Source organism: Schistocerca cancellata, chromosome 12 (genome assembly GCF_023864275.1).
Source record: "Schistocerca cancellata isolate TAMUIC-IGC-003103 chromosome 12, iqSchCanc2.1, whole genome shotgun sequence".
NCBI lineage: Eukaryota > Metazoa > Arthropoda > Insecta > Orthoptera > Acrididae > Schistocerca > Schistocerca cancellata.
This window is the reverse complement of record NC_064637.1, coordinates 76,003,269-76,291,626: the sequence shown is the minus strand read 5'-3', so window position 1 is coordinate 76,291,626 and position 288,358 is coordinate 76,003,269. Positions and strand designations below refer to the sequence as shown.

General features: G+C 45.4%; 1 protein-coding gene, 1 long non-coding RNA gene, 1 other non-coding gene and 3 pseudogenes across 3 annotated transcripts; 4 read left to right on the top strand and 2 right to left on the bottom strand.

The window, feature by feature from the left end:
* Window positions 1-53,335: 53,335 nt before the first annotated feature.
* On the bottom strand, window positions 53,336-178,215 carry LOC126109470 (tenascin-X-like). Its single transcript, XM_049914498.1, has 8 exons — window positions 178,073-178,215; window positions 151,886-152,012; window positions 144,449-144,576; window positions 130,549-130,679; window positions 90,452-90,590; window positions 80,352-81,766; window positions 64,171-64,278; window positions 53,336-53,818 (listed from the first exon to the last, which is right to left on the bottom strand). Exons 1-8 carry the CDS (start codon window positions 178,168-178,170, stop codon window positions 53,664-53,666), a joined length of 2,301 nt encoding a protein of 766 aa, XP_049770455.1. The 5' UTR covers window positions 178,171-178,215; the 3' UTR covers window positions 53,336-53,663.
* On the top strand, window positions 84,785-84,859 carry Trnat-ugu (transfer RNA threonine (anticodon UGU)). Its single transcript has one exon. It is a non-coding gene; the product is annotated as a tRNA-Thr (tRNA).
* LOC126110005 (5S ribosomal RNA) lies at window positions 85,475-85,592 on the top strand (annotated as a pseudogene).
* Window positions 178,216-183,543: 5,328 nt separating the features above from the next.
* Window positions 183,544-183,661, top strand: LOC126109918 (5S ribosomal RNA; annotated as a pseudogene).
* Window positions 183,662-207,490: 23,829 nt separating this feature from the next.
* LOC126109697 (uncharacterized) lies at window positions 207,491-285,621 on the top strand. The gene is made up of 3 exons (XR_007523713.1): window positions 207,491-207,765; window positions 271,713-271,867; window positions 282,650-285,621. It is a non-coding gene; the product is annotated as an uncharacterized LOC126109697 (long non-coding RNA).
* Window positions 285,622-286,961: 1,340 nt separating this feature from the next.
* On the bottom strand, window positions 286,962-287,079 carry LOC126109941 (5S ribosomal RNA; annotated as a pseudogene).
* Between the last annotated feature and the right edge of the window lie 1,279 nt (window positions 287,080-288,358).

The window sequence follows — 288,358 nt, the reverse complement described above, 5'->3', positions numbered from 1 at the left end:
CCAGTCTCGTATTGTTCGTGGAAAGAAAGATTGTCGGTATGCCTCTGTGTGGGGTCTAATCTCTCTGATTTTATCCTCATGGACAAAAGCCCGTACCGAGCTATTGAGCGTCTCTCCTGCAGAGTCTTCCACTGGAGTTTACCTATCATCTCTGTAACGCTTTCGCGATTACTAAATGATCCTGTAACGAAGTGCGCTGCTCTCCGTTGGATCTTCTCTATCTCTTCTATCAACCCTATCTGGTACGGACCCCACACTGGTGAGCAATATTCAAGCAGTGGGCGAACAAGTGTACTGTAACCTACTTCCTTTGTTTTCGGATTGCATTTCCTTACGATTCTTCCAATGAATCTCAGTCTGGAATCTGCTTTACCGACGATCAACTTTACATGATCATTCCAAAAAATGGTTCAAATGACTCTGAGCACTATGGTACTTAATTTCTGAGGTCATCAGTCCCCTAGAACTTAGAACTACTTAAACCTAACTAACCTAAGGACATCACACACATCCATGCCCGAGGCAGGATTCGAACCTGCGACCGTAGCGGTCGCGCAGTTCCAGACTGTAGCGCCTAGAACCGCTCGGCCACCCCGTCCGGCATGATCATTCCATTTTAAGTCACTCCTAATGCCTACTCCCAGATTATTTATGGAATTAACTGCTTCCAGTTGCTGACCTGCTATATTGTAGCTAAATTATAAAGGATATTTCTTTCAATGTATTCGCAGCACATTACACTTGTCTACATTGAGATTCAATTGCCATTCTCTGCACCATGCGTCAATTCGTTGCAGATCCTCCTGCATTTCAGTACAGTTTTCCATTGTTACAACCTCTCGATATACTACAGCATCATCCGCAAAAAGCCTCAGTGAGCTTCCGATGTTATCCACAAGGTAATTTGTGTATAATGTGAATAGCAACGGTCCTACGACACTCCCCTGCGGCACACCTGAAATCACTCTTACTTCGGAAGACTTCTCTCCATTGAGAATGATATGCTGCGTTCTATTATCTAGGAACTCTTCAATTCAATCACACAATTGGTCTGATAGTCCATATGCTCTTACTCTGTTCGTTAAAGGACTGTGGGGAACTGTATCGAACGCCTTGCGGAAGTCAAGAAACACGGCATCTACCTGGGAGCCCTTGTCTATGGCCCTCTGAGTCTCGTGGACGAATAGCGCGAGCTGGGTTTCACACGATCGTCTTTTTCGAAACCCATGCTGACTCCTACAGAGTAGATTTCCAGTCTCCAAAAAAGTCATTATACTCGAACAAAATACGTGTTCCAAAAATCTACAACTCATTGACGTTAGAGATATAGGTCTATAGTTCTGCACATCTGTTCGACGTCCCTTCTTCAAAACGGGAATGACCTGTGCCCTTTACGAATCCTTTGGAACGCTACGCTCTTCTAGAGACCTTCGGTACACCGCTGCAAGAAGGGGGCAAGTTCCTTCGCGTAGCACATTTCCACCTTCATGGTTAACCGTTTGAATCAAGAAATCAGGATTGCAGTCTTCTTTTGGCTTTCTCCAGATGTAAACCCGACCCTATGTTGGAAATAACAAGAACGTGTTTCCACAGATCAGCCACCCAGGATTTATGCTCCTGACACCATGTTTTACGCTTCTTCGCGCTGGTTGTCGTCACAAATGGTTTCGATGTAGCATCTGATACATTAATATTCGCTTTATGAAGTTCTAGGAGGACAGTGTCGATAGAAACGGGGTCTCGAAGATGGCTATTGTGCTCTGCAGTCACTTTAGCCGCCGTAGTTTTGTGTTGTTTTGACACAATTCGTGTTAGCGTACGACGATCCCCATCATTTACTTTTGATTTGCGCCGACTGTTACGTTTACAAGATGATGTCTTTCCATGCTTTTTGGAGGCTGTCATGACTGTTGAAACAGCTACTCTTCAAACATTCAGTAAGTTGGTTATATTGGTTACTACTGCCCCAGCTAATCGGGCCCCCACAATCTGCCCCCTTTGGAACTGTGTTAGGTCTTTCATTATGCGTCGACCTTGAACCTCTGAATGCAAAAACGAAGTTTGCACTATCATAAACAATCATGCAGGTTGATGCCCAGCCTGTACTGAACACGCACAGTTCAGCAAGACACGTGCTTTACAAGCGTTGTTGGTCAAACACAAACATCATATTACTATCACCGTTCACATTATTTTGCCTATCCCCCCATGTTCCTCTTTTCTTCTTCCTCTTTTCCTCTTCCTCTTTTCCTCATCCTCTTTCTTTCTCTTTTTCTCTTTCTCTCTCTCTTTCTCTCTGTCTTTCTCTCTCTCTCTCTCTCTCTCTCTCTCTCTCTAACACACACACACACACTTATCACTGAATGCTCCACTGATGACGACAATGCTACTGATAACCAGATATCACTTTGTCTGTACTAAGTGCCTCAGTGGCGTACAGAATCCAATATTGAACACTCCTTTTCGAAAAATATCCGGTGTATAAATGTGAAGTATGTGACATCGATTAAAAAGGGGGCACGTCACTTTCATTTAATACAAAAACAAACTAGAAAACTTTACAAAATATATTGCAAATTGTTGGGAATTTTAAACGAATTATCATTTTTAATGTTCAGCAGAAACTAATATAACCATACAGTACTTCGTTGGGGGAAAGGGGAATGGGCTTGGGTGGAGTCGTCTGCAATATGGGTGTCCCGCCAGCTACAAACAGGGACATACGTTCAGAGCCTCTGATAACTGCGAGCCCCGCAATAAACCCGTCAACTGGCGCTCGTCGGTGCCCATAAACTTCAAGTGTCCTGCCTGTTGCGTCTGGGGCCATACCGGCTTGATATATCGCACCCACAAGAGGCTAATAACTCTGCCGGTGGCTTTCTAGAACGCTTCATTCGTGGCTGCACGAACTGTGAACGAAACTCTCATTACATCCGGAAGCTCTTTTTCTTTATTAAGAGGTGCATTCAAGTTCTAAGGCCACCGATTTTTTTTCTCCGGACTGGAAAGAGACAGAAACATGCGCATTGTTTTAAAATGAGGCCGCGTTCATTGTCAATACGTCCCAGAGATGGCAGCACCGTACGGCAGATGGAAGTTTTCCGCCAGCGGCGAGAATGAGAACTGTTTTAAATACTTAAAATGGCGACGTTTTCCTTACTTGAACAGGGGATCGCCGAATGACTGTTGAACACATCGCCTCCAGAGTTGGCATTTCTGTGGGTTCTGTGCACACAATCCTGCATGACGACCTGAAAATGCGAAAAGTGTCGTCCAGGTGGGTGCCACAAATGCTGACAGACGACCACACGGCAGCCCGTGTGGCATTTTGCCGTGCAATGTTGACGCGCAACGACAGCATGAATGGGACTTTCTTTTGGTCGGTTGTGACAATGGATGAGACATGGATGCCATTTTTCAATCCAGAAACAAAGCGCCAGTAAGCTCAATGGAAGCACACGGATTCACCGCCACCAAAAAAAATTCGGGTAACCGCCAGTGCTGAAAAAAGGATGGTGTCCATGTTCTGGGACAGCGAGGGCGTAATCCTTACCCATTGCGTTCGAAAGGGCACTACGGTAACAGGTGCATCCTACGAAAATATTTTGAAGAACAAATTCCTTCCTGCACTGCAACAAAAACGTCCGGGAAGGTCTGCGCGTGTGCTGTTTCACCGAGACAACGCACCCGCACATCGAACTAACGTTACGCAACAGTTTCTTCGTGATAACAACTTTGAAGTGATTCCTCATGCTCCCTATTCACCTGACCTGGCTCCTAGTGACTTTTGGCTTTTTCCAACAATGAAAGACCCTCTCTGTGGCCGCACATTCACCAGTCGTGCTGCTATTGCCTCAGCGATTTTCCAGTGGTGAAAACAGACTCCTAAAGAAGCCTTCGCCGCTGCCATGGAATCATGGCGTCAGCGTTGTGAAAAATGTGTACGTCTGCAGGGCGATTACGTCGAGAAATAACGCTAGTTTCATCGATTTCGGGTGAGTAGTTAACTAGAAAAAAAGTCGGAGGCCTTAGAACTTGAATGCACCTCGTACTTAACCACTCCAAACACCCATTTCCAGTTCCATATTGCCTGTCAAAAAGTGTCGAGAGACTACAAAAATTTGATAGTGTCTTTCATACAGGGTGGCGCACGAAATGAGTCGCCATTTGTTTCATACATAATTTACAGTGAGATGGCAAAAGTCGTGGGATAACTCCTAGTACTGTGTCTCACCCCCTTTTGTCGGTGTAGTACAGCAACTCGACATGGCATGGACTCAACAACTCGTTAGAAAAATCAACATCCTACTGCCAGAACGTGAACACAGACAGTAACAGAACCCCAACACAACACATGGGACGACACAAGCTCCGACACTGACACAGACAGTAGAACAAATACTGATTAATGTTGACAGAATGTGTAGAAGGGCAGCGAAATAGATACTGACTAATACTGATACGGATGTAGAAGGGCCAAACTTACAAACAACTGTGTCATAAGACTGATTGATGCATTTCATTAGACATACAATGCAGGCTCCCACTTTTTTGGCTCACACATTATTTGAGATTTCATTGGACATATTTGTAGGTTCGCCTTCCTGACTCACAATCTTGTCACATGACTTGCCAGATGTACTAGGTTTAGTTGTAATCAAAATAAGCAATTTTACACTTGAATTATTGTATTCTACACTTCTATGAGACTTAAAAGTTGATTTGTTAACTAAAGTCATTTCTAGCTTTCAAAACATATATACACTACTGGCCATTAAAATTGCTACACCAAGAAGAAATGCAGATGATAAACGGGTATTCATTGGACAAATATATTATACTATAACTGACATGTGAATACATTTTCACGCAATTTGGGTGCATACATCCTGAGAAATCAGTACCCAGAACAACCACCTATGGCAGAAATAACGGCCTTGATACGCCTGGGCTTTGATTCAAACAGAGCTTGGATGGCGTGTACAGGTACAGCTGCCCATGCAGCTTCAACACGATACCACAGTTCATCAAGAGTAGTGACTGGCGTATTGTGACGAGCCAGTTGCTCGGCCACCATTGACCAGACATTTTCAATTGGTGAGAGATCTGGAGAATGTGCTGGCCAGGGCAGCAGTCGAACATTTTCTGTATCCAGAAAGTGGCGTACAGGACCTGCAACGTGCGGTGGTGCATTATCCTGCTGAAATTTAGGGTTTCGCAGGGATCGAATGAAGGGTAGAGCCACGGGGCGTAACACATCTGAAATGTAACGTCCACCGTTCAAAGTGCCGTCAGTGAGAACAAGAGGTGATCGAGACATGTAACCAATGGCACCCCATACCATCACAACGGGTGATACGCCAGTATGGCCATGACGAATACAAGCTTCCAATGTGCGTTCACCGCGATGTCGCCAAACACGTATGCCACCATCATGATCCTGTAAACAGAACCCGGATTCGTCCGAAAAAATGACGTTTTGCCATTCGTGTACCCAGGTTGCTCGCTGAGTACACCATCGCAGGCGCTTCTGTCTGTGACGCAGCGTCAAGGGTAATCGCAGCCGTGGTCTCCGAGCTGATAGTACGTGCTGCTCCAAACGTGTTCGAACTGTTCGTGCAGATGGTTGTTGTCTTGCAAACGTCCCCATCTGTTGGCTCAGGGATCGAGACGTGGCTGCACGATGCGTTACAGCCATGCGGGTAAGATGCCTGACATCTCGACTGCTAGTGATACGAGGCCGTTGGGATCCTACACGGCGTTCCGTATTACCCTCCTGAACCCACCGATTCCATATTCTGCTAACAGTCACTGGATCTCAACCAACACGAGCAGCAATGTCGCGATACGATAAACCGCAATTGCGATAGGCTAGAATCCGACCTTTATCAAAGTCGGAAACGTGATAGTACATATTTCTCCTCCAGGCATCACAACATCGCTTCACCAGGCAACGCCGGTCAACTGCTGTTTGTGTATGAGAAATCGGTTGGAAACTTTCCTCATGTCGTTGTAGGCGTTGCCACCGTCGCCAACCTAATCATTTCCATGTCACAGTACCTTCTTCCTGTCGGTTAAAATTAGCGTCTGTAGCACGTCATCTTCGTGGTGTAGCAATGTTAATGGACAATACTGTATATGATTTGTTCTCCAATGTGTCTTTGAACCATCTACTTCTAGATTTAGTTAGTGAGTTTTAACATTGTTTCCATTTTAGTAATCCACTGTCCCAAATAAAATTTCGTATAGAGCAATTGATTATGTACAACGTTCAGCAACCTGAATTTTTTCGTATTTATATTTTTGTATTAGAGAATTTTGGTATCAGTTATAATTAATAGCCTGCAAAGGGGAATAAGTGTATTGTTATATGTTAATATTCATAATGTTTTATTATTCACGTGAAATTTGAAACCTTATTTATAATCTCATATAGAGAAATCTAGTTATGTTCAACCTAAAGGCACATACACAGCCTCTACACTCTGGACTTGCATGAGTGAGAATCTGGTTTTAGGAGACACCATTCATTCTAAAAATTCACTGTTTATACATATTTTCTTTTATACTAAGTATAATTATATTCTTATTATTAATTATACTAACTTTGTTAACCACTTGTCTCTAACAATTAATGATTTGTAATGTTACCTCATCTTTAAATTTAATTTTTAAATTTAGAATAGAGGAATCTTGTTATGTTCAACTATAGATACCTGAATACTTCCTGTATCTAAGATTGTTTATGCAACAATTACGGATTCAGTTTTTTATTAATGGAATTGAATCTTTAACTTAAACCTACATCACTATATCTTAATATTCATTATGCTCATATGTATCATGCGAAGTTCTAACTTCATTTATAGTCTCATATTGAGAAATCTAGTTCAGTTCAACTTTGGGGCACATGTACAGCCTTGTACTCTGGAATTGCATCAGTGAGAACTTGGTTTTTGGTTGATACCGTATAGTTTACAAAATTTTTTGTATATTTTTATTTCTGTTTCGTTTTATTTTATATTTAGATAATTATATAAGATGATCATCAACAAAAGGTAAACGAGGATAAGGGAATGTAGTCGAATTAAGTCGGGTGATGCTGAGGGAATTAGATTAGGAAATGAGACACTTAAAGTAGTAAAGGAGTTTTGCTATTTGGGGAGCAAAATAACTGATGATGGTCGAAATAGAGAGGATATAAAATGTAGACTGGCAATGGAAGGAAAGCGTTTCTGAAGAAGAGGAATTTGTTATCATCGAGTATAGATTTAAGTGTCAGGAAGTCGTTTCTGAAAGTATTTGTATGGAGCGTAGCCATGTATGGAAGTGAAACATGGACGATAAATAGTGTGGACAGGAAGAGAACAGAAGCTTTCGAAATGTGGTGCTACAGAATAATGCTGAAGATTAGATGGGTAGATCGCATAACTAATGAGGAGTTACTGAACAGGATTGGGGAGAAGAGGAGTTTGTGGCACAACTTGACTTGAAGAAGGGATCGGTTGGTAGGACATGTTCTGAGGCATCAAGGGATCACCAATTTAGTATTGGAGGGCAGCGTGGAGGGTAAAAATCGTAGAGGGAGACCAAGAGATGAATACACTAAGCAGATTCAGAAGGATGTAGGTTGCAGTAGGTACTGGGAGATGAAGAAGCTTGCACAGGCTAGTGTAGCATGAGGAGCTGCATCAAACCAGTCTCGGGACCGAAGACCACAACAACAACATATTAGTTTTATTAATTATTTTGCATTAATACATCACTTACTGTATTATATAATGTACCAACACACAGAGCAACAGCCAGGGCAGAAATATTAGTAAAAGGTCCGCCTCCTCGTGGCAGGAACGGGAAACTGAATGGGTGCTTGTCAACCTACCTAACTTGTGAGCAGCCATTACTGCTAAGAGACCTACATGCCGCCTGGCTTGTTACATGTCTTAAGTATCACACGGCCCACCTTAGTAACCCAGGTGGTGGGCTACTCCGCACTGTTTAAAAAAAAAACTCGTTCGAAGTCCATAGCAGAAATATTGAGGCATGCAGGATTCTTTGTACGAACTGACCTCTCGATAATGTTCAATAAATATCTGATGGGATACAGCTCGGCCTATTTGAGTGACCAAATCATTCGCTCAAATTGTCCAGAATGTTCTTCAAACGAATCGTGAACAAGTCTGGCCTTTTGACGCGGCGCATTGCCATGGGAAGATGAAGCCCAGGAATGGCTATAGATGGTCTATAAATAACCTAACTTAACAATTTCCAGTCAGTGATCGTTTTAGTTGGAGCCACCTCGAGCTAGTACAGCGCGCTGTTGACAACTTGGGACCATGGCTTCGTGGGGTCTGCGCCGTACTTGAACCCTACCATCGACTCTTACCAAATGAAATCGGGACTCATCCGACCAGGATTTACAACCGATACTCAGACATCCAGAAGAATATAATAGTTCCAATCCCAAAGAAATTTGGTGTTGACAGATGTAAAAATTACCGAACTATCAGTTTAATAAGTCACGGCTGCAAAATAATAACGCGAATTCTTTACAGAGAAATGGGAAAACAGGTAGAAGCCGACCTCGAGGAAGATCAGTTTAGATATCGTAGAAATACTGGAACACGTGGGGCAATACTGACCCTATGACTTATCTTAGAAGATAGATTAAGGAAAGGCAAACCTACGTTTTTAGCTTTTGTAGACTTAGAGAAAGTTTTTGACAATACTCTCTCTCTCAAATTCTAAAGGTGGTAGGGGTAAAATACTGGGAGCGAAAGGCTATTTACAATTTGTACAGAAACCAGATGTCAGTTATAAGAGTCGAGGGATACGAAAGGGAAGCAGTGGTTGGGAAGGGAGTGAGACAGGGTTGTAGCCTCTCCCCGATGTTATTCAATCTGTGTATTGAGTAAGCAGTAAAGGAAACAAAAGAAAAATTCGGAGTAGGTATTAAAATCCATGGAGAAGAAATAAAAACTTGGAGGTTCGCCGATGACATTGTAATTCTGTCAGAGACAGCAAAGGACTTGGAAGAGCAGTTGAATGGAATGGACAGTGTCTTGAAAGGAGGATATAAGATGAACATCAACAAAAGCAAAACAAGGATAATGGAATGTTGTCGAATTAAGTCGGGTGATGCTGAGGGCATTAGATTAGGAAATGAGACACTTAAAGTAGTAAAGGAGTTTTGCTATTTGGGGAGCAAAGTAACTGATGATGGTCGAAGTAGAGAGGATATAAAATGCAAACTGGCAGTGGCAAGGAAAGAGTTTCTGAAGAAGAGAAATTTGTTAAAATCGAGTATAGATTTAAGTGTCAGAAAGTCGTTTCTGAAAGTGTTTGAATGGAGTGTAGCCATGTATGGAAGTGAAACATGGACGATAAATAGTTTGGACAAGAAGAGAATAGAAGTTTTCGAAATGTGGTGATCCAGAAGAATGCTGAAGATTAGATGGGTAGATCACATAACTAATGAGGAGGTATTGAATAGAATTGGGGAGAAGAGGAATTTGTGAGACGATCTGACTAGAAGAAGGGACTGGTTGTTAGAACATGTTCAGAGCCATCAAGAGATTATCAATTTAGTATTGGAGTGCAGCGTGGAGGGTAAAAATCGTAGAGGGAGACCAAGAGATGAATACACTAAGCAGATTCAGAAGTATGTAAGTTGCAGAAGGTACTGGGAGATGAAGAAGGTTGCACAGGACAGAGCAGCATAGAGAGCTCGATCAAACCACGCTCAGGACTGTAGACCACAACAACAACAACAACAACAACTGGTCACGAACCCAGAAGAGGCGCTGCCGTGCTGCTAGCTAAGGTACTCGCGTCGGTCGTCTGATGCCATAGCCCATTAACGACATCCGTCGTCGTATTGCCCTGGTGGATACGTCTGTTGTACTTCCACGCATTGATTTTTGCGGTTATTTCACTCGGTGGTGCTTGGCTGTTAGCACTAACAACTCCACGCAAACGCCGCTGTTCTCGATCGTGAAGTGAAGGCCGTCAGCCGCTATGTTGTCCGTGGTCTAAAGGTAATACCTGAAATTTGGTGTTCTCCGCACACTATTGACATTGTGAATCTCGAAATAGTGAATTCTCTAAGGATTTCCGAAAGGGAATACCCCATGCGTCTAGCTCCAACTACCATTCCACGTTCAGAGTCTGTTAATTCCCGTCGTGGGTGCTTAATCACGTCGGATACCTTTTCACGGGATTTACCTGAATCTGCTCCGCCAGTGTACTGCTCTTTTATACCTTGCGTATGCGATACCACCGCCATCTGTACACATGCATATCGCTATCCCACTTCTTTCGCCTCCCTGTGTAAGTCGCGCTAGATAGTTCAAATGGCTCAAAGCACTATGGGAAAACATCTGAGGTCATCAGTCCCCTAGAACTTACCACTACTTAAACCTACTAACCTAAGGACAACACACACATCCATGCCGGAGGCAGGATTCGAACAGCAGCGGGGTTCCGGACTGAAGCGCCTAGAACCGCTCGGCCACAGAGGACGGTTCGCGCTAGTTATCCCCTTAAGCAGTAGCGGTAAAGCTTGGAGAAACAAATGAGTTACGAAATGACGCGTAATTTACAACACCGTCCGTAGGAGTCTAGTTTTTACAACATGTCTGACAATGGACGAGTAACAGCGTAGTAGCGATCGGTGGTTGTGTAACTTTTACACAAACCGGAAGTCCTGCTGCGACTCTCAGGCGTTTCCGACAACAGTTTCAACGGTGGGCCCCTTGCAACAGAACCATTAACAGGCTGTATGATAAGCTTGTAAGGTCAGATTCATTATTGGAAGCCAAGTGACCACGGCCGAGCCATGTTTGTTGGCTGCAGAACACTGAAGCGGTACTAGTAGCTCTACAGAGTAGCACCGGCAAATCGTACAGAAAGGCATCAGAGAAACTGGGCATACACAGACGCTCGTTTTAACGGATTCTTAAATGTGATGATGCTGATGATGATGATGTTTGGTTTGTGGGGCGCTCAACTGCGCGGTTATCAGCGACCGTACAAATTCCCAACCTTTGCTCAGTCCAAACTCGCCACTTTCATGGATGGTGCTGAACTGATGAGGACAACAAAAACACCCAGTCATCTCGAGGCAGGTGAAAAATCACTGACCCGTCGGGAATCGAACCCGGGACCCCGTGTTCGGGAAGCGAGAAAGCGATCGCGAGACAACGGGATTCTTAAAAGCGACCTCCGCATTTACCAGAGCTCACTGCAGAACGCGAGCGGCAGAGACTACGCTCAACAGGGTTGGGTCTTCAAAAAAATGGCTCTGAGCACTATGGGACTTAACATATGAGGTCATCAGTCCCCTAGAACTTAGAACTACTTAAACCTAACCAACCTAAGGACATCACACACATCCATGCCCGAGGCTGAATTTGAACCTGCGACCGCAGCGGTCGCGCGGTTCCAGACTGAAGCGCCTAGAACCGTTCGGCCACACCGGCCGGCAATCAGTGTTCGTCTCAAGGGAGTTAGGAATCAAAATGGTGGTCATATTGAGCATATGGTAAGTTAGAATGACTTTCCCCAGAGTGATTTCCATGATAGTATATGTTCCTTTCAGATTGTCTTGAGAGTATACTGTTTATTCAAAAAGTAAATGAAGATACATTTCGTGCTGCGCTCTGTATAATTACTGATCACATTTAAAAATTTTATTTAGTGTCATAATCTGATCAATGACAGAGACAAACCTTTAAAGAAAGATTAACACAATGTGTTCAAATGTGTATGAAATCTTATGGGACTTAACTGCTAAGGTCATCAGTCCCTAAGCTTACACACTACTTAACCCAAATTATCCTAAGGGCAAACACACACACCCACGTCCGAGGGAGGACTCGAACCTCCGCCGGGACCAGCCGCACAGTCTTAACACAATGTGTCAACTATTAAAGTTAGAAAATGAGTAACTGTCTTGAGAGAGCGCAACTCACCTCGCGCAAATTACACAGAATTCATTCATGCAGTATTTGACAATGAGGTCACTTAGTGAGGGCACTTGTACAGTAGACATAATTTTAATCTCGTGAATTTTTTCTCCCTTTCAGCCCTTCAAAATAATGAAAAGCTGTAGAATCTGGCACTTCGATTGTTTAAAGAATTGAGAGTTACCGGTTGCCGTAGAAATAATAACGCTAATTGGCCTATTATTTTGCAGCGTATTATATTTTATTTTGCACAGTGTACAGAATATAGCAAGGGCAGATAAGTGCGAGAACTATCGCAAAATCAGCGTAACATCTCGAGCATCCAAGCTGCTGACAAAGATAATACGAGGAGCATTCAAGTTCTAAGGCCTCCGATTTTTTTTCCAATTAACTACTCACCCGAAATCGATGAAACTGGCATTACTTCTCGACGTAATCGCCCTGCAGACGTACACATTTTTCACAACGCTGACGCCATGATACCATGGCAGCGGCGAAGGCTTCTTTAGGAGTCTGTTTTGACCACTGGAAAATCGCTGAGGCAATAGGAGCACGGCTGGTGAATGTGCGGCCACGGAGAGTGTCTTTCATTGTTGGAAAAAGCCAAAGGTCACTAGGGGCCAGGTCAGGTGAGTAGGGAGCATGAGGAATCACTTCAAAGTTGTTATCACGAAGAAACTGTTGCGTAACTTTAGCTCGATGTGCGTGTGCGTTGTCTTGGTGAAGCAGCACACGCGCAGCCCTTCCCGGACGTTTTTGTTGCAATGCAGGAAGGAATTTGTTCTTCAGAACATTTTCGTAGGATGCACCTGTTACCGTAGTGCCCTTTGGAACGCAATGGGTAAGGATTACGCCCTCGCTGTCCCAGAACATGGACACTATCATTTTTTCAGCACTGTCGGTTACCCGAAATTTTTTTGGTGGCGGTGAATATGTGTGCTTCCATTGAGCTGACTGGCGCTTTGTTTCTGAATTGAAAAATGGCATCCACGTCTCATCCATTGTCACAACCGACGAAAAGAAAGTCCAATTCATGCTGTCGTTGCGTGTCAACATTGCTTGGCAACATGCCACACGGGCAGCCATGTGGTCGTCCGTCAGCATTCGTGGCACCCACCTAGATGACACTTTTCACATTATCAGGTCGTCATGCAGGATTGTGCGCACAGAACCCACAGAAATGACAACTCTGGAGGCGATCTGTTCAACAGTCATTCGGCGATCCCCCAAAACAATTCTCTCCACTTTCTCGATCATGTCGTCAGACCGGCTTGTGCAAGCTCGAGGTTGTTTCGGTTTGTTGTCACACGATGTTCTGCCTTCATTAAACTGTCGCACCCACGAACGCACTTTCGACACATCCATAACTCCATCACCACATGTCTCCTTCAACTGTCGATGAATTTCAATTGGTTTCACACCACGCAAATTCAGAAAACGAATGATTGCACGCTGTTCAAGTAAGGAAAACGTCGCCATTTTAAATATTTAAAACAGTTCTCATTCTCGCCGCTGGCGGTAGAATTCCATCTGCCGTACGGTGCTGCCATCTCTGGGACGTATTGACAATGAACGCGGCCTCATTTTAAAACAATGCGCATGTTTCTATCTCTTTCCAGTCCGGAGAAAAAAAATCAGAGGCCTGAGAACTTGAATGCACCTCGTATACCGAAGACTGGAAAAGAAAACAGAGGATGTGTTAAAGACGATTAGTTTGGAATTTTGGAAAGATAAAGGCACCTGAGAGGCAGGTCTAACGTTACAATAGTTAATGGAAGAAAGACTAGAGAAAAGCGCCTGACTAAGTAAAAAGCCGCAAGATGTTCGAAATTGTGAGCAAAATGTGAGTAAAGTATGGAAAAGGAGGGGCACATGTACAGGAACCAAGAGCGAACGTTAAGACTGGAAGAACAAGAACGAGGTGCTCGGATTAAAAAGCTGTAAGACAGGTGTGCCGTCTTTCACTCCTACTGTCAAATCCATACGTCGGAGATGCAATGGCGAAAATGAATGAAAGTTTCAAGAGTGGGGTTAAAATTAAGCTGGAAAAAATATCGATGACGCTATTCGCTGATGAAATTGCTGTCTTCAGTCGAAGCGAAGCAGAAGTACTGCATGTTATGAATGGAATGAAGAGCCTTAATATGAGGAAGAAATTTCTGATCATATACGTTTGCAACACAAAATTCTACGATAATAAATCAGGGACAGTGGGATACCCGAACACACGGTGAATGGAAGCACCTGAGATGCGGCAAGTACACTACTGGCCATTAAAATTGCTACACCACGAAGATGGCGTGCTACAGACGCGAAATTTAACCGACAGGAAGAAGATGCTGTGATATGCAAATGATTAGCTTTTCGGAGCATCCACACAAGGTTGGCGCCGGTGCCGACACCTACAACGTACTGGCATCAGGAATGTTTCCAACCGATTTCTCATACACAAACAGCAGTTGACCGGCGTTGCATGGTGAAGCGATGTTGTGATGCCTCGAGAGAAATATCTACCATCACGTTTCCGACTTTGATAAAGGTCGGATTATAGCCTATCGCAATTGCGGTTTATCGTATCGCGACATTCCTGCTCGCGTTGGTCGAGATCCAATGACTGTTAGCAGAATGTGGAACTGGTGCGTTCAGGAGGGTAATACGAAACGCCGTGCTGGATCTCATCAGCGTCGTATCACTAGCAGTCGAGATGACAGGCATCTTATCCGCATGGCTTTAACGGGTCGTGCAGTCACGTCTCGATCCGTGAGTCAACAGATGGGGATGTTTGCAAGACAACAACCATCTGCACGAACAGTTCGACGACGTTTGCAGCAGCATGGACTATCAGCTCGGAGACCATGGCTGCGGTTACCCCTGACGCTGCATCACAGACAGGAGCACCTGCGATGATGTACTCGACGACGAACCTGGGTGCACGAATGGCAAAACGGCATTTTTTCGGACGAATCCGGGTTCTGTTTACAGCATCATGATGGTCGCACCCGTGTTTGGCGACATCGCGGTGAACGCACATTGGAAGCGTGTATTCGTCATCGCTATACTGGCGTATCATCCGTCGTGATGGCATGGGGTGCCACTGGTTACACGTCTCGGTCAACTGTTGTTCGCATTGACGGCACTTTGAATAGTGGACGTTACATTTCAGATGTGTTACGCCCCGTGGCTCTACCCGTCATTCGATCCCTGCGAAACCCTACATTTCAGCAGGATAATGCACGATCGCATGTTGCCGATCCTGTACGGGCCTTTCTGGATACAGAAAATGTACTACTGCTGTCTTGGCCAGCACATACTCCAGATCTCTCACCAATTGAAAACGTCTGGTCAATGGTGGCCGAGCGAATGACTCGTCACAATACGCCAGTCACTACTCTTGATAAACTGTGGTATCGTGTTGAAGCTGCATGGGCAGCTGTACCTGTGCACGCCATCCACGCTGTGTTTGACTCAACGCCCAGGCGTGTCAGGGCCGTTATTACTGCCAGAGGTGGTTGTTCTGGTATATTTGTCCAATGAATACCCGTTTATCATCTGCATTTCTTCATGGTGTAGCAATTTTAATGGCCAGTAGTGTGCTTAAAAGCATAACGTACCTTCTGAAAATGGCCGCCTCCATATATACACTCCTGGAAATTGAAATAAGAACACCGTGAATTCATTGTCCCAGGAAGGGGAAACTTTATTGACACATTCCTGGGGTCAGATACATCACATGATCACACTGAAAGAACCACAGGCACATAGACACAGGCAACAGAGCATGCACAATGTCGGCACTAGTACAGTGTATATCCACCTTTCGCAGCAATGCAGGCTGCTATTCTCCCATGGAGACAATCGTAGAGATGCTGGATGTAGTCCTGTGTAACGGCTTGCCATGCCATTTCCACCTGGCGCCTCAGTTGGACCAGCGTTCGTGCTGGACGTACAGACCGCGTGAGACGACGCTTCATCCAGTCCCAAACATGCTCAATGGAGGACACATCCGGAGATCTTGCTGGCCAGGGTAGTTGACTTACACCTTCTAGAGCACGTTGGGTGGCACGGGATACATGCGGACGTGCATTGTCCTGTTGGAACAGCAAGTTCCCTTGCCGGTCTAGGAATGGTAGAACGATGGGTTCGATGACGGTTTGGATGTACCGTGCACTATTCAGTGTCCCCTCGACGATCACCAGTGGTGTTCGGCCAGTGTAGGAGATCGCTCCCGACACCATGATGCCGGGTGTTGGCCCTGTGTGCCTCGGTCGTATGCAGTCCTGATTGTGGCGCTCACCTGCACGGCGCCAAACACGCATACGACCATCATTGGCACCAAGGCAGAAGCGACTCTCATCGCTGAAGACGACACGTCTCCATTCGTCCCTCCATTCACGCCTGTCGCGACACCACTGGAGGCGGGCTGCACGATGTTGGGGCGTGAGCGGAAGACGGCCTAACGGTGTGCGGGACCGTAGCCCAGCTTCATGGAGACGGTTGCGAATGGTCCTCGCCGATACCCCAGGAGCAACAGTGTCCCTAATTTGCTGGGAAGTGGCGGTGTGGTCCCCTACGGCACTGCGTAGGATCCTACGGTCTTGGCGTGCATCCGTGCGTCGCTGCGGTCCGGTCCCAGGTCGACGGGCACGTGCACCTTCCGCCGACCACTGGCGACAACATCGATGTACTGTGGAGACCTCACGCCCCACGTGTTGAGCAATTCGGCGGTACGTCCACCCGGGCTCCCGCATGCCCACTATACGCCCTCGCTCAAATTCCGTCAACTGCACATACGGTTCACGTCCACGCTGTCGCGGCATGCTACCAGTGTTAAAGACTGCGATGGAGCTCCGTATGCCACGGCAAACTGGCTGACACTGACGGCGGCGGTGCACAAATGCTGCGCAGCTAGCGCCATTCGACGGCCAACACCGCGGTTCCTGGTGTGTCCGCTGTGCCGTGCGTGTGATCATTGCTTGTACAGCCCTCTCGCAGTGTCCGGAGCAAGTATGGTGGGTCTGACACACCGAGTTCCTGAAGCATTTCTGTAACTCTAGCGTGATGATTAAACCTACCAGTAACAAATATAGCAGCCCGCCTCTGCATTGCTTCTATGTCCTCCCTCAATCCGACCTGATATGGATCCCAAATGCTCGAACAGTATTCAAGAATCGGTCGTATTAGTGTTTTATAAGCGGTCACCTTTACAGATGAACCGCATCTTCCCAAAATTCTACCAATGAATCGAAGACGACTATCCGCCTTCCCCACAACTGCCATTACATGCTTGTCCCACTTCATATCGCTCTGCAATGTTTCGCCCAAATATTTAATCGACGTGACTATCAAGCGCTACACTACTAATGGAGTATTCAAACATTACGGGATTCTTTTTCCTATTCATCTGCATTAATTTCCATTTATCTATATTTAGAGTTGGCTGCCATTCTCTACACCAATCACGAATCCTGTCCAAGTCATTTTGTATCCTCCTACAGTCACTTAACGACGACACCTTCCCGTACACCACAGCATCATCAGCAAACAGCTACACATTGCTATCCACCTATCCAAAAGATCATTTATGTAGAGAGAAATCAACAGGACCTACCACACTTTCCTGGGGCACTCACCATTAGTATTAGTGGGCGGAGGGGGTAGCGCGGGTAAGAAATCCGTGCCTGTGGAAATGCGGCTTTCACTTTTGACAGAGAAGCAGCCCTTTCTCTTGGAGGTGATGATGATGATGTTGGTCTGTGTAGCGCTCAATGTCATGGCCATCATCGCCTGTACGAGTTTCAATATTCCCGTTTCCAGTATCGCCACTACCGAGATGATGCTGAGGACAACACGAACACCCAGTACCCGGGTGGAGGAAATCCCGACCCGACTGGGAATCAAACCCGGAACCCGGTGATTCAGAGGCAGTAGACTACGAGCTACGGATATTTGTTGGAGGTGGTCTGAGGACCGCCTGTTGTGAGGGGAGAGCTGATGGCAGGAGCCAGCGCAGTACTCACCGCCAGCAGGTGCCAGCAGAAGCAGTGCAGAGATGCACAGTGAGGCCGCCCTGGGAGAGTGGTGGAGGAGGCAGCTGTGCGACCCCATGGCGGACACTGGACAACGCTGGCGGTGGAACAGACGCACCTCAGCACTCGCTGTCACTCGCTGTGGAGATAAGATAGCGCGCTCGCTGACCGCTGCAGTCCAGTGCGCTCCGCAGGGATCAATTTGCGGGCCAGTATTCTGCAATTTTTACATCTGTATTACACAGTTCAGTCACTCTGCCAAAAGCTGAAGCTACGCTTCCACAGGCACGAGTTTGTTCCTCGCGCAGCCCCCTGGACCCACTACTACTCTCTTAAGTCAGCTTACATGTGGAAACACCTTTACACAATGTCATGGCAACTTACGTGTAAATTATGAAAGTTGAAAGGCATTCTACTTTCTTGCACGACTTCGCGTCCCCCACCATTTGCTAAAACCTAAAGCAACAGTTGACAGGTGAATCTGATTTGCTCTGTTAGACTGCAAAGATGTAGAACCGCCTGTTTATATATGTGGAAAGTTATCATCGTGCCAAAACAATGGGCTTAGAGACTTCAACTATGTTGTAACTTATACGCCATTTCAACTGGATTTTGAATGTTTAGAATACGTCCAGCTTATGTAAGCAGATATGCTACTGTGTACTGTCTCTTTGTGATGTGACAAGCCTCTGTAAAATATAGAGGATGTAAATTTTAAGTTGACAAACGAGAATAACTCGAAAAATAAGCTTCACACGAAAAAATTTGTAGTATCTAAAGCTGATTATTTTCGAGGGGGACATCTGCTGGTACTAAAATTAGCACGCCACCCCATCCCCCTGGGAGTGGGGTGGGAGGTGGCGCAGTGGTTAGCACACTGGACTCGCATTCGGGAGGACGGTTCAGTCCCGCGTCCGGCCCTCCTGATTTAGGTTTTCCGTGATTTCCCTAAATCGCTCCAGGTAAATGCCGGGATGGTTCCTTTGAAAGGGCACGGCCGTCTTCCTTCCCCGTCCTTCCCTAATCCGATGAGACCGATGACCTCGCTGTCTGGTCTCCTCCCCCAAAGAACCCAGCCCCCAACCAGTGTGGGATCCGTATTAGATAGGGTTGATAGGAGAGATAGAGAAGATCCAACGGAGAGCAGCGCTTCGTTACAGAATCACTTAGTAATCGCGAAAGCGTTACGGAGATGATAGATAAACTCCACTGGAACACTCTGCACACTCTGCAGGAGAGACGCTCAGTAGCTCGGTACGGGCTTTTGTTGACGTTTCAAGAACATACCTTCACCGAGGAGTCAAGCAGTACGTTGCTCCCTCCTACGTATATCTCGTGAAGAGACCATGAGTATAAAATCAGAGAGATTAGGGCCCACACAGAGGCATACCGACAATCTTTCTTTCAACGAACAATACGAGACTGGAATAGACGGCAGAACCGAAAGTACTCAAACTACATCCTTCTGAATCTGCTTAGTGTATTCATCTCTTGGTCTCCCCCTACGATTTTTACCCTCCACGCTGCCCTCCAATACTAAACTGGTGATCCCTTGATGCCTCAGAACATGTCCTACCAACCGATCCCCTCTTCTAGTCAAGTTGTGCCACAAACTTCTCTTCTCCCCAATCCTATTCAATACTTCGTCATTAGATATGTGATCTACCCATCCAATCTTCAGCATTCTTCTGTAGCACCACATTTCGAAAGCTTCTGTTCTCTTCTTGTCCAAACTATTTATCGTCCATGTTTCACTTCCACACATGGCTACACTCCGTACAAATACTTTCAGAAACGACTTCCTGAGACTTAAATCTATACTCGATGTTAACAAATTCCTCTTCTTCAGAAACGCTTTCCTTGCCATTGCCAGTCTACATTTTGTCTTATATCTTATATCCTCCTTTCAAGACACTGTCCATTCCGTTCAACTGCTCTTCCAAGTCCTTTGCTGTCTCTGACAGAATTACAATGTCATCGGCGAACCTCAAAGTTTTTATTTCTTCTCCATGGATTTTAATACCTACTCCGAATTTTTCTTTTGTTTCCATCACTGCTTGCTCAATATACAGATTGAACAACATCGGGGAGAGGCTACAACGCTGTCTCACTCCCTTCCCAACCACTGCTTCCCTTTCATGTCCGACTCTTATAACTGCCATCTGGTTTCTGTACAAATTGTAAATAGCTTTTCGCTCTCTGTATTTTACCCCTGCCACCTTCAGAATTTGAAAGAGAGTATTGCAGTCAACATTGTCAAAAGCTTTCTCCAAGTCTACAAATGCTAGAAAAGTAGGCTTGCCTTTCCTTAATCTTTCTTCTAAGATAAGTCCTAGGGTCAGTATTGCCTCACGTGTTCCGATATTTCTACGGAATCCAAACTGATCTTCCCCGAGGTCGGCTTCTACTAGTTTTTCCATTCGTCTGTAAAGAATTCGCGTTAGTATTTTGCAGCCGTGACTTATTAAACTGATAGTTCGCTAGTTTTCACATTTGTCAACACCTGCTTTCTTTGGGATTGGAATTATTATATTCTTCTTGAAGTCTGAGGGTATTTCGCCTGTTCCATACATCTTGCTCACCAGATGGTAGAGTTTTGTCAGGACTGGCTTTCCCAAGGCTGTCAGTAGTTCTAATGGAATGTTGTCTACTCCCGGAGCTTTGTTTCGACTCAGGTGTTTCAGTGCTCTGTCATACTCGTCACGCAGTATCATATCTCCCATTTCATCTTCATCTACATTTCCATAATATTGTCCTCAAGTACTTTTCTCCAAAGGTCTCTTTAATTTTCCTGTAGGCAGTATCTACCTTACTCCTAGTGAGATAAGCCTCTACATCCTTACATTTGTCCTCTAGCCATCCCTGCTTAGCCGTTTTGCACTTCCTGTCGATCTCATTTTTGAGACGTTTGTATTCCTTTTTGCCTGCTTCATTTACTGCATTTTTATATTTTCTCCTTTCATCAATTAAATTCAATATTTCTTCTGTTACCCAAGGATTTCTACTAGCCCTCGTCTTTTTACCTACTTGATCCTCTGCTGCCTTCACTACTTCATCCCTCAAAGCTACCCATTCTTCTTCTACTGTATTTCTTTCCCCCATTCTTGTCAATTGTTCCCTTATGCTCTCCCTGAAACTCTGTACAACCTCTGGTTTAGTCAGTTTATCCAGGTCCCATCTCCTTAAATTCCTATCTTTTTGCAGTTTCTTCAGTTTTAATCTACAGTTCATAACCAACAGATCGTGGTCAGAGTCCACATCTGCCCCTGGAAATGCCTTAAAATTTAAAACCTGGTTCCTAAATCTCTGTATTACCATTATATAATCTATCTGAAACCTATCAGTATCTCCAGGCTTCTTCGATGTATACAATCTTCTTTTATGATTCTTGAACCAAGTGTTAGCTATGATTAAGTTGTGCTCTGTGCAAAATTCTACCAGGCGGCTTCCTCTTTCATTTCTTACCCCCAATCCATATTCACCTACTACGTTTTCTTTACTTCCTTTTCCCACTATCGAATTCCAGTCACCCATGACTATTAAATTTTCGTCTCCGTTCACTATCTGAATAATTTCTTTTATCTCATCATACATTTCTTCAATTTCTGCGTCATCTGCAGAGCTAGTAGGCATATAAACTTGTACTACTGTGGTAGGCGTGGGCTTCGTATCTATGTTGGCCACAATAATGCGTTCACTATGCTGTTTGTAGTAGCTTACCCGCATTCCTATTTTCCTATTCATTATTAAACGTACTCCTGCATTACCCCTATTTGATTTTGTGTTTATAACCCTGTATTCACCTGACCGGAAGTCTTGTTCCTCCTGCCACCGAACTTCACTAATTCCCACTATATCTAACTTTAACCTACCCATTTCCCTTTTTAAATTTTCTAACCTACCTGCCCGATTAAGGGATCTGACATTCCACGCTCCGATCCGTAGAACGCCAGTTTTCTTTTTCCTGATAACGACATCCTCTTGAGTAGTCCCCGTCCGGAGATCCGAATGGGGGACTATTTTACCTCCGGAATGTTTTACCCAAGAGGACGCCATCATCATTTAACCATACAGTAAAGCTGCATGCCCTCGGGAAAAATACGGCCGTAGTTTCCCCTTGCTTTCAGCCGTTCGCAGTACCAGCACAGAAAGGCCGTTTTGGTTAATATCGAACATATCACCACACCTTATCATTTCAGAAACATTTTTTATTTATTATTTTTTGTCTTTATCTCATTTCCCAAATTTTATATTGACTTCGTATTTAGCCTTTATACACACTACAGAATGAATAACATGGGGCAACAGGCTGCAAACCTATCTCATTCACTTCTCAGGTACTTCCTTTCTTTTAAGTTCTTCAACTCTTACAATTCCTGTCTGACTACTAGACAACCTTTAGCTCCCTGTGTTTTATCGTTGCTAACATCTAAATTCAGACTGTGTAAACTGGTGAAAGTTATCAAAGCCTTTTCTGAACCTAAAACTGCTATAAATGTCGATTTGCCTTTTTTCTGTAAAGCCTAGTGTATTCCCTCCGAATTGACCTTCCGCCAAGTCGTTTCCTACCAGCCATTCTTTTCCTCTGTAAATAATTTGTCAGTAGTTTCAAGCACGACTTAACAAACTCATGGTTCGGTAATGATAGCACCTGTCTTCTTTGATATTCGTGTTACTACTTTTTTCGTTTAGTCTGAGGGTTTAGTAGCCATGCCAACTGGCTCCGACGTTGAGAAGTGAGACAGAAAACTGCACCCTGGGGAGTCCTCAACAGAAGAGCTAGAGACCTCTGGCAGGGAAACCCTGCACTACAGGCGGATGAGTGGATGAAATACTCGTAGAGACATTTACCAGCAGGGTCATAAACAGCAAAATAGCTACGAAAACTAAGCGACTCAATTTTGTAGTTGATGTTTATCTCTTCCTTTACGCTACGATTGCAAAACTCATTTCGTCATCACAGTTATGATTGTTCACTATCATTATTTGTGTACATCACATGTTACACAATAATTCTGTCAATATTTTGACCTGAGTAACCTTTCTGTATATAGGACATTAAACACTCCTCTCTTCTGTTCTCTCTCTCTCTCTCTCTCTCTCTCTCTCTCTCTCTCTCTCTCTCTCTCAGCTTCGTCGGTACAGTATGAGGGAAGCAGTTATTATTACATTCAACAGTAATCAAAATAATTGCACCCTACTGTGCGTTCCAGAATTTTAAAGAGAAAACAATAACATTCTCGCACTGCAGTGGCAGTACTTCAACAATAACAGACCTATCTCAGACACAATTCTTATTCCTCAATTTCACTTATTGCTGATTAGTAAATGTCGTGCAGAGCTATTTGAAGATTTTTCATCTTTCGCTAAGACTTTCATTCAGCCCAACGTAGCGTGTAGAGAGAAGGTAATGCAATATTCTTTTCGGATTCGCGAAATTCGTTAAAAAAAAAAAAGGCCGAAGATGTTGCCATGTCATTATTCCCAAACTCCCTGAGAAATTGGATTTGCTTTTTTTAAATACTAAGTGTTAAACGTAAAGAAAAGATGGGTGATAAAAATACTGTATCATATTCGTATTCAGCTCAGTAAAGACAAATACGCTGAGTACAATGTATGAAATATCGTTAAAACACTTTTTTGTAAGAAAATGATGTGTACTCGATTGTTTTTTTTAACTTAGTAGCGTTTAGCATATTAAGAACAATTGTAACTCATTTTAATTTTTAATAACTTATTCTTTCATTGTTGTAATCCTACAGGCACAGCATAGCATAGTCAATAGATGATTGATACTGGAAACCTATCACAAACATTCAATGTAGGACAGTGGGTGCAAGTGTTACTGTGAGAAGAGATGTTTGTGGCTGGCTGTATCAAACCAGCACAGCATAGCATAGCATTTTTGCCCCCAACAGAGGAAAAGTATCAAGGAAATATACAATGATCTAGTGCAGGAAAAAAAAAACAAATGTGATTAAATAACGAGTACTTGCAACAGCATAATCAGGGTTGGTTTGTGAATGGGCTTCACGTGGGATTCGAAGCACGGGCCCCACGTGGGTTCCCGGCATGCGCCACATGCCAGGGCAGAGGTGGAGGCCAGGGTTCGGAAGTCTGAAAATTCCAGCGCCGGCCGGGTATAGAATCCCGGCCCAGCTGGGACTATTCGCCGTAGACGAAGGGCTGCAACGGACTAGACCCCTTACCACTTTCTTTTTCAATTTTTTTCGGTGTTCAAACAAATTACGGGTTTGCTGCCGAGTGACGTCGTCGACCACCGCCGATATTTCGACAGGAGCACACCCTGCCATTCTCAAGGCACAACTGCAAGGAGGAAGCAATGTGCGAGGGAATTTAATACCTCGGTTCACAGAGGAGAAACAACAGAACAACATAAACACACACCAAGTAACCGCAGAGTCAACACACAACCAAAGATCACCAACATCGGAAATATCGATAGTGACTATTAATCAGCAGGTGAGGTAGCACTAATCCAGTCCCTCTGTTTTTTGATGAGAGACAGAGCCAGATTCCAAGCAGCATTTAAACAAAATCCACCGTTTATAAGGTTGCTTGATAGCTTGATTTCAAACAGCTTCCTTAATAACACTATCCCAATAGCTGGACGTGGAAGCCAGAATCTCCGTGTTGTTGTATTCCGTAGGATGACCGGTGTCAAGACAATGTTGTGCAATAGCGGATTTGTTCGGCTGTTGTAAGCGTGTGTGACGCTTATGTTCAATATACCGGTCTTCCACAGTCGCCGACCGGAGTGGCCGAGCGGTTCTAGGCTCTACAGTCTGGAACCGCGTGACCGCTGCGGTCGCAGGTTCGAATCCTGCCTCGGGCATGGATGTGTGTGATGTCCTTGGGTTAGTTAGGTTTAAGTAGTTCTAAGTTCTAGGGGACTGATGACTTCAGATGTTAAGTCCCGTAGAACCATTTGAACCATCTTCCACAGTCCTGATTGTCTGACCAACATATGACATGCCACAACTGCAAGGAATACGTTAGACACCAGCCTTACGCAAACCAAGATCATCTTTTACGGACGCCAACAGGGCCTTAATCTTAGAAGGTGATCGAAAAACACATTTCACATCATATTTCCGCAAAATATGGCCAAGTCTGCTGGAAATGCTTCCTGCGTAAGGCAAAAAGGCCGTAGACAGGTGCCACTTCGTTGCTATCGTCACTGACCCGTTGCAAAGAAGGCTGATGGCGCAACGCACGTTTGATCTGCCTCTCACTATAAGCATTCTGACGAAAGGTGACTTCGAGATGTGACAGCTCAGCTGCCAAACTTTCAGGGTCTGAGATAACGCGGACCCTGCGAAACAAGGTACCAAGTACTCTTTCACCCTGAGCTGGATGGTGACAGCTATCAGCTCGCAGATACAAGTCAGTGGCAGTGGGCTTCCTACAAACAGAATGTCCCAATATACCATCAGTCTTCCTTCTGACCACCATATCAAAGAAGGGAAGGCATCCATTCTTTTCCACCTCCATAGTGAACTGAATATTCGGATGGATTGAATTCAGGTGTTTCAAAAACCGGTTTAAATTCTCACTACCATGAGACCAACCAATAAAAGTATCGCCTACGTATCTGAAAAAACACGCAGGTTTCAAGGTCGCCGACTCCAATGCACGTTCCTCAAAGTCCTCCATAAACAAATTGGCCACAATAGGTGACAACTGGCTTCCGACTGCAACTCCAACAGTCTGTTCGTAGTACTGACCACTGACTAAAAAGTAAGTTGAAGTTAACAAATATCGAAACAAATTTGTTAACTCGACACCAAAGTTAACCTCAGCACATCTTAAAATATTATTGTCTATATATACAGGGTTATTACAAATGATTGAAGCGAAATCACAGCTCTACAATAACTTTATTAGTTGAGATATTTTCACAATGCTTTGCACACACATACAAAAACTCAAAAAGTTTTTTTAGGCATTCACAAATGTTCGATATGTGCCCCTTTAGTGATTCGGCAGACATCAAGCCGATAATCAAGTTCCTCCCACACTCGGCGCAGCGTGTCCCCATCAATGAGTTCGAAAGCATCGTTGATGCGAGCTCGCAGTTCTGGCACGTTTCTTGGTAGAGGAAGTTTAACCACTGAATCTTTCACATAACCCCACAGAAAGAAATCGCATGCGGTTAAGTCGGGAGAGCGTGGAGGCCATGACATGAATTGCTGCTCATGATCTCCACCACGTTTGACTTTGTCATCAGGTGTCAGGGCTTGTAGCAATTGTAAACGGTAAGGCTTCTGCTTTAGCCTTTTCCGTAAGATTTTCCAAACCGTCGGCTGTGGTACGTTTAGCTCCCTGCTTGATTTATTCGTGGACTTCCGCGGGCTACGCGTTCAACCGTTTCTTCGCTCACTGCAGGCCGACCCATTGATTTCCCCTTACAGAGGCATCCAGAAGCTTTAAACTGCGCATACCATCGCCGAATGGAGTTAGCAGTTGGTGGATCTTTGTTGAACTTCGTCCTGAAGTGTCGTTGCACTGTTATGACTGACTGATGTGAGTGCATTTCAAGCACGACATACGCTTTCTCGGCTCCTGTCGCCATTTTGTCTCACTGCGCTCTCGAGTGCTCTGGCGGCAGAAACCTGAAGTGCGCCTTCAGCCGAACAAAACTTTATGAGTTTTTCTACGTAACTGTAGTGTGTCGTGACCATATGTCAATTAATGGAGCTACAGTGAATTTATGAAATTGCTTCAATCATTTGTAATAGCCCTGTATATATATATATAAACTACACTCTTTAGAAGCTCTCGGTGTTAACTGAGATTACTTTGATTCCGCTGTTAGTTACTAGATGCATATTATTATAAAACACGGCTGCACTCTGTACATTTTTGGCAAGTGCTCTTCCGAGTCCTTTGTTATTCCTGACGGAATTACGACGACGTCAATAATCCCGACTGCTTATTTTTTCTTCTCCGTGAAATTTAATTACCTCCTTTGTTTACTTCACAGATTGAATAATTTCAGGTATGGCCTACAACCTTCTCTCACTCTCTCGTCAACCGTTGCTTTCATACTTAGATTCTTATTAACTGTAGCCTGTAGAAGTTGTAAATAACTTTGCGCTCTCTGTATTTTATCACTGCCACCTTCTGAGGCGGCCGCTGTGACCGAGCGGCTCTAGGCGCTTCAGTCCGGAATCGCGCTGCTGCTACGGTCGCAGGTTCGAATCATGCCTCGGGCATGGTGTGTGTGATGTCCTTCGGTTTAAGGAGTTCTAATTCTAGGGGACTGATGGCCTCAGATGTTAAGTCCCATAGTGCTTAGAGCCATATTTGAATCACCTTCTGAATTTCAAAGAATGTGTTTCAGTCACTAGTTTCAAAAATATTCTCTAAATATTTAAATGCTATAAAGCTGTGGTGTCGAACATTTAGCTTACCTGGACCACACTGGTGGACGACGAGTATTTTTGGACTGCACATAGTATGCTTAACAATAACAATACACACCAGAAAAAAGTGAGAAACAGCAAGAAGGAATTCCATTAAAAAATTTATACTTAAGTCATTACAATTCATACAATTAATGACATTTGTATTTGGGATGTCTAAAGCATCAGCATGTCAGTATCAGATATGATCGAAGTGGTTGCAATTCTCAAGTTGTTCTCGGGGTGATTATCTGATATTTTGGTCCTATTTTACTCTACGTATGCCTTTAGCCTTGAAAATAATTGTTCACAAACGTGTGCGCCTTCAAACAAATGAGACATACATAACTCATGACTGCGCAGCAAGGGATTTAGCCTCTGTGCAAAGATACATCATCGAATTTTTCTTCAGTTGGATGTCAGGCTGCAACTCTCTTCTGTCAACGTACCTACATTGTTTGTAAAAGCGAGTACATTCAAAACTTCGGATTATTTTTTCGAAAATTCTGAAATCAATTACCAAATTGAAAGGTATGGTTGCGTACTTCAACCCATCTTTAGGATTATGTCTCTAGTTTCGCAGTTGCAACAGAAGCAGCCTTAAGGTAACAGACAAGGTCGTCTGACGGATTGGCCGATTATAAGAACGAGACACTGAGATCTCAAGTGTAGCGTGGGCGACTACATTTGGAGTGGAACGGATCATTAAGTGAACAGTATCGCATGGCAGGAGTTTCAGATTGAAAAAACTCAATTTATGATAACGTAAACGGAATTTTATGGATTTTTTTTTTCGACCGTACGATGGTTGCTCAGTTCTTGGGCCGCACTGATAGTTGATTTGGGCCTCATTCGACCCGTGTGCCGCGGATTGGACATCCTTGCTATATAAGTAGGTTTGCCTTTTTTCATCGTTTCTTCTAGAAAAGTCGTGTGGTCAGTATTGCCACGCGTATTCCTACATTTCCTCAGAACCCATGCTGATCTTCGCTGAGGTCGGCTTATACAAGTTTTTCTACTTTTCTGTAAATAATTAGTGCCAGTAGCACTTAACTATAGAAGCTAGTTTTGTTAAATGCGTTGTAATACAACTTTATTACCATCTATCTTTCTGCCTCACAAATGCTATTTAGACCATCATTGTTTCGTAATTCAGCTATCCAGTCAAAATCTTCGCATTCGTCTGTAACTCCGTAACATAAAGCCTCTCTTCGTCGCAGCTCGCTTTGCCCAGGGTAATGTTTCTGGCGCACTCTTAAGAATCACAGCTGATGCTTCTTGATCACGCCTCCTTTGCTTGCGAAGTCACATTTCGCAGAGAAAAACAACGCGGGTTCACACATTACTACACAGAAAATCTTTATCAACAACACAAAACACTTCATTACTATGCGATGTAAACGAGCGCACACTTCCGGTAATTCTGCTCAAAAATCTGTTGTATTTTTTCTGGGTTTTCTAGGTCTGTTTCTCGCATCGATTTTTTCTGGCATGATGAACCTTCCAAATGAAACAGCGTTACACGACATACTTCTCTTGGAGGAATTAATTCTTTCGTCGTGTTCTCAGGGATGTGCAGTCAAAGTATGTATGTGTGTAAAAAAACAAGAAAATCGTAGAAACTTGGTTTACTAACGATCAGCTACTACTATACTACTCAGTTCTATTCATATTTATGATAGGTAAATAAGATATTGGAAAGAAAGCTATTATCTCCTCACTTATACTATAGAACTACTGTTTATTTCTATTATTAGCTTAGTATTTACTGGTAACAAAATATTTTCTTTGGAAAAGAACGTTGTAATCAACTGTGAATACTGAGACCTGTTGAAACTACAGAGGAGGAACATACCATCAACACAAATTCATAAAAGATGCCAATGGAAGAATGTTAACAGAAGATCAAAAAATTGGGAGAAGACGAGTGGAGTACTTCAGAGAGTTACTGAACTCTGATGAACCAACCGAACTACTCGAGTTTGATGACCCAGTAACAGTAAACCCAGAATATCATCCACCAACCATTCAAGAGATAAGGAACCAGATAAAAAACCTTAAGAATAGTAAATGTCCAGGAGAGGACGAAATTCCCGCTGAACTTCTCAAGTCTGGAGACGAAATCCTCTGCTTCAAAATCCACAAGCTAATCGAGCAAATTTGGACAAAACATGAAATACCAGAGGAATAGAAGGTAGCTGTGATGTGTCCCATATATAAAAAGAAAGACAAACCAGTATGTGACACTACAGAGGCATAGCGCTACCCAACATCTGTTATAAGATCTTCTCCAACTGCCTATTGGAACAAATAAAACCTCTAGCAGCAGACATAATTGGAGAATACTAAGGAGGTTTTGAAGCAGGAAGATCAACCACGGACCAGATTCTCGTCCTAAAACATGTATGTGAAGAAATGTACGAATACGGCAGAGAGATACATCTCTTGTTTGTAGACTTTAAGAAGGCTTACGACAGTATACATAGACCCAGCCTGATTAAAACTATGACAAAGTTTGGTATGCCAAAGAAGTTGGTCAAACTGCTAGAGATATGCCTAAATGACACAAACCTTAAGGTTAAGGTTAAGGTTGGCAATAAAATGACAGAAAGCTGCCAAGTTATAACAGGATTAAGCCAAGGAGATGGGATATCACTCTCTAGACCCTGTATTAAAATGTAGAAGTGTCTCTCAACAACTAAAGCTATGGTTTGTAAGACATTAATAATGCCAGTAGTACTTTATGGTTCTCAATCCTGGAGCACTCAAAAACAATACTGTTGTGACTTGGCAAGACAGCCAAGCCACTATGAGGAAGCCGAAAGGCACGCGTTTAAGCTCACGCAGGCTGGCGTGAGATCTGGAACAGATAAAGTAATTATACTAGCAAAAAAGTTACGTAGCTTCTGGAATACTTAACTTTAATCCATAATTGGTGAACATCGGTCTGACGGTACATGCATCACAAGATAAATAGCAAATGATAATGGCGCCTTGCTAGGTCGTAGCAAATGACGTCGCTGAAGGCTATGCTAACTATCGTCTCGGCAAATGAGAGCGTAATTTGTCAGTGAACCATCGCTAGCAAAGTCGGCTGTACAACTGAGGCGAGTGGTGTTAGGACGTCTCTCTAGACCTGCCGTGTGGCGGCGCTCGGTCTGCAATCACTGACAGTGGCGACACACGGGTCCGACGTATACTAACGGACCGCGGCCGATTTAAAGGCTACCACCTAGCAAGCGTGGTGTCTGGCGGTGACGCCACAAATACCTTAACCGACTGCTGACATTTGAAAGGAAGGTCCTCAGCAAAATATTTGGGCCAGTCCGAGATCACACTGGTGGAGAAAAGATAAGACGCCATAACACAGAATTAGAAGAGCTGTACAAGGAGCCTAACATCCTGGGAGTGATGAGAAGCAAAAGACTGCAAAAAGACTGCAATGCGCTGGACATGTAGTTAGAATGGAGGCAACAAGTTGGCCCAAAATTGCAATGGACTCCGGGTTTCGATGGTATCCACCCTGAGTTCCTCATACATGTTGGAGCCCACACAAAACAATGGCTGGCTAAGTTCTTTACGGACATTCTCCATCTGGGTAACATTCCTCCCTCACTTAAACGAGCAAAGATCATCGCAGTCCTGAAACCTGTTAAACCAGGCGATAGACCAGAGAGTTACCGCCCCATTGCCTTTCTCAGTATGGTCTATAAATTACTAGAAAGACTGCTCCTCAACAGAATAGGCCAAACTATACTCAAAAAAATCCCTATCGAACAATCAGGATTCCGTCCCTATCGCTGCTATACAGATCAAGTCCTATCTCTGACAACATATATAGAGGCGGGGTTGCAGAAGAAACAAAGTAGGTGCAGCATTCATAGACCTAACAGCAGCCTATGATACAGTTTTGGAAACAGAGACTCATGTACAAATTAATCTGTGCCGTCCCCTCATTGACGATATGTTGTCAAATAGAACTTCCAAGTAATAATGGGGAATGAGAGAAGTAAACAGATGAAACTCAATAATGGACTCCCACAAGGCTCTGTTCTGGCGCCCCTTCTTTTCAGCCTTTCCATCGCTGATATGCCCGCAACCAGATCGCGTAAATTTGGTTATGCTGACGACTGGGCTCTGGCAACAGCCCACAGAAATATAGAAACAGCCGAAGATATCCTTACGAGTGACCTAGGAATTCTCAGCGAGTACTTTAGAATATGGAGGCCACAACCTAGTGCTACAAAGACGGAAGTATCTGCCTTCCATTTGAACAACAAAATGGCCAACAGAGAACTACATGTATATCTTGACGGGAAAATAGTAAATCACAACAAACACCCAAAGTAACTTCGGGTTACCCTAGATAGGAGACTAACATTCAAAGAACACCTGACGAAAACTGCAGCGAAACTTAAAACACGCAACATATTGCAGAAGCTCTGTGGCACCACAGCATCTACCTGAAGAATATCCGCCCTTGGCTTGGTGTATCCAGTGGCAGGATACTGTGCCCCAGTGTGGCTCAACAGCAAACACACACACTTGGTAGACAGCCAACTTAATGCTACAATACGTGTTATGTCAGGCACAATCAGGCCAACTCCTACAGTGTGGCTGCCCGTTCTCAGTAACATAGCCCCTCCTAACCTGCGCCGAGAACACGCTCTGGTTAGAGAATTTCGATTCCCGGCGGGGTCAGGGATTTTCTCTGCCTCGTGATGACTGGGTGTTGTGTGCTGTCCTTAGGTTAGTTAGGTTTAAGTAGTTCTAAGTTCTAGGGGACTGATGACCATAGATGTTAAGTCCCATAGTGCTCAGAGCCATTTGAACCATTTTTTTTTTGTTAGAGAATTTCAAAAAATCATGACCAACCCTCAATTACAAGTCCATAATGATACTCACGTCATCCAAGGAAACCGACTCCAGTCTAGGAATCCTCCACTAAAGATCGCACAGGTGCTGCACCAAACCAACTTTAAAATAAATGACCGATGGAAAGAGGAATGGGAGAGCAGAACAGCAGTAAACTGCCACAGTATGCCATGCATCTTTAGTAAACCAAAAGGATTTGATTGCCCTCGCAAAGTTTGGTCAACTCTTAATCGCATCAGAACCAACAGTGGGAGATGCGCCGACTGCTTACACAGATGGGGTAAACTTCCTTCGGCCGCTTGCGACTGTGGCGCTGAGAGACAGACGGTCAAACGCATCGTGCAGGATGAGATTTTCACTCTGCAGCGGAGTGTGCGCTGATATGAAACTTCCTGGCAGATTAAAACTGTGTGCCCGACCGAGACTCGAACTCGGGACCTTTGCCTTTCGCGGGCAAGTGCTCTACTATCTGAGCTACCAAAGCACGACTCACGTCCGGTCCTCACAGCTTTACTTCTGCCAGCATTTCGCCTCCTAGCTTCCAAACTTTACAGAAGCTCTCCTTTCTTTCAGGAGTGCTAGTTCTGCAAGGTCCGCAGGAGAGCTTCTGTAAAGTTTGGAGGGTAGGAGACGAGATACTGGCAGAAGTAAAGCTGTGAGGACCGGGCGTGAGCCGTGCTTCGGTAGCCCAGAGGGTCAGGCGTGGTAGCTCAGCGTGTTCGGTCAGAGGGTTTAGCTACCCTCTGTAATAAAAAACTGAGTGAATGGATCAAAGAACAACAAAATGAGATTTAAAAAAAAAAAAAAGAAAAAAAAAGATGGTAGAGCACTTGCCCGCGAAAGGCAAAGGTCCCGAGTTCGAGTCTCGGTCGGGCACACAGTTTTAATCTGCCAGGAAGTTTCACATCGTGAAGGAATGCCCCCTAAGGGCATATAAGGGAGACCCACAGGATTTCCTAATGGCGACCCAAGAGGCAATCGACTATACAGAGTATACCGCTGGATATATTTCGTAAACCGCATCAAATACTGACGAATCGATTCCACAGACCGAACGTGAGGAGAGGGGCTAGTGTAACTGGTTAATACAAACCATAAATAAATGCACGAAAGTATGTTTTTTAACACAAACCTACGTTTTTTTAAATGGAACCCCGTTAGTTTTGTTAGCACATCTGAACATATAAACAAATACGTAATCAGTGCCGTCTGTTGCATTGTAAAATGTTAATTACATCCGGAGATATTGTAACCTAAAGTTGACGCTTGAGTGCCACTCCTCCGCTGTTCGATCGTGTGTATCGGAGAGCACCGAATTACGTAGGGATCCAAAGGGAACGGTGGTGGACCTTAGGTACAGAAGAGACTGGAACAGCACATTACGTCCACATGCTAACACCTTTTTATTGGTTTTTTTCACTGACGCACGTGTACATTACCATGAGGGGTGAGGTACACGTACACACGTGGTTTCCGTTTTCAATTACGGAGTGGAATAGAGTGTGTCCCGACATGTCAGGCCAATAGATGTTCAATGTGGTGGCCATCATTTGCTGCACACAATTGCAATCTCGGGCGTAATGAATGTCGTACACGCCGCAGCACATCTGGTGTAATGTCGCCGCAGGCTGCCACAATACGTTGTTTCATATCCTCTGGGGTTGTAGGCACATCACGGTACACATTCTCCTTTAACGTACCCCACAGAAAGAAATCCAGAGGTGTAAGATCAGAAGAACGGGCTGGCCAATTTATGCGTCCTCCACGTCCTATGAAACGCCCGTCGAACTTCCTGTCAAGGGTCAGCCTAGTGTTAATTGCAGAATGTGCAGGTGCACCATCATGCTGATACCACATACTTCTGTACCTAAGGTCCATCACCGTTCCCTTTGGATCCCTACGTAATTCGGTGCTCTCCGATACACACGATCGAACAGCAGAGGAGTGGTACTCAAGCGTCAACTTTAGGTTAAAATATCCCCGCATGTAATTAAATTTTACTATGCAACAAACGGAACTGATTACGTATTTGTTTATATGTTCAGATGTGCTAACAAAACTAACGTGGTTCCATTTAAAAAAATGTAGGTTTGTGTTAAAATAATATTTCCGTGCATTTTTGTATGGTTTGTATTAAACAATTACACTAGCCCCTCTCCTCATGTTCGGTCTGTGGAATCGGTTCGTCAGTATTTGATGTGGTTTACGAAATACACTCCTGGAAATGGAAAAAAGAACACATTGACACCGGTGTGTCAGACCCACCATACTTGCTCCGGACACTGCGAGAGGGCTGTACAAGCAATGATCACACGCACGGCACAGCGGACACACCAGGAACCGAGGTGTTGGCCGTCGAATGGCGCTAGCTGCGCAGCATTTGTGCACCGCCGCCGTCAGTGTCAGCCAGTTTGCCGTGGCATACGGAGCTCCATCGCAGTCTTTAACACTGGTAGCATGACGCGACAGCGTGGACGTGAACCGTATGTGCAGTTGACGGACTTTGAGCGAGGGCGTATAGTGGGCATGCGGGAGGCCGGGTGGACGTACCGCCGAATTGCTCAACACGTGGGGCGTGAGGTCTCCACAGTACATCGATGTTGTCGCCAGTGGTCGGCGGAAGGTGCACGTGCCCGTCGACCTGGGACCGGACCGCAGCGACGCACGGATGCACGCCAAGACCGTAGGATCCTACGCAGTGCCGTAGGGGACCGCACCGCCACTTCCCAGCAAATTAGGGACACTGTTGCTCCTGGGGTATCGGCGAGGACCATTCGCAACCGTCTCCATGAAGCTGGGCTACGGTCCCGCACACCGTTAGGCCGTCTTCCGCTCACGCCCCAACATCGTGCAGCCCGCCTCCAGTGGTGTCGCGACAGGCGTGAATGGAGGGACGAATGGAGACGTGTCGTCTTCAGCGATGAGAGTCGCTTCTGCCTTGGTGCCAATGATGGTTGTATGCGTGTTTGGCGCCGTGCAGGTGAGCGCCACAATCAGGACTGCATACGACCGAGGCACACAGGGCCAACACCCGGCATCATGGTGTGGGGAGCGATCTCCTACACTGGCCGTACACCACTGGTGATCGTCGAGGGGACACTGAATAGTGCACGGTACATCCAAACCGTCATCGAACCCATCGTTCTACCATTCCTAGACCGGCAAGGGAACTTGCTGTTCCAACAGGACAATGCACGTCCGCATGTATCCCGTGCCACCCAACGTGCTCTAGAAGGTGTAAGTCAACTACCCTGGCCAGCAAGATCTCCGGATCTGTCCCCCATTGAGCATGTTTGGGACTGGATGAAGCGTCGTCTCACGCGGTCTGCACGTCCAGCACGAACGCTGGTCCAACTGAGGCGCCAGGTGGAAATGGCATGGCAAGCCGTTCCACAGGACTACATCCAGCATCTGTACGATCGTCTCCATGGGAGAATAGCAGCCTGCATTGCTGCGAAAGGTGGATATACACTGTACTAGTGCCGACATTGTGCATGCTCTGTTGCCTGTGTCTATGTGCCTGTGGTTCTGTCAGTGTGATCATGTGATGTATCTGACCCCAGGAATGTGTCAATAAAGTTTCCCCTTCCTGGGACAATGAATTCACGGTGTTCTTATTTCAATTTCCAGGAGTGTATATCCAGCGGTAACGTTAGGTGACTCACCCCGTATATTATCTAAGCTGGACGTTTGTTTGTGATTGCTCTTCTAAAAATGGTTCAAATGGCTCTGAGCACTATGGGACTTAACATCTGTGGTCATTAGTCCCCTAGAACTTAGAACTACTTAAACCTACCTAACCTAAGGACACCACACACATCCAGGCCCGAGGCAGGATTCGAACCTGCGACCGTAGCAGTCGCGCGGTTCCGGACTGAGCGCCTAGAACCGCTAGACCACCGCGGCCGGCTGAATGCTCTTCTGTCAGTGCAAATTTACAAAAGGTGGTGTCCTTATATACAAACTGTCATTGATTGTTCTGTTTATACATATGTGATTTTATTTAACTCGTGTTGTTTCTGTAATTTTTACTTTGATGTTATGAGCCATACGCTAAATAAAATAAATAAATAAATAAATGCAGTGGACTGGATCTCGTCAGGCAGCAGACCAGTGGAGGACCCAGAAAGAGGTGGATCGATGGACCGAGAGAAGACTTGTTGCAGCTCGGAGTCACGGAAAGCTGGAGGCAGATAGCTGAAGACACAGAGACACAGATGGAGAGTTCTTACTGTGGTTGCACACGATCCACTGGGCCTGATCGCGTGAATGAATGATGTTGAAACCACGTGACCATTTGTCACACACCTTCAAACAAGCACTGACACTTGCCGTGTAGTTAACAGAACTTTTGCATCCCTGATTCTAGACATTCAGAAAATATAAAATACGAAATTAAATAGAGAGTCGTTATGGAATCAATCTACAGGTATAATATATCAGAAACTATTGGCAGAGAAACCCCTTAATGCAGAGGATAACGTAGATCAGGCTTAGGAGAAAATCAAACTATTGAACAAACAGAATGCCATGATTTCGCAAAAAGATTAAAGAAATCTTTAAAAACAAAGTGTGCTTATGTGAAATGTAAAACAATTAAAGCGAAAATACCTAATGAAGATTAGGAAAGAACTTGTAATGAGACAAAAAATCTCTAATGTATCTTTTTAAACACAAGAACTGGGAAACCTTTCCTAAAAATTTTGTGCATGACTTCTATCGGTTGCATAAATAAATTTGGAGAGTGATATGACCCCAGAGCAAAGAATTAAACGAAATTTTGAAGGTTACTTACATAAATAGGGACTCGCAGGTTAAATATTTAACAGAGTTCTATAAAGATAAAAAAATAATCACCAGGAAACGAATGGAAATCAGAATGCATATAACCGATGATGTAACTGTTCCATATGCGGAGGTAAAAGAAGACATAGGTCCAAGTCGGTTAAAATTGATTGAACAGTCATGTGGTTTAGCAATGCTCTAACTAATAAAATTCCAAATGAATGGAGAACTAGTACTGCGATTCTCATGTACAAGAAAGGAGATAATAATATCCAGTTACAGAGGGACAAATCTAGTGAGTTCAGTTCTTAATCAAATCAGAAACATTACAAGCTTTGCAGAGGAACAGTATGATTTTGGATCCGTAGGTCGTGCAAGATGCAGTTTTAATTCTCAGACAGATGGTAGAGAAATCTACGGAACCCAAGAGACTAGTTTATCTTTGATGATTTTATTTACAGATGGCTTTTGATAGGATTCAGTTGAGATGTTGTAAACCTGCTGTATAATCCGAGGATTTCTTCCAATTTAATGAAAACAACTGAAGACACTTATTCTAACAACTAAATCCAGGCGAATATTGGTCGTAGATTAACCGTCTGCAAAGCAGTTAATAGTGGTATTGGACAAGGTGAATGTTTGAGCCCGCTACTTTGTTGGGTCATGAAAGAGAAGATAAAGAAGGTATTGGCTGGCAGAGGTTAGCGAATGGGGAACGAAGAAATAAAAACCATTTGTTGTGATGACGATATAGTTCTACTAGCTAATAGCGAGGATATCCTGCAAAAACTTGTATATTTATTTAGCGTAGCAGACAAATATGGTCACTACAACTGAAGAACCAAATGTATGATGACATTTGTGGAATCAATTGGGTGCAAACTGAAAGTGTATTGAAAATTCATTCAGCAGGTAATGACATTTAAATACTTGGTTTACAACTGTCCAGCAGTAAAAATGTCAAAAACGAAGGAGGATCGAGAAACTAGGGCTCATACGAAAGCATGCAGATAGTCGTTTTTCCCTCGCTCTATTTGCGAGTGTAACGGGAAAGGGAATGACAATTAGTGGTACAGGGTACCCTCCGCCACGCGCCTTGCGGAGTATCCACTTAGATGTAGATGACAGGTGACGTCATAAGGTTTTTTGGGAAGTCGGCGTTGCAAAAACAGCACGGCACTTTCCTATGCGTTGACGCTTTACCAAACACTGATGGCGCAGAGCCATTGAGATGCTGCCGGCTCTTTCTGCTCGAGCTATGGGCACCATCTCGTAGCGAAGCTACGAATCAAGCAGTGCCTGCTGCAGCGTGGCTTCGCGCTGTGTTCAGCAGCTGCTGCCATCTGGTGTACCCTTGTTGCAACCATGTGCTTCTGCCATCTTGTAATCAGCTTCAATGCTATTATTATGGTCAAACTACTGCTGAGATAACACGGACTGCTGCACGCTCGCTTAAAAAAATAACACAGGAATTACGTGTTATGTAGGTTATACTGTATTTTACGACTGACACAAAAGATGGGCAAGTTATACTGCTACTGCTGCGGAAAAAAATAAGAGATCGCAAAACAAAGATGACAACAACAGAGAATTGTCCTCAAAGATAAGTTGGTAGACATTCGTCCGTCTACCAAGCGATCGATGCACGAAGATTATGTACAACTTTGACCATCGTTCACAAGGGAAAGATCTTGCCGTGAATGCTAGATAATTCCGAACCTATGCGAAATCAAAAATCAGGTCCCAGGCTGCTTGTAAGTCACTTGCCGACGAGGCTGGTGTGCCAATAGAGAACAGCAAAAGGAAAAACTGAAGTTTTAAATTTCGAGTTTCAAAAATCATTCACACAGGAGGATAGTATAAACATAGAATCGTTCGACCTCCACAGGAAATGCCGTATGGAGGGCACAGAAACAGTTATCGCTGGCACAGAGAAGCACTCAAGCGTTGAGAACAAATAAGTTGCCAGGTCCAGTGGAATCCCAATTCAGTTTTACAAAAAGTAACTTAGTTTTCCAGAATGGCTGCTTGCTTTGGTAGTAAACGTCTTGTCCAACGCAAATCTATAAACGATAGAAAAAAAAAAAAAAAAAGTGCAGATGACTCTTGTATAGAAAAAGAACAAACCCGCAAAATTTGGTGCTGAGCTCTTGAGCATGTAAGTTCGAATGTACTGTACACTGATGAGCCAAAAGTAATGGAACAGCGATATACAGATTATAATATTTTACCGCTCAAAAGAAGAAATTAATGTTTTACGCTGATAATATTAAACTCGTTGTTATTGGAGTAGTGTGTGTAGTGTGTATGTCTGTGAAGGACAGTATCAATTTCCAGAGCGTCTTCGACTACAACAACAGCGTACGTAATTTCGTACCCGTATACAAGTTACTCACGTGGTGTAGAAGCATATACCGAATCAGACGGTCGCCTGTAAAATTCTTGAAATGTAAGAGACAGAAAACTTCTATAGGATCTTCTCGAATTGGAATACTGCCATTCGCATTTGGGCATTCAATGGTAGTCTGCTAGTGAAATGAGTTCGTTTTGGCAGAGAAAACTTTCTCTATGCTCTTGACCGTGTTATTGAAGCAAGTTCTACAGCAAACATCGACCACCAAATGTTCGAAGTCCTATACAAACTTGTAGTACATAACTGTTCATCACAGAGTCCTGTGATCAAAATTAAACACGCGCATGTACCTTTGAAATGCAACAGACTGCATTCTGGCTGTTACTAAACTCCACATTAACATTACATATCGCTTGCGAATCTCAAAAAAACACAAATCATTCAATATGGCGGCTAACAATGACTGTTTCATTGCACACACTTCCTACACGTCCTCTCGTTATCCTGTCTCGAAGTCCAGACCCATTCCGATTTTCTTACTTTTCTTCACTCTCCATGGAGCAACGCGAAGTCAAGGAATAAAATATTTCGCTCGCGCAGGAGATCAAAAGGGGCCTTCCCACTCGGAGCAAAATTTTGTTTAGATCCTTTCGCGAACGCATTCTGCATTAGCTGTATATGGAATTATCGCTATTCCTGGTTGAACCATTCTTACCAAACACCGTTGACAATAGGCGATTGGTAGAGCGATGGCCTTTTTACACTATTGGCCATTAAAATTGCTACACCACGAAGGTGACGTGCTACAGACGCGAAATTCAACCGACAGGAAGAAGATGCTGTGATATGCAAATGATTAGCTTTTCAGATCATTCACACACACATCGTTGGCGCCGGTGGCTTGCTGATATGAGGAAAGTTTCCAACCGCTTTCTCATACACCAACAGATGTTGACCGGCGTTGCCTGGCGAAGTGTTGTTGTGATGCCTCGTGTAATGAGGAGAAATGCATACCATCACGTTTCTGACTTTGATAAAGGTCGGATTGTAGCCTATCGAGATTACGGTTTATCGTATCGCGACATTGCTGCTCACGATGGTCGAGATCCAATGACTGTTAGCAGAATATGGAATCGGGGGGTTCAGCAGGGTAAAACGGAACGCCACGCCGGATTCCAACGGCCTCGTATCACTGGCAGTCGAGATGACAGGCATCTTATCCACGTGGTTGTAACGGATCGTGCAGCGACGTCTCGATCCATGAGTCAACAGATGGGGACGTCTGCAAGACAACAACCATCTGCACGAACAGTTCGACGACGTTTGCAGCAGCATGGACTATCAGCTCGGAGACCATGGCTGCGGTTACCCTTGACGCTGTATCATAGACAGGAGCGCCTGCGATTGTGTACTCAACGACGAATATGGGTGCACGAATCGCAAACCTCATTTGTTCGGATGATTCCACTTTCTGGTTACAGCATCATGATGGTCGCATCCGTGTTTGGCGACATCGCGGTGAACGCGCATTGGAAGTGTGTATTCGTCGTCGTCATAGTGGCGTATCATGCGGCGTGATGGTATGGGGTGCCATTGGTTACACGTCTCGGTCACCTCTTGTTCGCACTGACTGCACTTTGAACAGTGGACGTTACATTTCAGATGTGTTAGTCTGAGCCTTCTGACCCCTTACTCTGGTTATCGTTTTGGCCCTGAAATTGTTAGTAGATTGACATGCTAACATGTTTCTGCACTACCATGATACACTACTGGCCATTAAAATTCCTACACCAAGAAAAAATGCAGAAGATAAACGGGTATTCATTGGACAAATATAATATACCAGAACCGACATGTGATTACATTTTCACGCAATTTGGGTGTATAGATTCTGAGAACTAAGTACCCAGAACAACCACCTCTGGCATTGATACGCCTGGGCATTGAGTCAAACAGAGCTTGGATGGCGGGTACAGGTACAGCTGCCCATGCAGCTTCAACATGATACCACAGTTCATCAACAGTAGTGACTGGCGTATTGTGACGATCCAGTTGCTCGGCCACCATTGACCAGACGTTTTCAATGGTGAGAAATCAGGAGAATGTGCTGGTCAGGGCAGCAGCCGAACATTTTCTGTATTGAGAAAGGCCCGTACAGGACCTGCATCATGCGGTCGTGCATTATCCTGTTGAAATGTAGGGTTTCACAGGGATCGAATTAAGGGTAGAGCCACGGGTCGTAAGACATCTGAAATGTAACGTCCACTGTTCAAAGTGCCATCAATGCGAACAAGAGGTGACCGAGATGTGTAGACAATGGCACCCCATACCACTACGCCGGCTGATGCGCCAGTATGGCGATGACGAATACACACTTCCAATGTGCCTTCACCGCGGTGTCGCTAAACACTGATGCGTCCATCATGATGCTGTAAACAGAACCTAGATTCATCCGAAAAAATGACGTTTTGCGATTCGTGCACCCAGGTTCGTCGTTGAGTACACCATCGCAGGCGCTCCTGTCTGTGATGCAGCGACAAGGATAACTGCAGCCATGGTCTCCGAGCTGATAGTCCATGCTGCTGCAAACGTCGTCGAACTGTTCGTGCAGATGGTTGTTGTCTTGCAAACATCCCCACCTGTAGACCCAGGGATCGAGACTTGGCTACACGATCCGTTACAGCGATGTGGATAAGATGCCTGTCATCTCGACTGCTAGTGACACGAGGCCGTTGGGATCCCGGTCGGCGTTCCATATTACCCTTCTGAACCCACCGATTCCATATTCTGCGTACTGTCATTGGATCTCGACAAACGCGAGCAGCAATGTCGCGATATGATAAACCGCAATCGCGATAGGCTACAATCAGACCTTTATCAAAGTCGGAAACGTGATGGTACGCATTTCTCCTCCTTACACGAGCCATCACAACAACGTTTCACCAGGCAACGCCGGTCAACTGCTGTTCGTGTATGAGAAATCGGTTGGAAACTTTCCTCATATCAGCAAGTTGTAGGTGTCGCCACCGGCGCCAACCTTGTGTGAATGCTCTGTAAATCTAATCATTTGCATATTAGAGCATCTTCTTCCTGTCGCTTAAATTTCGCGTCTGTAGCACGTCCTTTTCGTTGTGTAGCAATTTTAATGCCCAATAGTGTAGATTCGGATCGAGTTTTTCTTTGCTCATTTTTCAGCATTCTTACACATTTATAAGACTTCTGTTAAAAGTCACTGGTTTTATATTCCATTTTTATCGAATTACACTGTGGATCAGTCTCCACACGATATGAATTCTCATAATATTCCTAATTATGGTGCATTGGTTATATCCTATCAATAGTCACAGGTTGTACGTGGGTATGATCAATTTCACTGCACTTATCGAACTATAGCTTCATACGCAATTTAATGTCATTATACTCCCTTATATAGAATGTCATATTCTCCTCCTGCGTAGCGTAGCTGTAGCGTTACCGCCTACCACGCAAGGGGCCTGGGTTCGATTCGTGGCAGGGGACTGGGTGTTGTGTGTTCTTCATGATCATTGACTCGCCAGTCGCCGATGTGGCGTCACCTAAAAAGGAGTTGCAATACGCGAGGACATACTCCCCCGAATGGGTTCTCCCAGGCAACAATGCCATACAGTCATTTCAGTGTCATATTACTTTGCCCGCTTCACTGGAAGTCCATTTTGCTGAAGTAATGAAAAACATTTAACCACTAATACGAGGGCAGTTCAATAAGTAATGCAACACATTATTTTTCTCGGCCAATTTTGGTTTAAAAAACCGGAAATTTCTTGTGGAATATTTTCAAACATTCCCGCTTCGTCTCGTATAGTTTCATTGACTTCCGACAGGTGGCAGCGCTGTACGGAGCTGTTAAAATGGCGTCTGTAACGGATGTGCGTTGCAAACAACGGGCAGTGATCGAGTTTCTTTTGGCGGAAAACCAGGGCATCTCAGATATTCATAGCCGCTTGCAGAATGTCTACGGTGATCTGGCAGTGGACAAAAGCACGATGAGTCGTTGAGCAAAGGGTGTGTCATCATCGCCGCAAGGTCAAGCAAGACTGTCTGATCTCCCGCGTGCGGGCCGGCCGTGCACAGCTGTGACTCCTGCAATGGCGGAGCGTGCGAACACACTCGTTCTAGATGATCGACGGATCACCATCAAACAACTCAGAGCTCAACTTGACATCTCTGTTGGTAGTGCTGTCACAATTGTTCACCAGTTGGGATATTCAAAGGTTTGTTCCCGCTGGGTCCCTCGTTGTCTAACCGAACACCATAAAGAGCAAAGGAGAACCATCTGTGCGGAATTGCTTGCTCGTCATGTGGCTGAGGGTGACAATTTCTTGGCAAAGATTGTTACAGGCGATGAAACATGGGTTCATCACTTCGAACCTGAAACAAAACGGCAATCAATGCAGTGGCGCCACACCCACTCCCCTACCGAGAAAAAATTTAAAGCCATACCCTCAGCTGGTAAAGTCATGGTTACAGTCTTCTGGGACGCTGAAGGGGTTATTCTGTTCGCTGTCCTTCCCCATGGTCAAACGATCAACTCTGAAGTGTATTGTGCTACTCTTCAGAAATTGAAGAAACGACTTCAGCGTGTTCGTAGGCACAAAAATCTGAACGAACTTTTCCTTCTTCATGACAACGCAAGGCCTCACACAAGTCTTCGCACCCGAGAGGAGCTCACAAAACTTCAGTGGACTGTTCTTCCTCATGCACCCTACAGCCCCGATCTCGCACCGTCGGATTTCCATATGTTTGACCCAATGAAGGACGCAATCCGTGGGAGGCACTACACGGATGATGAAGAAGTTATTGATGCAGTACGACGTTGGCTCCGACATCGACCAGTGGAATGATACCGTGCAGGCATACAGGCCCTCATTTCAAGGTGGCGTAAGGCCGTAGCATTGAATGGAGATTACGTTGAAAAATAGTGTTGTGTAGCTAAAAGATTGGGGAATAACCTGGTGTATTTCAATGCTGAATAAAACAACCCCTGTTTCAGAAAAAAAGTGTTGCATTACTTATTGAACTGCCCTCGACAATGGTAATTTCTAGCTAGCATCCGAATCTAACATAACTCACCTCTGCCACAGTTAATTTATCTTTTACTTGACACTGAAAATTTGGTTGTATAGCAGAGGTCTACCTAATTGTAGTAGACCCACCACAAGATGACACGCATACCCCCGCTTTTTGTTGTCTAGAGTCCCCAGCAAAATTATTGTGCTTTATCATACTTCTCAGTTAAGTGCGCGAAGTTCAGAGCTACTTGGATTCATTTCTTGTTAAAATATTTGCTTCCAGTAAGTACTGACACTATCACTCATGAGCTACATTACTGACTATACTTAATAGGTAATATCAACACATACAAAGTTAAAATTCATTCCGGAAATGAACACAAACGTTATTCATATGCATACAAAAGTATACAAGCAGTATCAGCTCTCCTTCCGTGGTTCTGCTGAAAACAAACATCAATAAACTTACTTATCTAACTAAACCTACCTACCTTCACTTAAAAACTCAATGAAATAAAATCTCCTCAATATATACAACCTTTACTAGAGACTGGACTAAACCTAATTTTCACTTCGCACAGTACTTTTTAATATTGTGGTGAGGATAGAGTCCCATAACTGGGTAGGCCAATAGATATGCCCCAGGATGTGGAATCATTATTTCAAGCGGTCCAACAAATAACAATAGCCACTTCTTGTTCCTCTTCAATAAAGATGCCTTTGGATGAGTGCGCAACAACACTCTATCCCCTACAGCAAAAGTTTGTACTCTCTTTAACTTATTGTCATATTTTACCTTTTTTTCTGGGCTTTTCGGCCATGTTCACTAAAGCCAACTTAATCTTTTCTTCCCAAGTGGCCTTATCATGTGGCACCTTTGGTAGACTGCTCACGCACTCATCCCTTTGAAACATCAATTCATCTGGTGTGAAATTCGTTGAGGTATGCAGTGAATTATTTACAATGTCTTCGAAATCTTGCACATATGCCATCCACTGTGTTTGACTATTCGGACAATATAGCCTCATAAATCGAATTAGCTCGCGAAAAACCCTCTCAATCGGGCTCGCTTGTGGATTATATCTTGATGTTAGTAATGGTTTAATTCCATTTCGCTCCAATGCGTTCCTCCATGGGGTAAAATTACTGCCATTACCTGATATAATAGCTTGTGGTTTCCTTACTTGCGGTATATATTCCAGCAATAATTTCCATAAGATGGTTTTACTCGTTGCGGTTTTCATTGCATATAACTTCATATGTTTTGTAAATACACTCCTGGAAATTGAAATAAGAACACCGTGAATTCATTGTCCCAGGAAGGGGAAACTTTATTGACACATTCCTGGGGTCAGATACATCACATGATCACACTGACAGAACCACAGGCACATAGACACAGGCAACAGAGCATGCACAATGTCGGCACTAGTACAGTGTATATCCACCTTTCGCAGCAATGCAGGCTGCTATTCTCCCATGGAGACGATCGTAGAGATGCTGGATGTAGTCCTGTGGAACGGCTTGCCATGCCATTTCCACCTGGCGCCTCAGTTGGACCAGCGTTCGTGCTGGACGTGCAGACCGCGTGAGACGACGCTTCATCCAGTCCCAAACATGCTCAAGGGGGGACAGATCCGGAGATCTTGCTGGCCAGGGTAGTTGACTTACACCTTCTAGAGCACGTTGGGTGGCACGGGATACATGCGGACGTGCATTGTCCTGTTGGAACAGCAAGTTCCCTTGCCGGTCTAGGAATGGTAGAACGATGGGTTCGATGACGGTTTGATGTACCGTGCACTATTCAGTGTCCCCTCGACGATCACCAGTGGTGTACGGCCAGTGTAGGAGATCGCTCCCCACACCATGATGCCGGGTGTTGGCCCTGTGTGCCTCGGTCGTATGCAGTCCTGATTGTGGCGCTCACCTGCACGGCGCCAAACACGCATACGACCATCATTGGCACCAAGGCAGAAGCGACTCTCATCGCTGAAGACGACACGTCTCCATTCGTCCCTCCATTCATGCCTGTCGCGACACCACTGGAGGCGGGCTGCACGATGTTGGGGCGTGAGCGGAAGACGGCCTAACGGTGTGCGGGACCGTAGCCCAGCTTCATGGAGACGGTTGCGAATGGTCCTCGCCGATACCCCAGGAGCAACAGTGTCCCTAATTTGCTGGGAAGTGGCGGTGCGGTCCCCTACGGCACTGCGTAGGATCCTACGGTCTTGGCGTGCATCCGTGCGTCGCTGCGGTCCGGTCCCAGGTCGACGGGAACGTGCACCTTCCGCCGACCACTGGCGACAATATCGATGTACTGTGGAGACCTCACGCCCCACGTGTTGAGCAATTCGGCGGTACGTCCACCCGGCCTCCCGCATGCCCACTATACGCCCTCGCTCAAAGTCCGTCAACTGCACATACGGTTCACGTCCACGCTGTCGCGGCATGCTACCAGTGTTAAAGACTGCGATGGAGCTCCATATGCCACGGCAAACTGGCTGACACTGACGGCGGCGGTGCACAAATGCTGCGCAGCTAGCGCCATTCAACGGCCAACACCGCGGTTCCTGGTGTGTCCGCTGTGCCGTGCGTGTGATCATTGCTTGTACAGCCCTCTCGCAGTGTCCGGAGCAAGTATGGTGGGTCTGACACACCGGTGTCAATGTGTTCTTTTTTCCATTTCCAGGAGTGTATATTCAAGAAGCCTACACTGTACCTACATCCTCCTCGCGCTTGAGGTAATGTCCGGCATATATCTGTGGATACCAAAGCTAGTCGTTTCTCCGGCAATTTAGAATGCTGGAAACCCCTGCTACCTTTATTATTCTCTCTCTCTCGCTCTCTCTCTCTCTCTCTCTCTCTCTCTCTCTCTCTCTCTCTCTCTCTCCCCATCCGAACAGGCCTTAGAAGGCCCAACGGTACCGCCCGGTCGCCGTGTCATCCTCTCAGGCCAGGAGCGTCACTGGATGTGGGTACGGAAGAGCATCTGGTCAGCACACCGCTCTCCCGGCCGTCGTCACTTTTCGTGACCGGAGCCTCTACTTCTTAGTCAAGTAGCTCTTCAGTTGGTCTCACAACAGCACTCGACAGACCGGACGGTCACCCATCCAAGGTGGGATGTAACGGAAAATGTTAACATTTATTTTAAAAAATAATTTGTCCCACATTTATTAATGTACAAATCTAAAATTCTTCATATGTACAGCAAAAGAGCTGTGGTTTAACGGAAAAATGTAATAAATTATGCAGGATTAATATTTTACCAGAAATTTGAATTTTTAATTGTTTCACTGTCTAATTTATAAATAGCCATAACTCACATTTTAATCATGCAGTTAATCTAAAAATTTTATTGTATGTCCTGAGAAGGTTATAAGACCACTGAACTACAGTTATTAATTTATGGTACAAATTGTATCATTAATAGAGTTTATAATTTTACTCATCCAAAAAATTTTTTTTCTACGTATAATCACTTAAAAATCAGAATGTAATTGCAGGATCGCGTATTTTTTTAGTTCCATGGAGACAGCGCCACGTTGCGAACAGTTCCTGATAATTTCATAGCATTAGGGCATATACCTTTTGAGAAAAGGCTTCTAACAACGTAAAAAATGTAAAAGAAAGAAAATGAGGTTTAAAGATTTTCTTCTCGTACTTCTACATGTAATACGCTTACCTCAGTTTTAAAATCCTCCATACTGATATTCCACATCCTCCAGATTTCTCTTCGAATCTGCGTGGCCTGTATTTGCAGGTAAGACACTGATCTGTTAGCTTTCTTGACCGTCGATGGTGGAAAATGCTTTTGTCGTAAATACATCAGGATCTAACAAACTCTCTTCTGTACTTCGATTCTGCCATTATTTCCGTTATCGTAACACAAAACTGCATCATAGACACCTACTTTGAGTACTTCAAGTCCACAAAAAAAATGGCTCTGAGCACTATGGGACTTAACATCTGAGGTCAGCAGTCCCTTAGAACTTAGAACTACTTAAACCTAACGAACCTAAGGACATCACACACATCCATGCCCGAGGCAGGATTCGAACCTGCGACCGTAGCGGTCGCGCGGTTCCATACTGTAGCGCCTAGAACCGCTCGACCACACTGGCTGGCTTTCAAGTCCACAGAATGTCCTTGTTGAGCATCTAATTCAAATTAAATTATCTTGTGTCTTTCCGTGAAGACACTTCTTCAATAAATCACAGTTTGCAAGAAACCTGAATGTGGGCTTAATTGCATTCATATCAGGTTCTGGTAATGAGTGCTTATTTGAATACGTCTCATTTCTGTTGTTGAACTTACACCAATTGTCTTCCGGACACAGATTGTGCATTGGTGTTTGGTCAGTGGAAAAAAGATTTCCTCCACAGCACGCCCCATTCTTTCTGAATTATGTGTGTTTTTTCCTGATAGCTCTCCCATAAAATAACTGAAAAGATAGCTCTCCCATAAAATAACCGAAGAGAATCAATTTCTTTCAGAGTAATTCTGCCTTTGCCTCCTAGTGGTTTTCCATCCTCAAGTACTTCACCTCTCCTCTCTTACAGGAATCGACGATGCCTGTCACCAAGCGTCGTTTGGATGTGACCAACACAGTCCAACTTTTCTGTTGTTGTATTGTACGGATTTTTATCTGTGACCGCTTTGAACGAAGAGGAGTCCTCAGATACTGGTCCTCACAACTGCAGCAGCCTCCATGCCCCCAATTAAGCCCCTATAAATTATTAGAGCATGCTACTGCATGCTTTTCTTGCCACAGTTTCCCACTTTCTTCATTGTTGGACATTTTCCTTGTTGCACACTGGTGGCAGTATTTAGACGTAATTTATACATCTAAAACTTTACGTGGGTCAATACCAATAACAGATGCAGCTCCATACAGAGATGTCTGACCCCTTTTAATCCAGGTCCCATCTACAGACACGCACAGGTCAGCAACATTTGTAGGAGATGTACTGTCATGAATGTCTACCTCAGGATCTATTTCTTTTTGGTTTATTTCCACCAGTTCCTCCATTGCTTTCTTCATAGAAACTTTGGCCGTATCGCATACAGCATCAAACGTTTCTTTATTTATTTGTTCAAACCTGGCGCAAGGTGGAGGCATGTTCAGAAAACCAAAAACTAAATTACCTACTTCCCTGCCCTGTCCAAGACATCTCAGAGCATATTATAACTTAAAATTGCCTTCATAGGTAGCAGTTTTCTTTAGGAGGAGAATGAAAATTCATAGCCACATGAATTACAAATTAAGTTAAAACCACAAGCTATTTCAACTGTCCTTTCTTCAACAACAATAATACATTCCGTATTTTTTACAGCTAACACGAACACGAAAAATTTATAGCCTGGCAGAGAAGCCCTAAATCAATAAGTCTGAATCCAGTAGAATCCATATCAACTTCTTTCACACACCTGTACAATTCTCCTGTCCCAAGTTTCCCTGCTGATGCTGAGAGCTTATGTTCTTCATTTCGTGCTATTTCCTCTTTTTTGTTGGCAAACCGATTTCCATGAAACCTCCATTTCCTAAACCGGTTTCCACCAACCATTATGCATAAATCGTAGCTATACGTAAAGTTTTGTGAATTCAACCTTCCTCCTACTAATGTGTTAGTATTGTCGAAACGTAAATAAACGACATTCAAGAAAGTTTTCAGGTATATAAATGTCAGCCAAAGATATCGAACTCAACTTATGAAGCTGTTTCTATTGAACAAATCATTCAAGTTTCTCTAGAATTATAATCATTTCTTTATCTCAGAGTGTATTACGTTGCTGCAACTCGTCATAAGATCTGCGTGCGAGATCTAAGAATAAAGTTCAGCAGTCCATATATACACGGTGGTCCATTGATAGTGACCGGTCTAAATATCTCACGAAGTAAGCATGAAACGAAAAAGCTACAAAGAACGAAACTCGTCTAGCTTGAAGGGGGAAACCAGATGGCGCTATGGTTGTCCCGCTAGATGGCGCTGCCATAGCTCAACCGTAAATCAACTGCGTTTTTTTTTTAATAGGAACCCCCAGTTTTATTACATATTCGTGTAGTATGTAAAGAAATATTAATGTTTTAGTTGGACATCTTTTTGCGCTTTGTGATAGATGGCTCTGTAATAGTCACAAACGTATAAGTACGTGGTATCACGTAACATTGCGCCAGTGCGGACGGTATTTGCTTCGTGATACATTACCCGTGTTAAAATGGACCGTTTACCAACTTCGGAAAAGGCCGATATCGTGTTGATGTATGGCTATTGCGATCAAAATGCCCAACGGGCGTGTGCTATGTATGCTGCTCGGTATCCTGAACATCATCCAAGTGTCCGGACCGTTCGCCGGATAGTTACGTTATTTAAGGAAACAGGAAGTGTTCAGCCACATGTGAAACGTCAACCACGACCTGCAACGAATGATGATGCTCAAATGTATTTTTGTTATACCATCAACAGCTTTTGAGATACCCGTATTTTAAGAAATGTCCATTTTTGCCATTTGCAAAAATCCGACCGCCTATTTGTACAGAAATAGTTCTAAACGAACGGTTTTTTGGGAAATAATTATAAACAATTATATTTTTACATAAATGAACAAAATGTATTAAAAAACTGTTGAGAGTACTAAATGTACTGAAAGTTAAATGAATGTAAATTTTAATTGAAAAAAGATGATTTCATTGCACGGCGGTGCAACAGCAATGTCGACCGCGGAATGTTAAAATTACGAGCGAGAGCTCGTAAAGACATTCCCATTTGCGTTGCACCAACTGCTCGACGGGTATCGTTTTGGCTGCGTTTTGTCATTTTTCGCTTGTAATTTCGTACTATTTTCCTAAAAATAAGCAAAAATTCACTTTGTTTCCATAAATAAATAATTCAGTACACATAAACGATAAAAAAATATGCGGTCGGATTTACACAACCATTTAGCGGTCGGATTTACCCCACCATGCCACTTTTCATTTAACACACATAAAAACAATTTACACGAAATTTCCAACAAAAACGATACAACACTGAATAGGTCACTAAATGCACTACAAAATGACTTGATGTTTGTTTTGCGAGCGTTTCATTTAATAAGGTAAATCTAGTGATGGAATTTGCACAATCGTAAACACACTTGTTGTCTTTTGAGCGTCTAAATGTGAAAATGCGACAGAGCTGCCAAGGTGACATTTTCGTTATTTCGAATGCTCTATATGGTAACACTAATGCGAAATCGCTCCGCTTTGCTGTTTCTCACAAACAGAGGGCGGTTGGGTTTACCCACCCGGTCGGATTTACCCCAGCTTACTATATATATATATATATATATATATATATATATATATATATATATATATATGATTATGTTGTGTTCCGATGACGAATAAATCATTCTGGCCCAAACCATTACTACCACTGTTATTGGATGAAAGTTCCGCTACTACGCAAAATTCTGTTTTCCTGTGTGACCTAACATGTTTCAGTAAGCACCTCTATGCCACCATCACTGGATTTCCTTTATTCAAATGTCAGCCTGCTTAGCTGGGTGCCCGCATCTCGTGGTCGTGCGGTAGCGTTCTCGCTTCCCACGCCCGGGTTCCCGGGTTCGATTCCCGGCGGAGTCAGGGATTTTCTCTGCCTCGTGATGGCTGGGTGTTGTGTGCTGTCCTTAGGTTAGTTAGGTTTAAGTAGTTCTAAGTTCTAGGGGACTGATGACCATAGATGTTAAGTCCCATAGTGCTCAGAGCCATTTTTTTGCTTAGCTGGGTGGTAACGTGCTTGCCTTCAATGCAAGCGGGACCGGGTTCGATTCCCGACTAGGGACTGGGTGTTGTGTTGTCCTCATCACCATTTCATCGTCATCGCTGGCGCGCAAGGCGCCCGGTGTGGCGTCAACTGAAATAAATACTTGCACTTGGCGGCCGAACTGCCCCGAATGGGGCCTCCCGGCCAACGTTGCCATACGCTCATTTCATTTAAATCTGTGAAATGTAAACACCAATAGTTAAATTGAACACATCAGGCATATAGTATATGAACACAAATGCAGCACTTGTCAGTCAGTATACGCAGGACACACTTGCTAGAACTTCAAAGTATACAGTTTTGAACAGCTCCAGCTGATCACCTAATAGTATCATCCGTGTATAAGAGAAACCGATTTTACAATACTAAAATCTAGGCACAACCACTACACCATAAACTTTAAATGAAAGCCACAAAAGAAGCACAATTGGTTCAAAATGGTTCTAAGGCGCTGCAGTCATGGACTGTGAGGCTGGTCCCGGCGGAGGTTCGAGTCCTCCCTTCGGACATGGGTGTGTGTGTTTGTCCTTAGGATAATTTAGGTTAAGTAGTGTGTAAGCATAGGGACTGATGACCTTAGCAGTTAAGTCCCATAAGATTTCACACACATTTGAACATTTGAACAAAATGGCTCTGAGCACTATGGGACTTAACTTCTGAGGTCATCAGTCCCCTAGAACGTGGAACTACTTAAACCTAACTAACCTAAGCACATCACAAAGATCCACGCCCGAGGCAGGATTCGAACCTGCTACTGTAGCGGTCGCGCGGTTCAAGACTGAAGCGCCTAGAACCGCTCGGCCACCACGGCCGGTAGAAACGCAATTATAATTTTTTTTATGCAGCAGTTACCACATTTTTATTGAGACTATTTAATTATATTTGCAACTCACTTAGGTTGCATTCTTAACATAATGTCGCCTTTTTCGACTTATTTTACCACTGTATGCTTCCGTATGCTCATGCTGTTCTAGAAAAAAATTTACCTTTTACATGATAAAATTTTATACTGCTTAACAGTTACCAACATTTTTATTACAATTGCGTAAATACACTTGCAGTTGACAATAATATGAATACACTACCGACCTCTAGCCGACTGCCAGTACAGTGGCGCTCTTGTATCAGTGATGTGCTCCGTGACTCGTAATATGGGACGGATGCGCCTGGCGAAACACATTGTAAATACTAGTATCATCACCCTTTATCGAGGTATGTGCATGATATTTATGGCATTTGACGCTATTCTTATAATGCAATTTCCTTTACACTTTATGTACACTATTAACATATCATATGATGGTAGCTCTGTTTACCGAAACCAGTTATTGTTAGTAAACAAGATCCACCGGCATTTAATTACAAAACCTCGGAATTCTACAAAAACTCAAGTCGCCCGCCGGGTGATTGGCTCAGCATCCGGTGTCTGGTCTGTTCCTCGATTTCTTCCTTCCTCATCTCGTCCAGTAGATCGTCGATCTCCGATGCCGGGTCGAAAATACCGAAGGACGGGTTCACAAAAACACCTTCCCCTGGAACACAGACACGACCACGTCATCAGTGTTGTTGGCAGACCAAATGCCATAGTGAAACACACACTACTGGCCATTAAAATTGCTACACCACGAAGATGACGTGCTACAGACTCGAAATTTAACCGACAGGAAGAGGATGCCGTGATATGCAAATGATTAGCTTTTCAGAGCATTCACACAAGATTGGCGCCGGTGGCGACGCCTACAACGTGCTGACATGAGGAAAAGTTTCTTACCGATTTCTCATAACACAAACAGCAGTTGACCGGCGTTGCCAGGTGAAACGTTGTTGTGATGCCTCGAGTAAATCCGTACCATCACGTTTCCGACTTTGATAAAGGTCGGATTTTGGACTATCGCGATTGCGGTTTATCGTTTCGCGACATTGCTGCTCGCGTTGGTCGAGATCCAATGACTGTTAACACAATATGCAATCGGTGGGTTCATGAGGGTAATACGGAACGCCGTGCTGGATTCCCCCCGCCCCCCCCCCCAACGGCCTCGTATCACTAACAGTCCAGATGACAGGCATCTTATCCGCATGGCTGTAACGGGTCGTGCAGCCACGTCTCGATCCCTGAGTCAATAGATGGGGACGTTTGCAAGACGACAACCATCTGCACGAACAGTTCAATGACGTTTGCAGCAGCATAGACTATCAGCTCGGAGACCACGGTTGCGGTTACCCTTGACGCTGCATCACAGACAGGAGCGCCTGCGATGGTGTACTCAACGACGAACCTGGGTGCACGAATGGCAAAACGTCATTTTTTCGGATGAATCCAGTTTCTGTTTACAGCGTCATGATAGTCACATCCGTGTTTGGTCACATCGCGATGACCGCACATTGGATGCGTGTATTCGTCATCGCCATTCTGGCGTATTACCAGCCTTATGGTATGGGCTGCCATTGGTTACACGTCTCAGTCACCTCTTGTTCGCATTGACAGCACTTTGAACAGTGGACGTTACATTTCAGATGTGTTACGACCCGTGGTTCTACCCTTCATTCGATCCCTGCGAAAGTCTACATTTCAGCAGGATAATCCACGACCGCATGTTGCAGGTCCTGTACGGGCCTTTCTGGATACAGAAAAAGTTCGACTGCTGCCCTGGCCAGCACATTCTCCAGATCTCTCACCAACTGAAAACGTGTGGTCAATGGTGTCCGATCAACTGGCTCGTCACAATACGCCAGTCACTACTCTTGATGAACTGTGGTATCGTGTTGAAGCTGCACGGGCAGCTGTACCTGTACACGCCATCCAAGCTCTGTTTGACTCAATGCCCAGGCGTATCAAGGCCGTTATTACGGCCAGAGGTGGTTGTTGTGGGTACTGATTTCTAACGATCTATGCACCCAAATTTCGTGAAAATGTAATCACATGTCAGTTCTAGTATAATATATTTGTCCAATGAATACCCGTTTATCACTTGCATTTCTTCTCGGTGTATCAATTTTAATGGCCAGTAGTGTATTTTTTGACGATCAGCAGCTGTTCCACACTATTCGCCGATTGAGAATTTCATAACATCAGCTGCAGTGGGTACGGTCGTATTGCTCAATTGTGACGTGCCGGATCGGAACTTGAACCAGATTTTCGACACAGCGAGCGGTCGCCTTCACTAGTGCGGCTACCCTTGCACGCTTCCTTGCCTTCGTATGTGACAGTCCACGTCTTTATACAGGACGATTCGGAGCCCGTACCGACGTCGTTTTAAGCAACCCTAAATATTACGTCGGTTGGAACTTAAATAGTGGCAACACTGCTGTGGAGACCCTATGCAGTCGCTGATAGCAGACATCGTTGACATACCTACCTTACCTCCGAGCAAATGGACTCGCCCGTCCCACGTCACCAGCGTGCGCACAGTCGAGGGAAACACAGTCACTTGTGAGCGAGCCTCTAGCGCAGCGGAGTCAATATGTTTTCGAAACACGAACAACGGAGTTGGACATGATGGAGATGCAGAAATGGATGCGTTACGACGCTGCTCAGACACACTTGGAGCGCTACGAGCGCGAAGGAGAGGCTTTCGTACGCCGTATCGTAACACTGGATGAGACATGCGTCACATCGTACGAGCCAAAAACGAAACGCCAATCCATCGAATGGCATCATTATGGGTCGCCGCGAAAGTCGAAAGTGCGTCAGAGCCCCAGTATGCTGATTCTCGTGAGCGACTGTGATAATGTTATCCTAACGCATTACGTTCTTCCACGGCAGACCCTCAGTGCACAGTATTACTGATCGTCTTGGGATCATCACCTGCGACCAGCTTTGCGAAAGAAGCGGCGACACTTCCTGCGCAACTCACCCATCATTTTGCACGACAATGCGCGGGCGCATACAGCGCAAGCTGTGGCTGCTCTGTTCGGTCGATGGGACTGGAAAGTACTGTACCATCTTAAATATTTTCAGCATTTCCCGACCCTGTCAGCAACTGTATAAATATTAATTTTAATTTTAAAAGCCAACAGCATCAGTTGCAAAGTTTACCTAGATTTATATATGACGGTAGTATTTGTTCCCGAAAGAACAGTTACCGTGGATGACAATGCAGCTTTGCTAGAAATGAAATGATAATTAAATGGACACCCTAGCTGCAAACAGGCGTTGATGTACTTCATTGAGGACATGAAAATGTGTGCCCCGACCGGGACTCGAACCCGGGATGTCCTGCTTACATGGCAGACGCTCTATCCAGTCCCTGCAGACGCACTATCCTCTGTGCCAGCGGTGGCTCAGATGGATAGAGCGTCTGCCATGTAAGTAGGAGATCCCGGGTTCGAGTCCCGGTCGGGGCACACATTTTCAACATGTCCCCAATGAAGTACATCAACGCCTGTTTGCAGCTAGGGTGTCCATTTAATCATCATTTCTTACCTAGATTTATCTAGGTTTCAGTCGGGATAGTCCAACCTTCTTCAGAATAAAAGTAACTACCGTTTGTCCACATTGCACATCGTCAAGCTAGAACTACAAATCCATAAATTATCATCAGACTGTAAAAACGTATCTGAAACTGCCTCGGCCCCACTTCGTGACCGCGATGCAGCAGCCACGAGTGCTGTACTTTTATTCTGAAGAAGGTTGGGTTTCCCCGATTGAAACCTAGTTAAATATAGGTAAACTTTGCAACTGAGGCTTTTGGTTTTTAAAATTAAAATTAATACTGTACCACCCACCATACCCCCAGGACTTCAGTCGTTATGACTTTGATTTTATTCCGAAGATGAAGGAACCACTTCGTGGCTTTCGCTTCAGAACTGTTCCAGAGATTCGACAGGCTGTAGACCACTCCATTCACATCATCAAAAGAACAGGCTCTGCTAACGGTATACTACGCCTTCCACGTCGCTGGCAACGGGTTCTACACAACGCTGGTGACTACTTTGAAGGACAGTAACAGGTGGAAAGCCGGCCGCGGTGGTCTAGCGGTTCTAGGTGCTCAGTCCGGAACCGCGCGACTGCTACGGTCGCAGGTTCGAATCCTGCCTCGGGCATGAATGTGTGTGATGTCCTTAGGTTAGTTAGGTTTAAGTAGTTCTAAGTTCTAGGGGATTGATGACCACAGATGTTAAGTCCCATAGTGCTCAGAGCCATTTGAACCATTTTTGAACAGGTGCAAACATGTAACGCTTTTGCATCGCTTGTGAATTAATAGTTGCCACTATTTAAGCTCCAACCCTCGTATATCTGTCCTTCAAATAGCACTTGGTAGTGTTCCATATTCTCCCGCTCGTTGTGCAAACTGTTCGTTCTACAGAAAAAAAATACACAGGACCTCTTGGAAGGAAATTTGATTTAGTTAGATCTTGCACTGAGATACTTTTACGCTAGAGGCCGTAGTTTCCGAGTTATTCAAGAAAAACGTACAAAAGTGACCTTCAGACACTCAGTCCCCACTGGTCAGGATTTCTGGTATACTGTTCGCGGCACCGTGTCCTATCATTGCACAAAAGTTTACGATGGTGCGAATTACTTACCTCATTCGAACTGTTTTGGTCTTCATTGACTGGCCTTATTACGTGACAGCTTAGTCGAGAGTTTACAAACTGTAAAATTTACGTTTGTGTAAATTTTACCTATTATTTTCGATTTTAACAGCAGTAAAAAAGAAACATTACATTATTGTGGCTTCTGACTGTGCCACTTCTGTGCTTGTAAGGGCTCAGTTTGATCGAATTGTCAAGGTGGTTAGTTTTAGCGTAACGTTTAGAAAGTTGCTTTCCTTTCATTATCCGCGCGCTTGCTACCGTCGCAGGTTCGAATCCTGCCTCGGGCATGGATGTGTGTGATGTCCTTAGGTTAGTTAGGTTTAAGTAGTTCTAAGTCTACGGGACTGATGACCTGAGATGTTGAGTCCCATAGTGCTTAGACCCATCTGAACCTCTCATTATCCTTGCAGACAAGTTTAATTTAATAACGAAATAGCCGACTATGCTTGTGTCGTAATATCCCATCAAATAGAAAAAACAGGTCGAATATTGGGAACAGTCCGTGTAGTCGTAAGGTTTTGTACGAAGGTAAGAGGAAGTGCTACGGAAAACATACTACAAATCCTGACTGGTGAGGTATGAGTGTGGGGTGCAGGTGCGTTTGAAAGTCACTTTTGTGCGTTTTGCCCGAATAACTCGAAAACCTTGGCCTCCAGCGAAAGCATACCCCAGTACAAAATTTATCTACATTACATTTCTTAGAAAACGTTCCCTTTCTTTGTACTAATAATTTGTGTGTAGCGAGCGCGAGCGTATGAAAATCGACCGTGTGGCTTTTGAAGGCCAGGTATAGCACTGCGGGTTTGATAAAACGACATAGGTAGGGGCAGCTCACTGACTGACTCACTATATAATATTGTTATGGATGAAATGTTGGAATACGTGAGGCAATACTGACCTTACGACTTATCTTAGAAGGAAGATTAAGGAAAGGCAAACCTACGTTTCTAGCATTTGTAGACCTAGAAAAAGCTTTAGACAATGTTGAATGGAATACTCTCTTTCAAATTCTGAAGGTGGCAGGGGTAAAATACAGGGAGCGAAAGGCTATTTACAATTTTTACAGAAAGCAGATGGCAGTTATGAGTCGAGTGGTATGAAAGGGAAGCAGTGGTTGGGAAGGGAGTGAGACAGGGTTGTAGAGTATCCCCGATGTTATTCAATCTGTTAATTGAGCAAGCAGTAAAGGAAACAAAAGAAAAATTTGGAGTAGGTATTAAAATCCAGGGAGAAGAAATAAAAACTTTGAGGTTTGCCGACGACATTGTAATTCTGTCAGAGACAGCAAAGGACTTGGAAGAGCAGTTGAACGGAATGGACAGTGTCTTGAAAGGAGGACATAAGATGAAAATCAACAAAAGCAAAACGAGGATAATGGAATGTAGTCGAATTAAGTCGGGTGATGCTGAGGGAATTAGATTAGGAAATGAGACACTTAAAGTAGTAAAGGAATTTTGCTATTCGGGCAGCAAAATAACTGATAATGGTCGAAGTAGAGAGGATATAAAATGTAGACTGGCAATGGCAAGGAAAGCGTTTCTGAAGAAGAGAAATTTAACGTCGAGTATAGATTTAAGTGTCAGGAAGTCGTTTCTGAAAGTATTTGTATGGAGTGTAGAAATGTACGAAAGTGAAACATGGACGATAAACAGTTTGGACAAGAAGAGAATAGAAGCTTTCGAAATGTGGTGCTACAGAAGAATGCTGAAGATTAGATGGGTAGATCACGTAACTAATGAGGAGGTAAAGAATAGAACTGGGGAGAAGAGAAGTTTGTGGCACAACTTGACTAGAAGAAGGGACCGGTTGGTAGAACATGTCCTGAGGCATCAAGGGATCACAAACTTAGCATTGGAGGTCAGTGTGGAGGGTAAAAATCGTAGAGGGAGACCAAGAGATGAATACACTAAGCAGATTGAGAAGGATGTAGGTTGCAGTAGGTACTGGGAGATGAAGGAGCTTACACAGGATGGATTAGCATGGAGAGCTGCATCAAACCGGTCTCAGGACTGAAGACCACAACAACAACAACAACAACAACAATGAATGTACCTCATGAATTTCGCATTCAGCGAAAAATTTCATAAAGCTGCTGATGCAAGTATCATAAGCCGAGACGGCCAATACGACGGCAAATATTATCTTTGTTCCTTGTGGTGGTGTGTTTCTCCCTAAGCGGGAATGAAGTAATGTTACGAGCTTAAAGGGAGACGAACATAACAAGGGCGCCCATAGACAATGACGGGGGGGGGGGGGGGGGGGGAGAGGAATTGCCAACGGCATGCGCCACGCCCCCCACCACCTCCTCCTCCAGATCCCAGAGAAAGGAATAAATATAGTGTAGAGAGCTGTTTTTCTCTTAAGAAAGTTATTTAAAAGACGATATTACACAGTTTTTTTTAACAGAGTAGTAACTCTTCCCGTACATGAAAAGTACTCCATAACCTCAAGTCTAGTTCCCCCCCACAAACTATCGTATGGGCCCCTCGGTACCGAATAGTACTATATAAGGACATGGACTGTGACACATTGAAGGTTTGGGTCAGGTGGGAAAGCGCGAACGTACAGCAAAATTGGTACAGATGACCGCTCACGATAAACGGCAAATGCGGGTTCAAATCCATGTCCGGCACAAGTTTCGTATGTCACGAGTAGTTAGTACATCTATGTCGGATGTTCGTTTAACGATATGGGCGAGTGTAGTGTGAGCTCCACAACACAGGAGACTTTTCATTAGCGCATCATATTAAAAATCGGCCATCCCCAGTAGAGATCGCGCTGATACCGTATTAACATCAACTGCAGCCGTATCCAGCTGAAGCGTCTCATTTACGATTACATCTCCTACAACTATCAAACTGATGTGGCGTCGATTGCCCCGTTACACCTTCTGTTCGAAATAGTTGCAAACCTTTTCCGTGGATTTAAGATAGGATGATCAACCCCATTTCCAAATATGCTGAAAGACGTGTCTTTTTTCATTTCTGCCCGAGGAACCAAATACCAAATACCAATTTTGATAGGTCTCGCTTCAAAAATTGCCTAAACAGTGACATATCTACAAAAAAAAAATTTCATTCCGTTATGGGTGTATTTTCAAACACATACGTTCTCTAACGACAGAACAAATCAAGATTCTCTGCAGTTTTCACGTTTCTGTCCTTGGTGGTCTGGGGGCAGGGAGAGGATGGTAAGTGAATCAGTCGGAACATTCTCGTTTGTAGATAGAGGAGAAGATAACGTCAGAACCTCGACGAGGCTGTCATACATAAAGAAGTCACAATGCAAGAAAACCAACAGAGGCTCCATAACAGTGTAGAGACTGCCAGATGTCGATAAACATAAACTGATGTACTGCGAATAAACAGAAAGAAACACGTGTTATTATACCATGAGTCGATCGAACGACAAGCACGGGAAGCATTCACATACGTTGTTGTTGTTGTGGTCTTCAGTCCTGAGACTGGTTTGGTGCAGCTCTCCATGCTACTCTATACCGTGCAAGCGTCTTCATCTCTCCGTACCTACTGAAACCTACATAATCTGTTTAGTGTATTCATCTCTTGGTCTACCTCTACAATTTTTATCCTCCGCGCTGCCGTCCAGTACTAAGTTGGTGGCCTTGATGCCACAGAATATGTCCTACCAAGCGATCTCTTCTTTTAGTCAAGTTGTGCCACAAAATTCTCTTCTCCCAAATTCTATTCGGTACCTCCTGATTAGTTATGTGGTCTACCCATCTAATCACATACGTTACATGTCTCGAAGTATGCGTACGGAGCGATTTAAAATGGAACGACCACATAACTATTCGTAGGAAAGGCATTTACTTAATCGACAGACACTAGAGGAATCCTCAGTAACTACACCCCATCCACGAAGTGGGTTGCTCACACAACCTAGGTCGATCGATACTTCAGTATTTGTGTTGTCTTCGTTGTTTCTCGTAGTTGTAGACATAGAGGGTCCCTGTACTGGAGATGAACGAATCTAAAGTTATTAGCGAAAACCTTTCCCATACCTCTGACACTGAATTAAATGTACAACTACTATTGTTACTAAGACCGTAGAGTGGGAAACTTTCAAAGATGGTAGTATGGACAAAAAAATAAATAAAACGGTAAAAATGGGCTTTAAAATGCATACGTAAGTAGCTATGAGCACTTGTTCAATAGAGGAACCGGTGCTCGTGAATCCTCAGGTATCCATTTTAGATCCCACGTTGACTAGACATTTTTCTTGGCTTGCTCCATGCTACCACCTCTTCAAGTTACCTACCGTACACTCTTAGCAACAGCAGTACCAGTATATGTATTCCACGTAAGAGATATCAAAACGGTTTTCGCTTATAACTTTCGACAGACATGGGGTTCCTATGTGAAAGTTGATCTACTACGTCCACTCTACACCCGCCAGTAGCGTGTAACGCCCTGTGCAAGTTGTGTAGCTTGATTATCGTTTTGCAACTGTAATGAAACTCTTATTAAGACCAAACGCGTTTAGCTTTATTATAAATCATCTTCAGTGGTCACTGTAAAAATATAGTGTTTTTCTTTTTTTTTTCGTAAATGGTTCAAATGGCTCTGAGCACTATGGGACTTAACATCTGAGGTCATCAGTCCCCTAGGACTTAGAACTACTTAAACCTAACTAACCTAAGGACACACAACACCCATCTTATGAAAAGAATGATTGAGATCTTGCCGATTAGTCGTGAAAGAAAGAGGATGTATATGTATGTATTGTTGAGCTAGTCAGCGAACGCACGGACAAGATAAAAATGGCTCTCAGCACTATGGGACTTAACATCTGAGGTCATCAGTCCCCTAGAACTTAGAACTACTTAAACCTAACTAACCTAAGGACGTCACACACATCCACGCCCCAGGCAGGATTCGAACCTGCGACCGTAGCAGTCGCGCTGTTCCGGACTAAAACGCCTAGAACCGCTCGGCCGCCGCGGCCGGCAATTTTCTTACAAATTTTTTTTTTTTCTGAGATCATGAGCAGATCGCATGCTTCACTTATTGCTATAAACACTGTTAATTCTAATCGTTACTTACGGTTTTTTCTTATTTACGTTATCCCTCCTGTTCTTCCACATGTAAGGCACACGGTACTTCGATTGCACTAAACATATTCACGATTCCGTGTGTTGTAAAGAACCATTCACACATCGCACTTTCGTGTGATTTGTTTTGCTATTGTCGGATGCGTTCATCTATTGTTTGTTTTGGTTGTGGACGAACGCAAACATACGGAATGGCGCCCGCATCTCGTGGTCGTGCGGTAGCGTTCTCGCTTCCCACGCCCGGGTTCCCGGGTTCGATTCCCGGCGGGGTCAGGGATTTTCTCTGCCTCGTGATGGCTGGGTGTTGTGTGATGTCCTTAGGTTAGTTAGGTTTAAGTAGTTCTAAGTTCTAGGGGACTGATGACCATAGCTGTTAAGTCCCATAGTGCTCAGAGCCATTTTTTGAACGGAATGGCGAGATGAGAAGAAAACCATATTGTTACAGTGTGCACTCAAGATGATTTAAAATAAAGCTAACGTGTTTGCTCTGGAGACATTCATCGTAGTTGCAAAAAGACGGCAATAAACGTACGCAACTTCAGTACTGTTTGTCAGTCTGGGAAACCTACCAGACAGTGTTGTTAGAGGAGGCAGAGAAGATCCAAAGAAAGGCAGCACGTTTCGTTACAGTTCCATTTAACAAGTGCTACAGCATCACGCAGATGCTCAGCCAGCTGCAGTAGCAGCCGTTGGAAGAGAGACTTGCTGCACCACTGTGTGGTTTACAGCACTAAAAATTCCGAGAGCATACATTCCTAGAAGATTTGGCCAATATATCGCCTCCTTTCTACTTAGGTATCGTGAAAAGGCCATAGATACAATGGTGGAAATATTCCAGTCCACACCAAGGCGTAAAGGCAATCATGCTTTCCGAGAAACATTCGCGATTGGAACAGCGCGCAAAGTACGCTCCGCCACACACCACAAGATGGCTTTGAAGAGTATAGACGTAGATATAGAAACGCCCTCCACCACTCATCTTGCAGTGGCTAGCGGAGTACAGTCGCAGATTTAGAATGAGCAGGAGATGAAGAACGAACATTGTTCTCACGGGTCGATAAGGAACAAGAAAGTAATTTTTTATCATTGTCGATGACAGCCCTCGCATCACACGCGCTTCCTTCCTCGTGCGCAAAAGCTGTTTCCTCGATAACCGTTGCTTCCTGGAGCGTCAGTGCTATTTAGGGAAAACCGAGAATAATTTCACAGTAACATCTGTGTGCAGTCTAGGTTTACGCCGCTGGCAGAATGACTGAACCAGTGACCGTGGCTCACCTTTGACGACGTAGCTGCGTCTTCTCCGCAGGAAACAGCAGACTGCGATGGACGTAGTCGACATCAGGACCAGCAGCGCCGCCGCACCCGCCCCTCCTCCTATCAGCCCTGAATGGAAAGTTTACTGAACATAGACGACACAAGCACTATCTCTATAAATACGAGGGTGAGTCAAATGAAAACCTTAAATTTGTAATAACAAATCGAAATTTCACGCCGTTATCCTTTTAAGTTGGTAAGCGTGCTACAAACAGCGTGCAGAATGGCCTGTAGGTGTCAGCGTAGTGTAGATGCACACATACCGTCGCAGTATCAGTATAAACATGGCCGCCCCACTTGCGACTTGCACCAGGGAAGAACAGCGTTCTGTTATTCGGTTTTTGCGTAGTGAAGGTACGAAACCTACTGAAATTCATCGACGAATGAAGGTTCAGTACGATGATGCATGTTTGTCACAGCAGCAAGCCTACGAATGGAGTAGGAAGTTCGCAAATGGTGTGACTTCAGTGGAAGATGATCCTCGTCCAGGTCAGGCACAACGAGTTGTGACTCCACAGAACATTGCAGCAGTTGAAGCCACAGTGAAGGAAAACCGCCGACTGACACTGAATGACATTGCAGTATGTTTACAGGTTAGTCATGGGTCAGCACACCACACTATGCACTATGTGTTCCAGTTTCACAAAGTGTCTGCATGATGGGAGCCACGGCAGCTGACTCCTGAAATGAGAGAACGACGTGTTGATGCTTGTGAAGAACTTCTTCGGCGCTTCGAACGAGAAGGTTATGGCTTCCTTGGAAGAATCGTTACAGGGGACGAAACCTGGGTTGAATTCCACCAACCGGAAACGAAGAGAGCGAGCAAGGAATGGCGCCATTCCTCATCACCAAAACCAAAGTATTTTCGAACAGAACCATCAACTGGGAAGGTTATGGTGACTCTCTTTTGGGACGAAAAAGTTGTCATTTTCGAGTATTACATGACTAGAGGGACCACTGTCACCAGTGCATCGTGCACAGCTCTCCTAAAAAATCATCTGCGGCCTGCAATCAAATCAAAGCGACGTGGATTGCTGTCAGCAGGTGTCCTTTTGCAACATGAAAATGCAAGGCCCCACACTGCCCGTACAACAGTTGCAACAATCACAGACCTGCATTTTGAGTGTCTTCCTCATCCACCATACTCACCAGACCTTGCCCTTAACTGATTTCCATGTGTTTGGACCACTCAAAGACGCAATGGGTGGAAAGAAGTTCCGTTCTGATGAAGAGGTACGCTACGCGGTGCATGAGTGGTTGCACGGACTACCAAAAGAAATATTTTCTAAAGCAATTTATGCACTTTGTAAGCGTTGGAGGACTTGCACTGAGCGTGGGAGAGATTATGTTGAAAAGCGATACAGCTTTGTACCACTAGTGCACAATAAAGAATATTTTAAAAAATATTTAAGAGTTTCATTTGACTCACTCTCGTATATAGACGTGGACTAATGAATTTGATAAACAAGAGTACTGTCAGGTATCACTTTTCTTGCAAAAATCAACAAGCAATTTCAAGTTGTAACGTAATGTATTCAGATAAGTCATTTAACTATTTATGGAAACTGGTGCATCTAGAAGGAGACGTGTGATTACAAAGAAATTTATTCCATTAATTAGGAACATGACAGTACTGTACATGCGTACCGGGCGTGAGTATTCAGTGCAGTGTGAAGCCGCCAAGCTCTGCGAACGTCGTAGCAAGGAAATGAAAGAAGGTGTGGTTATACTGTTGGGGAATACATGGTTTTCAGGTGGTTCCACAAGGCATCGGCAGTGGTCGCAAGAGGATCAGAACGAACAAGTTGCCGACACACGATATCGCAGATACGCATGCGGAACTTGTACAACATTATAGGTCGGGATTGATCTAGGAGATCTTGAATATCTTATTTGTATCTGTCAATTGCTATGGAGAAATTGAGATTTGGGAGATTTCTTTATATAGTTTTGCGTGATTAAGTCCCGACGCTATGCAAAGCGATCGGTTATGTGTTACTTTCTGATAATAAATCAAATTTTTTTCTGATCAGCGTTAAAATATAATGACGATAAATGTTTGAGATCATTTGGAATAATATTTTAATAACAATGTAGATGACGTGACGTTATTCGTTTACTTTTAGGAAAAAAAGTGTGTTAATTGTGCGTTTATGGACGGCCAGTATCGAGATTAGTGATTATTCCAGAAATAATTGACGAAGTTCAATTACACACAATCGTGTAGGGCGAATTACGAAATTGAAATTGGTTGTAGATGTATGCAGGTCAATTTCGTGACAGAGTGGTAAGCGTTGCGAGTGTGTCGCGGTATGAAGACTGCTTTCGCGCCGCCGATGGTTTGCTTTGAACTCGCAAAAATGCCATTTATGCTAATTCTTAATCATTGCGAAAGGGTACAATATTTGATAAGCCATTGTGGAGGACGTAAGCTTGGAGAGAAAGATCGTTTTCAAAATCCAATATAAATCCTGGTGATCGAAGTAGCCTAGCAACCCAAAAGCTCATACATGGTTATCAGCAGAAACAGTGTACTATATTTCATGCACACGTTTACACTCCATATCGAGGTGTGGATGAATTGTGTGCGTGAAATAAACATTTGAAAGCATTTGGTTCAAATGGTTCAAATGGTTCTGAGCACTATGGGACTTAACATCTGTGGTCATCAGTCCCCTAGAACTTAGAACTACTTAAACCTAACTAACCTAAGGACACCACTCACATCCATGCCCGAGGCAGGATTCGAACCTGCGACCGTAGCAGTCGCGCGGTTCCGGACTGCGCGCCTAGAACCGCTAGACCACCGCGGCCGGCTTTAAAGCATTTGATTAAATAAAAAGGAAAAGTATAAAGAAGTTTATTCGTATATTTTGTTATTTCATGAACAATGATACTTTCTTATAGTGGTGTAGAGCCTTACGTATTATTAATATTGTGACAGACTGGTCTTAAGTGCTCTCGTTGTAAGTAGAGTTTTGGGCCTGATTAAGAGTAGCAGGTTCTTAAAGTCTCAAAGATTAAGTGAAGAATAATACACTACTGGCCATAAAAACTGCTACAGACGCGAAATTTAACCGACAGGAAGATGCTGTGGTATGCAAATGATTAGCTTTTCAGAGCATTCACACAAGGTTGGCGCCGGTGGCGACACCTACAACGTGCTGACGTGAGGAAAGTTTCCAACCGATTTCTCATACACAAACAGCAGTTGACCGGCGTTGCCTGGTGAAACGTTGTTGTGATGCCTCGCGTAAGTAATGCGTACCATCACGTTTCCGACTTTGATAAAGGTCGGATTGTAGTTTATCGAGATTGCGGTTTATCGTATCGCGACATTGCTGCTCGCGATGGTCGAGATCCAATGACTGTTATCAGAATATGGAATCGGTGGGTTCAGGAGGGTAATACGGAACGCCTTTCTGGATCACAACGGCATCTTATCCGCAGGACTGTAACAGATCGTGCAGCCACGTCTCGATCCCTGAGTCAACAGATGGGGGCGTTTGCAAGACAACAACCATCTGCACGAACAGTTCGACGACGTTTGCATCAGCATGGACTATCAGCTCGGAGACCGTGGCTGCGGTTACCCTTGACGCTGCATCACAGATAGGAGCGCCTGCGATTGTGTACTCAACGACGAACCTGGGTGCACGTATGGTAAAACGCCATTTTTTCGGATGAATCCTGGTTCTGTTTACAGCATCATGATGGTTGCATCCGTGTTTGACGACATCGCGGTGAACGCACATTGGAAGCGTTTATTCGTCATCGCCATACTGGCGTATCACCCAGCGTGATGGTATGGGGTGCCACTGGTTACACGTCTCGGTCACTTCTTGTTCGCATTGACGGCACTTTGAACAGTGGACGTTACATTTCAGACGTGTTACGACCCGTGGCTCTACCCTTCATTCGATCCCTGCGAAACCCTACATTTCAGCAGGATAATGCACGACCGAATGATGCAGGTCCTGTACGGACGTTTCCGGATACAGAAAATGTTCGACTGCTGCCCTGGCCAGCACATTCGACAGATCTCTCACCAACTGAAACCGTCTGGTCAATGGTGGCCGAGCAACGTTTCGCCACAATACGCCACTCACTGCTCTTGATGAACTGTGGTATCGTGCTGAAGCTGCACGGGCAGCTGTACCTGTACACGCCTTTCAAGCTCTGTTTGACTCAATGCCCAGGCGTATCAAGGCCGTTATTACGGCCAGAGGTGGTTGTTGTGGGTACTGATTTATCAGGATCTATGCACCCAAATTGCGTGAAAATGTGATCACATGTCAGTTCTAGTATAATATATTTGTCCAATGAATACCCGTTTATCGTCTGTATTTCTTCTTGGTGTAGCTATTTTAGTGGCCAGTAACGTATTACACTTAAATAACGCTGCATCGAAACCCACTATCTTTATACTATATTAAGCTAGCTATTCAGGTGATAACGTGGCCGTGTAGTTGTGTGTTGTCGACACCAAATAGGTGAACACAAACATAAACATTTCTCTTGCTCTGATATCGACGAGGGAAAGTAGAGACGATAACGACGACATACACGTATACATATACAAACGATAGAATATTGTGCTGCCTTACAATACGACAACACAATGCACGTCACGGTAAACTTGCACACCAGAAAAGCGGTGGTACTCTTCGCTAAAATATTTGTGGACATTAATCACTGGTTCCTAGCCAATTCTTTGTCACTAAACTTTGAAAAAACACACTACATGCAGTTCAGAACTTGTAAGGGGTGTCCCAAGAGTATATGTCTAACACACGATGACAAGAATATAGAAGAAGTGGACAGTGTTAAATTCTTGGGATTACAGCTTGATAATAAATTCAACTGGGAGGAGCACACCACAGAACTGCTGAAGCGTCTTAACAAATCTCTGTTTGCAATGCGAATTTTGTCAGACATAGGGGATATAAAAATGAAAAAGCTGGCATACTATGCTTACTTTCATTCCATAATGTCACATGGGATTATTTTTTGGGGTAATTCATCAAGCCAAGCTAAAGTTTTCCGGGCACAAAAACGTGCAGTAAGAATTATATGTGGTGTGAACTCAAGAACATCCTGTAGAAGCCTGTTTAGGGAACTAGCGATACTAACTACTGCTTCCCAATATACACTCCTGGAAATTGAAAGAAGAACACGGTGAATTCATTGTCCCAGGAAGGGGAAACTTTATTGACACATTCCTGGGGTCAGATACATCACATGATCACACTGACAGAACCACAGGCACATAGACACAGGCAACAGAGCATGCACAATGTCGGCACTAGAACAGTGTATATCCACCTTTCACAGCAATGCAGGCTGCTATTCTCCCATGGAGACGATCGTAGAGATGCTGGATGTAGTCCTGTGGAACGGCTTGCCATGCCATTTCCACCTGGCGCCTCAGTTGGACCAGCGTTCGTGCTGGACGTGCAGACCGCGTGAGACGACGCTTCATCCAGTCCCAAACATGCTCAATGGGGGACAGATCCGGAGATCTTGCTGGCCAGGGTAGTTGACTTACACCTTCTAGAGCACGTTGGGTGGCACGGGATACATGCGGACGTGCATTGTCCTGTTGGAACAGCAAGTTCCCTTGCCGGTCTAGGAATGGTAGAACGATGGGTTCGATGACGGTTTGGACGTACCGTGCACTATTCAGTGTCCCCTCGACGATCACCAGTGGTGTACGGCCAGTGTAGGAGATCGCTCCCCACACCATGATGCCGGGTGTTGGCCCTGTGTGCCTCGGTCGTATGCAGTCCTGATTGTGGCGCTCACCTGCACGGCGCCAAACACGCATACGACCATCATTGGCACCAAGGCAGAAGCGACTCTCATCGCTGAAGACGACACGTCTCCATTCGTCCCTCCATTCACGCCTGTCGCGACACCACTGGAGGTGGGCTGCACGATGTTGGGGCGTGAGCGGAAGACGGCCTAACGGTGTGCGGGACCGTAGCCCAGCTTCATGGAGACGGTTGCGAATGGTCCTCGCCGATACCCCAGGAGCAACAGTGTCCCTAATTTGCTGGGAAGTGGCGGTGCGGTCCCCTACTGCACTGCGTAGGATCCTACGGTCTTGGCGTGCATCCGTGCGTCGCTGCGATCCGGTCCCAGGTCGACGGGCACGTGCACCTTCCGCCGACCACTGGCGACAACATCGATGTACTGTGGAGACCTCACGCCCCACGTGTTGAGCAATTCGGCGGTACGTCCACCCGGCCTCCCGCATGCCCACTATACGCCCTCGCTCAAAGTCCGTCAACTGCACATACGGTTCACGTCCACGCTGTCGCGGCATGCTACCAGTGTTAAAGACTGCGATGGAGCTCCGTATGCCACGGCAAACTGGCTGACACTGACGGCGGCGGTGCACAAATGCTGGGCAGCTAGCGCCATTCGACGGCCAACACCGCGGTTCCTGGTGTGTCCACTGTGCCGTGCGTGTGATCATTGCTTGTACAGCCCTCTCGCAGTGTCCGGAGCAAGTATGGTGGGTCTGACACACCGGTGTCAATGTGTTCTTTTTTCCATTTCCAGGAGTGTATTTATTCCTTAATGAAATTTGTCATTAAAAATATATCACTTTTTCAAACCAACAGTTCAATTCATGGAATCAATACTAGAAATAAGAAGAATCTTCACAAGGATTTAAAGTCACTTTGTCTTGTACAAAAAGGTGTGCATTATTCAGGAACACACATTTTCAATAACTTGCCAGCAGCCATAAAAAGCTTAACAACCAATGAAATTCAGTTTAAGAGAAGCCTAAAGGATTTATTGGTGGCCAACTCCTTCTACTCCATTGATGAATTTCTTAGTAAAACCAACTGATTTGTATATAAGTACAACATAACTTCTGCACAATTTCAGTGCAGTAATGTGTTCACTGAAAATTTGTGTGTGTGTGTGTGTGTGTGTGTGTGTGTGTGTGTGTGCGCAAGTATAATCTAACTTCTGCACCATTTCAGTGCAGTAATGTGTTCATTGTAAATAAGTATTATAGTAGTTGTATTACATGTTTATTACCTTATAAATAAATAAAATACTTTTTTATTTTAAATTCAGTGCATTAGTATTTGTAAAATGACTCTTAGTGTTCATTAAAAAATGACGATCATTCCTCTTGGGGCCTGTGGAATGGTACATTAGCTTATTTGTTTTAGTTGTAAATATTTGTCACGTATTGTTGTTTTTCTGACATGTTCCACATCCTGGAGGACCTCCTCACTACGGATCAATTGGAATGAAAGTAAATCTAATCTAATCTAATCTAATCTAAGCTACATGGGGTCTGGCATTGTGCTATTGAAATTGGGTACGAGGAGCTGGTTGCGTAAAGGTCACTTTTTCGGGTTCTAAACCTTCCTGATGTAGCAGATGCTGCTGAAATTGCTTTCAGAACGTAGGAGGCGTTACAGCCAATAAGGGCCCAGACTGTTACACTTTGTCCCCCATGCCGCTTAACAATGCAAACTGCCCGACTGCATTCTTTATGGTAGCGTCTAACGCTTACATCATTGGAGGGTGAGTTGACACGGACTCATCCAAAAACGCTATGTACAGTACACCTGTGGCAAATTGCAGGCTGAGGCGTTCGTGCTTTCTGGTGAGTAGCACTGGACGAGTATTCGGAAGGAGAGCGGTTTAAATACGTGTCTCGACATTCACACTTTGATTTCATCCAGTTTCCTTAAATCGCACCAGGAAAATCGCGGGAAGATTGTTTTGTACAGCCTGCCGGGGTGGCCGAGCGGTACTAGGCGCTACAGTCTGGAAACGCGCGACCGCTACGGTCACAGGTTCGAATCCTGCCTGGGGCAAGGATGTGTGTGATGTCCTTACGTTAGTTAGGTTTAAGTAGTTCTAAGTTCTAGGGGACTGATGACCTCAGAAGTAAAGTTCCATAGTGCTTAGAGCCATTTTAACCTTTTTTTTTGTTTTGTGCAAGACACATCCCACAAGGCTTGGACAGAAATATGGAAATGGCACATGCAATGTGTGCCTGAAAATATATAAAAAATAAAAGAAAAATAAAAGAAAAATAAAAGAAAACACTAACCACACAGATGAAACGGAAATCGCTAGATGCGCTGTAGATGCACAGACTAACAAATGTATGAAGATAGTAACTGTTTTCAAAAGAACAGGTACCATTGATGAGCGTGCAGCTTCTCTAGAATAAATGATAATTAATTGAAACCCTTAGCTGCCGCCAGGTGTTGTTGATAAACCCCGATGGGGACAAATGGCTCAAATGGCTCTGAGCACTATGGGACCTAACTTCTGAGGTCATCAGTCCCCTAGAACTTAGAACTACTTCAACCTAACTAACCTAAGGACATCACACACATCCATGACCGAGGCAGGATTCGAACCTGCGACCGTAGCGGTCGCGCGGTTCCAGACTGTAGGGCCTAAGACCGCTTGGCCACTCCGGCCGGCTCGATGGGGGCAGCTGAAATTCATCTGATCAGTGACGTGGTTTAGTTGATGCAAGTTATGTTGACAATGATCTTTTACCCAGTGCTGTGGTGACTGACTGTGTTAACATGCGGAGCGGCATGGTAGGCAATGTCTGCCGAACGGTGTCCTTTGAAACACTTGTGCCCACACCAGCACTGATCTCTGGTGTGAGATTTGTGTCCTCCGTGGCTCAGATGGATAGAGCGTCTGCCATGTAAGCAGGAGATCCCGGGTTCGAGTCCCGGTCGGGGCACACATTTTCAACTTTCTCCGTAGATGTATATCAACAACACCTGGCGGCAGCTCAGGGGTTCAATTAATTATCATTTAGACTAACAAATGATTACAAGTTCAGAAAAACTGCAAGATTCATTCAGGGGAAAGAGCTTCACGAATTAAGCAAGTTAATAACGCGTTGGTCCACTTATGTCCCTGATGCAAGCAGTTATTCTGCTTGATGTTGACTGATAAGAGTTCTTGGAGGGCCCTGTCTATAATGGTCCAAACGTTCTCAATTGAGGAGAGATGCGGCAACCTTACTGGCCAAGGTAGGGTTTGGTAAGCACGAAGACGAACAGTAGAAACCCCCACCGTGTGTGGGTGGGCATTATCTTGCTGAAATGTAAGCCCAAACTGGCTTGCACAAAGGACAACAAAAGGGGGCGTAGAATATCGTCAACGAACCGCTGTGCTATAAGGGTACCGCGAACGGGAACCAAAGGGGTCCTAGTATGAAACGAAATGGCACTTCTGATTGTCAGGTCGTATGGGAGGAGAGGAGTGGTAGGGGGGGGGGGGCACAGTCTGGTTGATATCACATCGCTGTCCGCGACGTCTCCACGCACGTCTTTCCTGGTCATTGGGGCTCAGTTAGAAACGAAACTCGTCGCTGAAGACAATTCTAGTACAAGCCGAAGACCTCGGATATGAAATTCCGAGAACAGGGAGGGTGTTGTTTGATTTCCAAGAGGAAAATAGAAAAGACTAAGGAAATCATAGGGGTACAAGTAGGGGATAAATATGCAATTAGGAGAAGGGGCGAAGAGTTATAGCAACAGCAATGGGAAAATGAGAAAACGGGAAGAAGGTTGTACCAACTACTGTCAAACATCAGGGAAAGGCTACAGATGAGCTACTTTGAGCTGCACTTTCGTACAGGACATGGGCCATATCCAACATATCTATGTCGATTTGGAAAACGGGCAACACCAGCGTGCGAGTGTGGTGCTCCGGACGGAACACCCGAACATGTCGTCTATGACTGCACGTTATACGACGATGTGGCGCTCGAACTCAGGAACCATTACCGAACAGAGATACACATGCACTAATGCGACGTGCCGAAACCTTTAATGTCCTAAACAGTTTGGCTTGTGAAATATCCCAAAAGATTACGGGGGATTTTATTAGAGACCAACATGGTTAGAGACCAAAGATAACCCGATGAAGACAAAGGTACGCCTGCAAATGCCGCCGAGCGCGGAACTGGGCGGCCGCTTCACGACCGGAACCCGCCGCGCTGCAGGGCCAGGAGGGCAGGTGTATCATTCAAGAACTTGACATCCCGCACTAGATTCATAGAAAGTAGTTACACGAGAATAATGTAAAATTAGAACACTAACATTACTAACATACACTCCTGGAAATGGAAAAAAAGAACACATTGACACCGGTGTGTCAGACCCACCATACTTGCTCCGGACACTGCGAGAGGGCTGTACAAGCAATGATCACACGCACGGCACAGCGGACACACCAGGAACCGCGGTGTTGGCCGTCGAATGGCGCTAGCTGCGCAGCATTTGTGCACCGCCGCCGTCAGTGTCAGCCAGTTTGCCGTCGCATACGGAGCTCCATCGCAGTCTTTAACACTGGTAGCATGCCGCGACAGCGTGGACGTGAACCGTATGTGCAGTTGACGGACTTTGAGCGAGGGCGTATAGTGGGCATGCGGGAGGCCGGGTGGACGTACCGCCGAATTTCTCAACACGTGGGGCGTGAGGTCTCCACAGTACATCGATGTTGTCGCCAGTGGTCGGCGGAAGGTGCACGTGCCCGTCGACCTGGGACCGGACCGCAGTGACGCACGGATGCACGCCAAGACCGTAGGATCCTACGCAGTGCCGTAGGGGACCGCACCGCCACTTCCCAGCAAATTAAGGACACTGTTGCTCCTGGGGTATCGGCGAGGACCATTCGCAACCGTCTCCATGAAGCTGGGCTACGGTCCCGCACACCGTTAGGCCGTCTTCCACTCATGTCCCAACATCGTGCAGCCCGCCTCCAGTGGTGTCGCGACAGGTGTGAATGGAGGGACGAATGGAGACGTGTCGTCTTCAGCGATGAGAGTCGCTTCTGCCTTGGTGCCAATGATGGTCGTATGCGTGTTTGGCGCCGTGCAGGTGAGCGCCACAATCAGGACTGCATACGACCGAGGCACACAGGGCCAACAACCGGCATCATGGTGTGGGGAGCGATCTCCTACACTGGCCGTACACCACTGGTGATCGTCGAGGGGACACTGAATAGTGCACGGTACATCCAAACCGTCATCGAACCCATCGTTCTACCATTCCTAGACCGGCAAGGGAACTTGCTGTTCCAACAGGACAATGCACGTCCGCATGTATCCCGTGCCACCCAACGCGCTCTAGAAGGTGTAAGTCAACTACCCTGGCCAGCAAGATCTCCGGATCTGTCCCCCATTGAGCATGTTTGGGACTGGATGAAGCGTCGTCTCACGCGGTCTGCACGTCCAGCACGAACGCTGGTCCAACTGAGGCGCCAGGTGGAAATGGCATGGCAAGCCGTTCCACAGGACTACATCCAGCATCTCTACGATCGTCTCCATGGGAGAATAGCAGCCTGCATTGCTGCGAATGGTGGATATACACTGTACTAGTGCCGACATTGTGCATGCTCTGTTGCCTGTGTCTATGTGCCTGTGGTTCTGTCAGTGTGATCATGTGATGTATCTGACCCCAGGAATGTGTCAATAAAGTTTCCCCTTCCTGGGACAATGAATTCACGGTGTTCTTATTTCAATTTCCAGGAGTGTAGTTAGGGACTGCAGCGATTTTCAAGTAGATGGCCAGCCCAGTGCCAGGGGTGCGCTCACTGGGATTAGCTCAGTGAGCAGGCCTTAATAGTAGGTTTGCATATCATCTGGCACACCTGTAACGCTGCAGGGTAGATAGTCTTAGAATAACCCAGTGTAGTCAAATAGTTAGATTAACCCTGTCCATAGCCAGTGCCATTAACCAATTAAGTATAAGCTGCTTTGATATGTATGATAAAAGGACCCACTAATTAAATAAGGTGATGGGTTATTGTGTGTAACCAATGTTGTTGTTTATGAATCATTTGTATCATAATATTTGTTTTCAATTGTACTAATATCTTGTATCAATGAAGTATTAAAGAAAAGGCCGATTACGTGGCAGCCAAGCCGACTAATTGCTTGCGTAAGGGCCGGTCGCAGGCCAACACGTTATTGATTTGCTCAATTTGAGAAGCTTTTTCCCTTGAATAAATTCTCCAGTGTTTTTGAAATTTTAATCATTTGTTTGCCTGTACATGTACAGCACATCTACCGATTTCCATCCCATTCGGATACTTTCTTCGCGGTGCATCGACTTTTCTTCATAGAGTGTAAATGCTGAAGCTAGCCAAACATGTAGGTTGCACTGATGTATTTGAACACGGAAGGCACCTGCGCAGTGCCCTCATTGAGCTGCCGAAGAAGAATAATGGAGTTTTCATAGGCTATGTTCATTATTTCCTGTTGTCTTCCGTTCTCTCCTATGCAAACGCTTGTTCACATATACAAGCGAATAGTAGTGAACTCTGGCGAATTGTCTGCGAATGCGCATTGGCTCCGGGTTAAAGGTTGCTCAAGATAGAAAGTAACTTTTATAGAGAAAATGGATGTCAGCTCCCCGCCATCTATGAAATAAAAACCCACCTACGGAATGCAAGCAATAATAAACAACTATTACGCGACCACAATATTATTTAAATTTCAATTAAATCAATACCATTAGCTGCTGACGGGCGTTGATATACGTCAATGGGGACAGTTGAAAATGTCTGCCCCGATCGGGACTCGAACCCTAGATCTCCTGCTTACACGGCAGACACTATCCATCTGAGCCACCGAGGGCACAGAGGATAGGGCGCCTGCAGGGATTTGTCACCGGCACGCTCCCCGTGAGACCCACATTTTCACCTTACTGTCCACACACTGCCGGCCGGAGTGGCCGAGCGGCTCTAAGAGCTACAGTCTGGAACCGCGCGACCGCTACGGTCGCAGGTTCGAATCCTGCCTCGGGCATGGATGTGTGTGATGTCCTTAGGTTGGTTAGGTTTAAGTAGTTCTAAGTTCTAGGAGACTGATCACCTCAGAAGTTAAGCCCCATAGTGCTCAGAGCCATTTGTCCACACACTACATTCGTAGTGCCCCAGCCATTATACCCATTACTCGCGGCAGAAAATCCACCGAGTCCCGTAAGAGTTCAGGCAAATCGTGTGCATCCGCACTGAAGGAGGTCATAGCCAGTTAGCCTTAAACGATATGAAGATGGCATCTGTTCTTTCGGACGTGCCATCTTCATACAATATTATTGCACCTGGGAGTGACGGAGATTCGGCTGGCTTATCTCTAGTTTTCATCGTGATATTTCACGACGACACACTGTACCACTTAATAGTTGTGCATTTGTTGTCTTTAAATCATTTACAACTCTGTGCGTTTTCCTTAGTAACCAATGCACTTGTTTACTGCAACGCCACCTCATGTTTACGATAACGATCACGGGAGGACAAATGCAATGACAACATGGTCGAATAATACCAGTAAGCGACCAGTTGATACGACGTAATATGTTGGTAAACATACTCTCTCTGACGAAATAAATCTCGGGTGCACAGCGTTGTATGACTGTGCACAGGACAATATTTCGGCAATCGACCACGTTGCCATCATCAGATGCGCTGAAGTATTGACCGGCGGTGGCCGGCGCCATGTATATAGAGGGTGAGTCACCTAACATTACCGCTGGATATATTTCGTAAACCACATCAGATACTGACGAATCGATTCCACAGACCGAACGTGACGAGAGAGGCTAGTGTAATTGGTTAATACAAACCATAAAAAAATGCACGGAAGCATGTTTTTTAACACAAACCTACGTTTTTTTTAAATGGAACCCCGTTAGTTTTGTTAGCACATCTGAACATATAAACAAATACGTTATCAGTGCCGTCTGTTGCATTGTAAAATGTTAATTACATCCGGAGATATTGTAATCTAAAGTTGACGCTTGATTACCACTCCTCCGCTGTTCGATCGTGTGTGTCGGAGAGCACCGAATTACGTAGGGATCCAATGGGAACGGTGATGGACCTTAGGTACAGAAGAGACTGGAACATTACGTCCACATGCTAATATTTTTTTATTGGTCTTTTTCACTGACGCACATGTACATTACCATGAGGGGTGAGGTACACGTACACACGTGGTTTCCGTTTTCAATTACGGAGTGGAATAGAGTGTGTCCCGACATGTCAGGCCAATAGATGTTCAATGTGGTGGCCATCATTTGCTGCACACAATTGCAATCTCTGGCGTAATGAATGTCGTACACGCCGCAGTACATCTGGTGTAATGTTGCCGCAGGCTGCCACAATACGTCGTTTCATATCCTCTGGGGTTGTAGGCACATCACGGTACACATTCTCCTTTAACGTACCCCACAGAAAGAAGTCCAGAGGGGTAACATCAGGAGGGCTCGCCGACGGAGGGCCGTGTTTGTTACAACACGCAACTGAACGTCGGAGGTTTCAAGCGTCTACTTTAGGTTACAATATCTCCGGATGTAATTAACATTTTGCAATGCAACAAACGGCACTGATTACGTATTTGTTTATATGTTCAGATGTGCTAACAAAACTAACGTGGTTCCATTTAAAAAAACGTAGGTTTGTGTTAAGAAACATACTTCCGTGCATTTTTTTTACGGTTTGTATTAAATAATTACACTAGCCCCTCTCCTCACGTTCGGTCTGTGGAATCGGGTCGTCAGTATTTGATGTGGTTTACGAAATATATCCAGCGGTAACGTTAGGTGACTCACGCTGTATAGGACAATCCCCCTCCCGTTTCTCCCTCAGGCGCTTCCTATGAGTCGGTGCTGTCCAGGTACAGCGTCCGTTCTCCCGCTGCCTGGGCGCAGCGTCCTAGGTCTTCTCGTTCAGGAGGATCTGCCGGCACCGCTCTCGTTATTCTTCCCTCCTCCCCGAAAATCGGTACACTCTCGGAAAAAATGGACGCATTTTACGTAAACACCAAGTGAAAACCATATTCCGTCCTCCAAGAAAAACCAAGAGCCTTCTTGGTAGTGTCAAGGACAACCTTGGTAACCCTAGATGAGCGGTTCATCAGATACCTTGCCTTCCGGTAGTGTATACATCAGTCAGACCATTCGTACGATTGAGGACAGATGCCGAGAACATCAACGGCACACTAGGCTGCAACAGCCCAGTAAGTCGGCAATCGCTGAGCATTGCCTGTCGGAAACTCCACAGCACGGATTATGACCAAACCAAAGTCCTGACACAGACTTCCAAATACTGGGACTGTGTCATCAAAGAGCCATAGAGATCAAAGTAAGTGAGCCACAACTAAATCGTGACAGCGGTTACATCCTTAGCAAGGCGTGGGAACCCGCGATCACCCGGATTAAGAAGAAAAAGGGCATTACCCAGAGTGTACCGACTTCTGGGGAGGAGGGAAGAATAACGAGAGCGGTGCCGGCAGACCCTGCTGAACGAGAAGACCTAGGACGCAGCGCCCAGACGGACGCTGTACCTGGACCGCACCGACTCATAGGAACCGCCTGAGGGAGGAACGGGAGGGCGTTTGTCCTATATATACATGGCGCCGGCCCACCGCTGGTCAGTACATCAGCGCACCTGATGATGACAACTTGGTCGATTGCCGAAATATTGTGACCTATGCACACTCATACTAGGCTGTGCACCCGAGATTTATTTCGTCATAAAATACGGCTGGAGAAGGTGAAGAATCACATTCTCGCTCTGTTGCTCTACCTGTTGTCACCGGAAGGACTTCACCCGATAATCCCACTTCTTCAGAACAAGTGCATCAAGAAATTGGAAATTTGTCGTAAGGTCTTATGGGACCAAACTGCTAAGGTCATCGGTCACTAAGCTTACGCACTACTTAATCTAACTAAAACTAACTTACGCTAAGGACGACAGACACACACACACACACACACACACACACACACACACACACACACACACACACACGCACGCGCGCGCGCGCGCGCGCGCGCGCTCGCGCCCGTCTGAGGGAGGACTCGAACCCCCGACGGAGGGAACCGCGCGGACCATGACAAGACGCCCTAGACCGCGTGGCCAAGTGCAGCAAGACTATGGCTCAAATGGCTCTGAGCACTATGGGACTTAACTTCTGAGGTCATTAGTCCCCTAGAGTCGTGCTTGGGTAGCTCAGATGGTAGAGCATTTGCCCGCGGGAAGTCAAAGGTGCAAGTTCGAGTCTCGGTCCGGCACACAGTTTTAATCCGCCAGGAAGTTTCAAGAAGCAGCGTGTTACTCACATGACATGTGCGCGATGTTGTAGCAAACTGACTTGGTCTCATCGCCTGGAAGCATTCTGAAGCCATCGAAGCACGTGCAAACCCCCGGCTGGGTGCAGTTGCCATTGACGCAGCCATTGGAGCAGACAGGAAGACACGTGGAATTTCCTTCGTCGCCAGGGTCCATCTCGTACCCGTCCAGACACTTGCACGTCCACGGCGCAGTGCAGTTGGCGTTGGTGCAGCCGTCGGGACACACGGGCACGCATGTAGAGTTGAAAGGGTCATCCGGATCGGTTTCATAGCCATCCCAGCAGGTGCAAGTTCCCGGTTCCGTGCAGTTCGCGTTCACGCAAGGGAACGAGCATACGGGCAAGCACGTGGACGCGGTCGTATCTTCCGGATCCAGCTCGTAGCCCTCGAAGCAGGTACAGATCTCGGGCTCTGTACAGTTGGCGTTGGTGCACGGATTGGAGCAGATAGGGAGGCAGGTGGAACCGGACAAGTCCTCGAGGTCCACCTCGAAGCCGTCGAAGCAAGTACAGATATCAGGGTCTGTACAGTTTGCGTTGGTGCACGGAGTGGAGCAAATGGGAGTGCAGGTGGAGTTGGTCGCATCCTCAGGATCCTTCTGGTAGCCGTCCAAGCAAGTGCAGGTAGCTGGGGCAGTGCACTCGGCATTCACACAGGGGTCCGGGCAGACGGCGACACAGGTAGCCCCAGACAGGTCTTCGGCGTCCCTCTGGTAGCCAGTGAGACAGGTGCAGATGTCTGGGGCTGTACAGTTGGCGTTGGTACACGGAGTGGAGCAAATGGGAGTGCAGGTGGAGTTGGTCGCATCCTCAGGATCCTTCTGGTAGCCGTCAAAGCAAGTGCAGGTAGCTGGGGCAGTGCACTCGGCATTCACACAGGGGTCCGGGCAGACGGGGACACAGGTAGCCCCAGACAGGTCTTCGGGATCCCTCTCGTAGCCAGTGAGACAGGTGCAGATGTCTGGGGCTGTACAGTTGGCATTGGTGCACGGAGTGGAGCAAATGGGAGTGCAGGTGGAGATGGTCGCATCCTCGGGATCCTTCTGGTAGCCATCCAAACAGGTGCACGTCGCCGGGGCAGTGCACTCGGCATTCACGCAGGGGTGCGGGCAGATGGGAATGCAGGTAGCCCCAGACAGATCTTTGGCGTCCCTCTCGTAGCCAGCGAGGCAGCTGCAGGTGTCTGGGGCTGTGCAGTTGGCGTTGGTGCACGGCGTTGAGCAGACCGGGAGGCATCTGGAATGGGTACCGTCTCCCGGGTCCATTTCGTAGCCGTCCAGACAGGTGCAGGTCTCCGGCAGGACACAGTAGCCATTCTGGCAACCGTGGTGACACGTTGGCCAGCAAGTGTTCTTGTATGGCGCCTTTGGTGAGAGCTGGTAACTGGCCTCTAGTGGTGACCCCCTGGTAAGAAACGAAGACATGTCTTTTAATCTGCTCCTTATGTCATAATGAAAGTTTCTTAAATAATTTAATGTTAAACTTTGTGCACAATAAGCATTATGATAAAGCGTGGCACAGTAATTCAGAAGGAAACAGGGATAAAATGTGAGCACCCAAAGAATCACAAAGTACTATAGATTTCTGGTTATTTGGGACATTGTCATTAACGAGGTTGACGAAAAAGAATTTTACATGGCCTTTTGACGTTTTCCCACGTGTGTCAGCCTATGAATGTTTGTTTGATGGAAGATCTTTCTTTTTGTTAGTTTTCCATACATTAGGATTCCAACATCTAGTGTTTAGCTAGCAGTTGGATTGAATGCAGACTGGGTCAAGGCAACTGTTGATTGTTTTCCTGTTTTCTCGATAGTATCGTACCAGAACCTAGTACATAATTAAATCCACTTTGATCAGTGTTCCAAACGCAGTGTTGCTGTGCATAGACACTTGCAGTTTACTTCTTCGCTGCAATGGACCCAAACCTAAAAAAAAACTGGAAGTTCATACTCTCCAGGACAGTTACCTTATTTCTTATTTCTGAGGGATACCTACTCTTCCTGCCACTAGATATTCAAGCTTCTGAATAATCAGATCAACTACAAACATTGCGAAAGTGTCATCATTCTGTCCTATGCCTTCTTAATTTGGGTGGCACAATATTTAAATTATATAAATAATATAAATTAATGATTTTGTTCATTTTTTCTGTATGTGTATGACAATATTAAACAAGTCAACTGTTTGCTGAGGTAACACAGGTGTGTAAACCCGCCTCTCCCCCACTGTTGTGTTCAAACCAAAAGCTACACAATCACACCCCACTGCACATTAGAAATGTGAGATGGGTCCACGTTTAAATACAACCAACCTGTGGTCTCATTGTAAGGTGGCAGAGTAAATGAAGGCCAATTTCGCACCTTTCATAAGAGTTTTATATATCATAATGAAAAGGTGAATATGACGCCTAACTTACTTCCGTGGTAATGAGTAGATTTGCGTGTAAGTATGTAATTCAAAATGGATGACACTCAGTTGATGGTATTAACACTCTGCTCCTATATAATGTATGTCAATGAGCAGAAGGTGAAACAAGCAGCGATAGGAAACGTTTTTTGTGGAAACAGAGGTCGCACCACGAAAACCTCTTAGGGGGCGTCCCGCAGTGGGAATCAGCGACCGGGCAGGTGACGCATACTGGAGAGCAAGTAATGGGCTACCAGAAGTCGGACAGAAGGAAGCTTTAGAAAACTGCGTTTCGGAATTCCAAATGGATGGGAACAAAACCAGTGATGCAGTTGATCACGTGAACAGCAAGTGGTACACATGTGATGTACACATGTAACTTTCAAGTGCCTGCAGTGGGCACAAAACGTCTGGTTGGTGGAAACGAAATAGCAAGGAGTGAAGTGCCGAGATTTCGACGCAGTTTAATGGTAGGGCCCTTCTGATTGGGAGAGAGAGTTTGCACAAAAATAAGAGGAACGCTCCTATTGGTCGAAAAAAGCTGTGACGTGGAGAACGAAAGAACCCAGGTGGGGTGACAGTTCGGCTACGAGAAAGACAAGAGAGAAATTTTCGGGGACTCTTCTCTGAACTGGCATCAAGTTCAGAACGGGGCGCATAACGGTCTGTACTAATAGAAGATATTTGTGCGGCTCACATTCAGCTAGATATCAGCTGTAGCATCGTTGAGCCCCAACTGTGCAGAAACGAACCAGCCAGTTAGTTAAATGTCCTTGCGAGGATTGAGAGGGCATTTTAATATGCACGCTGCTCCAGCCATGCACGTGCATATCGCCATATTCCAAGAATAGGGATGAGTACAAGTTTTCTCGCATAACCAGAAACAGGGAGAGTTTCTGCTGGAAAAATCAGCCAAGGCTTAATTAGTTTTTATCGGAATTTAGAATTTCAGAGGATTACAGCAGCCATGCAGACGACAGCTCATCGCAGCTAAGGTAAACACTGCGAACAGAGGTGTAAACTAGTTGGGTCACCAGCTTGCGTCCACTGTAAACTCGAGCGAGCTTGGGTAATCTTTTGCTCAACTTTTCACAAAACTAACCATCTTCCATAGACTTGATTGTCGTCCTAAATAAAACCAAACTTTGAACCGGAATCAGGTGATTTATCGTGACATACTAAGAATAATTTTGTAAAGAAACTTCTAGTTAAAATTTACCATTGTTCCATTAAGTTTCGGGTGTGCAGCCGCAAGAATTCTCCTTCTGCTTCTAATATTTGGGCCGTATAACGTTCAGCCTTCTTCAGAGTGAGCCGCAAGACTGCCGCTCCAGTGCTCGCTTCGTCCCTTTATACTCGTGTACCGCGCGACTGCGCATGCGGCCACAGACGCAAATGCGCCAGAGACGTTGGTCGGCGGCAGAGACGTGTACAGTGTGCGAGTTACTTCTATGACTCCGCAGTCGATCTGTGTTGGCATGTCGATATATCCTTCTGAACTATATATGACGGTAGTATCTGTTCCCGAAAGAACAGTTACCGTCAATGACCATGCAGCTTTGCTAGAAATGAAATGATTATTAAATGGACACCATAGCTGCAAGCTGCACTGTAAGCAGGAGATCCCGGGTTCGAGTCCCGGTCGGGGCACACATTTTCAACATGTCCCCAATGAAGTATATCAACGCCTGCTTGCAGCTAGGGTGTCCATTTAATAATCATTTCATTTCTAGCAAAGCTGCATGGTCATTGACGGTAACTGTTCTTTCGGGAACAGATACTACCGTCATATATAGTTAAAAATATGGGTTCCCGGCCTTTGACCTTCTTGTGCGAACGCACACGCTATGCCCGAACTCGTACGGGACTTGGTAGATTAATCTGCCACGAGTAATGAGTATGATGGGCAAACATCTATTAGGCGCACTTCGAATGTAGTGTTGTGGACATGTTGGGAATGTGGATCTCACGGGGAGCGTGCAAGGAATAAGTCGCTGCAGACGCACTATCCTCTGTGCCCGTGGTGGCTCAGATGGATAGAGCGTCTGCCATGTAAGCAGGAGATCCCGGGTTCGAGTCCCGGTCGGGGCACACATTTCCAACATGTCCCCAATGAAGTATATCAACGCCTGCTTGCAGCTAGGGTGTCCATTTAATAATCATATCCTTCTGAGCTGCACTGTGACGACGCCTTTGTGAGTTTATTACACCAAGTGCCGGATTCCATGATTTATCAAGGTTGAGACCACTATCTCTATTAATTAACTTCGTCGTCAAGCGAATCTCAATTGCCTCTTTCACTATCGATTCCCAAAAAGACGATGTAGTTGCCGAAATTTCGACGTTGTCATACAACATAGATGGCTGAACGTCATACAGCCGAAATATTAGAAGAAGGAGAACGAGAATTCTTGCGGCTGCACACCCGAAACGCAAAGGAACAGTCTTTGCGCCGACAAAACCTGAAGATTCACAAAATTTACCATTGTTGTGTTTAGGATTATTTCACTTTCTGGGGACGAGATGCGTTCGTTTGACAACTGTCACAACATTGTCACACTGCAAACTGTGTAAATGTGTGTATTTCTGTGATAAGATTGCAACAACATTAAACCAAAAATATTTACAGCTTACACAGTTGTTCTGTCCTCAAAACTTTACATCATCATGAACCTAATTTGGTTTTATGATAATTTAATCTTGTTGTGCAACGGCCTTGCCGCAGTGGATATACCGGTTCCCGTCAGATCACCGAAGTTAAGCGCTGTCGGGTGTGGCCGGCACTTGGATGGGTGACCATCCGGGCTGCCATGCACTGTTGCCGTTTTTCGGAGTGCACTCAGCGTTGTGATGCCAATTGAGGAGCTACTCGACTGAATAGTAGCGGCTCCGGTCACAGAAAACCATCGTAATGACTGGAGAGTGGTGTGCTAATCACACGCCCCTCCTATCTGTCTTCAGTGCACTTGCAACGCAGCCAGTGTTTCAGAGCCAGTAGCCCCTACTCGAACGGCAGACAAAGGTACAGTGGCGAACTTGGGCCAGGCCCTGGCGCCTCCAACAGCTGAGGCTGTTCCCAAGCCCAATGCGCCAATTTACACACCCACATCAGCTCCCCCAAAATCCACCAAACCACAGAAAGCTATTGTACAGCAGCAACAGCGCGTCAAATCCCGTGGTAAACCATCTGACCATGCGGATGTTGTTTTAGGTGAGGCTTCATCTGACTCTTCCCCAGAGTTGATGGAGTACGATGTGTGTGTGGGGCAATCATCTCGTCCCAAGCCTGCCCCTCCACCTGCTGCGGTCTCCCCGCCCCGTCGGAGAGACAGGATGAAGGTGCTACCCCCAACATAGGTGGCTTCCATACTCCAGTGGAACTTGCAAGGGTTCAGGACACATGTGGAGGAACTTCGTCTACTCTCCCAGGGTAGACCACTGTGTCTCTGTCTCCAGGAGACGTATTTCCATCCATCATACTCCCCTGAGATACGAGGCTACACACTCCACAAAAAGGACGACCTGCGTGGAGAGAGAGCTAGAGGAGGCGTAGGTATTTTCGTCAGGACGGACTACCACTCCTCGCCTCTCTCACTTATGACGACTTTACAGGCCGTCGCTGTGTCCGTGCACGTGCGTCATCCATTGACTGTATGTTCACTTTACTTGCCCCCAAATTATGCTCTTGATGAAGCGGCCCTCACTGACCTTCTTACCCAGCTCCCCGAGCCATTCATTATTTGTGGTGATTTTAATGCCCACAATGTGCTTTGGGGCTCTGCAGTTACCTGCCCCAGGGGTAGAGCAATTGAGAGGCTTCTCCTGTCATCCTGTGCCTACTTGCTTAATGGAGGACAGAGTACTCATTTCTCCACAGCGACTGGGTCGTTCTCTGCCATTGATATCTCGCTTTGCTCTCCAGCTCTCGCCGCCAGTGCTCACTGGGAAGTGGTCGCTGACTTGCACGGCAGTGATCATTTCCCAATCTGGATTCACCTGCCAGATGGCGTGGGCCCCGAAAGGAGACCACCACGATGGGTGCTCAGTGGAGCTGACTGGACACTTTATAGCCAATTGGCCCAATTCGAACACTGTGCGAATGTTGAGGTGTGGGTGGATCACATCACCAAAATGGTCCACCACGCCGCTGCAGCATCCATTCCACAGTCCACAGGCCACCGGAAGAGGCCACCTGTGCCTTGGTGGAGTGCCGAATGCCGCTCTGCAATCAGGACGAGGCGTGCAGCTCTGCGTCGGTTCAAGTGTCGGCCGACTGCTGAGAATCTTGCAGCCTTTCGGGCGGCGAGGGCAAGATGTCGCCGCATTATTCGTGAGAGCAAGAAGAGGTCATGGCAACAGTTCCTGAACACCATTAATCGTTCCACCAAAAGTTCCATTGTGTGGGACACCATCAGGAGAATTTCTGGCAGAGGAGGGAGGTGTCCCATAGCTGCTGTAATGAATAATGGCACTCTCCATACGGATCCGCGAGACATTGCCCAGACTATGGCAGCGTATATCGCCACAGTTACTGCAACAACCAGTCAGGATCCAGGTTTCCAGCGCCATAGAGCCGTTGCTGAGAGATGTAGTCTGGACTTCCATTCCACCTCTCATGAAGTTTACAACTGCAAATTTTCTATGTGGGAGCTGGATTCTGCGTTGTCTGGAGCTCGTGACACATCCCCTGGCCACGACAGGATCCATTACAGTATGCTATGGCACCTCACATTGCGCAACAAAGAAATCCTCCTCGCACTTTTTAATGCCATTTGGGCGTCGGGTCACTTTCCTGACGCGTGGCGTGAGGCAGTTTTAATCCCTTTTTTAAAACCTGGAAAAGACCGCACAAGCCCAAGTAGCTACCGTAGTATTGCCCTCACTAGTTGCATAGGGAAGACCTTGGAGCGGATGGTCAACCGCCGCCTTGTCTGGATGTTCGAATCCCGGCAACTCCTTAGTCGCTTTCAGTGTGGCTTCAGGAGGTTTCGTTCCACCTTCGATAACCTTGCCCTCCTGGAGGCGGCTATACAACAGGCTTTCCTACGCCGTCACCACCTTCTAGGTGTATTTTTCGACATCGAGAAGGCCTACGATACTACTTGGAGGCGTCTCATCCTGGAGCAGCTTCACGAATGGGGTTTTCGTGGTTGTCTTCCTCTTTTTATTCAGTCTTTCCTCTCGCCACGATATTTTAGATACCGGATTGGTGACGTCCTGTCTGATCGCTTTGAGCAGGAGAACGGTGTCCCTCAGGGTAGCGTTTTAAGTGTGACTCTCTTTGCCATCGCTATTAATAGCATTACGTCCATAGTGAAAAGTCCTGTCCAGTGTTCTTTGTTTGTGGACGATTTCTCTTTGTTTTGCTCTTCTTCAAGCCTTGCAACGACAACTCGTCAGTTGCAACTTACGATTAGGCGTTTGGATGACTGGGCGCAGAAGAGTGGTTTTAAGTTTTCCACCGAGAAGTCTGTATGTGTTCTTTTTAACCGTTCTCGTTCGATTTTAACCTTTCCTGAGTTGAGGATGAGGGACGCTATTCTTACTTTTAAAGACACGGTGAGGTTTCTGGGGCTCATTTTTGACTCGAAACTCATGTGGTTACCTCATCTTAAAGACCTGAAACGGCGGGCACTTAAGGCTGTAAGTATTTTAAAATGTCTTAGCCACAGCACGTGGGGAGCTGACAGGACTTGTCTGCTCCAGTTTTACAGGGCGTTTGTGCGATCTCGGCTCGATTATGGGTGCACGGTGTATGGGTCTGCGAGGCCTTCTTACTTAAAGTTGTTGGATGTTGTGCACCATGAAGGGCTTCGGTTGGCCACTGGGGCATTCCGAACTAGCCCCATACCAAGCGTCTGTGCAGAGGCTGGTGAACCGCCACTTCATATGCGGCGACGGCTACTTACAGTGCGCCAGGCGTATAAAACTTTGTCCACACCATACACCCCTGCATACCATACCGTTGCTCAGCCTCCTCTGGCACGATTGTTTCATAACCGGCAACGTGCGACGCAGCCCTATGGGATTCGTGCACAGGATTGCCTCGGTGCGATGTCTATGGCTGGTCTTCGTGTTTTAGGTCGCGGTTGGAGCAGATCTCCACCTTGGCTCCTCCGGAGACCCAAACTTATTTTAGATTTGACTAATTTTAAGAAAGCTGGCACACCAAATTTTACGTTCCAATCTCTGTTTTTTAACATTTTAGATGTGCATCATGGTTTCACTGTCGTTTATACTGATGGCTCCAAACAGGAGACTTTCCTTGGCTGTTCTGTGGTGTTCCCTGATCGTGTTACCCGGATTCGCCTCCCTGCTGAATATACCGTTTTCGCAGCGGAGCTCCACGCGATCCTGACGGCACTGGAGCAGATGCATCGTGTTCGGGGCGATCGATTTCTTCTCTGCTCCGATTCTCTTAGTGCCTTACAGTCACTGCAGAACCTGTACCCGACTGAAGAGATGGTCCAGCTGATACATGACCAACTGTACTTGCTCCAACGGCGGGGTAAAGAGGTATCCTTCTGCTGGGTGCCTGGTCATGTCGGCATATGGGGCAATGAACAGGCTGATCGGGCTGCCAAGGAGGCCTGCAGAGAGCAGGATGTGGTCCAGTGTCCTATCCCCTTGCAGTCAGTCATCGCTGCACTCCACAGGAAGTGCATGGAGTTGTGGGAGGACGAATGGCTGGCGGTGACGGCCAATAAGCTGCGGTCGGTAAAGTCAACCACTCGGCCGTGGCGTTCCTCCTGCCGGCTGCTCAGGCGGGAAGAGGTGGCGCTCACACGTCTTCGGATCGGGCACTGTCCTCTCACACATAGCTATTTATTACGGCGGGAGGATCCTCCGTTTTGTGATGCTTGTGGTGTGCACATCTCTGTCCGGCACATTTTAACAGACTGCATTTTATACCGTGATGCAAGGGCAGAAGCACAAGTTGATGGGGATCTGCCCTATGTTTTAGCTAACGATGAGACGTGTGTGTCTAGGGTTTTTAAGTTTTGTGATGTGTCTGGACTCTGGCCTAAACTTTTAGGCTGGAGGTGTTAGTGTATTGCAGAGTGGCTGACTCCTCCCTTTTTTCCTTGCGGTCAGCCAGCCACTTCCATCTGCTACATTGTTTTAGCGCCCTCTACCTTTTTCTTCCTGTGTTGTCCATGTTTTACTGCTGACGCCCTGCTTCAATGATTGTTCCCCGTGTTTTATGTTCCGTTATATGTAAATGTTCTGAGATTTTTTTCTTGACACCCGTCTCACTATGATACTGAACGGGCGCTGAAGACCTTGCTGTCGTGCGCCCACACAACCCTTCTACTACTACTACTCCTCACCTGAGGATGACACGGCGGCCGGATGGTCCCGATGGGCCACTTGTGGCCTGAAGACAGAGTGAATCTTGTTGTGGTTCTGACTATTAGTTTGATGTAACTCCCAATGCTACTCTATATTGCGCAATGCTTCATAACTACCGCAACTTATGTCTTTTTGGACCTACTTACGCTACTCAAAACTTGGTACCCTCCACAATGTTTATCCCACTCCTCCGGCACACACTTACTTCCATTACCAAATTGAAGGCTTCCTTGAAGCTTTATGTGTTCTGATTACCGACTTCTTCTTTTACTCAAGCTATACTACAAATAATATAATACACGCAATGTACATACCAGAGTCCTGGCCTACCTGTGAGATGGTAGTGGACCATAGTCACTATACCCGGGCAGGCAGCTACACGTGTCCGGCGCAACGCACTCTGCGTTCACACATCCCGAGCTGCAGACCGGCCGACACACAACAGGTTTGTTCTCAGCTTCTGCCTCACCTGGAAATACAGATGCATGGCTCTCATCACGTCTCAACATTCTACTTTCTACACACTACTGTGTGTTTTAGATGTAAATTCTAAGCAGATTATCAAGACTGCTAAATCTGAGTACAGGAGAGTATTCAATCAACCAAAAATTGAGTGTTTTAGAAAACTGCTCAAAGATATGAACTGGAAAGATGTTTATAGTGCTCATGACGTGAATGAAAAATATAACACATTCATGAACAATGTCAGTACCATGTTTGAAAACTGTTTCCCTCTAAAAGTTACTCACATTAAACAGAAGTCTATAATAAAACCATGGATCACACAACGAATAAAGATTTCCTGTAAGACAAAAAGGAAAATGTATCTGTCGACCAAGAATAGCTCCAATACTGATGATTTAGCTAAATACAAGGAATACTGTAAAATATTAAAAAAAGTAATTCAGACATCTAAACAAATGCACTACGAGAAGAAGATAGCAATGTCAGGGAACAAAATAAAAACAATATGGGATATAGTGAAAGACGAGACTGGTTGAACCAGAAAGGAACAGGAGCAAACAGCACTAAGGGCAGATGACACATGGGCATAGTGTGGCAAATCTATTTAACAAGTACTTTATATCCGTTACTGATAGAATGGGATTGTCAGGATCAGTAAATAATGCCCTTGAATATCTGAAACTAGCCTTTACAAATAGCTTCAGGTACATAAATATGTCACTCACTTCACCAAAGGAAATAACTTCCATAATAAAAACTTTAACAACAAAGCATTCTAGTGGTTATGATGAAATATCAACAAAGTTAATTAAGGCATGTTCTTGTGAGTTTAGTACAATTCTAAGTTACTTGTGTAACCAGACAATTATAACTGGGACATTTCCTGACTGGCTGAAATATGCAGATGTTAAGCCTCTATTCAAGAAAGGGGATAAAGAGATGCCATCAAACTACAGACCGATTTCACTTTTCCCAGCATTCTCAAAAATTTTAGAAAAAGTAATGTACAGGCAGCTTCTCAACCATCTGACCACAAATAACATTATCGAGAACACAGTTTGGATTTCTGAAGGGTTCTGATATTGAAAAGGCTATTTACACCTACAGTGAAAATGTACTTAATTCACTAAATAACAAGTTAAAAGCAGCAGGTATTTACTGTGATTTATCAAAGGCATTCAATTGTGTAAACCACAACATCCTTTTAAATAAATTAGAATTCTATGGTGTCACGGGCAGTACTGCAAAATGGTTCAAGTCATACCATAGCTAACAGGAAACAAAGGAAGTCAGTGCAAGGGACTAGTGAATTAAATCATCTGTCATCATCAGAATGGGAAGAAATTACATGTGGTGTCCCACAAGGATCCATTTTAGGGCCATAGCTTTTTCTTGTGTACATTACTGATCTCTCTCATCAGCTACACTGCCAGAAGCAGAGTTCAAAAAATGGTTCAAATGGCTCTGAGCACTATGCGACTTAACTTCTGAGGTCATCAGTCGCCTAGAACTTAGAACTAATTAAACCTAACTAACCTAAGGACATCACACACATCCATGCCCGAGTCAGGATTCGAACCTGCGACCGTAGCGGTCACGCGGTTCCAGACTGAAGCGCCTTTAACCACACGGCCACACCGGCCGGCGAAGCAGAGTTCGTTTTGTTTGCAGATGACACAAGTATTGCAATAAGTAGTATGTCGAGTGTAGTTCTAGAAAGATCTGCTAATGATATTTTGATGGATATTAATAAATGGTTTAAAGCCAACTCACTGACATTAAACTTCGAAAAGACTCACTATATGCAATTCAGAACCTGTAAGAGGTTTCCACCCAGCATATGCATAAAGTACGAAGAAGAGCAGATAGAGGAGGTTGACAGTCTTAAATTCCTGGGATTACAACTTGATAATAAATTCAGTTGGGAGGAGCACGTCACAGAACTGCAGAAACGCCCTAACAAATCTGTATTTGCAATTCGAGTGTTAGCAGACATAGCCGACATAAAAGTGAAAAAGCTTGCATACTTTGCCTACTTTCATTCCATAATGTCGTATGGTATAATATTTTGGGGTAACTCTTCAGGTCAAAGAAATGTTTTCAGAGTCCAAAAGCGTGCAATTTGTGGAGTAAACTCACGGACGTCTTGTAGAAACTTCTTCAAAGAACTGGGTATACTAACTACTGCCTCTCAGTATATTTACTCCTTAATGAAATTTGTCCTAAATAATATATCTCTTTTTCCAACAAACAGCTCAGTTCATACATACAATACCAAGAAAAAAAATGATCTGCGCAAGGACTTAAAAGCACTTACTTTAGTTCCAAAAGGGGTCCACTACTCAGGAACACTCATCTTCAATAATTTGCCAGCAAACATAAAAAATTTAGTTACAAATAAAGATCAGTTTAAAAGGAGCCTTAAAGACTTACTAGTGGCCAACTCCTTCTACTCCATTGACGAATTTTTTAATAGAAACAAATGACCCAGTAAATTACATACAAACATAGCCCCCACCAGTTTCCATAGAGCCTTATTGACAATTTGCGTCCATGGCTTCATGAGCCACACTCGAACCTACCATCAGCTCTTACCAACTCATATCTAGTGTGAATCTGATACGGTCATGAGGCCAGAACAGGCGCTGCAGGCGATATTATGCTGTTAGCAAAGGCATTAGTGGCCCTCTGTGATAGTCCATTACTGCCACATTTCATGGACCTGTCCCGTCCTAAGGGACACGTTCGTTGTATGACCCACGTTGATTTCCAACAGTGTTGCTTGTTTGTCAGCACTAACAACTCTATGCAAACACCACCACCCTAGCTCGTTACGCGATAGCCGTCGACCACTGTGTTGTACGTGCTGGAAAGTGGCGGGGGGGATAATGCCTTAAATTTGGTATTTTTGCCATACTCTTACATCTGTGGATCTCGGAATACTGAATTCCCTCGAGATTTCTGAAACAGAATGCGTCTAGCTTCAACTACCATTCCGCGTTCAAAGTCCGTTAATGCCCATCGTGTGGTCATAATCACACTGGAAAGATTTTCAAATGAATCACCTGAGTACAAATGACACCTTCGCCAACGCACTGTCTTTTCCTACCCTGTCTACGCGATACAGCCGCCATCTGTATACACTCCTGGAAATGGAAAAAAGAACACATTGACACCGGTGTGTCAGACCCACCATACTTGCTCCGGACACTGCGAGAGGGCTGTACAAGCAATGATCACATGCACGGCACAGCGGACACACCAGGAACCGCGGTGTTGGCCGTCGAATGGCGCTAGCTGCGCAGCATTTGTGCACCGCCGCCGTCAGTGTCAGCCAGTTTGCCGTGGCATACGGAGCTCCATCGCAGTCTTTAACACTGGTAGCATGCCGCGACAGCGTGGACGTGAACCGTATGTGCAGTTGACGGACTTTGAGCGAGGGCGTATAGTGGGCATGCGGGAGGCCGGGTGGACGTACCGCCGAATTGCTCAACACGTGGGGCGTGAGGTCTCCACAGTACATCTTTGTTGTCGCCAGTGGTCGGCGGAAGGTGCACGTGCCCGTCGACCTGGGACCGGACCGCAGCGACGCACGGATGCACGCCAAGACCGTAGGATCCTACGCAGTGCCGTAGGGGACCGCACCGCCACTTCCCAGCAAATTAGGGACACTGTTGCTCCTGGGGTATCGGCGAGGACCATTCGCAACCGTCTCCATGAAGCTGGGCTACGGTCCCGCACACCGTTAGGCCGTCTTCCGCTCACGCCCCAACATCGTGCAGCCCGCCTCCAGTGGCGTCGCGACAGGCGTGAATGGAGGGACGAATGGAGACGTGTCGTCTTCAGCGATGAGAGTCGCTTCTGCCTTGGTGCCAATGATGGTCGTATGCGTGTTTGGTGCCGTGCAGGTGAGCGCCACAATCAGGACTGCATACGACCGAGGCACACAGGGCCAACACCCGGCATCATAGTGTGGGGAGCGATCTCCTACACTGGCCGTACACTACTGGTGATCGTGGAGGGGACACTGAATAGTGCACGGTACATCCAAACCGTCATCGAACCCATCGTTCTACCATTCCTAGACCGGCAAGGGAATTTGCTTTTCCAACAGGACAATGCACGTCCGCATGTATCCCGTGCCACCCAACGTGCTCTAGAAGGTGTAAGTCAACTACCCTGGCCAGCAAGATCTCCGGATCTGTCCCCCATTGAGCATGTTTGGGACTGGATGAAGCGTCGTCTCACGTGGTCTGCACGTCCAGCACGAACGCTGGTCCAACTGAGGCGCCAGGTGGAAATGGCATGGCAAGCCATTCCACAGGACTACATCCAGCATCTCTACGATCGTCTCCATGGGAGAATAGCAGTCTGCATTGCTGCGAAAGGTGGATATACACTGTACTAGTGCCGACATTGTGCATGCTCTGTTGCCTGTGTCTATGTGGCTGTGGTTCTGTCAGTGTGATCATGTGATGTATCTGATCCCAGGAATGTATCAATAAAGTTTCCCCTTCCTGGGACAATGAATTCACGGTGCTCTTATTTCAATTTCCAGGAGTGTGTATGCACCCCGCTATCCTATGACTTTTGTCATGCTGCACAGGTACTATAGCAGCTGATTTTATATCTGTCCTCTTCATTTTAACTTGTGCTAAGCTGTACTTTAATTCATGTGTGATAACAGTTGAGGATACGACCCAACTATGATGTGTTATTAAGTGTCTTATTATAACGTGTTAACATCGCAATACTTCAGCCTCCGATTCTGACTGACTGATAGATTGGGACGGGTTATTGAACTAAACAGCGAGGTCATCAGTCCCGCAATCCAAAATGTACGTGTGTAAGAGGCGTCCGCGAAAAGTGGACGGGTTCAAACTATAAAGTGAGGAATAATAGTGTATGTCAAATCTAAAAACTGGAAAAACAGAGGGATAAAAGAGCGGTCCTTGGATGTGGGAGTGGTGGTGGGTTCCAAACCCAGAAAACACGAAGAGAGGCCCCGACTATAAACACGCTGACCAAAAGGAAAGCAAAACCTCATAACTGAAAATAAAAACCGTTTTCCGTGAATCGTCCGCTAATATTGTTGTTGTTGTTGTCTTCAGTCCTGAGACTGGTTTGATGCAGCTCTCCATGCTACTCTATCCTGTGCAAGCCTCTTCATCTCCCAGTACCTACTGCGGCCTACATCCTTCTGCATCTGCTTAGTGTATTCATCTCTTGGTCTCCCTCCACGCTGCCCTCCAATACTAAATTGGTAATCCCTTGATGCCTCAGAACATGTCCTACCAACAGATCCCTTCTTCTAGTCAAGTTGTGCCAAACAATTTCTCTTCTCTCCTATTCAATACCTCCTCATTAGTTATGTGATCTACCCATCTAGGCTTCAGTATTCTTCTGTAGCACCACATTTCTAAAGCTTCTATTCTCGTCTCCAAACTATTTATCGTCCACGTTTCGCTTCCATACATGGCTACACTCCATACAAATACTTTCAGAAACGACTTCCTGACACTTAAATCTATACTCGATGTTAACAAATTTCTCTTCTTCAGAAAAGCTTTCCTTGCCATTGCCAGTCTACATTTTATATCCTCTCCGACCATCATCAGTTATTTTGCTCCCCAAATAGCAAAACTACTTTACTACTTTAACTGTCTCGTTTCCTAATCTAATTCCCTCAGCATCACCCGACTTAATTCGACTACATTCCATTATCCTCGTTTTGCTTTTTTTGATGTTCCGCTAATATTAAAGACAAGTAATTCCGGTGGCGACACTTACTACGAAGGGACATTCCACCAGTATATGGGATACCATCCAAAGCTGAGTGATCAGTACGGCTGACTGGCATGCAGAGGATCCGGATTGGATTCCAGGTACTGCGAGGGATTTTTCTTCGGTGGAAGGACTGGTATGAGGTGCATTCATCCTCGTGATGCCAGCTGAGGAACTGCTTGACCAAGCAGTAGCGGCTCAGGTCAGGAAACACGGAAGCGCTGTTCTCACATGTGATGATATGGCCGTTGGGCGGGAAAGAATGGTCCATCTCGGGCTACAACGCAGTAATGGGGGAAAGGTCGAAAAAAAAATTATCGCGGAATTCAAATGCATATACACTGAAGAATTGTTTCACAAAATGATATGCGCGAAATCCAAAAAGTAACGATTCTGTGAGCGTTTGAAGCACTCCCTTCGTTGCGTCCGTGAGATGTTTATGGCTGATTCTAATGGTGAAAATGATTACTAATGCATCGAACACATAGCAGAATTTCACTTTTTTAATGTCGGCCCCCTGGTAGACGCGCAGCTGTTTCACGGCTAAGCTAGCGTCAGCCGACGTCGTCCACAGACGAGTGCTTTTATTGTTCGGCCAAAATCAGTTTCGTTTGACATTTTTTGCGTTTGATGCCCTTAAAATAAAAATCTGGATGAAATGCGCCGATTCTGTGAAGACAGAGACGATGCGTTCTGCGACGAAAGGGGCTTTGAGGGCGAAAATGAGGGCTTATCAGGTCAAAGTAGCAGAAATCGGCCATTCACTAGCCAGGCCGATAGTTATTATGGACCAATGATATCCCATGAGTTTCAAGCTTTGTCCTTTTTGTCCCTTTTCTGTACATGTTAAATACACTTTAAATGCGTTTTTCTCTACACCATGTTTTTTGGCTAGGTTGTCGTCGCCACGCTACTATTTTCATCCGATATTAGTGACTTTTGGTCTCCCTGGTAGAAAATTGAATTCTCTTGAGTTCATCGTAGCCGATAATTTTATGTTGATATTTAGTAAGACGGCTGAAGTGACCGAGCGGTTCTAGGCGTTCAGTCTGGAAGCGTGCGACCGCTACGGTCGCAGGTTCGAATCCTGCTTCGGGCATGGATGTGTGTGATGTCCTTAGGTTAGTTAGGTTTAAGTAGTTCTAACTTCTAGGTGACTGATGACCTCAGATGTTAAGTCCCATAGTGCTCAGAGCCATTTGATATTTAGTATTTTTTTTCTGCGAAAACAGATGGAGCCAAAAAATTGCCATTTTTTAAATATCTGTAATTCGCTTTTTTTGTTGCAAATTCCAATGGTGAAAAATTACATTTGTAAGCATCAAAAATGGTTCAAATGACTCTGAGCACTATGGGACTTAACATATGAGGTCATCAGTCCCCTAGAACTTAGAACTACTCAAACCTAACTAACCTAAGGACATCACACACATCCATGTCCGAGGCAGGATTCGGACCTGCGACCGTAGCGGTCGTGCGGTTGCAGACTGTAGCGCCTAGAACCGCTCGGCCACTTCGGCTGGCCTTGTAAGCATCGGAGTGATGTGTTAACTTCATGTTTCGGATAACCACAGCGGGAAACGTCGATGTAACTCTCTTCAGAGCTACCTCAGGAAAATAATTACACGCTGAAGCTATTAATATCTCAATAAAAACTTCAATGTATGCTTTATTCTTTGCAGTAAACCCCATTTGTTTACTACGTTCTAGTACAGAGAAAAAAAGTCATAGATTTGAGCTCTGTTTTCGTTCGTCACCAGGTCGTTGCCCCTTAATGCAGAACAATTTAAGAACAGGAAGATTATTGTGTTCTGACATTTACGCATATTTATGGTTTTTACAATTACTGTGTGATATCATTACGTCCCTGTAATACGTTTATCTCAATGTAACTTCCACATATGACGGTTCTTAAAAGATGTGGAGATGATCTCACATCTATCGTCGATTTTCTGTTCAGACCCAGGTACTGTGGACCTACTCCTCTATTCTGGCGGGGAATGGTGACTTGAAACTGTGAAACGATCAGATGGGGTGAGTAAATCTGACGCAAAACAATGTGTAATTCTACACCGCCTCTAATCGTGGCAATTCACTCCATTACAAAATTGTCGCGAGGTTCGTTCAAGAAATTAAGAAGACAGAGTGTAACAGTACACTGAGGAAAAAATATGGAGAAAAGTAAGTTAGTTGGAAGGTTCCTGTACATTCCGATCTGAAATAAGGAACAGTAGCAGTTCGCGTGGAATTATATCTCCGACTAAAATGTTACGGCCCTATAACATGCAGTATTCTCAGCCAAATGTGTAATACATAATACGAATATTTTATGAAAATACGCCATTATTAGACCTCTCCGTAAGAAAAGTGACTTCACCGACGTGAAGTTCCACTGCTTAAGTCTCTCAAAACTTTTTTCCCAAAGCTAAATGACAGCCATCCATTTGTGTAATACTGGGATGCTCGATCAATCACAGTTTTTATTTGGAAAGGGCTGTTCTTCGCAGACAGCTCAAAATGGTTCAAATGGTTCAGAGCACCATGCGACTCAACTGCTGTGGTCGTAAGTCCCCTAGAACTTAGAACTACTTAAACCTAACTAACCTAAGGACATCACACACATCCATGCCCGAAGCAGGATTCGAACCTGCGACCGTAGCGGTCGTGCGGTTCCAGACTGTAGCGCCTTTAACCGCTCGGCCACTCCGGCCGGCCGCAGACAGCTATTTACACATTCACTGAGCTATAATCAAAATTTAAAGGTGACAAAACGTCATGAATTGGAACATGTCATGAGGTAAGAAACGCGTTTGAAAAAGTCAATAATTACTCGTATATCGTATCACAGAAATTTTTTGTAGGATGTACACTCCTGGAAATGGAAAAAAAACACATTGACACCGGTGTGTCAGACCCACCATACTTGCTCCGGACACTGCGAGAGGGCTGTACAAGCAATGATCATACGCACGGCACAGCGGACACACCAGGAACCGCGGTGTTGGCCGTCGAATGGCGCTAGCTGCGCAGCATTTGTGCTCACGCCCCAACATCGTGCAGCCCGCCTCCAGTGGTGTCGCGGCAGGCGTGAATGGAGGGACGAATGGAGACGTGTCGTCTTCAGCGATGAGAGTCGCTTCTGCCTTGGTGCCAATGATGGTCGTATGCGTGTTTGGCGCCGTGCAGGTGAGCGCCACAATCAGGACTGCATACGACCGAGGCACACAGGGCCAACACCCGGCATCATGGTGTCGGGAGCGATCTCCTACACTGGCCGTACACCACTGGTGATCGTCGAGGTGACACAAAATAGTGCACGGTACATCCAAACCGTCATCGAACCCATCGTTCTACCATTCCTAGACCGGCAAGGGAACTTGATGTTCCAACAGGACAATGCACGTCCGCATGTATCCCGTGCCACCCAACGTGCTCTAGAAGGTGTAAGTCAACTACCCTGGCCAGCAAGATCTCCGGATCTGTCCCCCATTGAGGATGTTTGGGACTGGATGAAGCGTCGTCTCACGCGGTCTGCACGTCCAGCACGAACGCTGGTCCAACTGAGGCGCCAGGTGGAAATGGCATGGCAAGCCGTTCCACAGGACTACATCCAGCATCTCTACGATCGTCTCCATGGGAGAATAGCAGCCTGCATTGCTGCGAAAGGTGGATATACACTGTACTAGTGCCGACATTGTGCATGCTCTGTTGCCTGTGTCTATGTGCCTGTGGTTCTGTCAGTGTGATCATGTGATGTATCTGACCCCAGGAATGTGTCAATAAAGTTTCCCCTTCCTGGGACAATGAATTCACGGTGTTCTTATTTCAATTTCCAGGAGTGTATATCGCTGGTGTGATTGTCGATTGTTTCATGTTTATTTACTCTGTCGTTATCTCGAAAATATTCGTAATTAATTCTGTTTCTTGAGTCTCTGTTTTGAAGTATAATAATGAGTAAAAGTAAAGTTGCTGTTGCGACTTTCAATGATGGCAACATTGTAAGGTGCAAGGTATTTAGAAATATGGGAATGCAGATAGGTTCTAACATGGTACGAGCGATGCTTGCTTTAGACAAGAAACGCCTTTGGGCTGCAGACAGGGCTGTAAAGATTCTAGAAATACAAGCAAGAGTAAACAGGAGGAGGAACAAGAGGAAGCTGGAGGAGGAGTTTGCAGAGGATGAAGATAATCCATCCTGTGGACCTGGAATGCACTAAAAAGTTAATCCAATCTTTGTCGCTCGATTCCCAAAACTTTTATTTTCTCATACTAATTACATGTTTTCTAAGGATCTTCCAAACATATTTGTTTCTAACTTTCAGTAAATGTTACACAGTACCTTCTGCATAATTTAACACAGCCTTTTTCCAAAAAACTGTATATTTTTGAATATATAAATAAAAAATTGCAAAAAAATGTTGTGAATTTTCATTACAATTGAAAAAAAATCATCTTTAATAACTGAACTAAAATTTTGTAAAATCCCTGTGTTAAGTTGTAGCCCATATTCCAATAAATAATCTGTAAAAAGTTCAACTTCCTACCTCAAATACTTTGTGAGGAAAGATGTAATTTATAAGCGTTATTTTAACATTGCAAGTATAGGGCGTTCCGGAGCCCCTTAAGAAAGATGAAGCACAAGGAGTTACAGTACCGCGAGTAGGGGCGCCACATCATCTGCAAAGCGAGATATCAGAATGCGCGTCCGGCAGGGTTCCATCAAAGGTCCAATACTGTTCCGTCTCTTAACGATCTATCACTTTGTTTGATTCAAGAGAGCAAAGTATTATTGCTCGCATCTTGTTTTTGTGGTTCTGGCGCCCCGTTTTTCGTTTTTAACTCGAATTACTGGCGTCACTTGGTTGCTGTTTTGCTTGCCCGTGACTGGAATCAGCAGCGTTTACCGATAAGTGCACTGTCGTACCATCTCTGGAGCGACCGTCAGCATTTCCGGGTCGTCGTCAGTGAGAGTTCAGTCCGGACGCAGCGGCAGTGAAGTCGGGGGCGGAGCGCCGGTGAGGTGCTGACAGCCAGTGCTCGCCGACATCTGGCGACACACACGAACAGTCGGAGCGGGACGACCCTTGGTCGGTCGCTTCATCGGACGACGTGTGTTTGGTCTTCTGACCGTTTCTGCGCCTCGCCAGTTGGTCATCTTGCCGGACACGGGTCGGTTCCTGCCTTGTGCAGAGATGTCGGGTGGCCAATGGGCAAGAGTTACCTCTGCATGATTGGGTCCGAGCCAGGGTGCCCGGGTCGCCGTGTCTCCGAACTCCGAACGGACGTAGAGTTGAGTCGGGTTGGATCTACAGTCTGCGCCTCGTCAGTTGGTCATCTTGCCGGACACAGGTCGGTTCCTGCCTTGTGCGGAGATGTCGGGTGGCCAATGGGCAAGAGTTACCTCTGCATGGTTGGGTCCGAGCCAGGGTGCCCGGGTCGCCGTGTCTCCGAATTCCGAACGGACATAGAGTTGAGTCGGGTTGGATCTGCAGTCTGCGACTCGTCAGTTGGTCATCTTGCCGGACACGGGTCGGTTCCTGCCTTGTGCAGAGATGTCGGGTCGCCAATGGGCAAGAGTTACCTCTGCATGGTTGGGTCCGAGCCAGGGTGCTCGGGTCGCCGTGTCTCCAAATTCCGAACGGACATAGAGTTGACTCGGGTTGGATCTGCAGTCTGCGCCTCGTCAGTTGGTCATCTTGCCGGACATGGGTCGGTTCCTGCCTTGTGCAGAGATGTCGGGTGGCCAGTGGGCAAGAGTTACCTCTGCATGGTTGGGTCCGAGCCAGGGTGCTCGGGTTGCCGTGTCTCCGAATTCCGAACGGACATAGAGTTGAGTCGGGTTGGATCTGCAGTCTGCGCCTCGTCAGTTGGTCATCTTGCCGGACATGGGTCGGTTCCTGCCTTGTGCAGAGATGTCAGGTGGCCAAATGGGCAAGAGTTACCTCTGCATGGTTGGGTCCGAGCCAGGGTGCCCGGGTCGCCGTGTCTCCGAATTCCGAACGGACATAGAGTTGAGTCGGGTTGGATCTGCAGTCTGCGACTCGTCAGTTGGTCATCTTGCCGGACACGGGTCGGTTCCTGCCTTGTGCAGAGATGTCGGGTCGCCAATGGGCAAGAGTTACCTCTGCATGGTTGGGTCCGAGCCAGGGTGCTCGGGTCGCCGTGTCTCCAAATTCCGAACGGACATAGAGTTGACTCGGGTTGGATCTGCAGTCTGCGCCTCGTCAGTTGGTCATCTTGCCGGACATGGGTCGGTTCCTGCCTTGTGCAGAGATGTCGGGTGGCCAGTGGGCAAGAGTTACCTCTGCATGGTTGGGTCCGAGCCAGGGTGCTCGGGTTGCCGTGTCTCCGAATTCCGAACGGACATAGAGTTGAGTCGGGTTGGATCTGCAGTCTGCGCCTCGTCAGTTGGTCATCTTGCCGGACATGGGTCGGTTCCTGCCTTGTGCAGAGATGTCAGGTGGCCAAATGGGCAAGAGTTACCTCTGCATGGTTGGGTCCGAGCCAGGGTGCCCGGGTCGCCGTGTCTCCGAATTCCGAACGGACATAGAGTTGAGTCGGGTTGGATCTGCAGTCTGCGACTCGTCAGTTGGTCATCTTGCCGGACACGGGTCGGTTCCTGCCTTGTGCAGAGATGTCGGGTCGCCAATGGGCAAGAGTTACCTCTGCATGGTTGGGTCCGAGCCAGGGTGCTCGGGTCGCCGTGTCTCCAAATTCCGAACGGACATAGAGTTGACTCGGGTTGGATCTGCAGTCTGCGCCTCGTCAGTTGGTCATCTTGCCGGACATGGGTCGGTTCCTGCCTTGTGCAGAGATGTCGGGTGGCCAATGGGCAAGAGTTACCTCTGCATGGTTGGGTCCGAGCCAGGGTGCTCGGGTTGCCGTGTCTCCGAATTCCGAACGGACATAGAGTTGAGTCGGGTTGGATCTGCAGTCTGCGCCTCGTCAGTTGGTCATCTTGCCGGACATGGGTCGGTTCCTGCCTTGTGCAGAGATGTCAGGTGGCCAAATGGGCAAGAGTTACCTCTGCATGGTTGGGTCCGAGTCAGTGTGTCCGGGTCGCCGTGTCTCCGAATTCCGAACGGACATCGAGTTGAGTCGGGTTGGATCTGCAGTCAGCTCTGGATAGCCATGACTCGCCCGACCGTTGCCGACACACACAACTTGAGTGGGAACGACCTGGGGTTGATCGTTCGGTCGGCTGTCTCATCAGTCGACGTGTCCTTGTTGTTCCACAGTGATTGCTTTTACGATTGTTCGAGTTCTTGTGCAAGTGTGTTTACGTCGAACTGTGTGTAGCCTCTGTGATTTCCACTGGGCACATGAATGCTGTCTGCGCACTGGAGTAGGCAGTTGCGACAGAGGGAATTGATTAGGTTGTTGGTTGGTTCTTGAGCCGTCCATAGGTCGTGTTGCAACACGATTGTTTAGTGTTACGCCTGGCTGCCTGTCTCACCTAAACTGTGGTTAGAGTTTCCTCCCAAAGCCGACCCTTGGAACACTTCTGAGCACCACTGTTTGTTGTTTGTGATTGTCATTTTATGTGGTCGCAGGTACTGTGTCAGGCCTTCAGCAGTGTGCTAATATTGTCTGTTTTATGTTTAGTATATGGCCTTCAGCCGAACTTCATGACAACTATTTTAAGATTAGGCCTTCAACTGTCTTTTATTTAAAATTCTTGTTGCTCTGTTTTTAGGCCTTCAGCCACGTTTGTTACAGAATTGTGACTTTAGTATGTAAATCCTTGTCTGTAAGGTTTCTCTTTATCTTGATTTCTTGAAATGGCCTTCAGCTGTGTTCTGTAAATGTGTATCTTAATGTGGTCTTTAATTATACTTGCGTAATTGTTTGGACCTTCAGCTTATAAGATACTTCAAGTTTTCTTAAGAATGTGAGTCTCACGGGAAGCGTGCATAGGATAAGTCCCTGCGGTCGCGCTATCCGTCTGTGTCCTCGGTTGCTCAGATGGATAGAGCGTCTGCCATGTAAGCAGGAGATCCCGGGTTCGAGTCCCGGTCGGGGCACACATTTTCAGCTGTCCACATCGAGATATATCAACAACACCTGTCAGCAGCTGAGGTTTTCAGTTAGTCATCATTTATTCCAGGGAAAAGCTGCACGGTCATCAACAGTAATTGTTCTTTCGAGAACAAGTTACTGTCTTCGTATATATTTCCTTAAGACAGTTTTCTGTTGTACTGCGTAAAAGCTTATCTTAAAGCCTCTCTTTTATTATGCAAAATTTTTTATTGGGCTTTCAGCCGAAGAATTAATTCCAATTTTCTTTAACATGGCCTTAGCGGAAATTGGTAAACGCTTCGCTCCTAAAGAATTTCCTTAGCTGATCTGAAACATTATTTCAGCCTTTAGTCGAGAAAATATTGCAATTTTACGTAAGAAAGGCATTCAGCCGTTACTCTAAATCCTGCTGGTTTAAAAAGAATCATTTAAAATTATTCTGCAGAAGTTGCTTGGGACCTCAGCCGTGAATTGATCTTTAAAACAACAAAGAGAAAACTGTCCATTGCTTTGAGGAATAAAGTTGTGTGTGTTCTTGTGTAACTAACAGTAACCGACCTTGGCCCCTTTTCCACAACCTGGTGCGCTCTGTCCTGCGAAACGAGATTTCAGTGTGTAAATCTAGGGACCGATGACCTCAGCAGTTTGGTCGTTTAGGAATTCACACACATTTGATAGAGAACAACTCAGGCTATCTTTTTCCAATAATGAAGTATGGTAGAGGTTCTGTAATAGTGACAGGTGTAAATGGGGCCTATGGTTCGACATAAAAGAAATGTACGAGAGAAAATGAAATGACATTAATTTACCAAATTCGTGGAGACATGAGAATGGAAGTGTAAGTCTCCAAAGTGATATGGCGGAACAAAAAATGAAATAGTGCACCATTGGAGATTAAATTTTCTCAGGCGTTTTGTCAAGTTCTGTTGTTGATCCTACACAGGTCCTATGTTTGCAAGGAAAAGACAAGAACCAGATGTATTTGAGGTAGGAAGTTGAACTTTTTACAGATTATTTATTGGAATATGGGCTACAGCTTAACACAGGGATTTTACAAAATTTTAGTTCAGTTATTAAAGATGATTTTTTTCAATTGTAATGAAAATTCACAACATTTTTTTGCAATTTTTTATTTATATATTCAAAAATATACAGTTTGTGGGAAAAAGGCTGTGTTAAATTATGCAGAAGGTACTGTGTAACATTTACTGAAAGTTTGAAACAAATATGTTTGGAAGATCCTTAGAAAATATGTAATTAGTATGAGAAAATAAAAGTTTTGGGAATCGAGCGACAAAGATTGGATTAACTTTTTAGTGAATTCCAGGTCCATAGGATGGATTATCTTCATCCTCTGCAAACTCCTCCTCCAGCTTCCTCTTGTTCCTCCTCCTGTTTACTCTTGCTTGTATTTCTAGACTCTTTACAGCCCTGTCTGCAGCCCGAAGGCGTTCCTTGTCTAAAGCAAGCATCGCTCGTACCATGTTAGAACCTATCTTCATTCCCATACTTCTAAATACCTTGCACCTTACAATGTTGCCATCATTGAAAGTCGCAACAGAAACTTTACTTTTACTCATTATTATACTTCAACAAAACAGAGACTCAAGAAACAGAATTAATTACGAATATTTTCGAGATAACGACAGAGTAAATAAAAATGAAAAATTGAACCATCACAGGTTAGCCACAACACATACTTTATCTCACATCACTAAAATGTACCTGATGAACACGGACGTTAATAACAACACCATTTGACAGCAGTTTAACAGCGCCACAGTGGGTCACGCCCATATAGACAACATTTCAAAAAAAATTTAAAAATAGTTGCAGTCTTCGGAATTGAATAAATTATATATCTATTAAAAGGTAATAGTCTGCAGATTCAGAAAACGCAAAAAAGTAAAAATTGAACTTTTCATGATTTTGAGCCTTTCCGGAGCCCCTTAAGTAGTTTATACTGTGTAGTTATGTGTATGTGACTATGAGGTGTTTTCTCTTATCTAATGAAGGTCATTGAATTAAAGTTTGTAATGTATGTATTATGAAAACTAAAATAATATTTAAAAACTTTGTAAAATATGTGTGTTCAGTAAGAGAAGTTGTACTTTGAATGCTGGGTTATGCTTAGGGAACTTTTGTTGTGTAGTATAAAAGGTTTAGGGAACCCCCTCCCCTACGGAAGTGGCTTGGCGCGCATTAAGAGGTGGATTTGGCGGTCGATCTGGGCAGCTACGGTGGGAGCACGCTAAGCAGTCAGCGGCTGGTCCTTGTACGGTTAACAGCGAGAGAGCCAAGAGAGGCATTTGGAAGCTAATCTACATTACTGTCCAATAGAATTGCTACACCACGAAGATGACGTGCTACAGACGCGAAATTTAACCGACAGGAAGAAGGTGCTGTGGTATGCAAATGATTAGCTTTTCAGAGCATTCACATAAGGTTGGCGCCGGTGGCGACACCTACAACGTGCTGACATGAGGAAAGTTTCCAACAGATTTCTCATACACAAACAGCAGTTGACCGGCGTTGCCTGGTGAAACGTCGTTGTAATGCTTCTTGTAAGGAGGATAAATGCGTACCATCACGTTTCCGAATTTGATAAAGGACGGATTGTAGCCTATCGCCATTGCGGTTTATCGTATCGCGACATTCCTGCTCGTGTTGGTCGAGATCCAATGACTGTTAGGAGAATATGGAATCAGTGGGTTCAGGAGGGTAATACGGAACGCAGTGCTGGATCCCAACGGCCTCGTATCACTAGCAGTGGAGATGAAAGGCATCTTATCCGCACGGCTGTAACGGATCGTGCAACCACGTCTTGGTCACCGAGTCAACAGATGGGGACGTTTGCAACACAACAACCATCTGCACGAACAGTTCGACGACGTTTGCAGCAGCATGGACTATCAGCTCGGAGACCACGGCTGCGGTTACCCTTGACGCTGCATCATAGACAGGAGCGCATGCGATGGTGTACTCAACGACGAACCTGGGCGCACGAATGGCAAAACATCATTTTTTCGGATGAAACCAGGTTCTGCTTACAGCAACATGATGGGCGCATCCGTGTTTGGCGATATCGCGGTAAATGCACATTGGAAGCGTGTATTCGTCATCGCCATACTGGCGTATCAAAACGGCGTGATGGTATGGGGTGCCACTGGTTACACGTCACGGTCACCTTTTGTTCGCATTGACGACACTTTGAACAGTGGACGTTACATTTCAGATGTGTTCCGTCCAGTGGCTCTACCCTTCATTCGATCCCTACGAAACCCTACATTTCAGCAGGATAATGCACGACCGCATGTTTCAGGTCTTGTACGGGTCTTTCTGGGTACACAAAATGTTCCACTGCTGCCCTGGCCAGCACATTCTCCAGATTTCTCACCAGTTGAAAACGTCTTGTCAATGGTGGCCGATCTACTGGCTCATCATAATACGCCAGTCACTACTCTTGATGAACTGTGGTATGGTGTTGAAGCTGCATGGGCAGCTGTACACGCTATCCAAGCTCTGTTTGACTCAATGCCCAGGCGTATCAAGGCCGTTATTACGGCCAGAGGTGCTTGTTCTGGGTACTCATTTCTGAGGATCGATGCACCGAAATTGCGTGAAAATGTAATCACATGTCAGTCCTAGTATAATATATTTGTCCAATGAATAGCCGTTTATCTACTGCATTTTTTCTTGGTGCGGTTCTAGGCGCTGCAGTCTGGAGCCGAGCGATCGCTACGGTCAGAGGTTCGAATCCTACCTCCGGCATGGATGTGTGTGATTTCCTTAGGTTAGTTAGGTTTAATTAGTTCAAGTTCTAGGCGACTGATGACCTCAGAAGTTAAGTCGCATAGTGCTCAGAGCCATTGAATCAACCATCTTCTTGGTGCTGCATTTCTTCTTGGTGTAGCATTTTTAATGGCCAGTAGTGTATATTGAAAACTTGCCTCGGGTGTGGAATTGGCTGTCGAATGGTGCTCTTGGTAGTATGTAATTGCTCTAAAACAAGAATAATACGTCGGCCTGAAGAATTTGTAAAGAGCATGGGAACAGTAAGCCACCACATTGCTTGCCACCCCTATTGCTCCACTGCACCGCCAACTTCAGGTACACAGATATGTATTATAGCATGGACCAGTATATTTGTGTGTGCGTTTGCAATAGTAATCGAAGTGCTATAAGCTCGTGTTTTGAACCCTAATTTTATCCAGATCATGAACCGATGCAGGATGCTTTCCTAAGCGTGCAGAAAACCGAGTAGCCTGTGTCTAACAAAACGATGATTTGTTTCTGTGTGTTCAACGTGCAATAATTCAGTGTCAAAGTGTATAAAAGTTACTGTGTAAAATACCTGCTTCACAGGTGATGAAAAGGCACACCAAATTAAACTTATTTGAAAAGATATGAGATTTTTACTCTGCAGCGGAGTGTGCGCTGATATGAAACTTCCTTGCAGATTAAAACTGTGTGCCGGACCGAGACTCGAACTCTGGACCTGTGCCTTTCGCCGGCAAGTACTCTACCACTTGAGCGCTTACCTGCGAAAGGCAAAGGTCCTGAGTTCGAGTGTCGGTCCGGCACGCAGATTTAATCTGCCAGGAAGTTTCTTATTTGAAAAGTAATTTAGCCTTGATTGCTACCATGAATGTTTTTGTTGAGATTAATCAAGTACAGCGGTGAGTAATTTGATTTGAAGGATGAAAATTTAAACAATTCCAAGTAGGACTAATAATTAATTATGATAGAATTGAACCTAACTACCGTCGACTTAGCCTAGTGAGACAGTATTAATTTATAGGTCCACAATCACATTCTTCTCATACCAAAAAGAGATTTGGAATATTAGCTTTACAAATGAAATCAGATAATGGCATATTAATTAGAATATAAAAAAGTGTACATGTGCTATTATTTAATTTTATTTGTAATATTTCTAGGCCAGTGAAGTCAGAACTTTTTCCATGCCAAAATTTAGTTCTGTGTCCCATGCAGTTTCATCTTAATACTGTGTTACGTAATGACTGTGATTACAACTATTACTATGAGGGCTGAGGGAATATCTTGCTTTCTATGATTACTAGCTGGTGCATTAATAGTAACTATTCCTACCCACAACTTAGATCGTCCTGAATTGTTGTGTATCCAATGCACTATTCAAAGGGAGTGTTAATGAAAGTTACTTTAGCTAGTCATGTTCAATTTCCTTGAACATGTTGTCGTTTTTGTCTTCAGTCCCGAGACTGGTTTGATGCAGCTCTCCGTGCTACTCTATCCTGTGCAAGCTTCTTCATCTCCCAGTACTTACTGCAACCTACATCCTTCTGAATTTGTTTAGTGTATTCATCTCTTGGTCTCCCTATACCATTTTTACCCTCCACGCTGCCCTCCAATACTAAATTGGTGATCCCTTGATGCCTCAGAACATGTCCTACCAACCGGTCTCCTCTTCTAGTCAAGTTGTGCCAAACAATTTCTCTTCTCTCCTATTCAATACCTCCTCATTAGTTATGTGATCTACCCATTTAGGCTTCAGTAATGTTCTGTAGCACCACATTTCGAAAGCTTCTATTCTCATCTCCAAACTATTTATCGGCCACGTTTCACTTCCATACATGGCTACACTCCATACAAATACTTTCAGAAACGACTTCCTGGCACTTAAATCTATACTCGATGTTAACAAATTTATCTTCTTCAGAAATGCTTTCCTTGCCATTGCCCGTCTGCATTTTCTACCCTCTCTACTTTTACCATCACCACATATTTTGCTCCCCAAATAGCAAAACTCATTTATTACTTTAAGCGTCTCATTCCCTAATCTAATTCCCTCAGCATCACCCGACTTAATTCGGCTACATTCCATTATCCTCGTTTTGCTTTAGTTGATGTTCATCTTATATCCTCCTTTCCTTTCAAGACACTAGCCACTCCGTTCAACTACTCTTCCAAGTCCTTTGCTGTCTCTGACAGAATTACAATGTCATCGGCAAACCTCAAAGTTTTTATTTCTGCTGCGTGGATTTCAATACCTACTACGGAGTTTTCTTTTGTTTCCTTTACTGCTTGCTCAGTATACAGATTGAATAACATCGGGCACAGGCTACAACGCTGTCTCACTCCCTTCCCAACCACTGCTTCCCTTTCATGCCCCTCGGCTCTTCTAACTGCCATCTGCTTTCTGTACAAATTGTAAATAGCCTTTCGCTCCCTGTGTTTTACCCCTGCCACCTTCAGAATTTGAAAGAGTAGTTCAGTCAACGTTGTCGAAAGCTTTTCTAAGTCTACAAATGCTTTGCCTTTGGTTAATCTCTTTTCTAAGGTAAGTCGTAGGGTCAGTATTGAACATAATGTTTCAAATTATTATGCCTAAGTATGCTGGCGACCGTTTGTTATTTCATTCGCATGCACTTCTCTACTTTCATTAACCCCAAAGTAAAGCCTGTCAAGTTTTCTATTATTGACAATGATACAAAATTGCTGTTCCATACCCCCTGTCCATTAGGTAAAATCACGGTCAAACATCAAATTCTTCCCAGAGGGTAACGCTAGTTTGTGAACATAGTGTTATACTTGGCGCAGTCTTGCAATATAGTGTTATACACTCTGCGGGAAGCAGTTCGTAGATAATGCGAGGTTATTGATGCAGTCCACCAGTAGATTGGCGTCGTGCGGGCATACAGGCCCAATGAAGTGGCGCAAGACCGTCGCATTGAACGGAGATTAGGTTGAAAAGTAGCTTTTTGTAGCCAAAAGAGTGGGGAATGAGGTGGTGTAGTGGAATGCTCAATAAAACCAATCTAATTTTGGGGAAAAAAACGTGTTACATTACTTACTCAACGCCGATGTTATGATGCCAGTGGATATACACTCCTGGAAATGGAAAAAAGAACACATTGACACCGGTGTGTCAGACCCACCATACTTGCTCCGGACACTGCGAGAGGGCTGTACAAGCAATGATCACACGCACGGTACAGCGGACACACCAGGAACCGCGGTGTTGGCCGTCGAATGGCGCTAGCTGCGCAGCATTTGTGCACCGCCGCCGTCAGTGTCAGCCAGTTTGCCGTGGCATACGGAGCTCCATCGCAGTCTTTAACACTGGTAGCATGCCGCGACAGCGTGGACGTGAACCGTATGTGCAGTTGACGGACTTTGGCGTATAGTGGGCATGCGCGAGGCCGGGTGGACGTACCGCCGAATTGCTCAACACGTGGGGCGTGAGGTCTCCACAGTACATCGATGTTGTCGCCAGTGGTCGGCGGAAGGTGCGCGTGCCCGTCGACCTGGGACCGGACCGCAGCGACGCACGGATGCACGCCAAGACCGTAGGATCCTACGCAGTGCCGTAGGGGACCGCACCACCACTTCCCAGCAAATTAGGGACACTGTTGCTCCTGGGGTATCGGCGAGGACCATTCGCAACCGTCTCCATGAAGCTGGGCTACGGTCCCGCACACCGTTAGGCCGTCTTCCGCTCACGCCCCAACATCGTGCAGCCCGCCTCCAGTGGTGTCGCGACAGGCGTGAATGGAGGGACGAATGGAGACGTGTCGTCTTCAGCGATGAGAGTCGCTTCTGCCTTGGTGCCAATGATGGTCGTATGCGTGTTTGGCGCCGTGCAGGTGAGCGCCACAATCAGGACTGCATACGACCGAGGCACACAGGGCCAACACCCGGCATCATGGTGTGGGGAGCGATCTCCTACACTGGCCGTACACCACTGGTGATCGTCGAGGGGACACTGAATAGTGCACGGTACATCCAAACCGTCATCGAACCCATCGTTCTACCATTCCTAGACCGGCAAGGGAACTTGCTGTTCCAACGGACAATGCACGTCCGCATGTATCCCGTGCCACCCAACGTGCTCTAGAAGGTGTAAGTCAACTACCCTGGCCAGCAAGATCTCCGGATCTGTCCCCCATTGAGCATGTTTGGGACTGGATGAAGCGTCGTCTCACGCGGTCTGCACGTCCAGCACGAACGCTGGTCCAACTGAGGCGCCAGGTGGAAATGGCATGGCAAGCCGTTCCACAGGACTACATCCAGCATCTCTACGATCGTCTCCATGGGAGAATAGCAGCCTGCATTGCTGCGAAAGGTGGATATACACTGTACTAGTGCCGACATTGTGCATGCTCTGTTGCCTGTGTCTATGTGCCTGTGGTTCTGTCAGTGTGATCATGTGATGTATCTGACCCCAGGAATGTGTCAATAAAGTTTCCCCTTCCTGGGACAATGAATTCACGGTGTTCTTATTTCAATTTCCAGGAGTGTAGTACAGTAAGTTTAAACTACAGATTGTCTACAGTAAAAGGCAGTCGTTCATTAAAAACTGTTGAATCGTCATTGCTTTTCCTTTATTGCGGTCGAAGTTAGGTGAAACGCTGCCCTTGTAGAGGATCTCTGCATAGAGCTATGCCATGATAGGAACTCTTTTCGTGCTTCAGGGAACTGGAAGCTTCAAACAAAGGTCGCTGAATCCTCGTAGACTGAGCCATGCTGCGGCTCGTGTTGGTGCTGTTTGTACATTTCCGTCCTACATCTACATCTACAGCTACATTTATACTCCGCAAGCCACCCAACGGTGGGTGGCGGAGGGCACTTTACGTGCCACTGTCATTAGCTCCCTTTCCTGTTCCAGTCGCGTATGGTTCGCGGGAAAAACGACTGCCTGAAAGCCTCCGTGCGCGCTCTAATCTCTCTAATTTTACATTCGTGATCTCCTCGGGAGGTATAAGTAGGGGGAAGCAATATATTCGATACCTCATCCAGAAACGCACCCTCTCGAAACCTGGCGGGCAAGCTACACCACGATGCAGAGCGCCTCTCTTGCAGAGTCTGCGACTTGAGTTTGTTAAACATATCCGTAACGCTATCACGGTTACCAAATAACCCTGTGACGAAACGAGCCGCTCTTCTTTGGATCTTCTCTATCTCCTCCGTCAACCCGATCTGGTACGGATCCCACACTGATGAGCAATACTCAAGTATAGGTCGAACGAGTGTTTTGTAAGCCACCTCCTTTGTTGATGGACTACATTTTCTAAGGACTCTCCCAATGAATCTCAACCTGGTACCCGCCTTACCAACAATTAATTTTATATGATCATTCCACTTCAAATCGTTCCGCACGCATACTCCCAGATATTTTACAGAAGTAACTGCTACCAGTGTTTGTTCCGCTATCATATAATCATACAATAAAGGATCCTTCTTTCTATGTATTCGCAATACATTACATTTGTCTATGTTAAGGGTCAGTTGCCACTCCCTGCACCAAGTGCCTATCCGCTGCAGATCTTCCTGCATTTCGCTACAATTTTCTAATGCTGCAACTTCTCTGTATATTACAGCATCATCCGCGAAAAGCCCCGTGGAACTTCCGACACTATCTACTAGGTCATTTATATATATTGTGAAAAGCAATGGTCCCATAACACTCCCCTGTGGCACGCCAGAGGTTACTTTAACGTCTGTAGACGTCTCTCCATTGATAACAACATGCTGTGTTCTGTTTGCTAAAAACTCTTCAATCCAGCCACACAGCTGGTCTGATATTCCGTAGGCTCTTACTTTGTTTATCAGGCGACAGTGCGGAACTGTATCGAACGCCTTCCGGAAGTCAAGAAAAATAGCATCTACCTGGGAGCCTGTATCTAATATTTTCTTGGTCTCATGAACAAATAAAGCGAGTTGGGTCTCACACGATCGCTGTTTCCGGAATCCATGTTGATTCCTACATAGTAGATTCTGGGTTTACAAAAACGACATGATACTCTGTTGGATGCCAGACCGTATCGTTTAGTTGGCATTGTTGCGGTTTTTGTCTTCGTCTCGTGTTTACTGGTGCCACTTGGTATCGCAAGCATTGCCTGTCCGCTAGTGGCAGCAGCGGCGTTTATCAATATGTAGTACCTGTTGCCCTATCTGTAGGGCGACGTCGTGGTTCTTCCGGGTCGTGTCAGTGTGAAAGTTCAGTTGGGGACTCAGGAGGAGCCAGGTCCGCGCTGTGCCAGAACACGCCGGGACCACTGGCGACGGGCATGGACTGCCGGATGGAAGGGCTGTGGTCACGAGGGTGCACGGCCTCGTCGTAAACCGGATCCAGCAAGCTTCAAGCTGAGTGCATTTGGATTCAAGTAGAGAAACCTCCTCCATTGTGAGATTCTCCAGTGACTTGGGTTCATGTTGCCGCTCGTAGTGTTGCTGAGGCGAAGAGCAGCGAGTGGAGTGCTTGGGGAACGAGGATCTGATTGGTTTACCTCGACTTCTTGTTACTACGAGGGCAGTTCAATAAGTCATGCAACACATTTTTTTTCTGAAACAGGGGTTGTTTTATTCAGCATTGAAATACACCAGGTTATTCCCCAATCTTTTAGGTACACAACACTATTTTTCAACGTAATCTCCATTCAATGCTACGGCCTTACGCCACCTTGAAATGAGGGCCTTTATGCCTGCACGGTACCATTCCACTGGTCGATGTCGGAGCCAACGTCGTACTGCATCAATAACTTCTTCATCATCCGCGTAGTGACTCCCACGGATTGCGTCCTTCATTGGGCCAAACGTATGGAAATCCGACGGTGCGAGATCGGGGCTGTAGGGTGCATGAGGAAGAACAGTCCACTGAAGTTTTGTGAGCTCCTCTCAGGTGCGAAGACTTGTGTGAGGTCTTGCGTTGTCACGAAGAAGGAGAAGTTCGTTCAGATTTTTGTGCCTACGAACACGCTGAAGTCGTTTCTTCAATTTCTGAAGAGTAGCACAATACACTTCAGAGTTGATCGTTTGACCATGGGGAAGGACATCGAACAGAATAACCCCTTCAGCGTCCCAGAAGGCTATAACCATGACTTTACCGGCTGAGGGTACGGATTTAAACTTTTTCTTGATAGGGGAGTGGGTGTGGCGCCACTCCATTTGAAAGGGTACAGTACCGCCCGACATTGAAAATAGGTACAACATACTTCATTATTTTTGTCAGAACAACACATTTTTTTTGTAAAATAACTCAATTTCAATTAATACAGCGAAGCCGATACCAGTGTAGGAAAGAATGAATTTATTTATTTAATTTATCATATGTGCACTCCCACAAAATAAACCCCTACATCCAGTTTGGTGAGATCTTTTGAAATGAATGATTGTATGGTCGTCTGCTAACTGCAGATAGTGAATGTGAATATATGATCATCTTTGAGTCGATCCTTTGGCCACCTTTGGTGGAACCAAAGAGATGAAATTTACCAGAGCTTTGAGCGCCTGAAATGTGGTTGACCAATACGGTAGCAAGGTGCTCCCCCCACCTCGAGATAGGTGCGAGATGACCTGGAGAACGGCCATGTTTCAGCACTCTGCCGCTGGATCCTGTGCTGTTAACACCTGTTTTAGTTGTGCTCCGTAATGACGAAAGAATGGAGTCATGGTATGCATGTGGAATATTTAAGAGTAGTTTGAAATAATAATTTCTCTATTTCAGGAACTTTTGTGGGGAGAATTAAATGTCAGGCAGGTAATATTAATGGGATTGTAGTAATCTTCAGAAGCGACCAACGGTCACAATGAAACCACATGTAGCAATAAGTTGAAATACTTCCGTGTGCTTAAGTTAAGCTGAATCACTAGCGTGTGTACAATAAGTTGAAATATTTAAGAAATAGCGTGTGTGATGAATACATTCTTAATATTACTTTGCGTGTGACGCTAAATTCAAACTCTGAGAGAGAAGCAAGGTGAGTCGGGCGTCTATCCAGCAACGCCACATGGCTTGCATTGCACAGGAAGGCGTGCATATATCTCCAGAGTTCATAGTAGGAAAGTAGAATTACAAAGTGGGGCAGTGTCGTGTGAAACTGGGATAAATATTAATTGAAGTGGGAAAGCTGAAAGTGATAATGTTGTGACTATTCACTGTCTTTTATTTCATATTGTAGTGTGGTGTATGTCATTTAATTTGGGTATGTGTAGTTTCCATGGGTGTGTAGCGAAGTAGTTTCAAAAGATTAGTGGGTTATGCTTGTTCCTTCTGTACCGCTCGGTCTGGAGGAAAGTTTCGTGATGATGATTGTGAGAGTCGAAGTGTGAGGTATAATAAAAGATCCACCAACCTATCCAGAAAGTGCACGGTAGCGTTAAATAATTACGAGACCATAATATAGAGATTCACCAATGTAAAGTCATGCCCACTGGGCGGAATTTCTCATGTGTTATAGTTGTAGGTTATAGAATTTGTGTGTTTAGGTTAGTGAATTTATCGGAATAAATAAGAGAGTGAAAAGAAAAAGATTGGTGGACTTTTCCATTGAATTGTATGTTGTCATAATGTCCCGAATTTATAATGTGTGCGCCATTCATATTCAGTGCGGTGGCCACGTGTAGACAAAAAGAAAATGTGGTATTGCCAGAGCGTAGTGTACAGTCAGAGTTCTGTAAATTACTGAGAGTCAGATGCGTGTTTCCGTTGCGTAGTAATCATATAGGAGGATAACTTGTAACTTAAGTGTGAGTACTAGAGCTCATATTACTCGATAACTAAGAATGAATCCACTCGCTTGGCAGACCACTCATCTTGCAGGCCTGACTGCTTGATGCCACAGTATGAGCAAGGCATGTGGGTGCCTCTCATAATTTCGACCCTGCCAGGATTCCATGCTGTTAGGGTTTGCTGTTAAGATTTTTTTTGATGGAATGTATGATGATAGCGCTAAGAAGTAAACTTTTTTTCTGTTTGCGATTTCTTTCTGGATTGGTGAGGATTTTTTATTTTTTTATGTAATTAATTGCTATATCGTCCTAGGCTGGAAGATCGTGGTATAATTTTTTTTGCGTAATGTCCGTAGTAACTAGGTCGCAGTCGAAAAGTGTAGCCACCATGGAGAATAGCGATTCTGGGGTGAACGTAGCAGTGCAGTAGGAAGTAGCTGTTGACCATCGGTTAATGAGCGGGGACGGCAAACACTCGGAAGGGGCTGAATTGTTCAGTGGACCGCGGCAAGGTGATCCTTTGAGCGGCGGGCTTTGTTCACAATCGGGGGCTTTTCCCGATGATGCGGGCGAGCCGGGACTAGGTCAGGTATGCAGTGAAAGTGCAGCTACCCTCAGCGAAGCTACGGTTTCTCAGGCGAATGAGGAGAGCGCACCGAAAGTAGCAAATGACAGTGTGCTACTGCAGTTTTTACAGAGGATGGATAGAGATAATAAGGAGAGACACAGAGAGGCTAAGGAGAGAGATAGGGAGTTTAAGGAAAGATTCGAAGCGATGAATAGAGACAATAAGGAGAGAGATAGGGAGAATAAAGAGAGAGATAGGGAGAATAAGGAAAGATTTGAAGCAACTAAGGAAAGATTGGAAGCAAATAAGGAAAGATTTGAAGCAACTAAGGAAAGATTGGAAGCAAATAAGGAAAGATTGGAAGCAAATAAGGAAAGATTGGAGGCAATGGATAAGGGGAATAAAGAGGCAATGAGGAAGCTACACACAGTTATCGATGAGCGTCTGTCCGCAGTTAATAATCGGTTAGATGAGGGGGAGAAGAATCTGGGTGCGTTGAAGCAAGTATGTGATGGCGTGAAAGAAAAAGCCAATAATTTGGAGGTACGAATAAGTGCAATAGAGAGCGATATTACAGAACATAGGGGCGTGTGGCCGGATGAGCGAATCAAAGAGATAGTGGAGGACTTGCTTGCAGATAAACAAGGGGCATTAGAAAGCATGGAAGCTCAAGTCACACAGCAGGAAGTGGCGCTAAATAAACACAGGGATGAAGTTGCGGAGGTAGTGGTCAGAATGAAAACGATTAGCGCAGATGTAGAAAAGATCAGTATGAGAGGGGAAACAGGCTCTGACAGTACGCAGCGAGAGGTTTATGCCGACCAGGAGGAGATACAATCACTATTACAGTTTAAAGAGGCACAATTAGAAACAAATAGGAAACATAGGGAAGAACTAGCACGGTTGCAATTAGCGTGCAGAAGTGAAGGAGAAACACCACCAGGTAGACTGCAGAGGGAGAGTGAGATAAACTCAAAAAGCGAAAATAGACAGAAAGAGGAAGACGAATTCAGAGAGTCAGAAGAACGGTTGTGTCGGATAAAACAGGTGGCAAACCCAACTGGGTATAGTCCAAGGCTGTCTCAATTTCAAGATTCATTACCTTCATCATGGGGACCGCTCTTCAAAATGAAGTTTGTGTGTAATCATTTGAGGGACAAGGCTAGAGCGAAAAGGCAGGAAGTTATTAAAGACTGTAGCAGCTATTTAAATGAATTCTGGTCGAAAAGTAAGCAGGACCAGGTTAAGCAAAGCATATTGATGATGCCAAATTGTAACGAAGGTGGTATAAGAGACCCAGTGGCGTGCTATCAGGAAATGCTGAGACGAAATAGGTATTTGGATGTGCCATACGAAACTGGGGAGCACATTAGGATCTGTATAACGAAGTTGCCAGTGAGATTGCGCAGAGGTATAGTGATGGCAGGCAGAGGCTTAGACGATTCCGCGTCACTTCAGCACTTGTTACAAGAATTGGGTAATGAGAGCAATATCGTGAACGGAGACACGACTCATAGGTCAGATAGTGTCGAGGATAGGAACGGCAGAAACTATCAGAATGACAGGAGAGCGTGGAATCCTGGTATTTCATTCTTGTCATAATGGATTGAAGAATAGGAGAAACTAATCCAACATATCAGACCTTAGCATCTTGCCTTAAAACACATGCAGCTGGCACTGAAAATTGTCTATGTAGCAGACAAACTCTACTAATATGTAGGAATGCAAATACCATACTTCTGATCAGAGAATAAAACACCAGTAATGGCATCGGTTAGGCTGGTCTCTCAGAGCAAAAATTTGCAAATTTTTATTTGGAACACTAAAGTAAAAGGACTATTTCCTCAAAGAGACCAGTTGTTAAAAATGTTATGTAATAATGTCAATGAGTCCAGTTTAATTAGTGCGATTTGACTATGGCAGGTAATTAACACGTAATGTAAAAAGGCAACATTGTGATCGAAGTTTTTAAATTAGATGCCATCTGATGTCATTGTCATGGTGACAGTTATAATGCAGTGCTGTGTATGGTTGTTCTGAATCTGGTGTTAGGGAAAGAGGCCACTAGCACCAAAGTTTCTAACACTTGTGATGTATCTTTCTCCCAGCTTGTATATTCTCTGCACACATTTAATTTTCATGTAAGCTTAGATTCCTAACTGGCAAATTCTCTACTGTGTATAGTGGACCATTCAGAGTGAGGCGGATTGTCCATGAAAATGCTGTACTGATTGAGACGATCAAGGGAAAAACAATCGAGTGGGCTTCATCACATTTCTAACATCAAATTATGGAAAAGTTAAGGATAGATCGAAAGTAGGCAATTTATGGTAGATAGTCAGTGTATTTATTTGTGGTGTGTAACGTTGTGCAGGGTCAAATCGAACATAACAATTTTCAGGCGGGATGTCAGGAAGTATGACGGAATACACTGGTCGAATGAGTCATGAACAGGAGTCGACAGAGTGGTGTATGTACGTATTTTTTGTCATATGAATAAGGATCAAGCAGAAACGACGTGGTGATTAATGAGTGGATAAAGATGGTAGATAGAGAAACGACGTGATAAATATTAGTGGATAAAGGTGATATTTAAGGAGAGTAGCGACGTGAAGCAGTGTGATTAATAAAGAGAGATTCGACGTGATGAAATAGTGGTAAATAAAGGTGAGTAGAATTGAATAATGTGGAGATGTCTTAGATGTATGTTACAGAGAGGCCTGTGTATGCTGCAATAGAGATTGATGCGAATGGCGAAGGAAGACCAGGAAATGATGGAGTAATGGACGGACGGAGAGCCGAAATACGAATGAAGAGATGAGGACAACTGCACAACGTGAAGGGACATAAAGGGAGTATGAGATCCAGATGGTGAACGTTGTGGAATACTGACGTAAGATGTAATATAAGTGTAAATCTGATTCTTACCATAACATTTGCAATATTTCAAAAATAATATTTTTGTTGTTGTTGTTGAAGCCTAGTACCAGTATAACTAATCAAAACGGTACCAAGAATGTGTACAGTTATTTTTCAGGATGAATAATTTGTGTATTTTTTGTTCTTAGATGAAATGTCGCAATTCTAAGTGATATTTAGCAGGATGAATAATCGGTGAAGTGAATGCAGAGGTAAGCCGATGGAGAGAGGTGCCAGAGTGAAAGGACGAATTTGGAGACTGGAAAGCTATCTCCGAAACAGCTTCATGTGTTATGTGGTTGAGTATAAGGGAGCGAAGGTATGGTATGTTGTCGTGAGAGTGGTGGTGTTATGAGTATAAGGGAGCAAAGGAATGATATGTTGTCGTGAGTGTGGTGGTGTTAAGGTTAGCTGACTTCTAGACCTATTCTGTTAGTGTATTAATGGACTGAATGAGAAGCAAAATGTGATGTCTGGTGAGTGAGAGTCGTAGAGTACTGTGATCAATGCGCACACTCCTGTAAAGGGGATGCTACCGATCTGTAACTAAAACATTATTGTGTATTGTTTGATTTGGATGGACCTCGATGGCAGGTCAGGATCTAACATGTGGATGGTACATACGTGTCCTAGAAATGTTGTTATATATAATAAAGTGTAAAATAGATAAAGAGATACTAATTTCAGTGTGTCACAAGCACAAAGGTGCATTGTATGTTGTAGATTTAGAGTCATCAGTTTCTAAAATGTTTATTGTGTTAGGATGTTAAAGTAGTTTAATATTTAATAACCTGTGGTAGGTAATTGTGAGCTGTGTAGATTATTTCTTATTTTTTTGTTACAACACTTTCAAGGGGTATTAATTTCAGTCTGTCACAAGCACAAAGGTTCATTGCATATTGTAGTTTTAGAATCAACAGTTTCTAATATTTTCACTGTGATATGATGTTAGAGTAGTCTACTATTTTATATTGTAATTATGAGTTGTATAGATTGTTTATTATTCCTTTTTTTTTTTACACTTTCATGTTTTGTATGAGGGACGACAGGTACAATCAATAGCACAAGTGTGGGCTGTATATAGAAAAGGGATTTATTTTGTGGGAGTGCACATATGATAAATTAAATAAATAAATTGTCATTCTTTCCTACACTGGTATCCGGCTTCGCTGTATTAATTGAAATTGAGTTATTTTACAAAAAAAATGTGTTGTTCTGACAAAAATAATGAAGTATGTTGTACCTATTTTCAATGTCGGGCGGTACTGTACCCTTTCACATTGATTGCCGTTTTGTTTCAGGTTCGAAGTGATGAACCCATGTTTCATCGCCTGTAACAATCTTTGACAAGAAATTGTCACCCCCAGCCACATGACGAGCAAGCAATTCTGCACGGATGGTTCTCCTTTGCTCTTTATGGTGTTCGGTTAGACAACGAGGGACCCAGCGGGAACAAACCTTTGAATATCCCAACTGGTGAACAATTGTGACAGCACTACCAACAGAGATGTCAAGTTGAGCACTGAGTTGTTTGATGGTGATCCGTCGATCATCACGAACGAGTGTGTTCGCACGCTCTGCCATTGCAGGAGTCACAGCTGTGCACGGCCGGCCCGCACGCGGGAGATCAGACAGTCTTGCTTGACCTTGCGGCGATGATGACACACGCTTTGCCCAACGACTCACCGTGCTTTTGTCCACTGCCAGATCACAGTAGACATTCTGCAAGCGCCTATGAATATCTGAGATGCCCTGGTTTTCCGCCAAAAGAAACTCGATCACTGCCCGTTGTTTGCAACGCACATCCGTTACAGACGCCATTTTAACAGCTCCGTGCAGCGCTGCCACCTGTCGGAAGTCAATGAAACTATACGAGACGAAGCGGGAATGTTTGAAAATATTCCACAAGAAATTTCCGGTTTTTTCAACCAAAATTGGCCGAGAAAAAAAATGTGTTGCATTACTTATTGAACTGCCCTCGTACTTATTGCGTTCAGTTTGTTACTATTTGTTTAGTTCAACCAGCGCTATTTTTCCTGCCTCATGGCCGCTAACGCCCCATTTACCCACCCTTGGGGTTAGTGTATGTAACGGCAGTGGACGTTTCCTCACCTTGCCGCTGCTGTCTGGTGAGGCGTGTAGTTTTGCTTCCTTGATTGTAGGCCGGTCGGCGATTCTTCTACTCTGTTGGTAGAGATTCCTTTCTCGTTTTGGGCGCTCTAAACACAGTATTATGCAGGCGGAGTCCAGACCGCCGGTCCCGGCTTTGGCGTATTGTTCCATCGTTGCATATGGTTTATCGGACGTCAGGTAGCTTCAGCAAGATTATCATTAGTCATTTGTTAGACTGCCACTAGTCTGAGTTACCATCTTGCGAAGTGAATGCAACTCTTGGCTGCCTATATCATCGCTCAAAACCTACTCAGAGGTCGATTCCTGGAGCACCGTCTGTGATTGGCCCTTGTGTGTTTTATTATTGTATTATTTATTGCAATATTTCTAAATTTTGTAATATAATTGCCATTCTTGGCGTTACAGCAGGTTTAAATGGTTGTGCTACTAAGTTTACCATCATTTTGTCTCACCCGCTTGGTGATCAGTTGCCTGTCTTTTTAAATTAACCTTGCTATTGGATTACTGTTTTACACTATGTTCGTTAAATTTTTTTTGTAATTGCCATTCTTGGCGTTGAAGGCCTTCAGCCGCGACTGTGGTTACTTGCCTGAAAATTCTAAATGCTTGTTTCTAATACATTATTTGCTGAGTCTGTATTTTATGCTCGTTCGGTAAATTGTAACTCCCTGAAAGCACTATTAATTACACAGTTGTTTATTCCTTCATTAATAAAGCGTGTTATCTCTATTTATTGCTGAGTCTGGAATTACCGTTTTAAAATAAAGGTGCGTAATTGCAAAAAGGGGAACCTATAGTAACTGATTACAGCGTCGTCCACACTCGTAACCGAATCCAGCCTTCCTTGGCTACCAGGTTTCATAGACTTTTCATAGACAAAGCCGCAGACGTTAGTGGTGTCCCTTCTATTGCAGTGGAACAGAGTTTCAAGTCAAGGCGGCTGACTGAACGGTATGCATTTTCCTTGTGTCTTAACTTGTTTACTGCCGGCTCCAAGAAGAGGAGGACTTACGCTTCACTGGGTATTTGCAGTGTGTCCTAGAAGTGGAGAGACACAGTCAGCTTCGTCTTACGGTTTGAATAATGTCGTGTTTACGTGAATAGTACACTGTAATATGCCGTCGAACAGACCTTGACGAGAGAATATGGAATACACACACACACACACACACACAGACACAGACACACAGACACACACACACACACACACACACACACACACACACAAAACCATCATCATCAATCATCATCATCATCATCATCATTATCATCATCATCATCATTTAACACTGATTATGCCTTTCAGCGTTCAGTCTGGAGCATAGCCCCCTTATACAGTTCCACCATGATCCCCTATTCAGTGCTAACATTGGTGCCCCTTCTGATGTTAACCCTATTACTTCAAAATCATTCTTAACCGAATCCAGGTACCTTCTCCTCGGTCTGCCCCGACTCCTCCTACCCTCTACTGCTGACACCCTTGAGTCTCTTGGGTAACCTTGCTCCTTCCATGCGTGTAACATGACCCCACCATCTAAGCCTGTTCGCCCTGACTGCTACATCTATAGAGTTCATTCCCAGTCTTTCTTTGATTTCCTCATTGTGGACACCCTCCTGCCATTGTTCCCATCTACTAGTACCTGCAATCATCCTAGCTACTTTCATGTCCGTAACCTCAACCTTGTTGATAAGGTAACCTGAATCCACCCAGCTTTCGCTCCCATACAACAAAGTTGGTCGAAAGATTGAACGGTGCACAGATAACTTAGTCTTGGTACTGACTTCCTTCTTGCAGAAGAGAGTAGATCGTACCTGAGCGCTCACTGCATTAGCTTTGCTACACGTCGCTTCCAGTTCTTTCACTATGTTGCCATCCTGTGAGAATATGAATTCTAAGTACTTGAAACCGTCCACCTGTTCTAACTTTGTTCCTCCTATTTGGCACTCAATCCGTTTATATCTCTTTCCCACTGACATTTCTTTCGTTTTGGAGATGCTAATCTTCGTAACATAGTCCTTACATTTCTGATCTAGCTCTGAAATATTACTCTGCAAACTTTCAATCGAATCTGCCATCACAACTAAGTCATCCGCATGTGCAAGACTGCTTATTTTGTGTTCACGTATCTTAATCTCACCCAGCCAGTTTATTGTTTTCAACATATGATCCATAAATAATATGAACAACAGTGGAGACAGGTTGCAGCCTTGTCTTACCCCTGAAACTACTCTGAACCATGAACTCAATTTACCGTCAACTCTAACTGCTACCTGAGTATCCATGTAAAGACCTTTAATTGCTTGCAAAAGTTTGCCTCCTATTCCATAATCTTATAGAACAGACAATAACTTCCTCGTAGAAACCCGGTCATATGCCTTTTCTACATCTATAAAGCATAGATACAATTCCCTGTTCGACTCATAACACTTCTCCATTATTTGCCGTAAGCTAAAGATCTGGTCCTGGCAACCTCTAAGAGGCCTAAACCCACACTGATTTTCATCTAATTGGTCCTCAACTAATACTCGCACTTTCATTTCAACAATACCTGAGAAGATTTTACCCACAACGCTGATTAAAGAGATACCTCTATAGTTGTTACAATCTTTTCTGTTTCCATGTTTAAAGATTGGTATGATTACTGCTTTTGTCCAGTCTGATGGAACCTGTCCCGACTCCCAGGCCATTTCAGTTATCCTGTGTAGCCATTTAAGACCTGACATTCCACTGTATTTGATGAGTTCCGACTTAATTTCATCCACCCCAGCCGCTTTATTGCACAGCAATCTATCGACCATTTTTTCCACTTCCTCAAATGTGATCCTATTTCCACCATCATTCCTATCCCATTCTACCTCGAAATCTGAAACATTACTGATCGCATTTTCACCTACATTGAGCAACTCTTCAAAATATTCCCTCCATCTGCCAAAGGCATCCACAGGATTCACCAGCAGTTTTCCTGACCTGTCCCCGTGTGCGGCTCACGTTGATGCCGTTCATAGCTTCGTGTATTGTAATAGCGATAGTGGCGTCTCGTTTTCTTAGTGTGTTCACTGGCGCCACTACGTTTTCTGACCTTGTCTGTCCGCGAGTGGCAGCAGCGCTTATCGATAGCGCGTACTGTAGTACCATCTTTGGAGCGGCCTCTAGTATTCCCAGCTCGTCGTGTGTCGGGGGGAGTTGAGTTGTGGTGGAGGAGCAGTGAGGGCCGGACAGCCAGTACCGCCCGACTGCTGGCAGTACGTATGGAAGCATGTAGTCACGAGAGTTTTAGCTGAATGGACCGTGATATTATAGTGCAACTTTCACCTGTGTACAAAATTGTTAAGGCTTTCGTGGCCACTTGTTGACAAACTGCCTATTGGCTTCTGTCTCGGGTTCTTCGGCCGACGTTCATATAATGATTTTTCTGACGTTTCGCCAGCACGAGTGGCTGGCATTGTCAAAGCTTCACCCTCCACTGCCGGTGGTGAACTGGAGGCGAGCTCGCGGCCGCAGACTATATGTACCTGGCGCGCCAACGTCGAGGGCTTCTCCGCGGTCATTTCCGGTGCGGTTCTCCTCTTGCTACCTGCGACGGTCGTTCGCTGCAGTACGGGTAGCCAGGATCCGTTTACCTTAAGGCTTTCCTCTTTCTTGTTGAAACTGTTCGCGTGTTTTTGGATTTCTACAGCTTCTCTGAACAAGCGCGTGTGATAGTGCTTCTCTACAGACAGAACTTCCGTGTCGGCGAATTTTATTACGTGGTCGGTCTCATTCATATGTGAGCCGCAACACCTCAAACGAGAAATGCAACACCTGGAAACTGTCCTGAGGAGCAAAGGGTACTCCACAAATTATATTAGAAGTGTAACAGAGCCAAACACTTGGCGAAGTAAGGAACCGGGAAAAGAAATGTCGGGTACGGCCTTTCTGCCATACATTCCCAGAGTGACGGACAGAATCGGCCGTATATTGCGCAAACACGGCGTAAAGACGATTTTCAAACCGACAAGGAAGATCAAAGAGTGTCTTAGATCGGCGACGGAGAAAAGAGACCCACTTGCAATGTCGGGAATATACCGTATACCTTGCACATGCGGAAAAGTTTATGTCGGAATGACTGGACGATCCATTAACACCAGGATCAAAGAGCATAAGCGACATTGCAGGTTGGGGCAGGTGGAGAAATCGGCCGTGGCAGAGCACGCACTGAATGAGACCGACCACGTAATAAAATTCGCCGACACGGAAGTTCTGGCTGTAGAGAAGCACTATCACACGCGCTTGGTCAGAGAAGCTGTAGAAATCCAAAAACACGCGAACAGTTTCAACAAGAAAGAGGAAAGCCTTAAGGTAAACGGATCCTGGCTTACCGTACTGCAGCGAACGACCGTCGCAGGTAGCAAGAGGAGAACCGCACCGGAAATGACCGCAGACGTTGGCGCACCAGGTACATATAGTCTGCGGGCGCGAGCTCGGCTCCAGTTCACCAACGGCAATGGAGGGTGAAGCTTTGACAATGCCAGCCACTCGTGCTGGCGAAACGTCAGAAAAATCATTAGATGAACGTCGGCCGAAGAACCCGAGACAGAAGCCAATAGGCAGTTTGTTTCACCTGTGTGTTTGTCTGCCTGACGAAGTGCCCTCATGGCAATGAGTTGTCAGTCGACGGTTTATACTGGGATCTTTCCCGTGCCTGACATGAGTGGGGACGACCGCTGGTTGTTCCTTCGGTCGGTCGCCACAGGGCACAACGTGAATTTGGTTTTCCGACCGATTGTGGCTTCTCTGTGTTTGTGACAACTTATAATTCTTCCATGGTGTTCCACAGTGACTTTCAGTATTGTTTGAGGCATTGTGGAATTGTCTTCGCGGATGCGTGTGTATCTTGTGTGCTTTTTAATGTCCAGTTATTTAAATGATGCCTGCATTCTGGTGTCGGTAGTGGGGCTTCGGACGGAGCAGCGAGGAGGTCCACAGCGCGAGGGCAGGTCGGGACCGCTGGCGGCGTGAGGGCACTGTCGGATCGATGGACTGTAGCCGACCACCGAACCCAGGACGTCTGAAGTTGAGTGAACCGTGTCCAGTACTGCGTCCTCCACTGTTCGAGATCTCGGTGTTGTTTGCGTGTTGCTGCTCCTGGGGTCAGTGAGACCAACCGCAACAAGTGGAGTCAGATAGGTTGGTGGAAGCTATTAGCCGCCTTCTACTGTTTGATGTTAGTTTGCATTTAGTGTTATTATGGCCGAAACGCAACCATCGGTATCTTACTGCCTAGTGGCCGTCAACGCCCCAGTTACCTGCCCTGGAGGTTAGCGTACACTCCTGGAAATGGAAAAAAGAACACATTGACACCGGTGTGTCAGACCCACCATACTTGCTCCGGACACTGCGAGAGGGCTGTACAAGCAATGATCACACGCACGGCACAGCGGACACACCAGGAACCGCGGTGTTGGCCGTCGAATGGCGCTAGCTGCGCACCATTTGTGCACCGCCGCCGTCAGTGTCAGCCAGTTTGCCGTGGCATACGGAGCTCCATCGCAGTCTTTAACACTGGTAGCATGCCGCGACAGCGTGGACGTGAACCGTATGTGCAGTTGACGGACTTTGAGCGAGGGCGTATAGTGGGCATGCGGGAGGCCGGGTGGACGTACCGCCGAATTGCTCAACATGTGGGGCGTGAGGTCTCCACAGTACATCGATGTTGTCGCCAGTGGTCGGCGGAAGGTGCACGTGCCCGTCGACCTGGGACCGGACCGCAGCGACGCACGGATGCACGCCAAGACCGTAGGATCCTACGCAGTGCCGTAGGGGACCGCACCGCCACTTCCCAGCAAATTAGGGACACTGTTGCTCCTGGGGTATCGGCGAGGACCATTCGCAACCGTCTCCATGAAGCTGGGCTACGGTCCCGCACACCGTTAGGCCGTCTTCCGCTCACGCCCCAACATCGTGCAGCCCGCCTCCAGTGGTGTCGCGACAGGCGTGAATGGAGGGACGAATGGAGACGTGTCGTCTTCAGCGATGAGAGTCGCTTCTGCCTTGGTGCCAATGATGGTCGTATGCGTGTTTGGCGCCGTGCAGGTGAGCGCCACAATCAGGACTGCATACGACCGAGGCACACAGGGCCAACACCCGGCATCATGGTGTGGGGAGCGATCTCCTACACTGGCCGTACACCACTGGTGATCGTCGAGGGGACACAGAATAGTGCACGGTACATCCAAACCGTCATCGAACCCATCGTTCTACCATTCCTAGCGGCAAGGGAACTTGCTGTTCCAACAGGACAATGCACGTCCGCATGTATCCCGTGCCACCCAACGTGCTCTAGAAGGTGTAAGTCAACTACCCTGGCCAGCAAGATGTCCGGATCTGTCCCCCATTGAGCATGTTTGGGACTGGATGAAGCGTCGTCTCACGCGGTCTGCACGTCCAGCACGAACGCTGGTCCAACTGAGGCGCCAGGTGGAAATGGCATGGCAAGCCGTTCCACAGGACTACATCCAGCATCTCTACGATCGTCTCCATGGGAGAATAGCAGCCTGCATTGCTGCGAAAGGTGGATATACACTGTACTAGTGCCGACATTGTGCATGCTCTGTTGCCTGTGTCTATGTGCCTGTGGTTCTGTCAGTGTGATCATGTGATGTATCTGACCCCAGGAATGTGTCAATAAAGTTTCCCCTTCCTGGGACAATGAATTCACGGTGTTCTTATTTCAATTTCCAGGAGTGTATTTTGCAGCAGCATACTTTCCTCGTCTTGCCGATGCTGTCCGGCATGGTGTGCAGTTTGACAGCTTCCTTGATTGAGGGTATGGATAACTGTTTTCTTTGTCTACCTTGCTCATAGTGGTTCCTTCTGCCTTTTGGTGTTTCAGACACCGGACTCTGGAGACACAGAACTGTCTGTCACTTCGGTTTCGCCTGAATTATTCCATCGTTGGAATGGTTATCTGGTGTTAGGTGGATTTGCTAAGAAGTTTGGTTGGCTTTTAAACCGTCTCTAGTTTGAGTTGCCATCCTTAGGTGAACATAACTCTTGACTGCCTGTCTCACCGCTTACACAGCTGTAGTCACCTTCCTCAGGTCGATCCAGGGAGCACTGTCTGTGGATCACTCCTTCTTACGCGCTCAAGTTATCACAATTGTTTAAAATTTGCCGTAATTGTTTAATTTGTAACTGCCTTCCTCACTTGTAATTCAGGCCTTCAGCCGTTGTGTATTCCGAAATTGCTTGTGGCTTTCAGCCGACAAATAGTTTTAAATTGTGTCTTACTAAGGCCGGCAGAAGTGCCCGAGCGGTTGTGGGCGCTTTAGTCTGGAACCGCGCGACCGCTACGGTCGCAGGTTCGAATCCTGCCTCTGACAAGGACGCTTCTGGTGTCCTTAGGTTAGTTAGTTCTAAGTTCTAGGGTACCGATGACCTCGGATGTCGACTCCCATAGTGCTCAGAGCCATTTGAACCATTTGTCTTAGTAAGGCCTTCAGCTGTCACTGTAACTTGTTACAGTTTATTAACGTTGTTTAAAGAAGGGTTTTAGTATTTTAACGTCTAATTGTCAACCTTATTAGTAATTCAGGCCTTCAGCCGTTGAGTATTCTGAAATTGCTTGTGGCCTTCAGGCCACGAATGAATTTTGAACTTTCTTAATCAGGTCTTCAGCCATTGGTTGTCTGTAGCATTGTGCCCTTCAGCCGACCAATAATTTGCAGTTCTTTCCTAGGAAGGTCTTCGACCGTCAGTGTAGTAAAATTTCTTAAAATGATTTTTGAGAGTTATTTTTTAAATAAAGTGTATGCGTTTTCTGTGCGACCAACGCTAACTGATTAGGCCCCGTCCACACCTTTCCTGCTTTCTTTAAATCCAACGGCTCAAAAAAAAAAAAAAAGGATGCAGCGTGCTATTTAAAAAGCATGTATAAAGCACAGTAATGCTTTAACCAACTTTCGGGAGGTCTTACACTGTATTAATTGGCTGCTGCCAGGGATTTCCGTGTTCCTGTAGTGCTGCACCGTGAAGAGAGAGAGAGAGACCACCTGTACACTCACTCACCTGGCTTCTCGTAGCCCGCGTCGCACGTGCAGGTGTTCAGGTCGGTACACGAGCCGTGTTCGCAGCCGCGGGCCTCGCAGGGCGACAGGCACGTCCCGTTGGTTCGCGCGTAGCCAGCCTTGCACGTGCAACTGAAACATAAGAGGCCGTTTAGCGCCATTTACAGTGAAGGCAGGTGTAACTCAAGCAGCAGATTTCGATCAAATAATTCGAAATTGTGTCGCGAAAAGGAAGCCGTTACCTTATGCCTCAGCTAAAAAGGGTGCGTATCTTTCCTGAATACAGACATCTCATCTCAAGATGTAAATCCGACACAGATCTACATTTGTTATCCCTTCACAAAGTACACTACTGGCCATTAAAATTGCTACACCACTAAGATGACGTGCTACAGACGCGAAATTTAATCGACAGGAAGAAGATGCTGCGATATGAAAATGATTAGCTTTTTAAAGCACTCACACGAGGCTGGCGCCGGTGGCGACACCTACAACGTGCTGGCATGAGGAAAGTTTCCAACCGATTTCTCATACAAAAACAGCAGTTGACCGGCGTTGCCTCGTGAAACGGTGTTGTGATGCTTCTCGTAAGGAGGATTAATGCGTACCATCACGTTTCCGACTTTGAAAAAGGTCGGATTGTAGCCTATCGCGATTGCGGTTTACCGTATCGCGACATTGCTGCTCGCGTTGGTCAGCGTCCAATGACTGTTAGCAGAATAAGGAATCGGTGGGTTCAGGAGTGTAATACGGAACTCCGTGCTGGATCCCAACGTCCTCGTATCACTAGCAGTCGAAATGGCGGGCATCTTATCCGCATGGCTGTAACGGATCGTGCAACCACGTCTCGATCCCTGAGTCCACAGATGGGGACGTTTGCATGACAACAACCATCTGCACCAACAGTTCGACGACGTTTGCAGCAGCATGGACTACCAGCTCGGAAATCAGGGCTGCGGTTACCCTTGACGCTGCCTGCGATGGTTTACTCAACGACGAACCTGGGTGCACGAATGGCAAAACGTCATTTTTTCGGTTGAATCTAGGTTCTGTGTACAGCATCATGATGGTCGCATCCGCGTTTGGCGACATCGCGGTGAACGCTCATTCGAAGCGTGTATTCGTCATCGCCATAGTGGCGTTTCACCCAGCATGATGGTATGGGTTGCCATTGGTTACACGTTTCAGTCACCTCTTGTTCGCACTGACGGCGAACAGTGGACGTTATATTTCAGATGTGTTACGACCCGTGGCTCTACCCTTCATTCGATCCATGCGAAATCCTGCATTTCAGCAGGATAATACACGACCGCACGTTACAGGTCCTGAACGGGCATTTGTGTATACAGAAAATTTTCTACCGCTGTCCTGACCAGCACATTTTCTCACCAATTGAAAACGTCTGGTCAATGTTGGCCGCGCAACTGGCTCGTCACATTACGCCAGTCACTACTCTTGATGAACTGTGGTATCGTGCTGCAGCTGCATGGGCAGCTGTACCTGTACACGCCATCCAAACACTGTTTGACTCAATGCCCAGGCGTATCAAGGCCGTTATTATGGCGAGAGGTGGTTGTTCTGGGTACTGATTTCTCAGGATCTATGCACACAAATTGAATGAAAATGTAATCACATATCAGTTCTAGTATAATGTATTTGTCCAATGAATACCCGTTTATCATCTGCATTTCTTCTTGGTGTAGCAATTTTAATGACCAGTAGTGTATTTTCAATAAACGATTAATTAGTAATAATTTTTTATGTAATTAATGATTTTGGTGATGGCATCAAGAAAATTCCGCGCTTTTTTGAACCGAAATGGGACGAGAAAAACCATGCGTTGTCATTTTAATTGTATCAATTATGGGTTCTTGGTGAAACATTGTAAATTACCTAAACAATGTCTTTCACCCTTGTTTCACAAATTTGCGAAACAGGCAAAAACAGTATTTGTTTGGTTAAAAATGTGTTGCATTACTTATTGAACGCCTCTCGCACATCATCTCAATGGAAGCCATACCCAACTCTGAGCGAAAGTTTTGTTTCTTACTTTCATTCTATTATGTCATACGGGATGATATTGTGGCGGTAACTCTTCAGACCGGGTAAAAGTTTTTAACGTGTAATAAGACTGATTTGTGGCGTAAATTCAAGAGCATCATCTAGAAATCTGTTGAAGGAAATGTGGTGTCACCGCCAGACACCACACTTGCTAGGTGGCAGCTTTTAAATCGGCCGCGGTCCGCTAGTATACGACGGACCCGCGTGTCACCACTGTCAGTAATTGCAGACCGAGCGCCACCACACGGCAGGTCTAGAGAGACGTACTAGCACTCGCCCCAGTTGTACAACCGACGTTGCTAGCCATGGTTCACTGAGAATTACGCTCTCATTTGCCGAGACGATAGTTAACATAGCCTTCAGCTACAGTTGCTACGACCTAGCAAGGTGCCGTATTCAATTGCTATAATACTTCTGTATCATCAAGAGCAATGTTCTACAAATGTGGATTAAAGTTAAGTATTCCAGAAGCTACGTACTTTTCTTTATAGCATTCATTACGTATCCTGTTTCAGACCTCACGCCAGACTGCTTGAGTTTAACGCGTGCATTTCGGCCTTCTCTAGCTATACAACAGGAAATTTGTATTCTAACGACTGCTTCTCAGGATATTTATTCCTTAATGAAATTTGCTGCAAGTGATATGTCTCTATTTACAGCCAATAGCTCAGTACATAGTATCAATACTAGGAATAAGAACCATCTATAACGCGTAAAACTTTGCTTCCACCGTTTGCCGATAGGCGGCGACAACGGTGAGTAGCGGTCGAAAGAAACAGATCTCAGACGTCAGGCAGTTAGCTTGGACCTCGATCAACGTAACTTCATTCCAACATTAGTCGATTTGTGTCGGCATCATAAAGTTGTCCTTCATTGAAAATGTCAGATACGAGCCTAATTATCGGCATTTGCGGGAGGTGTTACTGTTTTTTTTTTTTCAGTACGAAGAAAACAGCGGCTGAGTCTCATCAATGCTCTCAGTTAGGTATGGTAAGGACGCTGTTAGTGAAAGAACGTGTCGTGAGTGGTTGCAACGCCTCAAGAACGGTGATTTTAACGTCGTAGACCGGCATAGTGGTGGAAGAGAGAATGTTTTCGAAGATGCAGAATTGGAGACATTGCTGAGTGAAGACCCGCGTCAAACTCAAGAAGAATTGGCACGATTAGTGCGAGTGACACAGCAAGCCATTTTAAAACGTCTCACGGCTATGGGCATGATTCAGAAAGAAGAAACTTGGGTCTCGGGTGAGCTGAAACCAAGAGACGTTGTACGGTGTCTTTGTGTTTGTGAACAGTTGCTTCAGAGGCAAAAACTGAAGGGATTTCTGCATCGCATTGTGACCAGGGACGAAAAATGGGTTCATTATGATATTCCTAAACGCAAAAAATCATGGGGATAACGGTTCAAATGGCTCTGAGCACTATGGAACTTAACTTCTGAGGTCATCAGTCGCCTAGAACTTAGAACTAGTTAAACCTAACTAACCTAAGAACATCACACACATCCATGCCCGAGGCAGGATTCGAACCTGCGACCGTAGCGGTCGCTTGGCTCCAGACTGTAGCGCCTAGAACCGCACGGCCACTCCGACCGGCTCATGGGGATATCCCGGCCACGCTTCCACGTCGACGGCCAAACCGAATATTCACGGCTCCAAGGTCATGCTCTGCATTTGGTGGGACCGGCTCGGCGTCGTGTACTACGAGGTGTTAAAACCAAGTGAAACAATCACAGGTGCTCGTTGTCGCACGCAATTAATGCGTCTGAGTAGAACATTAAAAGACAAACGGTCGCAATACAGGGAGAGGCACGATAAAGTCATTTTGTAGCATGGCAAAGCTCGACCCCACGTTACAAAAGAGCTCAAAACGTACTTGGAAACGTTAAAATTGGAAGTGCTACCCCACCCGCCGTATTATCCAGCTATTGCTCCCTCTGACTATCACTTGTTTAGATCAATGGTGCATGGCCTGGCAGACCAACACTTCCGATCTCTCAGAAATCGGATCGATTCGTGGATCGCTTCAGAAGATGAACAATTTTTCTCGATGCGGGATTCGTACACTGCCCGAAATATGGGAGAAAGTAGTGAACAGCGATGGAAAATTCTTTGAACGATAGATGTGTACGCAATTTGTTTTATTCAAGTCTCAAATGTTGGGGAAAAAACGGCGGAAGCAAAAGTTGTACACCTTGTACATAAAGTCACTTATCTTGGTCCAATACAAAGAAAGACACATTTTCGAAGGCCGGTGTGGCCGTGCGGTTCTAGGCGCTTCAGTTTGGAACCGCGTGACCGCTACGGTCGCAGATTCGAATCCTGCCTCGGGCATGGATGTGTGTGATGTCCTTAGGTTAGTTAGGTTTAAGTAGTTCTAGGGGACTGACGACCTCATATGTTAAGTCCCATAGTTCAAATGGTTCAAATGGCTCTGAGCACTATGGGACTCAACTGCTGTGGTCATAAGTCCCCTAGAACTTAGAACTACTTAAACCTAACTAACCTAAGGACAGCACACAACACCCAGCCATCACGAGGCAGAGAAAATCCCTGACTCCGCCGGGAATCGAACCCGGAAACCCGGGCGTGGGAAGCGAGAACGCTACCGCACGACCACGAGATGCGGGCTAAGTCCCATAGTGCTCAGAGCCATTTGAACCATTTGAACACACATTTTGAATAAAATTAAACCATTGAAAAGTTGGTTTCAGATAAAGCACAGTTTAAACAGAGTTCGAAAGACTTTTTGACAGACAACTCCTTCTATTCTATAGATGAATATCTTGAAAGTGATTGTTTGACCAGTTGAAGTAAAAATCTCTGTTAGATTTCATTTTTGATAGCACTTGGTCACAACAGTCAATATTAGGTATTTTTTTATATGATAAGTTTATTGAAAGTGCATAACTACTGCATATTTAATTCTGACAGCTTATTAATTCTGTAAATATTAGCAGTTCCCGTTTACTGTAATTACAGTGGTGTGCAAAATTAAAGGAGCAAATTGCTATTTCCCCATTCTGTGTTTAATTCGCGGTATAATCATACAAACTGTCAACAGACACACGGAAGGTGGCACACCCGGTCAACGGACAACCACGGCAACAATGACGTCAGGGGATCTACCAAACTGGTTGGTGTTTGCGGGAAGTCCCTCACCCACAACTGCAGTGCACACAGTCCCACTATCGCACAGAGAAGGCGCCTAACCAGAACCCTGCAGTGAAGGGCCTGCAAGGTGTCAGGCAAATCCAACACCTTCCATTAAAACCCTGACATAAGCAAATCCAGTAGTATGTCACATAGCTCCGAATAAATCGTGACATTAAATTAACCAAAGTAATACGATTAACGAGTGAGCAAATGGAATACCACAGACTAACACAAGAATGCCTAAATGCATGTCATACCTTCCCACCGTGAGACAGACGCAGTTCCGAGGGGAGAAACGAGAACAGAAGCCGAGAGCAGAACTGTGTTAAGCTGGAAGGCCCTACGATAAGGGACGGACACCCACGTTGCCAGCTAACCACCAGGACCACCCCCCAGCCCATGTTAAAAGCTAGAGCCCTCCAGAAGAACAGTATAGATCTTACGATAACACTAAAAGGGCCACACCAGCCGCAAGTTTTACCGTGAGACTTTTTCGCGTCTCTGTTACGTTGCAAACTTTAAATACATTGCCCCACCACGAAAAGTATAACGTTTCTCATTGGATGGACAGAATTTTTGTAGGCGGAGCTTAAGGTTAACATTGAGACCCTGATTGGTCAGATGAAAACACAGCCAGACAGTTTTTTTTAAACCAACTTCGGTAAATTGTAGTAAGGAGAAGTTAGGAAAGAGTTGCTTCCGAGACGGCGAGCTGGATGGAGCTGCGCCGCCCGCCGCCCTCTGACGCTGCATAACCAACGACAAGGTAATGAGCGCACGCGATGCCGAATCTTTGAGCGCATATGGCTTCACTCAGAACTGCAGAAGTCTCATCTGTTACATCACAGTTTTGCGTAATACTAGTGTCGATCGTCAATTAAAGCTCATGGTATTCACATTTGCTGTTGTTGTTGTGGTCTTCAGTCCTGAGACTGGTTTGATGCAGCTCTCCATGCTACTCTATCCTGTGCAAGCTTCTTCATCTCCCAGTACCTACTGCAACCTACATCTTTCTGAATCTGCTTAGTGTATTCATCTCTTGGTCTCCCCCTACGATTTTTACCCTCCACGCTGCCCTCCAATACTAAATTGGTGATCCCTTGATGCCTTAGAACATGTCCTACCAACCGATCCCTTCTTCTGGTCAAGTTGTGCCACAAACTTCTCTTCTCCCCAATCCTATTCAATACTTCCTCATTAGTTATGTGATCTACCCATCTGATCTTCAGCATTCTTCTGTAGCAGCACATTTCGAAAGCTTCTATTCTCTTCTTGTCCAAACTATTTACCGTCCATGTTTCGCTTCCATACATGGCTACACTCCATACAAATACTTTCAGAAATGACTTCCTGACACTTAAATCTATACTTGATGTTAACAAATTTCTCTTCTTCAGAAACGCTTTCCTTGCCATTGCCAGTCTACATTTTATATCCTCTCTACTTCGACCATCATCAGTTATTTTGCTCCCCAAATAGCAAAACTCCTTTACTACTTTAAGTGTCTCATTTCCTCATCTAATTCCCTCAGCATCACCCGACTTAATTCGACTACATTCCATTATCCTCGTTTTGCTTTTGTTGATGTTCATCTTATATCCTCCCTTCAAGACACTATCCATTCCGTTCAACTGCTCTTCCAAGTCCTTTGCTGTCTCTGACAGAATTACAATGTCATCGGCGAACCTCAACGTTTTTATTTCTTCTCCATGGATTTTATTACCTACTCCGAATTTTTCTTTTGTTTCCTTTACTGCTTGCTCAATATACAGATTGAATAGCATCGGGGAGAGGCTACAACCCTGTCTTACTCCCTTCCCAACCACTGCTTCCCTTACATGTCCCTCGACTCTTATAACTGCCATCTGGTTTCTGTACAAATTGTAAATAGCCTTTCGCTCCCTGTATTTTACCCCTGCCACCTTTAGAATTTGAAAGAGAGTATTCCAGTCAACATTGTCAAAAGCTTTCTCTAAGTCTACAAATGCCAGGAACGTAGGTTTACCTTTCCTTAATCTTTCTTCTAAGATATGTCTTAAGGTCAGTATTGCCTCACGTGTTCCAGTATTTCTACGGAATCCAAACTGATCTTCCCCGAGGTCGGCTTTTACTAGTTTTTCCATTCGTCTGTAAAGAATTCGTGTTAGTATTTTGCAGCTGTGGCTTATTAAACTGATTGTTCGGTAATTTTCACATCTGTCCACACCTGCTTTCTTTGGGTTGGTTGGTTGGTTTGGGGAAGGAGACCAGACAGCGTGGTCATCGGTCTCATCGGATTATGGAAGGATTGGGAAGGAAGTCGGCCGTGCCCTTTCAGAGGAACCATCTCGGCATTTGCCTGGAGTGATTTAGGGAAATCACGGAAAACCTAAATCAGGATGGCCGGACGCGGGATTGAACCGTCGTCCTCCCGAATGCGAGTCCAGTGTCTAACCACTGCGCCACCCCGCTCGGTTTTCTTTGGGATTGGTATTATTATATTCTTCTTGAAGTCTGAGGGTATTTCGCCTGTTTCATACATCTTGCTCACCAGATGGTAGAGTTTTGTCAGGACTGGCTCTCCCAAGGCCGTCAGTAGTTCCAATGGAATGTTGTCTACTCTGGGGGCCTTGTTTCGACTCAGGTCTTTCAGTGCTCTGTCAAACTCTTCACGCAGTATCGTATCTCCCATTTCATCTTCATCTACATCGTCTTCCATTTCCATAATATTGTCCTCAAGTACATCGCCCTTGTATAGACCCTCTACATACTCCTTCCACCTTTCTGCTTTCCCTTCTTTGCTTAGAACTGGGTTTCCATCTGAGCTCTTGATGTTCATAAAAGTGGTTCTCTTATCTCAAAGGTCTCTTTAATTTTCCTGTAGGCAGTATCTATCTTACCCCTAGTGAGATAAGCCTCCACATTCTTACATTTGTCCTCTAGCCATGCCTGCTTAGCCATTTTGCACTTCCTGTCGATCTCATTTTTGAGACGTTTGTATTCCTTTTTGCCTGCTTCACTTACTGCATTTTTATATTTTCTCCTTTCATCAATTAAATTCAATATTTCTTCTGTTACCCAAGGATTTCTACTAGCCCTCTTCTTTTTACCTACTTGATCCTCTGCTGCCTTCACTACTTCATCCCTCAAAGCTACCCATTCTTCTTCTACTGTATTTCTTTCCCCCATTCCTGTCAATTGTTCCCTTATGCTCTCCCTGAAACTCTCACATTTGCTACGTAAGTTAAAATCTGAAACGCGATGATTTTTCTGTTATATAATTATTGAGAAGCCACATCAGCCACTGTAATTTACGACAAGTTAGATAAATAATTAAAGATAATTGAGGGTCCCTGTAGAGCATTTTGATAGTTTTCTCTTTTGTGAAACTTAATTTCAACCTAGATTGTAGATGTGATATGGCAAAGGTCATCCTTCGATCCATTGTAGAACTTGGAAACCCACTCAGGGAATATTCGTTCACATTTTTGTTGAACGCAGTTGGTTTCTATGATCCTATATTAAAACATTTCCTTTTATCAATAGTGCAATTTTTAAACAATGTTTTGTGAGTAGAATAAAATTTCCAATGGTAAACTTAACTGCTTTTTCGACGTTATTTTACCAGCTAACTAAAAATAGGAAGGCCTTGAATCCCTTCCACTAAACATTTAGTTAGTATTAAGATTCTTTTACAGGGAGTGCAGTGGAACTGACGCTGGAATCATTAAGTATTTGGTTATATCATCGCTAGTCTCACTGAACTCTTCTGAACTCTACATGTCATGTGTGGTCTGGCGTCTCCTTACCAGCAACAGGTCCCAGGTTCAAACTAGTCAATTTCCTAAAAAACACGCTCAGAGCGTCGTTGCGCGAAAGTGGTATGGAGACACGACATAGAACAACAGACACCACGCAGAATGTTAGAGGCCGTAGGAAGAGTGGAAGAAGGACAGTGGCAAACTGGTGTGGCCCTATGGTTGAATGTGAATCGTTGTGTTGTTTCTCGGATGTGGCGACAGTTTATAGAGACAGAAACTGTATCGCAAAGGCCACGGCGTGGCCGACTATTTGTAACGTCAGAGAGAGCCGACCGTTATTTGACCGTAAGGGCAGGACGGTACCGCCTTAGTACTCCACAGCAACTGGCGTGTGATCCCGCAGCATCCACTGGACGTGTTGTATCGAGGCAAACGGTGTACAGAAGTGTTCGGCAGACAGGCCTTTACTATCTCACACGTCTTCACAGAAGGGAACGTCTAGAACAGGGGCGGGCAAACGTTGCACGCGGCTCATGAGCGCACAGCGCTGCACGTGTGCTGCTCGCGTGCAGGCGTCGACCGGGGCTGTGGCGACAGCCGGCAGGTTGCGGCAGTGTAGTGCCAGGCTAAGCTGCGGACGTTGATGCGAACCGAGCACTATGTAGTGAACGTTGTATTTCAAGAAACGGAGAAGTGGAGATTTGCTATCTTTTAAAAAGTAATGGGAGAATCATTTTTTCTTTGTGCAAAAACGTGAAAATTCGAATTGTTTAATATGTGGCAGTATTCTCGCTGGTCAACGGAAGTTTAGTATTGAAGGCCATTATAATAAATTTCACAAGGACGAGTACAATTTATTGTCGGATTCTGAGAGGATGGGGAATTGACTGAGCTTAAGAAGAGCGATCTGACGATACCAGATGAATCTGTCGTAGTTGGCCGGCCGGGGTGGCCGAGCGGTTCTAGGCACTACAGTCTGGAACCGCGCGACCGCTGTGGTCGCAGGTTCGAATCCAGCCTCGGGCATGGATGTGTGTGATGTCCTTAGGTTAGTTAGGTTTAAGTAGTTCTAAGTTCTAAGGGACTGATGACCACAGCAGTTAAGTCCCATAGTGCTCAGAGCCATTTGAATTTCTCGTAGTTGCTGTTGTCACGAGAGATCTGCGACTTCCTCTCGTCATGTCTCTCATCTAACTGATTTAACATTGTATGGAGCACTGTTTTCAAGTTTACAGGACGACAACAATAATAGCCCAGCGGTATGTGCAAGTTATAAGACTGCGCTTAATATAGCGAGAGCTGGAAAACCATTTGCTGAATTAATAAGTCTCGGTTAAGAGCAAACATCAGTGATGAAAATTTACGTAACTGTTTGTGTTTGTCTGTAGAAATTTTGTTCCAGATATTAAACTCCACCTGTGATAATTAAATAAAACGTATCGTAGGTAATAGGTACTCTTTCAAACCATGATTTCTTTCAAGCACTCCTACTAACCTTATTCATTCACTCAATAAAGCAAGCTAGGAAAAAAAACGCATTACAGAGGAAGGAGCGGACAGAAGGTATGGTGGGGATGGGAGATAAGCGGGTGGCCAGCTTGCCCCTGTGTGCACGCGGAACACCTGTTAACTGCACGCGTGCAAGTGCACCGCACATGTGCAGGATTCCTGCCCGCCCCTGGTCTAGAATGAAGTCGTCAACATGCTACCTGGACGATGCAACAATTGGCCAACATACTTTTCACGTATGTCCCGATTTGGTATGGAGTGATTCTTGACGGATTCGAATCTGGATGGAATTTGGAACACTATTTCGGGACACAAAAGTTGTGGACTGAGGCCGATATCGACGAGAATCCCTAATGGTGTGGACAGGGATTATGTTGACCACTGTAACACCTTTTCACGAAACTGTATAGGGGGAACTGGCAAGGTTCAACATCTCTCAGTTATCGTGACGAGATCTTGGGGCCTCATGTGTGGCTGTTGTGAGCTGCTTTGGGCCCAGACTTCCTATTGATGGGCAATAGTGCTCGACCTCAGAGCTCAGATAACTGACGTTTTCTTTGAAACGTAAGATATTGCACATATGGCGTGGCCTGTTCGATCTCCCGATTTGAATCCCGTAGAGCATGTCTGAGATGCACTAGCGAGACGAGTTGCATCACGTGAGGTTCCACAAATCACTCTCCAAGGCTTCTGAGCGGCTGTGCAGGTAAAATGTTCGCCAGTACATCAACAGGAGATTGATGACAACATTCAAAGCACGCATCGTCGTCGTCACACGAGTATCGCTGCCAGAGCTAGTCAAACGTTATACGGAGCACATTAACCAGATGTCTGTGAAAATCTGATAAGTTGGGAAAAGCGAACATTATTGTCTGCCATTACCGATGCTGCAGCCATTTACGTTCTGTGTTGATTACATTATTTCTACTTTACAATCCTCTGTTCACATTGTTTTGTTGCAAAATTTCCATTTGTTGCTTGAATTTTGGACACGAGTGCAGTCGCCTATTTTAACAGTCTCCTAACAAATGGTTCAAATGACTCTGAGCACTATGGGACTTAACTTCTGAGGTCACCAGTCCCCTAGAACTACTTAAACCTAACTAACCTCAGGACATCACACACATCCATGCCCAAGGCAGGATTCGAACCTGCGACCGTAGTGGTCGCGCGGTTCCAGACTGCAGCGCCTAGAACCACTCGGCCACTCCTAACAAATGACCAGTGTAGTGAGTATTATATTCATACAGGGTGTTTCAAAAATGACCGGTATATTTGAAACGGTAATAAAAACTAAACGAGCAGCGATACAAATACACCGTTTGTTCCAATATGCTTGGGACAACAGTACATTTTCAGGCAGACAAACTTTCGAAATTACAGTAGTTACAATTGTCAACAACAGATGGCGCTGTGGTCTGGGAAACACTATAGTACGATATTTTCCACATATCCACCATGCGTAGCAATAATATGGCGTAGTCTCTGAATGAAATTACCCGAAACCTTTGACAACATGTCTGGCGGAATGGCTTCACATGCAGATGAGATGTACTGCTTCAGCTGTTCAACTGTTTCTGGATTCTGGCGGTACACCTGGTCTTTCAAGTGTCCCCACAGAAAGAAGTCACAGGGGTTCATGTCTGGCGAATAGGGAGGCCAATCCACGCCGCCTCCTGTATGTTTCGGATAGCCCAAAGCAATCGCACGATCATCGAAATATTCATTCAGGAAATTAAAGACGTCGGCCGTGCGATGTGGCCGGGCAGCATCTTGCATAAACCACGAGGTGTTCGCAGTGTCGTCTAAGGCAGTTTGTACCGCCACAAATTCACGAAGAATGTCCAGATAGCGTGATGCAGTAATCGTTTCGGATCTGAAAAATGGGCCAATGATTCCTTTGGAAGAAATGGCGGCCCAGACCAGTACTTTTTGAGGATGCAGGGACGATGGGACTGCAACATGGGGCTTTTCGGTTCCCCATATGCGCCAGTTCTGTTTATTGACGAAGCCGTCCAGGTAAAAATAAGCTTCGTCAGTAAACCAAATGCTGCCCACATGCATATCGCCGTCATCAATCCTGTGCACTATATCGTTAGCGAATGTCTGTCGTGCAGCAATGGTAGCGGCGCTGAGGGGTTGCCGCGTTTGAATTTTGTACGGATAGAGGTGTAAACTCTGGCGCATGAGACTATACGTGGACGTTGGCGTCATTTGGACCGCAGCTGCAACACGGCGAACGGAAACCCAAGGCCGCTGTTGGATCACCTGCTGCACTAGCTGTGCGTTGCCCTCTGTGGTTGCCGTACGCGGTCGCCCTACCTTTCCAGCACGTTCATCCGTCACGTTCCCAGTCCGTTGAAATTTTTCAAACAGATCCTTTATTGTATCGCTTTTCTGTCCTTTGGTTACATTAAACCTCCGTTGAAAACTTCGTCTTGTTGCAACAACACTGTGTTCTAGGCGGTGGAATTCCAACACCAGAAAAATCCTCTGTTCTAAGGAATAAACCATGTTGTCTACAGCACACTTGCACGTTGTGAACAGCACACGCTTACAGCAGAAAGACGACGTACAGAATGGCGCACCCACAGACTGCGTTGTCTTCTATATCTTTCACATCACTTGCAGCGCCATCTGTTGTTGAAAATTGTAACTACTGTAATTTCGAAAGTTTGTCTGCCTGAAAATGTACTGTTGTCCCAAGCATATTGCAGCAAACGGTGTATTTCTATCGCTGGTCGTTTAGTTTTTATTGCCGTTTCGAATATACCGGTCATTTTTGAAACACCCTGTATGTTTTACGTTAATACTGTAACCCGCCAGGGTAGCCGCGAGCGCTAATGCGCTGCTTCCTGGACTCGGGTAGGCGCGCCATCCCCGGATCGAATCCGCCCGGCGGATTAACGACGAGGGCCGGTATGCTGGCCAGTCTGGATCTAATTTTTAGGCGGTTTTCCACATCCTGCTAGGTGAATACCGGGCTGGTCCCCACGTTCCGCCTGAGTTACACGAGTCGCAGACATTTGAAAACGTTCTGACTATTTCACGATCTACACTAGACGCAGACAACTGGGGTTCACTACTTCCGTCCCGTGGGGGGGGGGGGGGGTTCGGGGTGGCGGCAGGAAGGGCATCTGACCACCCTCTGCAATTAACACTGCCAAATCCGCACTAACAAGGTCGACCCCACGTTGGAGCGGGACAAAGACTCCGAGAAAAATAAAGAAAGTTTTACGTTATACTTTCTGACTTGTTCCACACTCACTAGAATTATCTCATTTTTGGGTCTATGGAACGAAAGCTTAAGCTGATCTAATCTTAAAAAGAACACGACGGCTCTGTCACATACCAGGCAGTGTTTTATGGAAGGTGTTTGGCGAAGCCTTGGCGCACATAGTTTTAATGCTGGGACCCAAGTCAGCGAGCGGCTTACCTGTATGGTTGGCTGCACTCCTCCCTGGGCCCACAGCCTCCTGGACAGACGGGGTCGCAGCCCCATAGGTCGGGGTTCCCCTCGTAGCCGGAACAGCAGAAGCTCTTCTCCGAGTACACCAAGTAGTTCTGCGGACACAGAGCGCCAACTGAATATCTGATCACCAACTGGTACTCTCGCCCTAACCAAAAAGTACCGCAGAGCCCTTAAAACACAACTGGCCAAGTGCTGGTAAGACCACAGCAAATTATGAACAGTACAGTTCCTAAGCCTAATCCGAATACACAAAAAAGAAGCGAGCAGAGGACTTTGGTTATGGATCTAGATATACAAGACTTAAACAAATATTTTATTATTTACAGGGTTCCTCACTCTTACAATTACACGAGGGTTGGAACTTTAATAGTAGCAACAATTTACTTACAGCTCTTACAAAATACATACGTGTTTCAAAGTTTTACTGACCTTCACAGTAGCCACCAGCATTGTGTATAACCCACTGCCAGCGATGTGGAAATCGCAGGATACTCTTAGCAGTGCCAGTTGTGTTGACAGTTCGAGCGGCGCGGTCTATTCCCTGGTGAATTTGTAGCAGTTCTGAAGCGAATGCCGTGAAGTGTTCCCTTCAATTTAGAAATCGAGTTCAACTCACGAGGGCTTAAGTCAGGGGAGCGCAGTAGGTGGTATAGCACTTATCAGCCCCATCAGTCAAACAAATCTGTAACAGCTTGCACTGTACGTGCTTGAGCATTGTCCTGCAAAATTATGGTCAGGTCTTGCAGAGAGTGTCATCATTTCTCTCTCTATGTTGGTCGCAGGTTGTGTTCCAAAAATGAACAGCATAGAGACAGAAATGATGACACTTTCCGCAGGATCTGACCGTCATTTTGCAGGACAATGCTCAAGCACGTACAGTGCAAGCTGTTACTGACTTGACAGATGGGGTTGCTAAGTGCTATACCACTCCCCTGACTTAAGCCCTCCCCTGACTTAAGCCCTCGTGAGTTCAACTCGATTTCTAAACCGAAGGGAACACTTCACGGCATTCGCTTCAGAACAGGTGCAAATCCTTCGGGCAACAGGCAGCGCCGCTCGAACTGTCAACACAACTGGCACTGCTAAGAATATCCTACGACTTCCAAATCGCTGGAAAAGGGTTATACACAATGCTGGAGACTACTTTGAAGGTCAGTAAAACTTTGAAACACGTATCTATTTTGTAAGAGCTGGAATTAAATAGTTGCCACTATTAAAGTTCCGACCCTAGAACTCGGTGTTGACCTCAATCTACCCTCGATATGCTGGAAAAATTATACGCTTAAAGCCGGCGTTAGGCATAAAATATTCGAAACTGTACTGAATGCCTTCTAAGAAAATTATTTTGAAAAGTTAGTTCATGAGGCCACTCTAAGCTTAAATGGTTGCGAAAGCATACTTGACCTCTTAGCAACAAATAATCCTGGATAAATAGGGAGTATCGTGACGAATACAGGGATTAGCGACCACATAGCAGTTGCTGCTAGGCTGAATACCGCAACACCTACAACCATCAAAAAGAAAAGCAAAGTATATCTATTAAAAAAAAATTAACACGCTTTTAAGAGACAGTTCTCACTCCTTCCAATCGGATAATGTAAACGTAGAAAACTTGTGGAATGATTTCAAACAGTATCGACGGAAACTGAGAGATATAAAGGGTGTTAGAAAAAGGTACGGCCAAGCTTTCAGGAAACATTCCTCACACACAAAGAAAGAAAATATGTTATGTGGACATGTGTCCGGAAACGCTTACTTTCCATTTTAGAGCTCATTTTATTACTTCTCTTCAAATCACATTAATCACGGAATGGAAACACACAGCAACAGAAAGTACCAGCGTGACTTCAAACACTTTGTTACAAGAAATGTTCAAAATGTCCTCCGTTAGCGAGGATACATCATCCACCCTCTGTCGCATGGAATCCCTGATGCACTGATGCAGCCCTGGAGAATGGCGTATTGTATCACAGCCGTCCACAATACGAGCACGAAGAGTCTCTACATTTGGTACCGGGGTTGCGTAGACGAGAGCTTTCAAATGCCCCCATGAATGAAAGTCAAGAGGGTTGAGGTCAGGAGAGCGTGGAGGACATGGAATTGGTCCGCCTCTACCAATCCATCGGTCACCGAATCTGTTGTTGAGAAGCGTACGAACACTTCGACTGAAATGTGCACGAGCTCCATCGTGCATGAACCACATGTTGGGTCGAACTTGAAAAGGCACATGTCCTAGCAGCACAGGTAGAGTATCCCGTATGAAATCATGATAACGTGCTCCATTGAGCGTAGGTGGAAGAAAAGGGGGCCAATCGAGACATCACCAACAATGCCTGGCCAAACGTTCACAGAAAATCTTTGTTGATGACGTCATTGTACAATTGCGTGCGGATTCTCGTCAGCCCACACATGTTGATTGTGAAAATTTACAATTTGATCACGTTGGAATGAAGCCTCATCCGTAAAGAGAACATTTGCACTGAAATGAGGATTGACACCTTGTTGGGTGAACCATTCGCAGAAGTTTACCCGTGCAGGCCAATCAGCTGCTGATAGTGCCTGCACACGCTGTACATGATACGGAAACAACTGGTTCTCCCGTAGCACTCTCCATACAGTGATGTGGTCAACGTTACCTTGTACAGCAGCAACTTGTCTGACACTGACATTAGGGTTATCGTCAACTGCACGAAGAATTGCCTCGTCCATTGCAGGTGTCTTCGTCGTTCTAGGTCTTCCCCAGTCGCGAGTCATAGGCTGGACTGTTCCGTGCTCCCTAAGACGCCGATCAATTGCTTCGAACGTCTTCGTGTCGGGACACCTTCGTTCTGGAAATCTGTCTCGATACAAACGTACTGCGCCACGGCTATTGCCCCGTGCTAATCCATACATCAAATGGGCATCTGCCAACTCCGCATTTGTAAACATTGCACTGACTGCAAAACCACGTTCGTGATGGACAATAACCTGTTGATGCTACGTACTGATGTGCTCGATGCTAGTATTGTAGAGCAACGAATCGCATGTCAACACAAGCACCGAAGTCAACATTATTTTCCTTCAATTGGGCCAACTGGCGGTGAATCGAGGAAGTACAGTACATACTGACGAAACTAAAATGAGCTCTAACATGGAAATTAAGCGTTTCCGGACACATGTCCACATAACATCTTTTCTTTATTTGTGTGTGAGGAATGTTTCCTGTAAGTTTGGCCGTACCTTTTTGTAACACCCTGTACAACACATAAAATCATAAGTGATGTTACTGATCCCCCATGGTACACAAAACGGGTCAGATTGCTGTTGCAGAAGCAACGGAAAAGGCATGCCAAACCTAAAACAACGCAAAATCTCCAAGACTGGCAAAGTTTTGCAGAAGTTCGAAATATAGCGTGCACTTCAGTGAGAAAAGCTTTTAATAATTTCCACAACTAAACTCTGCCTTGGAATCTGGCAGAAAACCCAAAGAGATTCTGGTCACACGTAAAGCACACCAGTGGCAACACGTAATCGACACCTTCACTGTGCGATTACAACGGTGAAGCTACTAATGGCAGTGCCGCTAAAGCAGAGTTATTAAACACGGCTTTCCGAAACTCCTGCACCAAAGTAGACGAAGTAAATATTCCAATCAAGAACAACTGCCACGATGAGAAACTTAGAAGTAGATATCCTCGGTGTAACAAAGCAGCTTAAATCGCTTAATAAAGGCAAGGTCTCCGGTCCAGATTGTATACCAGTCAGGTTCCTCTCAGAGTACGCTGATGCAATGGCTCCATACTTAGCAATTGTATACAACCGCTCACTCATTGAAAGATCCATACCTAAAGACTGGAAAAATCCTCAAGACACACCAATACCCATATCACGTCGATGTGCAATAGGCTTCTGGAACATATACTGTATTCGAACATTGTCAAGTACCTCGAAAACAATGATTTGTTGACACATAGTCAGCACGGATTCAGAGAATATCGTTCTTGCGAAACACAGCTAGCCCTTTATACCCATGAAGTAATAAGTGCTATCGATAGGGGTGCCAAATTAATTCCATATTTTTAGTTGTCCAGAAGGCTTTCGACAAGCAATCTCTAACCAAACTGCGTGCCTACGGGATATCGCCTCATCTGTGCGACTGGATTCGTGATTTCCTGTCAGAAAGGTCAGAGTTTCGTAGTAATAGACGGAAGGTCATCGAGTAAAACAGAAGTAATATCCGGTGTTACCCAAGGACGTGTTACAGGCCCTCTATTGTTCCTGATTTATATTAACGACATAGGAGACAATCTGAGTAGCCGCCTTAGATTGTTTCCATATGATGCTGTCATTTACCGTCTTGTAAACTCATCAGATGACGAAAACGAATCGCAAAATGATTTAGATACGATATCTACATGTTGCGAGAAGTGGCAATTGACCTGAAATAGCCAGTCGGTGTGGCCGAGCGGTTCTGTGCGCTTCAGTCCGGAACCGCGCCGCGATACTGCTACGGTCGCAGGTTCGAATCCTGCCTCGGGCATGGATGTGTGTGCTGTTCTTAGGTTTAAGTAGTTCTAGGGGACTGATGACCTTTGTGCTCAGAGCCATTTGAACCATTTTTTTACGCCTCAGCTAGGCACGTCAAAACAGACATTTGACTGTAGATGTATGGAAATATGTTGCCTGGTCGGACGATTCTCGTTTCAAATTGTATGGACCTCGCCATGGACGTGGGGAGTGAAGCTGCGCATCATGCAGCCTATTGCGCACAGTTTGAGTCGTAACACGACGTCCTGTGGCTGCACGGAAAGCATTATACAACATGGCGGCGCTGCTGTCAGGGTTCCTCCGAGCCATAATCCGTAGGTAGCGGTCATCCACTGCAGCAGTAGTCCATGGGCGGCCTCAGCGAGGCATGTCATCGACAGTTCCTGTCTATATGTATGTCCCCCATGTCCGAACAACATCGCTTTGATTCACTCCGAGACGCCTGGACAATTCCCTTGTTGAGAACCCTTCTTGGCACAAAGTAACAATGCGGACGCGATCGAAATGCGGTATTCACCGTTTAGGCATGGCTGAACTACAGACAACACGAGCCGTGTGATATGTCTGCGTAAGCAGAAGAAACTAACGATCAAAGTCCGAAAACAATTTATTGGACTGTTCAATTAACCAAAACAAATTCTCCAAGTATAACACCAACACAAAACAGTGAACCGTCTTCGAATCACAACTACATACGAGAATAAGATAGAAAACAACTGAAATAATTTCCTACTAGTCTCCGCCAGAGACTTCTCCGATATACCAAGCTTAATCCAGAGATCAGCGAGAAGATCCAAGCCGGGCTGCCGGGGCGGCAGCTATGCGAGTCTTCTGGCGGTCTATTTTTCTTTTTTTCTTTATTGAATTTCAATTCCCCCCGAAGGGGGCGGGCTGGCAGCAGCTTAGTATGCCGCTCTTCAGCCTACAGATTTTGTGAGAAAGTTCAAGAGAATAAATAATGAAAAACAGGCGATAAAATCGGAGACTTAAAGAGTAACATGGCGAAAAGAAATCGTGGAACTTAAAACAAACAACAGAGGGATGATGATGCTAATAAAATACATACGAAGCAGACAGGGAAAACAATAGACAGACAATTAAAAAACACGGCGACAGTCTGGATTCTGTTCGCAAAAGACATAAAATTCACACCTAGCGACAGCATGGTTTCTGTTCGCAACACGAGAAAGACGAACAACACTGAATAGTCACTGGAACATGGCACTAAAAAGTTGGCAAATGTGACATACCACAGTCGAGAGCAGGTGGGGGGAAACTGGACAGAAGATGGGAAAACAAAAAAAGGGGGCAAAGGAGAGTAAAAGCGAAGCGGGAAACCGGGAAAGGGGCTGATGGAGGATGAGGACCCATAAGAGGGGCAGACGCGACAGGGAGTGGGGTAGGCAGAGGAGGGGAATACAAAGGACTTGGGGGGGGAGAAGGGAGGTAGGGAGAGGTTTAGTGGGGATAAAACAGGACGGAAGGGGGGAAGAGGGAGCCCAGGGAAAGGACAGAAGAAAGGAGGGGGAGTGAGGATCAGAGTTGATAGGAAGGATAAATGGAGAGAGAGAGGGCATCGTCCGGGAGGGGGAGTTGACGGAAGCCTCCTTGGGAAAGGAGATGGAGGGTGTAGAGATGGAGGGTAGGGGGGACACAACGGTGAAGAAGTGGCAGGGGGCGGGGATGGGAGAGGAGAGAAGCAACCAGGGGGTGAGGGGGTTCAAGACGGCGGGAGGCATAGAGGATGCGGATATGTTCGAGGAATAGGAGCAGATGGGGGAAAGGAATGAGATCATAGAGGATCTGCGTGGGGGACAGGAGGCGGATACGGAAGGCGAGGCGGAGTGCATGACGCTCAAGGATCTGGAGGGACTTACAGAATTTGGGGGGGGGGGGGGGGGCAGATATCCAGGCATAACAGAGGATGGGACGGATTAAGGATTTGTAGGTGTGGAGGATGGTAGAGGGGTGCAACCCCCACGTCCGGCCAGAGAGGAGTTTGAGGAGTCAGAGGCGGTTGTGGGCTTTGGATTGGATGGAGGCTGGCGGTCGATGAACTGCGCCGGCCTTTATAGCGCTTCGGCGGACGAGTACTTCGGAACTATTTTCCATCACGTGGTTTGACGTGTGAAAATAGTTCCGGGATCTGCAGCGACGTCTTCCTTATGTTTATTTGGGTTGGTAGTGGCCCCTGGTGGCCGCTGGTGTCTTTGCTGTGGTGTTGTTGCTGTGGCCGTTCATCAATATTGCCTGTCGGTTGTGTAGTGCTTCGGTGTGCCTGCGAGGCGGGCAACCCGCGGCTGCAAGCTGTCAGTTTGGTTGCTGATCCTCTAGGTGCTGTGATGTCTGGTGGAGAAGGCCACAGCACCGTGTACTTCCTTCCTGGTGGAATGACTGGAAGTGATCGGCTGTCGGACCCCTCCGTCAAAGAGGCGCTCCTCATGGATGGTTGTTTACATCTTTGGGCGGGTTTAGTGACATCTCTGAACAGTGAAAGGGACTGTGTCTGTCATACAATAGCAACAGTCAACGTCTATTTTTAGGAATTCTGGAATCTGCGGTGATGCAAAACATTTTTTGAGGTGTGTAAACCGAAACGAAACGTGTCTGGTCTAATTCTTTTAATTAAATTACAGTCAGCTCAAGATAGATAACTAATAGTAAGATATTGACAATAAATCACTATGCAACATTTATTTTGACAACCGTAATTGGTTCACCTGCATGTCGATGTCACTGAGCTTTATACTAACCTACAAAAGTGCAATATACTATCGGTTACGTTGCAGCTGGCACACCTGTTGGGTAAACTTGGACCCATCATGTACGATGGTCGAGTGTGAAGTGGTGCCGATAACAGGCGAGTCTACTCACCGAGTAGCGCGTGTAGGAGTACGTGCGGTAGCCGTACTTCGTGCACGACCCGAACACCCACCAGCACTTCTCGTAGTACACGTAGGTGCGTCCTGAGTAGCCGGTGTACGTGTAGGGCACTTGTCGCCTGCAACAGAAAAGGAATGGTACCAGGTCACCTGCTCTTGTTCCGCTTGATGATTCCACTGTAAGACTGCACCACTATACAAGGTGGTCAATTGATAGTAAACGGGCCACATATCTCACGAAATTTGCGTCAAACGAAAAAAACTACAAAGAACGAAACTCGTCTATCTTGAAGGGGGAAACCAGATGGCGCTATGGTTGGCCCGCTAGACGGCGCTGCCATAGGTCAAAAGGATATCAACTGCGTTTTCTTAAACAGGAACCCCCAGTTTTATTACATATTCGTGTAGTACGTAAAGAAATATGAATGTCTCAGTTGGATCACTTTTTTCGCTTTGTGATAGGTGGCGCTGTAATAGTCACAAACATACGGCTCACAATTCTACACGAAGAGTTAGTAACAGGTAGGTTTTTTAAATTAAAATACAGAACGTAGGTAATTTTGAACATTGTATTTCGGTTGTTCCAATGGGATACATGTACCTTTTTGAACTTATCATTTCTGAGAATGCATGCTGTTACAGCGTGATGACCTGTAAATACATTATTGCAATAAACGCTCAAAATGATGTCCGTCAACCTCAATGTATTTGGCAATATGTGTAACGACATTCCTCTCAACAGCGAGTAGTTCGCCTTCCGTAATTTTCGCACATGAATTGACAATGCACTGACGCATGTTGTCAGGCGTTATCGGTGGATCACGATAGAAAATATCATTCAACTTTCACCACACAAAGAAATCCTGGGACGTCAGATCCGGTGAACGTGTGGGCCACGGTATGGTGCTTCGACGACCAATCCACCTGTCATGAAATACGCCATTCAATATCGCTTCAACCGCACGCGAGCTATGTGCCAGACATCCAGCATGTCGGAAGTACCTCGCCATTCTGTCATGAAGTGAAACACCTTGTAGTAACATCGGTAGAACATTACATAGGAAATCAGCATACATTGCACCTTTTAGATTGCCATCGATAAAATGGGGGCCAATTATCCTTCCTCCCATAATGCCGCACCATCCATTAATCCGCCAAGGTCGCTGATGTTCCACTTGTCGCAGCCATCGTGAATTTTCCGCTGCCCAATAGTGCATATTATGCTGGTTTACGTTACCGCTGTTGGTGAACGACGCTTCGTCGCTAAACAGAACTCTTGCAATAAATCTATCATCGCCCCGGACTTTCTCTTGTGCCCAGTGGCAGAAATGTACACGACGTTCAAAGTCGTCGCCATGCAATTCCTGGTGCATACAATTATGGTACAGGTGCAACCGTTGTTGATGTAGCATTCTCAACACCGACGTTTTTAAGATTCCCCATTCCCGCGCAATTTGTCTGCTACTGATGTGCGGATTAGCCGCGACAGCAGCTAAATCACCTACTTGAGCATCGTCATTTGTTGCAGGTCGTGGTTGACGTTTCACATGTGGCTGAACACTTCCTGTGTCCTTAAATAAGGTAACTATGCGGTGAGCAGTCCGAACACTTGGATGATGTCGTCCAGGATACCGAGCAGCATACGTAGCACACGCCCGTTGGGCATTTTGATCACAATAGCCATACATCAACACGATATCGACCTTTTGCGTAATTGGTAAACGGTCCATTTTAACACGGGTAATGTATCACGAAGCAAATACCGTCCGCACTGGCGGAATGTTACGTGATACCACGTACTTATACGTTTGTGACTATTACAACGCCATCTATCACAAAGCGAAGAAAGTGGTCCAAATAAACATTCATATTTCTTTACGTACTACACGAATATTTAATAAAAATGGGGGTTCCTGTTTAAAACAAAACGCAGTTGATATCCGTTTGACCTATGGCAGCGCCATCTAGCGGGCCAACCATAGCGCCATCTGGTTTCCCCCTTCAAGCTAGACAAGTTTCGTTCTTTGTAGTTATTTCGTTTGACGCTTATTTCGTGAGATATTTGCGCCGGTCACTATCAATGAACCACCTTGTATACTGGGCGGTTATAATTAAACTTTCCCTATTTAACACATTGTAGCACGTAAACTCATTACCGTCCGAGTATCAAACCAGGTATTTATGTCAAGGTCCTTGGGATGAGAAATAATGCAGAATAAATTCAATTGAAACACTTTTACTGTCCTGCTACGGTTCATCATAGCATTAAATACCGGTACCATTACTGCTACGAAAGATGCTCAATATGGAACCCATCAGCGTCCAGAAGAGTCAAAGCGCAGGACTGCATTCTATACAGGAGAACGAATCATGTCTGTATATCTGCTGGCTACCTCTGTCAATATGCAGCACTTCAGCACATGTGAGATAGTTTACCTGGAAAACCCTGTTTTTCACCTGTGATCAGGTGATCGTGTCGGCCAAGCATTTGGAATCGTCGGCTAATAATTCGATTATTTCCAAATATATTTCGAGAAGCAGGTGAACTTCAATAATGATGTACAGTGGGGCTCCATCTTTCATGAAAACTGTTCGAGTTCGACGACGATTGGTTTGCGGGGTGCTCAACTGCACGGTTATCAGCGCCATATTAATTCGCAACATTTGCTCAGTCCAATCTCGCCACTTTCATGAAAGATGATGAAATGATGAGGACAGCTCAAACACCCAGTCATCTCGAGTCGGGTGAGAATCCCTGAACCTGCCGGGAATCGAACCCGGGACCCCGTGCTCGGAAAGCGAGAACGCGACAGCGAGACCACGAGCTGCGGACGTCGAGTTTGATGCGCCTCCTTCCTGTAGGGCGGATACGACATGCTGGCGAAGCATATCGCAGTAACGCTGGCCAGTCACACTGCAAGTCTTTGGTCCTTGAGCGGCAACCTGTGCAAAAAAAGAATGGGCCAATTACGAACGTAGCCGTAAAGCCACACCATACGGTGACATGTGCACCATACCGAGGAACTTCACGCACAGTGACTCGGGGTGAAGATACCCACACAGGCAATTCTGTGAGTTCACCTCAGCCGTCAGATGAAAATGAGCTTCGTCCGTCCGTAAGATGGTCCAGGACCTCGTCAACTTCCATCATTTCCAGAAAGTGGAGAGCGAAGTCAACACGTCGTTGCAAGTCCTGTGGTGCAAGCTGCTGTACGATATGGATCTTGTACGGATACCACTTGAGAATGGTTCGAAGCACCTTCCGTACAGTGGACCACGGGTTGACCAACAGTCGTGACACAACAACTGCATTGCCTGACGATCGGGAATTGCGCGCAGCGTTGTCTGTCATAGCAACAACGATTCCATCAACCACCTGTGGCGCAACCGGTCATCGGCCTCTTCCCGGAGCGATTCCAAGATCTCCAGTTGATTCGAAGTACTACATCACGCTCCGTACAGCAAGTGTAGAAAGAGGACCCTTCCGTAATCCTTTCAGTCGGTGATGTTCTTGAATTGCAGCTGCTGAATTACTTAATAATTCAAAAACAGTATTAATCGTATTTATTATTATTATTATTATTATTATTATTATTATTATTATTATACCACCAGCCGGTTTCAACCCGACGTAGGGGTCATCTTCTGGGCGTTTACACTGTGAAATTATAGATATCCGTCAGAAAGACGCCATTATACAACAGCTAAAGTTACGTAAATTTAAAATATGTTACCCATTGGTCGACTGCTGGTGGTGTAACTCCTGTCTACATAACGGCAGGAAACTATGCGGGACGAACCCTTCGTATGGGCGTAAATAGCGTACTGAGATCACGTGAACAGACGGCAACACCCCCAGCGACGATCAACGGCATTTAATACAGTTAATTATAGTAATTACTAGTCACCTTCGTTTAACATAAATTTAAGTGACAATAAATCACATAAAACGGAACCATTCCATTTAAAAAGAGTTACAATTATAGTGTTAATTATAAAATAATAACTAATGTTCTGTAGTCAACTCGTGAAATTCGTAAAAGTATATTACATTACGTGCCATAATATAAAGTAAACCAATCTGTGACACACAAAAACTGGTGTCGTATTATAATATATCTATTCGTACATTTGCGTAGAAAACATTTGAGTCAATTTATCAATACACAGAGTAGAGGGCGCCTGATATACGCTTTGGTGTGGCCGAGCGGTACTAGGCGCTTCAGTCTGGAACTGCGCGAGCGCTACGGTCGCAAGATTCGAATCCTGCCTCGGGCATAGATGTGTGTGATGTCCTTAGGTTAGTTACGTTTAAGTAGTTCTAAGTTCTAGGGGACTGATGACCTCAGATGTTAAGTCCCATAGTGCTCAGAGCCATTTGAACCATTTTGTAATCCGCGGCAACGGCGTCCTCGCCACACCATACTTGCTCCGGACACTGTGAGAGTGCTGTACAAGCAATGATCACACGCACGGCACAGCGGACACACCAGGAACCGCGGTGTTGGCCGTCGAATGGCGCTAGCTGCGCAGCATTTGTGCACCGCCGCCGTCAGTGTCAGCCAGTTTGCCGGGGCATACGGAGCTCCATCGCAGTCTTTAACACTGGTAGCATGCCGCGACAGCGTGGACGTGAACCGTATGTGCAGTTGACGGACTTTGAGCGAGGGCGTATAGTGGGCATGCGGGAGGCCGGGTGGACGTACCGCCGAATTGCTCAACACGTGGGGCGTGAGGTCTCCACAGTACATCGATGCTGTCGCCAGTGGTCGGCGGAAGGTGCACGTGCCCGTCGACCTGGGACCGGACCGCAGCGACGCACGGATGCACGCCAAGACCGTAGGATCGTACGCAGTGCCGTAGGGGACCGCACCGCCACTTCCCAGCAAATTAGGGACACTGTTGCTCCCGGGGTATCGGCGAGGACCATTCGCAACCGTCTCCATGAAGCTGGGCTACGGTCCCGCACACCGTTAGGCCGTCTTCCGCTCACGCCCCAACATCGTGCAGCCCGCCTCCAGTGGTGTCGCGACAGGCGTGAATGGAGGGACGAATGGAGACGTGTCGTCTTCAGCGATGAGAGTCGCTTCTGCCTTGGTGCCAATGATGGTCGTATGCGTGTTTGGCGCCGTGCAGGTGAGCGCCACAATCAGGACTGCATACGACCGAGGCACACAGGGCCAACACGCGGCATCATGGTGTGGGGAGCGATCTCCTACACTGGCCGTACACCACTGGTGATCGTCGAGGGGACACTGAATAGTGCACGGTACATCCAAACCGTCATCGAACCCATCGTTCTACCATTCCTAGACCGACAAGGGAACTTGCTGTTCCAACAGGACAATGCACGTCCCCATGTATCCCGTGCCACCCAACGTGCTCTAGAAGGTGTAAGTCAACTACCCTGGCCAGCAAGATCTCCGGATCTGTCCCCCATTGAGCATGTTTGGGACTGGATGAAGCGTCGTCTCACGCGGTCTGCACGTCCAGCACGAACGCTGGTCCAACTGAGGCGCCAGGTGGAAATGGCATGGCAAGCCGTTCCACAGGACTACATCCAGCATCTCTACGATCGTCTCCATGGGAGAATAGCAGCCTGCATTGCTGCGAAAGGTGGATATACACTGTACTAGTGCCGACATTGTGCATGCTCTGTTGCCTGTGTCTATGTGCCTGTGGTTCTGTCAGTGTGATCATGTGATGTATCTGACCCCAGGAATGTGTCAATAAAGTTTCCCCTTCCTGGGACAATGAATTCACGGTGTTCTTATTTCAATTTCCAGGAGTGTATAATTTCACAGTGTAAACGTCCAGAAGATGACCCCTACGCTGGGTTGAAACCGCTTGGCGGTATAATAATAATAATAATAATAATAATAATAACACGCATCAATTAAACAATCAGAGGAAAACGAAATCTTAAGACAGCCACCAAAACAAGCACAAATAGAACACGAAGAGACACACGTGTTAGATATAGAAGAGAAATTTCAGCTGACATATATAGAATACAAAGACACAAATACAGACATTACACCATTCTTGCATAGACCGCCAAATAACCCACAAGTCGAAACAACAATAAAAACTATCAACACAATCATACACAACAAAATAAATGAAAACACAACTATGGAAGAGTTACAACTACTGGTTTATATAGGAGCACTCACTACACTAAATATACACACTAGGCAGAGATCAGAACAAACCAACACACAGAAGAAACCCACAAAACCAGCATGGCAACACAGGCTACAGATCAGAATAGAAAAACTGAGAAAAGACATAGGACAGCGAACACAATTTCTAAGAAATGAAATATCAGACAAAAAACGAAAAAGGTTAGGTAAAATCTCACAACAAGAAGCAATAGAGCAATTAGATGAAAAAAGCAGAAATTACAAGCATTGGCCAAACAACTTAGAAGATACAAAAAAAGTGAAAATAGAAGGAAAAAAAACCAAACATTCAACACAAACTAAAAGAGATTTTACCAAACAGTGTATAACACACACATTAAAATAGACAATCCACCAAACATAACAGACATGGAACACTTCTGGAGCAACATATGGTCAAACCCGGTACAACATAACAGGCATGCACGGTGGATACAAGCAGAAACAGACACATACAAGATGATACCACAAATGCCTGAAGTGATAATTTTGCAACATGAAGTCACCCGAGCAATTAATTCTACACACAATTGGAAAGCCCCTGGAAATGATAAAATAGCAAATTACTGGCTAAAGAAGTTCACCTCAACACATTCACATCTAACTAAATTATTTAACAGTTACATTGTAGACCCATACACATTCCCTAATACACTTGCACATGGAATAACCTATCTGAAACCTAAAGATCAAGCAGACACAGCAAACCCAGCTAAATATCGCCCCATAACATGCCTACCAACAATATACAAAATATTAACTTCAGTCATCACACAGAAATTAATGACACATACAACACAGAACAAAATTATAAATGAAGAACAAAAAGGCTGCTGAAAAGGAGCACGAGGATGTAAAGAGCAACTGATAATAGATACAGAGGTGACATATCAAGCTAAAACTAAACAAAGGTCCCTACACTACGCATACATTGATTACCAAAAAGCCTTTGATAGTGTACCCCACTCATGGTTACTACAGACATTGGAAATATACAAAGTAGATCCTAAATTGATACAGTTTCTAAACATAGTAATGAAAAACTGGAAAACCACACTTAATATCCAAACAAATTCAGATAACATCACATCACAGCCAATACAGATTAAGCGTGGAATATACCAAGGAGACTCATTAAGTCCTTTCTGGTTCTGTCTTGCTCTGAACCTACTATCCAACATGCTAAATAATACAAATTATGGATACAATATTACTGGAACATACCCACACAAAATCACACATTTGCTATACATGGATGATCTAAAACTACTGGCAGCAACAAATCAACAACTCAACCAATTACTAAAGATAACAGAAGTATTCAGCAATGATATAAATATGGCTTTTGGAACAGACAAATGTAAGAAAAATAGCATAGTCAAGGGAAAACACACTAAACAAGAAGATTACATATTGGACAACCAGAGCGACTGCATAGAAGCGATGGAAAAAACAGATGCCTATAAATATCTAGGATACAGACAAAAAATAGGAATAGATAATACAAATATTAAAGAAGAACTAAAAGAAAAATATAGACAAAGAGTAAAAAAAATACTGAAAACAGAATTGACAGCAAGAAACAAGACAAAAGCTATAAATATTTATGCTATACCAGTATTGACCTACTCATTTGGAGTAGTGAAATGGAGTGACACAGACCTAGAAGCACTCAATACACTTACATGATCACAATGCCACAAATATAGAATACATCACATACATTCAGCAACAGAAAGATTCACATTAAGCAGAAAGGAAGGTGGAAGGGGATTTATAGATATAAAAAACCTACATTATGGACAGGTAGACAATTTAAGAAAATTCTTTCTAGAACGAGCAGAAACTAGCAAAATACACAAAGCAATCACTCATATAAATACATCAGCTACACCATTGCAATTTCATAACCACTTCTACAACCCTTTAGATCACATAACATCAACAGATACAAAGAAAGTAAATTGGAAAAAGAAAACACTACATGGCAAGCACCCGTATCATCTAACACAGCCACACATAGATCAAGACGCATCCAACACATGGCTAAGAAAAGGCAATATATACAGTGAGACGGAAGGATTCATGACTGCAATACAGGATCAAACAATAAACACCAGATATTACAGTAAGCATATTATTAAAGATCCCGATACCACAACAGATAAATGCAGATTTTGCAAACAACAAATAGAAACAGTAGATCACATCACAAGCGGATGTACAATACTAGCAAATACAGAATACCCCAGAAGACATGACAATGTAGCAAAAATAATACATCAACAACTTGCCATACAACATAAACTAATAAAACAACACGTTCCCACATACAAGTATGCACCACAAAATATACTGGAGAATGATGAATACAAATTATACTGGAACAGATCCATTATAACAGATAAAACAACACCACATAACAAACCTGACATCATACTCACCAATAAAAAGAAGAAATTAAACACAACTAATCGAAATATCCATACCCAACACAACAAATATACAGAAGAAAACAGGAGAAAAAATTGAAAAATACATCCAACTGGCTGAGGAAGTCAAGGACATGTGGCATCAGGATAAAGTCGACATTATACCAATTATACTATCAACTACAGGAGTCATACCTCACAATATCCACCAGTACATCAATGCAATACAGCTACATCCAACCAAACATATATATACAACTACAAAAATCTGTAATTATTGATACATGTTCAATTACCCGAAAGTTCCTAAATGCAATATAACATATACCACACAGTTACAAGGAAGTCACGCTTGACCGAGGTCCGCGTCACGTTCCATTTTTAACCAGACTTAAGTCTGAGAAAAAAAAGTCAATAATAATAATAATAAATGCGATTAAGACTCTTTTTGATTGATTACTCATACTAATCGCTGCTTCTCTCCACGACCATGTTGTCCAAAAATGCTGAATTACTGTTTTGATAATAGAGCATCACCAGTAAGACTCTGCTCCTCTTGTCCACGCTCCTGTTGACACGTCAACAAGTGCACTTCGACTGGTCGAGTGTGTGAAACCATGAACCACGATGACTGATCACGGCACCTGGTGGCCGTAGTTGGAACTGGACAGTGGCGCTGTGACGCATGGAAGTTGGGTTGGGTTGTTTGGGGGAGGAGACCAGACAGCGAAGTCATCGGTCTCATCGGATAAGGGAAGGACGGGGATGGAAGTCGGCCGTGCACTTTCAAAGGAACAATCCCGGTATTTGCCTGGAGCGATTTAGGGAAATCACGGAAAACCTAAATCAGGATGACCGGACGCGGCATTGAACCGTCGTCCTCCCGAATGCGAATCCAGTGTGCTAGCCACTGCGCCACCTCGCTCGGTCGCATGGGAGTCATCCACCCCATGTTCTGGACATTAATGCTACCAAGTTAGGTGCTCGCACAGTAATAAGATTCCGTGTTATAACGTGTTAAAAAAGGGAAAGTTCAATTATAACCACCCGGTACATCTACGCCAGTACACCGTAAGTTACCACGCATGTACATAAATAATCCGAAAGCTACTGTAAAGTGTGTGATATAATTTCATAATCGATTCTCGAAGTCGTAACGGCTAACAAACTTTTTGACCCAGCCAAAAATGTATATCAGTTAATTCCAAGTTTTCCTTCTGCACGACACACGTGACTACAGAACGGTACTGCTGATTGGAGGTGTCGAATTAAACACCTTCCAGCGGTCTAGTTTCCAGACTTTTTTATTTAGCTACCAGTGTTTTACTACGCCATTTGCAGGGCCCTGACCGACGTGTAGGAAGATTCTGCCTCGGTTCTGAGCAAAACAGAGGGCGGCAATAATGGTATTAATGGATTTTTGCTATAGCGATCACTTCAACCATTATCTACCGCTGAAGCTAGCAACCAAATAAAATAAGTTTGGAAACTACACTACGTGATAAAAAGTATCCGGACACCCCCAAAAACATAAGTTTTTCATGTTAGCTGCATTGTGCTGCTACCTACTGCCAGGTACTCCATATCAGCGACCTCAGTAGTCATTGGACATCGCGAGAGAGCAGAATGGGGAGCTCCGCGCAACTCACGGGCTTCGAAATTGGTCAGGTGAATGGGTGTCACTTGTGTTATATGTTTGTACGCGAGACAGGACAGCGTAATAGGTCCGCTGCTTTTTACGATGTACATAAACGATCTGGTTGATGGTATTGACAGCGGCGTTAGACTGTTTGCCGACGATGCTGTGGTCTACAGGAAAGTAGTATCACACGAAAGTTGCGAACAAATCAATGAGGATTCGCAGAAAATAAATGCGTGGGGTAATGACTGGCAGTTATCTCTCAATATTAGTAAGTGTAATCTACTGCGTATAACAAAGCGAAAATCGCCATTAATGTACGAGTACAAAATAAATGCCCCGTCTTAGGAAGTGGTAACATCCGTCAAGTATCTGGGTGTGACTAATCGAAATGATTTCAAATGGAATGATCAGATTACAGAAGTAACGGCCAAGGCGAAATCTAGATGGCGGTTTATTGGCAGAATCCTTCAACAAAGGAAATTGCTTGCAACACGTTAGTTCGTCCAGCATTAATTGTTCGTCTGTATGGGACGCTTACCAGTTGCGTCTGATTCAAGAGATTGAGAAGGTCCAAAGAGGAGCGGCAATGCCTCGTGATGACTGGGTGTTGTGTGCTGTCCTTAGGTTAGTTAGGTTTAAGTAGTTCTAAGTTCTAGGGGACTGATGACCTCAGATGTTAAGTCCCATAGTGCTCAGAGCCAAGAGCGGCAAGATTTATGACTGGTACATATAGCCATCGCGAGAGCGTTACAAATCTCGTAGAAAGTATGAAGTGGGACACACTTGCAGATAGACGACGCGCTAAACGGGAGGGTCTGCTCACTAAATTCCGAAATCCGATCTTCGCCGAGCATGTAGAGCATATATTATTACCACCAACTTTCAAATTGCTCAATGATCACCATTCAAAGATAAGGGAAATTAGAGTTCGTACTGAGGCGTTCAGACAGTAGTTTTTCTCTCGCGCGTTCCGCGAGCAGAACAGGGGGGGGGGGGGGGGGGGAGATATGATTTTGGCGCGAACTGTGCCCTCCGCTACACACCACTTGGTGGCTAGCGGAGTATATATGTAGATGTAGAACCACTTGAGTTTTGCGGATGATATAGTCCTATTTGCGAATCATATAGAAGAACTTAGATTATTAGTTAAAGATCTTGCATTAGCGTGCTCTGAAGTTGGACTAAAAATGAACATTGATAAAAACAAGATAATGATCAATGGATGGACACCTGAGGGAAGTATATCAGTTGGAAATACACATCTCCAAAGAGTCACAGAATGTGTCTATCTGGGTCAACTGATAAAAATGAAAGGAAATTTAAAACCAGAATTGGGCTGGCAAGCTTATGGGAGGCACTCTTCAATTTTGAAATCTAAGATGTCGTTTGAGCTGAAGAAATGTATTATTGACTAATGTATATTGCCAGTAATTACTTATGGCTGCGAGACATGGACATTAAATGAGTTCATTGTTAGGGAGCTAACAGTTGCCCAAAGAGGAATGGAAAGATCAATGTCGGGTTACACGAAAAAAGACCGGAAGAGAGAAGTCGAAGTAAGACGAACAACGAAGGTCACCGACATAATGGAAAGAGCGAATACACTTAAATGGCAGTGGCTTGGTAATGTTGTTCGAACAGAAGATGGTTCAAAATTGGCTCTCAGCAGTATGGGACTTAACATCTGAGGTCCTCAGTCCTCTAGAACTTAGAACTACTTTAACCTAACTAACCTAAGGACATCAACACGTCCATGACCGAGGCAGGATTCGAACCTGCGACCGTAGCGGTAGCCCGGTTCCAGACTGAAGCGCCTAGAACCGCTCGGCCACACCGGCCGGCAGCAGAAAATGGTAAATGGTCTAAAGAAGTCCTAGAGTGGAGCCCAATTTACCAAAATAGACCTAGAGGAAGACCACCAGACAGATGGGACAGAGATACAAGGAAGACAGTGGGATTCAATTGGCAAAGGGAAGCTCAGGAGCGGAAGAATTGGAAGATCTTACTGAGATGCTTTGTTATACGCCAACGCCAAAGAGGCCACGTTGCTAAGTGATAGAACTGGGTGATAATGATGACGATTTAAACAAGTTACCGTTTTCTGCACGTGACCTACTGCAAACTAACATATGAATCGTTCCTTGCAACGTGCTGCGCCCTGGGATCAAAACTAAGAATTAGATGGTTCACTCTCGCGGACCATGTGTCGATTAGCGCACAAATACGCCTGTTTATGGGAGAAAAAGTAATGAACGACGGTCTATGTGTGTAGACTGCTGGAACGAGGTGCTTAACTACATGGTTGGCTTACACATAATGCTTTCACTATAATTACTTCCTAAGTCGCCATGCAGCGTTAACCGATTTGAGCCGTGCTCTCCCCCACTTATGCATTTTCGTGAACTTCGCAGTCTATCTGTGTTTGGTTTCCCGCCCTTGTCGCGGTTACGTCGTGGTTCTTCTTCCTTCTACGTTTGACAGCAGTGATGTGTATCGATATTTGCACCGTGTATCGATATTTGGTGCATATAGTTTCCGGCAAGGGGGTCAGGAGTCTGTCGGTCGGTTGTTGGGGACCAGGGAAGTTATCTCCGCGCGTTGCAGTCGGCTGGGGCCACTGACTGCCCCTGCGCAGTGTCGGAGCGTGTGTGGAGCTGTCCGATCGCTACGAGCTTCGTGGTTCACCGACTCAGGACGCCAAAGTTGAGTAGTGGTTTCAACTACCCGAGCTTCGTCTATTCATGTTGTGGTGGTTCGCTTAGGTGGTTTGCTGTTGGGGAGGTTTTCCCGTGAGCAACACCGAGTGGTTCTACTGCTGAGATTTAGCCGCCGTGAGGTGCAATTAACTACACTCCTCGAAATGGAAAAAAGAACACATTGACACCGGTGTGTCAGACCCACCATACTTGCTCCGGACACTGCGAGAGGGCTGTACAAGCAATGATCACACGCACGGCACAGCGGACACACCAGGAACCGCGGTGTTGGCCGTCGAATGGCGCTAGCTGCGCAGCATTTGTGCACCGCCGCCGTCAGTGTCAGCCAGTTCGCCGTGGCATACGGAGCTCCATCGCAGTCTTTAACACTGGTAGCATGCCGCGACAGCGTGGACGTGAACCGTATGTGCAGTTGACGGACTTTGAGCGAGGGCGTATAGTGGGCATGCGGGAGGCCGGGTCGACGTACCGCCGAATTGCTCAACACGTGGGGCGTGAGGTCTCCACAGTACATCGATGCTGTCGCCAGTGGTCGGCGGAAGGTGCACGTGCCCGTCGACCTGGGACCGGACCGCAGCGACGCACGGATGCACGCCAAGACCGTAGGATCGTACGCAGTGCCGTAGGGGACCGCACCGCCACTTCCCAGCAAATTAGGGACACTGTTGCTCCTGGGGTATCGGCGAGGACCATTCGCAACCGTCTCCATGAAGCTGGGCTACGGTCCCGCACACCGTTAGGCCGTCTTCCGCTCACGCCCCAACATCGTGCAGCCCGCCTCCAGTGGTGTCGCGACAGGCGTGAATGGAGGGACGAATGGAGACGTGTCGTCTTCAGCGGTGAGAGTCGCTTCTGCCTTGGTGCCAATGATGGTCGTATGCGTGTCTGGCGCCGTGCAGGTGAGCGCCACAATCAGGACTGCATACGACCGAGGAACACAGGGCCAACACCCGGCATCATGGTGTGGGGAGCGATCTCCTACACTGGCCGTAGACCACTGGTGATCGTCGAGGGGACACTGAATAGTGCACGGTACATCCAAACCGTCATCGAACCCATCGTTCTACCATTCCTAGACCGGCAAGGGAACTTGCTGTTCCAACAGGACAATGCACGTCCGCATGTATCCCGTGCGACCCAACGTGCTCTAGAAGGTGTACGTCAACTACCCTGGCCAGCAAGATCTCCGGATCTGTCCCCCATTGAGCATGTTTGGGACTGGATGAAGCGTCGTCTCACGCGGTCTGCACGTCCAGCACGAACGCTGGTCCAACTGAGGCGCCAGGTGGAAATGGCATGGCAAGCCGTTCCACAGCATCTCTACGATCGTCTCCATGGGACAATAGCAGCCTGCATTGCTGCGAAAGGTGGATATACACTGTACTAGTGCCGACATTGTGCATGCTCTGTTGCCTGTGTCTATGTGCCTGTGGTTCTGTCAGTGTGATCATGTGATGTATCTGACCCCAGGAATGTGTCAATAAAGTTTCCCCTTCCTGGGACAATGAATTCACGGTGTTCTTATTTCAATTTCCAGGAATGTATTTTGGTCGACTACGATTTGAGTGCACCAGTGGAATTTTCTGTCTTGTGGCCGTCAGTGTTCTGGTTACCTGCCCTGGCCACTAACTTAATTTCAGGTAGCGTCCTTTCCTCACCTGTTGTCGCTGTCCAACATGGTGTGTAATTTTGACAGCTAATACATACTCTATTGTGGATTATCATGTTTGTAACATTACCGGTTTGAGTTCTCATGTAGTGATTGACGGGAAGCAAATCGTTGCGTCGATCGGACAGTGGCTGTTCCCTGGTTGGGTTCCGACGGATCAAGTCTAGTTGGGCTCACCACCTGTCTCACCTAAGTGAACGAGGGCAGACCGACCTCCCTGGAGGCGTTCTGAGTGCCACCTGTAAGGGTACAGTACCCTTACGTAGTATCGATTATGCACTATGCAGAGACCATACATGGTTTAAGCAAAGACTGCAGTGCAGTCAACAATGTGCGAGTGGGTAAGCAGTAGTCGAGTGTTGGAGTCCGTGGGTGGAAGTCGGGTGTGAGAGGCTAGAGAGAGAGGTTGCTCTGTAGCGAGGCCGGAGATGAGTGGCGGAATGACACACAGTTGTTCATAAATGTTTATAAATTGAGTGATTTAATTAATAAATTCCAGCATTTAAGAAAGGAGATGTTATCATTTAGTAGTTTTCACAATAACTGAAGTGGACAACAATGAGTCTCATGACAAAGAGGAAAATATATATTATGCTAAAATAATTAAAGTATAACTTCACGTACAGCGTATAATATAATTCGGCGCGAAACTGGGGGGATGTTACACACCGGTGTTTTTGTCAGATATTTAAATTTTAGGCTTACGGTTATTTGTTTTGTTTTCTTAAAAATTTGCAAAATTAATTTTTAAATTCATCTTTCAAGCTTAAACACTGCTGCCTTCTGTCTTTAAAGTTTATGGTAATATATTTTAAAATTTTGAAGTTTAATTGTGGCCCTCAGCCATTGGTATTGCACCTTGCGTATTTTGTTTTTTGAATTATTTTATTGCTATCTTCATCAGACAAACGTGTGGTTCCTGAAGAGGGGCAACAGCCTTTTCAGTAGTTGCAAGGGCAACAGTCTGGGTGATTGACTGATCTGGCCTTGTAACAATAACCAAAACGGCCTTGCTGTGCTGGTACTGCGAACGGCTGAAAGCAAGGGGAAACTACGGCCGTAATTTTTCCCGAGGGCATGCAGCTTTACTGTTGGAATAACTGATGATGGTCGAAGTAGAGAGGATATAAATTGTAGACTGGCAATGGCAAGGGAAGCGTTTCTGAAGAAGAGAAATTTGTTAACATCGAGTATAGATTTAAGTGTCAGGAAGTCATTTCTGAAAGTATTTGTATGGAGTGTAGCCATGTATGGAAGTGAAACACGGACGGTAAATAGTTTGGACAAGAAGAGAATAGAAGCTTTCGAAATGTGCTGCTACAGAAGAATGCTGAAGATTAGATGGGTAGATCACATAACTAATGAGGAAGTATTGAATAAGATTGGGGAGAAGAGAAGTTTGTGGCACAACTTGATCAGAAGAAGGGATCGGTTGGTAGGACATGTTCTGAGGCATCAAGGGATCACCAATTTAGTATTGGAGGGCAGCGTGGAGGGTAAAAATCGTAGGGGGAGACCAAGCGATGAATACACTAAGCAGATTCAGAAGGATGTCGGTTGCAGTAGGTACTGGGAGATGAAGAAGCTTGCACAGGATAGAGTAGCATGGAGAGCTGCATCAAACCAGTCTCAGGACTGAAGACCACAACAACAACAACAACAACATCTTAATTGGATTTTTATCTTGTTAAGATTTCTTATAGGAGGCCTTCAGCAGTGAAAGAGTTGCATTCGGTAAAGATTCGGCTATGTGTCGCTTTGGTTGTAAATGTTATTGAATTACAATAAATTACAATTAGAAGGTGAAATTGACCTCAACCCTTGGCCCTTTCCACAATCCTACTACCTGTTCTGCCTAGCGGGTTTAACGGGCGTCTCACGCTTACAAAATCGATACTACTGGTAACTTTCAAAAATGTTGGAAGTCTAGTTGGAGGATGTCAGTCGGCACATAAAACCTAACGACAGTTGTACTGCGATTATTCACTTCTGCAAAGAATTGTATGTTCACCACATGACACCACTTCGTTCACTGGCCGCAGGTTGAAATCCAAAATGCGATCCTGTAATTGATGTCTGAAGATGAGTTTGCTAAGATCGAGACTAGGCGTGATGCCCCCGATGTCAGCAGTACGTTTCCTTATAATAAACAAACTACCTACTTTGCCAGTAAGCTTGCAGTCAACTCTTTCAACTAACGTGTATTTAATTTTAACGGCTCAAAACCGTTTATAGCGCCAAGATCTCATTTTTCTGGTACCTAACTTGTACATAACTTGTACCTAACTTGTACATAACTTGTTCACAACTTCACAGTATTTCCACTCTCTGCATCATACAAGGTAGAAATAATAGGTCTACTCCCTAAATGTGAATGTATGCTGTTTGACAGTATTCGCGCACTGTTTCACGTGAAAAAGACTGTATCTTATATATGCAATAAATAAAATTTGCATCGTTTCTCGAAACAGTTTGCCTTAATAATAGTTCCCATCATCCAGTTCGGACCAATGTTTTCGTGAGGTTTTCCTTCGTTGTAAGGCAATTTCAGTAGTTCTGAAATATCGGCAGGAAAAATTCGATCCAGCTGTTCCAATACATCATTAAGTGGAACCACTGTAAACAGCGATACCACATCGAAGCTGACCAAAATGTGCTCCGGCTGGACCACTATGCCATTCAATCTGCTCATGAAATGTGTCGAATTCTTTATATAAGAATCCGAACGGCCCACATGTGGTTTTAGCAGCGTAGTCAAAAACTTGGCTAACAAGTAGGTGGGCGAACCAATGGCACTTAGTATCGGTATTAACGGCACATTTTCTTTATGATTTTTGGGCAATCCATATAGAAAACCGCCGAAAAGTAATTAACTATGGGTGGGAGAAGAGCTTTAAAACTCCTGAATGACGACGATAGTATTTTGGTTCTCCCAGCTGACAAAGGAAGCGCAACGGTGGTTATGGATGTGGCCGACTATCGGAGTAAAATTACTGATCTACTGGATCCGCAAGCATATAGAAAGCTGAATAAGTACCCCACTAACAGCGTTCTCAGAACTGTGTCGCGGTTAATAAAAAAGTCCTCCATTGAAGAGAGTGTACAGAAAGGTCTCTGCAATTCGGTTGCGCTACCACCGAGGCATTATGGATTGCCCAAAATTCATAAAGAAAATGTGCCGTTAAGACCGATACTAAGTGCCATTGGTTCGCCCACCTACTCGTTAGCCAAGTTTTTGACTACGCTGCTAAAGCCACATGTGGGCCGTTAGGACTCTTATATAAAGAATTCGACACATTTCATGAGCAGATTCAATGGCATAGTGGTCCAGCCGGAGGACATTTTGGTCAGCTTCGATGTGGTATCGCTGTTTATCATGGTTCCACTTAATGATGTATTGGAACAGCTGGATCGAATTTTTCCTGCCGATATTTTAGAACTGTTTAAGTGTTGTTTGACGACCACATACTTCAAGTGGAATGAACAGTTTTATGAGCAAACGGATGGCGTGGCTATGGGAAGGCCCCTAAGTCCCGTAATTGCAAACTTCTTTATGGAGAAATTCGAAGAACAGGCCTTAGGTACTGCCAGCAAAAAACCAAATGTATGGTTCCGATACGTGGATGACACGTTTGTGCTGTGGAGACATGGTAGGGAGGAACTAAGCCGGTTCCACGAACATCTGAACAGTATAAACTCGAGAATTCAGTTTACAATGGAGGAGGAGATAGACGGCAAATTACATTAGTCGTTGTGCTTGTTTTTAGAAACGAAAATGGTAGGTTTGGCCACTCAGTATACCGCAAACCCACTCACACGGACCGTTATTTGCACCGGAATTGGAACCACCACCCACAACAGAAGCGGGGTGTTATCAAGACGTTAGCGGACAGAGCTACAAATATTTGTGAACCTGAGTTGCTCGACGCAGAGATGGAGCATCTCCACAATGCACTAATGAAGAATGGATATTCGTCCGCCGAAATAAAACGTGCGTTGAGGCAGCCACGCAGAAATAATACTGACGTACAGGCTACTGCAAAATTTAAGGTTTTCCTGCCGTTTGTTAAAAATGTAACGGAAAGAATAGGGAGCGGAATATTACCGTAATTTACAAGCCCACCAGGAAGATACAGGAATACCTTAAGCCTGCCAAGGACGCTCGCAAACCACTGGAAAAAGCTGGAGTGTATAGGATCCCATGCAGCTGTGGTGATATTTATGTGGGTACCACTAAAAGAACTGTTTCTAAACGTTTGGAAGAGCATAAGGAAATTGTAGAAGAGGAGAAACGGAACGATCAGCTGTTGCGGAGCATGCTTTCCAGCCAGGGAACCACAATATTCGCTTCGAGGAGACGCAAGTACTAGCGACCACAAGCGGATATTACGGAAGGCTCTACAGAGAGGCAATCGAAATCGCTAAACACCCAAATAATTTCAACCGAAAGGAGGAGGGTGTGAAATTAAACGGTTCAAAATGGTTCAAATGGCTCTGAGCACTATGGGACTTAACATCTGTGGTCATCAGTCCCCTAGAACTTAGAACTACTTAAACCTACCGAACCTAAGGACATCACACACATCCATGCCCGAGGCAGTATTCGAACCTGCGACCGTAGCAGTCGCGCGGTAAATTAAACGGCATATGGATGCCGGTGTTAAAAAAGATGTGTACCACCCGTCCACTACTGGGTGATGGCAACGGCGATCGGCGGCGACGGACAGCGGCCAATTGCACTGACGTTTTCAAAACACGTGTCGTCACGCCGCGGCGTGGGAGCGTGCGGACACGGAATTTAGCGGCAGTCAGTAGCGAGCCAGTGGGTATGTTGGACCTTCCATTGAGCTACGGACCCCCTTGAAGATGTCTCCGCCGGCCTGAGTGGCCGAGTGGTTCTAGGCGCTACAGTCTGGAACCGCGCGACCGTTACGGTCGCAGGTTCGAATCCTGCCTCGGGCATGGATGTGTGTGATGTCCTTAGGTTAGTTAGGTTTAAGTGGTTCTAAGTTCTAGAGGACTGATGACCTCAGAAGTTTAGTCCCATAGTGCTCAGAGCCATTTGAACCATTTGAAGATGTCTCCCGCAGTCGGAGACGAAACGTTGGGAATCGACACAGAATTCATCAACCGACCAAGGCATAACAGCCCGGATAATTATAATGGACATGATATTTCCGGCCGTGAAAGTCTACATTTTAGTATTCCAACACCGGTTAGGTTGAAATACGTGTAGGGCAACGTACTGCCTTGAAATGAACGGGCGGCAATAGTTAACCTGCTGTGTCTGCAACCCACCAAACAAGGTTGTGCGGCTGGTTGCCTACAGAGCCTTGGTAGGCGTAGACTAGTAGGGGCAACGAAACCTCGCGTTTCGTAATATGGGATCTATTGCTGGAAACGAGCAGAAAAAAATATGGTTTTACTGATCACCCAACGATTCTAAAACAGGCCCCTGAAGACGTAACTTTTACACTTGGCCTGTAGTCGTTTATAAATAAATGTACCTTTCTATACTAGAAACAACTTTCCTTGTGAATAGCGCTGTAATTGCTTGTTTGGCCAACAAGTATGACAGTTCGTAATTAAAAAGCGTGCCAGGGGAGAAAATCTTCCTCTCATTTCCTGGAGGTTTCTTTTTTTCATTTTTACTCCATTTCAGTACTGGCTGAAAATATCACGTCATGCATATTCCGCAGAGTCACGTTTGTTTTACGTTAATACTCTAACGTAATTTAATTTAATTCGGATTATATGTCTGTAAACACTGCTGATCATATAAAATTTAGCGTAATGAAAAGCGAGGGTCTTCAACGTAATTTCGCGCAAACAGTTACACACACACACACACACACACACACACACACACACAGAGAGAGAGAGAGAGAGAGAGAGAGAGAGAGAGAGAGAGAGAGAGAGAGAGAGAGGAGGGAGCAGTAAAATTGTTTTCAACTTGAGATTCCGCGTTTCAAATGGAGGCTGTTTGTCGGGAAATGAGAAAAAAACATACGCTTTAATTATGCACAACGAAAACGTCATTGCAGGCTGTTACTGCCACCAAAGATGATATTTTTTAAATTAAGATAGAAATGTTTACTGTGTTTATTATTAGTATGCATAATTATAACAAATGCAGTACACATTTAAATAACACGTGTGCAACTACGAGGGTTATTCGGAAAGTAAGGAACGATCGGTCGCGAAATGGAAAATACAGTGGAAATCTGATGAAACTTTGCACAGATGCGTTGGCTACTGTGTCTAGTACGGCCGTCGATCGCATCATGTCGCTCTTTTCAGTTCTGAGCTCACAGTGAGAACGTGAAGATGGCTACGAATTGGCGTCTCCCGCCAAGTATGAGGGCCTGGCGAAAGATTTCGCCTGAAGCTATGCAATCCACATAACTGTCATGCGGTTCGTTCAACACGCCAATTCTGGGCCGCACTCTGCAGGGACAGTGAAGATGATCCTGCAGCTTTCCCGATGGGAAGTGTTTCATCACCCACAATACAGCCCGTAATTGGCTATCCCTGAGGTTCATCTCTGCTCAGATGAACCGCTGGCTATGTAGACAGTATTTTGACACAAACAACGAACTGCAGTCCAGAGTAGAAAATTGACAAGTAGCTGGAAGATGTAGCTATTCATTGCAAATAAAATAGTTTTGATTTTCACTGTGGTTTCCATTTCGCGACCTATCGTTCCATACTTTCCGAATAGCCCACGTATTTACACTTCATAAGTAGTAAACGGCCCAAAGTAGACACTAATGTCGGAAGAAACAAATCACTGGAGCGCCTCGTTGGATGCATCGTGTAGCTGCAGACTCTTGATGGTCCCCAGCGAAACGTCTATTTGGACACTCATTCACGACGGGGCTCATTCATCTAATTCTACATCTACATGGTTACTCTGCAATTCACCTTAAGTGCCTGGCAGAGGGTTCATCGAACCATTTTCATACTACTTCTCTACCATTCCACTTTCGAATGGCTCGTCGGAAAAAGGTACACCTAAATCTTTCTGTTCGATGTCTGATTTCTCTTATTTTATTATGATGATCATTTCTCCCTGCGTAGGTGGGTGTCAACAAAATTGTGTGAATGTCGCCACAATCACACGTACTTTAAGTGCAAAAGCCCCCTTTCTGCATGTTGTATTTGCTCATGCCCTCTACAGTCCGGTATATGTTAAGCTGGACCCACCTCTGATGATGGGAGCCTGGAACATTGACAGTTGGGTTGTCAGTAACTCAGACGTTCCGGTTTTCCATTTTTCCATGACTTACTACTCACATTTCGACTGAGCGTCGCCGTTGGATCCAGTGAAGAGCATTTTGACTAGTCCTTCATTTGCTGATCTCCGGATCTGAGGCGTTTCCTAGACAGCGAGAGTAAATCTTCCTTGAGAGGAATTGCTTATTTTTGTAAGCCTGCTGACACAGGTTGTAGACATCTTTCGAAGAAGATGAGCTGGACAGGTGTTTGACAGTACTGGTATCCAGCATGTAGGCATAGATCTGGCTGTGCCACTAGTAGTTATTGTAGCTGTTTTCAAATGAACGTCAGCTTTCTTCATACGTGCACTTCAGAGCCGAACTGGTGTGCAGTATTCTCCTGCATAGTCTACCAGGGAAAGGCAGGCCCAACGGACAGGTGTTGTATTTGGTCGCCATGTGCTACCTGCCAGGTGATTGTGATACGACAGTGTACTGTATAATGTGACACCAAGCTAGTTTGGCTTATCCTTGTACTAAGCTATGCAAGGTGGTACACACTGTGGGGTGATCTACACTCCTGGAAATGGAAAAAAGAACACATTGACACCGGTGTGTCAGACCCACCATACTTGCTCCGGACACTGCGAGAGGGCTGTACAAGCAATGATCACACGCACGGCACAGCCGACACACCAGGAACCGCGGTGTTGGCCGTCGAATGGCGCTAGCTGCGCAGCATTTGTGCACCGCCGCCGTCAGTGTCAGCCAGTTCGCCGTGGCATACGGAGCTCCATCGCAGTCTTTAACACTGGTAGCATGCCGCGACAGCGTGGACGTGAACCGTATGTGCAGTTGACGGACTTTGAGCGAGGGCGTATAGTGGGCATGCGGGAGGCCGGGTGGACGTACCGCCGAATTGCTCAACACGTGGGGCGTGAGGTCTCCACAGTACATCGATGTTGTCGCCAGTGGTCGGCGGAAGGTGCACGTGCCCGTCGACCTGGGACCGGACCGCAGCGACGCACGGATGCACGCCAAGACCGTAGGATCGTACGCAGTGCCGTAGGGGACCGCACCGCCACTTCCCAGCAAATTAGGGACACTGTTGCTCCTGGGGTATCGGCGAGGACCATTCGCAACCGTCTCCATGAAGCTGGGCTACGGTCCCGCACACCGTTAGGCCGTCTTCCGCTCACGCCCCAACATCGTGCAGCCCGCCTCCAGTGGTGTCGCGACAGGCGTGAATGGAAGGACGAATGGAGACATGTCGTCTTCAGCGATGAGAGTCGCTTCTGCCTTGGTGCCAATGATGGTCGTATGCGTGTTTGGCGCCGTGCAGGTGAGCGCCACAATCAGGACTGCATACGACCGAGGCACACAGGGCCAGCACCCGGCATCATGGTGTGGGGAGCGATCTCCTACACTGGCCGTACACCACTGGTGATCGTCGAGGGGACACTGAATAGTGCACGGTACATCCAAACTGTCATCGAACCCATCGTTCTACCATTCCTAGACCGGCAAGGGAACTTGCTGTTCCAACAGGACAATGCACGTCCGCATGTATCCCGTGCCACCCAACGTGCTCTAGAAGGTGTAAGTCAACTACCCTGGCCAGCAAGATCTCCGGATCTGTCCCCCATTGAGCATGTTTGGGACTGGATGAAGCGTCGTCTCACACGGTCTGCACGTCCAGCACGAACGCTGGTCCAACTGAGGCGCCAGGTGGAAATGGCATGGCAAGCCGTTCCACAGGACTACATCCAGCATCTCTACGATCGTCTCCATGGGAGAATAGCAGCCTGCATTGCTGCGAAAGGTGGATATACACTGTACTAGTGCCGACATTGTGCATGCTCTGTTGCCTGTGTCTATGTGCCTGTGGTTCTGTCAGTGTGATCATGTGATGTATCTGACCCCAGGAATGTGTCAATAAAGTTTCCCCTTCCTGGGACAATGAATTCACGGTGTTCTTATTTCAATTTCCAGGAGTGTATTTTGATGCTGTAAGATGACAGAGGTAGCAAAGACACTCCTCTGTTTTAGAAGTATTAAGTCTGTGTCGCCACGTCTGAAAATATTCATGAAGTTAGGGAGTCTGTTTCTTAGGTGTTCTTCAGATTGCGAAAGATGCTCACCCTTATATGAAATTGTAAGGTGATCTGCATTTTGGAATTTGCGGCAGGTTTACTGCGTACAGATCAAATAACATCAGAGCAGGCATAGAGCCTTGAGGCAAATCATCATTGAATACATGCCATCTGATGATCTTTTCACCTTGGTGTACCTTAAACTGCAGATTGCTCAACATTTTGCTCAAGAGGTTACCTTATGTTTCGGAAGGTACTGATTTCAGAAATTTCAATATTACACCCTCTTGTCAAACCCTTTCATAAGTTACTGACAGGTCAACGAAAAGTACCCCAGTCTTGACTTTCTTCTGGTAGCCACTTTCTGTGTGAGTAGTCAAGGAGACCTCTTGTTCACAGCTCCTATGAGGTCTAAATTGGGCTTGTTCAGATGCTAGCACAAAATTAATTTTCTCTTGTATTCGGTATAGTGTCATTGTTTCCAGGCGTTTCTAAAGACACCTAAGCTGAGATAACAGGTGAACGTGCTCTGCAGGTGTCTCTTCTTGCCCTGGCTTTTCGATAACAGTAAATTTACATCTTCAGCCGTGTGCGGCTCGCGTTGGTGCCGTTGGTAGGTTGGCATCGTGTAATCGGATTAGTTGAGTCTCGTTTTCCTTTTCTTCTTGTGTTTACTGGCGCCACTCCGTTTGCTAGCGTTGTCTGTCCCCGAGTGGCAGCAGCAGCGTTTATCAATATGTGATACCCATACTATCTTTGGAAGGACGTGAAGTGTTTTCGGGGTCGGGTGTGTCGTTAGTTCGGTTAGGACGGAGTATCAGAGAGGTCCGGAAGAGCGATGACACGCCGGAACCGCTAGCAGCACGCAGGCAGTGCCGGATCGAGTGCAACAACCTCGATGTCCACCGACCCTGCACGTTGAGTGAACATTAATCCAATAGTGAAACCTCCACTATTTGTGATCACGCAGTTTCTTCGTGCGTTGATGATCGCAGGGTCGCCGTGAGACGAATAGCAACAACTGGAGCGTGTCGAGTTGGCGGAATCTACATATATTACTACGTGTGCAGATTGTAATGTCTCTTGCAGCGGTTTCCCCGCAATATTTTCAGAAATTTTAGAAATTACATAACTCAGTACATACCTCGAAATATCTCTTCTTATCTTACCGATTCCTAAACTTTAATATACGATGATTATCAATGCAAAGTAGTTTCAAACCCTATTAGTCCTTGGAGCGTCCATTTACTCCGTGGAATAGCTTATCTGCTATCTGTGTTTTCTCTTATGAAAAGAAATGGTTCAAATGGCTCTGAGCACTATGGGACTTAACATCTATGGTCATCAGTCCCCTAGAACTTAGAACTACTTAAACCTAACTAACCTAAGAACACACAACACCCATCTTATGAAAAGAATGATTGAGATCTTGCCGATTAGCCGGGAAAGAACGAAGATGTATATGTATGTATTGTTGAGCTAGTTGCCATCTTGATGAGATTCTGTATGAGAAGGAATTTAACACATGAACTAAACTAAAGTAAGTGTGTTCGCGTATTATTTAACTGATTATTATTGACAGTGTCTGCTTACTACGCTGTGTTGCACGGGATCAGTGGGGAACGTCTGAGTTACACTGGACGAACCTGCCGTTTTGTTTGCTCAAGATATCCAAATAAATAGGCTAACACGGTCTTACCAGCAGATCTCCGGTCTTCCCCATGTGATCACCGAAAGTTAATAATTATTACAAATGTTTTCAGGAGATCGACTGACAATTTTCGTCGCACCGAGACTTCGAAATTGCTTCACTGCCTTATGGAATTTAAGTTAAGCTCAATTTAATCAGGACAGAACGGTATTGAACTGTGTGACTGTGATAAGCCTGCTTTGTGAATGAAAATTCCCTTAATACACGCATGTTTTTACTATCCTGATCAGTGAAGCTAAATCAGGCCGGTGTGACAGAAGTTTTTGAAATTTTAGATCCCACAAAAAAAATATTAAAAGATATCTCAATAAGCGTATCGCACTTGCCGCCCCCCCTTCTTTTTTTTTCAAAAATATGTGCAATTTCTAGAGAGAACAAACAAAATTATCAGCTACACTCTCTGCGGCAGTATTTGAACACGCCGGTAACGCATTGGCTGTTCTCGCTAGTGAGGTAACTTCTGGTCGCGACTGACTGAGCTGCCTAGACGTGGGCGGACCCTGCAGTACTCACGACTCTTTGCGGGTGCAGACGCCGGTGCGGGCTTCGACCCCCGTGGACAGCAGCAGGTGGAGGAGTAGCCACGCGACCACGGCGGCTGCTGGCGCCATCTCGCCGCGGACTGCCACTGACCGTCTGGACGTGGGACGGACAGAGAGCTCCACGCAGCGGCAGCAGCAGACAGGAACCGTGGGAGACCCCCAGCCCAGCGGCGCGGCGCGGCAAGGCTTCCCCGTCTTGTCTCTGCTCGCCTTATCCCAGGCCCGCTTATCAATGCAGCTGCCGGCTCATCCTCAGCTGCGTGCAAACCAGGAAGTCCCCCTCCTGCCTCCTGCTGCAAAGTGGCCATAGCGGAAATCACCCAGCAGACTGTCCACTGCGCGCACGACTGCTTCTACGCCATGTAATTTAGTCCCGCGTCGAGGAGGCAAAACGTAACGATCTGTCTGCTTTCCTGTTGGCCCGTCTTCGGAACGCAGTACAACAGCTACTTCGCGTGTCGTGGATTCGACAAATTGTCTAAACGGAATGAGATTTTTCACTCTGCAGCGGAGTGTGCGCTGATATGAAACTTCCTGGCAGATTAAAACTGTGTGCCGGACCGAGACTCGAACTCGGGACATTTGGCTTCCGCGGGCAGGTGCTCTACGAGCTGAGCAATCGCAAGCACGACCCGTTCTCACAGCTTTACTTCCGCCAGTACCTCGTCTCCTACCTTCCAAACTTTACACACGCTCTCCTGCAGGATTAGCACGCCTGAACAACTTCAGTTGGAAAGACCACATAGATAATATTGTGGGGGAAGGCGAGCTAAAGGTTGCGTTTCATTGGCAGGACACTTAGAAGATGCAACAAGTCCAGTAAAGAGACAGCTTACACTATACTCGTTTGTCCTCTGTTAAAATATTGCTGCGCGGTGTGGGATCCTTACCAGGTGGGATTGACGGAGGACATCGAAAGGGTGCAAAAAAGGGCAGCTCGTTTTGTATTATCACGTAATAGGGGAGAGAGTGTGGCAGATACTGTTGTGACTTGGCAAGACAGCCAAGCCACTATGCGAGGAAGCCGAAAGGCACGCGTTTAAGCTCACGCAGGCTGGCGTGAGGTCTCGAACAGTTAAGGGGATTTATAGTAGCAAAGAACGTAGCTGATGGAATACTTAACTTTAATCCATAATTGGTGAACATCGGTCTGACGGTACATGCATCACAAGATAAACAGCAAATGATAATGGCGCCTTGCTAGGTCGTAGCAAATGACGTAGCTGAAGGCTATGCTAACTATCGTCTCGGCAAATGAGAGCGTAATTTGTCAGTGAACCATCTCTAGTAAAGTCGGCTGTACAACTGGGGCGAGTGCTAGGAAGTATCTCTAGACCTGCCGTGTGGCGGCGCTCGGCCTGCAATCACTGACAGTGGCGACACGCGGGTCCGTCGTATACTAGCGGACCGCGGACGATTTAAAGGCTACCACCTAGCAAGTGTGGTGTCTGGCGGTGATGATGATGTTTGGTTTGTGGGGCGCTCAACTGCGTGGTTATCAGCGCCCGTACAATTTCCCAACCTTTGCTCAGTCCAATTTCGCCACTTTCCTGGATGATGATGTAATGATGAGGACAACACAAACACCCAGTCATCTCGAGGCAGGTGAAAATCCCTGACCCCGCCGGGAATCGAACCCGGGACCCCGTGCTCGGGAAGCGAGAACGCTACCGCGAGACCACGCGCGGCGGACGATGGTGTCTGGCGGTGACACCACACATATGATACGCGAGTTGGGATGCAAGTCATTACAGCAAAGACGTTTTTCGTCGTGGCGAGATCTATTTACGAAATTTCAGTCACCAACTTTCTCTTGGGAATGCGAAAATATTTTGTTGATCCCAACCTACATAGGTAGGAATGATCATCAAAATAAAATAAGAGAAATCAGAGCTCGAACAGAAAGGTTTAGGTGTTCGTTTTTCCCGCGCGCTGTTCGGGAGTGGAATGGTAGGCAGATAGCATGATTGTGGTTCGATGAACCCTCTGCCAAGCACTTAAATGTGAATTGCAGAGTAATCATGTAGATATAGATGTAGATGAAAGAAAGGATATAGCGGAGACATAGCTTAGCCGCAGCCTGGAGGATGTTTCTAGAATGGGATTTTCACTCTGCAGCGGAGTGTGAGCTGATGTGGGTAAGCCATTGTCTCAATAATACCCTTTCTTTCAGGAGTGCTCGTCCTGCAAGGTCCGCTGGAGAGCTTCTGTAAAGTTTGGAAGGTAGGTACTGGCGGAAGTAAAGTTGTGATCAAGGGTCGTGCTTGGGTAGCTCAGCTGGTAGAGCACTTGTCCGCAGAAGGCAAAGGTCCCGAGTTCGAGTCTCGGTCCGGCACAAAGTTTTAATCTGCCACAAAGTTTTAATCTGCCAGGAAGTTTTAATCTGCCAGGAAGTTTCAAGTTGTCTCAAGTTTGCGGCATCAAATGGCACCAAATGCAAAGGCCAGAGTAAGTCAGGAGCCGAAATTAACTGCAAACTACAAAAAAATACTGTGGTGTTTTAAGAAAAGTCATTAAAATGTCCAGCAGTGTGCATGCACTGACAGAAATAATGCCTATGTTGTTGTTGTGGTGTTCAGAGACTGGTTTGATGCAGCTGTCCATGCTACTCTATCCTGTCCAAGCTGCTTCATCTTCCAGTACCTACTGCAACCTACATCCTTCTGAATCTGTTTAATGTATTCTTCTCTTGGTCTCTCTCTACGATTTTTTACCCTCCGTGCTGCCCTCCAATACCAAATTGGTGATCCCTTGATGCCTCAGGATATGTCCTACCAACCAATCCCTTGTTCAAGTCAAGTTGTGCCGCAAATTTCTCTTCTCCCCAATTCTGTTCAATACCTCGCCATTAGTTACGTGATCTACCCATCTAATCTTCAGCATTCCTCTGTAGCACCACAAGGTATCACTTCCTGATACCTAAACCTATACTCGACGTTAAAAAATTTCTCTTCTTCAGAAACGCTTTCCTTGCCATTGGCAGTCTACATTTTATGTCCTCTCTACTTCGACCATCATCAGTTATTTTGCTCCCTAAATACCAAAACTAATTTACTAGTTTCAGCTTCTCATTTCCTAATCTAATTCCCTCAGCGTCACCGGATTTAATTCGACTACATTCCATTATCCTAGTTTTGCTTTTGTTGATGTTCATCTTATATCCTCCTTTCAAAAGACTGTCCATTCCGTTCAGGTGCGCTTCCAGGTCCTTTGCTGTCTCTGACAGAAGTACAATGTCATCGCATACATTAAAGTTTTTATTATTTCTCCATGGATTTTAATTCCTACTCCGAATTTGTCTTTTGTTACCTTTACCGCTTGCTCAATATAGAGATTGAATAACATTAGGGATAGCCTACTACCCTGTCTCACGCCCTTCCCAACCACTGCTTCCCTTTCATGTCCCTCAACTCTTATAACTGCCATCTGGTTTCTGTACAAATTGTAAACAGCGTTTCGATCCTTGTATTTTACCCCTGCCACCTTCAGAATTTGAAAGAGAGATTTCCAGTCGACATTGTCAAAAGCTTTCTCTAAGTCTACAAAAGCTACAAACGTGGGTTTGCCTTTCGTTAATCTATTTTCTAAGATAAGTCGTAAGGTCAGTATTGCCTCACGTGTTCCAACATTTCTACGGAATCCAAACTTAGCTTCCTCGAGGTCGGCTTCTACCAGTTTTTTCCATTCGTCTGTAAAGAATTCGTGTTAGTATTTTGCAGCCGTGGCTCATTAAACTGATGCCTATAACAATATTATAACTGTATTGGAAATTGTCTACGGAGACAGCCAGTCACTGTCCAAGACACCATGACAAATTAAATGACATTGTTATGACTTGCGAACTACTACGGACGAGAAATACCCATTTGCGATATTCGCTGGGTCGAGAAAAATTTGCGACGCGCTACGGTTTCTCTCTAGCCGCGAGATCGAGAGAAACACACTGGTTTCTTTGGGTGATCAGAATAATTTTATTTCAAAGTCAGTTATCTAGAAAAGCAAGATGGCTCCAGCCCCCACGTGCTTCTGCACGAAAAAACAAAAAAAAAAAAAACAGCTGTCACTCTAGCACCTACATATCATGCATCCCCTTGGGGTTCTGTAAAATGTGGTTGAACTTATTAATTAAATTGGCTACGTTAGGTCTGAGGGGTGCCAACCACATCCGTTGCACTATCCCCAGTAATTTTAAATTAATGTCAAGTTTTTAAAAAGAAGTGTTAGCAGGCAGTAATAATTTTTAGTGAACACAATACAGTGTTAACAAACTGGAGTTTATTTAAACTTTCTCAGGACAGATTTGACTGAAATACTGTTAAGTTTCCTTGATTCGACCTCAGATATTTACCAGGTTAGTTCAACAGCGCCACTCAAATATTAATCAATATTATTCAGCAATTATTCACTTAATGTTTCTTTTTAAATAGCTGAAATCCCAAGATGAACAAAGTTCCGAGTGGAGAATACTTCTCAAAAAAAAAAAAAAACAATAATACTTCGCGGTACGAAAAAATTCTAACGCGTGCGCTAAATTTACACAAGTCTCACAAACGCACCACCAAGAATTCTTCAAAGTCCAGCAGCACCCAACTGCTGAAGATCACAAGTTCCACGCGACTTCGCGGTCCAGTTCGTGGACGGACCTTTTGCCAGTCACATGTGCTACCCCTTTCAACTCAACTGAATGACTGCCCCACCACAGAAAATGGCCGCCCTTCAAAGCCCTCGCTTTCAACACTCTGAAGTCAAATTAAGTTTGTTTGCACATAAAATTTACTTTTACACTTAATATAGATACAATAAAATGCATGTAACACTTCTATTCGCCGGCCGTTGTGGCCAATCGATTCTAGGTGTTTCAGTCTGGAAACGCGGGACCGCTACGGTCGCAGGTTCGAATCCTGCCTCAGGCATGGATGTGTGTGATGACCTTAGGTTAGTTATGTTTCAATAATTCTAAGTTCTAGGGGACTGATGACCTCAGATGTTAAGTCCCATAGTGCTCAGAGTCATCTGAACTTCTATTTAGACGGAAGTTTACCGCCGAATTTCTGTACGGGATCTTATTCTCATATTATTAAAATTTGTTCGTTCTTCATGTAGAACTTTTCATTATTTAAATTACTTTCAATGCATAAATAACTGATATTATTATTGTATTACCTATTTCCTTATGTCTACTTTTCCGTACTGCCGCTATCTTTATAGTTTCTCTTTTTTTATTTATCAAATTTCTGCATTTTTAATCACGAAAACCGCAATCCGGCTCCTCATTTGAATTTTTGAAACATGTAGAAAAAGTTATATAGATATCTTAATACTACTCATTCTGACCTTTCATTTGACACCTCGTTCGTAAAATTTTGTCACAGTGCCTCCAAGATGTCCAATTTACAAACTTACTTAGTTACTAAGATATTCAATTTATTATAATTCAAAACTGGTAACGGCCTTGCCGCAGTGGATACACCGGTTCCCGTGAGATCACCGAAGTTAAGCGCTGTCGGGCGTGGCCGACACTTGGATGGGTGACCATCTGGGCCGCCATGCGCTGTTGCCATTTTTCGGGGTGCACTCAGCCTCGAGATGCCAATTGAGGAGCTACTCGACCGAATAGTAGCGGCTTCGGTCAAGAATACCACCATAACAACTGGGAAAGCAGTGTGCTGACCCCAAGCCCCTCCTATCCGCATCCTCGATTGAGGATGACACGGCGGTCGGATGATCCCGGTAAGCCACTCGTGGCCTGAAGAAAGAGACCTTGTAGTTTAGAATTTTATATATATATATATATATATATATATATATATATATATATATATATATATATAGCCCCTCCTATGCGCATCCTCAATTGTGGATGACACGGCGGTCGGATGATCCCGTTAGGCCAATCATGGCTTTATACACAGTTGGTTTGAGTCATACTTGACATAACAGACGCAAAAGGCTGTGCCGAAGAATTCAGGGTCGGAAAGGTAGAAAATTTTAGTGACTGGGATAAAAATTCGCAAATGGACTCCCACAGAGCTCAATTTTGGGTCCACTCCTATTCCTTGTATATGTGAATGATTTTCCACTTTACGTTCAAGCAAAGTTGCCACTTTCAGCAGACGATACCAGTACGAGGTGCGTTCAAGTTCTAAGGCCTCCGATTTTTTTCTAATTAACTACTCACCCGAAATCGATGAAACTTGCGTTACTTCTCGACGTAATCGCCCTGCAGACGTATACATTTTTCACAACGCTGACGCCATGATTCCGTGGCAGCGGCGAAGGCTTCTTTAGGAGTCTGTTTTGACCACTGGAAAATCGCTGAGGCAATAGCATCATGGCTGGTGAATGTGCGGCCACGGAGAGTGTCTTTCATTGTTGGAAAAAGCCAAAAGTCACTAGGAGCCAGGTCAGGTGAGTAGGGAGCATGAGGAATCACTTCAAAGTTGTTTTCACGAAGAAACTGTTGCGTAACGTTAGCTTGATGTGCGGGTGCGTTGTCTCGGTGAAACAGCACACGCGCAGCCCTTCCCGGACGTTTTTGATGCAGTGCAGGAAGGAATTTGTTCTTCAAAACATTTTCGTAGGATGCACCTGTTACCGTAGTGCCCTTTGGAACGCAATGGGTAAGGATTACGCCCTCGCTGTCCCAGAACATGGACACCATCATTTTTGCAGCACTGGCGGTTACCAGAAATTTTTTTGGTGGCGGTGAATCTATGTGCTTCCATTGAGCTGACTGGCGCTTTGTTTCTGGATTGAAAAATGGCATCCACGTCTCATCCATTGTCACAACCGACGAAAAGAAAGTCCCATTCATGCTGTCATTGTGCGTCAACATCGCTTGGCAACATGCCACACGGGCAGCCATGTGGTCGTCCGTCAGCATTTGTGGCACCCACCTTGATGACACTTTTCGCATTTTCAGGTCGTATTTGCAGGATTGTGTGCACAGAACCCACAGAAATGCCAACTCTGGAGGCGATCTGTTCAACAGTCATTCGGCGATCCCCCAAAACAATGCTCTCCACTTTCTCGATCATGTCGTCAGACCGGCTTGTGCGAGCACGGGGTTGTTTTGGTTTGTTGTAACACAATGTTCTGCCTTCATTAAACTGTCGCACCCACGAACGCACTTTCGACACATCCATAACTCCATCACCACATGTCTACTTCAATTGTCGATGAATTTCAATTGGTTTCACACCACGCAAATTCAGAAAACGAATGATTGCACGCTGTTCAAGTAAGGAAAACGTCGCCATTTTAAGTATTTAAAACAGTTCTCATTCTCGCCGCTGGCAGTAAAATTCCATCTGCCGTACGGTGCTGCCATCTCTGGGACGTATTGACAATGAACGCAGCCTCATTTTAAAACAATGCGCATGTTTCTATCTCTTTCCAGTCCGGAGAAAAAAAATCGGAGGCCTTAGAACTTGAATGCACTTCGTATAATAAAAAAATAACATTAGAGATAAAGCAACAGAAGATTTAGTAAATGATATTTCCAAAGGAAATATTAACTGATACCATGAAAATGGACTCCACCTAAATTCAATGCTGTACAAAAAATAGTGATACCAACAATCGATGTAGCACCAATCGATGTAAGAAGGGTAGAAGGCTCGAAAGTTTTCGGTATTCATATTGATGATAAATTGAAACTGCAGGAATAAAGTTCAACTTCTTTTGCTCTTCGTGTAACTGCTGATGCTGGAAACAAACGTATCAACGTCTTGACATATTTTGCATATTCCCACATAGTAATGTCGTAAGGACTAATTTTCTGGGATAACTTCTCATGACTTACAAATAAAGTGCTGATTACACAATAGCGAAGTCAGAAAATAATGTGTTCATCCACGGACGTCCTGTAGGTACCTCTTCGTGGTGCTAAGCATATTCACTGCGTTGTCACAATACATATTTTCGGTAGTGAAATTCGTCATAAATAATCAATCACAATTCTAGAATATAAGAGATACATGTACTTACAACACTTGAGGGAAAAATGGGTTTTATTACCCCATTGTTAAAGGTGTCAGTGGCTCAGAAAGGAGTTCATTATGAAGCAATAAAAGTTTTTGATCATTTGCCTAGTAACATATAATTTCTGGCTGTAGCGAAGGAAGATCTGAATCTAACTTAAAATACTCACTCCTGGACAACCTCTATTCCACTGACAAATTTCTACTTAAAAACTGGCAGCCAGTAAAAACAAAAATGTTTTTAAGCGTTGCTGCATGAGTAGGAATTAAATGTTAACGTAAATCGTATATACATATCAAGAACACTGACTCGTTGCACATCATTTCGACAAAAGAATCGTTCAAATCATCCACGAGACGTGTGACTAACCTACTGCACAGATAAATTACGTGTCGGTGGTTACCCAGCTACGGAGCTGGCGCACATTAGCGTCCCAGATGTGTCGCATCGGGTTCACACCGGGCGAATCAAGTGGCGAAGACAGCGACACGAGTTGGATATCACACCCTGGAATCTCTGTAGCACGATTCTGGTCTTATGACGCGGAAAGTTATCGTGCTGGAAGATGTCTTCACCATCGGGGAAGGCGCCGAAGAAATGCAGCTGGCAATGAAGCTCGCGACGTTCACAGCTCTCACCGATGCTTTCGATCGGTTAGAAAGGACTCACAAAACCCCAGGTGAACATCTTCCCACAGCGTAATACCGCCCAAAGAGCCTAGGTGTCCAAATACTTTTGGCCGCGTAATATCTAGGGCTACTATGAGCGGTGAACAAAAGGTTTCCTTTCAAAGGCCGTACAATCCAGAATCGGCATTCCAGTCAGACAAAACAGCATTGAAGCAATCACCCCAACGATGCACCAAGTTGAAGGTTCAAACGGTGTACAAAAAGTTTTTGTGAACATACTTGGAACTTTTAGGTATAAGTTGGTATATAAAAGCATTTTATTTTACTTACAGGTGAGCCATAATGGGCCTTAAAGTAGATGTCAGGTGACAACGGTCGGTGATGGAGTTCCTCTTCAAGACCGGCGATGAGTCTACATCATCGATTCACAGGTAGTTGCTACCTGTTTATGGGGAGAACACAGTGGGTTGCAGCAGGATCCAGCGGTGGTTGCAGAGGTTTAAAGAAGGTGATTTCTCTCTACTGGACAATCCACGATGCGGTAGACCATCGACGGCAGTGAGTGATGTGAATAAGTACACCATTGATCAAATCATCCAAATTGACGGATGTGTGACGACACGACAGCTTGCTGAAATGACTCGTTTGTCATTGGGTAGTGTGGTATCACTGGTACAGAAAAATCTGTGCACGTCGGGTGCCTAGATTATTGACAAGAGAAATGTAAACGATGAGGAAGAATGTGTGCGAGGGTCTCCTGAAGACCTTTACTGAAGAGTGGAAAAAGGGTTTAGACGACGTCATTACCCAGGATGACTTTTACCTCTTTGATCGTCTGAAGGCCCACCTGCGCGGTAAAACATTTGATAGTGAGAAAGACCTTATTTCCTGTGTCAAGCGATGGTGTAAAAAGCCAATTCCTAGAATTTTACCACAGTGTACTTACATCACGGAAAGAACATTGGGCCAAATGCGCCACAACTGATGGGGGCTACGTTCAGTAGGCTCAATGTATAGCTAATTGTTCCAAGTATGTTCACAAAAAAAAAATCATTCTCCTCCTGCAAAAAATACAAAAATTAAAGACGAGTGTTCAAAACCTTTTGGACGCCCTTTGCACCAGTTTGGTATAGCACCATGCCCTGCTGCGTGAGTAAGTCCGTATTATTTGCCTGCTGCACGTCCTCATCCGATAGGAATCATTGATCTTACAAGGGGACGGAAGCTTGCTGGGGACAGACCATGACTATAGGGCCGGACCTCGAATGTCTCCCATTTGAGTTGGCGTAATTTCTGTGTTACGACGTTTGCGATGTTGTTGTTGTTGTGGTCTTCAGTCCAGAGTCTGTTTTGATGCAGCTCTCCATGCTACTTTATTCTGTGCCAGCTTCTTCATCTCCTAGTACCTACTGCAACCTACATCACTCTGAATCTGTTTAGCGTATTCATCTTGCAAGTAGGCTGTTTATGTTTTTTTTATTGGCAACGTTACGTAGCGCTCTGTACGAAAATCACTGGCTGTGCTGTGTGCAGCCTGTGGCTAGTTTGCATTGTTGTCTGCCATTGTAGAGGGGCAGCCGGATGATAACAGCGCGTAGCGTTGCGCAGTTGGAGGTGAGCCGCCAGCAGTGGTGAATGTGAGGAGAGAGATGGCGGAGTTTTGAAATTACATATATTATGACTTGTGATGATATTAAGGTAAATAAATTGTTTGTTCTCCATTAAAATCTTTCATTTGCTAACTATCCCTATCAGTAGTTAGTGCCTTCCGTAGTTTGAATCTTTTATTTAGCTGGAAGTAGTGGCGCTCGCTGTATTGCAGCAGTTCGAGTAAGGAAGATTTTTGGTGAGGTAAGTGATTTGTGAAAGGTATAGTTTAATGTTTGTCTGGGCCATTCCTTTGTAGGGATTTTTGATAGTCAGATTGCGTTGCGCAAAAATTATTGTGTGTCAGTTTAAGCACAGTCTCGTATACAATTGTTCTAAGGGGACGTTTCACGTATAGTTTAATGTTTGTCTGGGCCACTCTTTTGTAGGGATTTTTGATAGTCAGATTGCGTTGCGCTAAAATTATTGTGTGCCAGTTTAAGCACAGTCTGGTATACAATTGTTCTAAGGGGACGTTGCATTTAAGCACAGTCTCGTATACAATTGTTCTAAGGGACGTTGCAATCTCTTGGTCTCCCTCTACGATTTTTACCCTCCACGCTGCCCTCCAATGCTAAATTTGTGATCCCTTGATGCCTCAGAACATGTCCTACGAACCAATCCCTTCTTATAGCCAAGTTGCGCCACAAATTTCTATCCTCCCCAATTCTATTCAATACCTCCTCATTAGTTATGTGATCTACCCATCTAATCTTCAGCATTCTTCTGTAGCACCACATTTCGAAAGTTTCTATTCTCTTCTTGTCTAAACTATTTATCGTCCATGTTTCACTTCCATACATGGGTACACTCCATACAAATACTTTCAGAAACGACTTCCTGACACTTAAATCTATACTGGATGTTAACAAATTTCTCTTCTTCAGAAACGCTTTCCTTGCCATTGCCAGTCTACATTTTATATCCTCTCTACTTCGACCATCATTAGTTATTTTGCTCCCCAAATAGCAAAACTCATTTACTACTTTAAGTGTCTCATTTCCTGATCTAATTGCCTCAGCATCACCCGAGTTAGCTCGACTAGAATTCGTTATCCTCGTTTTAGTTATATCCTCGTTTCAAGACACTGTCCATTCCATTCAATTGCTCTTCCAGGTCCTTTGCTGTCTCTGACAGAATTACAATGTCATCGGCGAACCTCAGAGTTTTTATTTCTTCTCCATGGTTTTCAATTCCTACTCCGAATTTTTCTTCTGTTTCCTTTACTACTTGAGCAATATACAGATTGAATAACATCGGCGATAGGCTACAACACTGTCTCACTCCAAAAATGTTCAAATGTGTGTGAAATCGTACGGGACTTAGCAGTTAAGTCCCTAAGCTTACACACTACTTAACCTAAATTATCCTAAGGACAAACACACGCACCCATGCCCGAGGGAGGACTCGAACCTCCGCCGGGATCAGCCGCACAGTCCATGACTGCTGCGCCTGAGACCTCTCGGCTAATCCCGCGCGGCTGTCTCACTCCCTTCCCAACCACTGCTTCCCTTTCATGCCCCTCGACTCTTATAACTGTCATCTGGTTTCTACGCTGTCACAAAGCACCTGCTCTCCTTGGCGTACCGTTTCACAACGGTTGTTTTCGATAGACACATTCTTCTTTCTCCGATGGATGTCTACCGGTGATTGTCCTGAGGCAGCCGAGAAAAGAAAAACAGTACAGTGGTCCTGTTTGGACGCACTTGGTAATAAAGTCTCCATAATTCACGTTTCCGCATTTAGTGCACACACTTCTAAATGGCACGAATGTCAAACTAATCATTGCCTACATGTGCTTATATACCCGCATCGGTATCGCGCTACGTTGCATACATGCCGTAGTAACACTCTCATACAGAAACTTTTTGATCGCCGCTCTTTTAAATGATTCATTCGTCTTCAAAGCTCTACATTCTCTGAAGTTTAATATATACAAATATGAATGACGCACGAATAGAATCGTAGACTTTCCGGTTTTGGATTATGTCTACCACTTGGAGTTATGAGTGCAATGCCTCGACAGAAAAACGACAAAACGAGGGAAAACTTTGTATGTTGAAATGTTGTTTATTTGTTGTTGTTGTCTTCAATGCGAATACTTGTTTGATGCAGCTTTCATGTCACTCTTTCCTATGCAAGCCTCTTCATCTCCGAGTAATTACTCTAACCTATATCCTTCTGTGTCTGCGTGCTGCATTCATCTCTTGGTCTGCTTCTACGATTTTTACCATCCACACTTCTTCTGCTACTAAACTGGTGATCCCTTAATGTGCCAGAATGTGTTCTATCAACCGATCCCTTCTTTTGCTCAACTTCTGCCACAAATTTCTTTCCTCCCCAATTCTGGCTCTGAGCACTGTGCGACTTAACTTCTGAGGTCATCAGTCGCCTAGAACTTAGAACTAATTAAACCTAACTGACCTAAGGACATCACACACATCCATGACCGAGGCAGGATTCGAACCTGCGACCGTAGCGGTCGCTCAGTTCCAGACTGTAGCGCCTAGAACCGCACAGCCACTCCGGCCGGCCCTCCCATATTCCATTCAGTACTTCCTCATTAGTTACATAATCTACCCATCCAATCTTCAGCATTCTTCCGCAGCACCACATTTCAGAAGCTTATATTCTCTTCTTGGCTAAACTGTTTATCGCCCATGTTTCACTTTCAGACATGGCTATGCACCACACAACTACTTTCATAAAAGACGTCGCGACACATAAATCAATATTCGATGTCAACAAATTTCTTTTCTTCAGAAACGTTTTTCTGGCCTTTGCAAGGCTACATTTTACATCCTCTCTACTTCCGCTATCATCAGTCTTTTGCTGCCTAAACTCATCTACTACTTTAAATGCCCCGTATCTAAACTAATTCCTTCAGTATCACCTGCTTTAATTTGTCTACATTCCATTATCATAATTTTGCTTTTGTTGACGTTCACTTTACCCATTCCATTCTAGCCAACTTATCTTCCAAGTCCTTTACTGTCTCTGATAGAATTACAATGTCATCGGTAAACATCAAAGTTATAATTTCTTCTCTCTGGACTTTAACTCCTACTCCAAATTTCTGTTTTGTTTCCTCTACTGCCTGCTCAATGTACAGATTGAATTGCATAAGCTACAATCCTGTCTCACTCCATTTTCAATTACTGTTTCCTTTTCATACTCTCTCATGACTGCCGTCTGGTTTCTATACAAGTTGTGAATAGCTCTCCGCTCCCTGTATTGTACCCTTAATAAATTGGAAACAGTGAAGGATGTCTCTTACCTTCCTCTGGTACAGCTGTTGTTTGTTTCCACAAATGACTGCTGATTGAGAGAATTTAACCTCCAGCAAGACGGGACACACCCCTCCTCCCCCCCACCCCCCCCCCACCACCCCCACCCCCGCCATCACTGGAGCATCGATGATCGTCGCTACCTAAACGACCAACTTTCGTATCGCTCTATTGGGTATAAGGGTGAAGGTGGTATGGCTCTGTCCTCTTAGGCTGTGGCTTATCACTTTGGAAGAACCTCAATGGAAATTTATGGTAAGGTCTCAGGGGACCAAACTGCTGAGGTCATCGGTCCCTAAGCTTACATACTACTTACACTAACTTACGCTGACACAGACACCCATGGCCTAAGGAGGACTCGGACCGTGACAAGACGTCCCAGACCCCGCGGCTACCCTCAATGCCAAGAACAATGGAACAGGGCAGAGAATTCATCAATGCCGCTGTGATGATCATTGACACGATGTCGCTACAGAAGCTCGAAATTTAGAGCGGACTTCAATGCGAGATGCTTGTAATAGTTTCTACAACGAAACTTTGTGTCGAAACCTATCAGAAAATGCAAAGAGATTCTGGTCGTATGTGAAGTATGTTAGCGGCAAGAAACAATCAATGGCTCCTCTGAGAGATAGCAATGGAGATACTATCGAATACAGTGCTGCCGAAGCAGAATTACTAAACACAACCTTCCGAAGTGCCTTCACAAAAGAAGACGAAGTAGATATTCCAGAATTAGAATCGAGAACAGCTGCCAACATGAGTAACGTACAAATAAATATCCTCGGAGTAGTGAAGCATCTCAAATCACTTAATAAAAGCAAGTCTTCTGGTCCAAACCGCATATCAATTAGGTTCCTTTCGGAGTACGCTGATGCATTACCTCCATACTTAACCATATACAACAGTTCGCTCGACGAAAGATCCGTACCAGAAGACTGGAAAGTTGCACAGGTCACACCAATATTCAAGAAAGATAGTAGGAGTAATCCACTTAATTACAGGCCCATCCCATTAACGTCGATATACGGAAGGATTTTGGAATATACAGTCCTGGAAATTGAAATAAGAACACCGTGAATTCATTGTCCCAGGAAGGGGAAACTTTATTGACACATTCCTGGGGTCAGATACATCACATGATCACACTGACAGAACCACAGGCACATAGACACAGGCAACAGAGCATGCACAATGTCGGCACTAGTACAGTGTATATCCACCTTTCGCAGCAATGCAGGCTGCTATTCTCCCATGGAGACGATCGTAGAGATGCTGGATGTAGTCCTGTGGAACGGCTTGCCATGCCATTTCCACCCGGCGCTTCAGTTGGACCAGCGTTCGTGCTGGACGTGCAGACCGCGTGAGACGACGCTTCATCCAGTCCCAAACATGCTCAATGGGGGACAGATCCGGAGATCTTGCTGGCCAGGGTAGTTGACTTACACCTTCTAGAGCACGTTGGGTGGCACGGGATACATGCGGACGTGCATTGTCCTGTTGGAACAGCAAGTTCCCTTGCCGGTCTAGGAATGGTAGAACGATGGGTTCGATGACGGTTTGGATGTACCGTGCACTATTCAGTGTCCGCTCGACGATCACCAGTGGTGTACGGCCAGTGTAGGAGATCGCTCCCCACACCATGATGCCGGGTGTTGGCCCTGTGTGCCTCGGTCGTATGCAGTCCTGATTGTGGCGCTCACCTGCACGGCGACAAACACGCATACGACCATCATTGGCATCAAGGCAGAAGCGACTCTCATCGCTGAAGACGACACGTCTCCATTCGTCCCTCCATTCACGCCTGTCGCGACACCACTGGAGGCGGGCTGCACGATGTTGGGGCGTGAGCGGAAGACGGCCTAACGGTGTGCGGGACCGTAGCCCAGCTTCATGGAGACGGTTGCGAATGGTCCTCGCCGATACCCCAGGAGCAACAGTGTCCCTAATTTGCTGGGAAGTGGCGGTGCGGTCCCCTACGGCACTGCGTAGGATCCTACGGTCTTGGCGTGCATCCGTGCGTCGCTGCGGTCCGGTCCCAGGTCGACGGGCACGTGCACCTTCCGCCGACCACTGGCGACAACATCGATGTACTGTGGAGACCTCACGCCCCACGTGTTGAGCAATTCGGCGGTACGTCCACCCGGCCTCCCGCATGCCCACTATACGCCCTCGCTCAAAGTCCGTCAATTGCACATACGGTTCACGTCCACGCTGTCGCGGCATGCTACCAGTGTTAAAGACTGCGATGGAGCTCCGTATGCCACGGCAAACTGGCTGACACTGACGGCGGCGGTGCACAAATGCTGCGCAGCTAGCGCCATTCGACGGCCAACACCGCGGTTCCTGGTGTGTCCGCTGTGCCGTGCGTGTGATCATTGCTTGTACAGCCCTCTCGCAGTGTCCGGAGCAAGTATTGTGGGTCTGACACACCGGTGTCAATGTGTTCTTTTTTCCATTTCCAGGAGTGTAGTTATATTCATGCGTAGATCATACTGGGTGTGTGGAACAAGTAGTGAAGCTGACTTTTTACCTATCAAAGTTTTTTTTCTCTTCTTTTCAGACAACAATAGTGTCCCATTCAGAGTAGTTTCCTCGGCAGCTAAACACCGGGGTAGTGGTGTCCTATTTTTGGTGACAGCGCTTGTAAACCCTCGCAATACATCTGCTCTTTTTAAAACTAAAATTTATTCGAACTGACTATGAAGAATTCGCATATTTCATACAAAATCATTAATTCCGGTTTTAAAGTAAAGAAACTAAATAAAAGAATAATAGAGTATTGTGTGCAGAGTTGCAAGGATCTTTATTCAAAGAGTTTCTAACGAACGTTCCTTTTGTTACACTACTAGATAAATCCAAAGCACCTATTGTTAACGTCTTCAGCGTCTGGGGGTCTTTAGTGTTCGAGTCCTGAATATTCGCGTCTCTTAAGTTGATGCGCCACTACGTGAAACAGTTAACCTTACAGGAAGCTGGGGTAAATAAAAGTACATTTCGGTACGTTCAATTTATTGTCAAAAATAACTGACAGAACTGAGATAACGCCAACTTCTAGAGAGCATCTCAATCGATGAAGGATTGAAATCATTAATTCCGATTTCAGAACTTCAGCTGTTGCCGAAGTTACTATTCAAACATCGCGTCGACCTTGACTTTCGTTAATGGACATTGTTTGGACATTTATAATCGGGCTTAAGTATGACCATTCATAGTAGTGAATCATATCAAAGAAACTGTGTTAATAAAAACTGAGATAAGAGAAAACTATTGTCTCCTACGATTTCGAACAGAGTATCACGAGAAGTGAAACGTGTACTGGATCCTCTCTGGATAACAGTAATAACAATAGTTTATTCCACATTAATATCAAAGAGAATAATTTTCAACGGAGAAAATATTGTACTGTGTCAAATGAATCCTGCGAATTTTGAAGAAATTAATTCGCTGTGGATGTTCTACGCAAATCAAAGATATCAATTCATTTTGAAACGCCAATTGTCCACCTAGTAACGGTTAACGAGCATCTTTGGCGGCAATCGCTAAACAACGCAGTTAGCAGATGGTAATAATTTGAATCTAAAGTCATTGATCAACAAATATTGAGCCCGATGACTGTGTTGTGTCGCCTCGCTTTCGCGTAACTGGAAGAGGTGAAGAATATTTGCTGGACATAAAAGAACGACATTATACATTCGCTGATCGTGGAAATGGCAGTAGGCAGCAAGAGGCGTACACGCTTAAAAAATTTAACTGATAGGGCCTTTAACATGTCGTTCTCGCTCTTTTCAATGTTCTCCAAGGTCCCAAAATGACATTCTTTTAGGTCAGTTTTCAGTTTCAGGAAAAGAAAGTCACGAAAACTCAGATCAGATGAATAGGGGGGCGTGGAACAAGAGTAATGCCTTTTGAGGTCAAAATTTCCATGGTGCAAGTGGCTGAGTGGTAAGGCACGTTGTCATGATGCAGCATCCTCTGGACCGCTATGTGCGGACTCTCGATTCCCCCTGTTCCTGAGTCTCTCAAGGATTTTTTTTAATATTTGGTTGACTGTTTGTCCCTGAGACCAAATTCTTTATTCACGATCCCCTGCTGTCAAGAAAGCAAACCAGCATAGGTTTGATCGTTGATTCGCTTATTCGATCTCTTTTTCGGCGTGTTATTTGTTCGGTACCCTATTTTAACGTCGGATTTACGAAAGTATTTTTCAATTTTATCTGTAATTCTTTCACAGTAGCTGCACGGGATTAGCCGAGCGGTCTAGGGCGCTGCAGTCGTGGACTGCGGCTGGTCCCGACGGAGGTTCGAATCCTCCCTCGGGCATGGATGTGTGTGTTTGTCCTTAGGATAATTTGGGTTAAGTAGTGTGTAAGCTTAGCGGCTCATGACCTTAGCACTTAAGTCCCATAAGATTTCACAGACATTTGAACATTTTTTCTTCCATAGTAAGTGAGAGCTACGTATTTTTTCTTGTTGTTCCTCTTAATTCCGACTTGACCTATTTGTTTCATTTGCCTCTCCTTTATCTCATTATAAATATTCATCACCTCCTTACCCGTATATCCGTTCGCTAGGGCCACTCATTTTAAAATACACTCCTGGAAATTGAAATAAGAACACCGTGAATTCATTGTCCCAGGAAGGGGAAACTTTATTGACACATTCCTGGGGTCAGATACATCACATGATCACACTGACAGAACCACAGGCACATAGACACAGGCAACAGAGCATGCACAATGTCGGCACTAGTACAGTGTATATCCACCTTTCGCAGCAATGCAGGCTGTTATTCTCCCATGGAGACGATCGTAGAGATGCTGGATGTAGTCCTGTGGAACGGCTTGCCATGCCATTTCCACCTGGCGCCTCAGTTGGACCAGCGTTCGTGCTGGACGTGCAGATCGCGTGAGACGACGCTTCATCCAGTCCCAAACATGCTCAATGGCGGACAGATCCGGAGATCTTGCTGGCCAGGGTAGTTGACTTACACCTTCTAGAGCACGTTGGGTGGCACGGGATACATGCGGACGTGCATTGTCCTGTTGGAACAGCAAGTTCCCTTGCCGGTCTAGGAATGGTAGAACGATGGGTTCGATGACGGTTTGGATGTACCGTGCACTATTCAGTGTCCCCTCGACGATCACCAGTGGTGTACGGCCAGTGTAGGAGATCGCTCCCCACACCATGATGCCGGGTGTTGGCCCTGTGTGCCTCGGTCGTATGCAGTCCTGATTGTGCCGCTCACCTGCACGGCGCCAAACACGCATACGACCATCATTGGCACCAAGGCAGAAGCGACTCTCATCGCTGAAGACGACACGTCTCCATTCGTCCCTCCATTCACTCCTGTCGCGACACCACTGGAGGCGGGCTGCACGATGTTGGGGCGTGAGCGGAATACGGCCTAACGGTGTGCGAGTCCGTAGCCCAGCTTCATGGAGACGGTTGCGAATGGTCCTCGCCGATACCCCAGGAGCAACAGTGTCCCTAATTTGCTGGGAAGTGGCGGTGCGGTCCCCTACGGCACTGCGTAGGATCCTACGGTCTTGGCGTGCATCCGTGCGTCGCTGCGGTCCGGTCCCAGGTCGACGGGCACGTGCACCTTCCGCCGACCACTGGCGACAACATCGATGTACTGTGGAGACCTCACGCCCCACGTGTTGAGCAATTCGGCGGTACGTCCACCCGGCCTCCCGCATGCCCACTATACGCCCTCGCTCAAAGTCCGTCAACTGCACATACGGTTCACGTCCACGCTGTCGCGGCATGCTACCAGTGTTAAAGACTGCGATGGAGCTCCGTATGCCACGGCAAACTGGCTGACACTGACGGCGGCGGTGCACAAATGCTGCGCAGCTAGCGCCATTCGACGGCCAACACCGCGGTTCCTGGTGTGTCCGCTGTGCCGTGCGTGTGATCATTGCTTGTACAGACCTCTCGCAGTGTCCGGAGCAAGTATGGTGGGTCTGACACACCGGTGTCAATGTGTTCTTTTTTCCATTTCCAGGAGTGTAGTTCGTTTTCTACTTCCTGTTGGCATAGTGGCAATCTCAGTAACCTGTATACCATCGAAGTAAATTACGCCCATTTGTATCGCGGTGGGTGACAAGAGCACTCATTAATAACTAAATCTGTACACGTATGTTTTCTGAATATGCTAAATTGATGTTTCCTATCTTTCTTTATTAGTGTTAAATGTAAGTAATATATATGGTTGACATCTTGGATATTCGGGAATCCAGCCGGATGGTTGCGTCATTCTCGCACGATATTTCTACCGCGTGCCTCGCTATCTTCTTCAGGTGCTACCTGAGACTGGTCCTTGGGTCGATCGAGTCCAGTATTTATGCCTGGGAGGAGCTGGGCGTTCCCTAATCGGTCCGCGCCGGGTCGAGTGTTCCATCTGTGGTCCGAAAGGCAGATGGCACATTTGGACGCAGTGTGTACCGCAAACCTACGCACACTGACTTATACCTACAAGCCAGCAGTTGCCACCATCCGGCACAGAAGAATGGAGTGCTCAAAACACTGGTCCACAGAGCACAAACTCTGTCAGATCCTGACAGTCTGGACACAGAAACAGAACACTTACAATCAGTGTTCAGCAGGAATGGGTACTCCTCTAGAGATATCCAGAAGGCACTTCAACCTGCTAACCGGCCAAAGGATCAAGAAGAAGAACCAGAAGAGGCAAAGAAGATGGCACACCTGCCATATGCCGGGCCTATCTCTGCCACGATCAGCAGGATTCTCCAGAAATATGACATCAAGAGCATATTTTGCCCACCCACCAAAATTGGGGCTATGCTGGGGGATGTAAAAGATGACCTGGGGCTACGCAAGCCAGGTATTTACAACATACCATGCCAGTGTGGAATGTCATACATTGGCCAGACCACCAGAACTGTGAACATCAGGTGTAAAGAACACCAGAGACATGCCAGACTCAGGCAGGCAACTAAATCAGCCATAGCAGAGCATTGTCTGGAACTTGGTTATTCAATGGATTACAGTGACACCAAGATTGTGACGCAGACCTCAAGATTTTGGGACAGTGTCATTAAAGAAGCCATTGACATTAAGGTCACAGACAATCTAATCAACCGTGACTCGGGATACCTGATCAGCACTGCCTGGAATCCAGCGCTTGAGCTTGTGAAAACTCAACGGAGGACACTCGGGGATTCTACAAGAAATAGAAGTGGAAACCTAGAGAACAGCCGTGAGACAAGGTGTCTGACATGGGAGACCAGATCTGACACACCCCAGATCATGAACTCCAGAAGACGGCCAGGCCGGGCGCGGACGGCGGAGGGAACACCAGCGACCAGAGAGGGACAATGTAGCCGCGTCTGGCGGGCGCGGACCTCAGACGGAACACACGACGCGGCGCGGACCGATTAGGGAGCGCCCAGCACGAAACAGAAGTGGAAATCATAGTAACAGTGAGGAGATAGAGTACCCAACATCTCAGACCAGTCTGATAACCACATCCGTTGAGGACGGCCAGAACGGGCGCCGACGGCAGTCGGAACATCCGCGACTGGAGGGGTCCGTTGAAGCCGAGTCTGGCGGGCGCAGACCACAGGTGGAACACTCGACCCGGCGCGGACCGATTGGGGAACGCCCAGCTCCTCCCAGGCATAAATACTGGACTCGATCGACCCAAGGACCAGTCTCAGGTAGCGCCTGAAGAAGACAGCGAGACACGCTGTTGAAGTATCGTGCGAGAACGACGCGCACATCCGGCTGGATTCCCGAATATCCAAGATGTCAACAGATCGCCGGGAAAGCATGAAAAATTACAATATATATGGTTGTCTTCTAAAATTGAAGCTCAGGTTGGTTCAAATGGCTCTGAGCACTATGGGACGTAACTTCTGAGGTCATCAGTCCCCTAGAACTTAGAACTAGTTAAACCTAACCAACCTAAGGACATCACACACATCCATGCCCAAGGCAGGATTCGAAAATGCGACCGTAGCAGCAGCGCGGTACCGGACTATAGCGCCTAGAACCGCTCGGACACGCCGGCCGGAGAAGTTCAGGCACAAAATATGTCATAGTAGTGAAACGTCCCCCTAGGAAAATTGTACAGGACTGTGCTTAAACTGACACAAAATATTTTTAGCGCAACGCAATCTGACTTTCAATAATCCCTACAAAAGAATGGCCCTGACTAACATTAACCTATACCTTTCACAAATCACTTACCTCACAAAAATCTTCGTTACTCGAACTACTGCAACATCTGCATCTACATCTACATCTACATCCATACTCCGCAAGCCACCTGACGGTGTGTGGCGGAGGGTACCTTCAGTACCTCTATCGGTTCTCCCTTCTATTCCAGTCTCGTATTGTTCGTGGAAAGAAGGATTGTCGGTATGCCTCTGTGTGGGCTCTAATCTCTCTGATTTTATCCTCATGGTCTCTTCGCGAGATATACGTAGGAGGGAGCAATATACTGCTTGACTCTTCGGTGAAGGTATGTTCTCGAAACTTTGACGAAAGCCCGTACCGAGCTACTGAGCGTCTCTCCTGCAGAGTCTTCCACTGGAGTTTATCTATCATCTCCGTAACGCTTTCGCGATTACTAAATGATCCTGTAACGAAGCGCGCTGCTCTCCGTTGGATCTTCTCTATGTCTTGTATCAACCCTATCTGGTACGGATCCCACACTGCTGAGCAGTATTCAAGCAGTGGGCGAACAAGCGTACTGTAACCTACTTCCTTTGTTTTCGGATTGCATTTCCTTAGGATTCTTCCAATGAATCTCAGTCTGGCATCTGCTTTACCGACGATCAACATTATATGATCATTCCATTTTAAATCACTCCTAATGCGTACTCCCAGATAATTTATGGTATTAACTGCTTCCAGTTGCTGACCTGCTATTTTGTAGCTAAATGATAAAGGATCTATCTTTCTGTGTATTCGCAGCACATTACACTTGTCTACATTGAGATTCAGTTGCCATTCCCTGCACCATGCGTCAATTCGCTGCAGATCCTCCTGCATTTCAGTACAATTTTCCATTGTTACAACCTCTCGATACACCACAGCATCATCTGCAAAAAGCCTCAGTGAACTTCCGATGTCATCCACCAGGTCATTTATGTATATTGTGAATAGCAACGGTCCTATGACACTCCCCTGCGGCACACCTGAAATTACTCTTACTTCGGAAGACTTCTCTCCATTGAGAATAACATGCTGCGTCCTGTTATCTAGGAACTCCTCAATCCAATCACACAATTGGTCTGATAGTCCATATGCTCTTACTTTGTTCAATAAACGACTGTGGGGAACTGTATCGAACGCCTTGCGGAAGTCAAGAAACACGGCATCTACCTGTGAACCCGTGTCTATGGCCCTCTGAGTCTCGTGGACGAATAGCGCGAGCTGGGTTTCACATGACCGTCTTTTTCGAAACCCATGCTGATTCCTACAGAGTAGATTTCTAGTCTCCAGAAAAGTCATTATACTCGAACACAATACGTGTTCCAAAATTCTACAACTGATCGACGTTAGAGATATAGGTCTATAGTTCTGCACATCTGTTCGACGTCCCTTCTTGAAAACGGGGATGACTTGTGCCCTTTTCCAATCCTTTGGAACGCTACGCTCATCTAGAGACCTACGGTACACCGCTGCAAGAAGGGGGGCAAGTTCCTTCGCGTACTCTGTGTAAAATTGAACTGGTATCCCATCAGGTCCAGAGGCCTTTCCTCTTTTGAGCGATTTTAATTGTTTCTCTATCCCTCTGTCGTCTATTTCGATATCTACCATTTTGTCATCTGTGCGACAATCTATAGAAGGAACTACAGTGCAATCTTCCTCTGTGAAACAACTTTGGAAAAAGACATTTAGTATTTCGAACACAGCGAGCGCCACTATTGGCCAGCTAAATAAAAGATTCAAACTACGGAAGGCACTAACTACTGATAGGCATAGTTAGCAAATGAAAGATTTTAATAGAGAACAAACAATGTATTTACCTTAATAGTGTTGAAAAATCATAATATACATAGCACTTCATCACATCCAGTCTTACAAATTTCAAAACTCCGCCATTTCTCTCCCCACATCCACCACTGCTGGCGGCTCACCTCCAACTGCGCAACGCTACGCGCTGTTGGCATCCAGCTGCCCAACAATACAATGGCAGACAACAATGCAAACCAGCCACAGACTGCACACAGCGCAGCCAGTGATTTTCATACAGAGCACTACGAGGCGTTACCAATATGAAAACCTAAACAGCCTACTTACAGTAGGAATAAATTTCAGCATTCAGGTGTAGCATATATAAAATCAAATGTGATTGATGTTAACAATACATAGGGCAGACTGGTAGGAAATTTGAAACCAGATTCAGGGAGCACACCTACTCTCTAAACAAAACAGCGTTTGGGGCACATATGGTTGCTTTAAAGCAGTCAAACTTTGAAAATTTAGACATCCTACATACAGCTCATAAGGGATGTTTTCTTAACATTTTGGAAGACGTTGAAATATACACCCACAACAAGAAAGATGGGGATTTAATCCTCAACGAGCAAAGCGAGTTCAATCATAACGCCTATTTCAGTATTTATGATCACTGTTGCGTGTAGAAGTCCAAGCCGAAGGATAAGAGATGGTGCATGGTGGGGAAGCTGGAAGATGCGTGCAGCGCCTAATGTCATTGACGGTGCCCTTCTGCACGGCCCTCTTGCCCACGGCGATGGACGTCAGACGACTGAATGGCTCGCGGCACAACACCGAAATAGCGGGAACCACGGAAGCAGACCGTGAAGGAAAACAAGTCTACACCAGCGCCATGGGTATAGAAATCGCCCTCTGTTTTCGATGGTACAAAAATGATAATTTTATTGTGTATTTTAATTTTGACAAGTACAGATTTTAACCTCGACATCTATAAATTTTAATTAGGTACTTTTAGAGATAAAAGTAAATTACAAAAATCTATTTAATACAGTATGTGCGTATGTAATGTTACAAATGTACCAGACGCAACCTGTCGGTAATAGTTTTATAATTAATATTCCTGGCAACCAATTTTATGTGACGCAGCATGTGAAGGTTGCTGAGTGTGGACGGGTTACTCCTGTAATCGAAATTGCAGGTACGTTCAGGTATATTTGATGTTGATAGGATAGGATGAAAAAGGTTCGCATTTGTGAAATAATAAATTAGTATCATTATCGTTTCAGATCTGAAGATGATTCGAGAGGAATCGAAACCGGTCATGTGAATGAACATTTTTGCAATCAAGACGGATTATAAGTAACACTGTATAACCAATGATTGCGGTATCCCATCAGACATTGTCTGTGTTTCCAACCGTCCAATATCCTTGACATAGATTTGCTGTATAGTCTTATAACATATTATGAGCTGAAACATAATGAAATCTCTATAACACCTTCTCCATGAACACCAGCATGACTTCCGAAAAGCCGGCCGGTATGGCCGAGCGGTTCTAGGCGCTTCAGTCTGGAGCCGCGCGACCGCTACTGTCGCAGGTTCGAATCCTGCCTCGGGCATGGGTGTGTGTGATGTCCTTAGGTTAATTAGGTTTAAGTAGTTCTAAGTCTAGGGGACTTATGACCTCAGATGTTAAGTCCCATAGTGCTCAGAGCCATTTGAACCATTTGAACTTCCGAAAACATCGACCATTTGAAACAAAACTCGCACTTTTCTCACATGACATACTGAAAACTTCCCATCGAAGCAGCCAGGTGATGAGGTATTTCTTGATTTCCTAAAAGCATTTGATTCAGTACCACGTCTACGCTTATGATCACAAGTACGATCGTATGGCTTACCAAGCGAAATTTGTGATTGGATTGAAGAATTTTTGGTAGCTAGGGTGCTACAAATTATTTTGGATGGCGATTCATCAAGTGTAGAAGCACCTTCGGTTGTGCCCCAGGGAAGTGTGTTGGAACCCTTGCTGTTAATTTCGTATACTGTACTTACAGACTATATTAGTAGTAACCTCAGACTATTTGCAGACGATGAAGTACTCTGAAAGAAGCTGGGTAAATAGTCAGACCTTGATAAGGTTTGACATTGGTAAGAGGATTGGCAAGTTGTTTTAAATGTAAAACTGTGCATGTCACAAAACGGGAGAACCTAATGTCTTGTGTCTATAATATCAATGAGCCACGGTTGGAATCTGTTAACTCGTACAAATACCTGAGTGTAGCACTCTATAGGGATATGAAATAGAAATGTGTGACTAGGGCCTCCCGTCGGGTAGACCATTCGCCGCGTGCAGGTCTTTCGATTTGACGCCACTTCGGCGACTTCCGCATCGATGAAATGATGATGATTAGGACAACACAACACGCAGTCCCTGAGCGGAGAAAATCTCCGACCCAGCCGGGAATCGAACCCGGGCCCTTAGGACTGGCATTCTGTCGCGCTGACCACTCAGCTACCGGGGGCGGACGGGATATGAAATGGAACGATCACGTAGTATCAGTCGTGAATAAAACAAGTGGGAGAGTTCGCTTTGTTCGTAGAACACTGGGGAAGTGCAATCGGTTTACAAAGTAGATTGCTTACAAATTTCTCGTGTGGGCCATCCTACAATACTGCTCAAGTGTGTGGGACCTGTCCCAAATATGACCAACAGGGGATATTAAGCGTATACAGAGAAAGGTAGCACCAATTGTTATAGATTTGTTTGACCCATGGGAGAACCAACTGAACTGATAGATCCTTGAAGAAAGGTGTAACCTATCCCGAGAAAGGCTGTTTACAAAGTTTCAAGAACAGGCTTTAAGTGATGACTCTAGAAATAAATGCTTTCTCAGAGAATTACTTTAAACAATTAGTTCGTGAGCCCACACGAATTTAAATGGTTGCGAAAAGACACTTAACCTCTTAGCCACAAATAATCCTGATCTAATAAAGAGCGTCATGAGAGATATAGGGGCTAATGAACACAAGGTCATTGCAGCGAGGCTCAAAACCATATCAACCAAAACCACTGAAAATGAACCCAAAATATAACTATTTAAAACTGCATATAAAAATTCGCTTGATTCCTTCCTAAGAGAGAGTCTCCATTCCTTCCAAGCTAATTATGTAGGTGTAGACCAGATGTGGCTCAAATTAAAAGATACGGTATCGACAGCAATAGATAGATTCATACCGCATAAGTTAATAAGAGACAGGACTGATTCAGCATGGTACACAAAATACGTCAGAACACCGTTGCGTAAGCAACGAGAAACCCGACTAGTAAAATCAACAGACGATGAATTTCAATTACAAAATGATCTAGAGAGAATTTCTGTATGGTGCGAAAGGTGGCAATTGGCACTAAACAAAGAAAAGTGCAGGGTCATCCACATGGGTACTAAAAGAAATCCGATAAATTTTGGGTATACGATAAATCGCACAAATCTAAGGGCTGTCAATTCGACTAAATACCAAGGAATTACAATTACGAGCAACTTAAATTGGAAAGACCCTATAGATAATATTGTGGGGGAAGCGAAATAAAGACTGCACTTTGTTGGCAGAACACTTAGAAGATACGACAAACCCACTAAAGAGACAGCCTACATTGCACTCGTCCGTCCTCTGCTGGAATACTGCTGCGCGGTGTGGGATCCTTACCAGCTAGGATTGACGCAGGACATCGAAAAAGTGCAAAGAAGGGCAGCTCGTTTCGTGTTATCGCGCAATAGGGGTGAGAGTGTCAGTGATATGATACGCGAGTTGAGGTGGCAGTCACTGAAACAAAGGCGGTTTTCTTTGCAGCGAGATCTATTTACGAAATTTCAATCACCAAGTTTCTCTTCCGAATGGGAAAATATTTTGTTGACACCCACCCACGTAGGGACAAATGATCATCATAATAAAATAAGAGAAATCAGAGCTCGAACGGAAAGATTTAGGTGTTCCTTTTTCCCACGCGCCATTCGAGAGTGGAATGTTTAGAGAAGTACATTACTGGCCATTAAAATTGCTACACCACGAAGACAACGTGCTACAGACGCGACATTTAACCGACAGGAAGAAGATGCTGTGGTATGCAAATGATTAGCTTTTCAGAGCATTCACACAAGGGTGGCGCCGGCGGCGACACCTACAACTTTGATAAAGGTCGGATTGTAGCCTATCGCGATTGCGGTTTATCGCATCGCGATTGCAGTTTATCGCATCGCGAAATTGCTGCTCCCGATGGTCGAGATCCAATGAATGTTAGTAGAATATGGAATCGGTGGGTTCAGGAGTGTAATACGGAACGCCGTGCTGGATCCCAACGGCCTCGTATCACTAGCAGTCGAGATGACAGGCATCTTATCCGCATGGCTGTAACGGATCGTGCAGCCACGTCTCAATCCCTGAGTCAACAGATGGGGGCGTTTGCAAAGACAACAACCATCTGCGCGAACAGTTCGACGGCGTTTGCAGCAGCACGGACTATCAGCTCGGAGACCATGGCTGCGGTTACCCTTGATGCTGCATCACAGACAGGAGCGCGTGCGATTGTGTACTCAACCACGAACCTGGGTGCACGAATGGCAAAACGTCATTTTTTCGGATGAATCCAGGTTCTGTTTAAAGCAACAGGTTGGTCGCATCCGTGTTTGGTGACATCGCAGTGAACGCTCATTGGAAGCGTGTATTCGTCGTCGCCATACTGGCGTATCATCCGGCGTGATGGTATGGGGTGCCATTGGTTACACGTCTCGGTCACCTCTTGTTCGCACTGACGGCACTTTGAACAGTGGACGTTACATTTCAGATGTGTTACGACCCGTGGCTTCACCCTTCATTCGATCCCTGCGAAACCCTACATTTCAGCAGGATAATGCACGACCGCATGTTGCAGGTCCTGTACGGGCCTTTCTGGATACAGAAAATGTTCGACTGCTGCTCTGGCCAGCACATTCTCCCGATCTCTCACCAATTGAAAACGTCTTGTCAATGGTGGCTGAGCAACTGTCTCGTCACAATATGCCAGTCACTACTCTTGATGAACTGTAGTATCGTGTTGAAGCTGCATGGGCAGCTGTACCTGTACACGCCATCCAAGGTCTGACTCAATGCCCAGGCGTATCAAGGCCGTTATTACGGCCAGAGGTGGTTGTTCTGGATACGGATTCCTCAGGATCTATGCACCCAAATTGTGTGAAAATGTAATCACATGTCGGTTCTAGTATAATATATTTGTCCAATGAATACCCGTGTATCATCTGCATTTCTTCTTAGTATAGCACTTATAATGGCCAGTAGTGTAGTTCGATGGCTCGATGAACCCTCCGCCAGGCACTTAAGTGTGAATTGCAGAGTAACGATGTAGATGCAGAATGAACTACATCCCGCTACGTATCGCACCCGTTGAGATTTTGAAGCACAGAGGCATTTAAACAATCATTCTTCGCCCGCTCCATAGTTAGTGAATAGAACGGAAGAAGTTCTTAGTACCGTCGGATGTACCGTCTGCTATCCACTTCACAGTGCTTTGTATAGATGTAGATATAAATGTATACTAATTGTGGTACAAGGTGCGCTCCGCCGTACACCACAAGGTCGCCTGCGAAGTATATGTATGTAGATGTTGATCGCATGACTATTTTTTTTTATCGACATGCACAGCAGTAACACGCTTTGTTCACTTCACATATTTCGTAGTGTACGGCTATGGAGTAGAGAAGAGTAACGAAAACGTCACAAACAGCCGACGGTCACGTTCGTTCTGCGCGTGCGTCGCTTACCGAATATCTGTCTCACTGCGCATGCGCCAAGTTGCTACAGCGCTTCGCTTCAATCCGAGTAAGATTAGTTTAGCCGTCGCGGGCGAGGCGCAAGGGCGTGTAAGCTATCTGCCTTGGCCCTGTTGCGCTTCATTTCGGTAGAACATTATCGCACGCGGATCTCACTTTGCTGTAGTCTCAGACGGACTTTCCGTTCTTGAGGAATGGAAAGAACAATAAAGCACGTTACAGACATTTGAATTTATTTGACAACAGCCATACGTTCCATAGGATGGGATTGCGTTTGCGTAACCTTCTCCGAGCAACTCACTAAACACTGCGCATCCTGACGGATTAAGTTTTTACTACTGCAAGTGGGAGCTTTTTGAGGTGGGTCTGCCTTTAATATTGTCTAGTTCACTTTCTCAAAATATTTCTGTAGCTAAGATTGTTGTGCGCTGCTCTTCTGCGTTTGCACCTATACTACGCAAACAACTGAAGTGTGTGGCAGTGGGTATTTCCCATTACACCACTTGTTAAAGCTGTTTTTCGTTCCACTCGCACGTGGACCGCGGCCAGAACCGTTACGTAATTGCCTATGTGTGCGCTGTAACTAATCTAACGACGTCTTTGCTATATCTTCCGCAGAGTTCGTAGAGGATTGTTGTGTTTTCTTACACTCCTCACTTATAAGTGGTTAATGAAATTTTATAACGGTGCTTTCACGGCATAGTCTGCCATTTCAGTATCTGAGTGGCACCCCCCTTGGTCAAACAAACCTTTGACCGGTCGTATAGCCGGCAGCTGTGACCGAGCGGTTCTAGGCGCTTCAGTCTGGAACCGCGCGACCCCTACGGTCGCAGGTTCGAATCCTGCCTCGGGAATGGATGTGTGTGATGTCCTTAGGTTAGTTAGGTTCAAGTAGTTTTAAGTTCTAAGGGACTGATGACCTTAGATGTTAAGTCCCATAGTGCTCAGAGCCATTTGAACCATTCGTATATCCTTTTTTGTTTACATACAACATACGTTTTTAGTCATATTTCTTACAGGCCTCCTCTCGCTTGAGCAGTATTCTAAGACGGATCCGAGGAATGTTTTGTAAGCGGTCTCCTTTGTGGACTGATTCCATTTCCTTAGTATTTTGCCTATGAATAGTAGTAACTAACTAAAACAAAGATGTCATTTTTATTAACAAGTTTTCATTCAGGATTTGTTAACTAAAGTTTTCATTTGACAAGGAATGTAGAGCTTATGTTAAACAAGTTACTACTTGCGAGAATCTAAGCACGGACTTGGCGGTTATAAACCTTACACTATACACAGGCACGTACAAGGGATTGTTGTTGATCAATCAGTAATTGTGTACTTAACAGCGCCTGGAAATCTTGAGATTTAATTTTTGAAGATCTTTTATTTATTTTCGAAAACTGCGTCACACTGCTGTAGGAAATCGATGTCCAGGTAGTAACCTTCAAAACTGCAACAATTTGCATAAAAGCATTGCGAGAGAAAGCGGCCAAGGGATCCGCTTAAATATTTTTGAGATGTCTTGAACACAGTTTTATTACTCTAGTTATACCCTTAAGGTTTTCGACTTATGTCATTATTAAAACTGGTAAAAAAAATATAGAGACAAAAATGGTTCAAATGGCTCTGAGCATTATGGGACTTAACTTCTGAGGTCATCAGTCCCCTATAACTAAGAACTACTTAAACTTAACTAACCCAAGGACGTCACACACATCCATGCCCGAGGCAGGATTCGAACCTGCGACCGCAGCGGTCGCGCGGTTCCAGACTGCAGCGCCTAGAACCACTCGGCAACTCCAACAAAATATAGAGACAAAACTAGTATCAATAGAAGTACAAGATATGTTACATTTTCTCCAATAAGTGGAACCACGATATGGAAAGTAAAATATGGTATAAACCTCAGCAGAAACTTATCCAATTGACTATATGGTATCTAGTTAACATTCCTTAACAACAGGAAAATGCGATGTGCCTACAAGGATGAAAAATTATACTAGTGGAATAAATTGGTTGGCGGTGCCAGGGTAATGGTTTGATGAGGCAATTGTTTGTCAACAAGAATGTGTGTTTAATTAATTTCATATTCAAATAATTGCATCAGTAAAGAGTACAGGAAATTTACTATATAATTCTACAAAAAGTATTTTTAAAATTTAAAATAAAGTAAGTATAGTGTATTTGTATGTCTGCTATTAAGAGTAAAATTTAATGAAGCAGCGAACAAATGAATTAACGTCATATAGGAAAGCAATAGTTCAAACCAAAATAGCTCCCCAAATAAAAGACGCAAACTTTGAAAATGCCATACATCAATTTAACCAGTAGTAAAATAACTGCCATGTAGATTACATTTTACAAAACTATTGCGAAATTAATAAATGACAATAATTGCATCGTCACATTTGTAGAACCTATCGTAATTGGTTTACATTTCTATGTCACATATTTTCAGTTTCATGAAATCTGAGCTGATCCGTAAAGATTAAAAACAAACGTATAATGAAACATACCTTGGAATCGTACGTATCATATGATAAATTACTAAGTTATGTAGCAAAACATGGGGGGAGGGTTGGTGGGGGGGGGGGGGAGACATGGTATCTTGGAATAATAAAATTGTGGTCCAGACTTTTCAAAGTGTTTAAAATTTCAAAATGTTAAACTATGAAGAAAGTCAGAGAGGCAGTCCACAAAGTGCCGTTGTTAGCGTAGTCTGTTCGCTGTTTGGTGGCGTAGGCGGCAGATGACTCATAGGCAGCTGTAGGGCGACATGCTTTCGGCAATTATTTTCCTTTTTACTGAGTTAATTTGTCCTTAGAGAACACGAAATTAACATACCGAACAGTAAGATTTTTTCCGCCCTAAAAGTGCAGAGTATGTTGTTTCTTTACCACTTAATATCTACCATCTGCATCCTGCGCAGTAGAGACTTGAGTCTCTAGATGTGTCCATTCAGGGTTATTGGGAGGACAATAGGAATTCATGCACAAAGGAGACTGCGTATAGAACGCTCCTGCGTCATATTCTTGACTATTGCTTGAGTGTCTGAGATCCCCATCAGGTCGACTGAACGGGTACATCGACCTTGGTTTTCGAAGAAAAGAAAAGAAAAAAAAAGACAGTTTTCAAAGGTTATGTTTAAGTGCTTTGCTACTTTCGATTAGTGTTGGAGCGACGATTTGAGCACCTGGTTACCGAGCAGGAAACGCGGGTACAAGGCACCGGTACTAACATTTTTGTATTTTTCACGTAGATGTAAAACCAGTATAATAAAATTGTAGATTAACTTTACTTTGTGCAATACTAACACAATATCATAAATATAGGTAGGAATGGTGCAGTATGCGGTTATAGATAAAGATAACGCATATAGTTTTGTATTACTGTTCAGGCAGTCTCTTGCCAGTAACTAATTACGTAGATACGAATTTTCATGAATGTAATGCAAGTCGTTTTACCGGCGATTCTTACGCGAAAAAAGTGTGAATGCGCAAAAATGCCCTTCATTCAGTGTGACTGACGTAAAGGATTTGTGTGTTTCGATTGATTTTATGACCTAGCGCACTGTCGAACGTGGATTCGAGAAGTCCTCAGCAGATTTCCATAGGTTGGAGGGGCCAGGCGACTACACACAGGCCACTCAGTTCGCCTAAGATACGGACTGATGGTCTGTGAGCTTGGAATTCGCACTCGATAGTCTCCCAGTAAATGCAGTAAATGAAGCAGGCAAAAAGGAATACAAACGTCTCAAAAATGAGATCGACAGTAAGTGCAAAATGGCTAAGCAGGGATGGCTAGAGGACAAATGTAAGGATGTAGAGGCTTATCTCACTAGGGGTAAGATAGATACTGCCTACAGGAAAATTAAAGAGACCTTTGGAGATAAGAGAACCACTTGTATGAACATCAAGAGCTCAGATGGAAACCAAGTTCTAAGCAAACAAGGGAAAGCAGAAAGGTGGAAGGAGTATATAGAGGGCCTATACAAGGGCGATGTACTTGAGGACAATATTATGGAAATGGAAGACGATGTAGATGAAGATGAAATGGGAGATACGATACTGCGTGAAGAGTTTGACAGAGCACTGAAAGACCTGAGTCGAAACAAGGCCCCCGGAGTAGACAACATTCCATTGGAACTACTGACGGCCTTGGGAGAGCCAGTCCTGACAAAACTCTACCATCTGGTGAGCACGATGTATGAGACAGTCGAAATACCCTCAGACTTCAAGAAGAATATAATAATTTCAATCCCAAAGAAAGTGTTAACAGATGTGAAAATTACCGAACAATCAGTTTAATAAGCCACAGCTGCAAAATACTAACACGAATTCTTTACAGACGAATGGAAAAACTAGTAGAAGCCGACCTCGGGGAAGATCAGTTTGGATTCCGTAGAAATACTGGAACACGTGAGGCAATACTGACCTTACGACTTATCCTAGAAGAAAGATTAAGGAAAGGCAAACCTACGTTTCTAGCATTTGTAGACTTAGAGAAAGCTTTTGACAATGTTGACTGGATTACTCTCTTTCAAATTCTAAAGGTGGCAGGGGTAAAATACAGGGAGCAAAAGGCTATTTACAATTTGTACAGAAACCAGATGGCAGTTATAAGAGTCGAGGGACATGAAAGGGAAGCAGTGGTTGGGAAGGGAGTAAGACAGGGTTGTAGCCTATCCCCGATGTTATTCAATCTGTATATTGAACAAGCAGTAAAGGAAACAAAAGAAAAATTCGGAGTAGGTATTAAAATCCGTGGAGAAGAAATAAAAACTTTGAGATTCGCCGATGACATTGTAATTCTGTCAGAGACAGCAAAGGACTTGGAAGAGCAGTTGAATGGAATGGATGGTGTCTTGAAGGGAGGATATAAGATGAACATCAACAAAAGCAAAACGAGGATAATGGAATGTAGTCGAATTAAGTCGGGTGATGTTGAGGATATTAGATTAGGAAATGAGACACTTTAAGTAGTAAAGGAGTTTTGCTATTTGGGGAGCAAAATAACTGATGATGGTCGAAGTAGAGAGGATATAAAATTTAGACTGGCAATGGCAAGGAAAGCGTTTCTGAAGAAGACACATTTGTTAACATCGAGTATAGATTTAAGTGTCAAGAAGTCATTTCTGAAAGTATTTGTATGGAGTGTAGCCACGTATGGAAGTGAAACACGGACGATAAACAGTTTGGACAAGAAGACAATAGAAGCTTTCGAAATGTGGTGCTACAGAAGAATGCTGAAGATTAGATGGGTAGATCACATAACTAATGAGGAAGTATTGAATAGGATTGGGGAGAGGAGAAGTTTGTGGCACAACTTGACCAGAAGAAGGGACCGGTTGATAGGACATGTTCTGAGGCATCAAGGGATCACCAATTTAGTATTGGAGGGCAGCGTGGAGGGTAAAAATCGTAGGGGGAGACCAAGAGATGAATACACTAAACAGATTCAGAAGGATGTAGGCTGCAGTAGGTACTGGGAGATGAAGAAGCTTGCACAGGATAGAGTAGCATGGAGAGCTGCATCAAACCAGTCTCAGGACTGAAGACCACAACAACAACAACAACAGTCTCCCAGGCGTGTTTCACTCACCGGGTTGGTATCAGGTGAATTCATGCCCAAGACATCAACGAGAGCCCACTATCATGCTTCTCCAATCATTGCAGCACGATTCTAACCTTGCGGAGTGGACAGTTGACGTGCTGGAACATGGCATCGAAGTTTGGTAAGACATCTTCATCTATATTTACATATATACTCTGCACGACACGGTATCGTCCACTGCGGAGGCTACCTTGTACCAGTACTTGTCATTTCCTTTCTCATCCTACTCTTGGCTGGAGCGGCGGACAACGACTGCCTAATGTGTGATTCAGTTTTTATGCAACCCGTAAGACCTTCAAATACCATGTAGAAGACTTTCCTATTCTCTTGCTCACTACGTCCAAACTATTTGTCCTACAGGAAAAAAGGAACTGCTTGAATACTGCTCACCGGTGTGGGATCCGTACCAGATAGGGTTGATAGAAGAGATAGAGAAGATCCAACGGAGAGCAGCGCGCTTCGTTACAGGATCATTTAGTAATCGCGAAAGCGTTACGGAGATGACGGATAAACTCCAGTGGAAGACTCTGCAGGAGAGACGCTCAGTAGCTCGGTACGGGCTTTTGTCAAAGTTTCGAGAACATACCTTCGCCGAGGAGTCATGCAATATATTGCCGCCTATTACGTATATCTCGCGAAGAGAACATGAGGATAAAATCAGAGAGATTAGAGCCCACACAGAGGCATACCGACAATCTTTCTTTCCACGAACAATGCGAGACTGGAGTAGAAGGGAGAACCGATAGAGGTACTCCAGGTACCCTCCGCCATACACCGTCAGGTGGCTTGCGGAGTATGGATGTAGATGTAGATGTAGACCTTTTTGTAGGAAATTTAATGTAGTGAAGTTTTGTACTGCGATACGTTTTCGCTAGAGGTGAGGGTTTCCTAATTATTCAAGGAAAATGTACGAAGGTGACCTTCAAACGCGACACTCTTGAATAAATCGAAAAACGTAGCCTCCAGCGAAAACGCATCCTAGCCCAAAATTTAACTACATTAAATTTCTTATAATAACGTAATGTTCATTCTTTCTGTACGAGTAATAGCTTGCGCTTTGCGGGTTGCATAAAGCCCACACGTAGGGGCAGCTGAATCAACTTTGGCGGCTTCAGAATAATTCTGCAATCATCTACAAGTGTCTGCTTTCCAAAATTTGTCAATCACTTTAGTAAGGTTTGAAGCTCCTCTTTTCTTTCTTCCGTGTTTGGGATTTAAAAACTGGGTGATTTTGGAAATCGGCCTTATGCAAACACAATTCAGTGTGTTGTCAGAAGCGTCTGCTCAGACCTCATTTCGCCACATTTTGTGTAACTGCATGTGAGGTGAAGTAGTGAGCGTAAATTTGTGATAAACTGAGTGAAATCAATGCACTAAACAGCAGTTGATTGAGACACCAACCAGTGACACGAAACAGGACGGAAAATGTAAGTACAGAAATGTACATAACCTCTACCCTCGAAACAGATCTCCACAAATACGCAATAATTTTCTTCATGGCTAGTTTGCAGATGACATGCTGTCAAAAAAAAAATCGCCGAAAACGAGCACTAAAATCGATGCATAATCATACAGTTCAGTTATCCATGTAATTTTAAGGCGAGTGTCCAAACAAAACGAAGCAAATTGCAAGATTTGTAATTCTTAGGCCTACAACAGTTACATTATTACAAATGTGATATTGTACTTTACAGGAATAAAAATTTGACCCACAGAAGATGACACACTGGTGTCTAAACATGTCTGGGTAAATATAAAAATAAACTATTTGTATTTGCATAAGGATGATTTCCAAAACTGCCCAGTTTTTGTCAATAATGTTTCACGAAAAGAACGTCATCTAACATCCAGGGATTCCCGTCTGAGTTCATGAACCATCTCAATAATACTGGCGTGTTGATCGAACCAGCCAGTAACAAGTCTGGCAACACGCATCTGAAGTCCTAAGATGTCTTCTGTTAGTTCGACTTGGTGGGCGTCCCAAGAAGTAGAGCACTACACAAAAATGGGCTGCACAAGTGTTATGTACGCGGTCTCATTTGCATATGAGCTACACATTCCCATTCTGTGGGGTGATGTACCTTACTTAGTGTGTTTTTCTTGGCGTTTTATTGTGCCGTTGCAGAACTTTGTTTAACCTTTTCTCTCCTCACTCTTCTGCAGAGTGCCTTTGGATCCTGTGGCCTGTAATTTCGCTTGTGCCAAGTTCCGGGGTTTTGGGGGATAATTGATTAAATTATGTTTTGGAATTTATGGGATTCTGTGTGTTTGTCTGGGGTTTTTGCTGGCCTGTGCCCGTACGATTTCCCATTTCCTCCCCCGGGCGTCGTACGTAAAGTTTAAGGTGAGTAAATTTTGCTAGTTGACGTAGAGTGGTTCGGTGGGCCCCGTGACGAATTGTTTTTTGCACCCTGCCTGTCCTATCTCCATGGCTTAAGGTTGGCTCCTCTGTGCCCGTTCACGAGTGTGTATGTGGACGACGGTGATCGTTTCCTGACTTGTTTACCGTTTCTTGCCGACTTCTCTGCATAGACTGCCGAATGTGTAATTTTGTCTATGCCGTGTTATAGTTGCTTCAAGCTGGTTCGCACACTCCCCTTGATAATGACATCTGCGCACCTATGAGATTGAATAATGTTTTGAACTATTGTAAGCTGGCGTTTGTCGCCGTGGGTGTTAAATTTTGATTTGTATTTGAGTTTTGGTGTAATTGTATTTTGTTAACTGAGTTAATTTTATCTTGCCTATTGCTGCGATGTCACTAATGTTAAAATCTAGCCTTGGGCTCCTTGTGAATTTTTATGTTGATAACTGATGCATACTAGAACTCAGGTAGACAGAGAAAGGTATGTTGAAGAAAGAAACAAAGCCAAACAGATAATTGGGAGCTTTTGGTCAAGCTGCTGGAAAACCATTCTGGAGTGTAATTAGCAGTCTTTGAAAGGGAGGTAAGAAGGAAATGACAAGTATTATGGACAGGTCAGGAAAACTGCTGGTGAATCCTGTTGATGCCTTGGGCATATGGAGGGAGTATTTTGAAGAGTTGCTCAATGTAGGTGAAAATGCGATGAGTAATGTTTCAGATTTCGATGTACACTGGGATAGGAATGATGATGGAAATAGGATCACATTTGAGGAAGTGGAGAATATGGTCAATATATTGCAGTGCAATAAAGCAGCTGGGGTGGATGAAATTAACTCATTAAATAAAGTGGAATGTCAGGTCTTAAATGGCTACACAGGATAACTGAAATGGCCTGGGAGTCGGGACAGGTTCCGTCAGACTTGACGAAAGCAGTAATCACACCAATCTTTAAACATGGAAACAGAAAAGATTGTAACAACTACAGAGGTATCTCTTTAATCAGCGTTGTAGGTAAAATCTTCTCAGGTATTGTTGAAAGGAAAGTGCGAGTATTAGTTAAGGACAAATTGGATGAAAATCAGTGTGGGTTTAGGCCTCTTGGAGGTTGTCAGGACCAGATCTTTAGCTTACGGCAAATAATGGAGAAGTGTTACGAGTGGAACAGGGAATTGTATCTATGCTTTATAGATCTAGAAAAGGCATATGACTGGGTTCCTAGAAGGAAGTTATTGTCTGTTCTACGAGATTATGGAATAGGAGGCAAACTTTTGCAAGCAATTAAATGTCTTTACATAGATAGTCAGGCAGCAGTTAGAGTTGACGGTAAATTGAGTTCATGGTTCAGAGTAGTTTCAGCGGTAAGACAAGGCTGCAACCTGTCTCCACTGTTGTTCATATTATTTACGGATCATATGTTGAAAACAATAAACTGGCTGGGTGAGATTAAGATATGTGAACACACAATAAACAGTCTCGCATATGCAGATGACTTAGTTGTGATGGCAGACTCGATTGAAAGTTTGCTAAGTAATATTTCAGAGCTAGATCATAAATGTAAGGACTATGGTATGAAGATTAACATCTCCAAAACGAAAGTAATGTCAGTGGAAAAGAAATATATAAACGGATTGAGTGCCAAATAGGAGGAACAGAGTTAGAACAGGTGGACGGTTTCAAGTACTTAGGATGCATATTCTCACAGGATTGCAACATAGTGAAAGAAAGCAAAGCTAATGCAGTGAACGCTCAGCTACGATCTACTCTCTTCTGCAAGAAGGAAGTCAGTACCAAGACTAAGTTATCCGTGCACCGTTCGATCTTTCGACCAACTTTGTTGTATGGGAGCGAAAGCTGGGTGGATTCAGGTTACCTTATCAATAAGGTTGAGGTTACGGATATGAAAGTAGCTAGGATGATTGCAGGTACTAGTAGATGGGAACAATGGCAGGAGGGTGTCCACAATGAGGAAATCAAAGAAAAACTGGGAATGAACTCTATATAGATGTAGCAGTCAGGGCGAACAGGCTTAGATGGTGGGGTCATGTTACACGCATGGGAGAAGCAGGGTTACCCAAGAGACTCATGGATTCAGCAGTAGAGGGTAGGAGGAGTCGGGGCAGACCGAGGAGAAGATACCTGGATTCGGTTAAGAATGATTTTGAAGTAACAGGTTTAAAATCAGAAGAGGCACCAATGTTAGCACTGAATAGGGGATCATGGAGGAATTTTATAAGGGGGCTATGCTCCAGACTGAACGCAGAAAGGCATAATAAGTCTTAAATGATGATGATGATGAACTGATGCAGCATTTTAGTGTAATGATGTATCTTTTACGTTTTGGGGAAATTTTATCTTGGCAAATGCTTGGGGTTAAATTGTGCTACTTGTGTCTATGATCTATGGAAAGGTTGGGGTGGATTGCATCTCTCGTTAGGCCTATCACTTATTGTTTTACTAAAGGCATTAAGGGATATTTGTTGAAAGTTTTTTTAAATTTTAACTATCATAAATTTAATCTTACGTGTCAACCCATATTTGTGGAGAGCTGTTATTTAAATTCCATTGTCCACTCCAATAAAGCCACCCTGTTAAAGAAAAAATTTTAGTGCTACTATTTTTCCCCCCACGATTCCTCCCATGGTTCATTTCCCAGGAAGCTAAAGTCAACCATTCGTTATCGCTACTACCGTACTTGTGCTCTCATTCCATTTTAATTTTATATCACTCTGAAACGTTACGCTTAGATGTTTAATAGGGGTGGTCGTGTCAGACAGCACACCATTAATTCTGCATTCGAATAGTTGTTGTTGTTGTTGTTGTGGTCATCAGTCCTGAGACTGGTTTGATGCAGCTCTCCATGCTACTCTATCCTGTGCAAGCTTCTTCATCTCCCAGTATCTACTGCAATATACATCCTTCTGAATCTGCTTAGTGTATTCATCTCTTGGTCTCCCTCTACGATTTTTACCCTCCACACTGCCCTCCAATGCTAAATTTGTGATCCCTTGATGCCTCAAAACATGTCCTACCAACCGATCCCTTCTTCTAGTCAAGTTGTGCCACAAACTTCTCTTCTCCCCAATCCTATTCAATACTTCCTCATTAGTTATGTGATCTACCCATCTAATCTTCAGCATTCTTCTGTAGCACCACATTTCGAAAGCTTCTATTCTCTTCTTGTCCAAACTAGTTATCGTCCATGTTTCACTTCCATACATGGCTACACTCCATACAAATACTTTCAGAAACGACTTCCTGACACTTAAATCTATACTCGATGTTAACAAATTCCTCTTCTTGAGAAACGCTTTCCTTGCCATTGCCAGTCTACATTTTATATCCTCTCTACTTCGACCATCATCGGTTATTTTACTCCCTAAATAGCAAAACTCCTTTACTACTTTAAGTGTCTCATTTCCTAATCTAATTCCCTCAGCATCACCCGACTTAATTTGACTACATTCCATTATCCTCGTTTTGCTATTGTTGATGTTCATCTTATATCCTCCTTTCAAGACACTGTCCATTCCGTTCAACTGCTCTTCCAAGTCCTTTGCTGTCTCTGACAGAATTACAATGTCATCGGCGAACCTCAAAGATTTTACTTCTTGTCCATGAATTTTAATACCTACTCCGAATTTTTCTTTTGTTTCCTCTACTGCTTGCTCAATATACAGATTGAATTCGAATAGTATAGAATTGTTTTTCATACTCAGGTACAGTAACTTTCATTTTTCCAAAGTTAGAGCAAGCTGCCATTCATCACACCAATCACAGAAAATCTGTGTAAGGCACGCTGTATCCATCTACATCAAACCAGAAAGGATGCGGCTGGTACTCAAAAACGTTAGCAGAGTTCGTAGTCGTCACGGTGCCTTCGATTAGTACAACAGGTTCCACGGAAGCCCAGTTGAATGTCCCACGTGCATTCTTCTCGCACCAGGTCGATAGCAATATCCGGATACGACGCCATCCAGGCGAACTGCTGTTAGAAACATCTACCTCAAACGCAGCCCAGTGTGGGCAGTATTATGCTATGGCGGACATTCACCTGGGCTGCCATGGAACCCGCGGTAGTGATCGAAGGCCCAATCAAAATAAATGCCGTCGGGTAGACCGTTTGCCTGCTGCAAGTCTTTCGATTTGACGCCACTTCGGCGACCTATGCGTCGATGGGGATGAAAAGAAGAAGAAGATGATGATGATGATGATGATGATGATGGTTAGGACAACACAACACCCAGTCTCTGAGCGGAGAAAATCTCTGACGCAGCCTGGAATCAAACCCGGACCCTTAGCATTAACGTTCTGTCGCGCTGACCACTCAGCGACGGGGGGGCGGATGAAGGCCCAATGACAGCCGTGGACCACCTGCATCCCTTGATCGCCAGCGATGGGATATTCCAGCAGGGTAACTGTTCGTCTCACTAGGACGGAATTCTACTACTGCGATTTCAGAAGCGTGATACTGAAAAATGTCGGGTCATCAAATTCTGAACAACCTTATGGAACCCACATGGTACGCTATCGGGCACCAGCAGTGTGCCCACAAACCACCAGGTCATAATTTTCGTGAGTTGTCCTACCTGTACGTAGACATCTGGCACGTCATACCTCCGGAAACCTACCAAACACTTGTTGAAACCGTGCTAGGCAGTCGTTCCGGAGAGGTGCACTGCCCAGCTATTAGGCAGCTCGTCATACTGTTTTGCCTCATCTGTGTATTATTCGAAAAAAACACGCAATGAAAAATCTGGCCAGTTGTGAGTAGGATTCGCGCAATGAGGGTACCGTGCAAACTTAATGATATACACTGAAGCTCCAAAGAAACTAGGTACAGGCATGCGTACTCGAATACAGAGATACGTAAACAGGCAGAATATGGCGCTGCGGTCGGCAACGCCTGTATAAATACAAGTGTCTGGCCCAGTTATTAGGTCGGTTACTGCTGCTACAATGGCAGATTATCAAGATTTAACTGAGTTGGAACGTGGTCTTACAGTCGGCGCACGGGCGATGGGACACAACATCTCCGAGGAAGTGATGAAGTGGACATTTTCCCGTATGACCATTTCACGAGCGTACCGAGAATATCCGGAAACTTGCCCGCATCTCGTGGTCGTGCGGTAGCGTTCTCGCTTCCCACGCCCGGGTTCCCGGGTTCGATTCCCGGCGGGGTCAGGGATTTTCTCTGCCTCGTGATGGCTGGGTGTTGTGTGCTGTCCTTAGGTTAGTTAGGTTTAAGTAGTTCTAAGTTCTAGGGGACTGATGACCATAGATGTTAAGTCCCATAGTGCTCAGAGCCAATATCAGGAAACCGGTAAAACGTCAAATCTCCGACATCGCTGCGACCGAAAAAAGATCAAGAACAGGACCAACGAGGTCTGAAGAGAATCGTTCGACGTGACAGAAGTGCAAGCCTTCTGCAAATTGCTGTAGATTTCAATGCTGGGCCATCAACAAGCGTCAGCGTGCGAAACATTCAACGGAACATCATCGATATGGGCTTTCGGAGCCGAAAGACCACTGGCGTACCCTTGATGACTGCACGACACGAAGCTTTTCGCCTCGCCTGGGCTCGTCAGCACCGACATTGGACTGTTGATGACGGAAAACATGTTGTCTGGTCGGACGAGTCTCGTTTCGAGCGGATGGACGTTTACGGGTATGGAGACAACCTCTTGAATACATGGACCCTGCGTGTCAGTCGGAGACTGTTCAAGCTGGTGATGGTTCTGTTGGTTGGTTGTTTTGGGGAAGGAGACCAGACAGCGAGGTCATCGGTCTCATCGGATTAGGGAAGGGCGGGGAAGGAAGTCGGCCGTGCCCTTTGAAAGGAACCATCCCGGCATTTGCCTGGAGCGATTTAGGGAAATCACGGAAAACCCAAATCAGGATGACCGGACGCGGGATTGAACCGTCGTCCTCCCGAATGCGAGTCCAGTGTCTAACCACTGCGCCACCTCGCTCGGTGGAGGCTCTGTAATGGTGTGAGTTGTGTGCAGTTGGAGTAATATGCGACCCTGACAATTCTAGACAGGACTCTGACACGTACGTAAGCATCCTGTCTGATCACTTGCATCCATTCATGTCCGTCGTGGCAATTCCATCAGGACAATGCGAAACCGGACACCTCCGGAATTGCTACTGATTGGCTGCAGGAATATTCTTCTGGCTTTAGACACTTTCGGTGGCCACCAAACTCCCCAGACATGAACATTATTGGATGCCTTGCAACGTGTAGTTCAGAAGGAATCTGCACTCCCTCACACTCCTACGGATTTATGGATAGACCTGCAACTCTGGCAGCCCTTCATGGTGTCAGTTCCCTCCAGCACTACTACAGACATTAGTCGAGTCCATGCTACGTCGTGTTGCGGCACCTCTGCGTGCTCGCGTGGGCCCTACACGATATTAGGAAGGGGTGCCAGTTTCTTTGCCTCTTGAGTGAATATAGACAGGTCATCAATTATAGGAACCGATGACCTCGATGACTTCTGCCTGTTATCGATAATAATCCTGGCAATATACCACTCCCACGGATTGCAAGTCTCTCTAGAATGTTTTAACCTCGAGTTTGAAGTCTGGCAACACAGAACAAAAGAAAATTTTTTTGGTGTCATAGTTACAAATTAACAATTTTCGGATCCTTGCCGTTTGCTTGCTACTTGCTGACTGACTCATTGAAACTTATATGTTGAATCACCAAATTTTTCCGAGTGTCAAAATATGCCATAAATGGCCGTATCTTTTGATTGCGTTGACTTAGGACCTTAACGTTTTTACACTGTCACGTGGATATAGGTCTTAGAATTTGACATAAATGGCAACTTGATACGTCCACCCAGTCTAGAGAAAAACGATTTTTAATAGTCGGAGAGACAGACGGACGACAAAGTGTGTTCGTAAGTTAACATGTTTACCCGGTACAGAACCCTAAAGGCATTATGTAGCCTATATTCAATGCGATTGATGCATAGCACTATATCCTTCAGATCCACAGGAGAACATGTTTCAGGAAAACAATAAATAATTAGCGCACAGTTATCCAAGCAAGGTAACATAGCTACGGCAGCTTAACTACACTCCTGGAAATTGAAATAAGAACACCGTGAATTCATTGTCCCAGGAAGGGGAAACTTTATTGACACATTCCTGGGGTCAGATACATCACATGATCACACTGACAGAACCACAGGCACATAGACACAGGCAACAGAGCATGCACAATGTCGGCACTAGTACAGTGTATATCCACCTTTCGCAGCAATGCAGGCTGCTATTCTCCCATGGAGACGATCGTAGAGATGCTGGATGTAGTCCTGTGGAACGGCTTGCCATGCCATTTCCACCTGGCGCCTCAGTTGGACCACCGTTCGTGCTGGACGTGCAGACCGCGTGAGACGACGCTTCATCCAGTCCCAAACATGCTCAATGGGGGACAGATCCGGAGATCTTGCTGGCCAGGGTAGTTGACTTACACCTTCTAGAGCACGTTGGGTGGCACGGGATACATGCGGACGTGCATTGTCCTGTTGGAACAGCAAGTTCCCTTGCCGGTCTAGGAATGGTAGAACGATGGGTTCGATGACGGTTTGGATGTACCGTGCACTATTCAGTGTCCCCTCGACGATCACCAGTGGTGTACGGCCAGTGTAGGAGATCGCTCCCCACACCATGATGCCGGGTGTTGGCCCTGTGTGCCTCGGTCGTATGCAGTCCTGATTGTGGCGCTCACCTGCACGGCGCCAAACACGCATACGACCATCATTGGCACCAAGGCAGAAGCGACTCTCATCGCTGAAGACGACACGTCTCCATTCGTCCCTCCATTCACGCCTGTCGCGACACCACTGGAGGCGGGCTGCACGATGTTGGGGCGTGAGCGGAAGACGGCCTAACGGTGTGCGGGACCGTAGCCCAGCTTCATGGAGACGGTTGCGAATGGTCCTCGCCGATACCCCAGGAGCAACAGTGTCCCTAATTTGCTGGGAAGTGGCGGTGCGGTCCCCTACGGCACTGCGTAGGATCCTACGGTCTTGGCGTGCATCCGTGCGTCGCTGCGGTCCGGTCCCAGGTCGACGGGCACGTGCACCTTCCGCCGACCACTGGTGACAACATCGATGTACTGTGGAGACCTCAGGCCCCGCGTGTTGAGCAATTCGGCGGTACGTCCACCCGACCTCCCGCATGCCCACTATACGCCCTCGCTCAAAGTCCGTCAACTGCACATACGGTTCACGTCCACGCTGTCGCGGCATGCTACCAGTGTTAAAGACTGCGATGGAGCTCCGTATGCCACGGCAAACTGGCTGACACTGACGGCGGCGGTGCACAAATGCTGCGCAGCTAGCGCCATTCGACGGCCAACACCGCGGTTCCTGGTGTGTCCGCTGTGCCGTGCGTGTGATCATTGCTTGTACAGCCCTCTCGCAGTGTCCGGAGCAAGTATGGTGGGTCTGACACACCGGTGTCAATGTGTTCTTTTTTCCATTTCCAGGAGTGTACATTGAGTAAACGATGTAGTGCTATTCCACAGATCACCACCACATCTGCATTCTTCTTAGATCCATGTTACGAAATTGTGGACTCTTACACTTTCCCGTGCTTTACTGTCCTCAGATGTCCATCACTGTTATTAGTAACTGTTCCTTTGCATGATCAATTTTGTTTCCTTATGTTTATGGTGATATTTCAGTGAACACCTTGTACATTACAGACAGATTACTGGCGAGTCTATACTTTTATCCATCTTGTTTGCCGCAGTTCTTGTGAAAGAGGGTGTTCCAGTTTTATGGAACTCATATTCCGCAAACATTCCGTAATAGTTCTAATTTTGAACGTCACCATATTATTAACAAGAAATCCCAGACGGAAGCGTACGCACAACTGCGGCACTCTTTACATTAAGGAAAGATCGTTTTGACTGTACTTTTATAGGTTAAGAAAGTGATGCCACGGGACACAACAGAACGAAATGAAGCATTGTAATAATCTATTTCAGTATTATTTGTATCCCCCTCTTTTTTAGTTTATGTCACCATCTGCCTGACTCATTAGACGCCTCCCCTCTGCCAACTTCATCTCAGATCAGCTCCTGTCCCCAACGTATTACACGCTTATTCGTCTGATGCTAATAAAACCCGATTCTTTAAAGAATCGAACTCTCATATGTGAAATTTTAAATATGTAACATTAAGCACTTAAGCGAGAAAGTGTGTAGAAAAGATTTTAAATTGTGTTTAAAGATTCGTGGAAGTCACTAAGTGCTTTCGCTATTACCAAACACGGGACGAGTATAGTCTGGGTAATTTGAGCTCCGTTTTAAGCAAAACCGAATTTTTCTCGTATCTCTGTGTTTATGACGTCGCATTTCCTGAAGTGTGTGTCCTGCAGCGAAACACACTCTAAGGGGAAAAAAATATGCACCACGAAGGAGTTTTGCAAATGATATTGATACAGATATCGACGGAAGATGCAAAACTGTAAACTTTTGCGGCCGATGGACGAATATGTGACGTTGCAGAGCAATTTCATCCGCAACAGTGAAATGTACACTCACGTTCACAGATTAATTATAATTGCAGAATGTGGAGCCACGACCTCCATGGCGCTAATACCATAGGTACATAAGGAACACAAACGACACAGATATTTAAGTGCACGGTATTGGTGACAAGTTGAGAAAACCGTCCAGAGACATATGTGCTATTTCCTGCGCATGTACCCCGACATCAGTATGGAATTTGATCACCATGCACACGTTCACAGGCCACACAACGGGTTGGCATACTCTGGATTAGGTGGTCGAGCAGCTGCTGGGGTATAGCCTCCCATACTTGCACCAGTGCCTCTCGGAGCTCCTGAAGTGTCGAAGGGGTTTGAAGACGTGCAGCGATACGTCGACCGAGAGCGTCCCAGACGTGCTCGATGGGGTTTGGGTCTGGAGAACAGGCAGGCCACTCCATTCGGCTGATATCTTCTGTTTCAAGGTAGTCCTCCACGATGGTACCTCGGTATGGCCGTGCGTTATCACCCATCGGGAGGAAGGGGGGACCCACTGCACCGTTGAAAAGACGGACATACTGGTGCAAAATGACGTCCTGATACACCTGACCGGTTACAGTTCCTCCGTCAAAGACATGTAGGGGTGTACGTGCACCAACCATAATCCCACCCCACACCATGAAACCACGACCTCCATACAGATCCTTTTCGAGGACATTAAGGGGTTGGTATCAGGTTCCTGGTTCACGCCAGTTGAAAACCCGGCGAGAATCACTGTTCAGACTCGTCCGTGAACATAACCTGGCACCACTGTTCCAATGACACCACGCTTTACTGGCTCTCCTGTGACCAGGCGTCAGTGGAATGCACCTTGCAGCTCTCCAGATGAATAAACCGTGTCTGTTCAGTTATCTGTAGACTGTGTGTCCGGAGACAACTGTACCAGTGGCTGCGGTAAGGTCCCGAGCAAGGCTACCTGCAGTACTCCGTGGCCGTCTGCGGGCACTGATGGCGAGATATCGGTCTTCTTGTGGTGTTGTACACTGTGGACGTGCGGTACTGTAGCGCCTGTACACGTTTCCTGTCTGCTGGAATCGTTGCCATGATCTAGAGATTGTGGCACACGGGGGGCCCGTGCTACGACCTGCTGTGTTTGACCAGCCTCCAGTCGCCCTAGTATTCTACCCCTCATAACGTCATCAATATGTGTTCTTTGAGCCATTTTCAACACGCTGTCACCATTAGCCCGTCTGAAGACGTCTGCACACTTACTCGCTGCACCGTACTGTGACACGCACCAACACACCTCTGCGTATGTAGACTGCTGCCAGCGCCACCGTGCGACGATCGCAGGTCAATTTCACCGCATGGTCATACCGCGAGGTAATTTAAATCCACAAACCGCACATCAAAGCGTTGTTTCACCATGTATAAGAATTATCCTTAATGTATGAGTTTGAGTGTAGTTTTGTACACCCTCGTCGCTACTGCTGTGGAGGCCGAGTTGCGAATATTGTTACCGTGGGCCGAGTTTGTGAGTTCGTGAAACCGTTTGTATTACAGCACACCGCCAAGACAGTTTCTCCCTGCCACTGTTACACAGCTATACCCCAGGGTAACAGGGTAGGAGAACAGAGGTTGCTACAACAGTCCAATAAATTAGTAACAAAGTCACACAAATGAGTCAAAAAGGCTTCCTTATTTTTGTGGCTAGTTGAATCATCACGTCTGCAACACTGCTTGTAATATAACACGAAAAAGGCCCTCAGTGGTTAAGTGGAAATAATCGTAGGCAAGCTGCACAGTACACAGAAAATGCGCCCGCATCTCGTGGTCGTGCGGTAGCGTTCTCGCTTCCCACGCCCGGGTTCCCGGGTTCGATTCCCGGCGGGGTCAGGGATTTTCTCTGCCTCGTGATGGCTGGGTGTTGTGTGCTGTCCTTAGGTTAGTTAGGTTTAAGTAGTTCTAAGTTCTAGGGGACTGATGACCATAGATGTTAAGTCCCATAGTGCTCAGAGCCATTTGAACCATTTTTGAACATAGAAAATGCAATTGACAACAGCTATCTGTTCAATTCTAAAAGTTCACTAAACGACGTTCACCGGCCGCGGTGACCGTGCGGTTCTAGGCGCTTCAGTCCGGAACCGCGTGACTGCTACGGTTGCAGGTTCGAATCCTGTCTCGGGCATGGATGTGTGTGATGTCCTTAGGTTAGTTAGGTTTCAGTACTAAGTGTAGGGGACTGATTACCTCAAATGTTAAATCTCATAGTGCTCAGAGCCATTTGAACTAAACGACGTTCCCTATCTAAGTCAGCCCTGGACGATGATCTATAACCAAATGTGAGACAGCTGCTCTTGTGCCTTCCGAAGAGGCTTCTGACCGTTGTCATCCGGTCATTCGGACGACACAGCACACAGTGGACATGTCGATACCAAAGCATAAAGTCTTTGCGAATTTCATTCAGAGTGCTCCGTTAGGCAGTAACTAAGCCTCGCAGACTGGCGGGTGAACAATGTACGCAGATATCAGCATGTAAGAGAGGGCATGTAGTTGGTCTCAGAGAAGCCGGTTGGAGTAATCTGGGAATCGATCGATATTTGAATAGCAGCGGTGGAACTATTCGACGACGACAGCAGTGATGGTCAGACACTGCATCAATAATGTTTTTTTTTGGGGGGGGGGGGAGGGGAGGGCGCAAAGCATCTAATGTCATAAGCGCCCAGTATAGAACCATAGGATGCTGGGACCGCGAGGGTAAAGAACGTTTCGAGATCCAATACAGAAAGGAAGAAAGAACAAATCGTTACGGAAGAGTATCTAAAAGACGTCGATAAGAGACCGGAGTCACCAGGTAGAAATCAAATCTCTTTCTTCATATTACTGCTTTTTAAAAAACTTAAAACGCGGGCCACAGCTCGCTCGTCATCCGCTAAAATGTCCGGCAAAGCGGGCGGCAGCCCGACCCTGAGACCTAAGTGGCTAAAATAGGTGCAGAGGATCAGGAAATGTCTAACTGTTAATGGCTGGCTACAGGAAGGACAGCTGGGTCGCTACTCGACAAATGGCGGTGACTAAAGCGGCAGTGCCGTGTTCGCAACCGAGCTAACATTACTTCCTCACGGCGAGACGGCCGGGAGGAAGTCGACCAGGCTGTTGGGAGATGTAGATGTAGATGTAGATGTAGATGTAGATGTAGAGGTTTGTTCCCTTGAAGGGAGCACCAATGGTCATGCCAAAGTGAGGTGATACGCCGATACAGACAATTACGAGTATCTTGCGAGGGAACAGAGTAAGAGGCGGGCCGACCGAGATGGACTGCGTCCTTGGCTGCAGCATTAGCAGCGTCATTCCCAGGCACACCAACATGGCTAGGAACCTACATGAACATCACCAGGGCTCCCCCATCCGGGAACATATGGAGCGCCTCAAGAAGGGAGCGGCAGACGTAGACAGACGACAGAAATAGAGTATCGAACAACCGTTAGACACTAAGAGTCCAGGTCATCTTTGTCATCGATGTGATACGCTTCACCGGCCACAAGGACCGTCAATAGGCGACTGACAGAAAGAGGGCTGAGTTCACGGTGCCCCCTGTGGAGACTACAATTGGCCTCTCTAGACCGAGAATCCCATTTGCAGTGGTGTCGGGAACATTCGGCCTGGGATCCCATCGACTAGAGTGATGAGACCCGCTTCGAACAGAGGGCGGATGATCAGCAAATACGTTTCAGGAGGCGCCCCAGACAGCGGTGGGGTACCAATCTGACAGTCGCTCACCATACGACCCGACAAGCAGGAGTGATGGTCTAGGGTGCCGTTCCTTTCCATAGGAGGACTTCTTTGGTTGTCAACCGCTGCATCCTTACAGGAGAGCGGTACGTCGACTATATCCTATGCGGCGTTTTGTTGCCCTCCGTGGCAAGTCATCCTAGGCTTGCGTTTCAGCAAGATAATGCCCGCCCGCACACGGCAAGAGTTTCTGTTGCTTGTCTTCGTGGTTCCCAAACTCCACGTCGACCGGCCAGTTACGTTTGGAGCACTATGGATAGGGCCCTCCAACGAGGTCGGGATTATGAAGGTCTGATGCGCCAGTTGGACAGAAGCTGGCATGATATCCCACAGCATGATATCCAACAACTTTGTCAATCAGTGTTAAGCCGAATAACGGTTTGGGTAAGGGACAGAGGTGGACCAATGTGTTACTGACTGGCTCACTTTGTGAAGCTCTTTTCCTTGAATAAATCATCCAACTTTTCTGAAGCTGTTATTTTTTTTCTGTACATGTACATCACATATACGGATCTACGTCCCAATCGGATAATTCCTTTGTAGTGCGCCGCTTTTTTTGTCTTAGAGTTTTATTTTGCAGGTACTTTCAGTGATACATGTGCATACATTTGTAAAATACACTCCTGGAAATTGAAATAAGAACACCGTGAATTCATTGTCCCAGGAAGGGGAAACTTTATTGACACATTCCTGGGGTCAGATACATCACATGATCACACTGACAGAACCACAGGCACATAGACACAGGCAACAGAGCATGCACAATGTCGGCACTAGTACAGTGTATATCCACCTTTCGCAGCAATGCAGGCTGCTATTCTCCCATGGAGACGATCGTAGAGATGCTGGATGTAGTCCTGTGGAACGGCTTGCCATGCCATTTCCACCTGGCGCCTCAGTTGGACCAGCGTTCGTGCTGGACGTGCAGACCGTGTGAGACGACGCTTCATCCAGTCCCAAACATGCTCAATGGGGGACAGATCCGGAGATCTTGCTGGCCAGGGTAGTTGACTTACACCTTCTAGAGCACGTTGGGTGGCACGGGATACATGCGGACGTGCATTGTCCTGTTGGAACAGCAAGTTCCCTTGCCGGTCTAGGAATGGTAGAACGATGGGTTCGATGACGGTTTGGATGTACCGTGCACTATTCAGTGTCCCCTCGACGATCACCAGTGGTGTACGGCCAGTGTCGGAGATCGCTCCCCACACCATGATGCCGGGTGTTGGCCCTGTGTGCCTCGGTCGTATGCAGTCCTGATTGTGGCGCTCACCTGCACGGCGCCAAACACGCATACGACCATCATTGGCACCAAGGCAGAAGCGACTCTCATCGCTGAAGACGACACGTCTCCATTCGTCCCTCCATTCACGCCTGTCGCGACACCACTGGAGGCGGGCTGCACGATGTTGGGGCGTGAGCGGAAGACGGCCTAACGGTGTGCGGGACCGTAGCCCAGCTTCATGGAGACGGTTGCGAATGGTCCTCGCCGATACCCCAGGAGCAACAGTGTCCCTAATTTGCTGGGAAGTGGCGGTGCGGTCCCCTACGGCACTGCGTAGGATCCTACGGTCTTGGCGTGCATCCGTGCGTCGCTGCGGTTCGGTGCCAGGTCGACGGGCACGTGCACCTTCCGCCGACCACTGGCGACAACATCGATGTACTGTGGAGACCTCACGCCCCACGTGTTGAGCAATTTGGTGGTACGTCCACCCGGCCTCCCGCATGCCCACTATACGCCCTCGCTCAAAGTCCGTCAACTGCACATACGGTTCACGTCCACGCTGTCGCGGCATGCTACCAGTGTTAAAGACTGCGATGGAGCTCCGTATGCCACGGCAAACTGGTTGACACTGACGGCGGCGGTGCACAAATGCTGCGCATCTAGCGCCATTCGACGGCCAACACCGCGGTTCCTGGTGTGTCCGCTGTGCCGTGCGTGTGATCATTGCTTGTACAGCCCTCTCGCAGTGTCCGGAGCAAGTATGGTGGGTCTGACACACCGGTGTCAATGTGTTCTTTTTTCCATTTCCAGGAGTGTATGTTTCGAATAGAATTAGTAGCAAAGTAGTAACAAATTAAAACGCCGTGCCTGATGCTGAAGCTATACTGGACGAACAGCAAAAATGTAGCTAATGACAGTTTTTTCCTTCCGTAGTTGTGTTGCGTGTGTAAGTGAATAAAAGTTCCGTAAATGTTTGAAGTTGTGTGTAAAGTTTGTTATAACATACAAGTGATCTCATTCACAAATACTGGATGAATAAAGTCCAGGTAAATTGCGCGCCGTGAATCACACTGGCTGTAAGAAAGATAAACATCAAAACGTAATTCCCACCAGACGCCGTTAGATAGGCAGCCTTAAAACATGGATGTTGACACAGCTTTGCGGATTTGTCATTTAGAACTTCCTTCAGCACGACGGAAGTGCTCCTTGATCTTTTAATGCATATCCTATCACCTAACCGTTCTTCTTGTCAGTGTTCTCCCCGTGTTGCTGTTCTCGCTGATTCAGTGGTTTGCAGGCTGGCAGAAATCCTTCCATTGAAAGCTCCGCAGTTTCGATGTTAACTATATTACTGACCACATCTCTGTCACTCCTCATTACTTGGCTCTTGATTCACTTTAACCTCAATCGACAGTGTGTGATTATTAGACTGTACATTTGACACGACAGGTGCTGCAATTCTTCCTAACTTTCACTGAGCACTGCAATCTCATCCTTTGACCATGAATTTTAATTCCGCTCCCGAATCTTCCTTTTATTTCTGTCATTGCTTCTTCAATGAATAGGCTGAACAATGGGGTCCGAAGCTGTATTCCTGTCTTATTGCCTTTCTAATCCGATCACTTAGTTCTTTATCTTCCGGTATTTTTGTTACCTTTCCGTTTTCTCGCCTATATTGCCGCTTTTTCTCTATTGTTAGCACCTATCTTTCTCCAGATTTTGATCATTTTGCAGCTTCTTATATTGTACGTGGACCGTTTGAAAAGTCTGTGCAAAAAGAAAAACTACTTACGTCTTTGGGGGTAATCCTTTTTTTATTTTTCGACATAGTCTCCTTTTAAACTTATAGACTTCGTCCAACGCTGCTCTAATTTGTTGATCCCTTCTGAATAATGGGAATTGTTCAAGCCTGTAAAGTAGCTATTAGTTGTTGCAATCACCTCCTCGTTTGAATAAAATCTTTGTCCCACCAACCATTTCTTCAAATTGGGGGACAAATAGTAGTCCTAGGGAGCCAAGTCTCGAGAATAGGGGGGATGTGAAACGAGTTAGAATCCTATTTCCATTACCTTTGCGATCACACATGCTGAGGTGTGTGCTGGTGCATTGTCGTGATGGAAAATGACTTTTTGCGGTCCAATCACAGGCGTTTTTCTTGCAGCTCGGTTTTCAATGAATAATATTCACGTGTAATAGTTTTACCCTTTTCCAGATAGTCGACGAGGATTATTCCTTGCGAATCCTAAAAGACAATCGCCATAACCTTTCCTGCAGAAGGAATGGCCTTTGCATTTTTTGCTGCAGATTCTCCCTTGTTATTTGGTCACAGGAGTATAGTAATGTAATCCACAATGACGAAACGACGCTTAAAGCCCTGCAGGTTCTTCCAGAACAGCTGCAAACCATCCTTGCAGCACTTCACGCGATTCCGTTTTTGGTCAAGCGTGAGCAGTCGCGGAACCCATCATGCGGATACCTCTCATGTCCAAATGTTTATGCAAAATAATATGAACCCGTTCATTCGAGATGCCCACAGCACTAGGAATCTCACGCACCTTAACTCTTCTGTCATCCATCACCACATCATGGATTTTATCAATGATTTCTGGAGTCGTAACCTCCACAGGGCGTCCAGAACGTTCAGCATCACTTGTGCCCATATGGCCACTGCGAAAATTTTGAGACCATTTATAAACTGTTTTAATCAAAGGCGCAGAGTCACCGTAATGTTTATCAAGCTTCTCTTTAGGCCCCTGATGCGGTTTTGCCTTCCAATGTTCAAATGTGTGTGAAATCTTATGGAACTTAACTGCTAAGGTCATCAGTCCCTAAGCTTACACACTACTGAACCTAAGTTATCCTAAGGACAAACACACACATACACACACACACACACACACACACACACACACACACACACACACACACACACACACACACACCCATGCCCGAGGGAGGACTCGAACCTCCGCCGGGACCAGCCGCGCAGTCCATGACTGCAACGCCTTCAGACCGCTCGGCTAATCCCGCGCGGCGTTTTGCCTTTCATAAAGTAATGTTTAATCGCCACACGAAATTTTTTTCGTCCATTTTTTGACAATTGTCGACTTCATTGATTCACACGAATGCTAAACACAAAGAAATAGGCCAATATGGCTGAAACTTGGTGTGCGTTCTTTTGCGACTAACTAAACATGACCTCTATATGCGCCGGTGGTGCCATCTCTCGGACTTTGCACGGACTTTTCAAACGCCCCTCGTAAAATGCTACTTCTTGCTCGAAAAATGGGATGAAAGTTGAAGTTACTGGAGTAATTCGTACTTTCTACATAAAAATTGAAAAACCTGCATCAGTAACTGCCAGTTTCTTTCGTGCTTCGCAGCTCTCTCTCTCTCTCTCTCTCTCTCTCTCTCTCTCTCTGTCTGTCTGTCTCTCGTTCATAGTTTGCTGAAGTGGATTAATAAAGGCTGACGCCAGACTTCCACTTCAAAATTGGTATTAATGAGCAGGACGGCGAAAAGTTTCCGAGAACCCGTTCTGCAGAAATTATAAGGGGAGCGATCAATAAGTTTCCGTTCAAAGGGTGTACAGTCCAGAATCGGTACGCCAGACAGGCAAAATCGCAGTGAGCACTGAGGTAATTAATCCACCAACGCAAAATGTTGAAGATATCAGAAAGAGTACGGGGCGTGAGTCGTGCTTGGATAGGTCAGACGGCACAGCACTTGGCCGCGAAAGGCAAAGGTCCTGGGTTAGAGTCTCGGTCTGGCACACAGTTTTAATCTGCCAGGAAGTTTCAATGTTGAAGATACCCGTTTGGTAAAAGACTGTGTCCTGCTGCTTGAAGACGTCCATAAATGCCTGCTGCACACCCTCGTACAACAGGAATCGTCGACCCTTCGAGCCCATTTTTGAGGGAAGGAAGGCATGACAACCGCATGGGAAGATCTCAGAACTATAGAGCAGGTGTTCGAGCACTTGAGTTGGCGCAACTTCCGCACTACAATATTTGCGATATGGGGACGAGCGTTATCATGAGGCGGCACTAACCCTTGCTGCAGCATTCAACAGACGTGCTGTCCCATTCTCCGGCGGATCTCGAGCAGTATTTGTCCTTCGTTAACCAAGGAAAGAGTAACAACACGCTGCTCTTGTTTGAATGCATTTGATACTAACGTTGCCATAGTTCAGATTTCAGCATTTACGGTACGCATATCGCAAACATACGAATGCCACATTAATCCGTTGCGCACATGGTGCCACCTGTCAATTAAGAACGACCTTAGGGATCTACTACACTCATGCTCATAAATTAAGGATAATTGCAGAATATGGTGCCACACAACGTGGCACTACACAGAACTGGCGCTAATAGATTAGGCACACAGCCAACACTCACGACACAGATCTGTAAGTCCACGGTTTTGGTGATGCTGAGAAAACCGTCCCGAAACACATGGGCTACAAAATGCCACTGTTTCCTGCGCATGTACCCCGACATCAATATGGGATGTGATCACCATGCACACGTACACAGGCCGCACAACGGGTTGGCATACTCTGGATCAGGTGGTCGAGCAGCTGCTGGGGTATAGCCTCCCATGCTTGCACCAGTGCCTGTCGGAGGTCCTGAAGTGTCCTAGGGGTTTGAAGACGTGTAGCGATACGTCGACCGAGAGCACCCCAGACGTGCTCGATGGGGTTTGTGTCTGGAGAACAGGCAGGCCACTCCATTCGCCAGGTATCTTCTCCTTTCAAGGTACTCCCCCGCGATGGCAGCTCGGTGGGGCCGTGCGCTATCATCCATCAGGAGGAAGGTGGGACCCACTGCACCCCTGGAAAGGCGGACATGTGCAAAATGACCTCCCGATACACCTGACCTGTTACAGGTCCTCTGTCGAAGACTTGCAGAGGTGTACGTGCATCAATCATAATCCCACCCCACACCATCAAACCACGACCTGCATACAGGTCCCTTTGAAGGACATTAAGGGTTTGGTATCTGGTTCCTGGTTCACGCCAGATGAAAACCCGGCGAGAATCACTGTTCAGACTATACTTGGTCTCGTCCCTGAACATAACCTGGGACCACTGTTCTAAAGACCATGTACTGTGTTCTTGACACCAGGCTTTACGGGCTCTCCTGTGACCAGGGGGCAGTGTAATGCACCATTCAGGTCTCTGGGTCTGTTCAGTCGTCTGTAGACTGTGTGTCTGGAGACAACTGTTCCAGTAACTGGGGTAAGGTCCCGAGCAAGGCTACCTGCAATCCTGCGTGGCTGTCTGCGGGCTCTGATGGTGAGATATCGGTCTTCTTGTGGTGTTATACACTGTGGACGTCCCGTACTGTAGCGCCTGGACACGTTTCCTGTCTACTGGAATCGTTGCCATAATCGTGAGGGCACACTTTGCGGCACAAGAAGCGCCAGTGCTACGACCTGCTTTGTTTGACCAGCCTCCGATCGTCCTAGCATTCTACCCCTCATAACGTTATCAATATGTGTTCTTTGAGCCATTTTCAACAGACAGTCACCATTAGCACGTGTGAAAACGTTGCACACTTACTCGCTGCACCGTACTCTGACATGCACCAACACACCTCTGCATATGTGGACTGCTGCCAGCGCCACCGTGCGACGATCGCAGCCCAATTGCACCGCATGGTCATACCCCGAGGTGATTTAAACCCCCAAATCGCCCGCCAGAGCGTTGTTTCACCATGTATCAGCATTATCCTTAATTTATGAGTGTAGAAAGTGAGAATGATGAAATGAACTGACGTGACAAAAGTCGTGGGATACCGATACGCACATATGCAGATGGCGTAGTAACGCGTGCACAACGTGTAAAAGGGCGACACATTGGCGGAGATGTATTTTGTAATGAGGTGATTCATGTCAAAAGGTTCTCAGCGTGATTATGGCCGCAGACGGTAATTAACAGACTTTGAACGCGGAATTGTAGGAGGAGATAGACGTGTTGGACATACCATTTCGAAAATCGTTTATGAATTCCAGGGTCCGAGACCCACAGTGCCAATAACACCAAATTTCAGGCATCGCCTTCACCACAGACAACGCAGTGGCCGACTGCCTTCACTTAACGACCGAGAGCAACGGCGTTTGCGTAGAGTTGTCAGTGCTAACAGACAAGCAACACTGCGTGAAATAACCACAGGAATCAATGTGGGACGTACGAAGAACGTAGCCGTTAGGACAGCGGGGCGAAATTTGACGTTAATGGGCTGTGGCAGCGGACGACCGACGTGAGTGCCTTTGCTAACAGGAGTGTTTTAGGTGCTACAGTCTTGAACCGCGCGACCGCTACGGTCGAAGGTTCCAATCCTGCCTCGGGCGTAGATATGTGTGTGGTGTCCTTAGGTTAGTTAGGTTTAAGTAGTTCTAAGTTCTAGGGGATTGATGACCTCAGAAGTTAAGTCTCATAGTGCTCAGAGCCATTTGAACGTTTGCTAACAGCCTGCGGCGACACTCCTTGGCTTGTGGTTTGTTGAGCCCATGCGGAGGGCAGAAGGGATCTCGAACGCGATATTAAAAGGTATGCCAAGAGTTTTGTCATTTACGCATAATTTTTATCTTATACGGAAGGCTACCATATATTTGTGACTCACAGATGTGAGTTCGTAGGCACCCACGATCGATGTTTTGGATAAAATAATTTTGGGCGCTGGGCCACGTCATTAGGAACCGTTCTGAAGAGGACGGTAGCAAGCCGGCCGAAACATTTCGAATTGTTTTGGTAGTTTACAATGACGCTGCTCAATACGCAAAGTTATTTTATGCAAATTTATATTTCACTAATTGTAACAGAGTTTTTGTAAGCTAATGTTTTTGGACTGTAGGGGGTGTTCAAAAATTCTCTCCCCAGTGCCGTATGATTGTTCGCCGCGCGTGCCGTATGCCGTAGTGAATATACCCTAATTAAACTCAGTGAAATACAAGTTATTAATTGATTGAATGTTCATTTTTACTTACAAATTTCACATCAAATGTCGAAAGTGTCCCCCATGTTGTTGAATACACAATTCAATTCGTCTAATCACGTTTCCAAAGACAAGCTCTAACATTTATTCTGTAAGAGAAGCAGTGAAAGTGGATATTGCAGTATTAAATTCATCGATGGATTTTGGACGGTTTTTATAGACAGTTGCTTTCGCTGCACCCCAGAAGAAAAAAGTTAGGTGGTGTTAGGTCAGGCGGTCGTGGAGGCCACAGTCGCTGTGAAATTACGCGATCACCAAAAACATCAGCAAGCAGTGACATTGAAACGCGAGCTGTATGCGCGGTTGCACCATCTTGTTGAAAATAACCGTTCAGTATTTCACTTAACACAAGTTTCCTGTGAATGGGTACAGAATATCACTGCAGTATCGTCGTGCGTTTATTGTTTCGTCGGAAAATATGGGACCCACAATCCGACGTCTAGAAATTGCAATCCAAACTCCTATTTTCACAGAATGAAGTGGTTCCTTATGAATATACAATGGATTTGCAGTACTCCACATACGAGAATTTTGCGAGTTCATCTACCCGGATAAATGAAACCACGCCTCATCAGTGAAAACCATTTCATTAAGAATATCCCTTCCATTTTGTTGAACGAAATTTTTGACATTAATGCAGTCTCTTGCCATGATCAGTATTTCTTCAGTTCTTGCGCGACTGTCACTTTGTATGGGAAAAGTTCTGATTTTCTCCTTGCAACTGTGTGGGTCGTTCCGACACTAACATCGATTTCCTGGGCGAGTTTTCTTACTGACTAGTTCGGACTCGTGGACATTCTATCAGAAATATCGAGCAGTTTATCCTCAGACAAAACGCGAGGACGACCACTTCTGGGTGCATCTGCGGCTGAATCCTTACTTCGAAATTTGTTAATCAAATCTCGCACAGTATGGCGATGTGGGAAAACTGAATTAAATGTTTTACGAACTGAAACTGCGTATTTACCGCCATCTTTGAACACTTGTTCGATTAAAACACACGTTCGTCAATTTTTAGCATTTTAACATTGACAAAAACGAAACAAAGGAACTAAACTGAAACGTTCACGTCAGCTCGTAACGACACACACCAACGATACTACTGACGCTGTCAGAGATAAACTAAACAGTGGAATGTTGGGAGAGTCCACTTGAAGGGAAGTAACACAGGCAGGCGAACAATCATACGGCTTGCGTGGCTAACAATCATATGGCACTGCGGAGAGCTTTTGAAGACTCCGTATACGCAACATTTTTTTTTGCCTTACAATATTTCAAATGGTTCAAATGGCTCTGAGCACTATGGGACTCAACTGCTGTGGTCATAAGTCCCCTAGAACTTAGAACTACTTAAACCTAACTAACCTAAGGACAGCACACAACACCCAGCCATCACGAGGCAGAGAAAATCCCTGACCCCGCCGGGAATCGAACCCGGGAACCTGGGCGTGGGAAGCGAGAACGCTACCGCACGACCACGAGATGCGGGCACAATATTTCGTGAATGCTGAAGATTAGATGGGTAGATCACATAACTAATGAGGAGGCATTGAATAGAATTGGCGAGAAAAGGAGTTTGTGGCACAACTTGACTAGAAGAAGGGACCGGTTGGTAGGACACATTCTGAGGCGTCAAGGGATCACAAATTTAGCATTGGAGGGCAGCGTGGAGGGTAAAAATCGTAGAGGGAGACCAAGAGATGAATACACTAAGCAGATTCAGAAGGATGTAGGTTGCAGTAGGTACTGGGAGATGAAGAAGCTTGCACAGGATAGAGTAGCATGGAGAGCTGCATCAAACCAGTCTCAGGACTGAAGACCACCACCACCACAACAACAACAACAACAATAAGAATATCTTCATGTGTATTGTTTCTATTTATGTATACTACAGGTAGAACAACATGACTAGGGAATGGCCAAGACAGGAAATACAGTTGACGTAGACATTTTACGCCCATCTATTTCGTAAACAAACTGTGATTTGCGAGCCAGATACTGCCGTCGGAGCGCGCTTAGATCTCGTGCATGACGTTGACATACGTATCGTGTGCACAAATCGGATGGTTTCTGGCCTTTCAGCAGCACGTTGAACGAGGCACGCTTCACAATGACGTTCGGGCAGGCCTCCGATCTCGAGGCTCTGTGATGGAACGTGGACGTCCAGCACCTTTTCGCTTAATCTCCTGTAACTTTTGGCCGAGTGCTCCGATCTCAATCAAAAACCAAGACAATCATGGTCCTGTGATCACGGTTGAAAGTGTTTAAAACGTCTCTACGGTGCACCGACGTAGCGTTGCAAAGCGATATGAAATGGGAAGGGCAGGTGAGAACTGCAGTAGGGAAGGTGAATGCTCGCCTTCGGTTTATTGGGAGAATTTTAGGAATGAGTCATTCGCCTGTAAAAGAGGCCACACACAGGAAGCTGTTCTTGAGTACTGCCTGAGTGTTTGGGATCCGTACCAGGTCGGATTGAAGGAAGACATCGAAGCAATTCTGAGGCTGGCTGCTAGATTTGGTGCCGGTAGGTTAGAACAACACCTAAGTGTTACGGAGGTGCTTCGGGAACTCAAATGGGAATCCCTGGAGGGAAGGCGACATTATAATAAATGAAAAGCGCCAGTTTGCTTTTGTTCTACAATATTAATTTTATTTTGTTACCGGTTTTCGGCTTTGAAGGCCACCTTCAGACATTTACTGAGTACTGTCACCAAAGAAGTTACAATGATTGCGAACAACATTAGAAGAGAAGTAACACGTCTACACTGAAGTAGAAACATACAGTAAGTAACATCTTTGACAGTGTGGTGGTAATGCAACGAAAAAGTAAAAATTGAACAGTACATAAATAACGATGGAGTAGACAGGAAAAGCTTTAACACAAAATAGGAAAAGCATGCCTACATAACAGTTTCTATTAATAAACAAAACTAATAAAATAAAATTAGTACTAGACAAGGCTACATCAGGAGGTCTGAAACATGGAGTGTGATAACCAAACTAATTAAAAGAAGAAACATTTATCAATTTAACTACATAATAAATAAGGAACTTAAGCAATATCAATAAGATAAACAGAAAGAAGTAAATGTTGGAAAATGGAGGCGTTTGAGGGAACCTACAGTAAATGTAATCTTTGAGAGTGTGGGGGTGTTGCATTTTGACACTAACATTATAATCAAAATAGTGGCTGTGTAACAGTTTGTATTAAATAAATCAACAAAGTAAAATATTAACAATATTTGATGAGACAACTACAAGGGGTGTAAAACTGGACAATAATACAAGTACCAGTTAAAAGAAAGCCTTAACTATTGGAACTACAGTTTATATGGAATACAAAGACAACATCAACATACAAAAGAACTTAATGAATACAGGAACAGGGAATACACAGGAACAGACAGTGCTGGAAGTAAAGAACAAGAGAGATGATCATGTGAAGTTTAGGAGAGGGGGAAGTGTTGGGTAGTATCTGTCATTTAGGATTAGCTCTGGACTGTGAGCTAGATGCTTCTTAATTTCCAGGGCTTCCAGCACGTTGAGTTAATGGTCTTTGTTTGCTAGGTGAAGTACACGGGACACTAGCTGGTAGTTGTGACCCTCACTCAGTACATGATCAGCAAATGCAGAGTCTGAATTCTGCAAGTTGCAGCTGCGTTCATGTTCTGCCAGCCTAGTTGCTATGTCTCTGCCTCACTGACCAATGTAAAACTTGTCACAATCAGAACACATGATTTTGTATACCCCACTGTTTGATAACAATTGGATCTTATCTTTGCTATTAAAAACACACTGTCTACTCCATTGTTATTTATGTACTGTTAAATTTTTACTTTTTCATTGCATTACCACCACGCTGTAAAAAATGTTACTTACTGTTTGTTTCTACTTCAGTGTAGACGTGTTACTTCTCTTCCAATGTTGTTTGCAAACGTTGCTACTTCTTTGGTGATAGTACTCAGTAAATGTCTGAAAATGGCCTTGTAAGCCGAAAACCGGTTAACAATAAAAATAATATTGTAGAACAAAAGTAAGCTGTTGCTTTTCGTGTTGTTCTACCCTGAACCGATGGTAGAGTATGTTAACATGAAGGCAACATTATTTTCTAGAAAATATAGAGAACCGGCGTTTGAAGTTGACTGCCGAACAATTTTTCTGCCGCCAACATACATTGGGCGTATGGACCACGAAGGTACGATACGAGAAATTAGAGGTCATACGGAAGTATATAAACAGTCAGAATGAGATTTTCACTCTGCAGCGGAGTGTGCGCTGGTATGAAACTTCCTGGCAGATTAAAACTGTGTGCCGGACCGAGACTCGAACTCGGGACCTTTGCATTTCGCGGGCAAGTGTTCTACCAACTGAGCTACCCAACCCGTCCCCACAGGTACTGGCAGAATTAAAGCTGTGAGGACGGGGCGTGAGTCGTGCTTGGGTAGCTCAGTTGGTAGAGCACTTGCAATAGAAAGTCAAAGGTCCCGAGTTCGAGTCTCAGGCCGGCATACAGTTTTAATCTGCCAGGAAGATTCATATAAACAGACATTTTCTCTCGCTCCATTTGCGAGTGGAACAGGAAAGGAAATCACAAGTAGTGACCGTACGGTGCGTGGCGGAGTATCTATGTATATTTAGATGTATAAATGCAAAATGTGGATTCATGCAGAGTGTACAGGGCTGCAGAAAGGAGTGGAAAAGATGCAATTAGTGATGTAAGAACTAAAATACGTAAAATTTTCTTAAACTTGGACTAGTAAATATCTTTCAGCTCATGGAAATCGTTTATAAGAGTATTACAATTTACGTACGACTGGTACACTTTAGGAAGCTGGATTTGGACCACTTGTGTATGTTTAGAAAACTACGTGCGTGTATTGTAAGTAGGCTGTTTAGGTTTTTATGTTGGTAACGCCACGTAGTGCTCTGTATGAAAATCGCTGACTGCGCTGTGTGCAGTCTGTGTGGCTGGTTGGACTCAATGTTGGAATATTCACTTGTGTAGTGTTGGGCAGTTGGATGTGAACAGCGCGTAGCGTTGCGCAGTTGGAGGTGAGCCGCCAGTAGTAGTGGATGTGAAGAGAGAGATACCAGAGTTCTGAGAGGTTACTATAAGCGGACGATCTGGACGTGTGTCCGTCAGAAAAAGGAAATTTTTAAGACTGGATGTCATGAATTGATATATATTAGGACTTTTGAACACTATTAAGGTAAATACATTGTTTGTTCTCTATCAAAATCTTTCATTTGCTAACTATGCCTATCAGTAGTTAGAATCTTTTACTTAGTTGGCAGTATTGGCGCTCGCTATATTTCAGTAGTTCGAGTAACAGAGATTTTTGTGAGGTAAGTGATTCATGAAAGGTATAGGTTATTGTCAGTCAGCGCAATTATTTTGTAGGGATTATTAAAAGTCAGATTGCGTTGCGCTAAAAATATTATGTGTCATTTTAGTGCTTATCAGAATAAGTAAAGAAATAAATGTCTGAGTACGTTCAGTTTTGCTCAGCTGTTTGAAAATCTAAAAACGTAAGAGGTTCACCAGCACAGTCATTCATAATTAAAATAAGTAGGTTATATAGTGTGTATATAACTTTATCAGAATTTCCTTTCTAAAAAAATCACATACGAAGACGTCATTCTGCTCTTGAGGTTGGTACTGTTTAAATTGTTTTGTAACTTACTGTTTAGGCTACGATAGTTAAAGTCTCAACAATGGTACTACACTACTGGCCATTAAAATTGCTGCACCAAAAAGAAATGCAGATGATAAACGGGTATTCATTGGACAAATATATTTTACTATAACTACCATGTGATTACATTTTCACGCGATTTGGGTGCATAGATCCTGAGAAATCAGTATCCAGAACAACCACCTCTGGCCGTAATAACGGCCCTGATACGCCTGGGCATTGAGTCAAACACAGCTTGGATGGCGTGTACAGGTACAGCTGCCCATGCAGCTTCAACACAATACCACAGTTAATCAACAGTAGTGACTGGCGTATTGTGACGAGCCAGTTGCTCGGCCACCATTGACCAGACGTTTTCACCTTGGTGAGAAATCTGGAGAATGTTCTGGCCAAGCAGCAATCGAACATTTTCTGTATTCAGAAAGGCCCATATAGGACCTGCAACATGCGGTCGTGCATTATCCTCCTGAAATGTAGGATTTCGCAGGGATCGAATGAAGGGTAGAGCCACGGGTCGTAACACATCTGAAATGAAACGTCCACTGTTGAAATTGCCGTCAATGCGAACAAGAGGTGACCGAGACGTGTAACCATCACGCCGGGCGATGACGAATACACGCTTCCAATGTGCGTTCACCGCGATGTCGCCAAACACGGATGCGACCATCATGATGCTGTAAACAGGACCTGGCTTCATCCGAAAAAATGACGTTTTGCCATTCGTGCACCCAGGTTCGTCGTCGAGTACACTATGCGCTCCTGTCTGTGATGCAGCGTCAAAGGAAACCGCAGCCATGGTCTCCGAGCTGATAGTCCATGCTACTGCAAACGTCGTCGAACTGTTCGTGCAAATGGTTGTTGTCTTGCAAACGTCCCCATCTGATGACTCCGGGTTCGAGACGTGGCTGCACGAGCTGTTGCAGCCATGCGGAAAAGATGGCTGTCATCTCGACTGCTAGTGATACGAGGCCGTTGGGATCCAGCACGGCGTTCCGTATTACCCTCCTGAACCCACCGATTCCATATTCTGCTAACAGACATTGGATCTAGACCAACGCGAGCAGCAAGGTCGCGATACGATAAACCGCAATCGCGGTATACTACAATCCGACCTTTATCAAAGTCGGAAACGTGATGGTACGCATTTCTCCTCCTTACACGAGGCATCACAACAACGTTTCACCAGGCAACACCGGTCAACTGCTGTTTGTGTATGTGAGATCGGTTGGAAACTTTCCTCATATCAGCACGTTGTAGGTGTCGCCACCGGCGCCAGCCTTGTGTGAACGCTCTGAAAAGGTAATCATTTGCATATCACAGCATCTTCTTCCTGTCGGTTAAATTGCGCGTCTGTAGCTCGTCATCTTCGTGGTGTAGCAATTTTAATGGCCAGTAGTGTGTGTGCCATTTTCTTAAACTTGGACTAGTAAATCTCTTTCAGCTCATGGAAATCGTTTAGAAGAGTTTTACAATTTACGTACGACTGGTACAGTTTAGGAACCTAGATTTGTACCACTTGCATATGTTTACAAAAGTAAGTGTGTAAGTGTGTGTGTGTGTGTGTGTGTGTGTGTGTGTGTGTGTGTGTGTGTGTGTGTGTGTGTGTGACTTTATCAGAATTTCCTTTCTAGAAAAATCATATACCAAGAACATCATTCTGCTCTTGAGATTGGCACTGTTTAAACTGTATTGTAGGTTACTGTTTAGGCTACGATAGATAAACTCTCAACAGTGGTAGAATTTGCCGGCCGCGGCGGCCATGCGGTTCTGGCGCTGCAGTCCGGAACCGCGGGCCTGCTACGGTCGCAGGTTCGAATCCTGCCTCGGGCATGGGTGTGTGTGATGTCCTTAGGTTATTTAGGTTTAAGTAGTTCTAAGTTCTAGGGGACTTATGACCTAAGATGTTGAGTCCCATAGTGCTAAGAGCCATTTGAACCATTTTTTTTTTTTTTTGTAGAATTGAGGTAACTCTCTCCTAATCGATTATGTGTCTTAGCTATGGGGAGTAAAATATGGGCTGCTGTTTGGAGTGTGTTCTCGCTATGAGCAATTTGAGCAGCGAAGCAGTTCTTCTGTGAAACAGTCGATTTAAAATGGATCTAGTGGTCCCAATCGATGTTGGATTCGTGAAAAGAGCAGCAAGCGGAACAGAATTACGTCAGAAGTCGTCCACCCCGCCTTTGGCAGCAGTGTTAGTGGGACGTGCAGCAGCAGCTTCCCTGCGGGCGCGAGTCTGGGGCAGCGGCCATTGTCCGCTGTAAGCCAGAAAGCCGTCTGTTCTCCTTCCGCAATGGCCGCGGCGCGTTGCCAACTCATTTTCTGAGACACTCGGGACGCTGCGGCCGCCCGCTTTTATTTTTATTTGCTGGAAGACAAACGTTGCACGGACGGCGCGAGCTGCTCGGGCACGAATGTAAGTACCTGGCGGCAGGCCGCGACCGCTGCGTGCTCTGTGGTCGTTGCTCGGGGCGTGATGGGTGGCGAAACGGCTGCAGCCGAATAGGGCGGGTTAGGAGCGGCCTCGAAAAGCAGTTCACGAGAACCGGTGCGCTATCCAACAGCTCAGACTGGTGTGTCAGTACAGTTGTGAAGGGCGCCTACTTATCAGTTCTTTCGGACATGTCCGAAAGAATATACAGGGTTATTACAAATGATCGAAGCGATTTCACAGCTCTACAATAACTTTATTATTTGAGATATTTTCACAATGCTTTGCACACACATACAAAAACTCAAAAAGTTTTTTCAGGCATTCACAAATGTTCGAAATGTGCCCCTTTAGTGATTCGGCAGACATCAAGCCGATAATCACTCGGCGCAGCATGTCCCCATCAATGAGTTCGAAAGCATCGTTGATGCGAGCTCGCAGTTCTGGCACGTTTCTTGGTAGAGGAGGTTTAAACACTGAATCTTTCACATAACCCCACAGAAAGAAATCGCATGGGGTTAAGTCGGGAGAGCGTGGAGGCCATGACATGAATTGCTGATCGTGATCTCCACCACGACCGATCCATCGGTTTTCCAATCTCCTGTTTAAGAAATGCCGAACATCGTGATGGAAGTGCGGTGGAGCACCATCCTGTTGAAAGATGAAGTCGGCGCTGTCGGTCTCCAGTTGTGGCATGAGCCAATTTTCCAGCATGTACAGATAAACGTGTCCTGTAACGTTTTTTTCGCAGAATAAAAAGGGGCCGTAAACTTTAAACCGTGAGATTGCACAAAACACGTTAACTTTTGGTGAATTGCGTATTTGCTGCACGAATGCGTGAGGATTCTCTACCGCCCAGATTCGCACATTGTGTCTCTTCACTTCAACATTAAGAAAAAATGTTGCTCCATCACTGAAAACAAGTTTCGCGCTGAACGCATCCTCTTCCGTGAGCTGTTGCAACCGCGCCGAAAATTCAAAGCGTTTGACTTTGTCATCAGGTGTCAGGGCTTGTAGCAACTGTAAACGGTAAGGCTTCTGCTTTAGCCTTTTCCGTAAGATTTTCCAAACCGTCGGCTGTGGTACGTTTAGCTCCCTGCTTGCTTTATTCGTCGACTTCCGCGGGCTACGCGTGAAACTTGCACGCACGCGTTCAACCGTTTCTTCGCTCACTGCAGGCCGACCCGTTGATTTCCCCTTACAGAGGCATTCAGAAGCTTTAAACTGCGCATACCATCGCCGAATGGAGTTAGCAGTTGGAGGATCTTTGTTGAACTTCGTCCTGAAGTGTCGTTGCACTGTTATGACTGATGTGAGTGCATTTCAAGCACGTCATACGCTTTCTCGGTTCCTGTCGCCATTTTGTCTCACTGCGTTCTCGAGCGCTCTGGCGGCAGAAACCTGAAGTGCGGCTTCAGCCGAACAAAACTTTATGAGTTTTTCTACGTATCTGTAGTGTGTCGTGACCATATATCAATGAATGGAGCTACAGTGAATTTATGAAATCGCTTCAATCATTTGTAATAGCCCTGTACCATCGGTGACCATGCAGCTTGTTAGCTACATACAGGCGTTGATATAAGTCAACGGGGACAGTGGAAAGTGTGTGAGCCGACCGGGACTCGAATCCGGGATCTCCTGCTTACATTGCAGACGCTCTGTCCATCTGAGCCACCGATGACACAGAGGATAGTGCAACTGCAGGGACTTATCTCTGGCACGCTTCCCGTGAGACCCACATTCCAACTTACTGTCGCGCACTATATTCATAGAGCCTCTGCCCATCATACTCATTAAACGCGGCTTTTTGCCGATTCCCCTAAGAGTTCGGACCCTGTGCATCCGCACAGAAGGAGATGGTCAAATGGCCGGTGAATGAAAAACGATACTGCAGTCATATTCTGTACCCGTTCATAGTAGAACTTGTGTTATGTGAAATGCTGAACGGTTATTTTCAACAAGATGGTGCAACGGCGCATACAGCTCGCCTTTCACTGTCACTGCTTGCTTATGTACACTCCTGGAAATGGAAAAAAGAACACATTGACACCGGTGTGTCAGACCCACCATACTTGCTCCGGACACTGCGAGAGGGCTGTACAAGCAATGATCACACGCACGGCACAGCGGACACACCAGGAACCGCGGTGTTGGCCGTCGAATGGCGCTAGCTGCGCAGCATTTGTGCACCGCCGCCGTCAGTGTCAGCCAGTTTGCCGTGGCATACGGAGCTCCATCGCAGTCTTTAACACTGGTAGCATGCCGCGACAGCGTGGACGTGAACCGTATGTGCAGTTGACGGACTTTGAGCGAGGGCGTATAGTGGGCATGCGGGAGGCCGGGTGGACGTACCGCCGAATTGCTCAACACGTGGGGCGTGAGGTCTCCACAGTACATCGATGTTGTCGCCAGTGGTCGGCGGAAGGTGCACGTGCCCGTCGACCTGGGTCCGGACCGCAGCGACGCACGGATGCACGCCAAGACCGTCGGATCCTACGCAGTGCCGTAGGGGACCGCACCGCCACTTCCCAGCAAATTAGGGACACTGTTGCTCCTGGGGTATCGGCGAGGACCATTCGCAACCGTCTCCATGAAGCTGGGCTACGGTCCCGCACACCGTTAGGCCGTCTTCCGCTCACGCCCCAACATCGTGCAGCCCGCCTCCAGTGGTGTCGCGACAGGCGTGAATGGAGGGACGAATGGAGACGTGTCATCTTCAGCGATGAGAGTCGCTTCTACCTTGGTGCCAATGATGGTCGTATGCGTGTCTGGCGCCGTGCAGGTGAGCGCCACAATCAGGACTGCATACGACCGAGGCACACAGGGCCAACACCCGGCATCATGGTGTGGGGAGCGATCTCCTACACTGGCCGTACACCACTGGTGATCGTCGAGGGGACACTGAATAGTGCACGGTACATCCAAACCGTCATCGAACCCATCGTTCTACCATTCCTAGACCGGCAAGGGAACTTGCTGTTCCAACAGGACAATGCACGTCCGCATGTATCCCGTGCCACCCAACGTGCTCTAGAAGGTGTAAGTCAACTACCCTGGCCAGCAAGATCTCCGGATCTGTTCCCCATTGAGCATGTTTGGGACTGGAGGAAGCGTCGTCTCACGCGGTCTGCACGTCCAGCACGAACGCTGGTCCAACTGAGGCGCCAACTGGAAATGGTATGGCAAGCCGTTCCACAGGACTACATCCAGCATCTCTACGATCGTCTCCATGGGAGAATAGCAGCCTGCATTGCTGCGAAAGGTGGATATACACTGTACTAGTGCCGACATTGTGCATGCTCTGTTGCCTGTGTCTATGTGCCTGTGGTTCTGTCAGTGTGATCATGTGATGTATCTGACCCCAGGAATGTGTCAATAAAGTTTCCCCTTCCTGGGACAATGAATTCACGGTGTTCTTATTTCAATTTCCAGGAGTGTATTTGGTGATCGCATAATTTCACAGGGACTTACGCCTCCACGATCGCCTGGCCTAACACCATCTGACTTTTTCTTCTGGGATGCAGCGAAGGCAACTGTCTGTAAAAACCGTCCAAAATCCATCGATGAATTGAAAACAGCAATACACACGTTCACAGCTTCTGTTACAGAAGAAATGTGGCTAGACGAGTTGAATTGTGTATTCAACAACAGGGGGGGGGGACACTTTCAACATTTAATGTGAAAATTTGTAAGTAAAAATGAATATTCAATATATTAATAATTTGTATTTCACCGAGTTTCATTTCGGTATATTCACTGCTTCATATGGCACTCCGGAGAGACTTTCTGAACACCCTGTATTACTCCAGGTGCCATGAGAGGGGGGGGGGGGAGGGGGGGGAGGGTTGAGCCACATCCAGTGCGCTCGTGTTTTATCTCAGAAGCGACAGCACAGTCATGCAGATTGTCAACAGAATTATTCAAAAATGTGAAACGTCCCCTTAGGAAAATTGTACATGACTGTGCTTAAACTGACACACAATATTTTTAGCGCAACGCAATCTGACTTTCAAAAATCCCTACAAAAGAATGGCCCTGACTAACATTAACCTATACCTTTCACAAAACACTTACCTCTCAAAAATCTTCGTTACTCGAACTACTGCAATGCAGCGAGCGCCACTACTGCCAGCTAAATAAAAGATTCAAACTACGGAAGGCACTAACTACTGATAGGGATAGTTAGCAAATGAAAGATTTTAATAGAGAACAAACAATGTATTTACCTTAATAATGTTGAAAAACCATAATATACATAGCAGTTCATAATATCCAGTATAACAAATTTCAAAATTCCGCCATCTCTCTCCCCACATCCACCACTGCTGGCGGCTCACCTCCAACTGCGCAACGCTACGCGCTGTTCACATCCAGCTGCCGCTGCCCAACACTACAATGGCAGACAACAATGCAAACTAGCCACAGACTGCACACAGCACAGCCAGTGATTTTCATACAGAGCGCTACGTAACGTTGCCGATAAGAAAACATAAACAGCCTACTTACATACAGAAAACATAAACAGCCTACTTACAAATGTATGTGAAATCCTATGCGACTTAGCTGCTAAGGTCATCAGTCCCTAAGCTTACACACTACCTAACCTAAATTATCCTAAGGACAAACACACACACCCATGCCCGAGGGAGGACTCGAACCTCCGCCGGGACCAGCCGCACAGTCCATGACTGCAAACAGAATTATGTTCGACCACGTCTCTCCATAAACTGTCTGGGTGGTGTTAAGGAGCCGCTGTGGCCAGCAAGATCTCCAGATGCGTCCCAGATGGGACGTGTGTCGGACCATGCCAATGGCAATTTCGTCCCTGTGCCGGTATTCAGCCATATCGAGGACCACTTAGAAACTTTGTGGTCCACATTGCTCAGAAGATACCCTTGCCAAATGAATCAGTGTCTGCATCTTGGCAAGAGCGGCTGACAAGTCAAACTGGTAAGTTGACTTATATTGCCAAGCGCCCTGTAAATTTCACTCTTGTTTTAATCACTGAAATAACCTGACATTCCGCCTCAACATGTCAAAACTCATTTCGTTTTCTCTTCCTCTACTCGGTGCTTTTTTTTTTTTTCAGGCAATGCATTATGTGCGAAACCTGAAGCCTTCAGCTATATCTAAGGTATGCAGGATGTTTCAAAAAGAATCATACGGAAGAGATTCTGCTCGTATGTAAAGTACACCAGAGGCAAAATCAGTCACTGCGGGGTAGCCATGGAAATGTTACCGATGATGGTGCCACTAAAGCGGAGTTACTAAATACAGTTTTCCGTAATTCCTTCACGAAAGAAGACAAAGTAAATATTCCAGAATTCAAAATCAGAACAGCTGTTAGCATTAGTGACATAAAATTAGATCTCTTAGGTGTTGCGAAACAACTCAAATCACTTAAGAAAGGCAAGTCTTCCGGTCCAGATGGTATACCAATCAGGTTCCTTTCAGAGTACGCAGACACAATAGCGCCTTTCTTAGCAATCATATACAACCGCTCACTTGACGAAAGGTCTGTTTCTAAAGACTGGAAAGTATCACAGGTCACACCAATATTCAAGAAAGGAAATAGGAGTAACCCTCTGAATTATAGACCCTTAATTTGCAGTAGGATTTTGGAGCATATACTGTACTCGAGCATTATGATTCCCCTTGAAGAAAATGACTTATTGATACATAACCAACAAGAATTCAGAAAATATCGTTCTTGTGGAACACAGCTAGCTCTTTATTCCCATGAAGTAATGAGTCCTGTCGACATGGGATCTCAAATCGATTCCATATTCCTAGATTTCCAGAAGGCTTTTGATACCGTTCATCACAAGCGACTATTAATCACACTGCGTGCATATGGAGCATCGTCTCAGTTGTGACTGGATTCGTGATTTCCTCTCATAGAGGCCACAGTTCGTGGTGATAGATGGTAAATCATCGAGGATATGGTACGGGAGTTGGGTTGGCAGTCACTGAAACAAAGGCGGTTTTCTTTGCGGCGAGATCTATTTACGAAATTTCAATCACCATCTTTCTCTTCCGAATGCATAAATATTTTGTTGACACGCAACTACGTAGGGATAAATTATTATCACAATAAAATAAGAGAAATCAGAGAAATCAGAGCTCGAAAAGGAAGATTTAGGTGTTCCTTTTTGCCCGCGCCATTCGAGAGTGGAATGGTTAGAGAAGTAGTATGAAAATGATTCGATGAACCCTTTGCCAGGCATTTAAGTGTAAATCGCAGAGTAACCATGTAGATTGTGTAATGTGTTTTTGGAGGAAATAGTAAATATTTAAGAAGTGATAGTATGGAGTAATTCGAATAAAATATTCGACGTAACATTTATATAATTAGAGTGGAGGAAAGTGATCTGCAAATCATCAAGACCCTGTATTGGAATTAAACACCGGTGTCGTATATTGATGGAGATCACACTCAAGCAATCAAAATTTTCACGGGAGTAAGACAGGCATGTATCTTGTCACCCATACTATTTAATGTATACGCAGAATTCGTATTTTGAGCATCCCTGGAAGAGGATTGATAAATCGAATAAGATTAAACAATGTTCGGTATGCAGATGATGCTATTGTATTTACTGATACTATTCAAGCGTTACAATTATTATTGGATAGAATTGTAAGAGTATGAGCTTGAAATAAGCACCACAAAGACAAAACTCATGGTCGTAAGCAAGGAAAACAGTACAGGAGCAAACTTAGTCATAAACCAAAGAACTATAGAAAGGATAAAGTAATATGTCTTGGAACCACAATAGACAAACCTTGTGATAACTCGTAAGAAAGCAATGTTCGCACAGGAAAAGCAAGAAGTGTTTTCAGAAAATGAGTGCTCCCTTCAAAAGCCATAAGCTAACTCTAGGAACAAAAATCAGGCTTTTCCTTTAGTACGTACACTCATGGTCATAAATTAAACATAATGCTTATACATGCTGAAACAACGCTCTGGTGGGCGGTTTGCAGGTTTAATTCACCTCGGGGTATGACCATGTGGTGCATTTGACCTGCGGTCGTCGCAGGCAGCAGTCCACATACACAGAGGTGTGTTGGTGCATGTCAGAGTACGGTGCAGCGAGTAAGTGTGCAGACGTTTTCATACGTGCTAATGGTGACTGTCTGTTGAAAATGGCTCAAAGAACACACATTGATAACGTTATGAGGGGTAGAATACTAGGGCGGCTGGATGTTGGTCAAACATAACAGGTCGCATCACGGGCCCTCCGTGTGCCGCAAAGTGTAATCTCAAAATTATGGCAACGATTCCAGCAGACAGGAAACGTGTCCAGGCGCTACAGTACGGGACGTCCACAGTGTGCAACACCACAAGAAGACCGATATCTCACCATCAGTGCCCGCAGACGACCACGGAGTACTGCAGGTAGCCTTGCTCGGGACCTCACTGCAGCCACTGGAACAGTCGTCTCCAGACACACAGTTTACAGACAACTAAACAGACATGGTTCATTCGCCCGGAGACTTGCAAGGTGCATTCCACTGACCCCTGGTCACAGGAGAGCCCGTAAAGCCTGGTGTCGAGAAAACAGTACGTGGTCATTGGAACAGTGGTCCCAGGATATGTTCGTGGACGAGTCCAGGTATAGTCTGAACACTGATTCTCACCGGATTTTCATCTGGTGTGAACCAGGAACCAGATACCATCCCCTTAATGACCTTGAAAGGGACCTGTGTGGAGGTCGTGGTTTGATGGTTTGGGGTGGGATTATGATTGTTACACGGTCACCCCTGCATGTCTTTGACAAAGGAACTGTAACAGGTCAGGTGTATCGGGACGTCATTTTGCACCAGTACGTGCGCCTTTTCAGGGGTGCAGTGGATCCCACCTTCCTGCTGATGGATGATAGCGCACGGCCCCACCGAGCTGCCATCGTGGAGTAGTACCTTGAAAGGAGAAGATATCAGGCGAATGGAGTGGCCTGCCTGTTCTCCAGACCTAAACTCCATCGAACACGCCTGAGATGCTCTCGGTCGACGTATCGCTGCATGTCTTCAGACCCCTACGACGCTTCAGCAGCTCCGAGAGGCACTGGTGCAAGAATGGGAGGCTATACCCCAGCAGCTGCTAGACCACCTGATCCAGAGTATGGCAACCCGTTGTGCGGCCTGTGTACGTGTGCATGGTGATCATATCCCATATTGATGTCGCGGTACATGAGCAGCAAACAGTAGCGTTTTGCAGCACATGTGTTTCGGGACGGTTTTCTCAACTTATCGCCAATACCGTGGACTTACGGATCTGTGTCATGTGTTTTCCCTATGTTCCTATGCTACTAGCGCTATTTTTGTGAAGTGTCACGTTGTGTGGCACCACATTCTGCAATTATTCTTAATTTATGAGCTGAGTGTATATTTTGTCGTCCTATATGGGATAGAGACATGGACCTTAAATAAAAACATGCAGAAGAAGCTGGAGGCCTTTGAATTTTTGCTTTATAGGTTGAAGCTTAAAGCACCTTGGACCCAGACAGTGACAAACGTAGAAATTTTTATAGGAATAAACCCAACAGGTGAATTTATCGAGACAGTGAAATGCCGAAAGCTGCAATATCTAGGACATACACTCCTGGAAACTGAAATAAGAACACCGTGAATTCATTGTCCCAGGAAGGGGAAACTTTATTGACACATTCCTGGGGTCAGATACATCACATGATCACACTGACAGAACCACAGGCACATAGACACAGGCAACAGAGCATGCACAATGTCGGCACTAGTACAGTGTATATCCACCTTTCGCAGCAATGCAGGCTGCTATTCTCCCATGGAGACGATCGTAGAGATGCTGGATGTAGTCCTGTGGAACGGCTTGCCATGCCATTTCCACCTGGCGCCTCAGTTGGACCAGCGTTCGTGCTGGACGTGCAGACCGCGTGAGACGACGCTTCATCCAGTCCCAAACATGCTCAATGGGGGACAGATCCGGAGATCTTGCTGGCCAGGGTAGTTGACTTACACCTTCTAGAGCACGTTGGGTGGCACGGGATACATGCGGACGTGCATTGTCCTGTTGGAACAGCAAGTTCCCTTGCCGGTCTAGGAATGGTAGAACGATGGGTTCGATGACGGTTTGGATGTACCGTGCACTATTCAGTGTCCCCTCGACGATCACCAGTGGTGTACGGCCAGTGTAGGAGATCGCTCCCCACACCATGATGCCGGGTGTTGGCCCTGTGTGCCTCGGTCGTATGCAGTCCTGATTGTGGCGCTCACCTGCACGGCACCAAACGCGCATACGACCATCATTGGCACCAAGGCAGAAGCGACTCTCATCGCTGAAGACGACACGTCTCCATTCGTCTCTCCATTCACGCCTGTCGCGACACCACTGGAGGCGGGCTGCACGATGTTGGGGCGTGAGCGGAAGACGGCCTAACGGTGTGCGGGACCGTAGCCCAGCTTCATGGAGACGGTTGCGAATGGTCCTCGCCGATACCCCAGGAGCAACAGTGTCCCTAATTTGCTGGGAAGTGGCGGTGCGGTCCCCTACGGCACTGCGTAGGATCCTACGGTCTTGGCGTGCATCCGTGCGTCGCTGCGGTCCGGTCCCAGGTCGACGGGCACGTGCACCTTCCGCCGACCACTGGAGACAACATCGATGTACTGTGGCGACCTCACGCCCCACGTGTTGAGCAATTCGGCGGTACGTCCACCCGGCCTCCCGCATGCCCACTATACGCCCTCGCTCAAAGTCCGTCAACTGCACATACGGTTCACGTCCACGCTGTCGCGGCATGCTACCAGTGTTAAAGACTGCGATGGAGCTCCGTATGCCACGGCAAACTGGCTGACACTGACGGCGGCGGTGCACAAATGCTGCGCAGCTAGCGCCATTCGACGGCCAACACCGCGGTTCCTGGTGTGTCCGCTGTGCCGTGCGTGTGATCATTGCTTGTACAGCCCTCTCGCAGTGTCCGGAGCAAGTATGGTGGGTCTGACACACCGGTGTCAATGTGTTCTTTTATCCATTTCCAGGAGTGCATTATGCGTAATAGAAATAGAAATGATTTACTACAAAAAATGCTTCAAGTGGAAATCAAAAGCAAAAGAGGCCCTGGAAGAAGACTAAGATCTTGGCTCGACAACTTTAGATGCTGGTTCAGTATTTCCTGATCAGAACTATTCCGTGTTGCTAGCAACAAGAGAATTGGTTCAAATGGCTCTAAGCACTATGGGACTTAACATCTGAGGTCATCATTCCCCTAGACTTAGAATTCCTTAAACCTAACCAACCTAAGGACATCACACACATCCATGCCCGAGGCATGATTCGAACATGCGTTTCCGGACTGAAGCGCCTAGAACCGCTCGGCCACAGCGGCCCTCTCAGCAAGAGAAGAATAGGTACCATGCTCGCAAACATCCGAAGTGGATAGACACCGAAATGAGAATAATTTTTATTGTTTAGAGAGATACGGCTGGTTACAGAGAAGCGTTTCATTTTGTATGTTGGTACTCTAGTTGCTACGGGTTTATTTATCCGGCGCAAACCCACATACCTTCTTGCAGACGCATTTTCAAGACCTCTGACTGTAAATGTGTTCTGTGGTGTGACAGACAATCCCTTGACTGGACCTGTTGTGATACTGCATCGCGTTACTTTGTCTCATCGTCAGGACACTGAAGACGAGCCGCCAGCGTTTCTTTAGTTACAAGGATATTCTTCCAGTGTACAAGCCCTTTGCACATCCTAGTCTTCCGGTGGCACACCATCTAAACCTAACTTTCCCCAGAAGACGCGCCTGCAAAACCGGTAACGTTTCTTGGGCACCAAGATCGTAGGATTTGCATTTTTTCATCTTCAGTGTCAATAAACTGGTTCAGCCGTACTGAATCATTTCTAGATCACTGCCAGTTTCATGGCACTGTGAGCCATATCTTCAGGTATACGTGTGAAGAAAAAACTAGCGCTAAGCTGGCCGCTGTGGCCGAGCGGTTCTAGGCGCTTCGGTCTGGAACTGCGCTGCTGCTACGGTCGCAGGTTCGAATCCTGCCTCAGGCATCGATGTGTTTGATGTCCTTAGGTTAGTTATGTTTAAGTAGTTTTAAGTCTAGCGGACTGATGACCTCAGATGCTGAGTCCCATACTGCGTAGAGCCATTTGAACCAATTAGCGATAAGGAGATCGCAACTTGGTACGCAAAATTCACTACACGATTTTAACTTCCAAGGTGATTACTCAGAGCTGTGGCTGCACTATCTGCAAAGATGTCTATGATTCGAAGGCGGAACCTACCAGGGTAAAATAACAAGAGACGGCACCATAGTTCTGTTTGTCGATAGTGCTGCCCCCACGAAACAATGCCAAGACGTACTCGGAAACAATACACGTGGCGTTGTCAAGAGAACTAGAAAACGCATTGAATTGGGATTTATGGGAATCATCTTACAGCTTTCGAAATTGTAAAATGTTCCTCCTTCCTGGCTGATAATAAATTGAGAAAAATACACTCCTGGAAATGGAAAAAAGAACACATTGACACCGGTGTGTCAGACCCACCATACTTGCTCCGGACACTGCGAGAGGGCTGTACAAGCAATGATCACACGCACGGCACAGCGGACACACCAGGAACCGCGGTGTTGGCCGTCGAATGGCGCTAGCTGCGCAGCATTTGTGCACCGCCGCCGTCAGTGTCAGCCAGTTTGCCGTGGCATACGGAGCTCCATCGCAGTCTTTAACACTGGTAGCATGCCGCGACAGCGTGGACGTGAACCGTATGTGCAGTTGACGGACTTTGAGCGAGGGCGTATAGTAGGCATGCGGGAGGCCGGGTGGACGTACCGCCGAATTGCTCAACACGTGGGGCGTGAGGTCTCCACAGTACATCGATGTTGTCGCCAGTGGTCGGCGGAAGGTGCACGTGCCCGTCGACCTGGGACCGGACCGCAGCGACGCACAGATGCACGCCAAGACCGTAGGATCCTACGCAGTGCCGTAGGGGACCGCACCGCCACTTCCCAGCAAATTAGGGACACTGTTGCTCCTGGGGTATCGGCGAGGACCATTCGCAACCGTCTCCATGAAGCTGGGCTACGGTCCCGCACACCGTTAGGCCGTCTTCCGCTCACGCCCCAACATCGTGCAGCCCGCCTCCAGTGGTGTCGCGACAGGCGTGAATGGAGGGACGAATGGAGACGTGTCGTCTTCAGTGATGGGAGTCGCTTCTGACTTGGTGCCAATGATGGTCGTATGCGTGTTTGGCGCCGTGCAGGTGAGCGCCACAATCAGGACTGCATACGACCGAGGCACACAGGGCCAACACCCGGCATCATGGTGTGGGGAGCGATCTACTACACTGGCCGTACACCACTGGTGATCGTCGAGGGAACACTGAATAGTGCACGGTACATCCAAACCGTCATCGAACCCATCGTTCTACCATTCCTAGACCGGCAAGGGAACTTGCTGTTCCAACAGGACAATGCACGTCCGCATGTATCCCGTGCCACCCAACGTGCTCTACAAGGTGTAAGTCGACTACCCTGGCCAGCAAGATCTCCGGATCTGTCCCCCATTGAGCATGTTTGGGACTGGAGGAAGCGTCGTCTCACGCGGTCTGCACGTCCAGCACGAACGCTGGTCCAACTGAGGCGCCAGGTGGAAATGGCATGGCAAGCCATTCCACAGGACTACATCCAGCATCTCTACGATCGTCTCCATGGGAGAATAGCAGCCTGCATTGCTGCGAAAGGTGGATATACACTGTACTAGTGCCGACATTGTGCATGCTCTGTTGCCTGTGTCTATGTGCCTGTGGTTCTGTCAGTGTGATCATGTGATGTATCTGACCCCAGGAATGTGTCAATAAAGTTTCCCCTTCCTGGGACAATGAATTCACGGTGTTCTTATTTCAATTTACAGGAGTGTAAATCGAGCGTCAAGTACGCAATTCGTGAATAAAGGTTTTCCTTGGGAAAGATACGTCAGAAACGCGATAGCACGGTGCTGTCGCAATTACAACGCATCTCAGCAAGTAACCAGTTATCTTGTATTGTGTCGCCTTCATTGTACTTTGTAGGCCATCGCTTAATATCTTCCTTTTGATACATCAGGCCCTCCTGGCTACTGTACATAATCATTATTTGAAAGTATACGAGGGTTCACTGAAAAGTAATGCCTCCACCTTCGTAACTCTTCAACAGTTGGCAGCATTGCTAGGCGGCAGGTACTGGCTAGTTCTGTAGCCTCTTCTCTACAGCTCCAGTTGGCGGGAAGCCTTAGCATTGAAAGATTGTGTTGTTACAGCGTAAAGTATCGAACCCTGCACAGACGGTGGGACAATGCGATTTCAGCAACTCGCAGTCATTGAGTTCTTGACAGCAGAAGGTGTCACCCCAATGGAGATTCATCAGAGAACGGAAGCAGTTTATGGTGATTGTGTTGGTGTGAGTACTGTGCGTCGTTGGGCAAGTAAGTTTAGAGGTGTTGAGGTGGGAACACCTGGCCTGCGTGACAAACAGAGTTGGACGTCCTGTGACGACAACCGAGTGTCACAAGCAAAATGTTGACAGATTGATTCAGGACGATCGTCGTAACACTCAGAGAGAAATTGCAGGCACGATCGGTAATTCAGAAGAAAGTGTGGGTCACATTATTGCTTTGCTTGGCTATCGGAAGATCTGTGCACAATCGTTACCCCCGATGCTGACTCCTGAAGTGAAATCTCACCACCGTACGGCATCCTCCATACAGTCTAGGTTTAGCACCGTCTGACTTCCATCTGTTTCCGATGACGAAAGACGATCTGCGGGGACGTCATTGCGCGTCTGATGAAGACGTTGAGAGAACTGTGAGACTGCGGTTGTGGAAGCCTACCTAGTATAGACTGGGATGTCTATGGATTCATTACAGGTGGTACAGACAAGACGTCGTATGAATTACTTTTGAACACATTATCCGAAAACTGTCTTGACCAGCTAAATCGACAGCCAACGCGTAATGGAAATATTTTAGACCTGGTAGCCACGGCCGGCCAGGGTGGCCGAGCGGCTCTGGGCGCTACAGTCTGGAACCGCGCGACCGCTACGGTCGCAGGTTCGAATCCTGCCTCGGGCATGGATGTGTGTGATGTCCTTAGGTTAGTTAGGTTTAAGTAGTTCTAAGTTCTAGGGGACTGATGACCTTAGAAGTTAAGTCCCATAGTGCTCAGAGCCATTTTTTTTTTTTTTTTTTTTTTGGTAGCCACGAACAGACCAGACCTCATCGACGGTGTCAGTGTTGAGACAGGGATTAGTGGTCATGATGTTGTCATTACGACTGTGGTTACGAAAGTTAAAAAGTCGGTCAAGAAGGCTAGGAGAGTATTCTTACTAGAAAGAGCAGATAAGCACTTGGTATCATCCCACTTAGTAAATGAATCTACTTCATTTACTTCCGACGCGGTGGACGCGGAAGAATTATGGGCAAATTTTAAAAACACGCATTGGAGAAGTATTTGCCGAAAAAGTGGGTTACGGACGGAAAAGACCCACCGTGGTTTAACAGCGCAATTCGGAGAATGCTCAGGAAGCAAAGACAGTTGCACTCGCGGCACAAGAAAGATCGGGAGAATGAGGACAGGCAAAAGTTAGTAGAGATTCGTGCTGCTGCAAAAAGAGCGATGCGCGAAGCATAGAACCATTACCACCGTCATACCTTAGCAAAAGATCTTGCTGAAAACCCAAGGAGATTCTGGTCTTACGTAAAATCGGTAACCGGGTCGAAGGCTTCCATCCAGTCACTCACTGATCAGTCTGGCCTGGCAACGGAAGACAGCAAAACAAAAGCTGAAATTTTAAATTTAGCATTTGAGAAATCGTTCACGCAGGAGGATCGTAAAAACATACCGCCGTTTGAGTCTCGTACAGATTCCCGCATGGAGGACATAGTGATAGACATCCCTAGGGTTGTGAAGCAGCTGAATGTGTTGAAAATAAATAAACCACCAGGTCCTGATGGGATTCCAATTCGGTTTTACAGAGAGTATTCTACTGCATTGGCTCCTTACTTAGCTTGCATTTATCGCGAATCTCTTGCCCAACGTAAAGTCCCGAGCGACTGTAAAAAAGCGCAGGTGGCGCCTGTATATAAGATGAGTAGGAGGACGGATCCTCAAAATTACAGGCCAATATCCTTAACATCGGTTTGTTGCAGGATTCTCGAACATATTCTCAGTTCGAATATAATGAATTTCCTTGAGACAGAGAAGTTGCTGTTCATGCATCAGCACGGCTTTAGAAAGCATCGCTCCTGCGAAACGCAACTCGCCCTTTTTCACATCATATTCTGCGAACCATGGATGAAGGGTATCAGACGGATGCCATATTCCTTGACTTCCGGAACGTGTTTGGCTCGGTGCCCCACTGCAGACTCCTAACTAAGGTACGAGCTTATGGGATTGGTTCCCAGGTACGTGAGTGGCTCGAAGTTTTCTTAAGTAATAGAACCCAGTACGTTGTCCTCGATGGTGAGTGTTCATCGCAGGTGAGGGTATAATCTGGAGTGCCCCAGCGAAGTGTGGTATGTCCGCTGTTGTTTTCTATCCACATAAATGATCTTTAGGATAGGGTGGATAGCAATGTGCGGCTGTTTGCTGATGATGCTGTGGTGTACGGGAAGGTGTCGTCGTTGAGTGACTGTAGGAGAATACAAGATGACTTGGACAGGATTTGTGATTGGTGTAAAGAATGGCAGCTAAATATAGATAAATATAAATTGATGCAGATGAATAGGAAAAATAAAGCCTTAATGTTAGAATACTCCATTAGTATTGTAGCGCTTGACACAGTCACGTCGATTAAATACTTGGGCGTAACATTGCAGAGAGATATGAAGTGGGACAAGTGTGTAATGGCAGTTGTGGGGAAGGCGGATAGTCGTCTTCCGTTCATTGGTAGAATTTTGAGAAGATGTGGTTCATCTGTTGTAAAGGTGACCGCTTATAAAACGCTAATACGACCTATTCTTGAGTACTGCTCGAGCGTTTGGGATCCCTATCAGGTCGGATTGAGGGAGGACATAGAAGCAATTCAGAGGCGGGCTGCTAGATTTGTTACTGGTGGGTTTGATCATCACGCGAGTGTTACGGAAATGCTTCAGGAACTCGGGTGGGAGTCTCTGGAGGAAAGGAGGCGTTCTTTTCGTGAATCGCTACTGAGTAAATTTAGAGAACCAGCATTTGAGGCTGACTGCAGCACAATTTTACTACCGTTAACTTATATTTCGCGGAAAGACCACAAAGATAAGAGAGATTAGGGCTCGTACAGAGGCATATAGGCAGTCATTTTTCGCTCGTTCTGTTTGGGAGTGGAACACGGAGAGAAGATGCTAGTTGTGGTACGAGGTACCCTCCGCCACGCACCCTATGGTGGATTGTGGAGTATGAATGCTGTAGCTGTAGATGTAGAAGCGGAGTGTCGACTTCTTCCGTGATGGCTTCAGAAAACTTTTTCATCGTTGGGAAAAATGTGACCAATTGCCTGGCGATTATGTAGAAAAGTGAATATTGATAATTAAAGACCACATTCTACGAATTATTTCTGAGTTTGATTTATTAAAGTATTCCCATACAAATCCAATTAAAGAAGGTGGAGGCATTACTTTTCATTGAATTCCCGTATGTGACTCGAAAATCTTAAACTGACTTCCACGTAAAAATTGGAAATACGTACAAGTTCGAACTTCGTAGAAAAAAATGCAGGTTCTACTTTTTAAGAATGGAATATTTACTTTTTAAGATGGGAATATTGCCTTCAAACAATGCGTGAAGGATTCCTGGCACATTCATCTGTAACATGAAACTCATATAACAAAATACGTCTCTACTAAAAGGTTTCTGCGATGAATGAAGACACATTGACTGTCAGTATAACAATTGTTACTCAATGAATGAGATAAAGCACAAAGCTCAGTCACACATTGCTCCTTTAGACTTGTAGGCAGCATCTGAAGAGAGCCACAGGTAGAGGAAAACCTCGCTTCGTAATTTTTTATTTCATAAAAGACTGAAAGGTTTACAGATTTTCTTTAGCATTGATAATACACATTGTCTCTGAATTACAACCAACATTCATTCTCCAGTCTCTGACGTTCTGCTTCCCACGCCCGGGTTCCCGGGTTCGATTCCCGGCGGGGTCAGGGATTTTCTCTGCCTCGTGATGGCTGGGTGTTGTGTGCTGTCCTTAGGTTAGTTAGGTTTAAGTAGTTCTAAGTTCTAGGGGACTTATGACCACAGCAGTTGAGTCCCATAGTGCTCAGAGCCATTTGAACCATCTCTGACGTTCTACACACACTGGGTTATTGAAAAAGAAGGAACAGATTTAAAACGTATATTTCTTCCAAACTTGAAAGACAATTCCAACATTCCTAGAAAGAGGAAACTTCACATTTTCACCCACTAAGTGTGAGCATCACGTGGTACACGACAAATATGAAAACGGTGGCTCATTTCCTGCCACAGACGAAACAAGTGGTCTCTCGTTGTCGTTGTTGTGGACTTCAGTCCTGAGACTGGTTTGATGCAGCTCTCCATTCTACTCTATCCTGTCCGAGCTTCTTCGTCTCCCAGTACTTACTGCAACCTACGTCCTTCTGAATCTGCTTAGTGTATTCATCTCTTGGTCTCCCTCTACGATTTTTACCCTTCACGCTGCCCTCCAATGCTAAATTTGTGATCCCTTGATGCCTCAGAATGTGTCCTACCAACCGGTCCCTTCTTCTAGTCAAGTTGTGGCACAAACTCCTCCCTAATTCTATTCAATACTTCCTCATTAGTTATGTGATCTACCCATCTCATCTTCAGCATTCTTCTGTAGCACCACATTTCGAAAGTTTCTCTTCTCTTCTTGTCCAAACTATTTATCGTCCATGTTTCACTTCCATACATGGCTACACTCCATACAAAAACTTTCAGAAACGACTTCCTGACACTTAAATCTATACTCGATGTTAACAAATTTCTCTTCTTCAGAAACGCTTTCCTTGCTATTGCCACTCTACATTTTATATCCCCTCTACTTCGACCATCATCAGTTATTTTACTCCCCAAATAGCAAAACTCCTTTACTACTATAAGCGTCTCATTTCCTACTCTAATTCCCTCAGCATCACCCGACTTAATTCGACTCGTTATAATTTATGAAAATACGACTGTGTGTGAGCCGTGTCAGTGGAATGGCGTTTTCCAGTTACGTAATGCACAGTGCCCTCTTATAGAAAACTCGCTGTTCCACGTAGCCAGCTGAGTTGTCAGATTTTACAGCGCAACCACAGAGGACGCATAGAGCAGCGCACATAATTTCTTCGGCAAACGCGCAGGCGCTCTAGCAATTTGTGCGTAGTGATAAGTGGGTACACCGCGCATGCTCCGGAGCTGATAAACAAGAGAGCCCAGCAAGCACTTGTTGCTGGCTAGAAAACTCCGGGCAGAAATATGGAGGCAGCAAGTTACGACATCCGGGCGCTCGCCTAAAATTTCGTAGAAAGACTTTGGACTTAGCCGTCTGCTTACGTGAATGTCTGAAAGAACACACACTGTTGACGATCCCCGTCTGTGCGAAATACAGGGTGGTGCAAGGTAGATGCTAGAAAGTTGCCGGCCATGACTACATAATATGGAGCGTTAAGTTCTTCTTTCCATATTTATGCTTTCCTTCTGAAGCACTGAGTTTGTAGGACCTTGAACATTATTTTCCACTGAATGAATACGTCTGTACATTGAAAAACCAATGTCCGGGAGCGTCCCGGATGCATCTTTGAAGACTTTGTCTCTCAGAAATAACCCCGTAAGAAATGATCACACTTGTTGAGATCATCACTATAAAGGGAGCCATCTGACACCATGTCCAGTGATTTGCTAAGGTGTCCAGGAAGCTACGATCTGATCTCTGAAGGTCTCCTGAAGGAGGTGGAAGATGTTCGCATTACGGTGTGGACATACTACATCCTGTAGGTCTCTGATACTTCAGCCGCGTTGTGCAGCCAGTAAAAATTCTTGCTCCAGTATCACTCTCTCTCTCTCTCTCTCTCTCTCTCTCTCTCTCTCTCTCTGTGCGTGTGCGTGTGTGTGTGTGTGTGTGTGTGTGTGTGTGTTCGCTGTCAATAAAAATGAGCCCAATCCGGACTGTTCTGTTCTTAGACCAACGTCCTATTGAATGCTCGGCTCGCCACAATGATAAGTTCAAAAGTAGCGTAAAATTTCTTTACGGTCAACAAACACCGTTCCAATGAAGTGTTTCCATTCTGAAATGTGAAATGGGACATCAGTGAGTGAGCTACACAATTTTCAGAGCTTCAATGCAACGATATCAGGAGGAGAATCATTTCTGGGACAAAATTAATACTTCGTAATACCTATTTTGCTCCACCCCATACTTGGACGTTAATTCTCTGACTGCTAATTCCTAGACATCAGCTGTAATTAGGCGTATAACTACTGCTCAATAGTCAGAAATAAAAACTTGTACCGGACCGGGACACGAACCCGGTTTTCGCATATCACCAGCGGCCGCTTTAATTCGGCTAGCCGTACATATTCCTTGGATCGACCCTAACCTCCATATGCATATATCCTTAGATTTTACTCCACTAATACAGGAAATCTTCGTACATTCATATTTAAATTGGATGATGGTGGGACATCAGCTTGTATGATTTTTATTAACAATCTGTACTTAAGATTTCATATTTATTTGGCTACTAGTTTCAAGATTGTGTCAACGCTATCTTCAGGCCCTATATAACACACCACACATAAAACAAATAATGTGAGACATCAGTAGTCCGTGAGCTATTATACAAAACAAATATATTATAAAGATACTATATGAAGGATGAATTCATTAAACGTAGTTACATTTCGTTGATTTTCACTAAGATGCAATTTACCTTGACATTAGCAATTTATATGGTACAAACCAGTACAAATGATATATATATATATATATATATATATATATATACACGGTTATTTCCATTACAGATCTATACCAGAGTGAGTGCTATAATCCAGTTCAAACTAATCAATTGATGGGCCTGTTATTCAGAATATTTTTACCCTCACTCTCATGATCTTTCTCGTAAATGAGTGGATAGTCAATATATTTATACTAATAATTTTATACAAGAACACGTTTACAAGTATTGGAGAAATGAGTGAGTAGTTATGGTGTAGTGATGATATAAATGTTAGACTTCAGTCGTCCAAATAAGTGGGTGATTAGGCGATTCAGTGATTGCTGTTGACTAATGCAACCCTTGACTAGATTATGTATAACAATACGAAAGTTATACTTTGTATATCTTACTGCGTACTCTTCTTTAGTAATTAGTTATTAGAGGAACTGCCAGTATTTTACATATGTGACAAACTGTTTTGACTGACACCACCCTGTTTACTTCTATTTGGAACACTGTTATGTACTTGATCGTTCTTTTACTAATGCAGGCCTATTAGAATTAGATTATTTTATACCTGGTTTGCGGCCATAAATGAGGCACCGACGTTGAAATTGTATATTTTGGTGGCATGTTAGCTTACGTTTCTCTTGTTGGAATGAGTAGATTCATGAATTGACTCATGTGTATTTATGTTACACCACTATCTTTTAAAATATTAACTAGGTTCCACACCATTCTTCCTCCTCATTGTTCGTATCGTTATGAATGATGATGTTTAAGTAACCTATTTCACTTTGTTACTTTATAGCGATGACGATGCCGGCCGCGGTGGTCTAGCGGTTCCAGGCGCTCAGTCCGGAACCGCGCGACTGCTACGGTCGCAGGTTCGAATCCTGCCTCGGGCATGGGTGTGTGTGGTGTCCTTAGGTTAGTTAGGTTTAAGTAGTTCTAAGTTCTAGGGGACTGATGACCACAGATGTTAAGTCCCATAGTGCTCAGAGCCATTTGAACCATTTGAGTGATGACGATACAGTGTTATGCAAACGTAACTCCTTTCCACCTTTCACTATTTATAAACAGTGGAATCATACCTTCCATATGTCAGATTGGCAATGCAATTTTCTTCTTGTTACTTAAATTGTGCCCGCATCTCGTGGTCGTGCGGTAGCGTTCTCGCTTCCCACGCCCGGGTTCCCGGGTTCGATTCCCGGCGGGGTCAGGGATTTTCTCTGCCTCGTGATGGCTGGGTGTTGTGTGCTGTCCTTAGGTTAGTTAGGTTTAAGTAGTTCTAAGTTCTAGGGGACTGATGACCATAGATGTTAAGTCCCATAGTGCTCAGAGCCATTTGAACCATTTTTGAACTTAAATTGTGCACACAATGAAGGGTTTAGGGTATCATTATTCGCTTTTAACACAATTTTCGTACTGTTTCGTGCCTATATTATTATCTCTTATATATATACCAACATTTTATTCAAATGTCTGGTATTGACCTGTAATGGAAATAACCGTGTATATATAATCTCATTTGTTCTTGTTTGTACCATATAAATTGCTAATATGAAGGCAAATGGTGTCTTAGTGAAAATGAACGAAATGTAACTACTTTTAATTAATTCATCCTCTGTATAATATGTTTATGATATATTTATTTTCTACAATAGCTCACAGACTACTGATGTCTCACATTGTTTGTTTTATGTATGGCGTTGTTATATATGGCCTGAAGATGGCGTTGACGCAACGACGACACTAGTAGGCAAATAAATATAAAATGCTGAGTACAGCTGGAGGAGTTTCATTTTTAATCAAAATACAGGAAACGTCAAGGAATTCGCTGTCAGTGAATTAATCATTTTCGTTTGCTTAACGTTATCTGCGCGTATTCGTTTGGATTACTTTCTAAAAGCCATAACTCTGTAACAAATTACAACTGGACACATGTTATATGGTATATTTCACTGTAAATACACTGCTGTCCAAAATTTAGGCAACAAACAGCTATTTCCCCGTCCTGTGTCTAATTCACGATATAAGCATACAAACTGTCAACAGACGTCCGTACGATCGGGTTTTGAACGGAAGTTGGCATTCTGGTCAACGGACAACCAAGATAAGGATGCCGTCTGGGCACCTATCAAACGGAGCACTGTTTGCCTGGTAGTCCCACATCACAATGGCGGTGTGCACAGTCGCAGAGAAGACGCCTCCCAGGCTCTGTGCGATGAAGAGCCATGGGAAGGATGGAAGCAGGCACTCGCGAACAGATGTGGCCTGATGGCTTAACGTGAATCGTTCCGTTGTTTCTCGGATGTGGCAGCAGTTTATAGAGATCTACATTTACATATATACTCCGCTAGTCACCAAGCGGTGTGTGGCAGAGGGCACAATTCGTTCCAAAGTCATATTTTCCCCTTACTGTTCCACTCGCGGATCACACGAGGGAAAAACGACTGTCTGAACGCCTCGGTACGAGCTCTTATTTCCCTTATCTTTGAAGGGTGATAGTTGTGCGATTTGAAAGTTGATGGTAATAATATATGCACTACATCCTCGGCGAAGATCGGATTTCGGAATTTAGTGAGCAGCCCCTTCCGTTTAGCGCGCCGTCTATCTGCTAGTGTGCCCCACTTCAAACTTTCTATGAGATTTGTAACACTCTCGCGAAGGCTAAATGTACCAGTCACGAATCTTGCCGCTCTTCTTTGGACCTTTTCAATCTCTTGAATCCGACCCAAACGGTAAGGGTCCCATACAGACAAGGAGACGGCACGACCGTGGGGTCGGTGATTTTCACGAAATTCTGTGTGGTGAAAGAGGACTCCTAACACCTCACTTCGTTAAAACACTAGGACGCACTACCCGGAAAATCCCGGGAAAAATCGATCCAAAGTTTCTTAGGTGCGTTATGAGTATAAAATGTTAGTCCAGTGCCGAGCCGCCGTCTGGCCTAGATGTTTAAGGCTCGGACTACTTCGCCACAGGTCTCGGGTTCGAATACTCCTCTGGCACTTCTTTCTTCTGTTTCATTTTCTTTTATTATTCCACTAATTATTCAGAAAGTTTCCCAAACCTACATTATCTTTAACAAATTAGTTACATTATTGAATGAAAATTATTTTCTTTTTGTCCAACAACACAATTCATGGCGGTGGGTTTTCCATTTTTCATTGTAAAGTATATGAGGAGAAACATTGGTTTTTAATCAGAATAACAAAGTCGATTGGGAAACATTCAATTTTTATACATATAATAATTATAAACAAGAACCGCAGTGGTAATTATCGTAAAAACAAACAAAGCAATAATTTTTGCGGCACCTTGTGCAACATATAAAAGCGGATTTTTTTACAGTCATAGGGCTTTTGCAATAAATCTGTACAAAAACATGCCCCATTAACACTTACGAAAATGTTTTGAGTTTCTGATAATTTTGAGGCAAACCAGGCATACTGAATCATGTCTCGGAATATTGGTGACGATAATTGATGGTGAATGATAGAATGAATTTTTATACAATCTTCCAGGGAATTAATTTCACGATTCTTCTGTAACAATGCGCTGCAAATTTGCAAGCGCTTTATGAAATTTTTAACTTGCCTGTAAAAGTAAACATCACAGGGTTGCACCAAGGAAGTGCATTTTGGAGCTATGACTTTTACAGACCAAGCTGGCATATTTTCGTCATGTTGAAAAATTGCATCATATCACTCCGGATTCGTTTGACCTCCCCAAGAGTCAATGAGAAGTAAATATTTATTCTCCCCAGTGTATTATTATAAAGTTCTCCGGCCAATAACATAGCATCGTGAGAGATTTCTTCCGAAGATGTCGATGCAATTAAATTATTTTCCGTCAATAGCTTTTCATAATACACCACTGCATCCTTCAATCGTAACTTTCATAGGTATTCTTCAGGAATTTCTTCTCCTATTCCAGATGAGCCAGCAACTTCTTTAGTCGACATGTATAACCTCGGATCGGAATAACACATTGAAATTTGAAACAGGCACGTCTGTTCGCGACGATATCTAAAAACAATCTGCCGTTTACTTCTCACGGCTCGCGCACAGTCCTATGCGCAGATGACCGTTATAATCCAAAGGGATCTCTTACGAAGTCCCTTTAAACCTTGAAACCCCATAAAACGAAGTAGAACGAGCAAGAATATTTTTCAGTGAATGAAAACCCTTACGTTCTACAGCTAAAATAATGTTTTAAAAATAATGTAGGTTTCAGAAACTTTTTGAATAATTGGTGGAATAACAAAAGGAAATGAAAGAGAAGGAAAAAAAAAGTGCAGAGGAGGAATCGAACCCGAGACCTCTGGCGTACGTGTGCGAGCCCTAACCATCTAGGCCAGACAGAAGCTCGGCAATGGACTAACATTTTATACTCATAACACACCTAAGAAACTTTCGATCGATTTTTCTCGGGATTTTCCGAGTCGTGCGTCCTAATATTTTAACCAAGTGAAGTGTTAGTGCCGGCCGGTGTGGCCGTGCGGTTATAGGCGCTTCAGTCTGGAACCGCGTGACCACTACGGTCGCAGGTTCGAATCCTGCCTCGGGCATGGATGTGTGTGATGTCCTTAGGTTAGTTAGGTTTAAGTAGTTCTAAGTTCTAGGGGACTGATGACCTCAGATGTTAAGTCCCATAGTGCTCAGAGCCATTTGAACCATTTGAAGTGTTAGTGGTCTTCTTTCACCACACAAAATTTCGGACAAATCCCCGACCCCACGGTCGTGCCGTCTCCTTGTAAGACTGGACGAACTAACGTATTGTAAGCAATTTCCTTTGTTGAAGGACTGCATCGCTTCAGGATTCTACCAATAAACCGCAATCTACAGTTCGCCTTTTTCCCCCTATACCAACATGTTAAAAGTTCATCTCTCTTTTTTTTCTGTGTTTCTCACTGACGATCAATACGGCCGAGTCTCACTATCGTCTGGACATTTCTCAAGCATTTCAATGGAGAGCACATTGAACATCTGTGAAAGGTAAATGAAAACATAACTATAAATAGTACGCTGCGGCCTTATGTGGTTGGTTGGTTGGTTTAAAAGAGGGGGGAAGGCGCCTAACTACGAGGTCATCGGTCCGTTGTTCCGAAGGAAACAACGCCACAAGTGTGAGAATGAGACAATGAGACTTACACCACAAAACAGAATGAAAGGAAAAACCACAACAACGACTGAAGCGCAACAAACACTTAAATGGACAAAAGGGGACACGAAAACCGCATTGACGCAAGGAATTATGTGCATGCATATAAGCAATATGACCTTGTAAAATCGTATGGGCCGGCCGGGGTGTCTGAGAGGTTCTAGGCGCTACAGTCTGGAACTGCGCGACCGCTACGGTCGCAGGTTCGAATCCTGCCTCGGGCATAGATGTGTGTGATGTCCTTAGGTTAGTTAGGTTTAAGTAGTTGTAAGTTTAGGGGACTGATGACCTCAGAAGTTAAGTCACATAGTGCTCAGAGCCATTTGAGCCACAATCGTATGGATATTAAGCAAATAAATACTTTATAGTCCTATGTGTAATTCAAAATTCATCCTGTTCAGTTGCACGTGCACTGCTAAGAAGAGTGTGGCTACTACAACCTGTGAGGGCTTCGTGGATAAGTTGTGCAGCAGAAACGATTCCAATGCACTGTTAAGTTCGACAAACACCATGATCTATGTATGTCATTTCCAGCACAATAACGCATCATAGCACTCGCTTCAAATGTGCAGAGCTAAGGAGAGTGCGAATACCATGCCTCGTGAGAGATTTGTGGAAAATTAACACAACTGGACAATCTTAGTGCATTTTGAGAGGCCACAGACCGTCACGGCCAATTAAGATCATTTTCCAGCACAATAATGCACCATATCACCGGCTCCATTTGTGTAGTGTTAAGCATGGTTTCGCTACTAGGTCTTGTGAGGTGTTCGTGAAAAAGTTGTACAGCGAAAATGACACTGGTGTTATGTTATGTTAACCGGGTCCTAGAAACGACAGAGAGGCTCCATCCCCGCCGCAGCCAAAGTGGTCCGCAACCCCGAAACGACTACCGCAGTCCACTACACCCCTCCGCCACCCCACACCGAACCTAGGGTTATTGTGTGGTTCGGCCCCCAGTGGATCCCCCCAGGGAATGTCTTACACCAGATGAGTGGAACCCCTATGTTTGCATGGTAGAGTAATGGTGTTTACGCATACGTGGAGAACGTGTTTGCACAGCAATCACCGACATAGTGTAGGTGAGGCAGAATAAGGGGAACCAGCCAGCATTTGCTGAGGCAGGTGGAAAACCCCATAAAAACGATCCGCAGACTGGCCAGATCACCGGACCTCGCCAGGCGGATTCGTGCTGGGTACTGGTGCTCCTTCCCGCCCAGAAGACACTGGTGTACTGGCAGAATAAGATGGCCACCATGACCTATACATTTCATTTTCCATCACAACAATGCATGATGCCTCATACCAGTGCGTCAGATGGACACTGCTAAGAGCGATGTGGCTACCAAGGTTGCTAATGGGTTGATGGGAAATATGCACAGCTGAAGTGATTGCAGTCTCATTGGTAGAGACCGACAACCACGATGACCTATAAATGCCACTTTCCAGCACAACAACGCATCATACCTCTCTGTGTGTACACTGCTAAGAGTAGTTTGGTTATGAAGACTTGCGAGAATGTTGCAGAGCAGAAACGGTGGTGCTGGAGTGGCAGAGCGTGCCGGCCACCACAGGTTGATAGTCTTCCGTGGTTTGCAGATGCGGCGCGGCGGCCTGCCGCGGGATGGATGAGGAGTGGCTGGTGGTGGCCGCGTGTGTCGCCGTGGCGTCGCTCACCGTGCTGGCCGTGGTCGCCTGCTACGTGCGCGTCCTCTCCCAGCTGTGCTGCTCCACGAGGGACGTCCGCTGCATAGGTAACCAGCCCCCCCACTCTGCTACCGCCACTCTGATACCGCTGGCCAACACACCTGCCGCTGTCGTGGCATTCTGTCCCAAGACTGGACTGCTGGATCTCTCGTCGCTGCTCTGTCCTGTGCAAGCCCCTTCCCATTTGCATCAATACTGCACCCTTCTTCAGTCTGAACCTACCTGCCCACCATATTCAAGCCTTAGCCTCCCTCAAAAATTTGTAGAACCGGATCTCTCGTCGATGCTCTGTCCTGTGCAAGCCCCTTCCCATTTGCATCAATACTGCACCCTTCTTCAGTCTGAACCTACCTGCACCCTTCTTCAGTCTGAACCTACCTGCCCACCATATTCAAGCCTTAGTCTCCCTCAAAAATTTGTAGAACCGGATCTCTCGTCGCTGCTCTGTCCTGTGCAAGTCCCTTCCATTTGCATCAATACTGCACCCTTCTTCAGTCTGAACCTACCTGCTCACAATATTCAAGCCTTAGTCTACTTCAAAAGTCTTGTTTAACCATCGGTTCCTTTCATTTGACTTAGAGCTTGTGCTAGACGTACACCGATAACCAACGTTTCCCACTGCATGCAAACGTCGCGCGACTGTGAAATGATTTCATTACATTTACCAATTCTCGAGTACACTGATGCACTCCGTCTTCATCAAACATTGCAGGTCTTCCTGAACGTGGAGGGTCACAAAACAATCCTCCTCAAAACGAGAAAACCATTTCCTTGCTGTGCTCTGTCCGATGGCGTTATCCCCATGTACGGAACAAATGTTTGTGGCTCCCTGCGTTGCTGTTTTCCCCTCTATTGAAGTCAAACAGAAGAATATCTCGGAAATGTTCCGATTTCTCCACTTGACACTCCATTTTCTAACGTGCAGAGCTGCATTCACTATCTCAAAGTCACAAAATGGTAACTCAAGTAGCAACGGAGAACTACAAATAAAAGATGGCAATCGATAAATAAACCCATACCAGGCAGAACATATTACGTCTCTCTACTGTAATTTATTAGTTGGGATATTTATTTATTAGTATTGACTGTTACGTAAAAACCAACAGAGGCCGTAATATGAAAATTGATTTGTTGGCGGCCAAAATCAATGTTAAGTTATGATTTACTTGAGCGCCAGACTCCCTTCAAATTATTTCAAACGCTCTTAGCGTAATTGAATTCCGGCCCTAGTCCACTGACCTAGAAATAACTGCTTCTCTAAAAGTATTTAGTTTTTTCCGAAATAAAATTATTGAACTTTTCCACTTTAAATAACTTAACGATATTGAAGTAATCTGCTCAAAATGGCAATTTTAAATATGCCGCGTAATAGCGGCCAATTGTAACCAGTCAAAGATTACCGCTGCTAGCTTCGCAACAACTGAAAAATGCTAAATAACTTTCTTAAGTTGACACTTTATGAAGAGGTGCTTGTATGGGTTTTTAAATGACACAATGCACTCACTTTTATATATATGTATTTCCACCAAGCACAAGATACACACTAATTAATCTCTAGCAAGAAAAAAAAACAGAACAAATACTATCGCTATACGTAATCTCTCCAATACAATAGCGGTCGTACCTTAGCAAACTAACAGCAGAAGAAAAATTGATTCTCATTTTTCAGTTTATGTATAAGAACAAAGATCATAATGACTGCATCTATACGTTATACACTACGATTTCATATTTTTTACATTACAATCGATATATTATTTCCTTGAAATTAATTTGATAAATTTGTCCGTTTAATATTCTCTTAATAGTATTCACAGTCTCTTTTTTTAGTCATTTCATATGAAATGAAATATTTGAAAAGGGACACTAAAAATACCAACAACGCTGCGAACATATTACATGGGAAATAACGACGACTTGTCCAGTCCTTAGAGAATGTTCAGGAAACAAGAGACGAATCTCCAAAAATGTAGAAACACGAACAAAAAAAAATGAGCCACTAGTAATCATGTAATGCGAGCAGACAGACAGCGGTAGTGCTGCTAACATTACCGCTCTGTTACAGATGGACTTCTCGTGGTGCAGATCGAGTATTTGCATCTTTAATCACGTGCGGATTTGCTACGAGCGTTCAATCGCAAATGTCTTGACACAAGCTGAACGTGACAGCGAGCGGCTTCGTCTCCCTCTACGATTTTTACCCTCCACAGTGCCCTCCAGTACTAAATTGGTGATACCTTGATGCCTCAGAACATGCCCTACCAACCGGTCCCTTCTTCTCGTCAAGTTGTGCCACAAACTCCTCTTCTCCCCAAAGGTAGGGTGAAAGAGGCACCAACTAGCACACTACACCCAGTTGCGAAGTGAAGGCTACCGGGAACTGTAACGAACTAAGACTGCAGCAAGCGTCTCTCAGTAGTTTTGTTTCAGCGGACGCCACACAGAAGAGTGATTCCTCCTCAGCATCATTATGAACATTTGAGACTGATTATGCCTTTCAGCGTTCAGTCTGGAGCATAGTGGTTCATGGCGTGGGTTCCTGTAGTCATGTCCTAGTTCATGAACCACGGACAACGTATGAGTGGCCAAGTAAGTGGTCCAGACAGTCGGGATACCAGTTACTTTGGAATAAGGCTGGGCATCTCGGACACATTCTGAGTCGCGGTCACCTTTGTGCTCAGACGGCAAAGACTTCCAAATCCACCGGTTAGTCCCTCAACCGTTAAGGGTAAAACTCATTGGGACCCGGGGCAAGTAAGGCTAGCAACCTGCTTCCCTGGTACTTTAAATACGATGCTGGCAACAAGCAGAGCGTGATTCCTCCTGTAGAAAAAAGTTTGTGTAGCCAGCCCAACTGGGATGAAATGATAATTACATTAAGACCCTAAGCTGCCGACAGGCGTTGATATACATCAACGGGGTCACTTGAAAATGTTTGCCCCGACCGGGATTCGAACCCGGGATCTCCTGATTACATGGCAGACGCTCTATCCATCTTTTTTTGTACATTTTGTTCGTTGTGTTTGGTCCTTGCGGACGTCACTTGACATCCGGTCAAGTTCGTTTGTTGATCCTTCAACTCAGTTTTTTATTACAGAGACCCACCAGCTCTCCGACCGAGCCGGCATCCATCTGAGCCACCGAGTTCACAGAGGATAGCGCCACTGCAGGGATTTATCAACTGCAGACTCCCGTTGAGACCCACATTCCCAACTTAATGTTCACACACTACATGCGTAGTGCCCCTGCCCATTACACTCATTACTCGCGGCATACAATCTTACCGAGTCCCGTAAGAGTTCAGGCAATGCGTGTGTATCCAGCACACACGAAAAAGGTCAATGACCGGTTAGCTGTAACTACACTCCTGGAAATTGAAATAAGAACACCGTGAATTCATTGTCCCAGGAAGGGAAAACTTTATTGACACATTCCTGGGGTCAGATACATCACATGATCACACTGACAGAACCACAGGCACATAGACACAGGCAACAGAGCATGCACAATGTCGGCACTAGTACAGTGTATATCCACCTTTCGCAGCAATGCAGGCTGCTATTCTCCCATGGAGACGATCGTAGAGATGCTGGATGTAGTCCTGTGGAACGGCTTGCCATGCCATTTCCACCTGGCGCCTCAGATGGACCAGCGTTCGTGCTGGACGTGCAGACCGCGTGAGACGACGATTCATCCAGTCCCAAACATGCTCTTGGGGGACAGATCCGGAGATCTTGCTGGCCAGGTTAGTTGACTTACACCTTCTAGAGCACGTTGGGTGGCACGGGATACATGCGGACGTGCATTGTCCTGTTGGAACAGCAAGTTCCCTTGCCGGTCTACGAATGGTAGAACGATGGGTTCGATGACGGTTTGGATGTACCGTGCACTATTCAGTGTCCCCTCGACGATCACCAGTGGTGTACGGCCAGTGTAGGAGATCGCTCCCCACACCATGATGCCGGGTGTTGGCCCTGTGTGCCTCGGTCGTATGCAGTCCTGATTGTGGCGCTCACCTGCACGGCGCCAAACACGCATACGACCATCATTGGCACCAAGGCAGAAGCGACTCTCATCGCTGAAGACGACACGTCTCCATTCGTCCCTCCATTCACGCCTGTCGCGACACCACTGGAGGCGGGCTGCACGATGTTGGGGCGTGAGCGGAAGACGGCCTAACGGTGTGCGGGACCGTAGCCCAGCTTCATGGAGACGGTTGCGAATGGTCCTCGCCGATACCCCAGGAGCAACAGTGTCCCTAATTTGCTGGGAAGTGGCGGTGCGGTCCCCTACGGCACTGCGTAGGATCCTACGGTCTTGGCGTGCATCCGTGCGTCGCTGCGGTCCGGTCCCAGGTCGACGGGCCCGTGCACCTTCCGCCGACCACTGGCGACAACATCGATGTACTGTGGCGACCTCACGCCCCACGTGTTGAGCAATTCGGCGGTACGTCCACCCGGCCTCCCGCATGCCCACTATACGCCCTCGCTCAAAGTCCGTCAACTGCACATACGGTTCACGTCCACGCTGTCGCGGCATGCTACCAGTGTTAAAGACTGCGATGGAGCTCCGTATGCCACGGCAAACTGGCTGACACTGACGGCGGCGGTGCACAAATGCTGCGCAGCTAGCGCCGCCATTCGACGGCCAACACCGTGCGTGTGATCATTGCTTGTACAGCCCTCTCGCAGTGTCCGGAGCAAGTATGGTGGGTCTGACACACCGGTGTCAATGTGTTCTTTTTTCCATTTCCAGGAGTGTATATGGAGATGGTATCTGTTCTTTCGGTCATGTCCGATACCATGAGAGACCATCTTCATATGACCTAACTGGGGGTTACAATGCAGACAATTGCTGTGGCTTTCTGCCGAGAGGCAGTTAGGCCCGCCAAGCGCGCACTTTGGTAGTCCTGCGGTGGTTCCAATTAGTCAGTTCTGCGGATTTACTCAATCATCTATACGTCAAATGCCTGATAATCATGAAAAATGCTCCACTCTCACAGTCTGATTGTCCTGAACCTAGACACGTTATCGGTGGTTTTAGTTAGCTGGGTAATATTATATCCAATGTACATTCTAAGCCAAAAAAAAAAAAGAGCGAGGCAGCATGAAGAAATTATCACAGGCCTGCAACATAAAAATTGTTTCAAATTTGTCAAGTGATTTTTCCAGTGTTTCCAACGCTGACTTTGAGAAAAATATTGAAGAAATTCCATCACGTACAGTTATTTCACAAACTGCTTGTCTAGTTTTAGCTTTCATAGATATTTCAGCACTCTAGTGAGTTTGAATTTTGGTTTTTAGGATCTCCATAAACTGTTATTTAGCCGTTTTTGTACTAGATATACATAAAATAAAGAGTAATCAGGAGAAACCAGCAGTATTTCTTTGTCAGTGCCTGTCTGTCGTGCTGCCCCTCCCACCGCCATCACCGAACAGAGAGCTTCTGCTGTTGTCCTTCAGTTCACAGAACCTCTTCACTCTGTGCTGTTCGCGTGTTGTTGTCACTAGTGCTTTAAAGTAGTGACTTTTCTCTTGTGTTGTGAAGTTGTTTTATGGACAATGGCTACCAGAGGATGTATAAACTCGCCCGATTGCTTCTGCTACATTTGTGGTAACTATACCGTTAAATAGCAACAAAGAAACATTTCCGATTTTGTTGAAAGAGTATATTTCGCATATTTTGGTATAACGTTAGGTGATCAAAGTAAGCCTTGGGCCCTACACAAAGTTTGTTCAGTGTGTGTTGAAGAACTGAGGCAACGGTTTCAACGTAAAAAGCAGTCCTTACATTCTGGAATACCAATGGTTTGGAGGGAGCCAAAAAATCATAGTGATGACTGGTATTTTTGTTCTTGCAACTTTTCAATTTGAAAAACAAAAAGGATATTTCTTACCCTAATATTCAAGGAGCCCTTCACCCTGTTCCTCATGGACCTGAAGTACGAATACCCTCTCCTCCGGATTCTTTGGATGATCACGAGCCATTGGCTCAGCAAGGTGATAGTGAAGAAGACACAGATTGCTACGATCCTGGCACAACCGATCCCATACCATTCTCTCAATCTCAACTGAACGATTTAGTTAGAGACCTAGACCTTCCTAAAGAATTGGCAGAGGTTTTAGGATGTAGTTTGAAAGAAACATATGCTAGCTCCGGATACATCCTTTCCTTGGTACCGATCGAGGAAAATGTAGTTGGTATCATTTTTCTGGCACTATGGGACTTAACATCTGAGGTCACCAGTCCCCTAGAACTTAGAAGTACTTCACCCTAACTAAAAGATCCGGCGACCGTAGCTGTTGCGCGGTTCCAGACTGCAGCGGCTAGAACCGCTCGGCCACCCCGGTCGGCTTTCTCAAGACGGTGACCTGGTGTTTTGCAGTGATGTTCCTGGACTTAGAGCACGTTTCAGAATAGAATATGCTACTGACGAGCCTTGATTGATTCTTCAAAAAGAAGCCTTAAAGCAGTACTTCTACACAATGGCAATAAGTATGCTTCTGTACCAGTTGGACACTCGGTTCACTTACAAGAATGTTACGAAAACCTTGAACTGGTTTTAAGCAACCTCTGCTATTCAGACCACAAATGGATACTATGTGGTGATTTTAAAAGTGATTTCAATGGTCCTTGGCCAACAAAGTGGCTATACAAAGTTCTCTGTGAATGGGACAGTAGAGACAGAAAGCAACACTACTTAAAAATGCTTGACCCTTGAGAAAAACGTTACAAGTAGGGATTAAATATGTTGATAGGAAAATCCTTGTGGATCGCAAAAAGATGTTACTTCCACCACTTCACATTAACTTGGGGCTGATGAAACAATTTTTTAAGGAATTTCATCTCTTTGTGGATAGTTTCCTGGTTTATTGGAGGCAAAGCTAGAGGAAGGAATCTTTGTCGGAGCAGACATTAGAAAACTAACGATAGATCCCCAAAAATGGAAACAAAAGAAAAGGGAACATGGACATCTTTTAAATTAGTTGTTATCGGTTTCACAGGAAACAGAAGAGATCCAAACTACAAGACAATCGTCGCAGACATGCTCGACAACTGTAAGAAGCTGGGCTGTAACATGAGTGTAACGGTTCATTTTCTCCACTGACATCTTAACTACTTCCCTGCAAACCTTGGTGATGTAAGTGAAGAGCAGGGCGAAAGATTCCACCAAGACATCAGAGAAATAGAAAGAAGATATCAAGGAAGATGGGACGTCAACATGATAGCGCGTCCGCAGCTCGTGGTCGTGCGGTAGCGGTCTCGCTTCCCACGCCCGGGTTCCCGGGTTCGATTCCCGGCGGGGTCAGGGATTTTCTCTGCCTCGTGATGACTGGGTGTTGTGTGATGTCCTTAGGTTAGTTAGGTTTAAGTAGTTCTAAGTTCTAGGGGACTGATGACCATAGATGATAAGTCCCATAGTGCTCAGAGCCAACATGATAGCGGACTACTGTTGACTGATAAAAAGAGATGATCCTCAACGAGTCCACAGCCGGAAAAGCAATAAAAGAAGCTCCGACGGAAAGCAAAAGCGTTATTATAAGGACTTATGAGCTTAAAGGGGAATGGAAGTGTACTGGAAATGCAGTTTAGAAAGTAATTTATAAAATAAAATTTTATAACGTTGGAAAAAAATGTGATAAATTGATTAAAGTTTGTTATTATACCCAAAAATACTCCCTGTTTTGTGAGAAAACCTGATGTGATAGGAAAAAATGGATTGCATTTTTGAAATCAACGCTGAAAAGTACATAAAAGTCAGTTATGAAATTTCAAACAACTATCAAAAAAGTTTTTTTGCACGCCTGTGTTATCCAAGTGGGACGGAAATCGGTTGGTATGATGTAATATACAGACAAACTAATGATTACAATATCTGAAAAAATGGATAATTTATTCAAGAGAAAGAGCTTTAAAAACTGAGCAAGTCAGTAATTCGTTATCTACCTCTGGACCTTATGCAAGCAGTTATTCGGTTTGACATTGATTGAGAGAATTGTCGGATGTCATCCTCAGGGATATCGTGTCAGTTTCTGACCAATTGGCGCGGCAGATCACGAAATCCAGAGCTGGTTCGAGGGTCTTGCCCATAATGCTCCTAACTTTCCCAGTTGGGAAGAGATCCGGCGACCTTGTAGTAGAAACCAGGAATGGTCGTCTGTGTGTTTTTTTTTTTTTTTCCACAGCAGTACTTCTTTGGTTGTCATCAGCGGCACCCTTGCAGCAGTGTAGTTAATCGACGATACTCCACGCCCCGTTTTGTTGGCTTCATAGGAAGGCATACTGGGCTTACTTTTCAGCAAGATAATGACCACGGTTACGCGGCGGGAGTTTCTACTGCTTGTCTCCGTGCCTGCCAAACCCTACGTTCACCAGTATGGTCGCCGGATCTCTCTCCAACTGAGAACGTTTCGTGTGATATGGACGGATCCTTCAATTGTCTCCGGATTTTGACGATCTAACTCGCCAATTGGACGGAATTTGGCACGGCATCCCTGGGAAAGACATCCAACAACTGTATAAATCAACACAACGCCGAATAACTAAAACCCAGAGGGGGACCAACGCCTTATTGACATGCTAAATTAATGAATATCTTTCTGTTCACTATATCATCCATTTTTTCTGAAACTGCAATCATTTGTTTGTCTGTACATGTCAATTACATCTACCGATTTTCGTCCCATTCGTATAATTCCTTCATGGTGCGTCTTTTTTTTCTCAGAGTTTATAAATAAGCAGATTAAATTCGACATCTTTTTAATGAACTGGTTTACTAAGCCATTTCTCCTACAACTGAATTCGTAATTATACAGGGTGGTCCATTGATCGTGACCGCACCAAATATCTCACGAAATAAGCGTCAAACGAAAAAACTACAAAGAACGAAACTTGTTTAGCTTGAAGGGGGAAACCAGGTGGCGCTGTGGTTGGCCCGTTAGATTGCGCTGCCATAGGTCAAACAGATATGAACTGCGTTTTTCTAAATAGGAACCCCCATTTTTATTACATATTCGTGTAGTACGTCAAGAAATATGAATTTTTTAGTTGGACCCTTTTTTCACTTTGTCATAGATGGCGCAGTAATAGTGACAAACGTGTAAGTACGTGGTATCACGTAACAATCTGCCAGTGCGGACGGTATTTGCTTCGTGATACATTACCCATGTTAAAATGGACCCTTTACCAATTGCGGAAAAGGACGATATCGTGTTGATGTGTGGCTATTGTGATCAAAATGCCCAACGGGCGTGTGCTATGTATGCTGCTCGGTATCCTGGACGACATCATCCAAGTTTCCGGACCGTTCGCCGGATAGTGACGTTACTTAAGGAAACAGGAAGTGTTCAGCCACATGTGAAACGTCAACCACGACCTGCAACAAATGATGACGCCCAAGTAGGTGTTTAAGCTGCTGTCGCGGCGGCTAATCCGCACATCAGTAGCAGACAAATTGCGCGAGAATCGGGAATCTCAAAAACGTCGAGACTGCTACTTCAACATCGATTGCACCCATAACATATTTCTATGCGGGACGGTGACAAACTTCTTCCACGCGTTCTATTTAGCGACGATGCGTCATTCACCAACAGCGGTAACGTAAACGGGCATAATGTGCACTACTGGGCAACGGAAAATCCACGATGGCTGCGACAAGTGGAACATCGGCGACCTTGGCGGGATAATGTATGGTGCGGCATTAGGGGAGGAAGGATAATTGGCCCCCATTTTATCGATGGCAGTCTAAATGGTGCAATGTATTCTGATTTCCTACGTAATGTTCTACCGATGTTACTACAAGATGTTTCACTGCATGACAGTATGGCAATGTACTTCCAACATGATGGATGTCCGGCACATAGCTCGCGTGCTGTTGAAGCGGTATTGAATAGCATATTTCATGACAGATGGATTGGTAGTCGAAGCACCATACCGTAGCCCGCACGTTCACCGGATCTGACGTCACCGGATTTCTTTCTGTGGGGAAAGTTGAAGGATATTTGCTACCGTGATCCACCGACAACGCCTGGCAACATGCGTCAGCACATTGTCAATGTATGTGCGAACGTTACGGAAGGCGAACTACTCGCTGTTGAGAGGAATGTCGTCACACGTATTGCCAAATGCATTGAGGTTGATGGACATCATTTTGAGGATTTATTGCATTAATGTGGCACTTACAGGTAATCACGCTGTAACAGCATGCATTCTCAGAAATGATAAGTTCACAAAGGTACATGTATCACATTGGAACAACCGAAATAAAATGCTCAGACGTACCTACGTTCTGTATTTTAATTTAAAAAACGTAGCTGTTACCAACTGTTCGTCTAAAACTGTTAGCCATATGTTTGTGACTATTACAGCGCCTTCTATCACAAAGCGAAAAAAGTGGTCCAACTAAAACATTCATATTTCTTTACGTACTACACGAAAATATAAAAAATAGGGGTCCCTATTTAAGAAAACGCAGTTGATATCCGTTTGACCTATGGCAGCGCCATCTAGCGGGCCAACCATAGCGCCATCTGCTTTCCCCCTTCAAGCTAGACAAGTTTCGTTCTTCGTAGTTTTTTACTTTGACGCCTATTTCGTGAGATATTTGGCCCGGTCACGATCAATGGACTACCCTGTATAAGCAATCCGAATTTGTGATTGGAATTGCGGTTATAATTTTTTAAGAGAGTTGGGCAAGCCAACTTCTGAGACTACCACCAGCTCTACATGTCTCCCGAGAGTATCTGGATTACAAGTTACTTTAATTAATACAGCGTTTGTGCTATGATGCTTACGAAAGCTGTGTGCTTAGTGTGTTCTCTGTTCTGCAGGCTGGTGCTAAAACTGGAAAGCCTTTCCTGAGGAGGGCATCGGGTGTTGGAAACGTCGAAGCACAACGCCGAGTTGGTGCGGCCAGGATGGAACCGCCTCACCTCCAGACAACGGTATCGCAGCCAGTTCGCCGGTTGGAACAACTCTGGACAGGAAGAAGCCCTCCAGCGTTTCGGAAATGAACTCCAGATCGAGCGTCCGCAACTATGCGACGCTTTCGCGGTGCAGTGTGCGTAATGAGACTGTGGACCCTATAGATGGGACTCGTTTCTAATAGGACGCTCAGTTGTGACGAGTCCTTGTCCGACAGCGCACCTGCAGCAATGGTGAAAGCATAAGACGACGGAACTCTACAAGTGCCTATATACACGCTCCTTATGCCGTGTGCTAAAGAAGAACGCGATAGCATCTGTGTATTTAAACGTACAGCAGTATTAAACACAGAGCTGTCATGGCGTCAAGTCTGGAAAGAGAGTATGTAGTTCTTCGTTTGGAACTGCTGCGGTATAGACCGTGGTAGTGGGCAACACGGAAAGAAGAAAGCTGTGGTACTGTGAAAAGTACTGAATGATCAGACGGCAGGATAGGGGAATCGAGAAGACTCATCCGAAAATACGTAGCCTCAGAGGACGAATCTTCGTCTCAAATTATTTGAGAATTAGCGACGGTAATGACCGATTCGTAGTAAACATTAGAGTCGCTATCCTGATTCCTCGAGACCGAGTCGAGAAAACGAAGTTCATTTATGTTATGGGTAAAAATCCGTTCACTGTCAGTATTGAGGTTTCTTAGGTTTTCATTTCCGATACCTATTCCGGATTGAAAGCTTCATCATCGGGCTCTCCACGATCTACTCGAAGTTTTTCGTCATGACGTGGTTAAGCAGTCACAGTTGCATAATCTATTTTGTGAGAATCTGCTTCACTACTTGGATGAAATTCGCCACGAGCTACCAACGAAGCAGGTTCATGGTATAGACTTTACAACATCATGAAGGCAATCTCGAGTAGACCCTAGAAACAATCATGATTAAGCTTACACTGAGAAATACGAAGGGGAAATAAAAATTTGGAAAACCGAAATACTGGCAGCAACTAGACTTTTATTCACAAAATATTAATCTATCATTGTGTCAGTGTCGTACGTGAAGAAATTATAGATAATTAAAAGAAAACTGGAGGCTGTCAGCATGTTATTTCCAGCACAACTTCTCCTTAAAGTTCCAATGGCACGTCTTTACTGTCATGTGTTAAAGCACCGCATATTTACTGCGGCAATACGTTTGCTCTACACTCGTCAAGGCGCCTTACGGAGAGCGGCGGTGGGTGTTTGGCGCTCTACCAACACTTTCCCGGTTTCCCTGCTCTGACCGCGAATGACACGCGGGTAGAACGAATATTCGTAAGCCTCCATGTAGTCTCCAATTTCTCCAGTTGTACATCCGTGGTCTGTCCGCGACGTATGAGAAACCAATACGCTCGTTGTCTCTTCTAAGAATTTACGCTTTCAGAATTTCGCAAACTCCTCAGTCATACGCAACGCCTCTCTTGTAGCATCTGCGAAAACAATTGGATGAACATTTCCGTGACGCTTTCGCACTTACTTAATGATCCCGTGGGCAGCCATATCGCTATTCTCTCAATCTGCTGTATTTTCTTTGGCAAACCCGCTGAGGAAATGATAGGCAACTATCGGTGGAATGACGGTTTTGTAAGCTATCTCCCTAGTGGGTGGAACACATTTTGCGAGATTTCTCTCAAAGAATCTCAGTCTGGCAGCTGCCTTTCCTGCGATTGTAGCTATAAGGTTTGTCTCAGTCATTGCACACACGTACACATTTTAATTATTGACTATACTGGTTTCAAATTCTACGTTATTATCAACAATCTTATAAAACAATAAACAGTGGAGAGAAACACAAATGTAAAGGTTGCATTAAGAAAGTAATTATACAGGTATGTACATGGGACAAATTGAAATTGGTACTCCAGCTAATAAAACCTTCTTTGGCGTAGGGTGGTTAAAATCACACAAAGTTTCGACCGGTCTCTTCTCTGCCATTGTCAAGCGGTGTTTTCAGGCATATTTATTTCTATAGCTTCTTTTCTGACGCCATTCCAAAAGCCCTTCGTCCTCATAATGACAGGTGGTTCTTCGGGTATCGATTTTCTGAATCGTATCCTGCCACGGCTGATTTTTCAGGACAGCGTACGTGTAAGCACCTCTGTTGTTCCCTCCGGCTTCACGGTGCGTACTGTTTGGTCGACGTAGCAGCAGCAACATCATGGTATCTTCTGGCAGTCAGAACGCGTGGAGTGTAGATCGTCCGTCACCGGCACCATGGGCCGTCGTACTTTTGCTGGGGGCCTCAACACTGATGAAACGTTGTGTCTCTTCAGAAGCCGAGTAATCTTTCCCGACACTGTTCCACAGAAACACAGGTTTCTTGTTCTCCTCTTGCGTCGTGTTTCCCCAGCGTGTCTGGCCAGAAATAGTGAGTACTACCTGGCGGTGACTGTAGTCGTTTTCCCACAAGACTTTCCGAAGGTGGCTTAGATCTAGTGGCAGGTTTTCAGCGACTGAGGTGACTTTAGCCCGGTGGACGAGGGTGATCTGAACGCCAGATCCCCAAGAAGATTTTATAAATGGGCATCGCCGCGAGACTATGCATTCGTACATCGGTAGTGTAATGTATCTTGGCGACGGTTGCATCAGACTAAGGTAGGAGAGAACATATCTTGACGACTCGTACTAGAGGACTTAGCAGCAGCATTCAGCACTCCGTCCTCAGGCCACAAGCGGCCCATCGGGACCGTCCGACCGCCGGGTCATCCTCAGATGAGGATGCGGATAGGAGGGGCGTGTGGTCAGCACACCGCTCTCCCGGTCGTTATGATGGTTTTCCGTGACCGAAGCCGCTACTATTCGGTCGAGTAGCTCCTCAATTGGCATCACGAGGGCGAGTTCATCCCGAAAATTTGCAACAGCGCATGGCGACCCGGATGGTCACCCATCCAAGTGCCGGCTACGCCCGACAGCGCTTCTGTGATCTGACGGGAATCGGTGTATCCACTGCGGCAATGCTGTTGCCGTAACAGAGGACTGACTTACCTTTTTTTCTTTACTGTAATTTGAGTTAACCACGAAGGGGGGGCTGGCAGTGGAAATGAAGGCGCTTCAGCCGAAGATTTAACACATTTAAGCGATGTCTTAAAATATTAAAAAAAAAAAAAGATGAAAGTAAATGTGAATTTTGAAATTTTCCCGGCGAAATGACTGTTAAAACAAATTTCGGGCTTGCAGCCGGTCGTCGTTCAGTACTCCGCACAATATTTCAACTGGGCACCTGCCAGTCTTCTTCAGGTGAGCCGTTCCGCAATATATAGCGTACTGTAACTATTCTGCTCAGAGGGCGACTGAGTTCCGCTATTCCACCAGCGAGGGCGCTGCCGGCGGGCAGTGTGGTTCATCTATCAAGTTTTCGGCGCATGCGCAGAATATTTACAGTGCGCTATATATTGCGGAACGGATGACGTTTTCGATCCCCTTGTCTGTCTAGTTTCCCCCCACGTGCTCTCGGCTGGGGTATGTCATATTTTATCGCAGTGTTCCAGTGAATGTTCAGTGTTGTTTCATCTTTTCCCGTATTGCGAACAGAAACCAGACCGTCGCCGTGTTTTTTTTTTAAATTGTCTGTCTATTATCTTACCTGTCTGCTTCGTATGTATTTTTATTAGCATCATCATCCCTTTGTTCTATGTTTTAAGTTCCACAATTTTTTTTCGCCATGTTACCCTTTAAGTCTTCGATTTTACCACCTGTTTTTCTATTATATATTATCGTCACTTTTTTAAAACAAAGTCTGTAAGCTGAAGAGCGGCATACTAAGCTGCTTCCAGTCCGCCCTCTTCGGGGGGAACTGAAATTCAATAAAAAAAATAAAAATAAAAAAACCTTTCCGCCAGTCTGCGACGGCTCACCTGAAGATGACTGGCAGGTGCCCAGTCGAAACATCGTGCAGAGTATTAAACGACGACCAGCTGCAAGCCCGAAATTTGTTTGAACAGGTGAAACTAAATGTTTTTAAATAGACTTTGGTGGATAAAAAAGCACTCCGTCTTCAGGCCACGAGTGGCATACCGGGACCATCCTACGGCCGTGTAATCCTGAGTGGAGGATGCGGACAGGAGGGGCGTGGGGTCAGCACACCGCTCTCCCGGTCGTTATGATGGGAATTCTTGACCGAAGCCGCTACTATTCGGTCGAGTAGCTCCTGAATTGGAATCACGAGGCTGAGTGCACCCCGAAAAATGGCAACAGCGCATGGCGGCCTGGATGGTCACCCATCCAAGTGCTGACCACACCCGACAGCGCTTAACTTCGGTGATCTCACGGGAACCGGTGTATCCACTGCGACAAGGCCGTTGCCCTTTGGTGGATAACTATTACGAATTTTAAAGCTCTTTGGATGATTTTATATTAGAACTAGTATATAATTACCCAAGGCAATGTTAACACTCTGCAGTCAGGCGACACCACAGTGGTGTCGGGAGCAAAGTATCGCGCAGTGGCCGGCCACAGCAGTTTAATATCTTTTGCATTCCATTGGTGTTTTGTTGAGGTTACAATAAGTTACACACGTCAACAAGTTTTTTTGTTTTTATGAGTAGTTGTGCCCTTTCATCATGGCAGACGAAAGAGACGGTACGATTATTTACGATCAATGCGCGGAACAAAACTTGGAGGTTGCCACTACATCGCGTACGTCTCATCATGATCCGGTTGACAGACTTTCCGGTCACATAAAGCAACACAAGCTAACAGGCCTACGTATTTCCGAAACCAATAAACGAAAAACGAAGAAACTTCCATGTATGTTACAAAAACAAAACAAAGAACAATAAACTTAATGTGCAATCTTGTCGAGTTGCGTTATATCTTGGAGACTGTTTTGCTGCACATCACACGAAAGAGAAATATTAAGTACGTAAGACAAAAATGTTCTCATTTGTGTGAAATCCTGTGGGACTTAACTGCTAAGGTCATCAGTTTCTAAGCTTACACACTATTTAACCTAAATTATCCTAAGGACAAACACACACACACACACACACACACACACACACACACACACACACACACACACACACACACACACATGCCCGAGGGAGGACTCGAACCTCCACCGGGACCAGCCGCACAGTCCATAACTGCAGCACCCTAGGCCGCTCGGCTAATCCCGCGCGACCTCCAAGGACAATGGAAATAAACAAATATATGAAACAAACCAATTTTGTATTTATTTACATATGTATATCTTCGAAATTTCATAAAAGTAGGGGAATAGGGTTGAGATGAGATGAGATTAGTAAAACGTAACAATTTATAATCTCTCGATTATGTCAGGAACTGCCGGTGACAAGCCAAGTAATCCGAATTAGCACTGCCGGCGCCAAGAGAATAAATTTGTGTGAGACGTGAGGACGGCAAACTATTAACAGAGCTGTTCTATGATGAAGATGCTGGTGGTGCATCAAAATAATGATGATATGGAAGTGGAACGATGAGTAAGACTGTTGGACACTGTGGAACCGCTGGTACTCATTAAAAGTCATTGAGGGGAAGGAGGAAAGTGGAATGGTTGCGTGAGGTGCGGCGTTGTTACTACGGCTAGACAGAAGGATAAATCTCGGGACGGATTTCGTGAT

What these genes read in the sequence shown, in the direction of transcription:
- LOC126109470 (XM_049914498.1), bottom strand. Translation starts at nt 178,170, where the DNA reads ATGGCGCCAGCAGCCGCCGTGGTCGCGTGGCTACTCCTCCACCTGCTG. An exon ending in ACTCCTACACGCGCTACTCG is followed by an intron (nt 144,577 to 151,885) that starts GTGAGTAGACTC and finishes CTGTGTCCGCAG; the next exon opens with AACTACTTGGTGTACTCGGA. An exon ending in CAACATCGCGCACATGTCAT is followed by an intron (nt 64,279 to 80,351) that starts GTGAGTAACACG and finishes CTTTCCATTCAG; the next exon opens with GGCTGATAGGAGGAGGGGCG.